The 271782-nt window shown below is 38.4% G+C and overlaps 2 protein-coding genes and 1 long non-coding RNA gene across 10 annotated transcripts; all 3 read left to right on the forward strand.

Moving 5' to 3' along the window:
* The first annotated feature begins 52795 nt into the window (after positions 1-52795).
* Positions 52796-226924, forward strand: LOC5571981 (titin). 5 transcript variants are annotated; one of them, XM_021856005.1, is made up of 10 exons: positions 52796-52988; positions 53593-59360; positions 183923-184059; positions 184160-184333; positions 201345-201499; positions 201565-201712; positions 201790-201969; positions 202035-202181; positions 224300-224445; positions 226360-226924. In XM_021856005.1, exons 2-10 carry the CDS (start codon positions 53792-53794, stop codon positions 226451-226453), a joined length of 6750 nt encoding a protein of 2249 aa, XP_021711697.1. In that variant the 5' UTR covers positions 52796-52988; positions 53593-53791; the 3' UTR covers positions 226454-226924. The 5 variants fall into 5 exon arrangements, with proteins under 5 accessions (XP_021711697.1, XP_021711732.1, XP_021711702.1 ...); XM_021856040.1 differs by having other exon boundaries at positions 52796-52957; XM_021856010.1 differs by having other exon boundaries at positions 52796-52944.
* On the forward strand, positions 204281-205164 carry LOC110680389. Its single transcript, XR_002502870.1, has 2 exons — positions 204281-204667; positions 204727-205164. It is a non-coding gene; the product is annotated as an uncharacterized LOC110680389 (long non-coding RNA).
* Positions 226925-237687: 10763 nt separating the features above from the next.
* On the forward strand, positions 237688-239106 carry LOC5571983 (hydroxyacylglutathione hydrolase, mitochondrial). 4 transcript variants are annotated; one of them, XM_021856370.1, is made up of 3 exons: positions 237688-237843; positions 237945-238068; positions 238128-239106. In XM_021856370.1, exons 2-3 carry the CDS (start codon positions 238002-238004, stop codon positions 238967-238969), a joined length of 909 nt encoding a protein of 302 aa, XP_021712062.1. In that variant the 5' UTR covers positions 237688-237843; positions 237945-238001; the 3' UTR covers positions 238970-239106. The 4 variants fall into 4 exon arrangements, with proteins under 4 accessions (XP_021712062.1, XP_021711962.1, XP_021712111.1 ...); XM_021856419.1 differs by having other exon boundaries at positions 237745-237843; positions 238044-238068; XM_021856270.1 differs by lacking the exon at positions 237945-238068 and having other exon boundaries at positions 237723-237843.
* Positions 239107-271782: the final 32676 nt, after the last annotated feature.

Genomic DNA, 271782 nt, shown 5'->3' on the forward strand with positions numbered 1-271782 from the left:
GATCCTCCAGAAATTCTTGTAGGAGTTCGTCCATAAGTAGTATTAGTCTAGTATTTCCTCCGGAAGTTGCCCGAATATGTTCTCCGGAAATTCTTCCTCCTGAAGCTGCTAGGGCAAGATTTCTGCTCTATGATTTCCTGTGGATATTCCTCTAGGAATGTATTTGGAATTTTTACTAAAAATTCCTCCGGAAGTTTGTCCGAGAATTCCTCCAGAAATTCTTGAGGATGTTCCTTCAAAAATTCTCTCGAGATTTTCTTCTTGGATTTCTGCAGGAAAGTTCCTCTATGATTTTTTTTCTGGAGCTCTTACAAGAACTTCGTTGTAATGTTGTAACGTTATAAAATAATATATTTCAATATATTTTGAATTTTTGAATCAATTCCTCTAGGGATTGCTTCAGAGATTACTTAAGATTTTTTACATAATTTCTTCTAAGAATTATTGCGGAAACTCTTATCTGTTGATATTTTCAGGTGAATCCTTGTACAAAATTCCAGGGAAATTCTCCAAAGAATTTACAAGGGAAGAGTCTCATGACTACTTCATGGTGGAATTCCTTTAGAAATCTTTTTGAATTTCTGAAGGATGCACCATACTTATTCCTTAAAAAAAATATTCCAGCATTCCTGGATTAATTTTGCAAATAACTTCCTGAAGAGCTTGTGGTAGAAATACTTAGAGGTATTCCTAATATAATTTCCTGAAGAATACCTGACGCTATGCTCTGAAATACTCTAAAATAATTCACTGGGGAAATCCTGAAGGAATTGCTGTAGGAGCTTTTCAATCTATTCCTGGAGGATTTTAGGAAAAATTTCCAAGAGATGTACTACAAAAATTTCTGCGAATATTCCTTACGAAATTTCTCCTTTCTTTTTGATATTTTCAAGCTTATTTTTGAAAGAATTTCTAGATAAACTCGAAATATATTCTAGGAGCAAAATCTTAAAGAATCTCTGGAAGACTTCTGACAGGAATTACGGTAGTATGCCCTGAAGAATTTTCTGGAACAATTTCTGAAAACAAAAATCTACCGAGTGTTTCATGAAGGAATCGCATAATATTTCCCTGAGGAATTTTGAGTATTTCCGCTGGAGAAAGCCCAGATTAGTTTTTGGAAGAATCCCCAGTGAAGATCCCGAAGAAATACTCAGAGGTATTCTTGCAAACAATCTTGGAGAAAAACCTTGAGGCAATCCTATGGAGATATCCGGAAGAGTTCCAGGAAGAATTTCCGGAGAAATATGTAGAGGAAACTTTGTAGGAATTGTCGAAAAAAAAATCTCGGAGGAATTAGTGGAACTATTTTCCTAGAAATAGATTTTCCGATGAATATATGGAATATTTTGTCTACAAAAGAAAATAATTGCTGAATGAAATCCTGGAAAAAATCCTAGGGTGATCCCCGGATAAATTTCCAGAGGAATTTACAGATGTTATCATGAAGGAATTTCCAGATACGCCTGTGGAAGAATTAATGGAGGTACAGTCATCTCTCCCTTACTCGATATTCTGTATCTCAATATTTCCCCTAACTCGATGGAATGCGCAGTCTCTTCAATCTAGCATGCTTTGATACCTCTGTAAGTCGATACCTCTCTAACTCGATGTTCCCTAACTCGTTTCAGTTTTCCAAGTAAGTTTACCTCTCTAACTCGATATTTTCACGAAAAGTTCCAAATGTCCTCCAAACGTTAATAAATTATTATTATTAAATAAATAGTAAAATTAGAGTTTACTGCCAATTTCTGGGTGCTAAAATTTTTAATTTTTGCTGATCGGTAAAAATGTGTCACAAAGGTAAATGTGGTAAAATTGTATTGTTTTTCACGGGAAAATAACTATTTTGTATTTTGTATTTTGTCAAAATAAAAAAAAAGTTTAAAATTTGAAAAATATATGTTTTGTATCTCGATACCTCCCTAACTCGATGGTCCCTCCAATATCGAGTGAGGGAGAGTTAACTGTATTACTGAAGGAATTTTCGGATGAATTCTAGGAAGAGTCTTCAGATGAATTTGCGAAGGAATTTCCAAAATAACTCTCCGGAAATTTCCTGGAATAGTTCCTTGAGGAGTTCTTGGAATTAAGTTTTTGGAAAATCCCGAGCGTAAAAGAAATGAAATTTATTGAAGAATCTCTGGGAAAATATGTTGATTCCCGTTTGTAGATTTTTTAAAAATAAATTTCTGAAATATAGTCATAGTTCGAGAAAAACTAGAAAATACCTGAAGCAGTTTTTCGAAATATTTTCAGAAGTAGTTTGTAATGCGGGGAGATTTGATGAGAATCTTGCAAAGATAATCTTGCTGGAGTTCTAATAATAATCAAAAAAAATCTGCTGAGAATCCTAGAGAGATTCTCATCACAATACTTGAAAGCTGAGTATTATGGAAAGATTCTAATGAGAATACTGGGAGGAATCTGGTGAGAATCCTAAGTGAAGTCTGATGAGAATCCTGGAAGGATTCTGACGGGTATCCTGGAACAGTTGTGAGGAAAATCCTCGAATGAATCTGATGAGGATTCTGTAATGATTGTGTTGAGAATCCTTGAAAGATTAGGATAGGAATCCAGGGAAGATTTCGATGAGAATTTTGAGGTTAATTCTTATGAAAATTTGAGAGGATTCTGATTAGAATCATGAGAGGATGATGAGAATCCAAGGAAGATTCTGATGAGAATCTTTGGAAGATTTTGATGAGTAACCTGAGAGGATTCTGATGAGAATCCTGAATTCTTAATTTCGTCAATGATTTCAAAAAAGTTTGTGTTATTATCAAAATTGTACAAAAACTTTACATAAGGAAATGAGCTGTTTTTGCTAAAAATTTGAAACCCATTTCGCTTCGAGCTCAAAAAATTGAAGGTAAACACCGAATCGTCATTTCATCTCCATGGCAATCAAAAGCAATCCACGAGGCGCCCGTGTTTACTTTGTTTCTGCCCCCAGAGCAAACCGCACCAGGGCCTACTGCCATCCATATTCCTAACTATACCAAACCAATCAGTCAGTCAGTCACACCACATCGTCGTCGTTCAGCGTAAAGACGTGCGGGGCCGAGAATTTATTCTTCGGTTTTTCGGGGGTTCGACAATTTATGACCACATTAGCTGCTGACAGTTATCCTCTTCTTGGATGTTTGTGGCAAAGACGCGATCCCCCTCTAGAGGGGGGGATTAGGTCAAAACACAGCTCTCATTTTAAATCAGTCAACAGATTCAACAAGAGATTTTGAATTGTCCATCCTGCATTGAAAGTCAAACTTTATTTTAGAGTTTTTCCTATAATGAATTATTTTTTTTAGTTTTTAAAGCTAGTTTATTTTAAAAGCAGGAAATCAATTGAAAAAATATCAAAAATAATAACTCTCTCCTTGAAAGTCGGATAACATAATGACAGCTTGCTTAGTAGCACAAATTTGAGTAATTCCAGTTTATCGTGCATAGTTTGTTAACAAGAAAGGCTATTCGAGTTTACGAAGCTTCGGTACTGTCATCTGTAAGGTGCAACTTATATGAAAAATATGCCGTTTCTAAGCATATGTTGTAGAAATAATATTTGACAACTATTGAAAATTTCAAAAACTTAATTTAAAAAGCCATCAAAATTGATTTAACTGATGTAGAAGCTTATGAGACGCATTTTACACCATTAACCCCCGGAACACTCCCGAAATCTGAATGGTGGATTCCTCGCATCGACCACACTGTTTTTCTTATATTATTATTCTGCACAGGTCGAACTTGGGAGGATAAATCACACCGCTTCCTCCAATCATCCTATCCAAAAAGACGCAAGTCGAGGTTGGATGATTTGTTTGTAAAATATCTGTGTTCGGTGCACGTTGGGATGGGAGCCATTGGGTGACCCCCTCGAGGGACGATAACAGTCATTATACCGAAAATCTAAATGATGATTTGAATTTTCCGCGCTGATTTGTGGGACGTTTGTTTTGTTGCGGTTACTCACTCGAACAAACACTGATCGGGATTCTTTACTTTTGTTTTTCCTCTTAAGATGGATGATTTTTTCACACAAAATTTTCCCTGACTTATTTTACCTTTTTTCGTTTTAGCCTGCCAAACTGCGGTACACAAGAAGTGCCACGAGAAGCTGCTGGGAAGCTGCTCCGAATCTAGTTTTAATTCCGAAAGTACAATTGTAAGTATTACTAGAATGGATTAGGTTAAGAATCATGAGCGTCCATAGGAATCCATGGTAATGGCAGGGGGGTTCAATGTGAGGGGAATTTCACATAGAATTTCTCCATATACACCTTCAAAATCCATCCTAACAAAATTTTGTTCAGTTTAGAAGGAATTCTTCATGAATAATTTTAAGAGTTCTTGGTTTATTGTAGAAAAAAATCGTATAAAATAACCATTCAGACGTCCTGGGTCCTTCCTTAGCCGAGTCTGGGTTCGATTCCTGGTCGGTCCAAAATCTTTTTGTAATGAAAATTTCCTTGACTTCCCTGGGCATATAGCATTATCGTACCTGCCACACGATGTATGAATGCGAAAATGGCTACTTTGGCAAAGAAAGCTCTCAGTTAATAAATGTGGAAGTGCTCATAAGAACACTAAGCTGAGAAGTAAGCTCTCTCCCAGTGAGGACGTAATGCCAATAAGCAGAAGAACCATTCGGAAAATATTTTCATATGACATTTTTGCGTGTCTCAAGGATCAAATTATGTGTTTCCAGTAGATTTTGGGTCGCTGAATTTGATGCCGTTCTCAGAAATGTTTCAGCACGTCACAACTTTTAGCTACAGATCACCAAAGTTGTATAAAACACAGATTTTATTAATGTTTACATGAAATTTAAAGTATAATTTATAAAACTTTTTTGTGATTCAATCCACCAATCATGCAAAATTGGACTTGAACTTGCAGTTTAGATATAATTTGGTCGTAAATTTTACCATTAAATTCAGTTTAAATCGATTTTTTCAACATGCTTGCAGTCTCGATATAAAATTCTTCGTTTCTCTTATATGGCAAAAGACAATACTTATCATAACCACCAAAATAGTAGTTTACGGAACAAGTTGCAGAGTGATGATTTTTACAGCACGAGTCATAAAATTATTTATTAATTACGACGAGTGCTGTAAAAATCGAGTTCTGCAACGAGTTGCGTACAACATTTTTTGCAATTTCGTAGAAGACCACTTGAGGGTACCAGGAATTAGATCGGATTGCATTCACCATTAATTTACAATTTCTGAAAAATTGTTGTGTTATGATTCATAACGCAACTCAAAACAGTTGCGTAATGAGAAAGTGTTGCGTAATGGATCATTACAGCACTGGTTTCAGTTGCGTAATGACTATTCCCGCACTGCATACTTCAGTGCAGGAAAGTAGGCCGTTTCATGACCCATTGGCGTAATGAAAAACAGCCTATTACGATGAGAAATTGCAAAAATAGTTATTTATGCAACAAGGTGCAAAATGATGATTTTTTCAGCAAGAGTTGTACATTTATCAAACGAGGCTTGCCGAGTTGGATAAATACGACGAGTGCTTAAAAAATCGAGTTTTGCAACGAGTTGCATACAACATTTTTTGCTATTACGAAAAAATACCGTTTCATTCGGATTGAATCTAAAATCACAAACATGCTTCAAGAAAACCCATGTGGACGTACATGCGTAGTATAGACACAATATTTTCCAATCAGGTAGGCTGTGATTCTTGCATTCTACATGACTGTCACAAATTTTCACCATCGAAGCTAAAATGACCAAAACTTATTGTTCGAGAGAAGCCATACCGGATAAATTATAAAGTTATTCTTAAGTTGCCAGATTGCTAATACCTGTATCCTGAACCGTGTAGACCCACGCTTCCCAAACTCGGTTTTTGCGGCGCGAAAAAGCGATCCTGCGAACGGCTGGTGTGCCACGAAAACCGTGTTTGGGAAGCTTTGGTTTAGACGCATTAAAGGCCGGACTTTTTGAGGGTTAAATAGCTTAATAATTTATTGCCTCATCTACTTTTGCTAGACGATCCTATTCCGAATCAGATACGGTCACCTAAGTCGGATTTGGATCGTTCAACGGATGTTAAATAAAATGTCAATCATTGAAAAAACCAGAGCAATTCGATGAATGCTTTTCACGGACACTTCGATATTTAGTTGAGGATTACCAAAACAGTACTGAAAAGTGCTACTTTTCAGCACCGATAACAGTGCTGAAAAGTAGCACTTTTCAGCACTTTTTCTTTGATTAACCCTCTAACACCCAAATTTTTTTTTTCGATTTAAGTATTATTTTTCGTTATCTAAAATCGTTCTAAACACGTTTTGGGCATTTATTTATTTTTATTCGCAAATTTTTAAATTTTGGTTTTTGATTTTTATAATTTTTATTTTTGAACATCCCTAGCATTTTTCATTTTTTCTTGAAGCCTTTTCTAGTTGTTGATTTTTGGCAATAATAAAAATTTAAATTGTTACAGTATTTTTAAAAATATTAAATTTTTAATTTTTTTTCGGAGCGTATTTTATTTTCCGTGTAACTAACGAAAAAACATGTTTGAAATGATTTTAATACCACCAGGCTCTTCGTTTGTGATAGGTTAATCGTAGAAAAATATAAAAGGTACGATTTTTTATACTACACGTTAAATGAAGCCAAGGCATTTGTAGGTTATATAAGAATGCAATTTTTCAAACAATTTCTAAAATACAAAAAAGTTTCAAAAGTCATAAAAAACTTTTCTTATATGCGTGTTATGAGTCAAGCTATAAGCCAAAAATAAAATCATTTTGATTTGTGAGCTACAAAAAAATACACAAAATTCCAAAGTGTACCCCGTCTAAAGGCGGGGTTGGGTATTAGAGGGTTAAGAAAAGTAGGCCGTTATGTAGTCTATCTTCTTGATGAAAAGTAGGCCAATATATAACGGAATTGCAAAAATAACATTTTACCAGCGGAAGAATTGTGAACTATTTTGAAAAGTATTGTTTAACACATAAAGTTTGGTTTTTGTGACAAATTAAACAAATACATTGCCATACAAGTCGGAAAACTTGTATGCAAGTTGGCGGAAATCATCAAATTTAGCATTTTCAACAGTCAATATCTCAAAAACTAGACGTGCTATTATAATTTTGAAAACGGCAATGGATTCAGCAACCCCTAATTGAGTAAATAGTGGTATTTTGGTGCTTGAGACAAAAGCGTGTTGTTTTTTGGCAAAATTTGTTTAGTCGAAAATGACCAAATACACTGCTTTGGTCATTTTCGACTAAACACATTTTGCCAAAAATGTCGAGATCGGTGGAACTCGAAACCAAATAAAGAAGGGTGAATATCAGATGACCCGAATTGGGTCATTCTAGAAAAAGGAATATACTGGGGATTTACAATCGGTTGATTGACGTTTGCGGAAACGACATTCGGCGAATTGCTTCGCGGCGAAAAGTATTAAAAATTCTAATCATTGCTTATTTATTAACATTTGGACACCTGGTGAATCGACGGTCGAATATTAAACGTAAAGTTACATAGTGGCAGCCAAATTAAGCCAGTTCAGCCAAGACAAGCTGAAGTTGAAAGAACAGCTTATTTTTAAAAGAAGGGTGAATCATCTATGAAATGCAAATATATGAAGATGGTGCACATTGATATGATCAAGTATAAAGATAAGGACTGTTCATTTTATAAAGTGGACACCTTGTGCATACTGTATCTTTTTAATTTATCAATGAAATTTCAATCTGTTTTCTGCACATCGTTCGACTAGTATTGTACAATGTTGTGATAATAAAAATTCTCCAAAATAATTAATTTTCACGCGAATATGGAACAACGATTAGAACAGTCGATTTTTTGGAGGTTATCAAAATCAATGATTGTTAAAAATTGGCTGGAAAATTCAACAACTTATATTTTTTATTTTCAAAAAAGGCTTGTTTTTCGAAAGCATCATCAATCAGAAGCCTGATGGAAAAAATCAAGTTATTTTTGGAACAACAATTTTACAGATATAATAAAATCATTTTTACCCCATATTTTCTAGAGAAACTATTTTAAATTTGAAGGGAACTGATATGAGTAGAATCTTTTGATTAATAGTACGTCCTGACGGAAGTCCTAATATAGTTTTAATATGAAAAATAACTTACGCCTTCATAGAGTTACTTATTTAGTCCCCACGTCACATTTAAAGCACAATAGAAATACAATTGCTTTATTCTTAGAAGACCTTTCAAAGTACATTGACAATCATCAAAATTGGCAACACTGCTGTAATAAAATATATTTTATTTTCCACATATTATTTTCATAAAATGTTATTCTAAGATTAACAAATGAAATATTCGAAAAAAAAACATTTACAATTTGCTGTAGATCGATGAATATGATTACACGATTTTAAAAGTATGAGACTTTCTAGTAAAACTACCATAAACAGTAAAATTTGTACTTAAGACTGTGGTTTAAACGCACGATTTAGCTTTCGTTTGTACAAATATAGTTTCTTTAGTGAAACAAACTAGTTTTGAACACACTTTTTGCTTTTCTCTTTTACTGGGAGTGATAGGATGGAGTATCAACAAATTTGACCATAAATGAGTAAATCACTAAAGTTACCTAATGCCAGAGAATGGTGGAATATAGTGATTTTTTTTAAAGCTATACCTTTAGTAGAATGGTAAAGGATACAAACATACAATTTGTTCATAAAAATTGAAAGTTTTGTTTTACGAAAAATAATGTTGAACTTTGACGAACAGCTTTTATTAGGAGTTTCTGGAAAAAGTATTTAGCTCTTCAACCAAAAGCATTTTCTAAGATCTTATATTTTCATAGCATTGTAGAATAATAGTTAAACGATGCACAGAAAACCGATTATGATTTTACCAATAAATAAAAAAAATATAGCATAAACAAAGTGTCCACTCTATAAAATGAACAGTCCTTATCCTAGACTCCTCTCTGGTGCTTATATATTTTGAACTAAGAACCTTATCCTTGGTGGTCATTTTAAATATCTTTAAGCCAGCATACTGACATGAATGACCATAAAACGGTTTAAAGACGTGAATAAAAAAAGTCAAGAAATGGAGATATAATTTTCCGGTAAATGGTTCATTCCGATAAATGGTTTTTCGGGTAATGGTCTTTCGGTAAATTGCATTCCGGATAATGGTTTTCCGGGTAATGTCGGAGAACCAATGCAGTATCTTGAAATCCTTACTTCCTGCAATGATGCGGTCTTCGGCAAAGTTGTTCAGCAGCCTTATGGAATTCATTTGGCGAAGTTTTGGATGCGCAATTTTGCCGCTACGTCGCGCTAGTGTGCATGTAATTCCATCATATTCCAGTAGGCTCAATTGCTTTCAAGGTTCTTAACAACTTTGCTGAAAACACGAACTTTCTAGGTGGCTAGAGTATAAAGATTGTTATCAAGCTACATGCACACTAGTGCCACGTAGCGGCAAAATTACGCATTAAAAATTTCGCCAAATAAACTCCATAAGGCTGCTGAACAGCTTTGCCGAAGACCGCAACTTTGTAGATAGTAAGGATTCCGAGATGATACATCATAAATATTATTGTTTATAGGTGAAGTTAAACTTTTTGGGGGGTGCTGCAATATTCAACAGGGCTGTTGCAATACTCCTGTAACGTAACCGAAGCGATAGAACCTCTCATCGATCTTGACGTTGACCATCCAGCCTTGGACGTAATTTTGAATCTTCCTGATTCGATAACATTTGAAGATTGTAGTGACAATTCTCAGATGTATGACTTTCGCCGAGCTGATTACGCTGGAATTCATGCTGCTATTTCTCGTATTGATTGGCAGCCCATCGATGACGCTAAAAATATTGACGATGCCGTGACATATTTTAATCACGTAGTTCAGGATATTATTGCCCAAAACGTTCCTCTGTGCCGTCCAAAACCCAAACCTCCATGGTCCAACAGCCATCTACGCCAGCTAAAAAGAAATAGAGCAAAATCACAACGTCACTATTACCGTCAGTTGGCAACCGCTCTTCGTGCGCGATAGACGTATTTTTCTAAGCTCCGTCCGTTTATCATTTTTTCGCGGTTCCTTGTGAAGTGAAATTTTGCATTTCAAGCAAAATGTCTTCGCACAGGAAAAACACCTTGGTAGTGGACTTCAGTACCCTGCCAAAACGTCCGACCCTGGATCAGGTGGAGGAATTCTTGAAAAACAGAATTCTTCTCGACATGGCCGACGTGAAGAGTATTCAGCTTCACCACCTCGATAACTGCGTTTTCATACAAATGAATAACGCAAGCGTAGCTCCACGGCTGCAGAAACTACATCATCTACGACACTCCTTTATCTACGAAGGAGTGGACTACTTCGTCCCGGTGTATGTGGATGGCCCGCATACCATCGTCAAAATCCACGATCTGCCACCACACATGCCAAACACGGTGATCACCAACCACATGGAACAGTACGGCAAGGTAATTTCCATCCAAAATGACGTGTGGAAAAACTATTTCCCTGGAATTCCGAACGTTCTCCGGATGAAAATTGAAAAACCATTGCCGTCAAACGTTGTTGTGGAAGGTAAGCGCAGCTACGTTAGCTACCCGAAAGACGATGTAAAACTACAGCAACGCACATCATCAAACACAACCAAATCGCAAGCACCATCTAACAGTGCCAAAGAAAACGAAAACAACCATGAGGACGCGCCATCGGCTCATCCCGCCGACGGCTCAAGCGACGATGACGATGGGGACGAGAGCGACAACGACGATGACGGAAACAACAGCAGTAGCAACGTGCATGAGAATGTAACAATTGAACTGACCGGGAAGAGACGGTTGTCAACTGAGAACAGCAGTGGAACAACAGCAGACAACGAACCGAAACGATCGTGTAGCCAGGGTAGCCAGAAAGTCGATACGAGGAATGATTCTGATTTGAAAGTATATCAAACTCGTTCAAGAAAAAAATGAATGCGATATTAATTATAATGTTATTAATTTTCATCTACAGACACGAATGCACTGAATAGTGTAAAGTGTCTTTAATAAAGAGAAAAAAAAACTACTACCGCAATCGTTCCCAGTTTACGAAGCAGGAATTTAATCGCGCCAGCAATGCCTATCGTACTTATCTCCGTCTGCTGTATCGTCGATATGTAGTTCGTACGCAAACATCACTTCGGAGAAATCCAAAAAGATTCTGGTCGTTTGTCAATTCCAAGCGAAAAGAAGTTGGTTTACCTCGATCAGTACACCTCGATGGGCAAACTGCAACTTCAGGACAAGAGAAATGTTTTCTATTCGCGCAACATTTTCAAAAAACGTTTCACGACTCCCCCGCCACACCTGACCAAATAGCTGCTGCTATTGAATATACTCCCAGAGATGTTTTAGACTTCCGCTCTTTTACTATCGATGAACAAACTGTCCAAACAGCCTTCAGAAAACTGAAAATGTCACATGCGCCTGGACCGGATGGAATTCCGTCTTGCATTTTAAAGAATTGCTCCCATTCGCTGGCCACTCCTTCGACCAAGTTATTTTCCCGATCACTGCAGGAAGGCAAGTTTCCTGATGAATGGAAAGTTTCCAGCATGTTTACTGTCTATAAAAAAGGCGATAAGAAAGATGTGCATAACTACAGAGGCATCACATCTTTATGCTCCTGCTCCAAATTATTCGAGATTCTCATAAACGATGCTTTGTTCAATTCTTGTAAATCTTTTATTTCAACTGCTCAGCATGGATTTTTTCCGAAGCGATCGGTTACTACAAACCTAACGGAATTTGTTTCTCTCTGCCTTCGTACTCTGGATTCCGGTGGGCAAATTGATACAATCTATACGGATCTAAAAGCAGCGTTTGACCGAGTGGATCACGGCATTCTGCTAGCTAAGCTTGATAAACTTGGAGTTTCTCATTCCTTAGTGCGTTGGTTTGAGTCATATCTAACAAACCGCTTGCTATACGTGAAAATTGGATCATCGCAATCTGAGAGCTTCACAAATTCATCTGGAGTACCCCAGGGCAGTAATCTTGGACCGCTTCTGTTCCTGCTGTTCATCAACTAACTCTCTCAGCTGCTACCTCCTGGATGTCGGTTGATCTATGCAGATGACGTTAAAATCTACATGATCATCGACAGCACTGCGGACTGCGAATTGCTGCAATCACGGGTGAACATAATGGCAAATTGGTGCTCTTCAAACTTTCTGACACTCAGCGTCAACAAATGCAATGTCATTTCATTCCACCGCAGACAGAAGCCAATCATTTTCGATTACCGGATTTGTGATACAGTTCTCAACCGAGTGGATCAGGTTAAAGATTTGGGCATCACTCTTGACCAGGAAATGAATTTCAAGCCACACTACAATGACGTGATCGCGAAGGCAAACCGGCAGCTTGGATTTATTTTCAAGCTTTCTGATGACTTCCGCGACCCTTTATGTTTAAAAGCACTGTATTGCTCGTTAGTCCGTTCCATTTTGGAATTCAGCGTTGTTGTCTGGTGTCCGTACCAAAGTTGTTGGATCGCAATATTGGAGTCAGTACAACGCAGATTCCTTCGGTACGCACTTCGACATCTTCCCTGGCGAGATCCTCTAAACCACGGTTTCTCAACCTTGGTAATGCCGAAAAAACGGCTCGCTGTGAGGTGTTCGTTTCAGCGTGCTTTTGTATGGTCGGGGGTCCGCGGACCCCCTGTTGAGAAACGTGGCTCTAAACCTTCCTGCCTACGAGGATCGCTGTCGGTTGCTGGGAATCGAAACGTTGGAGCAGAGAAGACGTAGAGCGCAAGCTGTTTTTGCGGCTAAGCTGATCGTTGGTGATATCGACTCTCCGGAGTTACTAAGGCAATTGAATATATATGCACCTGAACGATTAATAATACAACGCAACTTTCTTCAGCTCGTGCCTCGCAATTGTTTGTATGGCATGAATGAACCTCTTCGTGCTTCTGCTGATGCGCTCAACGAAGCCTTTACTGCTTTTGATTTTAATTTGCCTTTGATTAGTTTTATCCGTAGATTGTCATTGAGCTAGATTTTTATGTTTTTTTTTTTTCATTAAGACAAACAGATGTCAGATGAATAACAACTTCAATAAATAAATAAATACTAGGTGATGCAATTCCATACTTATGGCGGGTGGTGTACGCTGCCGTGAATCGTCAGTCCCATCTGTAAAAAGTAGGCGTTGAGAAAATGAGCTGAGAAGTTTCCAAACTCGTTTTCCATACGAATATTCAAAATATTCCAAAGAATTGGAACATGCTCAAATCTCAATGAAACTTTCACAATTTACTTTCCACTACGATATCTACCCGAGAAAAAATTAAAGATGACCAAAACATGGTACATTTTTGTGTGACACAGTGTAGAAATCTGTAGTGGGACTGATATGCGGTTATTTTTCATCATCAGGACAATTTGACTTGCTGGGTTTTCCTATTTTTTTCCGAACAAATCATATTATCTTATTAGTACAGCTGAAAGATATGTTGAAAACTGAACTCATCTCAATTTCTCGCGTTCAGTTACGTAAATGTATTGAAAAAAAGTAACGTTTGTAGACAGGTTAGAGTAGGATGTCCTCACGAACACAGCCAACATGGCACCATCCGATATAATTGATGAGGCGGACTACGTCATCAATGGGCATGGGTCAACGGCGAAAAGTTCAGCGTTAACGATCACCAACAAAACACTTCATAAGCCTGGTAACCTTCGCAGATAGCAATCGTGCTTTACACAAATATAGAAAGTTCAAGTAGTGACAGTTGAGTGCTATCAAGGTGAAAAATTAATTCTATTATTTAAAATTAAGATGGCGTCAAAATCCAAGATGGCCGCCAGATTTTATCATTCAAAATAATACTCTTATTCTACACTCAACTCGGGTGAAACACCAACGATTGAAAACTTGTTTCTTTGTTGTACAAAAAATAATGTTTGCATTGATTGCACTCGCCATATATGTCAAAATCGTGGAACATGATTTAGAAAATCGTTCATTTCATAGGGTAAATATCATTGCTCACGCAATTTTTCCTCAGCTTTCTGATGGTGATCTCTGAATTCAAAACGAGCGGTGCGCTAATGGTGAGAATTCCATTTTTCTAACAAAATTCAAGATGGCGGCCAAATTTAAAATGGCCGCCAAAATTTGTTTAACTTCAAATGAAAGCTATATCTTTTCTCTATACGATGCCACTAAGTTTGCTGTGTTCCAAAGGAAATATGAGACATATCCCGTTAAGAAATACTCAAGATTTATCAAAAGCTGGCGAACGAGGGGTCCACCAATTTGAGAAAACCGAAAGGATCACCCTCAAGTTTTATCGAAAATTAGAGATCAGTGACATAAAATTGGAATTCTAACGATGGGTGCCGATGGCGTCCTGGTTTCAGCGAGAATTGATCAGCACTACCAAGAGAATATTTTTCATTAAACATATTAATTGATGAATTTAAAACTTTTTCAAAATCAATCGGAAGCTTTCAATCCACACTTTAAAGGAAATATATAAAAGTTTTGTAAAAATACGGTTTTGATTAGTATTTTGCGTACTCCGTGTAACTAGTGCTACTAGTTTAGGAACAGAAATTAGAAATAGTGCTATTATAGGCACATGTGTTTCTATAGAGGCACAAGCGATAATATATACAAAAATATGAGCTTTCGTAGTTTTCATATTTTTTTAACAAAACCAAGATAAAATGCTTTCAGATGATGTAAACATTATGCCGCTGACTTTTTTTTCGATTTCATACGAATATTTGTTCTTGGCTCTGCGGCTATTGGTACATCGACCATAATATATTTGTTGATAATAACTTTTTTTTGACGTGGTCTTCAGTCAGTCCCATCTATAAAAAGTAGGCATTGAGAAAATGGGCTGTGAAGTTTCCAAACTCATTTTTCATATGAATATTGAAAAAAATCCAGAGAATTGGAACATGTTCCAATCTTAATGTAACTTTCACATTTTGATTTCTGCTACGAGATCTTTTCGAGAAAAATATAACGATGGTCCAAACACTGTGCATTTTTGTGTTTCACGTTGCGGAAATCTGTTGTGGGACTGATATGCGGTTACTTTTCATTATGGGACAATTTGACTTGCTGTATTTTTTTCTAATTTTTCAGAACAAATCATATAATCTAATTAATGTAGCTGAAAGAGCATTGGAAGATATGTTAACTGAACTCAACTTAATTTTGACGAAAATGTAGATGGGACTGACTTGCGATTCACGGCAGTTTATAAATCGGAAATTTTATAAATCGCTGAAATGAACAACTTGACAGAATATGGCATCTCGCTTGGTTTTGAAACAAACAAGCTACAGCATATATAGTTTTTTTGAGCTTATTTCACATTTTTGTAACTAAATAAGAAGCAAAGGATGCAGATCAAATTATACGCATTTGAAAGAACAAGCTCTAACATGCTAATATATATATTGTCAAAATGATCAAACTGTAAGAGGTAAACCATTTAATAAAATTGAATGGCATGTACAAAATTCAGCATTCCACACCCCTTGTGCAATATATGTGGTGAGGTTTTCTTAGCTATTTTCAGCGTAGTGTAAACAATCATGAAAATGCTCTTTAGCAGTAGCTAGTCATTTTTCACATTACTGGAGACAATTTACCTCCTAATGTTTTCATGCTGAATTCAATTTGATCATTTTAACGTTAACTTATAGTCAGAACTTCTTTCATATGCACATAATTTGATCTGCATTTTTTTGCCTCTTGTCCACTAACAAGTATGTTAAATACGCTCATAAATACTATATAAACTGCAATAGCTTGTTTGTTTCAAAACTAAGCGAGATGGCGTATTCTGCAAAGCTGAACGATATATAAAAGTGTTTAGAATATTCCAAGACTGTAAAATCAAATAGGCAAAAGCTATGTCGAAAAAAACACTTTTGAGGATTTTTTTTTCTGATCAGAAATAAAGTATATCTTGAAAAAAGTTGTAAACTTGGTGTCTTCTAAAAAGTTGTTTAAAACAGCTTTTCCTACATTTTTTTTTATATTGAGAGGATAAAAAATATGAATTTTCTATCTCACTTGAGGGTGATAGATCAAAATGCTGAATACATCAAAAGAAGCGTATTTACTTACTGACAAATTTTCTGGAAGACACTAAAACGCTAGGAAGCGCAATTAGGGCGCTATTATTAATAGGGCGATATTCACAACTGAAAAGGCAATAGATGGCTCTTTTTCAGTGATAGTAAAAACGAAATCCTGAAGCAAAGAAAGTAGGTGCAGAGCTATTTGGGCACTTCCATGATTCACTTTGGCATGGGGGGTTTTTCTCGGCCGAATTGTTTGAAACTTTGCATTTAGAAGCACTTTAGTATGATGCATATTGTGACCAAATATGGGCTCTGTTGCTTTCAAAAAACCTCACTGCCGAAGTGAATCAAAAGTGCTAAGAATAGGATCCTACCATGGAACATGAACTAAACACAAAAAGTTATGTATTCAAATTACACTTGATTTCTAATCACTACTTTAACGATCCACTTTCTTAATTGCTTGTAGTTCACGTTTTTCATTATTTTCCATACGTTTTGACAGTTCTCCGACTACCATTCTTCCATACGCTTGTGTTGAAAGTTTGAGAAATTTGAGGATCCAGCGTAGCGCGATCATTGAGTGGAATATAAACATCAGAGTCGCCGCTCAGCGGCCAGTAAGAGAAACTGAATGTTCGAAAGGTTGTTGTCTGTAATTTTTGTCGCTGGCGCCAACTGTTAGCGTTTGAGAACAAAATAAACAGTCATAACCCTATTACGACGAGTGCTGTAAAAACGAGTTCTGCCACGAGTTGCGCACTTTTTTTATTGCAAATTCGTTAAAGATCGCTCAACGGTATCAGAAATCAAATAGGGATGCATTCATCGTTATTTTACAATTTCTGAAAATTATTGTATGATGATTCATTACACTACTCAAAACAGTCGCATAATTAGAAAAGTGTTGCGAATAATCATTGTGCAACGGCATTATGCACATTGAATAATTCGGTGCAGGAAAGTAGGCCATTACATGACATATTGGCGTGATGAAAATCAGCCTATTACGATGAGAAATTGAAAAAAAAAATATACACGAAATAAAAACTTAGTAGTTGGAATAAAAATGGGTTGCACTTCTAGTACTACATTTGGTTCCCAAATTTCACACATCGTAGTACATCTTTCTCAGCCTCCTAGATTTTACTCTTTTACCTTATGTGCCATAAAGTTTAGGGAAACTAAGGAACATGTACGTCTTTCTATCGTATTTGATATGATCCATACATTTTACATAAAAAGCATATTGGGAACTATAACTAGTACTGCATTAAGTCCCAAGGTAATGTAAAAGGTACCAAGTTTGACGGATCGCCAAAACTTTTCATGGCATTCTAGAATTTGCTATATTGCATTATGTGCCATAAAATTATGTGCAACTGCATGGAACATGGAGGTCTTTATGTAGTCTTTAATAAGATTGGAGTCAAATCTGATGTAGATGTAACATGTCAAATTAAATAGTTTCCTAGAACAATTTCACATGATTAAAACAACTCATTAACCATCGCTTTCACGGTTATTTTCTCATCCACAGTATTTAAGGGAACGGTTTAAGATAGACTTACCACATCGTTTTAGAGTGTATACGTTCATGTCCCCGACGTTCTGCGACCACTGCGGCTCACTGCTGTACGGTTTCTTCCGCCAGGGTCTCAAGTGCGAAGGTAAGTGCTCTCTAAATTTGCAATTTTACAAATGATTTTCAAATGAGAAAGATGACAACAACGACAACAACAACAACGCTTCTAACAGAGTGTCAGCTCAGAGATGGCGCTGCTCCGGAAGAAGCTTCGGAAAAGCGCAAAACCGATAATCTCACCAACTCACCGTTCACGTCTCACCGTGAGAAAATTTCAGTAACGTGCTTGTAAACAAATTTTCTCCGCTTTTCCACCGATCGTATCTTCGATCGAGAGAGTAGAAGCACAGAGAAACAGACGTAATGATGACGGAATTTCCATCGATCACTCATTCAACTATCATTTTAAATTGACTACATTTCAAACCATACAACCAGAGGCGCGCATCGTTTTTTTTTTCTTAGCGTTTGACGTTTCAGACTAACGCCATCTGCAGGTCAGATGGTGATTATGTAATTTCCTTCCGAGTATTGACTGTTTAACGAGAAACGCGACGATCGACGCGCCACCAAAATTCATATAACGGAGGGTATTAGAACTAACTTGGAGGTGATGATTTCGCAATTTGGAGGTCAAAAATCACCTCCAAACACTAGCGATTTTGCGGTGGGATGTTGACGTTTGATCACGAATTGCGTCTGTTTGTCTGTGGTAGAAGCTCGGCGAATAACGAGCGTGGGATGCGCCGCATCTAGTAGGTAAATATCAGCCGCCGCAAATCCGCGGTGAGTTATTTATAAAATTCGACGGCGCACGTTTGTGGGATGGCTGTCAAAAATGGCTTTGGTCGTCCGAATTTCCTCCGCGAGGGGGTAATTGGGGAAATGAACTTTTTCGCTGATCGTGGATCAGAAACTATCCCGGCCGAAGCCAAGGTTCAACACATTAGCGACAACCCGGCGATCAAGAAACTCATATTTTACGGGGGGCAATTTTCTATACGATCGGTATTCGAGAATATGAGTGGCAGTTGTCGCTGTCAGTGGCGTTCGTGAATTTTCCTCAACGATCGCCAATTAAGACGGCGGGGGGAGGGCGAAAGGTGAAAGTGTAATAAGCAATGGTGCACGTAAATCACTTCGATAATGTTTCCGTGTTCAATCGCAATATGTCATGGCTGTTACCGTGCTAGAAGCGATCTAGCCTACTTGGATAGTCGTTCACCTCGCTAAAGCAAATGTACAAGCAATGTACATATTTATGCACAGGTGACTTTGATGCACGCGCGGACAGCCATTTCTAACTGTGACAGATTGAGTTCAGAGCTGCTCGCCACTCTGTCTGTCAGCAATTCGAATCTAGGAGGAAAAATGAAGTCTCCGACGTGAAGTCATAACTCTGTTTGTACCACCAACGAAGTGCAGAAAATAAACCACCAATATGACCGCCATAAAGAGGAAATTTACGGCGGTCGTTATCATTTTCCGCTGGATTCGCACCATAAGCTGTGTCCAATGGCTGACACGCGAATCCGTGGAAATCGGTGTTTATTTTGACAGCTGGGTGATTGTGAAACGATTTCATCATCTCACTAGAGTCGTTGATTCACTGAAGTCGCGTTCGTCGTCGGATGTTTAGACTGACCTAGTTCGTTGCAAGACAAACTCTCCTAAGTAACCGTTGATTTATGGACTATTGAAAAATGATACAGAGAACATGGAGTGCCAACAGCAAACTGGACCGTATCAAATCAATCCGCCTACGCACCTGTCAACTATCCCCGGGAAAGCATTTCACTCACTGGTACTCTCCCACGCCCACCCAGCATGCCATGAAAAGTGCTGGCGAAGTTAATCTCCAACATCTGGTGGCACGCGACCCGTGAAAAGTCGTTCTCTGGCAGAGGGAATCCCGAATAAAAATTCTTCTGAATTCTAAAATAGTAATTGGGGGTAAATGGCAACGATAGAATTGCTATGAGTTCATTCACAAATTTCATAACGCTGAAAATCAACGTTTTTGTATGAATATTTTACAATTTTTGTATGAGCCGTAACATCGCGAGGACACACGCCCACCCCCTTCAGCGTTATGAAATTTGTGAATGGGCCCTTATTGAAATTATTTTTTATGATTTATGATTAACCTGTTCAAAAATATGGTATTATTACAATAAAACCTATAGTTCTTTAATAATATTTTTTATTTGGAATGCGCGCCATTGCAATTGTTGCTGCAGTTTGCGAAGAAAATGAAGAGATTTTGCGTTGCACGCAAATCCCACGCGGTGCAATCCATCTCGAGTGGGGGCAAGTCTGCGCTTTATTTTTGCGCCTTTGGGCCTCTCATAAGATATCGATGCAACAAACTCTGCGTGGTGCGTCGATCTCCGCATAGTTGAAATTTTTCTCCTCTAAGCTATCGCGCCTGCTGCGATTGAGTCTGCTGTCATGGTTGGCGGCGGGGGCGGTAGCTACTTGGTGACGAGAGCTGCTATGAAATGAATTTTTGGCAGCTCTCGCTCAATCAAAAGGTGCGAAAGAATGTTGCAATCGAAGGGTTGTGTATATTCTTGTTTTTGACTAGTCAGTCAGATTGACACGCATATGAGAATTTGAGAAAAATGGAGTTTTATTCACAAAACCGCCTTTGGAATTGAATTATTGTGTTCTACTACTGTCGATTTCTGCTCTGCTTTTGAAAACTCATGCCATGATATTTTGAGAAATATAAACTTCTAGAGAAAGTTGAAAGCTCTAAATGGCAGAACTTATATCTATAGTTGTATAAGACGAAAAGTGTGATTCCATGAAAATATGAAATTTGTTACACTATAGATATAGACGGATTTCACGCCAACTCGACAAAGGGATTGGCAGCACCCCTTCAGAATTCAATGAAACTTTCTGGGTGTGAAGACTATGTGAAACTAAGATACTTTGCATACTTTGTTTTTTCAAAATAGATCTAGACTAACATTTGGAAAGGGTCAAAGTTTTTTTAAACTTTTTTTATAAACCTGTATAACTCGAAAACGTTAAGACCTACAAAAAAGTGTTGTATGAGGGTGTGTCCTGACGTTTTAGAGAAAAATATAAAAAAAAATAAAAACACATTTTCTACACTGAAAAAAAAATTATTCAAAACTTCAAAGTCGATTTAAAAGAAACGGCCACTTCAGATTTTGATCATCCTTAAGCAAAAAGTTTCGTAATTAAATTTACTAAAAGTCTCCATACATTGCAAATTGGGCATATTTTAGAGAAAAAAGTTTTTCTAACATCAAAATTTTCAAGTCCCAAAGATTTTTTTTTACTTTTTTTTATAAATCCGTATAACTCGAAAACGGCAAGACCTACAAAAAAGTGTTGTATGGGGGACTGTCGTGAAATTTCCTGACGTTTTAGAAAAAAATATGAAAAAAATAAAAACACATGTTCTACACTGAAAAAAAATATTCAAAACTTTAAAGTCGATTAAAAAAAAAAAACTACAAAAACCTACAAAAAAGTGTTGTATGAGGGACTGTCGTGAAATTTCCTGACGTTTGAGAAACAAATATTAAAAAAATAAAAACACATTTTCTACACTGAAAAAAAAATATTCAAAACTTTGAAGTCGATTAAAAAAAAACGACCATTTCAGATTTTGATCATCCTTAAGCAAAAAGTTACGTAATTAAATTTACTAAAAGACGTCCATACATTGCAAATTGGGCATATTTTAGGGAAAAAAGTTTTTCTAACATCGAATTTTTTAAGTCCAAAATGAACTTTTTATTTAATTTTTATTTCGCTTCAAATCGTCTTGTATGATCATATTTTCAAGTGATAAATGAGTTTTAATCACAAAATAGATTATATTTGTTTTATTGGGAGTAGTTAAAAGAAATAAAACGGAATTATGCAGTTTTTTTTTAATTAAATTCAATTGATCTCGCACCATACCGCTTATGAGAAAATCAACTCCTTCTAACAATCCGATGGGTTTTTTTATGGTTGGAATGATATCACAATAATATTTAATTTCTTATTTGGTCAAAGCCAATCATAACAGGTGTCTGGAAAGGGTAAATATTATGCTTATGAAAAAAGTCGTGGTTTGTTTTTATTTTTATTATTGCTATATATTCTAAAACGTAGTATCTGCACATGAATATTTACATTATTTTTGGGCTTTACTGAATAAATTGAATATTTTTGGATCATCCTCTGAATAGGTATACCGTTTGGCTGCAATTTGTGTATCACTAATAGTCATAAAACAATGATATTTTTGGGTACCAAGGACAGTTTTAACCTTATCAAACAATTCCACCAATTCCTCTGACATTTTAACATATTGTTCATTAGATATACAACAGAAATTTAATTTGGTGATACATGTATCAGTTTGTTTCACTGCCCAGTCGAATAGTTCTCGCGGAGTTGCGATTGTGTTTCCATAGTATTTTGCAAGACTTGCTTTTTTGCCATTCGCTTGAGAGTGCCACCAATAGCGTCACAGGGGCCTTTGCCGTGGAATGTGGCAAAAAAGTGCCACTCTGCTTCCAATCCATGTATTTTCTTGAAATTACATAAGCTGGCAATTTTTTTTTTCTATTTTTATAATGAGCTGCAGCTCCATCTGACTTAAAAATGACTTTTGATTTGTTTAACAAAATTTATCAATTTTGAAATAAATAGCTGAACTGCTACTGTGTCATGGGTCTGATATTATAATAAAACTAATATTTTCCAATTTATTATCTTTTTTGTGATAAATTTAGAATTGGGAATTATTCCAGTGATATCCTTGAGCAGCGTTATAATTTTCAGAAAAGTCACCAATTACCAGTATTTAATCTTGTTTTAAGGAGTCTTTTTTGTTTCGTGAAAAAGAAGACTGTTATTTGCAAATAAAATCATGAGTTATGAGCTTATCAACTTTTTTTAGGTAGATAACAATACAAACATATTCATTATTTCTTATTCATCTGGCGTTTAACGCAGGTACGTTTAGTAAGTTTTTTTTTTCACAAAACTTTTTCTAGAAGAGAATTTAATGGGATATGGATAAGGTTGTAACTTTTCAATGTTTGCAATACTGTTGTGATACCTTTAGAACCATAAAAATCCGTCGGATTGTTAGACGGAGTTGATTTCCTCATAGGCAGAGGCGAAGTCCATTGATTGCCTTCATTTAAAAAACATAATCACTGTATAATTCCGTTTTTTAACTATTCTCAATAAAAAAATACAATCTATTTTCTGATTCAAACTCATTTATCACTTGAAAACACGATCATATTTGACGGTTTATAAAAAAAAAAGTAAAAATAAAACTTTGGGACTTAAAAAATTAGATGTTAGAAAAACTTTTTTCTCTAAAATATGCCAAATTTGCAATGTATGGACGACTTTTAGTAAATTTAATTACGAAACTTTTTGCATAGGATGATCAAAATCTGAAGTGACCGTTTTTTTTAAATTGACTTTAAAGTTTTGAATATTTTTTTTTTCAGTGTAGAAAATTTGTTTTTATTTTTTTAATATTTTCCTCTAAAACGTCAGGAAATTTGACGACAGTCCCCCATACAACACTTTTTTGTAGGTCTTACCGTTTTTTGAGTTATACGGGTTTATAAAAAAAAGTAAAAAAAACGTTGACCCTTTCCAAATGTTAGTCTAAATCGATTTTGAAAAAACAAAGTAGGGGAACTTACCTATTGTCGGCAGCCTAAGCAGTTGAACTTTTAGGAAGGCAATTATACACAACAGCAAAGCACAACAATTAAAAGGAGACACCTGAACTACACTTGAGCACACTTAATTTATTATTTATTATGCACAAAACACTATTTTGTTCTCTAAATCGTCTATTTTTCCTCACCAAAGTCACGAGGCACTTGTTCTTTTATCGGCAATGCAATTACTATTGTCGGCAACAAAATTGTTCTCTTCGGCAATCCAAAAAAGTACAAAAACTAGGTTATGTATTGGTAACTTTTCGTATTTGTTGACAATGCCTGAAGTTGAACGTCACTCATTATGTTCTACTTGTTGAAAGGGCCAATGCAGAAAAATACAGACTACACTGAGAACAGCATTGCAGTTATAAATAGAATAGTTGAGAGTCATATTGAATACACAACGTCACTAAATTTGTGCAGACTAAGGCGCCGTCCACAAATTACGTAACGCTCTAGGGGGAGGGGGAGTAGGCTCAAACACAAAATTTACTTTTTTATACAAGGACTGTTGCGGATGGGGGAATGGTCGAACACGGTTCTCTTGATTTGTTCTTATTGCGTATCAATTATACATGCGGCGATCTGGACTATAGAAATTCATACATTTTGCCTTAAGGAATCTATGACAAAAGGTCGAAAGGACAGAAGGTCGAAAGACAAAAGGTTGAAAGGACAAAAGGTCGAAAGGACAAAAGGTCGAAGATCAAAAAAAGGGGAGACAAAGGCTCGAAAATCTTTATACAAAGAAGGACAAATTTCCCACCAAGCAAATCATTTTTGTCCTTTTGTCCTTTCGACCTTTTGTCCTTCGGCCTTTTGTCCATAAACCTGATAGACGAGGAGAGTGCGCACGAGCCTATCGATCGCAAGGTTCTTGGTTCGATTCCAGGTAACAGGCTTCAAATTTATCCCTCTCATTTACCATTTATCACGTCTATCTTTTGATACTATCAAATGATACTATCCCTATGGGTAGTGATAGGGATACTATCACTTCTTGAAAAATGATGAATAGAAGATAGACTATATTATCTCTATCAATTGATAGACGAGACGGATGGAGATACTATCAGCATTTTTTATCACTGTTGGATCAAGCATATCTTTATCAACTATCTTTGGGTAAAAATATACTATTTGCAAAATTTTATAGCTATCATTGATACAAATACTGAAACCAAAATCTTGCGCATAATGGGAAAAGGCCAATAAAAATAAATCAAGGTATGTTCTCATGGATATTTTCGGAACGGGCACGACGAGAGAGTGACGGCAATCGATGTCCGACGCCATTTAGAAATCCAAGATGGTGGCCTCCGGTTTGGTAAAATCCTTGAAAATCCATGCAATATGGTTATTTTCGGAACGGGCACGATGAGGGGATGACGAAAATCGATGCTCGACGCTATTTTGAAATCCAAGATGGCGGCATCTGGTCAATGAAAATTGTTGAAAACCCATGCAATATGGGTATTTTCGGAACGGGCGCGACGAGGGGATGACGAAAATCGATATCCGACGTCATTTTGAAATCCAAGATGGCGGCCTCCGGATTGGTAAATTCATTGAAAACCCATGCAATATGAGTATATTCTGTACTTTTACTAATCCGGAGGCCGTCATCTTGGATTTCAAAACGGCGTCGAACATCAATTTTCATCATCCCCTTGTCGCGCCCGTCCCAAAAATACCCATATTGCATGGGTTTTCAACAATTTTCCTTGACCAGATGCCGCCACATTGGATTGCTAAATGGCGTCGGATATCGATTTTCATCATCCCCTCGTCGTGCCCGTTCCAAAAATACCCATTTTGCATGGGTTTTCAACAATTTCTTGACCAGATGCCGCCATGTTGGATTTTAAAATGGCGTCGAATATCGATGTTCATCATCCCCTCGTCGCGCCCGTTCCGAAAATGCCCATATTGCATGGGTTTTCAATGATTTTACTAATCCGGAGGCCGCCATCTTGGATTTCAAAACGGCGTCGGATATCGATATCCTCATCGTGCCCGTTCCAAAAATACCCATATTGCATGGGTTTCCAACAATTCTTACACTCCTGAAGCCGCCACATTGGATTGCTAAATATGGAATTTAGTTAATTTTCTATACCCATCGTCCAACAATTTTTATTCTATTTTTATCAATTGATAAAGATAGAACCTCTATCATTGTTATTTGAGAGATGTTGTACTGATAGTATCATCATAAGAATTTTTTGGGATAGGGATACTATCACTCTATCCTCTTTCTCTGATAGGAACCATTCTCTCAGTGATACTATCAGGATGGACAAAAAGTGATAGTATCATCTGGCTGAACTGGTAGTATCAGTTGTCTATCAGATAGATATCATCGTCTATCTGATAATTTTGATGCCTGCGCGTGAAATATATTTTTGCAATGAGAATACATTTTTTTTTTTTAGCCGAACACATCAAGTCAAATTGCGAAATTTGTTCAAAAATAAATGAGGACTTACGCATTTTTGGCCAAATCTCACACCCAACGACGGTACTTGCACATTTGTTTTCAATGTTCCACGATTTTTTTCTGGTTTATGAATATTGTTCGATCCATTCGGATCAACTTTGCCAGTAAAATTTATTTGCGTTCCTATTATTCTCAGTGTATGAGAAAATCAGAATAGGCCCTTTGCAAATCCATTCACTTATGACTTGACACAAAAACATCATCCTCTGATTGCCTGTATAACAACAGGAGTGTTGCCAAAATAGTTCAACTAATAAAAGACGTATCTTTTATATGTTTTTCAATATATTGAAGATTATGCCCTACAATCTACTAATAAGAAAGTATTGAAAGGATCAATAGGGTCCTAAAGCCCTATCCCAATTTTAGTGCCAAACGCATAAGTTTAGGTCAAAAACATATGTTTACTCAATTTTCTAATGTTTTCCGATGGTTTAAGTCCAAAAAAACATTTTTTAAGTTTTTTTTTAAATTTTGTCACACCCCTTGGTTTAAACTCAAATTTTGGGTGTATTTTGTTTTCCGTGTCCCTTCCGAAATGTCAGAAAAGAACAACCCCGGTGTTAAAAAGTTGAACCCCTGTGGTATTTTTGTCGACTAAGCGAACGTCAAACATGATCTCAAGTGTCAAGGTTCATATATGAATCCAATTTTTAAATTAAAGTTTTAATATGATTTATCCGATATTTGAGCGGGAAAAAATGCTAAAGTAGTTGCAGTAACATGCGCTTTCGTAATATTAAATGAAAACAAGATTTCATTAAACATTTTAGGACCCTATTGTTATCAATGCATGCTTTGTTGGCTAATTCCAATAAATTAATTAGTAGTGTTCTATTTTTTCGGTGAATTTAAATCGTGAATAATAAATACACCGCAATTGAATATGGTTTTCTGGCAACCTAGTCCAGCAATAAAAATTGATTGCCGAGGAAATCAAAGTGCATTAATTTCAATTTGTGATTTAAAGCATAAAAATTAAGTATTTTCGAGTGCTTTATATACAAATCAAAAGTTCAATAGTGCATAAGTGATCGGTGCGTAGCTTGTGTGAAAAAAATGGCATTGGAGCTGAGAATTGGACCTCTTATAGTGGTGAGTTTTTGTAAGTTGTTCTTGTGTTGTTTTATTCGGCAGCTCACGAATGACGATAATTTCGTAAGCATTTATTTGATTTTATGATAAAACCCATGTTATTTAATATTTTTGTGAAAGATGTGATTTACATGGAAGATTATAGTTCAAGGAATATGTTGAGTACATTGAAGTTAACTTTTGTTCCATAGATTAATTTAAACAAGGACGATAAGTTAGTGTTGCCGAAAATACCCTCAGGGTGCCGAAGCCATCATTTATCCTATGCAAATTATCTTAGTTTCACATACTTTTGACATCCAGAAAGTTTCATTGAATTCTGAAGGGGTGCTGCCAATCGCGTGTCGAGTTGGCGTGAAATCCGTCTATAGGAACTGAAGAAACAGTGTAACATTCAGATCTTTAGGCGAATGTATTCTTTCATTACTCACTAGCAAGAAAGTTTTATTTTTCATAAAAAATATGCGCCGAAATTCGCCTACAGGTTCCAATAATTCTGTTTTCTCGAATATGATGCACCATAAATTTTGTAACCCCGAATGAACAACTATCTCACATGACATTAACTCAAGCTAATGAGATTTGGGGATATGGATTTTGGGTTAAGGGCCCAAGTAAAAATTCTGTCACGCTCCAAGGAAGGGGATGGGGGCAGAGCCAAGCGTGTAACAAAAATTTCGGAGGTTCCATACAAAAAGCTTGACAAGGTTCAAAAAGGTGAAATTTAGCGTGACATAATTTATGTACCATCCCTAATGGTACAGTCGAGGGAATTGAATAAGGGATTGCATTTGGATTAATGGTATTCGGGGTAATGGATTCCGATTGTGCTACTTATCTCCGAATGTCTTTCCTTCGAACGCCAGTTCCTCGAATGACCCTTTTCCCAACCAACCCTAAAATTGATGTAGTTCAAAAAAGGCGTAAGATTAGTTTTCATTGATCGGTTGATCAAATAGAAAAAACGAGAAGCTATTAAAAGCAATCATACCTTTTATTTTTGGGATAATTAACAACAAATAGGTGTTTTTTCTAAAAAAAAAAGTTGAAAAATGTAATTCTGAATAAACTGTCCCATTAGAAAAACCCGACTCCAGTACGTCAAATGAAATCTTTCCAATGAAAGCAAAACGCGTTTGTGATTCAAAGATTCGTTTTTTCTGTATTATCAATTTGGTACAAAAAGGACGACTATGCTACCACTGGTAGTTAAGTTTTTCAATGCTGATTTACTTCCTTCCTACTGCAACATTTGTGGTAATGATTTCTATTATAAATTGCTGCGCTTAGAGATTATTTTTATACACATTTTATATTCTTGAATATCTAGACTTTTTCTCCAGAGCCAAATTCTGGTTGCGCTACTGGGTAGAATAATTTCTAGGAGAACGTGTTTTGTAATCTTCATAGGAATTGCTTGAATATTTTGTGAAGAATCTCCTTAACAAATTCTCAACTCTAACCCTGCCGGCCTAAAGTTTTACTGTCAATAAAATAATTCATACTTGGACTTGGAAAGGTCAAAGATCAACAGTTGTAATCGTTATTTTATTCCGGAAACATATGAATCATATTTTTGATTTCAAATTGACTAAGCACACGAATTGCTCGTTGCTGGTACAAAACCACCTAGACATTTTATGATAATTCCATTCTATTAGTAGCATTTTGGTATCATTATTTTCTTTTCAATAGACGGATTCCATGTAGCGTTGGGTAAATTTGTCTATGACATCGATGTTACTGAATCGATTTACAATTGAACTGCTGAATCGATTCACCGATTTAATCAAATCCTTTGATCTGATTCGAATTGAATTCATATTGAAAATTATGAAGTTAAAAATGAGACCAAATGCATTTGCATTCGATTTTAACATCCTTTTTTTTTAAAAAAAAGACACTATACGTTAATGCTTCCAGTGGGCTATTAAGCCCTTTGAAGGAAGCACCACACTAGACAACGGACTAGCATGCAACGCCCTTTAATTTAATCAGTTTTGAAATTCCATAGAAAAGATTTACTACAGCATGACTAGTTTCAAATTTGATATCTTTTCCATCAGCTCGTTAAGAAATGTTCATCAAGTTCAACAAAATGAATCGAATAAAAAAATCGAATGAAAATAATCGATTCACCCGATTTTAGACGCCTCAAACATCGATTCAAAAAATCAATTAATCGGAATGAAAACATCGATTTTTAGAACATCGATTTAAAATCGCCCAACGCTTATTCCATGTCAAATCGGTTAGTCACAGAACTCTACTATCTTCGATTTGGATTAAATTTTGCACATGTTTTTGGTATGGTAGAATAAGTGTTTTCCATAAAAAATTGATTATTTTGACTCAAGTATAACTTTTGAAAATGGCCTATACATTTTTGCATGCAACTTTTTTGATTAATTCTAACTCCAAACTATTGATTTAAGAGAAAAATGCTCTATGAAGAAGTTGTAGTGAACCGTTTGAACTATAAGAAGAAAATATACACTGAGAAAATATTTTGTTTATTTTCATAGAAAAATCAAAAATAAAACTTGATTTTTAAATTACACAAAAACCCCATTCTTAATATTTTTCAAATATTCACCATAGAATCTTGATAGTAAACAGGTGTTTGGGACAAAGTTGCATGATGGAGTAATTTGTAATAAAAAAGTTTTTCTAAGAACAACTTTTAGTCAATTTTTAAAATTTTGATTTTTTTTTTGTCGAAATAAATACGTTCTGATGATACAGTAAGCATCTTGAAATGATTCTAAGCCATCATGATTATATGAATAATTTCTCTAGAAGTACCCAAGTAACACAGCTTGTTATATAAGAGTATAAAATTAACGTTACAAACATATTCGGTTGTATTTTTCTAGCATTTATGATTTAATATTTTACACTTGTATAACTGAAACAGCGCAAAAAATGGCGGCTTATATAACATCTCAAAAGATATACGAAATCAATCCAACGGGCGATTCACGAACGTATTTTCAACATAATATAAATATACATTGGATCAAAAGTAATAACAAGGTATAATAATGCTATTAGGCAGCAATCAATACTTGCAAAAAACTTGTATACATCTTCCACATTTACTTGTTGGAATCGAGCAGTTTGCAAGTGCTATTACTAGCAAAACTCATCTATATAACAAACTGATTATTTTCTATTACAGCCAGACATATTAGTTGAAAAATGGCTATTTGCTAGTGATTTAACTTGCAGAATACTTTTGTATGACAAGCGAATCATTTGTAAATCCAACTATATTTGAAGCACGAAAACGAAGAATTGAAAATGTGTTTCGAAATATATGGCTACTTTAATCCGAAAAGTGATGACCTAAATAGTAATTCGGATAACAATACGAGATGTTAAAATGCATTTCATCAGTAATGTGTAGTGATATTTTCAATGCGGCTCAAAATTTATGGTGAAACACCCATTTGAACTCTTAAAAAACTTACGCGCCAGCATTTTAAATAGAAAAATGAAGAATAGAATTATTGAAATTCTGTTATTTTGTGAGATTTGTTTTGATCCGTATGGAGAAATAATATGGCGTCTTGTCTACGAAGCTTACAGTGCCATTCATATATGTTTGGAAAGGCTAACATTTCCAACAAAAGCAGATATTAAAATCTGAAAGTAATTGGATACTTATTTTATGTACGAAAAAAAAACTATTACGTTCCAATAAATTCAAATACATTGATTGTGTCAAACACTGTTACTGAATTTAAAATAGGTATCTCAATACTTGATGGCATCTCCTCATCAAATCCAGATAACCAAAATATTCCTTTCTCGTGACATGATGTCATATTTTTAGCCAACACTGTTATCTACACATTTGCCAAATTAACAATTCCTAAGAGATTTAAAAATAGGTTAAAATAACGTTTAAATAATGTTTTTGGAGCAGCTTCATTAAATGTGTTGAAAAGCTTACAATATACGTTTATAATACATTTTTACAGCATATCCACAATATGCTTCAAAATAAGTTACTATTTCGTTTTTTGATGATCCAAATAACATCAAAATAACCTCATTACAGCTTCTTTTCCAACTGATCAAAATGTATCAAAACGTCAAAATTTAATTTGTTTACAAACATTGTAAATACAAATACGGGTGTAACTAGTACAGTATTTTGTTTTTAGTTGAAAAAAAAATGCTTCTAAAGCGTAAAAGATTAAACAATCGAAACGAGCAAATAAAAATCGCAAAATGCAAAGGTCTAACCAAACCAAACGTGAGTGTGGTGCACAAATCCAAAAAATAATGGAACGCGGGTGACACGGCAACAGACGCAAATATTATCATGGAATTAGTCAAACCCAAGTGTCTAAAGCTGAATCGTGGATTTACCGGCAAACGCAAAACGCCTGTCCTTTATCGTCACACAATTGTCGAAGGGTCGGGAAAAAAGCGGGAAAAGGAACTGGTTGATCACATGCAAGAAACGCTGTGAGTCTCCTGATCCGACCTGATAATAATACTTCAGCAGAGATTCGAATGCCTCGAAAAGATGCATGACAGCTTGTCCTCTGTAGAGTTTGTGCTAGATGAGCTTTATCTCCCCCTCTCAAAAACCCTTGCAAAAACATCAGATTGGTGGCTACTGGTACTACGTAAAGCCTTGCAAAAATGAGTGGGGAACAGTCCGGGTCAATGGAATAATTTTTCGATGGTTATCCATCTGTATGCGGATGTTTGAACATAGCTGAAAAATATTTTAGAATACACTATTACAGCTTATATATTGTTTATGTTTACTTGTGAGGCATAAATCTGAATGAAGTTATAATAACGTTCATATAGCGATATTACTACCTCAACAATTTGTCACTGTTTGGTCTAGTATTTTAACGTGATATGTATTTTGATAACACTTTTATTGCTTTTATGATACACAAGCTATCCTGATTTCACCAATAAAGCTCTTATATAACAAGATATTCTGCTAGCTGCTTAGAAAGAAGTATTTGGTGTTACTTGGGTAGCCATTTTCGAATGATATCAAGTTTAATGCAAAAAATATTGTTTAAATATTAAAATAGGTCATTTTCATTTAGCGGGGGTGCACGGTACCTGGGTTATGGAGTTATTGCAGTGTTCACGATGATTTCATGGAGAAATCCGCGATGAATTTACTGAAAAAAACTGCAATGCAATGTCTGCATTATCGTTGGATACCGTATTCGACGGTTGGTGCGTAAATAAAGTTTCGCCAATTGAGCTGAAATTTTGCACAGCTGTTATGGGACCTTAATGCAGTTCAAAAATTGGACTGAAGCGAGAATCTAAATTTTGTCCAACACTATTGCACAGCCAATATTGAAAAGCATCCTGGAAATACCGAAATTTCTCCCAGTATCTTCCTACCAGTATTAATGTTTTCAGCATATCCGTGATATGGTACAGATATTTAAATGGCCAGGCCCACTGTGCAGAATTGATTAAGAAGATAATTCAAATACAATACGGCTATCAAATTATCCATGTATAAATGACGTGATAAACGCAAATATTTAAATTTTCAATTAATGAAACGGAGACAACTGTACCAACCGTTTCGTTTCAGGGAGATAGATAAAATCTTTACGAGTGGCGATGCTAAGAATGTTAATGCACACCCCATGTGTTGATGGGGTATTTCTCCCTTGTGCCCTGGCTCAAAAGTCTAGGCTTAAGCGCCTTTTCTCGCTCTCTAGAAAGACATGAAGACCCACCATAACGCAATAGATTTAGATAAATAACGGAAAATTAATCGACTCCACCTATCGATGAAATATAACACCTTTAAAGAGTATATCGAAATAAACTCGCCATATTATCCAAGTCGATTTAGCTTTCCTTTCCAGTTTCCTTCGCCAGTGGCACCATTCGAATAGCAATTAGGAATACAAACTTAACATAACATTTCATTACTTCTTCTAGAATTATTATTTGACTTATGTTCACCTTAAACACAATTATGATTTGATTTTTTTTTCCGGGCAGCACTACATAGTTTTCAACACATGAAAATAATTTCGGTTTAATTCGTGTTTATTTCATATTTGATTTGGGGGGTACAATTGTTTTACCAGATAATATGGTCGGCCAAGGGCCTTTCATTCTTGGTGATAGTATTTTGATTTTCATTGACGATTAATTTGATTACTCTAAATTTAACAATTTTGCTCTTTGGAAATTGGCACAGAATCCTTGTAGGTCGAAAATTAGTGTCTTTTCCGTAGTTATATTCGTTAAAATATTAGTCAAAACCAATGAAAATTTAGACGGTAAGGAAGATAATAAGATGCAATCAAATAATCTATAAATGCAATATAATATGGTAAGCAGGCTTTGAGAAATGTGAACATGGAATTAGACAAACAAACAACCTTTCAGTTATTGCTCTTATTTTGGATCGCAAAGACGCCTCTCAATTTACTACATTGGCGTAGTTGGTAGCTTAAAAAATAGAAAATATCTATCAAAAATGGGGTTTCTAATGACTAAAATAAGTAGTTTCCGACGAACATGAGCGGAGATGAAATGACGGATTCTGATAAAAAACAGAAATTCGTGTAAAGAAAGGTCTCTGATGGACAAAGACAGAGAACCGAGAACTGGATTCTGACGGGAATGGACAGCAATCCACAACAAAACTGGTCTCTCAGTAGACAGAGTGCGTTTACAGGCAAAAATTCAGGTAAAAGTCCTTTAATTTTTTTGAGCGATTGAAGAAGATACAACCAAGAATCGGTTGAAATGACTGCAATCCCGAGAAAAAATAGTAGTTGTTCGAGTTTCATGCTCAGCAAGCTAATTGATTTGAAATTATGCTGGCATGAAACTACCTAATGATAAGCCAATGAAAGCATACACTTCTAGCAGCGAAATAGAAGTTATAGAAGCAATCAGTGTGAATTTGTTCGTGTCGCATTGGCGTAGCTAGGATTTTTTTCTGGAGGGGGCCTAGGCCTAGGACAGATTCATAGATTTTTTAGTTTCATAGTTTTATAGCAGTGACCCTCAGCCCTAATTTTTCAACCATTTTTATTCCTGATGGTGGATTGTTTTCGTAATTGTAATTGTTTGATGTTCTTCATAACGTTGAGAGTAGAACAATTTCCAGAAGAAAAATTTTGCTTTTCCAATTTAAGAGATACAGACATCACGTGCGACCCGGAGATCGCACTTTGGTGACCACGGCTATAAATCCATAGCAAAATTTCAAAGTTTCAACAGATTTGTATTGAATTTAATTATTTGTTATTCTGTCTCATAGTTGTAACAAAACATCACAAGGAATGTCCTTTGTTATTCTTCCATTAAATTTTTGGTATTCATCCATGTGTTTTGAAGAGGTTCCTCTGAAAATTTCTACGGGCCTTTCTTCAGGAATTATTTTCGTACTTTTCAGTGCATTCTCCAAGAACTCGTTTACCAGTTTTTACTGATTTTATCCTGGGATTTCCACGGAAAATCAAACATTAAAAATATCTCGAAGAATTCTGCCAGATAATGCATTACCAATTATTTTAATTATTTTTCCTGGAAAGTCTCTATGTACTTGTTACATAAATTCCAATAATTAGTTTAAAGTATCCTCCAGTTGTTCATTAATAATTTGATTATGATTTTTAGGAATTATTGAGGATTTCTTCCAAAAAACAGCACAAAAAGCTCTAGGAGTTTCAACAAAAATGTCTTTAAGATCACCAAGCAAGAATTAATTCCACGGATTCCTAAGAAAGTTCACAAACAGTTTTTTCAACTTTGCTTTCGAAGTTCGTAATGAAAAACAATATATAATCTTTTCCTTATAGGTAAATTGCAGGATAATTGAAACCTCTCTAATAAATTTCCAAGTACCGTAAACGGTGTATCTTTGATAATGCGGTTAACATTAATAGTGAGGGACTCACAACATACTAAACGAAATAATATGATTTATGTTAATCAGTTAAACCCATTATCAAAGTTATCGCAAACCCGAAAATAATCTTTCAATTATATGAAAAATTATTGATCGATTCAACATGAATCGTCATGCAATCTTTTAACAGCTGATAACTGAAATATCAGTAGGGAAAGTGTACCAGTTATGGCCATAGTGGTTCCCTATTTGGCCATATGCAAAATATGGATAACTTTTACATTTTTAATCTTTCTGAATGTTTTAACATCAAGATTTATCCTTTATCTTACTGCTAAAACACAAAAGATTTTTCAAAATGTGAAGGCATTCAAGATATCACGTATGGCGAAATAGGGAACCACTATGGCCATAACTGGTACATCTACCCTACTTGTTTGCAAAATATTTGATAAATATATTTCAAAACTAATGCATAAATATTCAGATTTTCTTTCAAAAAAAAGTCAAAGGGTAATTAAAGTTACCCCGTTTCACGGTAAAACAAATTTCTCAAAAAGGTCCATCAGAATTTTCTTCAGAAATTATCCTTGAAATTTATCGTTCTTTGATTTCTGGTTTTCTAGAATTCTGCCAGAAAGCCTCTTAATTTCCGCCCTCGTATCGCACAAAATTCAAACCAAGAATATGGATTCTGCCAATAATTGATAAAATTGTTTCTAAGAAGTGTATTAAGGAAGACCAGTACATTTGTTTATGAATATCTTAATAAATCTTTTCCTCCTTCCCAGTTATTTTGCTACATGTTTTTCTACAGATTACTCTACCCCTATGCCAATTTTGAAAGCAAAAGTTTTCCTGGAGGTTTTCAACAAATTTCTTCTGATTTTTAAACAATCCGGGGATTTGAAGCCAAGTTCCTTGAAAAAAAAAACAATGTAGGGTTTTTTACGCAATTTGTGATGTATTTTGGAAATATTTCTTAAGGACTCAATAATATTTTTTCTTTGGAAAAACTATTTAAAGAAATCGTTAATAGAAATTTCAGCGAAATATCTTAGTATTAGAATCAATGACAGAATCAATGATTTATGGAGGAATGGCGAGGAAAAACTGAACTTTTAAAAGATTAAGTAACATTTTTTAGGTAAATCCGGGAACATTGTCCGGAATCAATTAAAAAGTAGACATAGAAGGAATGGATGTCCTCCAGGAGGAATTCGCTTTGAAAGTATGAACAAGTCCCACAATTTTATTTGACTAATTTCCAAGAGATTTGCAAATGTTTTGAAGCCAATCTTTAATGTTCCTTGAGGAATTTGATTATACTAAAATTCTATAAAGTATATCAAAAAGTTTTTTTTTGAAAAATGTTGCCACAAATCTGTAAATAAATTGAATCAAAATCAAAGAGAGAATTTATTGCTGGAATAAACACTCGGATTGATTTTGTTACGTTGTTTCACACCAGGTTTAAGTTCTATCATTCATCTGAAGACAACTAGGTCATGCCGAAATACCTTGAAATTTGAGCCTGATTTTTCCACAAAAATTCCTACTATGAAATTAAGATATTGACGCTGTTTTGTGCCACGGTATTTATTGCAACGAAGATGTCGAAAAATTGCGTATATCGCCTACACCAAGAAGCTAGTCTCAACAGTAACCAATTGATCGACAGGTGGATGATTAAACTTTTGGTCGTGTTCCACCGAAGTCAGCACCACCACGCTGATGCTGTGTATGACAATCGAGGTTTTCTCACTATAGTTGCACAATGTAAAATAACGTAATTACTGAAGAGAGTTTTGTCAAAAACAAGAGTCATGGACATTGTTTCAGAAAGTTTTGCTTCATGGTAAATTGTTTTTTGTTTTAATATTTATTATCATCAAAAATTCTGGGGGGGGGGGTCTGGATGATTCTGGAGGGGGCCAGGCCCCCCTGCCCCCCCCTCTATTCCTACGCCAATGTCGTGTCGTATGATCATCTAGTGCTGACAATGCTACGTAGTGTGTGAAATCCCGTAACTTCTGGGAATCTATGTAATTCTATAGCTGTTCTGACCTTTGGACGTAATTCAGTTGTTCACAAAAGATCTCACATTATCTATGTTTCGTTGGCTGTTCATTTATAGACCGGAACAACGATATTCACATAAGAGATAAATCATTTATGAACATTGAACTGCTTCCGATAATATCGATCGGTAATAAGCAGGAAGTTCAAATATGGACATGACGGAAATTTTTAGGGATGAAAATATTATCAATGCAGAATGAAACGAAGAGCTCTTAAGAATGCGAAATGTTTTAATTTCGATAAACCAAAGGTTTTTAAAACAGTAGGCTTATGTTGAAAGTAGTGATCCTTTATATGAGGGATATGCGGAAGTAAAATGGAATGATTTGGCAACATACATGCAGTGCTGAGTTTCCTCGGCGTTGAGGATAATATTGTAATACGGACATGACTTCATCATTGCCAAAAGTATGTTTTGTTTCATTAAAGATCTTTAAGCTACATTTCCAAATAAATAAACAGCAGAAAAAATCATCAACTAAACAACTTTTACAGAAATAATTTTAAGCGGATTACATTACTCATAAAGAAAAGTTGAAAACAAACATAACGCATGTTCGTTTGGCTCACACTTCGACAATTCTCACTGCTCGATTGGTTCACACTTTGACAGAAATGTCAGCTTCCGCGAATCTCTCTTACTAAGGATCACTAGTTGAAAGGTAGTAAAATTGTAGCCAAGATTGTACCTAATAAAAATTAGATTAGATGTGCACTGAAAAAGTGATCCACCCCTTGGAGCTTACTCGTTAACTACGTCACTAATTTACACGGCATCTTACGGGAGCTCGCTCGCTTGTAGTTGTGAAACATTTTTGCACCGTACACGGATATCACGCACACTAGATGTCTTTTCCACACCTCGGAATATATTCTCATTGATCAAAACTCTGTAGAACACAATAGGCCTTTTCACAAGACGTTTGGAAATGACAGCCTCGTGTTTGCACCGTTTCTCTACCGATCTAAACAAATGCATGAGAAGGCCTATGAAGAACCACTGTTCAGGCTATAAATATGACCTAATCAATATTTTGATTTTGAAAGCAGGTTGCTATTGATAAGTTGAAGAAAATTTTGCACTTTGAGTCTGAGCGGTCTAATTTCTACGTTTATTTCTATACGGCTATTATCTAAAACCAAAAAAAATGGTAAACTTTTCAAAAACAAACATAGGGGAATTAGGGGCATAATGGACACGTTAAGCAAATGTTCGTTTTAAGACCATTAAATGGCAATGTTTTTAATTTACCCCCGGCTAGTTTTCAAGTTTGATGTTAGTACGACGTGCCACATTCCATTGGCGTAGCTAGGATTTTTTCCTGGAGGGGGCCTAGGGGGGGCCTAGTAAATACTTGTTTTACAGAAGTAGTGTCGGTCGCAATAGTTACGATTTTTACAAATTTCGTTGTTTTTACAGATTTGTATTGATTCAATTTATTTGTTATTTTGTTTCATGTCGCGGCACATCAGTGATATTTATAAATTTCAAATTTCGCAACGAAAAAGGTTCATTTTTTTTTGCAATCCAGTTAAGGAATGTCCTTTGTGTTTCTTCCTTGTTCTTTTCAGGTGTTCAACTATGCGCTTTGAAGAAATTCCTCTGAGAATTTCTACGGGAATTTGTCCATGAATTATGTTCGTAATTTTTAGTGCTTTCACTAAGAACTTTTTTGACAGTTTTCACTGAGTTCGTCCTAGGATTCCCACGGAAAATCATTCCAATTGACAAAGTATCCTCATGTGTTCATTAACAATTTGTTTAGGACTTTCAGAAATTTTTAAGAATTTCTCCAAAAAAATAGTACAAAATAATGTAAGAGTGTCACCAAAAATATCCTCAAAATCACTAAACAAGGATTCATTTCACGAATTCTTCAGATAATTTGCCAACAGTTTTTCCAACTTTGCTTTTGAAGTTTTTTTTTAAAGTTTGTCTACAGGATTGTTTTAAAGAAACGCAGCAAAAACTGGATAACTTTCTCAAAACATTTAATGAGTCTTCTAGGTATTACTTTAAAGATTCCTAGTAATATTCCACCAGAATTTCATGACCAATTGGTCGGTGTCCAGACAGACTGAACCAAGTGTATTTTAATTGTTTCAGGAAAACGTACCCCAGCCCCAGGCACTCGAAATATTAACATATTTGCATTATTTGCTGTAATAATGCAACTTATCTATTCGAGGATACATCTGTATCAGAACAGTATCGAAAAATTCTGAATTGTCTTAAGTTCTTAACATATCTTTAGCTCGACAAAATATCATCTAGTCCGGTCTGTCTGAACGCCTACCAATTAAAATGAATTAAATTGGGCAAATGTTATTCATGAATCTCTCTACAAATCTATGTGTATTTTTCACAGATAATTGTTTCTTAGATTTATCTTAAATCAATCAGCAACATCTCGCATTCCTTCAAAACTATCTCGATAACAATTTATTTTTATTTTTTTAAAATGCCTTACTAAGAAATTTTTAAAGAATTCTAACATTCCTATAAATTGCCTAGTGGAATACGTTCACCTGTTTTTTTCAAAAACCCTTCCGCAAAAATACTCAAAGAATTTCCTAGTAATTTTGTCAGGGCTTTCTCAGAGGTATATTATTGTTTCCCTAAGATTCTTCCGAAAATTTTACCATTGATTCATCTGAGCATTTCCCAGAGATTTTTTTTTTCAAACCGCACTAACGATTCTTTTGGGAAGAAACCTTTCATCAAATTTATGAAGATTATGCAGTTCATTCTTGAACTTCTCAAAAAAAATCTCCAGAGATTTCATTATGTATTATTTCAGGTTTTAGAAAAAACTTCTTTTTTTTTTTGCGAATTTGGTAATCTCAGAATGTTTTTACTCCAGGCATATCTCAATATATTTTAGGGATTGCTTCACAAATTCCTCTACGAATCACTAAAGAAGAGTTTGAAAGAACTTCATTGGCGATTTTTTGAATAATTGCAGCCTAAATATGATTAGAAAAAAATAACTTAACTCCTGTCGTAAAATTCAAGAATTAAACCCCTAAATTTCTGAAACTTGTTGACAATGTACCTCACAGAAAAGCTTAAGTGGTCCTTGTAGGAGGTTTTTTTTTAAATTATTGTTCTTTTTCTACTTCTTTTATAATAGAAAATGAATGGAATATTTACTGAAAGTATTTGTAACTAAAATCCGAAGTTTCATGATACTATGCTGCACATATTGATGGAGAACCCATTTTTTTCCTACCTCTTGAAATTTCAAACAAACTTTTTTGAAGGCTCTATTATCGATTAAGTTGTAGTACTGTAGATGTTTAACGCAAAATTTTAAGATTTAAATAAATTTAAATCCTAATGAAAACTTTTGCATTATTCTCAAAATTTGTTGAGGAATTCCTGCTGGATTTTCAGGAATCATACACTATACATATAAGAAATCTGCATTTTTTCTCGAAATTCTTATAATTTACCTTTCTTAAGATTTTTTAAAATGTTGCTAACAAAAATCTAAAGAAAGGTAAATTAAAAGAGTTTCGAAAAAAATGCAGAGTTCTTATATGGAGTATGGAATGATTTTTGTACGAGTATGGAAAGATTTTTGTACGAAGTGCCTCAAAACGTCATGCGAAGGGAAGATAAACAACAAAATGTTGAAGCTGGTAGAACAAAAGCTGAACAATGGTACAATAAAAGATAATTTATAATCTATTCTTCAGAGGTAAATTACAGAACAGTTAGAACCTCTCTAATTAGTCAACAAATAAAACAAATATCTTCTGAAGATCCATCAGAATCTTCTTTAGAATTTATCCTTGAAATATATCCTTCCTTGACTTCTGGTTTTCTACAATTCTGAATGTCGCTCTCGTAACGCTAAAAAATTCAAACTAAGAATATGGTTAAATTTTCTTAAAAAGTGTTTTAAGGAAGATCAATACAAATTTCTTCATTAATATCTTACTAAATCTTTTCCCCACCTCAGTTATTTTGCTACATGTTTCTCTAGAGATTCCTTTACTGTTATGCTAGTTTCGGAATCAAAACTTTTCCTGGAAGTTTTTCAACAAATTTCCTCTGAAAATTTCAAGGCATTTTAAAAAAAAATTTTCTTTCCAATTCTTGAATAATCCGGGCATTTGAAGCAAAATTTCTAAAAAGAACTGAAGAATTACGCGATTTCTGAAGTATTTGGAAATATTTCTTAAGGACTTTTGCTGAACCTCGAGGAAGAATTTGTAACATTTTTGGGAAAGCTATTTAAAGAAATACACAGAATAATTTCTAATTGAACTTCCAGCGATAATCTCAAAATTAGATTTGACAGAGTCAATGATTATTGAAGGGATTGCGAAGGAAACTGATCTTTTGAAAGATTAAGTAACATTTTTCAGGTAAATCCGGGAATATTTTCTCTCGGAATCAATAGGCTAATAAAAAGTAGACATAGAAGGAATAAATGTCCACCAGGAGGAATTCGCTTTGAAAGTGTGAACTAGTCCCACAATATTGTTCGACTAATTTCGAAAAGTTTTATAAAAGCTCTGAAGCCGCCCTTAAATATTCCTCGATTTTGTTACATTATTCATACCAGGTTATATCTCTGTTACTCATCTGAAAAAAAACTTTGCTATGCAGAAGTTCCTTGAATGTTTTTATTTGAAAGTTTTAATTTTCGACAAAAATTCCCGCTTCGTATTGTCTGAGGAATTCCTTTAGTAATTTTGTCTATTTTTTCAATTATTTTTCTCGGACATTATACAAGTGTCAATGTATGGATTTCTTTAGTAAATTCTCAGAATGGAAATCATCAGCATCATCACACACTTCGAGAAGGGTATCCTCCAAAAACATTAGACATCAGAATGCTGCTTTATGCTAAAACAGCATCATTTGGATCATTCAGAAAAAAAAACGAATTTTTGGAATCAAACTTCCCCTTCTTGTACCACGGTATTTTTCGCAACGGAGTGTCGAAAAATTTCGCTTATCGCATACAACAAGAAACTAGTTCTAACAGTAATCAATGGATCGACAGCCGGACGGTTAAGCTTTCGGTTGTCGCGCGATTCACTGAACTCAGAACCGCCACGCTAATGCTGTATGAAACAAGCGAGGTTTTCTCACTATGGTGTTGTAAAACATAAAATAACGTAACTACTGAAGAATTGTTCGTCTATAACAAGAGTCATGTACATTGATTCAGTAAATTTTGCTTCATATTAAATTGTTTTTTTTTATTATCATCAAAAATTCTGGGGGGGGCCTGGATGATTCTGGAGGGGGCCAGGCCCCCCTGGCCCCCCCTGTTCCTACGCCAATGCCACATTCATTCATAGTGATAAAAATCATATCATATGTCAGAAAAGCGAGATAGAAAATTGGGTCGAAAACAAGGCTGGTAAAAAGGTATCGGGGCGAAATGAACACCTGCATGAAAGTTAGTTATTCCAATATATTCAATGACTGTCAATCATTCCGATATGCAAAAGGGCTCTCCCTCAATCTTAATAGCTAAAAAGAACCTTTCTGAGTTCGTTACTTTGCTCAGAAATTATATTCTTCCACGGTCTTGCTTATATGCCAATTTGAAACTGAGAAAAATTTTAAGTCAAATTTTGAAGAACAATTGAAGCAAAAAATAAACTTTTATACCGTCAAACATTTCAAATGCATTACAGATTTCATGCAGTGAATGAACTTTTGATGAAATATGCGTATTATCAGATATTGAGAGGGTGTCCATTTCGCCCCGTATGTTCATTATGCCCCTAATCCCCCTAATATCATACCAGCACATACAAAAGACGGTAAATTATTGATTACTGATAAAGAAAAATGTGAAGAAATTGGAAATAACTTTGCCAGAGCACATCTCACTACCTTCCATGATCAAAGTCCCATCGAATTCGAAGTTGATTCATCAGTTGATAATGTTCTTGCAAATCACGAACAAGTTGATCTTGATACTCGGAGGCTAGTCAAACCGAAAGAAATATTACACTTTCTAAAAAATTGAAAAACAACAAATCTCCTGGCTTTGACCAAATAAATAATCGGTGATTGAAAAGATTACCGAGAAAAGCTCTCGTACTTTTGACATTTATTTTCAATTCGTGCATAAAACTGGATTACTTCCCCTTGGCATGGAAATATGCTAAGGTTATAGCAATTTCGAAGCCAAGTAAAGACCATTCTGACCCGCGAAACTACCGTCCTATTAATCTATTGAGCAGTTTAAGTAAAATCTTCGAGAAAGTATCTCAGATAACAATATAATTTCAGAAACTCAGTTCGGATTCAGGACTGAGCATTCTACAGTTCACCAATTGCATAGACTAACTAGGAATATAAAAAATAATCGCGAAATCAAGAAGTCTACTGGACTGGTTTTGTTAGACAAAGAAAAAGCATTTGATAAGGTTTGATTTTCAAAATGATCAATTTGAATTTTCCTACTTATCTGGTAAAACTAATTCATTCCTACATATCAGATCGTGACTTTGTAGTAACGATAGGTTCCGAAACCTCTCAGTTACAAACCGTTCCTGCTGGCATCCCTCAAGGGAGCGTTTTATGTCCCGTGTTGTATAACGTCTATACACACGATATTCCAGATTTTGGAGGATGTGTACGATATCAATTTGCTGATGATGTAGCCATAACATCGTCATCTAGCGATCCAGTGGAGGTGATTATCAATCTCAATGCGAGTCTAGTCCAGTGTTCCAATTATTGCAAAAAATGGAAAATTAAGGTCAATCAAAATAAAACCGAAGCTGTTTTCTTTACAAGGTTCAGAAGTCCAAGAAAGCTTCCTAATAGATGTCTGAGTTTGAATGGATTTGACATACCGTAGAAAGATGAAGCTAAGTATCTAGGTTTATTTTAGATAAAAAAAGCTTTCGTTTCAAAAACATTCTCAGTATATACTTGAGAGATGTGAGAAATTGATAAGAATTATATATCCTTTTATTAATCGAAAATTAAAACTAAATACTCAAAATAAGATTTTACTGTACAAAACTGTATTTAGATCAACTCTAGCTTACGCTTCGCCAGTATGGTCCGAGTGTGCCATGTCTCATAGGAAAAAGCTACAAGTTTTTCAAAACAAATGTTTAAAAATGTTTCATAATTTACCTCCTTGGTTTAGCACCAGCGAATTACATGAAATTAGTCATATAGAAACCCTAGATCAGTACTGCAATAGTATTAGAATTACCTGAGAACCCATATGAGTATAATACGATAGTTAATACGGTAGTTATACGATAACTATTATACTCGGTTTACTCTGCTTTAACAACCAATATATCCAATACATATCCAGAAGATTTAATGAAGTGAATGAAGTTTTAATTAGTAAATTTCCTATATTATTCGATTTTTGGGCAAATAATGTTTAAATACGAATCAAAAAGAATAAGATAAGAAGCCAAACAGTATCTTTTGAACTGCTAATTAAATCTTTCAAGTCAAGTCAAGATTTCAAGTCAATTTTTGTTGAACAGCAGTCGGTCAATTAGGATAGTACTGACGATTCCAGTATTGCTGTTTGCGTTTGACGTGCAAATCAATCCTAACTGGGCTTTAAATGCGGTAACACAAAGTAACCAAAGGATACTTAGCAACCATAGTCCATATCACCGCCAACCTAGCAATGAAAATCAATCTTTGACTTCGCATTCTTTGTTGAAAATCTTACCGCATTTGATATTTGCATTTCAAACGCAAACAGCAATATAAATGACAAAAGTAACAACCTCCTTTATCTATTTATCAGTCGATTTATCTACATAAATAAAATTGGAATGGTGTTTGTATATTGAATTGGCTCGAGAACGGGCAACTGATTTTGAATATTATTTTCCAGTTGAATTCGTAATCCAGCTATTGACGTTAGCATGCCATAAATGTTCGAATCACCCCCATCGGACATTTCTTGCAAACACCTAAAACAAGACGTGTCAGGTCAAAGTACAAAAATGAAACCAATTGCCTGTCAAAAAAGACCACTTCGCATTGGTCGTTTTGGCAAAGGCCTACTTTCACATCGTTGAGTTGAATTGCAACAGGGCACTTTGTTGCTAGCCTTGCCGTGTTGCTAGTTCATAAGTTAGAGTTTTTATCAAAAGTTTGGAAAATTTTCATAAAGTCTCTTTGTTTCAAATCCATTTATATTCGATGTTTAGTTTACCGCATGTGCTCTTACAATGCAAAAATGATTGATAAATACATAATTGAAAGCATTATAATGAAAATTGAGTTAATTTTCTCTAAAAATGTCACCGGTTTTGAATATAAACTTGGTTTTAAAATAAGCTAGCATCCTCTATTGCACTATACGAATGAAGCGTGCAAGAAACACCAAAATTATGAGTCTTGATATTGCAATTTTAGGGAAAACTTTCCGTTTTACGGTTCAACGAAAAGCTACCGCAGCTGTCACATCACTGCACAATGGTCCGAAGGCGCCCAAAACCTCAAAAATCAAAGTTGTTTTCTCCGAACAGTTATATTTTTACCGACTTTCTTAACACTTCTGTGGTTCAAATCCAAAGTTTGAAGCAGATTCATTGGGCTTTGAATTTTATACAGCTCCTTGAGTGGACCGTGGACATGATTTTTCAAGAAAATGAATATTTGCAATCCATGCTTCACAAGCTATTTATGAATTTAAAAAGAGCTCAAGCCGCAACGGTATCTTCAGAGAAGTTGTTTGTATATACATAAAGTACACCTGAGTTGAATAAAAATTTTCATAAAATTCATACAAAGTGAATTAAAGTTAAAATCGTTCAGAAACCATATTTTTTTTTAGAAAAGTACCCTAAGACATTAGTAGCCCGCGAATGCCCGCGATGAGAATAAGTTCATTCGAAAGCCAAAAACAAGAGCTTTCAAGTAGGGTACAAATTATTTTGCGAAAACTTGCGATAGACCACTTTCAACGCGTTTGAAGGTATACGGAGTGCAATTCTAATTAAATAATAATAATCCTGTGAAACGTAGTACTTGCATTGCAATCGCAGTAGCCATGAATTGCATACCGAGAAGAAACGAAAAACTCGCTGCTATCTTCTTCTTCTTTTTTTTTCTGGCGTTACGTCCCATGTGGGACAAAGCCTGTTTCTAAGCAGGCAGGTGTTCTTATGAGCGCTTCTGCAGTTATTAACTGAGGACTTTTTTTTGCCGATTGACCATTATTGCATGTGTATATCGTGTGGCAGGTACGATGATATTTTATGCTCTGACAAGTCGAGAAAATTTACTTTACCAAAAGACCCTCGACTGGTGGGATTCGAACCCACGATTCTCAGGTTGGTCTAGCTGTATAGCTGCGCGTTTACCGCTAGGACTCTGGGACCCTACGTATACAATATTTTGGTATTATACTTTAATTAAATATTTTCCACATCTATATTTGATATTATTAGGGTATTGAAATACTTTGAATTCAAATTTAGTGACAGTAAATTTGAATTCAAATTTACTGTCACTAAATAATAAAACACAAATGTGGGCTTCGTAGTCGTGGCATTTGGCCGCATCGTGCTAAGGAGTGTGGGTTCGATTCCCACTGCAGGCCGGAAAACTTTTCGTGAGGAATGTTCTCCGACTGTACCATTGGGCGTTGCATGCTAGTCCGTTGTCTAGTGTGGTGCTTTCTTCAAAGGGCAAAATGCCCACTGGAAGCATTCATGTGTCGGTGTCTTGTAAAACAAATTATCTCGGCTCATTTAAATGGTTGAACGAAACTATTTCCTTCGACGTGCAGTCCCCAGATAAAATGAAACAAATTGGAAAAATCATTCCCTACGTGGACTTGCTTTTGCTTATAAAACAAGTATGATAACAGACTGAAGCTACAGATATGACAATCATTCTGAAACTGATTAAATGGACGATACTTGCATCAAGGCAAGGTTAGATCTGAGATATTTATGGACAAATGTGCATGAAATTTTCACATTTTTTTTCAGACAACAGATGAATTTCAACATATATTTTTGAGTGACTTTTTCAATCACAAGTTCATCGTAGTGATTTTGTTTATAAATCTGAAAAATTGACGTAATAAATAAATAAGGTGGACATTTAGACGATCATATTTACTTATGATGGTTTTTGTGCCCGGGAAAATTACTCAAAAATATATGTTGAAATTCAAGTAATGTCTGGCATGCTGTGAAAAATTCATTTCAATCCGTCAATAAATAACTAAGAACTAGCCTGTCCAAGTTGACCATTTTGTATAAAAGATTGAAAAAGATGAAAATGTATTGTCCAAACCTGAATATTCTAATTATCAGTCCAAAACAAGAAAAAAATTGAAAACAAAAGTCCTTAATAGTTAAATATGGCATAAAATATCTCAAATATATGATTTCAGCTATATAAAAGAGAGTTTGAGGTTTTGTCCGACATTTGTTCTAGATCGAACCACTGTGCACTGATTTGAACTGGTAAATCTACAGTAGGCTTCAATGATCAATGATACTTGGTCGTCCGATAGATTTGGCTCACGGTTTCGCGCATGTTTTCATCGCCGGAGATTTTTTTTGTTTTTTCCTGTTTTCAAGCGTCTTGCTGGGTAGTGCTTCGTGAAGCCCAAGCAGGACAGTTCGGTTTTGCGTCGTCCGATAGATTTGGCTCACGGTTTCGCGCATGTTTTTGTCGCCGGAGATTTTTTTTTTTTCCTGTTTTCAAGCGTCTTGCTGTATAGTGCTTCGTGAAGCCCAAGCAGGACAGTTCAGTTTTGCGTCGTCCGAAAAATTTGGCTCACGGTTTCGCGCATGTTTTCGTCGCCGGAGATTTTTTTTTTTCCTGTTTTCAAGCGTCTTGCTGGGTAGTGCTTCGTGAAGCCCAAGCAGGACAGTTCGGTTTTGCGTCGTCCGATAGATTTGGCTCACGGTTTCGCGCATGTTTTCGTCGCCGGAGATTTTTTTTTTTCCTGTTTTCAAGCGTCTTGCTGGGTAGTGCTTCGTGAAGCCCAAGCAGGACAGTTCGGTTTTGCGTCGTCCGATAGATTTGGCTCACGGTTTTGCGCATGTTTTCGTCGCCGGAGATTTATTTTTTTTCCTGTTTTCAAGCGTCTTGCTGGGTAGTGCTTCGTAAAGCCCAAGCAGGACAGTTCAGTTTTGCGTCGTCCGATAAATTTGGCTCACGGTTTCGCGCATGTTTTCGTCGCCGAAGATTTTTTTTTTTTCCTGTTTTCAAGCGTCTTGCTGGGTAGTGCTTCGTGAAGCCCAAGCAGGACAGTTCGGTTTTGCGTCGTCCGATAGATTTGGCTCACGGTTTCGCGCGTGTTTTCGGCTCCTAAGATTTTTTTTCTGTTTTGGAGCGTCTTGCTGGGTAGGTATTTGGAAGGCACAAGCAAGACGGTTTGTTTTCGGGACGCCAAGAAGTTTTGCTGTCAGTATCAGTTTTGTGTTCAGTCGAGGATGGATTACCAACTGGTGAGTTCGTTTCATTCTTGTGATAACACATATTTTCTTGAAAGCGTAACTTTTAAGTAATTTTAAAACAAACTTTGTATGGTTCGTCACTATAAGTGCCGGCATTATGTTTTTTTCTTATACAATTTCAATATACATATATTTGTCTCTTTTATACGTTATTAAAAATTATCTTTTGAATTGTTCGACATTGTGAATGTTGACGTATTTTTTAAAACTTGTACCATATCGAGACAAAATGCACAGTAATACTCATATGTAATTTTCAAACAAACTATGTATAGTTCGTCACTACAAGTGTCGGCATTATTCCTGTTTCATATAATTTAAAATATATACATGTAATTTTCAGTTTTCGTCATTAATAAAAACATCTTTTGAATAGAGTAGTGTTTGATCCTTCGACCTTGACACTTGCTCCTGCTGGGGCGGGTGATGAGGGCAGGATCAAATATGTCGCGCGTCGGTAGTGAAGCGGTGAAAAAGTGATCGGTTCGTAAGTAGTGTTTGATCCTTCGACCTTGACGCTTGCTCCTGCGGGGGCGGGCGATGGGGGCAGGATCAAACTTGTCGCGCGTCGTTCGCTCAGAGAAATGAAAAAGCGCCGCGGATCGCTAGTAGTGTTTGATCTGTTGATCGCGTCGCTTGCTCTTGCGTGGGCGAGTGACGAACACTTGTTCGGCGTTTAATGCGATTATCGAATTATTTCGCGAATCCGGTTAGGCGTGATTATATCATGGCTCGCATCACCAAACATTGGTGACTCCCAGATCTATACCTTATCCCACTAACCCAATATCCTCTCCATGACAACCGTGGAGATGCAGAGGTGATCTCGGTCTCTAGTAACAACGGTAGTCACACTAACATTCCTTCCCTTCCCCGATGACCGTAAGGACGTGGCCGGCGCCGTTATTGACTTTTAAATTTGAGCTCTCGATTTGTGCACATTGAAGAATGGTAAGCTAATCCCAAGCCCCATTCATTAATTCCCTGTGCAACTTCGATTGTTCTGGTCAATCACGGAGTAGCAACTACGAATTGTACGGTCATCTATGCTTATGCTTATGCTTATGCTTATGCTAGTAGGCTTCAATGATACCTTGGATGCCGTCTTGATGATCGTTGTTTGTTGCTATTTTTCATAGCGTTTTCTCTTTCATGCATACTATGATTGATTTGTTTGCTTCAATGATGGAATGATTTTGAAGCCTGCGGTAGAACTTTGACAGCTGCGGTAGAACTCTGCGGCTACCGCAAACCGGAAAAATTTCTTAACAACCGTAATATTTGAAAATGTTTACAAGATTTGCTTAAAAAGGACACTGGTAGCACTGGCTTTTGTATCGTCAAGGTTATCGACTGAAAAACAACGGGGCAGTCTGAGTTGAACTGTCACGTCCTGTCCTACACGGAGAAATATTTTTACCTAATTTTTGATTTTACTTTACCCAAAATTAAGCATATCGATTATAGTTTCAACCCAAAATCTCTCGGTTTTCTCTTTCTCCCACACGAATGTTGTCAAAAATAGAGAGAGCTGCATCTACCCAATGGGGGTACTTTGGCCCAATAAGCCAAATTTGGGTAAATGCAACTTTTCTTATGGTTGGGTCGAAAGAACTCAATTTTGCGTTAAATCAACCCAAAATTGAGTACATTTTTCTAATGGAATTAAAGCCAAACTACCTAGTGGGGACCTTGGAAGTTTAGCCAAAATTGAGTTATTGGGCTCAACTACGGAATTGCGTTGAAACAACCCAAAATTGAGTTGAATTCCGTCTCCGTGTAGGCAAACACTATAATTTTTGTGGCTTGATCATAGCAAGCTAAGCAGTGAAAAAAAAATGTTATGTTGTCATAGAAAAGTCAAGCCTGCAATGTTTTGTATTTGGAAATGAAAATCAATCCTTTTGAAATTGCATTTATAATTCTAATGGTTTTACTATTTCAGGTTGATGGATACAGTTATGCCAGTAGGATTTTTTGGCTTTGGTTCAAATTCATGTTGAAAAAGCTCCAAACTGAATTCTACAACATCCTAAAATACGTGCCGGTTTTCACTGCAAGACAAGTCACTTTTATCATTCTAGTTTCGAACATTGTGGGGAGTGAAGCTCATCAAAACTTGGCAACATCCAATGTGTAACGTGCAAATATTTTTTTAACATTTATCTGTTCTATTTCGATAAACTGCGTCATTTTTTTACTGCATTTGTACGATTTTGGAAGCACTCGCTCCCTTAACCATCCTTAACAATATCATAAGTTGAAGCATGACATGATATTGAAAAGAACCCACAAAGTTTTTAAATAGCCCTCATTTGTGACGAAGGTTTACCAAATGTTCTTAATAGAAATCATTTAAACTTTTTGATCATTTATTGAAGATATATGTAGATAAGCACTTATTTCTTAAACCTAAATAGTTTCTTCAAGATTCCAGGAACAAATTTTGATCTGGGGTAATCGCAACGGAACTTTTGTTGTTTGAACCAATTATGAACAAATATCAGTGACTATTGAATAATAGAATTTACGATGCATGGTAGCTTTCATACGTACACCACAAAATATGAATTTATGCTATATCTTAAAGCCACATCAGTGTTGTCTGTTGACAACGACGACAAAGGATATTTTTTAAGGAGGCCACTTTCATAGCATTTTGCCAATAACGATGCATTCTCTTGAATTCTCTTGGAAAGCCTAAAAATACTGCTGTTTGCATTTGAGATGCAAATCTTTACTAAACGTACTCCAAATGCGGTAACACAAAACAATCGAAGGACACTTAGCAACGATTATACAAATCACCGCCGCGCTAGCAAGAAAAATCTTTCTCTGACACCGCATTTCTTGTGAAAAATCTTACCGCATTTGGTGTTCCCGCAGTTGATATTTGCATTTCAAACGCACACAGCAATATGTAAACGAAATTAGTTATCAAAACGTTTATATTTATATTGAATGAAAGATTCCGAAAAGGCTTCTGACTACGTTTCACATGTTGTGAACATTTTTGACATTTCGATCAACAAAGTAGAATTACTGCCTACTTAGATTTAACTATGAACTAATCTACGATGACGTCACGCTGCTTCTTCCACCGGGAAGAAAACCTTTTACTGCGGGCCGTGTTTACAAAAAATGAACGATTTTGTTGTGCATTCATCCACTTCATGTTCATCCGGTGAACATAGGCCAGGGGAAGTGGTTCACCTAGAGTGAATTTCTGTAAGAGAAAAAGTAGATTTTGTATGAGATTTGACAGAAAAATGAATGACAAGTTCATCCACTTCTCCTGGCCTATTCGTTGTCCGGATGTTGATCCGGATGTCATTTTATGTATACACGGCCCCCATTTAGAGCGGAAAAGAAAAAGAAAATCGACAATAAAAGAAGAAGAAGTCCATAAGATCTGCAAGCAAGAAATGTCAACATCATCAGTAAAAAAGGTTAATACTCCCATCAATTACTACCCACAGCGAAGTTTTGTCCAACGATGCTACCAGGAACTGTACTTTAAATAAACTGGGTCGCCAGACAGTTCAGCTGAAATCAGCTGTGAAGATGTTGCGTCCGCGTCCAATTACCAAAAACAATTCTTTGTTGTTCTTCCGTCGTTCTTTTCCGAAAAAAGAAATCGGTTCACCTTTTGCATGGACATCGAACCTCAAAATTTCCGCAAATTCGCAATGTATTTACGACCGATGCGCGCAATCAACAACAAGCATCGTCAGCTCCGCACTGTTACATCACATGTCTCGTTCTCCGTCTCTCTGGTTTGGACTTTTCGTCAAGTGGTGTCCAACGGCATCATCGATATTTTTGGACGGAAGCGACGAAATGATTCACGACGACCGATCTGTTTGCCGTGACTCCTTAATGAGAACACGGGGCGGAACATTCAAGCTTTCGCTTCGTCTCACCTTTCGCGGGAGACGAACAAAGATGGAGGAATGTCAAATGATAACGCGCGTCACCACACCAGCAACCAGACAGACAAACGGGCTACCAATCTAAAGTGTGCGCGCACTAAATTTAACGAATCACCCCCTCGTGCGATCTGGTGAGGGACCCCACAAAGAAATAAATTATCCCGTCGACCAAAGAGCCAAAATATCAGAACAGAGCAGGCGATGCAAAACAGAACGAAGAATGCAGTTCACTTTCCGATTCGCCAAAGGGTGTTTTCCCACGAGCACAGCAGAGCACGCTTGGATCCACCTTTCGGATGGCTGTGTGGAGACTTTCCGACCGCGGCTCTCGGTCGAAGAGAAAATTTCTCGCGAAAAGCGGAAGTTTTCTCCCCCAAAACCAAGGAAAATCCTCCCGCAGAAGGTTCGGAACCTGTTTGGGAAATTCTCTGAGCTCGCTTGGATCAGTCCGCGAGTATCCGTCGTCCGAGTCGGTTCCCCCGCAGTCAGTGCAGAACAAGTGCTGTCCCCGGTGGTAGCCACGGCAACGCAACGCTTGCGAAGAAGAAGGCAATCAAGGGAGACAGTCGAGGCAACAACGGTGAATTTGAGAAGTGAATTACTTACCGCAGCGGCAGGTGACAGGTGTGTGTGAGCGCGAGCGAAAGCGCGGACGTCATCTAGAAGGGTGGTGGAGTGAGGCGGTGTGTGTTTGTGTGTGCGCGCGCGGCTTTCGTTGGAAAAAAAGAAGGAACGATTTCGCGCGCGGCTCGGCGGTGTAGTGTTGTTCTATTTTCGATCTTGCGGGCAAAAATTGAAAAGAACGATCGACCGACCGACTGACGGTTCACGTACGTAGATAAGCCGCCGTCGCCGCCGCCGTTGCCTGCCACTACGGCCGCAGTAAACGGGGCAGGGAATTGTCCGCGGCGGGGAAATATTTTAAATAATTTTCACTTTCGTGTGCCCTCCTGAGGTGTTTTTGTTGCTTGCACTCGCTCGAGCATCACACAAACGGTAGGCACGCAGCGGCTACTTAGATCCGTGTGTCGCCCAACACGTAGTTGACTGCGATTTGGAATGTAACAAATGCGGGAACGCACACCCGAAGTGATCTAAGGAGGCGTTGAATCAGAAGTGCGGATGCTTTGAGTTTCCGCGGTTATTTCGAGTGCAATAGTGAGGGCGGATGATGATGACAAAGAAGAGTGCGAAAAAGAGTTTTTAATTGTGTTATGATGTTTCTCAGTGAAAGAAGAAGTTTAGATGTTTCAAGTGTAATCAATCGAATGGCGTAGAAACGCCCACAGGAAAAAGTTAAGAAGTTCAATAATTCGTACCAGTGCTGCAGTGAATGTAGAGAATCGAAAATCACATTAAAGTTTATCTAACGCACGTTATGGTCCGCCTTTTTATTAGTGTTGCAAGTTGAATAAAGCGAATCGACCATGCCTTTGTATTCGGAGCTGTATTACAACTACATCGGCAATACGCCGGTCATTCCGACTCCGCTTTCATCGTCTATACTGCCGTCCAGTAACTACACGGCTCCCAGCTATGTTGGCGTATCGCGGGGCTTTCAGAGCCCCATCATCGTGGGCCGAACACCGTCCTTTACACGGGGCTACGTGCCCAAGCTCACCCCGATTACTGAGACTCCGCTCACTTCAGCCAGGGTAACGGCCTTGACGCGGGTCAACTCGTCCAAATACCATCCTCACACTTCACCGACCTATCAGAAGCCACGACGTGTCATCAACACTGCAGATATCGACGTCTCAGCCAGTCGCTATGTGCGAGATCACACCCCCAAACGCTTCCTTCCATCATCCCCAACCTCCTCCATCTCCTCTCCCGAGCCCAACCACTCTCACACTTCCCCTACACCAACCCCCACCCCTTCAACAACCGCGTCCATCAGCGCCCGCGAGCAAGAGCTCATGGAACGCGTCGAACAGCGCCGGCAGCGGTCCACCATCAACCGTAACCGGGCCGTCGTCCGGCTGAACACAATCCGTGCACGGAGCAAGTCTCGCGGCAGTCGAGGTAGCTCCGAGCGCAAGACCCCTCATCACTCACCAGAACCGGAACCGTCCTTCGAAGAAGACATGCTGCTCTACAAGGATCCCCAACCCAAGACCACCTCCTGGAGGGATCAATTCCGCGATGAACTCTCGCTACGCCCCAAGAAATCCGAACCCATCAAAAGCCCTGGAGAACTTCTGCTGGAAAAGCATCTGATCCGCGAGGGCGAAGAAAATCCCATTCTTCTGGAACAGATAATCGTCAACTCCCCGGTCATGATGCGTCGCGGCACAATCCGACGCAAGAGCGCTGTCAAAATCCCAAGCTTCCACGAAATCTGCGAAGACATCAACTCGGACAAACTGGACGACGATCTGAACGCCGGTGAACTCCGCCGTCGAGCCTCCCAGATCATCGAAGACGAAATCGCCCAATTCCAACAAGAGCTCCAGGAATCCAACGGCCTCCTTGGCGACGACCTGGAAGACCGCATCAAAGAAGCCCTCGAGCAGCAAATAGTCGAATCCGTTGTCGAAGTTCCAGAGAAAAAGAAACAGAAGAAGTTCAAGCGAACACGAACCAAACCGCTCCCGAAAATTGACGTCGATAACAACGTAGTGTACGATCAGGTAGATGCCTCGGGTAACCCTCTAAAGATCACCATGGACTCCCCAGTCATCGAGACTTCTGCTCCTCCAAAACTACTAGCCGAAGTGGAATCCATCGAAGAATGCACAGTGTTCAAGCTGCCTAAGAAAAAGAAGCACCCCGAAGACCTGGAGGTCTCCCCTCCTCCAAAGACCACCAAAAAGGTTACCGCCAAAACGATCGAGTTGGAAACCGATTCCCCCGCTCAGAAGATCGAAGTCCTCATCATAGATCTACCGGAGGCGAAGGTTGCATCGCTGGAAGAACCGACATGTAAACTCGAACAACCGAAGCCTTTGGCGGAGAAGAAACCGGAACCGCCGGAGAAAAAGGTACTCAGCAGTTTGGCCGAGCGGAAGAAGATGCTGGAGCTACAGAAGAGAATGGACCAGCTAGCGAAGCTTACCGAACGGAAGCTCCCCACTGAGACGATTCCGTCGGTCGCTACCATCGCGAAGATGGACGATACGAAGACTGAGACCAAGCAGGAGCCTGCTGCGGCGAAGAGCCAACCTAAGGAGGAGATGAAACCAATGGAAAAGACTGAGCCGAAGAAGACGTTGGACGCAAAGAAAGGCGAGAAAGACATAGAAGTAGGTAAGAACGAGATTCCGGATTTGAATCAGAAAGCGATCTCCATTAGCTCCAAGCAAGCACCAGATTCTCCGAAGCTTCCATTGAAAAAGTTAACCCAAGAGACGCGCGAACTCAGTCCGGTTCCGAAGCTTGCGGTGAAGAAGAAGGATTCCAATTTGGAAGCGACAAATGGTGTAAAAATCCTGAAACCTTCTGAAAAGATCACTGAAGATACGACCAAACCTCAGCTGGAAGCTTCTAAGAAAGCTTCAGCTGAGAGTGTATCGAACGTCATCGATTCCCCGAAAGATGCGTCGTCACCAAAGCTTCCCCTGAAGAAACTGACCCAAGAAAAGCGCGAGCAAAGTCCGGTTCCGAAAAAGAAAATGGACGTCGGTAAAGTAGAATCTACGGTTGAGATCAACAAAATACACGTCGGTAAAGTGGATTCCGCGAATGAGATCAAGAAAATTGACGCTGGTAAAGTGGATTCTACGAATAAGGTCAAGGGCGTAAAAACGGTTGATAAGATTAATCTTGATTCACCCAAACCGAAACAGGAAGAAGCGCAGAAGTTGGCGTCAGTGCAAGATAAAGACGTTTCATTACCAAAACCGTTTGTTGATTCTATCGCACAACCGCTGAAGAAGCCAGCTCAAGTATCATCAGACATCGGTAAGACTTCAAATACGGAAACGAAGCCTAAAAAGACCAGCAAAACAGTGCCTGACATCGACGCAAAACAGAAGACCATTGAATCAACGAAATCAACACAAGCAGACGCCAATCTTCCTTCCGATCCAGCCAAAGACCCTCCAAAACCCAAACAACTCCAAGACTCACCGAAGCTTCCGCTCAAGAAACCAATTACCGAAACGCCTGAAGTCAGTCCGACCCCCAAACCATCCGACGTATTCAAAGTCCCGGAAGTCTGTCCAGCATCCCCCCTCAAGAAGCCCATCCCGAAGCAACTGCCCCCGGTTCCAGACCTCCCGAGTGACCTCACGCCACCACCAACACCTACCAAGCCACTCAAGAAGACGCCAGCCATTGCTCAAGACCCGCCCCGGCCAGAATCCCCCAAACCAAAGCTTCCCCAAGCCAAAGCCTCACACTCGGCTGCCGAAGCTGTACCGAAGTCCTCTGCTCCGGAACAGCTTCCCAAGGTGGCGGCGGCACCCCCAGTCGAAACCCCCAAACCGAAACCCCTCCTCAAACCAATCGCCGTGCGCAAGAAGACCGCCACTCTGAATCTCCCGCTCTCGCCAGAACAACAGGAAGAGGACTTCTGGAGCAACATTGGAACACGGGAAACGATTTCGTTCGCACGCCGCAAGCAGAACATCGAGCGGCGCAACCAGATGGTGCTGCTGAAGTTTGGCGAGCAGCCGGAAGAGGAGGAGGAGGAAGAGGACGAAGAGGAAGGCGAACGGCAGCCCGTGAAGACGACCTCGGCGAATGTGAGCACCAAGGTAATGACGTCACCGCCTGCGGCAGCTACGGAGATGCCACAATGGCCGAAGCCGACCGAAGAAGCGGTTGGTGTTGCGCGGAAGGCTTTCGAGGTGACACCGGTGAAGATGGCAAACGGGAAGCTGGTTGGGACCGGGAAGGTTCCGGAGCAAGAGGAGAAGAAGGCGGCTGCCAAGGGTGAGGATAAGCAGGGAGGGTTGGTGGAATCGAAGGAAGCTGTGGAGGGAAAATCTAATGGGCCGCTGAAGGCTCCAAACCAAGTAGATGAACCTAAAACAGGCTTGTTGGGTGTTAAGAAACCGCTTTTGATGGAGGTTAAGGAACCACAGGACGATAAGGCTCAATCAAAGAACAAGGTTGAAGAACCGCCTAAGGTTGGTTTGCTCGGTCTCAAGAAAACCATGCCAATGGAGCCTAAAGCAACAAAGGATCCGATGAAGGCAACGGAAGAGCTCTTGAAGACCGGTTTAGCCAGTCTCAAAAAGACGTTAGAGGTTGCATCAACGGATGCTCCGAAAGAACCGTTGCAAACTAAGGAATCGAAAGAAGAGCCAAAAGCAGGATTCCTCGGGCTCAAGAAGATTCAAGAAGCGAAAGAATGTACACAGGAAAAATCGAACACAAAACAAAACGTCGAAGAACCTACGGAAGCGATAATTGGTCTTAAAAAGACCGCAGCCACTGAAGCAAAGGAAACAGCTAGCGAGCAACAGGTTGAGCCAAAACTTAATCCTTCAGATCAAATTAAGGCTCCAGCAGTGGATTCCAATAAAACGTCAAAGGTGACCGATAGTCCAAAGGAATCACCAAAGAAAGGGTTCCTCGGTCTCAAGAAAAAGACGCCAGAGGCGGAAAAGCCGGTGGACAGCCCGAAGAAGCTCTTGTCTCCATCTCCACCGAATTCTCCCAAAAAGCTAATCAGCCAGAAACTCTCACCCAAAGAACTTGTCAAATCCGTAGCACCAACGATCGCTGCCGAGGCAGAGAAGAAACTGGCCCAGGTGCAGAAAACATCCAAAGACTCTTCGCCAACCGAAGCGCAAACGGCACCCAAAGAAGCCGTCGTCAAGCCGGAAGTCACCCCGAAGGGGCAACAACCCGAGCCGCAGGCGGCCATTGAACCTAAACCAACCGACGATGGTACCGCAACCGAACCGAAAAAGACAAAGATCGTGAAAAAAGTGATTAAGGTGGTGAAACCAAAAGCCCCAGCGCAACCGGATGCAGCCAAGGTCGAAGCCGAACAACGTCGTCTAGCGCAGGAAAATGCCGAGAAGATTAAAGTCAAAGTGAATCAGATTACGCTCAACATGGGAGCGAAGCTCGACGTGGAAGTGAAGGATTGTGCCAAGTGCCTGCAGGCGACGCTGATCGAAACTAGCGAAAAGCTTCCTTCAACAAACAAACCGTCGAAGACGACGCCATCAGCAACCGAAGCGGATCCCAAATCGGATCAGCTGAAGCTGACGAAAAATAAATTCGGCGCAGTATCTAATTTAAGTAGTCTATCAACGGTGACTCCTAAGAGTGATCAATCAGTTACCAAGCAGGTATCGGCGGGCGCGGATCAGCAATCGAAGCAATCGCCAGTGAAGAATCGGTGCTCTTCCAGCAGCAGTAGCGAAGAAGAGGAAGGAACCGCGTCGGAAACTTCGTTTTCAGGTATCGAGGACGACTGGTCATCGGAGGAAGAGGAAATGGCCAACGACAAAACGGAGAAGAAGAAGTTCGACCCGCAGAAGCGCGTCAAGCTGAGCTTCGAGCAGATGCGCAAATGTTACTCCAAGGAGGAGAAATGTCCGATCGTGTTGGTGGCACGTCCGAGGCCTCTGTGGAAGGTGAAGCGGCACGGACACAGGCACAACCGCCATGCGGATTTGACCAGCAGCAGCAGTGGCAGCGAGGACGAGTCCGGCTCTGCCACGGATCAGACCTCGTCGGAGACTGCGTCCACCGTGGACGCCTCGTCCGATCTGAACACCGACAGCAGCATCAACAGCAGCCGTGGACCCAACAACAAGAAGAAGCAAGTGAAATCCGGTAGCAAAACCAGTGATGTCGGTAGTGATATTTACGATAATCCGATGGTGATCCCGTTGCATTCGGAGCCCAAGGGCACCGCCTCCGTGCAGCGGGATGAAAATAACAACGACAGTGGCCAGCTTCCCAACGAGGAAGACGGCGAAAATGACAAAAACGCCGGAAATCACGAGATTCGCAGTACCAGCACCAGCAGCCACGATTCGGGCTTCTACGGCGGAGGAACGGCACCGATCAGCCCCAAGAAGGCCATGGGTAAGTGGTCACAATCATTCAAACGTTTCAAGGTGGACAAATCGATAATCTAGTTAGCCTCGAGGCGGGCTCCTTTGATCATCCACTTGTTTGTTACATCGCTTTTGTAGGTTCATCATCGAATGGGGTGCGATCGATTGATCGATAACAAACAAATAGGGTTGAGTCACCGAACCCAAGATCACGAGAGGACACAACTCATCCCTTACGCAACGTTGCGTAAGGTTTCTATCTCTGTAATCGTAAGCCCGGAAGTCTGCGGACTGTCGTCGGATTTGCTCGTCGATCGAGGAACAGATCTAATTAATTAGATGATCAGACTCGATCAGTTCGATCGCCTAAATTTAGCGACCAAACGACGTGCGGATGTACGGATGTTGTTTGTTTGGTCGGGTGTTCGAAACAACAAGCGCGGGTATGTGGGCGAAGATGATGATGGTTGCAAACGGTTTGTAGAGGAGGAGGAAAACGGAAACGTGCAAGAGGGCGAACTGTTTGTTTGGCAATCGGTGGTTGCCCGAAGTGAGGCGATCGGTAAATTGTCGGTAATTGTATTGTCTGTTTGTTGTGACTAGTATTATGGGCGTATCGCATGCATTCCAAACATTAGGAAGTTCAAGTACAACAGTAGTGTTGAGTTCGTTCGTGATTAGGTGAACGAAGGAGTATTGTTTTTTTTTTGTTTTCTTTCTACAATATCGAAGAAGTCCTCGTGTAGTAAAAATATTGAATGCACAAAACAACCGTGTAGTACATTTTTTCATCGATCCTCTCTTCCCTGAATAAAGATAACGATAAGTAAGATTCAACGCTTCCAAGTGTTCTGATGAGAAAATATTTGAATCAAACTTCCCTTAGTAGGTATTTATTTTTGCGTACATGACAGACGATCGATGAAAGAAAATTTGATCATGTTAATTACGCCCTTATGCACACGCTTGAAATGGTTAACTCAAGCATGTGCTAGAATTAGGGCCAATGTAGCATAATCGCTTTCTTTTCATCGGTCCTCTCTTCTGCGAATAAAGGTGACATTCGTCCTAATTCTAGCACATGTTTGAACTAAGGGTCTGTTCAAATATTACGTAACGCTAAATTTTCCAAATGAAGCCCCTCTACGTGGGGGAGGTAACAGCCTTTGTATAGAAAATTCGATTATTTGTGGTATGAACCGTAACATTATGAAAGACCCCTCCCTTTTCCCGTTGCGTTCCTTGAAGGATCCCTTTACACTTCCAACGTCAATTTTGTACTCCAAAAATATCATATTCGCGATAGTTCATTGTTGTTTGAAATTTTTATACCGTTTTTCTAAACTTCTTAAACATTCTCTCTTCCATTGGTCATTTTATTTTAGATATACGGCACCCGTTCGATTTTCGCCATACTTTGGAAATGTACATGCAAAAAAATGGGTCATAGGTCTTAACATGTGACAGACCCGTGTTTGTGTTTGTTTACATCGGTGGAGAACCGGTGCATACACGGGACGGGACTGACATTGCTGCTTGCTGTTCCGTCCGCACTCGCAGATCGGCTATCACAACAGGCACTTCTTCGCGAATTTGTCCATCTTTCTCTTTAGGAACTTCTCGGGAACCTCCATCCCGCATGGACAAACACCGCACCGAACTGGTTTTCTGGCTCTAGAGTTTTCAATTCAAATTTCTCATCAAAGTAGTCTTTGAAACACTTTTAGAGCTTTGAAAAATGCGTAATTTGGTGAGTGAAGAAACTCTCTATATCCTTCCGTTTGGCAGTTATTGTTGTTTTACTCTCAAAAACATGCCTACTTTGATTGAGAATATCTCTGATTGGGGCAAACATAAAACATATCTTTTGACGGCATTCGAAAGATAAAATGAAATTGTATATTATATCAAAAAAAAAATGTGTTATTTTTGTAACTCTAATAAAATGCCCTGGAACTAAAATAGTTATCATCAATATTTTTGCAGTTTTAAATCGGTCAATTTAAGAGATACAAAAAAACTTTTTTTGGCAAAGTTGCTTGAAATTGAATGGTCTACAACTTTGCTGAAGCGTGTAAAATATAAAGATGTGCAGAAATATTGTACCAAAATTTAAACGAGTTCAAAAATTACAGAGCGTTAGACTTTAAACCTATTTTTCTCAAAATATGAAAAATGTCACTTGGTCCACTCTGACTTAACGCCGACCAAATAAGAAAGTTAGTTACATAATTTCCATGAAAATGTGGTCCACCCTAATTTTCAATAACACCAAACAAAGGGCCTTACTAATACAAACAACTTTGAAGAAGACCGTTTTTGTCTAATGTTTCATTCTAAAGCTCAAAATGCATCTTTCCGCGTAAAACTGATTTCTGGACCATAGTGCATTGTTTTCAGATTTCCCAAAGGAGGGAAAGAGAGCGATTTTCTGATGCCGTCACCATGCAATGGGCGATAAACATAACACTCTAAACCTGAGACGAGACTCGCGAAGTCGGTCTTCTTTTTCTACGGTTGCTAAGATTTTCTTCTTCGATTCTGTGTTTACACAAATTTGTGAGCAAGATGTTCAAGCTTTTACATGAACTAAATGGCAAAGATGAATTGCGATTGTATCGTTCCAAGTTCAGAAAACCTTTTAAAGTTAAATTTCATATCCGCAAACGCAGTAAACATTGCAGTAACAAATGTTTAGCTTGTTTCGATTTAGTTTCGTCAGTGCAAATTATATGAAATATTTCGTTGAATTAAGTTTTCTAGAAATTATTCCAATACTTTCCACATATTCGCCCACAAAATCAACTGGCTGCATCTGACGTTTCGTGACAGCGAAATCTGGGCTGCATATGACGTTGCTTTTTTTCCTCTTCGCGAGTCTCGTCTCAGCTCTAAACTAGTGTTACCCAATATTTAATTATGTTTACCCACGCGATAAAAAGTTACACCCAAAACAAAAAAAGGGTCGCATTTTTTTTCGAGTCCAATCTTAGTCCAAATTTGATCCTTGACTTGGTCATATTTGACGTCCATTTAGTCGATAAAAAAGTTTTTATTGATTATATTATTAACACTGGGATTGTTCCTATAGATATATCTAACATTTTGGAACGGACACGTAATACAAAATATATCCAGAGCTTGAGTTTAAATCAAGAGTTGTGACAAAATCACAGAAGTAGTTTACGCAACTGATTTCAGTTGCTGAATGACTATTACCACACTACATAATTCAGCGCAGGGAAGTAGGGCGTTTCATGACAGATTGGCGAGATAAAAACAGCCTATAACGATAAGAAATTGCAAAAAAATGTTTTTGAAATTATACCAACGAAAAACATTTAAAAATTAGGTAAACGTGTATTTCTGGCCTAAACTTAGGCGTTTGGTACTAAAATAGGAACAGGGTTTCAGGACCCTATCGGTGCAACCGTATTTGAGCAATGAATACATGCTCATGTTTCTAATATCACTCTGCCCGTACAATGATCATGATGACTTCAAAACACATAATTTAGTAATTTTCTTCTGTAACTTCTTGAACATAAATAAATCAATCTGCATTATTTGGTTTAGAGGAGCTGCTTAATACCATATCAAAACTAAACGCAAAATGGCGGCCGACGTATTTTTTATGGAGATTGGGTTCTTCGAAGGAGTAACAGGAGAACATTGTTCGCAATCGATACAGATTCTAAAAATACAATAAATTCATGATCGTAGCCTTAGGGGGCAGGAGAGGGTCGTTGGCCGCCCCCCCTCCCCTCTCCCTGGTAGACAGAAGAAAAAAAATCAAAATCAACAGGTTTACTACGAAATGAAACATATTGTTTAAATTTTTAAACATTTGTTTAAGCATTTAGATATAAATTTGCGTCATAACTCGTCAAGAAATTTGATAAGCAAAAGCTTCACATATTTGCTAGAAATTCCTTCTCGGATCCCTTTACCCTTTACATACTTTCAATTTTTTCACGAGAATTCTTCACTAACCAACCAAGGTTTATTCCAACAATCGTTTCTAGGAAATTCTGAGATCTCGCCAATCAGTACTCAGCAATTTATCACGATTTTCTGTAGAAGCTAGCAGAACTTTATCAATGGGTTCTTCAGAGAATTTCTATGAAATCTCTCAAAAAAGAAAAACAGAAATTAATACAAAGAATTCATCTATGAAATCCTGCAAGAACTTCCTTGAAAGTATGAGGGACTGCTTCATAAATCGTTTACTTTAGCAAAGATCATAATGAGAATTTAGTACAGATTCTCTAAATCATCAACTTCATATATTTTAAGAAATTTCTTTATGCATTCATACTCGAACTCGGTTGGGAATTATTTAAGAAAAAAGCCGTAAAATCCTTCCAAGATTCCTAAGAAATCAGCTTTGTTTAAAATTTCTCTGGAATTTCTTGATGAAATGTAACCTGCGACTAATCTAAAAATTTATTCGAAGTATCTCTGAGAACTCCTCCAAAAACTGTTTTAGAGATTCTTAAAAAAAATCCACAAATTGTCCTTCTGTAATTTAGACAAATTTAACACCAGACCAGGAATATTCCTAAGAACATCTTCAAGAATTGCCATAGACAGGGATTCCCCAAGAAATACAGGAATACTTATAGTAATTTACCTCAGGTATTTTATAGATATTATGATAGAAATTTCTCCTGGAATGCTTTTTGGGTTTCTTCCAAAAAAGTTTGCAGAACATTTTTAGTTAGGAATTTCCCATTTTTATTTTTCTACCTTGTTTTTTTTCAAGCTAAATGCTTGAAAAAGCTTGCTAAGGGCAAATATTCAATAATAATACAGCCATTCCATGAAAAACCGATCCAATAGGTCGCCGAATTCCTTGAAGATTTGCTATTTTGTTCCTTATCCGAAATAAGGATACACGTGTTATTGTTTTTTTTTTTAATTAGGGTGACCAGAAAAATCGCGATTTTGCCAATTTTTTATTTTTAGAAAAATTAAATCTTTTGAACCGCTTGACTGATTTCCAATTTTCTTAGACGAAATGAAAGCTAAAAATATTGAATTTTCAAGAAAAATATAAAATTTCACTTAAATCGTTTTTTTTTTTGTGTTTTGAAGGCCTCGGTACAAAAGCGACTAATGTTGTTGTCATTTTTCTTGAAAGTTCGATGTAAGTTTTTTAGTTTTTGATATATATATATATTTTTAATAAAATTCATTTTTTATCGGCACACACTGTAGGTCTCAGCGCATTAGATTTTTATAAAAAAAAATCATAACTTTTGAACAGCTTAACCGATTTTCAATCTCCAAATTACATGAAAAAATATAAAAAAATCCAGAAAAAACTTAAGTTTTTTATATATTTTTATGTAAATTTTTTTTCAGAGTTTTATATTTTTCTTAAAATTTGAAATCCTAAGCTTTCATTCCATAGAAAAAGATTGGAAATCGGTTAAGCTGTTCAAAAGTTATGATTTTTTTTTAAATAAAAATCTAATGCGCTGAGACCTACAGTGCGTGTGGGCCGATAAAAAATGACTGATTTTTATTTTCAAAAAAAAAATAATATCTCAAAAACTAAAAAACATACATCGCTGAAAATTTGACAGTAAACGTAAAATTTTATGAGCTTTCAAGAAAAAATAGAACAGCAATAGTCCCTTTTGTCCCGAGGCTTTCAAAACTAAAAAAAAAACGAAAACTTTGCTTATTTTTTTTTTCATGTAAAAATCAATTTTTGTGAAAATTTTTAGCTTTCATTTCGTCTAAGCAAATTGAAAATCTGTCGAGCGGTTCAAAAGTTCTGATTATTAAAAAAAAAAATTAGCAAAGTCGCGATTTTTCTGGTTTTTTTATTTCGGAAATGGTCACCCTCATCGAAAAATCCAAAAACACGTGTATCCTTATTTCGGATAAGGAACAAAATAGCAAATTTCCAAGAATTAGGATTCAAGATTTAGGAAATTTCCAAGAATACCAAAAATTTGACAGTAGTTCTCCTAAGGATACACTAGGAAATGGTTCAGAGATTGAGCATGAGCATGATTGACCGCCCGCAGTTGCTGCTCCGTTGTTGCAAGAACAGCTGTTCTTACACAGATAACTAACAGACGCTACCCAGGATCAATAGCATCTTCAATGTGTAAGTACTGGTGCTCCCATAATTATAACAAGCAATAACGGTGCCGGCTGCGTCCGAATGCAAGTCAATTTGGGGATGGGAGGGAAATGTTGACGTGTTACTTGCTTTATAGAAGCCGAGGAGTCCTGCACAAAAGTGTTTTAAATTGCTTGTTGTTCGTCACGATAGAAAAATTAAGCACTTATTCTTGCTAAAACCGGTCCACTTTCTATACTTGGTCTTTCAAAATGTTAAAATTTTTGCTCATTAGAAAGCTCCTGTCGAGTAAGCAGGCTTTGGTAAATTTAAAGATCATTGACACACGAGCCTGCATTCATACAACGCGCATAACATTTATCGTTAGTGGAAGATAAGGGGTCATCCAAAATTGACGTCCAACATTTTGGGGAGGGGGTCTTCTAATAAAAAAAAAAACGATGGACGTCATATTTGAATCTTTCCTAACCAGCCATGAACGAAAACAAGACAGACTCACACCACCCACTGTTTGGCGCTGATCATTCGCTGACCCACTCTCATTCTGATCAAGAAACAGAGGCGAATATTTTCCATTTCCTGTGCTTTGTTTGCAACCAAAGGGGTGTTCGATGATCAGATAGATTATAGTTAGGTTGTTAAAGGCTGCATTACCATAAAATACGAAAGTTATTACCAATTTTATGCAAAAAACATAAATCACCCGAATGGCTCGCTACTGTTGCAGCCTGTGAGAGGTGCTGCTCTTGAACGCTCTCGCGCCACGTACCAAACGAGAGAGTGAATATTTTTAAATTCATAGGGCTCTCGGATTACGATGTGCCATGAACTGTTATGGTTCATGAACTGTTATGGTTCATGAACGGTTATGGTTCATGAACTGTTACACTCTCTGAATATGGTTCGATCGGCTTATTCGGTTCAAAATCCAAACACTGCGAGTGGGTAAAGGAACTGTATTCGGTTGGTCAAATTAATGGACCACTCGGTAAATATAATTAAAACTTACGAACACTATGAAAATTAAGTTTTTTTGATAAAATCTAATATGGCGGCCAAATTCAATGGCAATTTTTTTTCTAAGGACAACCACAGAGGTTACCTCAGAGATTCCTACAAGATTTCCACCAAACACATCCCATTTTTTTTCAGGCAAGTCCTATATTCTTCAGAAGTTTATCCAATGATTCTAATTTCGTTTCTTTTGATACTTCCTTCTGAATTCTCGTTCAGAACATCTTCTAGAATTCAAACACTACTTTCTTCAGGAATTTTTTACAAAATTATCGTTGAGAATTTCATAACCATTGCAGTCAGAAATTTCTCTGAGAATATTTTTAGGAATAACTCTAGCTTTCCTAAACATTCTTCCAGAAATTTTCTGAGAAATTTCCTCAAGAACGTGTTTGTGCATAGAAAAAGTTTAGGAAAGTCTCCGGAATAGTCAAAACAAAACCTGGCGAATAATCATCTGTCATTTTATATGGGGGATTGCATAACGTTTCCCAACAGCCTACTTGATGACAACACAAAGTTTGCCGAAACTTTGCTGGAAATTTATGCTGTGAAATCTTAAATGGACTTGTGGAGAATCCATGAAGATGTTTCTCGAGAAATTGTTTAGAAGAACTGCAGAAATATTTCTTGAATGAAACGCCGCAGAAATTTCTAATAGAACTCAAAAGGAATTCCAGGTTGGACAAATTGAGGAAATCCTGGAAAAAGTATTAAACCCTTTAGCGCACATGGGGCCTGTAGAGCACCATTTCGACAAATTCAGCATAAACCAATCCAGCTCAACATTCATTTGTACTGAAGTTATGTTAAGGGCTCATTGGAGTTCTTAAATTGTCTTCTTTTCGGTTCAATAATTTAACTTGTGATGAACAATCAAATTACTATTGATTCAAAAAAAAATATTACGTTAAATTGAGGTACAATCCATCAACTTTTGTTCCAGCACTTCTCAATGCTTCAATTTGTTGCAATTCAAAACTGATGGGAAATGGACGGGTGGCTAAATGACCTATGAGGTTTTGAGGGTCACCTAGACGACGCGAACTGGTTTTTACGGGGTGTGATGCGGCTGTTTTTTCTATACGGGTTCTCGCCTACCACAGCGGCAGTGGACTGTGGAAAGGCAAGGATCAAACGGGTATTGCTGGAATCTAGCAGAACTTCGTTTTTTGGCACTATCACTTAAGCCAACAGTGCGAGTTCTCTACGGTCGAGGCAATCTTTGGAACGGGTAAAAGCACTGGCAAAAAATGGCGATTTTTCGGATATCTTGCATTGAGACTTGCACAGGTGATTACCTCTCGGTTATAACTAATTGTATTTCGATGGTATAACAATGACATTCGTCAGAAAAAGGAAAAGCAGAAAGAGAACTGAGAGGCTGAAATGTTTCAGCTTGTGTAATGTTTCAAATACAGTAGTAATTCAATTTATTACCCAACATAATACCGGCCACCTTTTGCAAACTATTTGCGAAATTAAACTATACCTATCTCAAAATATTTCACATGAAATTCACATTATCATCTTACTCTTCTGTAGCACATTCCATGGGGCAAATTTTGCAGACGGCTTTTTTAAGAACTCCGGACGGCGTACGAAGACTCACAACTCGAGTCACTCCATCGGGTCCTGGATGAAGTTCAGTTATGCGGGCCAACGGCCAGCGGGCAGGGGGATAGCATTCATCTTTCACGAAGAAGTGCGCTGGGGTAAGAGCACCTAGATCATTCGGGTCACTCGATAGCGGCAACAGCGGTCGAGAGTTCATGCATCCTTCAATTTTGATGAGCACCGTACACAGTTCTTCAAAAGACAGCAGAGCAGAGCCAAGCTGACGCACGAGGTGAGTCTTGGCAACCTTGACTGCCGCTTCCCAGAGGCCACCAAAATTAGGAGCGCGAGGAGGTATCATGTGCCATTGGATGTTGTCTTCGGCGAGATGCTTGGCGATCTTATCGTTGTCGGGACCGGATTGAAGCATAGTGTAGAGTGCGTGCAGTTCATTTTTCGCCCCAACAAAATTCGTACCGTTGTCTGAGTACAAATGCTGGGGCTTGTTCCACCGCCAAACGAATCGGTCAAGTGCCATTAGGAATGCAGCCGTACTTAGGTCACTCACCAACTCCAAATGGACCGCTTTTGTACTCAAACAAACGAAGACGCAAATGTAAGATTTACGAGCAGCGGCCTTGCGGTGAACTGGCTTGAGGAAAATGGGACCGCAGTAATCAACACCGGTGCACGCAAAGGCTTCGTTGGCGGTGACACGGGCAACGGGTAGCTGGCCAATCGGTTGCTGGCTGGGTTGGGGATTCGATCTGCTGCACCTGTAGCATTTTCGGATGGCACTCCGAACTGCTCTACGGCCATTTAGCGGCCAGAACTCGTCACGAACGACCGAAAAAGTCATCGTAACTCCTCCATGAATGAGCTTGCAATGATGGTGGTTCAAAAGTAGTTGCGTGAAGGGGTGGAATCCAGGAATGACAATCTGATGTTTCACATTGAAAGATTCGTTGGACAGCCTCAATCGGCCACCGACGCGAATCAATCCATCGGCGTCAATGAAAGGGTTCAGCAGGCGAAGGCAGGATTTGTTTGAAACCATTTGTCCCTTTTCTAACCATTGTAGATCCTCGGGGAAAACCTCACGTTGAACTAGCTTTGCAAGCGCTAGTTTGGCCTTCTGCAACTCGATGACGGAGAGGACCTTGCTGGAACACTTCTTAGTTTTATTACGAGCATAGTTGCAGAATCGGAAGCAGTATCCGACAACACCAAGAAGAGTTTGGTATGACGAAAATCTTTCAAATAGCGGATTCGGCTGCAGTATTTGGGTGGTCAAGATACGATTCTTTTTCATCTCCAATTCTTCAACAGTGAAACGCTTTTCCTGAATATCTGGAACGGGCCACTGCGACCGTTCTTCGCGTAGCCACTTGGGGCCACATTTCCACAGTTCACTGTTCACCAAATCATCGGCGGACATTCCTCGTGATATTATATCCGCAGGGTTTTCGTTTCCAGAAATATGGTTCCAATGTGAACCGTGAGAAAGAGCCTGAATTTCGGCGACACGATTAGCCACAAACGTCTGCCACGTCCGCGGGGGGGGGGGGGGGCGGGCTTTCAACCACTGAATAACGATTGTTGAGTCCGACCAGAAAAAGCTCCTAGAGAACTTCATATCTAAGGCAGAGATGACCTTTTCATATAAGCGGGCGGCGAGCAGGGCGGCACACAGTTCCAAACGAGGGATGCTCAACGGTTTGAGAGGGGCTACCTTCGATTTGGAAGCGAGCAAGCTCACATGTACACGTCCTTCATGGTCCTCGGAGTGGATGTACATGCAGGCGCCATAACCGACTTCCGACGCATCAGCAAAACAGTGCAGTTCCGCAGAGCAATAGCCGTGAACAAACGCAAATCTGTCGATGCTGAAGTTGGAGAGGTGTGGAAGTTGCTCGCAGAATTGGTGCCATTTTCGTTCCAAGTCAGGCGATACTTCGTCGTCCCAATCTAAAGCCAGTAGCCACAAATGCTGCATTAGTATTTTTGCTTGCACTACAACGGGAGCGATGATACCAAGTGGGTCAAATAATTGCGCAATTGCTGATAAAACATTGCGCTTGGTAGCAGGTTGGTTCTTCACCATGGGAGACACATCGAAACGAAATACATCTGCTTCAAGGTCCCAGCGTATTCCCATGGTCTTGATTATTTCACCGGCATCGAACCTCACAGACGATTTTGTCCCAAGCAGCTCAGAGGGAAGTCCGGATAGGACCGGGAGCGAATTCGAACACCATTTACGTAGACGAAAACCTCCCTTTTGTAGCAGATTAGAGAGTTCTTCACGGAGCTGAATTGCGTCATCAAAACTGTCGGCTCCAGCGAGTAGATCGTCGATGTAAGTGTTTTTTTTTATGACTGTGCTTGCATGCGGGAAATGGGTGCCTTCGTCCTCGACAAGTTGCAGGAGCGTTCGTGTGGCGAGGAACGAAGATAGAGCCAAACCGTAAGTAACGGTGCTCAATTCAAACTGTTGAACCGGAAGCGTACTGTCGAAGCGCCACAAAATTCTTTGCAACGGACGATCTTGTTCGTGCATCACAATCTGGCGATACATCTTCTCGATGTCAGCCACCAAAGCGATCGCGAATTTCCGAAATCGGATGACCAGACAAAACAAATCGTCTTGGACGACGGGTCCGACAAGCAAGGAGTCGTTCAGAGAGTGTCCTGAGCTGGTCTTCGCAGACCCATCGAAAACGACTCTCACCTTCGTAGTGGAGCTGGAATCTTTCAGAACCGGATGGTGCGGAAGGTAACAAGCCTTCGGATCTTCCTCATCGATGCGTACTCCCTGATGAAGTCGTGATATTGCGCCCTCAGAGTATTATCCTTGGAGAGTCTTCGTTCCAATAGCAGGAAACGGTGGAGCGCAGCCACCTTGGAGTTACCAATCATTTGGTCGTGGTTGGGGTGTTTTGGCATGCGCACGACGTACCGACCGGTTGGATCGCGAGAAACGGTCTCTCGGTAATAATCTTCGCAGCGTTGTTCGTCGATGGAGTAACTTGATCCGTACAGCTCCTCCACTTGCCAAAACCTCTCTAACTGATCGCTTATAGAAGTTACGATCGCCACATGACACATAACTCTAGGTTGAGAATTGCTATCACTAATAGCCTCAAATCTCCCGGATACTATCCAACCAAATACCGTTTCGACGAGTAACGGACCATTGTTGTGCAAGCGGAACCTTCCATCCCGCAGGAATGAGTAAAAATGACCGGCGCCAATAATCATATCCACCTTTCGGGAAGTATGAAAGTCGGGATCAGCTAGTGGAAGATTATCGGGAAGTCTCCATTGTGACGTGGAAAACGACATGGATGGCGAATCATGGGTCACTTTTCGCAGAACAAGGAAATCTAGAGATTCGTTGAAATTAGCAATTCGAGAGCGAATTTCTGCCCGAACTTCGTGTTTCGCATTAGTGACGATACTGTCCACTCCAGCTATCGGCACGTTGACAACTTTTCGGGGGAGATGAAGCTGCTGACACAATCGCTCACTGATTGCATTGGGTTGCGAGCCTGTGTCCAACAAAGCGCGAGCGATATGCTCTTGGCCGTAGACATCAACGATGATCAGCACGGCGGTCGTGAGGAGAACATTAGTGCTGGATGATTTAGCCGTGGTCACAATCTCTGGTACGGGTGCTGCTACCACTGCGGTGGTAACACTGTAAGTGCTGGGCAGCGTAGCGTCGAAATTGGGCGAAAAATTTCCTTCGGAAGCAATCTCGAATGGTCCCGGGTGGATCATGGAATGGTGTCGCTTGGAGCAGTGTTTGCAGGAATATTTGGAGCGACAGTTGCGGGCAAAATGGTCGCTGCGGAAGCAATTGCTGCAAAGCTTTTTGTCGGTAACCACCTTTAAACGGCCTTTTGTGTCCAAGTCGTTGAAGACAGAGCAGTCGAATATTGAGTGCTTGTGCTTGTCACATGCTGGGCAAATCGGGAACGTCTTCGGTGGGATTTCAGCCGCTGCCATAGTGCTTATACGGGGTTGATTTGGCTTTTTCGATGCGGAATTATGAGCCGAATGCTGCGGACGATTTATGGCGATTGTCTCCAAAATGCGGGCTCGTTTTAGCAGAAAGTCGACCATCTTGTCATAGGTGGGATGTGCATCATTGGCAATCGACTCCTCACAAGCTGTGAGCGAAGCATCATCCAATTTATCCTCCAGCAACTCGATCAAAATAGAGCTGAAATGGCCCACTGGCTCACCTAGCTGCTCTAGCACTTTGGTGTGGCGCTGAAACTCATCGACGACCTTGTGAAGCGCCTTCACATTGTTGTTTGGGATCTTGGGGTACTTGAGCAAGGCCCTTATATGTTTCTTTCGTAGAATGGCCTTGTTGGAGTACCGGTTGACCAACGTGTCCCAAGCAACGGCGTAATTGTTGGCTGTGATCGTGATCGACTGGATTGAACTGGCCGCTTCACCCTTTAGAGCAGCACGCAGATAATGAAATTTCTGCACCTGGGAAATTTCTGTCGATGAATGAATCATTGACAAAAAAGTGTCGTGGAAAGTCAGCCAGGTATTGAAATCGCCATCGAATTCGGGGAGCGATATGGTGGGTAACTTGACGTTGGCGAGTGGTGACGGAGTAATCGGCGCCGATGAAGGTCCTGGTACTGCTGGAACACTGGTGGCTGGTGCTGGTGGCAGTTTTGCAACAAGACCAGCTTTAACGCGAAAGTATAATGCCTCTACTTGACCACGTAATTCCAAATTCTTCTGCACAGATTCTTCCGCTTCATCCAGCTCTTCACATTCATCCTGCACGGCTTCAAAAATCTCCCATACTTTTTCCAAGCGGTCCAAACGAGGAGCAATCTCACGCTGGTGTTGCTCAGGAACATAGCTGGCGAGAAATATGTCCATCCGCTTGAAGACATCGATCGCGTTCCGCCGCTTAACCTCCTTGACCTTCAAGCGCTTTTCGTCGACCATTGCTGAGCCTCGTTCCGACGTCGCTGATCGATAGACGGGCTGAAAGATCAAAAAGATCCAGGAAGTACCGCACAACTGGGGGTAAACAGGTTGGAGAGGTACTCACCTGGTACCTCTCTTTAAGAGGCCTTGTATATTTATAATCAGGAACCAGCTACAGCCTCCGGAGAGATTTATGACGGAGAGCGAAATCGAAAAGAGGTTATGTTGTGCACGTGTTCGGGAACGGGAGGACCAGAAATCCTGGTCACGGCACCAGATGATGGGAAATGGACGGGTAGCTAAATGACCTATGAGGTTTTGAGGGTCACCTAGACGACGCGAACTGGTTTTTACGGGGTGTGATGCGGCTGTTTTTTTCTATACGGGTTCTCGCCTACCACAGCGGCAGTGGACTGTGGAAAGGCAAGGATCAAACGGGTATTGCTGGAATCTAGCAGAACTTCGTTTTTTGGCACTATCACTTCAGCCAACAGTGCGAGTTCTCTACGGTCGAGGCAATCTTTGGAACGGGTAAAAGCACTGGCAAAAATTGGCGATTTTTCGGATATCTTGCATTGAGACTTGCACAGGTGATTAGCTCTCGGTTATAACTAATTGTATTTCGATGGCACAACAATGACATTCGTCAGAAAAAGGAAAAGCAGAAAGAGAACTGAGAGGCTGAAATGTTTCAGCTTGTGTAATGTTTCAAATACAGTAGTAATTCAATTTATTACCTAACAAAAACAATAAAAAAATGTCGTTGGCTCGAAAGGGTTATTAGTTTTCCTCAAATATTCCCTGGGGAATGTTTGGGGCAATACCTGAGAGTGAATGTTGATGAATTCTGGAAATGAAATGAAATGATGATTTTCCTAGCAAAGTCCCAAAATGAATCTCGTTAGAAACCTCTTTGTTATTTTTTTTAAGAACGCCTGTAAGAATTTTTGAAAAATCCCCTAAAATAACAGCTAAGAAATCAGTAGAAAAATTAGTCAAATCATATCTGAAGGAAATCCTGAGATAGTCTCTGCAGTGTTGAAGTGCTCAAGAATTTCCGGAAGCGAATTTTGAAAAATAAATTACTTTTGGTATCCCTGGAAGGATTTTTGGGAGAAATGGTAAAGGCATTTCTGGAGAAATCTCTGAAGGAATCCCTGAAGTTATGCTTGGATTAGAAACTTGCATTAAAATAGAGACCAAGTAAATATATTGTATTAATATAATATTATATAATATATTAATATAATGTATTTATCAAGTCTCTAAAAAGAGACCTGCTTCTAGCCCGGTATATGTTTCAATGTCATTACGAACATTTTACGTTTTCCAGTTATTAAATATCGTAATGATGGTTTTAAATTTTTTTAAACATCTCAATGTTCAGTTCTTTGAATATGTAAGATGCGTTGGTCGCACAGTCGTGCAAATTTCAGCAAAACTCCCCAAACAATGTTTGAAATTTATTTATAAGATACACAAGTTGTTAGAAGGATTTAAATTCGTTTCCTGCAACAGGGGCCTTAAACTTAGCGGATAATTAAGTTTTCTATTCTTTCCAAGTTTTCTTCCGATAAATCGTTTATAATTTTCGAACATTTCACTTTAGAGTAGTGTATGGTCTTTCGATTCCGTTGCATATTTCTGTGGAATGATCGATGGAATCAAGATCAATCGTGTAATTTTCAAACCAACTGTGGATAGTTCGTCACTGAAAGTGTCAACATAAACCCTTATTCCAGTTGAATATAATTTAAATATACTCAAATCTTTCTTTTTCGTGGTTATAAATAAATTTTGAATAGTCCGACATAATGAATGCCAACGTGCTTTTATTATTTATCAAAAATGCAAAACAAGTTTTGAGTAAGAGTCGCATTTTTCCTCCTTATCCGTGGATCGCATCACCGACCAAAGGTTACTCCCAGTTCTTTATCCTCCCTCACTAACCAACACCCTTCCCGTAGTGATTGTGGCAATGCAGAGGTATTCTCGGTCTCTAGAAGCAACAATCGTTACACGCTAGCATTTCTTTCTCCTCCTTGGGCGGAGCCGTTACTTATAAATAATATAAGAGCTGGTAAAATGTTCACTTCGAGAGTAAGCGGATAATCCCATTCCTTCTTCATTTTGGATCGAAGTGTAATTAGGCGCCATCTACAAATTACGTAACGCTCTAAGGGGAGGGGGCTTGAGCCTACAAGCGTTACGGTTCAAACAAAAATTTGAAATTTTGTAACGGTCAGCCTCCTGGACTTCCCTTTTTGTAAAGTAGGATGACTTAAGCGCCACTCCCGAGGGAGACCATCCACCAAGATTAGGGTTGCCCGACCGTTGAGACCTTTCAGGGGGAATAAGGCTCAGTTTTCCAGATTTGGACGGGAAGTAAGGTGGCTGACTAAAACGGTTCGCAGAAATTCCACTACTAATAACGACTTCTGAATATAACTATCAGAAGCGTGAAATCGATCGTCGGTCGGTGACAAAACAGCGATGACGGTTTTTATCATCACTGGCCAAGTCTACAAATTCCCTTCGGACCAAAATGTGTCCGAATAAAAAGTTGCCCGGTTGGTTTCGGAGCCAACCTCCCCAGTAAAATAAACAACAGAGAAAATTACACACGAAAAACAAACGACATGAAAAACCTTCGACCAACTTCACTTCATCGGGACATTAAATCAAATTACATTTCCAGGGGTATCAATGTTTATTGCCGGCAGTGTTCCTCGAAATACTTCTACATGCTACCATAAAACAAAGCTTTTCATTCGAGCTTTTTATATTTCATCTCTACAACTACAAAGTGTTCATTTCTTCGCTTCTCACTCTCTACTCTCTTACTACCTTTCCCCTCTACTGTCCCTGACTACCTATCGTGTGTGTGCTTGGCTCGGTGTAGTTTCAATAACGTGCAATTAAAGCTTACGTGCAAATATAAATTATTCCACGGCTAGCATAAAAATGCCGTGTAGCCGCCTAGCAACGGTAACTATGTTGCGGCGGGAAAAATCACATGCGCATGGATAAAACATATAAAGTGAGTACTCACGACCTTTCAACGATTACGGTGACGGCGCCCGCTCGACGCATGAACGGGAAGGGGTGGCGGTGAACTCTTCTACCTTGCGCCGGCGGGAGAAAGCGGTTTGCTTCTATCTACTGCTGCTGCTCGTCATGGGGGTGAACCGATGGTCCTCTAGCGCTTCATTGGTTGGCGATGACGCGGCACGTGCGTTTGAGTTCCGCTGGTCGTCACCAACGGAACGGAAAACGTGCTCGTTCACTGATGATGAACTGCACGATATGCCCTGCCTAGGGCGCGTGAATTGGCGAACGGCCCTCTTCCGGCGTGCTCCGGGGAAACTTCGGAGCCTGATGGTGGGGTCAGCAATGGCCACGTAGGGTTGGATTGTGGTGTGTCGGGTGAAATGACGGCCTTGGCCTCGAATCTAAATTATAACCATTGCACGTTGCACGTGTAAGCACAAATTATCCACATATAAACTAACTGCACAAATTACCTTCTTAATCCACAAAGCCACACACGATAACACACCGACTAGCTATTCGCACACGAACGAAATCTAACTGGGGAAACTAGGAAAGGTTTTACAATAACTAAAGATCCACTGATCGAAGACACTTAATGACGCTTATACCTGAAAGACAACACCACGGCGCGATTACAAAATTGGGCCACTCCTGCCTCTTCCACAGATCAGTTCGAAGTGATCTTGCAAGACTTGGGACTCCTCAGATCAAGCGTCATATAATAAGTTTCGTCACCGGAAATCACGAATGTAAGTTCGTGATCCCGAAAACCGCTCTCCCGCTCCCAACAGTCATATTCGCGCATTTTCGCTTCTCATTCCACGAACAGCCTCAGTCAACCACCTCGCTGCTCGGCCAAAATGATGGGAGGAAGGAATCGGGAAAAGGTCAATAAATCCTCAAAGGATTCTCAACGGGTCGATGTACGCTGGTGATAGCGTGCGAAGCGAGAAACCCAGCATATTTGCAACCGTTTTCGGTTTGAGATTTTGCGCGCTTTGCAGTGGGCACTCATTCAAAATAAATCCAGCGGAGTGTGCTAGATGAACGAAATGAACGCTCATGCGGTGAATTCGTATTAGGCTGGCTCAAAGTTTTATATCTTTTACATTCTATTGGTAGTTTAATAATAATTTCAACTAGGATAAACATTTACGAAAACAACTTAACGACATGCTCGTTACATCATTCCGCACTAAAAGTACGAAAATTTGATTGGCATTGGAATGGAGATTACAATCACCAATCAAATTTTCGTAGGCCAAACAATCAATACAAGTTATATTAACATATATACAAAAACTACTAGTAATTACAAAAACATTCAGTTTAAATTTTCGGGGTCATATAGATTCATCGTCAACCGAAGTTGACTCCATCTCTGTTTACAGCACAGATTCTATCACGGAACCTGCCTGCTACTGACTATCAGCGACATTTAGTCTCCAGTCTCCAGCGAAAATCAACTTGAACATTTATAACTAAACAATTAATTTGTATTTACATTTACTACTAAATCTCGATTTGACAAGAAAAAGGAAAGCATTTTGAAGAAGAGTTGTTGTTGTTGTTGATGACCCTCAAACACGCAAAATTGAAAAAAAAAATTCATCACGAAAACTTGACAACATTTAAAAGGCATCTACTCAATATGGTTGACATCATTGAGTGAGCTCACACGGTAAACTGACACAGAACGATACGCTATCTTCTACACCAGGACACAATGCCGATAAACGAAGACAACGTACACGAAAATTTCCACCAAAGTGGACGCAGACCGATGAGTTAGAATTACAATCTCTAGCCCAACACGAAGCGAGCGCGCGAGATGCAACTCTTTCTCATCAAAAATAACTGTTCCTTCTCACAATTCGCAGCCACGGATAATGATCCGTGATAAACGCTTATTGTGACATAGAAACGCAAATTATGCTCTTAAAAGAATTTTTACCCACCGGGATTTACCCGACAACAAAATTCTTCAAGAAATTATAAAAACATTGACACAAAATACCATTCAAGCACCCCTCGCATTCAAATCAACATGAACGCGATGAATTTTATCGCTCAGTTCATCTCGCACTCATACCAGTCTATCATGCACTCCAGGTCATCAACAAAACGAAACGTCAAAGTGAATCACCACGGCTGTGAAAAAGCTCACGGCGAGAAAAAAAAGTGCGTTCGGAATGCGTATTTTTGGTGAAAATTTAAGTTTTTCCGGGTTTGCAGCAAGTGAAAATGCTATTTCGAGTATCGAGGAAGACTTTCACTACGGTTGACAGAGATTTGAGGAGAGTATATGATCATTATCGTTCCAAAACATCGGATGTAAGTTGTTTGCGTTTGTTTACTTTTTTTTACAGGTGGACCGACCCCAGCAGTACCCTGCACTGGAGGACGAGAACGGACTATAACGGTACGGAAACTGGATGGACGATTCAATCAGGATAATGGACAGGATTGGAGGACGGAATTATGGATGTACGAATCTGGTGGGACAGAAAACGGAACAAAAAGGATGGCTGGAAGACGAAAAGGAAGGCTAAGGATTGAGAATCGAGAGGACTACTGTACTACAACTACGAAACAACTACAAAACAGGTAAAGAAACGTACCGATATGCAAAGTGTATACAAAAACAAAAATCTTATGCTATATTTCACTTTTAGGAACGAAAATCAACGAAAACTGGTAAATAAATAACAAACTATGTAACGGAAAGGAAATATATAACGAATGAAGGAAAATTCAGAACAAACTCTCTAAATCTATATTTACAAGGATGACAAACCAAAACGAAAGAAAATCGTGAGTGATTGAACTAATTTACTTTAACAATTAGGCTAATTACCAACAATAATCTTAAGGGTTAGGGAACTAGGATAAATAACAACTAACTATTTACATATTTACAGTCGCGTACGCCTCAGTGGGTCGTAAGTCTACTAAGTTTCGCCCTATTTGGTATTTGAATCGACGCGTAGTCTTGTAGTCACTTCGGAAAGTTGTTCATAGCTGGTTTTTGGATCAATTTCGGTACCCTCAGTGCTCGGTTCGTTCGAAAACTTTCCTCCCACGAGTCCGTCGAAATTGTCCTAGATGCAATTAACCCGTAGGCATTTTCTCTCATCGTAGTTAGTGGTCACTCGCTAGTAGATTCACGGTGTGAAAAGCTTACTAGGAGGTTCATAGCTTGAAAACCAGGTCACCACTCAATGGTTTAGATGAGCCTGCATCTTTTTCAGCCTGTTGGCAAAGTAGACTCCCAAACGTTTTCCGTCCTGATCCTCCAGTTCGTAAGTGTTAGTCCCCAAAACTTTTCTTACAATTGCAGGCTCGTATTTTGGAGCTAACTTCCTACAGAACCCTTTACCCTTATTGGACAGATCAAACGTTTGCTTCAGCACTTTTTCGCCCACAGAGTAAGTTGGACAATTTGGATTTGATCTGAGATTGTAGGTCTTTGAATGTTTTGCGTAGGCGGTCGTCAAATTCTGTTTGATTTGGTCAAATAGTTTCTGTCTTCTTTCCGTCGTAGTCTGGTTGTTGTCGTTAGTCGTTGGTTGATTGTCTCGAATGCGTGAGTATTCGGAACCATCAGAAATTTTGTTCCTACCGAACACCACGAAATAAGGACTATGTTTCGTAGAGTCGTGTACCGCATTCCTGATAGCATCAGCGATTTCCTGCAGGTTATCGGTCCAATGGTTATGCTCCCCTTTGAGCGTTGCTCTAATAGCAGTCGTGACAACCCGGTTAACACGCTCGGTGTTATTAACCTGGGGATGGTATGCAGGAGTCAGCCAGTGTGAAACGTTGTAGCTTTTCAACAAGTCTTTGAACTGTTTCGACACAAACTGGGATCCGTTATCCGTCAGTATTATCTCGGGGACACCGAACAACCGAAAAATCATATTTTCTACGAACTCCACCAGTGATTGTGCCTTCGCCTCTCTGAAAGGCTGCACTAAGATAAACTTGCTGAAGACGTCCGTTGCAACTAGAAGACACGTGTGTCTTCCACGACCAGACGGCGGCAACGGTCCGACATAATCGAGGGTGACAAATTGCCACGGGTACTCGACTGGTTTCTGGGCTCCCATTGGTGGCGTAACATTTGAATTCCCGGATTTGCTAACCTGACACTTCAGACAACTTCTACAATACCTACGCACCTCTTCATTCATACGAGGCCAAAAATAACGCTCTTTCACTGTCGCTAACGTCTTCTCATATCCCAGATGAGCTTTCTCGTGTTCTTTGCGCACAATAATCTTTCGTTGGGATGCATTAGGGATTAGTTTCCACTCGAAACGAGGGTCTGATTGGCGACTCTGACTTTTTACGTATCGGTACACCTGTCCATCGACCACCCTAAAATCGGTGAATTTCCCAGGGTCCGATTGAATTTTGTCTATCAAGTCTTCGTATTCAAAGTCCGGTTCGGTCAATACGATCGCGTCGACCTGAATGGAACGTGACAGACAATCTGCTGTAATATTGGCCTTCCCTTTCCGATATTCAAGGTCGAAGTCGTACGCCTGAATACGGAGGGCCCATCGAAGGAGTTTCGCATTCCCTGTTTCCGTACCCACATTGAAAAGCCACAATAGACTCCTGGCGTCAGTGACCACACGGAACTTGGCGCCTTCTACGTAGTGGCGAAAATGTTGTATTGCCGAGAGGACGCCAAAGCACTCCTTCTCCACGGCTGAGTACCGGCGTTGGGTGCGATTTAATTTCTTGCTAAAATAGCTTATCACTCGTGTAACGCCGTCTTGTTCTTGGACGAGAGCTGCCCCTACCGCTCGGTCTGAGGCATCCGACTCAATCGAGAACATTTTTGAAAAGTCTGGGTTACCGAGAATTGGTGCCGATGTCAGCACGGATTTCAATTCCCGAAATGCTTCTTCGGCTTCCTCAGTCCACTTGAACTTTTTCTTATTCTCCTTCGTCAACAGATCAGTAATCGGAGCCATTATTTTACTGTAATTCTGAATGAATCGTTGGTAAAAGCCTGCGAGGCCCATTAATCTCCTAATGTCTTCTTGCGATTTAGGCTGCGCATAATCGAGAATCGGCTGGATTCTGGACGTGTCTATAGCAACTCCGTTCTCATTTAACAGGTATCCTAAGTAGACAACTTGTTTTCGGCAGAATCTGGATTTCTCCAAGGAGATTGTCAACCCTGCCTTTCGAAGTCTGTCCGCTACAATTCTCAACAGCCGTAAATGTTCGTCAAATGTGTTTGACGCGATCACTATATCGTCCAGATATACGAACACATATGGTTCCAGGTCGAAACCTATCGCCTTGTCCATTAGTCTGGCCATAGTGAACGGTGCGTTTGTTAGTCCAAATGGGAGTACCTTGAAACGGAATACGCCCTTTGTCGTACGAAACGCTGTTAAATTTCGGCTTTCCTGTTTCAAAGGAATTTGAAAATAGGCGTCTTTGAGATCAATGACCGTGAAGTACTTCGCCTTGCCCAATTGTCGGAATATATCCTGCATATTCCGCATTGGATACGTGTCCTTTACGGTCATCTTGTTTATTCTTCGCGAATCCAGACAAACCCTTACTTTTCCATTCTTTTTAAGGACGGGAACAAGGGGGTTTGTCCATTCGCTATAACATTCCTCTATAGCATCAAGACTTTTGAAACGCTCTACTTCGTCGTTAATTGCTTGCTGTACATACGGCGAGCATTTGTACATGGGTGTGTTCCGAGGTTTGGCACCTTCTTTGAGCTCTATCTCGTGTTCAATTAAGCTCGTTCTCCCTAACTTTCCCACACCAGTCAGCTCAAACTGCTTCACGACGTCTGTCAATTGTTTCCGCTGATCCTCCGTGAGATCGTGCTCGGTTTCTATCGTGTCTACATTGGGATCTGATTCAGTTGGTCCCTCGTATACGGGTATTTCAAGGGTTTCGTCTTCCTCAACTGTTTCCAGACCTGGAAGTTCACCAGTCGGTTCAATCGTGAAACATTGTGGTCGATCATTCCGATGTTCTACTGTTTCTAGCTCCTCTAATCCTTGGCCTAGGTCTATCATGGGTTTAATCCCAAAAGACTTCCAAAAATCGGCACCAAGGATCAGGTGACGAGCGATCTCTGGGACCACTAACGTCGGTACTACTTTGGTAAGTCCTTTGTAGCAGAAAGGTACGTTAACGTAACCCAGACAACCGTACGCAGACCCATCGGCCGTTGTTACCTGAATTGCTGCTGGTTGAATTTTTAATCTGTATTTATCGACTATATCAAGGGAGTTTAATATGCTTATACCAGCCCCCGAGTCTAAAAGAGCCTCAAATTCTGAATCAAAGATCCTTACTCTGATATGGGGACAATTTGTATGTTGTATTCTTATATGGTAGATTTGTGAAAATGGATTATAGGTTTCGTTCGATGGTAGTGTTTTGGGAATGTCGGTTAGGCGAGGGATGAACGAATTCCCAACGTCGCACCCCTTCATTCGTTTCCCTGTTGGTGTCCTCCTTCCGCTGGTCTGGAGCATCGCTCACAGTTGCGAATGGTTCGTCCTAAATTTCCGCACCCATAGCAGAAGACAACCTTTGGTTTCTGACATTGACGCCAACTATGTCCTGGTTCCTGACAGTTCCAACAACCTAACTGGTTCGCGTTTGCTGGAACCTGCCGTGGTTCTCTAGCATTCGTCTGTTGGTTTCCTTGTCTGGGATTTCTACCATTCCGACTTCCAATCGCGTTGATCGAAGCAGACTGGTCGCTCTCGTATTCGCTGTAGTCAGCTTCAATCTGGTGGATTGGACGCCGATTAGGAAATTCACCAGCTTGCTGCTGAAGCTGTGGGTCAGCTGCGTCGATTCGGTGATTCAACCTGATCAACTGTTGAAGGTCTTTCACCTCGACCAGGGAAATCTTGGACCTGTAGTGTTGGCGCATGTTATCCCACACTACTTCAAACTTCCGTCGTTTTGAAAGCGGTCGAGACAACATTCGATCCAACTTCTCAATCTCGGAGACAAAGGCAATAAAAGACTCTCCCCGTAATTGCTTCCGTTCATGGATTTTGGATCGAATACCTTGATCCATGTTCGGGTTTCCAAATCTATAGGTGATCGACGTTTCGAAATTTTCCCACGTTTGTAGCTCATCTACAAACGTAAAAAACCAATCCGATGCTGATCCTTCGAGTAGCATGTGTATGTCTCTCAGCAATATGTCTCTTGGTATCCCCTCACGTTCAGCCAGCTTCTTAGCCTTATACAAGAAGTTTTCAACGGAGACCGACCTCTGATCCCCTGAGAATCTCAATTTCCACTTCTCAATACGGCTTTGATAGGAATTGTTAAAGTTACGAGTGTAACGTCGGTTTCGATACCTGTCATCATAATCGGAGCAGGTCCAATCATCTACCTCGCTCCCCCTAAATCCAAGGTTCCTATTCCTACTATACATGTCATATGGTCCCGCCTGCTGATCGAACCCTGCCGTCTCACGTGGCACTCTAAAATCAGCATAATGCTGTCGTGGTGCCCAGGGTTGTCTGTCAGGTTCGTCATCACTACTCGTCTCCTGTTCGACACACCGAAAATCATTCGAAGGTCGTTGTTGCATTGGTAACTGTCTTCTATCACGGTCTGAATGTTCCGTTGGAGTTCTCCTAGAATTCGGTGGTAGAGGTGGCCCTGAGACATGCCCATATTTGTTTGACCGCGAGTGTCGTTGCACTGAATTAGTTGGTGGAATTGGACGTTCTATCATTCCAGTTTGAATACCACAATTTATCGTGTTAGCTGTTGATTTCGACAAATTAACTTCTGCTAACTTAGCTGTTAACTCCGCCAAAGTTCTTTGCATTTCCTCCCATTCCACACGACTAACAGTGACTACAGAAGGGTTGTTATCTACTGGCACCAATACCTGCTTGGGTTTTGTTCCAGTTGCCTTCTCATCGTTGTTATTCGAAGACGCTTTCTCAGAATAATTCCCACCGTGGGACACTGGTGACAAACTTCTTAGACCACCTAATGCTCCCTCTGGTTCCATTAGCATGCAATTGTCTTGATTTACTAAAGGGTTTTGGGGTGGTCCAAATTGAAACCGGTTCATGATCGACTCAATCCTCTGACTTAACTCTCTGCGAATTCTCTTCTCTTCTTCCCCATTAGCCCTACTCCATTTCACTCGATACCAATAGTGCAAAACCCTGGATTCGTATTTCGATTCCACCTTTTTCTCTAGAGCTTTCTCGAGGTTTTCGATTCGACCCTGAATATGTTGAGCTTCCTCTGATATTGATAAAGGTGATCGATACGACACACCTTCTTTTGCATCATTTTTGAACAAACTCCTCAAATGCCTCTGTTTTCCTGCCAAATCGAGTGTGTATATATCTTGTGGTTGATTGCGTATCAAGAATTCATATTCGATCTCTTCTTGGTTGAGATCTTCAGCTCGAGGGAATGTGCGCACCATTTTGAGCAAGTCGTTAGCTTTCAATTATCCAATGAGAAAATAATCGATTATCCAACAATTTTTCCAATGAATTACAATGAACAAGTAAAGTTAGCACAAACAGATTCGATTCTCAATCCAAATTTGTATATGTATATGAATAAATAAATAAATATGTAAATAAATATAGGATATAAACGAATAAATATGAGGATGTGTAAATAAATAACTATAATAAATAAATAAATAAATACACAAACAAATAAATAAATAAATAAATAAATAAATAAATAAATAAATAAATAAATAAATAAATAAATAAAGCAATAAATATATAAATAAATAAATGAATAAATATATAAATAAATAAATAAGCCAATTGTATATGAAAAAAAATCTGAAAATATAGAAATATCGAAAACTACTCTTATAGAAGCCTTTTTTTCGTTGGGCGCCAAATGTAACGGTCAGCCTCCTGGACTTCCCTTTTTGTAAAGTAGGATGACTTAAGCGCCACTCCCGAGGGAGACCATCCACCAAGATTAGGGTTGCCCGACCGTTGAGACCTTTCAGGGGGAATAAGGCTCAGTTTTCCAGATTTGGACGGGAAGTAAGGTGGCTGACTAAAACGGTTCGCAGAAATTCCACTACTAATAACGACTTCTGAATATAACTATCAGAAGCGTGAAATCGATCGTCGGTCGGTGACAAAACAGCGATGACGGTTTTTATCATCACTGGCCAAGTCTACAAATTCCCTTCGGACCAAAATGTGTCCGAATAAAAAGTTGCCCGGTTGGTTTCGGAGCCAACCTCCCCAGTAAAATAAACAACAGAGAAAATTACACACGAAAAACAAACGACATGAAAAACCTTCGACCAACTTCACTTCATCGGGACATTAAATCAAATTACATTTCCAGGGGTATCAATGTTTATTGCCGGCAGTGTTCCTCGAAATACTTCTACATGCTACCATAAAACAAAGCTTTTCATTCGAGCTTTTTATATTTCATCTCTACAACTACAAAGTGTTCATTTCTTCGCTTCTCACTCTCTACTCTCTTACTACCTTTCCCCTCTACTGTCCCTGACTACCTATCGTGTGTGTGCTTGGCTCGGTGTAGTTTCAATAACGTGCAATTAAAGCTTACGTGCAAATATAAATTATTCCACGGCTAGCATAAAAATGCCGTGTAGCCGCCTAGCAACGGTAACTATGTTGCGGCGGGAAAAATCACATGCGCATGGATAAAACATATAAAGTGAGTACTCACGACCTTTCAACGATTACGGTGACGGCGCCCGCTCGACGCATGAACGGGAAGGGGTGGCGGTGAACTCTTCTACCTTGCGCCGGCGGGAGAAAGCGGTTTGCTTCTATCTACTGCTGCTGCTCGTCATGGGGGTGAACCGATGGTCCTCTAGCGCTTCATTGGTTGGCGATGACGCGGCTCGTGCGTTTGAGTTCCGCTGGTCGTCACCAACGGAACGGAAAACGTGCTCGTTCACTGATGATGAACTGCACGATATGCCCTGCCTAGGGCGCGTGAATTGGCGAACGGCCCTCTTCCGGCGTGCTCCGGGGAAACTTCGGAGCCTGATGGTGGGGTCAGCAATGGCCACGTAGGGTTGGATTGTGGTGTGTCGGGTGAAATGACGGCCTTGGCCTCGAATCTAAATTATAACCATTGCACGTTGCACGTGTAAGCACAAATTATCCACATATAAACTAACTGCACAAATTACCTTCTTAATCCACAAAGCCACACACGATAACACACCGACTAGCTATTCGCACACGAACGAAATCTAACTGGGGAAACTAGGAAAGGTTTTACAATAACTAAAGATCCACTGATCGAAGACACTTAATGACGCTTATACCTGAAAGACAACACCACGGCGCGATTACAAAATTGGGCCACTCCTGCCTCTTCCACAGATCAGTTCGAAGTGATCTTGCAAGACTTGGGACTCCTCAGATCAAGCGTCATATAATAAGTTTCGTCACCGGAAATCACGAATGTAAGTTCGTGATCCCGAAAACCGCTCTCCCGCTCCCAACAGTCATATTCGCGCATTTTCGCTTCTCATTCCACGAACAGCCTCAGTCAACCACCTCGCTGCTCGGCCAAAATGATGGGAGGAAGGAATCGGGAAAAGGTCAATAAATCCTCAAAGGATTCTCAACGGGTCGATGTACGCTGGTGATAGCGTGCGAAGCGAGAAACCCAGCATATTTGCAACCGTTTTCGGTTTGAGATTTTGCGCGCTTTGCAGTGGGCACTCATTCAAAATAAATCCAGCGGAGTGTGCTAGATGAACGAAATGAACGCTCATGCGGTGAATTCGTATTAGGCTGGCTCAAAGTTTTATATCTTTTACATTCTATTGGTAGTTTAATAATAATTTCAACTAGGATAAACATTTACGAAAACAACTTAACGACATGCTCGTTACAATTTTTGATACAAAAAACGGGAGGGGGGAGGTGGTCAAAAATTTTCAATTTTAGCGTTACGTAATAAATGGATGCTGCCTAGGGTGCGGCTTATTTTTCAAAAGTTCTCAAAACCAAAAATTCGTGTGCTCTACTGAATTGAAATCACATTAAAAGAGCAACCTCAAATTCTGAGCCAAAAATATTAACATTTAGGGGTGGCGCAAGCGTCTTGAAGGTGAATTTTCAATATATAAAAAATAACCTTCAGTGAAGTAAACATAACTTTGTTAGTTTTCAAGCAATTTCAAAACTTTTAGCATCAATACCTTCAAAATTGAATTTACAAAAACTTTGTGAAACATCAAATTAGTGTAAAATCAAAACAAGTTTAAGTTAAAAGTAATTTATTCCAAATTTTTCCTCATTTTACTAAATATTTCAACTTTATTTGACCATAACTTCATGATTACTCGACCGATTTCAGATCTTTTTACATGTTTTGAAGCTATTTCAATTGTTTTCAAACCTTTCATACAACACATTCCACTAAAATAATGTCTTTACCAAGTTATTCAGCAAAAACTACACAAATACATGATTTTTTTTAACGAAAAATGCCATTTTTTTTTAATTTTTGACAGTTTTATATTATCTCTAAAGCTGAAACTGGTTTTTCTCATTTGTTAAACTTTTGAGAAGGACTTTGCAACAATTTATAAATAATTTTGAAACAAAAATATGTCTGCATATGTTGAAAAATATATGCACTATTCAACTTGTAGTAAAAGCAAGATGCTTTATAAATTTAAGTTTTATAGAAAAAATGCAATTTCCGGCGAAAAAATTGAATAATCAAAAGAAATTTGATTTTTGCATTCAAATCATGTTTTTGGATAGTTTTTGGTAAAAAAACTTAGTCAAAACCATTTTTTAGAAAAATGTGTTGTATTAACAGTTTGAAAACAACTAAATTTTCTTCAAAAACATGTAAAAAGATTAGGAATTGATTGAGTATTCTAGAAGTTATGATCCAACTAAGTTGAAGTTTTTAGTAAAATGAGAAAAAAATTGTATACAAGTATTTTAAACTAAGACTAGTTTTGATTTTAGACAAATTCGATGTTCTACAAAGTTTTCATAAATTCAATTTTGAAGATAATGATTGGCTAAATTTTGAAATTGGTTGAATAATACCAAAGTTATGTTTACTTCACTGAAGGTCATTTTTATAACTCGAAAATTCACGACGCCTGCGCCACCTCTATATGTTAATATTTTTGGCTCAGATTTTGAGGTTTCTCTTTTAATGTGATTTAAATTCAGTAGAGCAAACGAATTTTTGGTTTTGAGAACTTTTGAAAAATAAGCCGCACCCTAATGCTGCCTTATTATCAGTTCCGATCAATCACGGAATAACAGCCATTGACATGTACAGTCAGTCCATGCTATGCCATGCTAATTTTTTTCAAAATTTCACTTTAATCAAATCGTTATTAGGGGTCATGCACAAATTACGTCACGCTCCAAGGGGGGGAGGTGATCAAGCCAAGCGTGACAAGCCTTACAAAAGTTTTGAAGGGCTCATACAAAAAGTGAGACAAAGGGGATGGGAGGTGGTCGAAAAAGTTGAAATTTAGCGTGACATAATTTGTGTACCATCCCTTACTACTGAACACGTAGTTAGTAAAATAAAATGCTTATTAAATGCTTGTAAGCATCAGACAGAGAAACAGTAAATGATTGTAGCGATAGGGTTTCTCTGCAGAAAAAATGCTCATGGTTGCTTGGGAATGGATGAACTGCCTTTCTTAAGTTATTTTCAGGAATTAATATAGAAAATCTTACAAAACTGCTGCTATGATTTCAATCAAATGGGTTTTCAAGAATCCTCTCAGGATTGTAGGACCACCCCTCCAACAAAACTGGTCTTGGACCGTTATCTGAACTACCCTCAATGGGATCCATCGATCAGCCAGTATTACGCAACGCTCACATGACGGGCTAAATCGACACTCTTAATTTACTTACCGAACCATTTCCAATCCAAACAATCAAACTCGTATCTCTAAACAAACCTCTTGCTGGGCTGTGTGGAGCGTGTGAAATGCATAGGGGATTTCCCCCATCAGGTGTTAATTGCTCCCAAAGTACCATGTTTACACCGAATTCGAAATCGAACCGCGCGCCTTCGTCGCGTCTGGAATGCGTGGGTGTGTCTTACTCTTAACTCAAAGCGAATATCTTACTCGGTCGATACGTATAGGTATTTAAGTAGGTACATCGAAAATAGTTGTATGGAAATAGCTTAAGTGGCGATCAAACTAAACGGTGCAATTTCCGTTCGTTGTTTCGAAATGGCCAACAGGTGAGGCGCTCTTTACTGTCTCATAGTTGTTCATGTTCAGAAATTCTTGGCGAAAAGGTTACTAAATAGGGTCCTAAGTCTTTATCCCAATTTTTTTACCAAACGCTTAAGTTTAGGAAGAAACACGTTTTTATCCAATTTTGGAATGTTTTTCGTTGTTTTATGTCAAAACAACGTTTTTTGGCTGTTGAAATTTTGCCGCGCCCTTGGGTTTTAACTCATATATTGAACGAATTATATTTTCCGAAATGTCAGACAGGAACAACCCCAGTGTTAAAAAGTAAACCCGCTGTAACGCTTCTGTCGAGTAAGTTGACAACAATAGGGTCCTAAAGCTCTGTCTCAATTTGATAACCAAACGCTTAAGTTTAGGGCAGAAACACATGTTTACTCAATTTTTAAATGATTTTCATTGGTTTAAGTACAAAAAAACATTTTTTTTATGATTTTTGAGATTTTGTCACACCCCTTGGGTTAAACTCGAATTTTGGGTATATTTTGTTTTCCATGTCCCTTCCGAAATGTCAGATAGGAACAACCCCAGTGTTAAAACTATATGCCCTGTGGCATTTTTATCGAAAAAGTGAATGTCAAACAAGATCACAAGTGTCAAGGTTGATATTTGGAACCATTTTTAAAATTGAAGTTTAAAAATGATATAGCCGTTATTTGAGCGGGAAAACTTGCTAAAGTAGTTGCAAGAACATGCTCTTTCGTATTATTGAATAAGAACGAGTATTCATTAAACATTTTAGGACCCAATTGTATTTAAATATGATCAGTAGGGTCAAGAATCAAATTTCGAGCCATTTTTTAAATTAAAGTTTATATATAACATTAGCAGCTATTCGCGTGGAAAAAGGCCAAAGTAGTAAAAAGAACACGCTCTGTCGTATTATTTAAAAAAAAACAAGATTTTATCACAAAATTTAAATAACTCATTGAACAAGGTAAAGTGTTTTGGAGCATGATTTATGGTTTAAGGCCCAATTTCGGTCTTCATAGAACAATATGCTATTAAAATTATTGTTTGAGGCTCCCAACCTAGAAAAAATATCATCTTTAGGCAAACATAAGCAAGATAAATCTTCTCAAGTCAAATCCTTAGACTTGAAAACGCATTTGATTAGTTTATCTCCTCGGGGAACGATTTGTAAGGTTCAAAGAGATATTCCTATAATTATTTGCCATAACTACAATAGTAACTGTCAGTTAGAAAATATTAAACTCAAATTGAAATAAATTTGCTTACGGGAATACTGTATCCAGCAAAAAAAAAAGGCCAAACATGAAGAAAACATTTCTATCTTCTAAATCTCGTATGTGTTATTAAATATTTTATATTGAAATTGTTTGATTGGCATTGTTGTTCAACCTAAAATTATGTTTTGAAATTGGGGTTTTGTCAGCTTTTTGAAAAACTAGACCTCTATGTGACTGCCCACTGCACCTAGGCCACTTTCTAACTGTGAAGCAAAGTTTAATGTATCATTAATTATTGAAAATGGGAGCACATTGACGGAGATTGGTGGAAGCAGTTGAGTTTTGAAACGGACCGCACTGCCGACACATAATTGTACCCTCGTGGAAACTATCAAATTGATGTCGGTTTGAATCTGTCATAAAATTCGCTACATTTTAACGAGGGCATATGAGTTAAAAATCTGAATCGAGCGAATTTAATTCAACGGTAGATGCGCCGTGAAAGGAAGACACAGATACTACACACGAAATATGAAACAAAGTGTTTTCAAACTGCTGGATTGAGGGGGGTCTGTAGCCTTGAGGATACGCTTTCGCTTCATAAGCGGAAGGTCATGGGTTCGATTCCCAGCCCCTCCACAAAAAACCCGTCCAGCCACCAAAATACGCCTGCTTCGGGGAGTACATCCATACTCCGTCAGTATCAGATGGTGACTGAGACAAACTGACCCTCTTCGCAGGCAGCCTAGCGCCTCACTAATAGCAGAGCTCTCTCCTACCTGCTCGGTGTGACAGTAAAAGAGTAGGAGAGAGTGAAACTAGATGGAAATATAGATAAGTTGAAAATAAATCTGTATCGGTAAAGAAGCTACAAGATCAACTGAGTCCGGCACAGTAGTGGCCACGAGCACGGAGTGCCTAAAAAAAAAAAAAAAGTGGCTAGATAACTCTAACTTGCCATCGCTAGTTTTCTTTTGTTGTATACCTTCGATCTTTTTGGACAAAAATGGAAAAAGGGCCAACGTTTTCTAAGTATTAAGTGTTTATTTTAAAGTTAAGTATGTACACCAACAAATCCTATATTTACATGTAACATAACTTTAGCTTCAATCAAGCAAAGCCTTTTCTCATGTATTATTCAATGATAAAACCTACAAACACTTCTATTATATACAACATTGCTAGCAAAATACTTAATTTTGAACACGAAACGTCTTCTCTTTAAGAACGTTGCATGCAAAACGGCTTGGTTAACATGATTTTCACGTTGAAAATTTAATCATAAATAATGCACATCAAATGACAGGTCGTCGATACATCCATGTGCATTATATATGACAGAATATTCAGAGTAGAATCGAGCATTCTTGTTTGCAATTTCCTTTCTAGATGCAAGAAAGCATGCAATATTGGCGAACGTTGGATAGAAGATCATGAAATGTTTCAGTTTCACTCAAGATTGCAAGCAGTTTTGAATGCAATGAGACATAATGGCACAGAGTGCCTTAAAAAAAAAAAAAAAAAAAAAAAAAAAAAAAAACCGGCTAGATAACTCTAACTTGCCAACAATAATCAAAGCAGGCCTGATGAAAATCGCTAGTTTTCTTTTGTTGTATACCTTCGATCTTTTTGGACAAACATGGAAAAAGGGCCAACGTTTTCTAAGCATTAAGTGTTTATTTTAAAGTTAAGTATGTACACCAAAAAATCCTATATTTACATGTAACATAACTTTAGCTTCAATCAAGCAAAGCCTTTTCTCATGTATTATTCAATGATAAAACCTACAAACACTTCTATTATATACAACAATGCTAGCAAAATACTTAATTTTGGACACAAAACGTCTTCTCTTAAAGAACGTTGCATGCAAAACGGCTTGGTTTACATGATTTTAACGTTGAAAATTCAATCATAAATAATGCACATCAAATGACAGGCCGTCGATACATCCATGTGCATTATATATGACAGAATATTCAGAGTAGAATCATGTAAATCGAGCATTCTTGTTTGCAATTTCACTTTCTAGATGCAAGAAAGCATGCAATATTGGCGAATGTTGGACAGAAGATCATGAAATGTTTCAGTTTCACTCAAGATTGCAAGCATTTTTGAATGCATTGAGACATAATGCAATGTATCGTTGCTTATTCAGTAATAACTCGTTTTACATGATTATCATAAAAGTTTACGTGTCACGTAAATTTAAGATTTTTTTGCTGTGTGTATGCTCTTTCGGTCAAGAAAGATAAAGAAATGTCTTGACTGAATGGGTCATGAAATATCCTAACAAACTAAGCAGTCAGTGGATGCGTGATGTGGAATACTGCGGGGGAGGGGGGAAAGACAGCTAACGAGTTTGTTTACATGGACTACATTTAATCATTTGGAAACTCAGTTGCTGGGGTTTATTTGTTATTATAACACAAGTGAAAATTAATCGCGCATCTGCATTCCTGTTCTTTGCTAATAAATACCAAACCATATGCATTTTACACGGATTGTAAATAAAAATGAAACATTCTCCAGGGCAAATCATAGAAGAAAACTGATAGAAAACATCTGAAATCAATATTCAATGATTCTTCAATTTTAACTGTTGGGTGCTTTCATTGGATGTGTTTGAAACCTATTACCAAACAGTTCTATTTCATGGCATGCTTGTCTGTCATATCAAAACAAACTATCCAGCAGACACATGCGTTTTCGAGGCTGGCTGAATGAGCGATTTCATACATTGAACTACCTCCTTTCTAGATACCTTGCTGCGTACACACCAAACAAATCTTAGATTTACACGTAACGTAATTTTTGCCTCAACCAAACGAAGCCAATTCTCATGTATTATTCAATGATAGAACCTATACACACATACATTATATCCAACATTGTTACCAAAATCCTTGATATTGAACGCGAAACGTCTCTCTCGAAGAATGTTGCATGCAAAACGGCTCGGTTTACATGATTTTCACGCTGAAAATTCAATAATAAATAATGCACATGACATGACAAGCCGTCGATCCATCCATGTGCATTATTTTTAACAGAATATTCAGCGTAGAACCATGTAAACCGAGCATTTTTGTTTTCGATTCCACTTTCAAGATGCAAGATAGCATGCAATTATATATTATTGGCGAATGTTGGATGTAAGATCATGAAATGTTTCAGTTTCACTCAAGATTGCAAGCATTTCCGAATGCAATGGACAGTTTACATTAATTATCGTTGAATGTTCAGTTACAACTCCTATTACATGATTATCATATAAAAAAACGTGCCATGTAAATTTGGATTTTTTTGCTTTGTACTGCGATCAGCAGAATGTGATTTTCTGAACCATTTTCGGGACGAAATTTTCCTCGCACCGAGATAGGCGATTCCTTTTCTTGTCAGTAGCAAACCAGCCTTTATTGGAAAACGTAAAAAAGATGCATATTTTAATACTTTACATTCAATTAAAATTAAAGGTGCTTTCGCGACATAACTTTTGAATAAGCATGGATTTATTCTCATTCGATTTTTATCACCTTTGATGAAAAGCAAAACTATGTAACGATTAATTACGCGTTATTGTCATATTTATCCATTGTTTCGTCCAAAATTCGTATCGGTTTCTCTCTCCCAGGATATGTCCATGGATAAGACAATCCATGAGATAGCTGCAATCAGCAGTTTTTTGTTTACCATGAGCTTTTGACGTTTTGCGATCGGAGTGATAGTTCGATTGCAAAGGAAAATGTTAAGCTCTGGTTAAATTCGCATGTTTGTTAACCCTTCTGTTTCGGTAATAGTCCATTTTACGAAACGACAACACTGATGATATTGCTGTTACTTTCACACGTTACGACACTGCCTCTGTCAAAATTTCATTCATAAAATAAGCGATAAGCTATTCAAAAACGTCTCGTAAAATGGACTATGGTCTTATCCACTGATGTACTAAGACCATTTGCACACTTTTAGCTTCCAGTCCTATCACGGAAAGACCTCATGGGTAGCCTTATCGGCCAATGCATGAGTTCACTCTTTGTTTACGTGGCTATGGCAACAAGTAAACGAGACTCAAAAATCACTCGGTCAAAAAATATGTCAAAATTCTTGGACCGAATAAATACAATTTACCGATTAACTTATCCAATGGATAATATCCATCGGTGAAATCAATTCACTTGGACCAAGAACTTTGACACTTGAGCGGGGTACGCTTCTGAATGCTCCCCAAGTAGTCTGGCCACTTCAAGTGTCAAAATTCTTGGACCGAGTGATCTGACTTCACCGATGGATAAGTCAATCGCTGAATAGTGGTTTTCACGCCCAATGGTATGGGTACCCTAGTGTAGATGTAGTTGTGAACCTTAGAGGAAAACAATATGCACTCAGTCTCGAAAAACACGCAGAAAACGGGTTTAAATTTTTCAAATTGGGTAATATTTCCATATGCATTTTGGTGAGTCTGGAAAGCGTGTGCAAGTTTCTTTGAGGAAAACAAAAACAAACTGTGTATGACGAGCGTATGCTAGTCTACGTGTGTTCAAATGTCACTAAGCTCTATTGAGTTTACTCGATTGAAAAATTTTGACATTTGGCCAGAGTCAGAACATTTCATTTATTCAGTTACTTTCGACGTTTTACTATCAGTGTAAAATTGGCTCAAGTAGTGTTTTGTTTTGATTCGTGGTTAAGTCACTTTGTCTCTCCATACAACGGAGCGGTGAAAGTAGCGATTGGGTTGCGAAAGTTGAAATTCTTACTTACGCCGTTTTGTTCCGGAATCAAACGTTCTAAAAGTGAAAAATCTAACAACTACCGAAAAGCTAAACATTACATATAATTTGCAATTGGATTAGATGGACAAATTGATGTGAAGATTTGCGAAAAAGTTACACGTCTTCTCAGTGAGAATCGAACTCACGACTCCCCGATCTCTAGTTGGGGCGCGTTAACCACTTCGCCATGAGAGGACTCATGAACGCAGAAGTTAACCTGAATTCGATTTCAGCTCAATAATCACGTGGTCCTCTTTCGCAAAGTGCACCTCTTTCGGAAGAATTAGATGCCCATCCAAACACAACGCTTTCTATATATATCCAATGCCTAGCCCGAGAGCGCATTATTTTTTAGATATAGGAATAGCACACTACACTAGCCAGCAACTGCGCTGGCTGAGGTTTCTATTGTGTGGGCTTCCAATGGGTCGCGACGTTCTCAAACGACCGGTTACGGAACATGAGTCCGTTGCTCGATAAATACTTGTTTTAATTATGAATCGTGGTTTACGGCCACAACCAGCCGAGTGGAAGTTTAACAACTACCGAAAAGCTAAACATTACATATAATTTGCAATTGGATTAGATGGACAAATTGATGTGAAGATTTGCGAAAAAGTTACACGTCTTCTCAGTGAGAATCGAACTCACGACTCCCCGATCTCTAGTTGGGGCGCGTTAACCACTTCGCCATGAGAGGACTCATGAACGCAGAAGTTAACCTGAATTCGATTTCAGCTCAATAATCACGTGGTCCTCTTTCGCAAAGTGCACCTCTTTCGGAAGAATTAGATGCCCATCCAAACACAACGCTTTCTATATATATCCAATGCCTAGCCCGAGAGCGCATTATTTTTTAGATATAGGAATAGCACACTACACTAGCCAGCAACTGCGCTGGCTGAGGTTTCTATTGTGTGGGCTTCCAATGGGTCGCGACGTTCTCAAACGACCGGTTACGGAACATGAGTCCGTTGCTCGATAAATACTTGTTTTAATTATGAATCGTGGTTTACGGCCACAACCAGCCGAGTGGAAGTTTAACAACTACCGAAAAGCTAAACATTACATATAATTTGCAATTGGATTAGATGGACAAATTGATGTGAAGATTTGCGAAAAAGTTACACGTCTTCTCAGTGAGAATCGAACTCACGACTCCCCGATCTCTAGTTGGGGCGCGTTAACCACTTCGCCATGAGAGGACTCATGAACGCAGAAGTTAACCTGAATTCGATTTCAGCTCAATAATCACGTGGTCCTCTTTCGCAAAGTGCACCTCTTTCGGAAGAATTAGATGCCCATCCAAACACAACGCTTTCTATATATATCCAATGCCTAGCCCGAGAGCGCATTATTTTTTAGATATAGGAATAGCACACTACACTAGCCAGCAACTGCGCTGGCTGAGGTTTCTATTGTGTGGGCTTCCAATGGGTCGCGACGTTCTCAAACGACCGGTTACGGAACATGAGTCCACGTGATTATTGAGCTGAAATCGAATTCAGGTTAACTTCTGCGTTCATGAGTCCTCTCATGGCGAAGTGGTTAACGCGCCCCAACTAGAGATCGGGGAGTCGTGAGTTCGATTCTCACTGAGAAGACGTGTAACTTTTTCGCAAATCTTCACATCAATTTGTCCATCTAATCCAATTGCAAATTATATGTAATGTTTAGCTTTTCGGTAGTTGTTAAACTTCCACTCGGCTGGTTGTGGCCGTAAACCACGATTCATAATTAAAACAAGTATTTATCGAGCAACGGACTCATGTTCCGTAACCGGTCGTTTGAGAACGTCGCGACCCATTGGAAGCCCACACAATAGAAACCTCAGCCAGCGCAGTTGCTGGCTAGTGTAGTGTGCTATTCCTATATCTAAAAAATAATGCGCTCTCGGGCTAGGCATTGGATATATATAGAAAGCGTTGTGTTTGGATGGGCATCTAATTCTTCCGAAAGAGGTGCACTTTGCGAAAGAGGACCACGTGATTATTGAGCTGAAATCGAATTCAGGTTAACTTCTGCGTTCATGAGTCCTCTCATGGCGAAGTGGTTAACGCGCCCCAACTAGAGATCGGGGAGTCGTGAGTTCGATTCTCACTGAGAAGACGTGTAACTTTTTCGCAAATCTTCACATCAATTTGTCCATCTAATCCAATTGCAAATTATATGTAATGTTTAGCTTTTCGGTAGTTGTTAAACTTCCACTCGGCTGGTTGTGGCCGTAAACCACGATTCATAATTAAAACAAGTATGAAAAATCTAGTTGGGTTACAGCGGAACATGTAGGATCGATAAAGTAAGTTTGTTCACTTTTCTGACTTGAGACTATTTGAATAAGTTTTCGAGATATGCTAGCAACCCAGACGACCAGAATGTACGTATAGCGAGATCACCTTTTGCATTATGCGATGCTTAAATACGCAAAATTTCACGTATAAGATGCTGCGAAAAGGCCTTTTACGTACAAAAGTGGAGGCGATATACGTGCATGAATGATGAAAACTAACATGCAATGCGAGTGTGTAAATTTTATTCCAAACTAGTTTGTACTCTTATGCGACTTAATTTATGATAACAAAATTGTTTTGACAGATGTTACGGATTGATCCGAGTTACTTTGTATGGGTATTCGGGACGAAACAAAATGTACATATGAAATCATAAAATAGCGTTTTATGCGAGGAAACTCATCGATCATACGATATTGTCGGCGCGGTAAAAAGTTAGAAATGGTTCCTCGCCGAAGTCGGATTTTTCTCGGAATCCATGCAAGATACCCTACTTCGGAAGTGGTGTATTCGATTCGCATCTGGATGCGCTTGAATGCGCCCTACTTCCGAAGTAGGGTATCTTGCTTGGATTCCGAGAAAAATCCAACTTCGGCGAAATGCATTTTCTAACGATTGACCGAACTTACAATATCATCCACCATGTAGTGCGGGTGTGATGAAATTTGTGTAAATAAACGACTTTGTTCGTAAACTGTTATGCGACTTCTGGTTGTCTGGGAAATGGAGTTCAGCTAGAACGAAAGAGGAGAATTTTATCGTTAAGAAATAGTAGATCCTTTTTTTTCAAAAACTTCTATTTTTCAATAATAAGTATATTCTCTATTATTCTAGGGAGCACTCAGAATCGTATCCAGCCCAAGTGACGAAATTCCGAGTGAACTAAAGTCACCAGTGGATAAGTGAATGCACCAAAGCCACTCAAACGTCTACAGGTGAACTAGTGCATTGGACTATGGTCATATCTACTGGTGTACTAAACGAACTCGGTCGAAGAATTTTGACACTAGAGCGGGTCCAGATCACGTGGGGATCATACGGGAGCGTGCCCCGCTCAAGTGTCACAATGCTCAAACCGAGTGAATTTAGTACACCGGTGGATTAGACCATATGCCAGGGGAAGTGGTTCACCCAGAGTGAATTTATAGAAGAGAAAAAGTAAATTTTGTATGAAAATTGACAGGAAAATGAATGACAAATTCATCCACTTCTCCTGGCCTATGGTCTAATCCACCAGTATACTAAATTCACTCGGTCTGAGAATTGTGACACTAGAGCGGGTCCAAATCACGTGGAGATCATACGGGAGCGTACCCCGCATAAGTGTCACAATGGTCTAATCCACTGGTGTACTAAATTCACTCGGTCTGAGAATTGTGACACTTGAGCGGGGCATGCTCCCGTATGATCCCCACGTGATCTGGACTCGCTCTAGTGTCAAAATTCTTCGACCGAGTCAGTTTAGTACACCAGTGGATAAGACCATTCTCAGACCGAGTGAATTTAGTACACCGGTGGATTAGACCATTGACTTATCCACCGCTGTACTAAATTCACTCGGTCCAATAATTTTGACACTAGAGCGGGGCTAGAACCAAGGGACCTGGCGGCTCTTTATGGTCTTGTCCACTGGTGTACTAAACCATCTCGGTCGAAGAATTTTGACACTAGAGTGGGTCCAGATCACGTGGGGATCATACGGGAGCGTGCCCCGCTCAAGTGTCACAATTCTCAGACCGAGTGAATTTAGTACACCGGTGGATTAGACCATTGCTACCCCAACGTGTCGCTGGTTCTAAATTGTAATCCAAACAACTAAACAAAGTACCAAACAATGGTAAAGGCGATTGATTTTCCGGAAACATCTATTTTGTGAATTTAGCAGAATTTGCTGATTAAATAATCAACAGCGCACTGCAGTAGCACGTAGCAAATAACTGCTGGCAAACAATATCGTTCAGTCGCATTGATTAACAGTAGTTTTGTGAAGAACGATTTATACTTTTCCGCGTCAAGCCTTAAAACTGGTTCTGGACTTAGGTTGGCAGCTTTTAAATTTTACTCCCATTTGACAACCGCCCTCCACCCTTGGCTAGAACACGTAGGGAGAATACGGAAGCGTGTCCCGTTCAAGTATCACTCTTGAACCAAGTGAATTTAGTACAGCGATGGAAAAGTCAACGGACCAATAGGCTGTATCGATTTTGGCAAATTTTCGAAATCCAAAAACCGCATAATCAAAAATGGTAGCAAATGGGCCCAAATGAAATCCTGCAAAATATAAAAATTCTAAAAAATCGTTTAGCTACTCGGCAAGCGACTTGAAGTTTGGGGGAAAATGATTTATTTAGTATGGGGAAACGGATACTTCCGAAATCAAATAGAAGAAGGTACTTATTTTATTTAGTTGCAACGTCTTGGATAAATTTCCTACAGACTGATTTACTTATCATATACTACTTATTCTACGTTTAAACTCAACTCTGGACAGATTAAAATCGAACACATCATTCACAATACTAAAACTACGAATACAACTAGTTAGTGGGCTATTCTGACCATAGGCAGTTCTATGCGTTCTAGGTGCCAAGAGTTGGCGACTACGTAAATAACGGCTTGGAGCGAGAAACCCTACTTCCGCTAATAAATCGCTACAATCGATATTGTGCGTAATCAAATCAAATAAAAACATTCGCTTTAATTTGGTTCTCCTAAATGACAGTGTTTCCATATTCAGCAACATGCAGCGACTCTCATAGTCCGGTAGATTGACAGGATCGTTCCACGGTAGTGACCTGAGTGCATAACGAAGAAAGCTACGCTGTACTTTCTCAACGTGGAGCACCTGAGTAGTGTAATAAGGTGACCACACACAGGCAGCGTATTCCAGTATGGGTCGCACCAATGAACAATACAATGCCTTTAGGGTGTAGATATCTTGGAACGCTTGTGAGTTACGCCGAATGAACCCAAGAACAGAGAAAGCCTTAGCAGTGGTTACGCTCACGTGTTTGCTGAATTTCAGTTTACTGTCAATGGTAACACCCAAATCGTTAATGGTCGTCACTCGGTCGATGATACTACCGTTGATTTCATAGTTGAAAGAGATGCTGGAAAGACGGCGTGTAAATGTTATGCACTTGCATTTGCTGTTGTTCAACTGCATTCCATTTTCTGAACACCATAGAAGCAGCTCGTTGATGTCAGATTGTAGAGCATAGCAGTCGATGACTGAGGTGATAGCTCTGTAGATCTTAAGGTCATCAGCATAAAAGAGCTTGCACGATTTCAAACGGTAGGACAGATCGTTAATGAACAGTACAAATATAAGTGGGCCAAGAACGCTGCCCTGGGGGACACCGGAGGTGATATCAAAACCACGAGATTGTGTGTCTCCGATCCTGACGAAGGCTTTGCGGCCGGACAAGTAGGAACGAAGCCATTCTGTGATCCAGTCGGGCAGCCCCATTTGCTCTAACTTCTTGATAGCAAGATCGTGGGGGACTTTGTCAAATGCCTTCGAGAAGTCGAAGTACACAGCGTCCACTTGCTGACGGCGTTCGATTTCCGATGAAAGAAAATTGGTGTAGCACATAAGATTTGAAACTGTGGATCGTTTCTTAACGAATCCGTGTTGGGAGTCGGATATCAGGTGTCGAGTAGCATTATACAGGACCATGTGCATCATGCTTTCAAAAACTTTGGCAATGCAACAAAGAATTGATATTCCACGATAGTTGTCGACAGAATTGATACTGCCAGATTTATGAATCGGGACTACTGAGGCCGTTTTCCAAACTGCAGGAAACTTTCTGTCAGCGAGAGATCGGTTGAAAATTAGGCTTATTGGCAGCTTCATAGATTCAGCACACTCCTTCCAAAATGAAGGAGGAAGCCGATCAGCTCCAGCGCCTTTCTTAACATTAAGGCTCTTTAGTGCAGTTTTCACGTCTTGTTCGGTAAAATTTAGGAATGACAGCGTTATGTCATGCGTGGGAATAGAATGTCGCGTTGCAGTGGAGAGAGTTGGGGAGATGGTGCTATTCACACTGCTGAAGAAATCAGCGAATAGATTGGCCGATTCATCCACATTCGCTGACGTCCTGTCTTGAAAACGTATTTGCTCAGGTATGCGATTATTCGATTTACGGCTCTTGACGAATGACCAGAAACTATTCGGGTTGTTCTTCAAATTTGACTCGATTGTATTGATGTAATTACGGAACGTGAAGACTTTGCATTCGTTGTAACGAGATTCAATCACATGAAGATTTTGTCTGGCAACAGGCGATTTGGAGCGATAATAGCGCTTGCGAGCCTTACGAACACCGTTTCGAAGACGTCTCAGTTCAGGTGACCACCACGGCAATTTGCCTTTCTGTTTAGGACGCAAGCGCTTACGAGGGACATTGCTATGCAAAACGTCGTACAGCTTATCGTAAAAGTGAGCAGTTGCTTCATCAGTGCCTTTGTTCGCCAGTTCGTTCGTCCAGTTGATCGTCGATAAACTAGCATTTAGCGATTCAAAATCGCAAAGCGAGAAGTCGAAATCCGTTTCATCATTGCTGTCGGAAGATGAATTGTTGCGTGTCTCCCATATTTGTACTCGAAGAACGAAAGGCTTGTGATGAGCATCCATTCTCAAGAGATAAGATGGTGCCTCCAACACTTCAACATCGCAGACATCACTGACAAAAGCCAAATCAAGAATACGATTAATAACGTTACGTATTGAGTTGACTTGGTACAGTCCTGCAGCCATCACCGCTTCAACAAAAGTCGTCTCAGCTTCAGTTGACGCATTGCATGGTAGATAGCTATTAAGCTCGTCGTCATATATCCAAGAAAGCCTTAAAAAAAAGGCTTATATAAAGATACGTACTAAAAATTCTCTTCCTAGCTGATAATTTAGGGCATGAATCAGTGAACATTTCGTTAGAACACATCTTTCTAGTAGCTCTTCTAATGAACGAGTTATACAATTTGGAAGCACCGAAAATTTTATACGCATGATTTGCCATTTTTTAATCTGGCATCACGGTGCACTCTATGTAGGAAAGTGGGTGGCAAAGCCGTCTTCCACATCCTCGCCCGCTGGATGGAGGTGCCAAGTAGTTGTTGTAACTAGTTTTACTTCAATGTTAAATATTCTTGTGATTTTCAATAGATAGAAGAACGGTGTCTTCAGCAAAGATGTTACCTAGTTCCAGGACTATCCCTTGGTGAGCCTATTCTTTTAGGAATTCAACCGCTAGGCGGCGCTAGGCAGCATACAAACTATGCACAAACTCTACAGATATATGCTAAGATCCTGATCATTGAGAAGGACGATTTCTTCTACAAGTTTGTTCAGGTTGAAAATTACTGTCAATAAAAATTTTTGGAATCCAGTATGGTGGCCTTGAAAACAAGATGGCGACTTCCGGTCCAGAAAAATAATTGTACAGGTCGGACTCGATTATCCGGGATTCGATTATCCGGAATTTTAGACTCGATTATCCGGAATATGTGTTTTGAAATTAATGATGTTCAGTTATAAATGCATAAATTTGAGATAATTTATTATTGCAATATACAATATGAATGGAATAGCTGTTTTGGACGTAGGTAGGAAAAGGTTTTTTTTATGTAGGCTGATAAAAAATAGTTTTTTCTTCTCAAGTTTTAAAGTTCAAGTTTTTTCTTCTTATGTTCCTAGTAATAATTTTTGGCTACGCCTCTGCATAATATAAATAAAATAACGAAAAAAAGATAATATTTGAGTTTTTTATCGCAGATTTTAATTTTGCTCTAAATGATTTGATTATCCGGAGTGAAAAAAATCGATACTCCGGATAATCGAGTTCGACCTGTATCTCAAGATCATGATCATTTAGAAGCATGATTTTTCGACTAGTTTGTCCAAGTTGAAAATTGCTGTCAATTAAACATTTTGGAATCCACGATGGTGAACTAGAAAAAAAGAAGGCATTTTCCGATTCATGTAAATTATTGTATCTCAAGATCCTGATCGTTTAAAAGCATGCTTTTATCGACAAGTTTGTTCAGGTTGTATATTGTTTTCATTTGTAAATTTTGGAATCTAAAATTGCGGCCTTAAAAACAAGATGGTGACTTCTGGTTTATGCAAAATTATTGTATCTTAAGGTCCTGATCATAAAGGAGGATTGGTTATTTCGCGAAGATCCACTCAAACAGATTCAAGTCAGAAAAGTTAACAAACTTACTTTATCAATCCTACGCGTTTCGCAGACGAAATTCTACACGTTCCGCTCTAAACCAACTCGATTTTTCACTTTTAAAACGTTCAATTTCCGGATTTACAAAACGACGAAAGTAAGATTCTCCACTTTCGCAACCTAACCGCTACTTTCGCCGCTCCGTTGTATGGGAGACAAAGTGACTTAACCACGAATAAAAACAAAACTCTACTTGAGTCGATTTTACACTGGTACAAAAACGTCGTGAGTAACTGATTGAAACGGCTTATCATTTTGTAATAAAATTGTTGTGGGAAGTAATAGAAACTACCTAGTTTTTTAATGTGAGCTGATAGTATGCAAAGTTTAAGCGATGTACACAGTGAAAAAATGTTAAAAAGTTGATTAATTTCAAAACAGTTTTAGAAGATAGATTGTGATTTTTCTTAATTAATTTTCTCAAAACCGTATGAAAGTGACCTACGCCGATTTGAAAAAGTAATCGAGAATTATTGAAATCGCTCCTGTTTGGAATCTTGGTTGTGTGTAATAACCAAAACGGCCGCTATGAAAAGCATAGATAGCGCCACCGTACTCTTGTGTGTTTGACAGAACAGCAATGCTGTCACAATGTTAAACCGCATATTTGCGTGGCTCCTTTGTTTTGATTCGGTGAGTGCCGCAAAAGTTATCTTCAATGATTCATTTTACATTCTAGAGAATACATATGATTTGTAAGAACAATGCATAATAGGCCGATATACAGAACTGAAAAGGTAATAGATGTCTCTTTTTCAGTAGTAGTAAAAATGAAATTCTGAAGCAAAGAAGGCACCACGGAAGATTAACTAAGTACAAAAAGTTGTCTATTCACATTACGCTTGATTTCTAATCACTAGTTTTTCGATCCATTTTCTTAATTGTGAAAGAAGTGAAAGAAACTGCATGTTCAAAAGGTTGTTTTATGTACTTTTTGCCACTGGCGCCAACTGTTAACCCTGTTTTGCTTAAAAATTTATATAAATCTGTATAGTTTGACAGAATCCTATATACAGAATCTGTGTATCTGTATATTTTTAAAAATATCTGCAATGTTCATGAAATATTCCAAAAAATCTGTAAAATACTGATTTTGTGGCAACTCTGGATGTGACGCCATCTGGTGGAGACACCATGTCGCATAAGCATCACCTCACACACCGATCGAAGGAGGCATCGATAAACTTCCTGTGGTGAAAGATTTGCTTATAAGTCTATCTACCTTGGTTGTTTTGTTATCGCGTTTCTTTCGGCATGGCGTCTCAATGGCAACGGCAAGTTCCGAGGGTAAAGCCGTCGCCCACTCAGATTGTGAGGCAGCACCAATTCAAATTACGCGATGATATTTTTAGATAACGGCGCTAATGACTATCAAACTTTGTAATGAAACAAAGAAAAAAAAAACTAGAAATAAATATGCTTATCGGGGAAGGAAAGGAATGTTAGCTAGACAGCCATTGTTATTAGAGACTGAGTATACCTCTGCATCTTGTCATGAGAATGATATTGAGTTAGTGGGATGAGGTAAGAATCTAGGAGTCACCTTTGGTTGGTGTTGTATTCCATGATATCCACCAGCAAGTGAAACAATCGAAGGACCAAACACTACTCTTTTGAATTCTTACAAAACTTTTAAGAAGATTAAGTTTCATGTTCTGGCTTAGATATCTGTGCTCTGTGTTTGCAAGGCTATTTTTTCAAAAATAACTAAATAGCAGACTTTTCAAAGTCATGCTACCGTGACAGCAACTCGTTTTACATTTGGTTCTTTGTTCAATTTTGAAATTGCTGTTGTTTTATTATGGTAGTAATCCCCAGCTTCATATTTTGCACTGCTCCACCAGTTGCGAGAGGCGGCGCAGTTTCATTCTACAGTCGTCACAAATCTTTTCCCTGTCCTCGTCGGAGTACTCCTCGTCAGAGGACTCCTCGTCCGAGCTTCCTTCGTCCGAAGAAATTCCTTCATCCCGCTGCTGGACAGCTCGCTTCTGCTTCTGCTTCCCCTTCCTAATTTTCCTTCCTTGTATTTCCGCCTGCAAGTCTTCCAATATTTTCACCTCATCGTGATAAGTTCCCTGGTTGCACAACATCACTTGCGTGGGACGACAAACGATTCCACTTGCTGTACCTGGAGATTGGGCCATGACCACCGATTCACTTTGAATTTACTTCCGGAGGACACACCAGTGTCCAAACTATATCAAATTTGTACAGAAACAGGACAAACTTGAACAATTCCCGTCTTGAGCAGTCTTTGAGTCGAGCTGTTCTGAGAGACTGTCGCTTAAGTCACAGTAAATTCCGTTTAAAAGCGTGTCGTCAGCGCTTCGTTGGTTGATTAATCACCTATTCGTTACATTGTAAGCAGCAACTTTCTTCAAATAGATCGCCGAATAACATTGCATTCAAATGCAATCAAATGCTTTGAATTTATTGGACATCTACTGTATCTGGGACCGACTTCATTCACACATGTTTGAAAGATTCGAACACCAAAGCAAATGCCTGCCCTTTTTAACAATGTATTGGTAACTGGTGCAGTGGCAAAGTCTAATGCAGCCCACATACGCTCAGACGGTTTGACCAACATTGACTCCGCCCCCAAGTTGGTCAAACCGACTTATGTTGATACAACCGTTTGACCAACTGTCAAGGTTGGTTGCAGCAACACGATATTTCTTTGCATTTTTTTAGACTTGCCAAGAGTCTAGTGAATATGTGATTATTTTTTTTTTTTTCCGAATGCTGTGACTGTGAGTAAGAATCTTTTCGTGATTTTCTAGCAATAATCGCAGTATGGAAGAGAAGAATATTCAACATTTAAGTACCGGAAGAAATAAATATTTCAGAGGAATTCCAGTTAAAATTCTTTCGAAATATTCCAGCAAAACTCAGAAATCATGACGGGTCTCTCTCGGGAAATATTCTGAGCAGTCATTGATATGGGAATGACCAAGGATTTTTTTTCATTGATTCTATCCAAAATCTTTTATTTGTTTTCTCTAGTTATTCCGGTTTAAAGCTTTTCCAGGAATCCATAAGCTATACTAAGGATTCCACCAAAAGCTCTTCCTGAGATTCTACCACGAATTTTATCAATAATTCCTTTAGAAATTTATCCACAGATTCAACCACAATTCCTCCGGGGAACATTCTTCAGGCATACCTTCAGGTGGAATTTTTCCAAGGATTCCTTTAAGGTTCCTCAACAAATTATTGTGGATTTCAACCACTGATTCCTTCAAAGATCTGTCCGAAAAATCCCTATGAATTTCTTCAGGGCTTCTTCCAGGGCTTCCTCCAGCGAAACATCAAGCATTTCTATACAGATACTACCCACAATTTATCCAAGGATTCATCAAGTTCCTCCAGGGATTCCACCAAAAATTCCTCAAAGAATTCCATCAGAAATTCTTGAAAGATTTCAAGAGAAATACTGCAAAAAAATCATCAAAACTTGATCAGCAGGAATTCCTTTAGAGATTCCACTTGTAATTTTTTGAGAGGATCCCCAGGTTATCCTTCGGTATTCCTCTAGAGAGAATCTTCAATCAATTCTTTTCTTTACTCCACCAGTGTTTCCTCCAAAGATTCATCCTTGTATCTCTGAAGGGACCCTACGAGGCATTCGTCCTGGGATTTCTGCGGGAATTACTTCAATAATCTAATATGAATTTCTCCGAGGATTCCTAAAGGAATCTATCCATCAATTCCATCCAGTATTTCTTGAAGGATGATATTCCCAGTGTTAATGCTAGAAGAACTCCTTGTGAAATTCATTAAAAAACTTCTCTCGTGAAAAATTACAGGTGATATAATCAGGAAAAATACTGTTGAAGTATCTGAAGGAATTGCTAGTGGAATCTTTATAGGAAATTGTGGTCAAATCGCATAGGAAATTCGTCATTGGATAATTGGAGTTCATCTTGGTGGCATCCTCGAAGGAAACTCCCAGAGGAATCCCTGAAGGAATTCCTGTTTTAAATCCCAGGAGAAATTCCTGATAGAGTCAGTGGATGATATACTGGTAGATTCCCAAACTACAGGTAAAACTATTATAATAAATTTCTGGTAATATCGCTACAGGGTTCCTGAAAACCCCCAAGAATCCCTAGAGTTATTCCACGAGAAATTCCTTGAAAAATCCGGAGGAATCCCTTAAGGATTTCCGGGATTGATTCCTTAAGGAAATCCGGGAAGAGCCCCATGATGGATTCCGCGAGGAATCCTTTGAGAAATTCCGGAAGGAATGGAATTAGTGGAATTAAATGGTATAGTACTAAATTCGTTTTTTTCATCTACTCAACTTCTGATGGAAATCCTTGGGAACTCCTATTGAAAGACTCAGGGGAACTCTTGATAGAATCCCTATAGAAACTCTTGATAGAATCCCAGAAGGAATTCCAGGTGAAATGTCTAAAGAAAATGCTTATAAACCCCTGAAGGAACTCTTTTTGAAATCCCCAGAAGAACTCCTGATGTAATTCCCAGAAGAGATCCTGATGTTATCCCTAGAAGAAACTTCTGGTGCAATCCCTCGAGGATCCAGGTGAAATCTCTGAAGAAACTTCTGATAGAATCTCTAGAAGAACTCCTGATGGAATCTCTAAGGGAACTTCTGTTAAAATTTCTGAAGAATTTGATGATTCCTGAAGGAATTCCTAACGGAATTCTGATGGAACCCTTGTAGGAATTCCTAAAGGTATTCTTGCAGGAACTCCAAAAGAAAACTTTGGAGGAACTCCTGATGAAATCCCTTGAAAAATTCCTTATGGAATCACTATAGGAACTCCTGATGAAATCCCTGGAGGAATTCCTGATAAAATTCCTGATGGAACTCCTATTAGAATGCCTAGAGAAATTCCTTATGATATCCCTAGAAGATCCTGATGGAACTCTTAGGTGACCTCCTGATATAAACTTTGGAGGAAGTCCTAATAGAATCTCGGAAGAAATGCTAGCTGGAATCTCTGAAGGAACTGTTGGTGGAATTTTTGGAGGAACTCCTGATGAAATCTTCAGAAAACTCTAATGGTAGCTCTAAATGTACTTCTAATAGAATCTCTATTGGAATTCCTGATAGAATCCCTGGAGGAACTCCTGATGCAATCCTTGGAGGAATATAAAGACATTGTTGAAGGAACTGCTAATAAAGTCCCGATGAAATCTCTAGATGAACTCCTCATGAAATTTGTAGAGGAATTCCTGATAAGTTTCCCGAAGGAACTCCTGATAGAATCTCTTGAAGAATTTCGACTGAAATCTCATAAGAAACTCTTTATGGCATCCCTGGAGGAGCTCCTGATGAAATCCTTGGAGGAAATCCTTAATATATTGTTGAAGGAGCTCCTGATGAAATCAATGGAGGAATTTCTGATGAAATTCATAGAATAACTAATGATGGAATCACTAGTGAAACCCCTGATAGAATCTTTGGAAGGAATTCCAGGTGGAGGAACTGCTGATGGAATCGCTGGAGAAACTTCTAATGGAATTTTCTAGAGGTATTCCTGATGGAATCCCTGAAGAAGTTCCAGTTGCTATCGCTGAAGAAACTCCTGATGGAATCCTGAGGAATTTCTGATGGAACTCCTGTAAGAATCCCTAGAAGAATTCCTTCTGATATCCCTAGAAAGAGTCCTGATGAATTCCTCAAGAAATTCCTGATATGATCTCTGGAGGAAATCCTTACTGAATCTTTGGAGGCAATTCAAGTGGAATCTCTGAAAGAACTCTGGAGGAACTCCTGATGCAATCCCCAGATGAACTCTAATGGAAGCCCTAAAGGCATTCCAAATAGTATCCCTATAGGAACTTTTGATGGAATCCTTGGAAGAACTCCTATCTATAAATATCCTTGAAGGAACTCCTAATCATTGAAGGATTCCTGATGGAATCCTTTTAGGAACTCCTGATAAAATAGCTGGAAGAATTTCTGATAAGTTTCCGGATAGAACTCCTGATAGTATCCCTAGAGGAACTCCTGATAATATTTCTAGAAGAACCATTGATGGGATTCCTCGAAGAACATCCGATTTAGCCTCTTGAAGAATTCCGGGTGAAATTTCAAAGAGAAACTCTTGATGGAATCCCTAAAGGAATACCTGATGAAATCTCCAGAAGCCCTAAAAGTACTCCCGATAGAATCCCTACAAGAACTCCTGATGAAATCCCTGGGGGAACTCCTGAAGTAATCCTTGGGAGAATTTGTAATGATATTCTTGATGGATCTCTGAATGGAATCATTGGAAGAATATCTGTCTAAATCCCGAGAAGAACTCCTGATAAAATCCCTAGAGCAACGACGGACAGAGTCCATGGAGGAATTCCTGGTGGAATCTCTGAAATATCTCCTGATAGAATCCCAGGAGAAACTTCTGATGAAATCCCTAGTTGAGTTCCAGGTGCAATCCCTGAAAGAACTCCTGATCGAATCTCTGGAGGAATTCCAGATGGAATCCCTAGACGAACATCCTTGAGGTGTGATTCCTTAAGGAATTTCGGGAGGTATCCCTTGACTAATTCCGGGAAGAATCCCTTAAGGAATTCCAGGAGGACTACCTTGAAGAGTTCTTGGATTAATCTCTTGAAGTATTCTCTAGAAGTTCGGGTAGCATCTCCTAATAAATTCCGAAAAGAGTTCATAATAAATTAACCCAGAATAACCCTAGAGGGATTCCTGAAGGATCCTTTAGAAGAATTCCTGATAGAATCCCTGACAGAACTTCTGATGGAATCGCAGGAGAATTTATAATAAAGTTTTAGTAGTTTTTATAATGGAATCCATGAAAGAACTTCCGATGGAATCCCTGCAGAAATTCCCAATGAAATCTATTGAAGAACTCCTTCAGATGGAATCCTTGGAAAAACTTGCGATGTAATCCCTGGAGTAATTCCTGATAGAATCATTAGAGAAACTCTTAATAGAATTCGTGTAGAAATTCCAGGTGGAATCGCTGAAGGAACTCCTAATGGAAACCCTAGAGGTACTCCTGATGAAGTCCTTAGAAGAACTCCCAATGGATTTCCTTGGGAACTCGTAATGAAATGCCAAAAACGACTTCTGTTGTTTGGCCCTGTAGGAATTTCTAATTGAATCCCTATTGGAACTCCTGATAAAATCCTTAGAACAACTCCTGATGGAAATCCTTGGGAACTCCTATTGAAAGACTCAGGGGAACTCTTGATAGAATCCCAGAAGGAATTCCAGGTGTAATGTCTAAAGAAAATGCTTATGAAACCCCTGAAGGAGCTCTTTTTAAAATCCCCAGAAGAACTCCTGATGTAATTCCCAGAAGAGATCCTGATGTTATCCCTAGAAGAAACTTCTGATGCAATCCCTCGAGGATCCAGGTGAAATCTCTGAAGAAACTTCTGATAGAATCTCTAGAAGAACTCCTGATGGAATCTCTAAGGGAACTTCTGTTAAAATTTCTGAAGAATTTAATGATGATTACTGAAGGAATTCTTGGCGGAATCCGGAGGAATTCCTGATGGAACCCTTGTACGAATTCCTCCTGAAGATATTCTTGCAGGAACTCCAGATGAAATCATTGGAGGAATTCCTGATGAAATCCCTTGAAGAATTCCTTATGGAATCACTATAGGAACTCCTGATGAAATCCCTGCAGGAATTCCTGATAAAATTCCTAATGTAACTCCTTTTAGAATGCCTAGAGAAATTCCTTCTGATATCCCTAGAAGATCCTGATGGAACTCTTAGGTGACCTCCTGATATAAACTATGGAGGCAGTCCTAATAGAATCTCGGAAGAAATGCTAGCTGGAATCTCTGAAGGAACTGTTGGTGGAATTTTTGGAGGAACTCCTGATGAAATCTTCAGAAAACTCTAATGGTAGCTCTAAATGTACTTCTAATAGAATCCCTATTGGAATTCCTGATAGAATCCCTGGAGGAACTCCTGATGCAATCCTTGGAGGAATATAAAGACATTGTTGGAGGAACTGCTGATAAAGTCCCGATGAAATCTCTAGATGAACTCCTCATGAAATTTGTAGAGGAATTCCTGATAAGTTTCCCGAAGGAACTCCTGATAGTATCTATAGAGGAACTCCTGATAGCATCTCTTGAGGAATTTCGAGTGAAATCTCATAAGAAACTCTTTATGGCATCCCTGGAGGAGCTCCTGATGAAATCCTTGGAGGAAATCCTAAATATATTGTTGAAAGAGCTCCTGATGGAATTAATGGAGGAATTTGTGATGAAATTCATAGAATAACTAGTGATGGAATCTCTAGACAAACCCCTGATAGAGTCTCTGGAAGGAATTCCAGGTGGAATCTCTGAAGGAACTGCCGATGGAATCGCTGGAAAAACTTCTAATGGAATTTTCTAGAGGTATTCCTGATGGAATCCCTGAAGAAGTTCCAGTTGCTATCGCTGAAGGAACTCCTGATGGAATCCTGAGGAATTTCTGATGGAACTCCTGTAAGAATCCCTAGAAGAATTCCTTATGATATCCCTAGAAAGAGTCCTGAAGAAATTCCTTAAGGAATTCGTGATATGATCTCTGGAGGAAATTCTGACTGAATCTTTGGAGGCAATTCAAGTGGAATCTCTGAAAGAACTCTGGAGAAACTCCTGATGCAATCCCCAGATGAACTCTAATGGAAGCCCTAAAGGTATTACAGATAGTATCCCTATAGGAACTCCTGATGGAATCCTTGGAAGAACTCCTATCTATATATATTCTTGAAAGAACTCCTAATCATTGAAGGATTCCTGATGGAATCCTTTTAGGAACTCCTGATAAAATTACTGGGAGAATTTCTGATAAGTTTCCGGATAGAACTCCTGATAGAACCCCTAGAGGAACTCCTGATAATATTTCTAGAATAAACATTGATGGGATTCCTCTAAGAACATCCGATTTAATCTCTTGAAGAATTCCGGGTGAAATTTCAAAAGGAACTCTTGATGGAATCCCTGGAAGAACACCTGATGAAATCTCCAGAAGCCCTAAAGGTACTCCCGATAGAATCCCTACAGGAGCTCCTGATGAAATCCCTGGGGGAACTCCTGAAGTAATCCTTGGAAGAATTTGTAAAGATATTCTTGATGGAACTCTGGATGGAATCATTGGAAGAATTTCTGTCTAAATCCCGAGAAGAACTCCTGATGGAATCCCTAGAGCAACGACGGACAGAGTCCATGGAGGAATTCCTGGTGGAATCTCTGAAATATCTCCTGATAGAATCCCAGGAGAAACTTCTGATGAAATCCCTAGTTGAGTTCCAGGTGCAATCCCTGAAAGAACTCCTGATCGAATCTCTGGAGGAATTCCAGATGGAATCCCTAGACGAACTTCTGATGAAACCCCAAAAGAATTCTTGATGGAATTCCTAGAGGAACTTCCGATGGAATTCGGAAAGAAACTTCCGATGGAATCCCTAGAGCTAATCCTGATAAAAAACCTGAAGGAACTGCTGAATGAAACCTTCGTGAAATTTATGATTGAATCTTTAGAAGTTCTTCTGATGGAATGCCTGGATGAAATCGTATTTAATTCCCTAGAATAACTCCTGATTCTAGAGGCCTTCCTTAACCGAGTGATCAGAGTCCGCGGCAACAAAGCAAAATCTTGCTGAAGGTTTCTGGTTAAAATTTCCGGTCGGTCCAGGATCTTTTCTTAAAAGAAATTTCCTTGACTTCCCTGAGAATAGAGTATCATCGTACCTGCCACACGATATACGAATGCGAAAATGTGCAACTTTGGCAAAGAAAGCTCTCAGTTAAAAACTGTGGAAATGCCCATTGAACTCTAAGCTGAGAAGCAGGCTCTGTCCCAATGAGGACGTAACGCCAAGAAGAAGAAGAAGAACTCCTGGTTCTCAGAGGAATCACTGAAATCTGGAATCCCTGTAGGAACTCCTGATAGATTCTGATAGAATATCATGAGGAATTCCAGGTGAACTTAACACAATATTGGTTAAATTTCTGGAAGAACACCTGGTGGAATCATGAAAGAGTTTTGGAAGAATTCCCAAAGATATTACAAGACGTTTACCTCGAGAAATTCCTGGTGAAATTCCTGATGAAATCCCTGCAGTACAAATCCAGGTACAATCTATGGATGGATTTTTTGAATCACAGGTGAAACTGCTGATGTATTTTCTGAAGATATTTGTGGAGAAATTGGTTGAGGAATAATTAAAAAATCCTTGGTGAATTTGCCAAAGAAAACGGTTAGAGATAGTTGGAAACGATAGTGAAATATATTGAAACAACTCAAGAGCGTGCATTTGAAAGATCACTATGGCACCGACGCTGCGTAAATTCACGCATTTTGACCTTGCACTATCTGCATCGGAAGTTCATAGGACGTCGAATTTGACATGATGACGTCGGTGTTTGTGCAACATCCCTACAGACGGTACCATCGGTTCGTCGAAAATTTGGCTCCGCCCATCGGTGGTTTGAGCAAAATCAAACTCAAAATGTTTGACGAACTGATCGTACCGTCTGTAGTGATGTTGCACGAACATCGTCGTTAGCATGTCAAATTGAAGCTTCGACATCCCCTGAACTGCCGATGCAGATGGGTGACAAATCAAAATGCGTGAATTTAAACAGCGTCAACGACATGGTGATCTGGCAAATCTAGCGTAACATTTGAAAAGGGCCTAACTGCAAAATGTAAACAAACTTGATTATTCATTATTCGTATCATTTTTTACGTAAATTACTCCTACATACTCTTACGGGCATGCAAAATGCATTATTAATGGTAATTTTATTCAAATTTAAAAGGGCCTATCTGAAAATTATAAAACTAAGAGGGCCTAACTGGTCATAAAAGGGCCTAACTGAAAATTTCCATCAAATTCAGATTGGCCCTTCCGTGCATGTTTAATTTTCCTCCATATTTTTCAATATTTAGCCATTGTATAGTGTTTTTCTCACATAATGGAACCTAGTGAAATATTTGAAAAGGGTCTATCAGCATAACGTAAAAATTGAGAAATGCTCGATTGAAGATTCTGTAACATATTGATTGTTACTATTTTAAGCTCATTGCTATCTAATAGTTTTAAACTTTTGTTCGACACTCATAGTCTATTACTGGGCCACGTAACGTTTTAAATCTAACATAACATAAAAACTAGTAAAAAATGTTGAATTCAAACATCATCGGCAGATAGGCCCTTTTACTAGTCTTCAAACCAGTTAAGCCCTTTCAATTAGGCCCTTTAATTGAACATGGTTTCAGTTAGGCCCTTTTATTTAACATAGTTCCAGTTAGGCCCTTTTGGAATTTGTTAATTTTATTGATTATTGAATAGATTTTCAAAGTTTTAGAACAAAATCATTCGATTATGTGAGAAAATCAACATTGAATATTGAAGATTCAGTACTATATTGATTATTCATATTTCAAACCCTTTCTCCTATTTACTAGTTTTATACTTGTTTTCGACACTCATAATAGTCTACTAGGTGGCCCATAATGTTTTAAATCTTAAATTACAAAACAACTCGTGAAAATGGTTGAATTCAAACATCATCGGCAGATAGGCCCTTTTACGAGTCTGCAAACCAGGCCCTTTCAGTTAGGCTCTTTGATTGAACATGGTTTCAGTTAGGCCCCTCCAGTTAGGCCCTTTTATTAAACATAGTTCCAGTTAGGCCCTTTTGGAATTTGTTAATTTTATTGATTATTGAAGTGATTTTCAAAGTTTTATCAATCGATTAGGTATGTGAGAAAATCAACATTGATTAATAAAAATTCTTGATTGAAGATTCAGTACTATATTGATTCCTATTTCAAGCCCATTCTCTTTCTTACTAGTTTTATCATAATCTTAATACGAAGTTAGTTGAAAAACTGATTTTTTATCCTGAAAAAAAAAATCAATTACATTAAAAATTTTGAATGATTTTTATTTGTTAATTTTTATTTGTTGCCTCTAGTTGTGGATCGAGTTCCAACAGTCGCGATTTTCACAAAAACAAATTCGTTTGTTTTTGTAACAGCCCTGCAAGAATTCTTCTTATACTTCTTCTTGGCATTACGTCCTCACTAGGACAGAGCCTTCTTCTAAGCTTTGTGTTCAATGAGTACTTCCACAGTTATAAACTGAGAGCTTTCTTTGACAAGTTGCCATTTTCGCATTCGTATATCGTGTGACAAGTACGAAGGTACCAAAGACAAATTAAAGACCCCCATGTCCCTTGCAGTTACCCAAATTTTATGGCACATGGCAAAATCTAGAATGCCGTGAAAAGTGTACTGCGATCTGTCAAACTTGGGTACCTTTTGCACTACCGAGGGACCGAATGCAGTACTAGAAGTGGTACCCAATCTGAAGCCGTGTGTGACGGACCTGAAGGTACTCTATATTCAGGAAAGTAAAGGGAATTTCCATTACGAAAAAACATGGACCGACCGGGAATGGAACTCAGATACCTTCAGAATGGCTTTGCTTTGTAGCCGCGGACTTAAACTGCTCGGCTAAGGAAGGCCCTCAAGTATAAAACAAGTAAAAAAGTGAATGGGTTTGGAATAGATATAATCAATAAGGTACTGAACCTTCAAACGAGAATATCCAACATTTAGCTATTACATTGTTTTTCTCTCGCTTTATTTTATTTAAAAACTATGAAAATCACTTCAATCTATCTATATAAATAAAAATGGAGTGGTGTTTGTATGTCACGAAATGGCTTGAGAACGGGACAACCGATTTGCACAATTCTTTCACTGTTGTGTTCTTGAAGGGTTCCGACGTGTTCGTGTGACGAAAAAGTTTAGGGAAGTTTTCGGAAAATTTGGTAAAACGGGGGAGTACTTATATGTTATTTTGTATGGGAGGTTCAATGACATTTTTCAACAGCCTACTTGATGGCAAGACGAAGTTTGCCGGGACCACTAGTAAGCAATAAAATCAACAAATTCCAAAAGAGCCTAACTGGAACTATGTTTAATAAAAGGGCCTAACTGGAGGGGCCTAACTGAAACCATGTCCAATCAAAGGGCCAAACTGAAAGGGCCTAACTGGTTTGAAGATTCACTAAAGGGCCTAACTGCTGATGATATTTGAATGCAACCATTTTCACGAGTCGTTATGCTATTTGAGATTACTAACGTTCTGGGCCACGTAATAAACCATAATGAGTGTCTAACACAAGTATAAATCTAGTAAAAAAAAGTGAATGGGTTTGAAATATCAATAATCAATATGTTGCTGATTTTATATTGAATAGTTTCCAATATTTAGCTTGTATGACATTGTGCTGTTTTCTCACATAATCATTAAATGTTGTCGAAGAATTATGCAAATCACTTCAATAATCAATAAAATTATCAAATTCAAAAAGGGCCTAACTGGTTTGAAAATTCGTAAAAGGGCCTATCTGCGGATGATGTTTGAATTAAACTATTTTTACAAGTTGTTGTGCTATTTGAAATTCAAATCGTTGTGAGCCACGTAATAGACCATTAAAAGTGTCGAACACAAGGGGTTACCCGAAAATGACGTCCATAAATTGGGGCCTCCTCCAACGGGGGGATGTACGAAAATGTGACAGTGCATGGATTGAGTATTATAAAAAGCGTGACAGAGGGGGTAGAAGGGTTCTAGAAGTCCCGAAAAACGATGGACGTCATTTTTTGATCTTCCCCAAGTATGAAACTAGTAAAAAGCGAATGGGTTTGAAATAGGAATAATCAATATGGTACTGAATCTTCAACCGAAAATTTCCAATATTTAGCTATTATATAGTGTTTTTTCACATAATCGCTAAATTTTGTTCAAGATTTATGCAAACCAATTCAAAAATCAATAAAATTAGCAAATTATAAAAGGGCCTAACTGAAACTATGTACAAGGGCCTAACTGGTTTGAAGAATCATAAAAGGGCCTATCTGCCGATGATGTTTGAATTCAACAATTTTTACGAGTTGTTGTGTTACTTGAGATTAGAAACATAATGGGCCACACAACAGACTTTAATGGGTGTCGAACACAGATATGAAACTAGTAAACATGCGAATGGGTTTAAAATAGGAATTATAAATATGGTACGGAATCTTCAATTGAGAATTTCTCAATGTTTACGTTTTGCAGATAGGCCCTTTTCAAATGTTACGCTAGAAATGTGCGCTCTTGTGTTGTTTCTGTATATTCCACAGGAGTTTACTCACAATCTTCACCGTTGATCCCATCAAAAGTTCAATACGGAATTCCTCCAGGGATTGTACTAGGAATCCCTAAAAGGAATCAATCAGAAATTTAACCAGGAATTCATCCAGGTGGGGATTCCTTTTAAAGTTCTTCCAAGGATTTCATCAGGAGAGATTCTATCAGAAGTTATTGTAAGGTTTTCACCAAGAATTCCATCAGAGATTCTACCAGGAACTCCAAACAAATATTCTCCAGGTATTCCATCAGAGGTACTTATACAGATTCAATCATTCAAATCACATCAGGAGTTCTGTCAGGGTTTCCATTAGGAATTGCTCTAGGGATTCCATCGGAAGTTCCTCTAGAGACTCCATCATGAGTTTTTTTTTTTTATGTTTGGTGATGTTTTTTACGAATTTCATCGGGAGTTCCTTCATGGTTTACATCTGGAATTCTTCCAGAGATTCCATCAGGAGTTCCTTCAGGAATTCCACCTGGAACTCCTCTAGGAATTCCATCTGGAGTTCCTCTAGCAATTCTATGAGAAGTTTTTCCAAGGATTCAACCATGAGTTCCTTCAGAGATTCCACCTGGAATTCCTGCAGTGATTCTATCAGGAGCTCCTCAAGGGATTAAAACAGGAGTTCTTCTAGGTATTTCATCAGGAGTTCCTTAAATAATATCTTTGGGAATCCCTGCAAGGATCCCATCAGGAAATCCTCCAGGGATTCCATCAGGAGTTTCTAAAGGGATTCTATCAGGAGTACCTCTGAGAGTCAGGATTACCTCTAGAGATTGTATCAGGAATCCCTCGAGGAATTCTATCAAGATTTCTTAAGGGCAAATCATAAGGAATTCCTCTATGGATTTTATCAGCAGTTCCATCAGGAATCTTATCAGGAATTTCTCCAGGGATTTCATCAGGAGTTTCATCAGGGATCAGGGCATCAGGGATTCCATCAGGAGCTCTTCGAAGGATTTCATCAGGAGTTCCTCCAATGTTTCCATCTGGAATTCCTTCAATAATATCTCTAGGAATTCCTCCAATGAATCCTATAGGAATTCTATCAGAAGTACCTTTAAGGCTTTCATCAGAGTACTTCTGGGGATTTCATCAGGAGTTGCTCCCGGGATTTCATTACTAGCTCCTTTTTAGATTCCATCTTGGATTCTTCCAGAAGTTCTATCAAGAGTTCCTCAAGAGATTATAACAGGAGTTCCTCGAGAAATTTCATCAGGATTTCTTCTAGGGATATCATAAAGAGTTCCTCTAGGGATTCTATCAGGAGTTTTATCAGGAATCTCATCAGGTATTCCTGCAGGGATTTATGAGGAGTTCCTATAGAGATTCCTTCAAGAGTTCCTCTAGCGATTACATCAGAAGTTTCTTCAGAGATTCCACCTGGAACTCCTATAAGGATTACATATTAAGTTCTTCTACGGATTACATTGTGGTTCTTCTGTGGAATTCATCTGGCGTTCTTTTACGGATTTCATCAGGAGTTCTTTCAAGGATTTCATTATAAGTTCCTTTAGATATTCCACCTAGAATTCTTCGAGGGATTATATCAAAAGTTTCTGTAGGAATTCCATCAAGAGCTCCTTCGAAGATTCCACCTGGAATTCCTACAGGGGTTTTTTTACCGTATGCGTGAAAATGTTTGCACCATCGCACAAATAAGGCGCTCGTTGCACCTGTGCATACAATGCCTTGGTTTTCTTTGCATGCACGTAAGCTATAACTCATACCACAGTAGACTGCGAGTAAAAGAAATCGATTTCTCTAGTTTGACAGTTCCACCATGACGAAGTGGCAGCGGATTCGTGATTTATCCCACGCGCAAATGTCGCAAAAAGACATTTCAATCGCCGTGGGAGTGTCCCGGTGGACCGTGAAGAGGGTTTTAGACCGAGAAAAGAAAGGACAACTATCCGCAAAGGTGGCCACAGGTCGTCCGAGGTCAGCGCGGGTCCCTAGGATTGTCGCTGCCATCAAACGGAAGATTCGGGCAAATCCAGTGCGTTCAATGCGGAAAATGGCGAAGGAACACGGTATCAATGATTTTTCGGTACGGAAGATCGTGAAGGACGATTGTGGGGCGAAGTCGAGAGCACGAAAAAAAACTCACATGATTACCAACCGCATCCGGGAGCTACGAGTCGAGCGATGTAAGAAGATCATGAACTACCTCAAGCGAAAGAAAACGGTAATCTTGTTCACCGACGAGAGCATGTTTAACATCGATCCCGTATCAAATTCCAGAACCGCCCGTATATTAGTTCTCTCCCGGTAAAAGACGTGCCCGACGAACATAAAAACGTGTTTCTGACCAAGCATCCTGCCAGCGTTATGGTATTTGGATTGGTGGCTTCTGATGGCAAAAAAATGGACCCGGTGTTCATTCCAGAAGGCGACAAGGTGAACACAGAGGTTTACATCGGGATTTTAAGTAAGCATGTCCTTCCGTGGATCAAAGAACAATACGGCCCGAATCCAAATGTTGTGTTTCAACAAGATGGGGCTCCGTGCCACAGCTCAAACCGCACTCAGAAGTGGTTGCAAGAACATCTGCCGTTCTGGGCAAAGGATATGTGGCCGCCATCCAGCCCCGATCTTAATCCGCTGGATTATTCAATATGGCGCGTCATGAAGGCCAAGGCCTGTTCTAAACGCCACCCAAGTACAGCAAGCCTCCGACAAACATTGACCCGTACCTGGAGAGAAATGGACCCCCGCTACATTATTAGGACCTGCTGTGCGTTCCGAAAGCGGGTGGAGGCCGTAATTGCAGCAAACGGAAACTCGATCGATGATTAACATAGTTTAAGACTCAAAAAAACATCCCCCCTTTAAATAAATAAAAAACATAAAAACCGGAATTTTTTCAGATTTTTTTAAATTTTGACGCAGCGCAATGGTGCAAACATTTTCACGCATACGGTAGAAGTTCCTTTAGGCATTCCATCAGGAGTTCCTTCGGAGATTGCACTTGGAATTTCTCTAGAGATTATATCAAGGATTGTTTATGGAATTCTTCTTGGGATTTTATAAAGAGTTTTGCCAGGCATATTATCAGAAATCCTTCCAAGGATTTCATCAGGAGATCCTATAAGGACCCCGTCCGGAGTTCCTTCAGAGATTCTATTAGGAGTTTCTCCAGGGATTACATCAGAAGTTCCTCTAGGAATTTCATTCCTTCTAGGGATTTTATCAGGAGTTTCTTCAATGATTTCATTAGGAGTTCCTTCAAGAAGTTTCTGTAGGAATTCCTTTAGGAGTTCCTTCAGAGATTCTATCCGGGATTCCTACAGGAATTACATCAAGAGTTTTTTTCTGGGAATTCTGTCATAAATTCCTCCAGGAATTACATCAGAAGTTCTTCCAAGGATTCCATCAGAAGTTTCTCTTGGGATTTCATCAGGAGTCTTACTAAAGATTTCATTAGAAGTTCCGCAGGGATTCCATTAGAAGTCTATCCATGGATTTCCTTTGAAATACTTCTTAGATTTCATTACAAAATCCTTCTGGGACTCTATCAAGAACACCTTCTGGGATTCCATCAGAAGTTCTGTTTGAAATTCTATCAGAAATTCTGCTAAAGATTCCTTTAGGAATTCCTCTAGGGTTGTTCTACGTTCCATCAGGCTATTTACTACTGATTCCTCCTGTAATTAGAGAATTTATCAAGGGATTCCTCCAGAAATTCTTCAAAGAAGAACCTCCTGGAATTAAGCAAGAGATGCCTCCCGAAATTCTTCAATGAATAAATATCTCCAAGAATCCTCAAGAGTTATCAAGAATTCCTCCTAAGATTTTACCGGAAATTCCTCATAAGGATTTCATCAGCGGAATTACTCTAGAGAGTCTATCGGGAATTTCTCAAGGAATTTCTCACGGAATATCTCCAGAGATTATTGAGGGTTTTCAGGAATTAATTCAGCAATTTTACCAAAAAAATCTTATAAAGATTTCACAAGTAATTTGGACCAGTATATCCTCTAGTGACTCTATGAGGTGTTCCTCCTAGGATTCAAAAAAGGAATTCCTTCAGGGAATCCTCTGAGAATTGCTTCAGTGAATCCACCAGGAATTGCTTCGAAAATTTCGCTAGGATTTCCTCTAGGGATTCCAGAGGTTCAGCCATGGAATGGATTCTCAAAGGGGTTCCACTGAAATTCTTTCAAAAACTTCACCAATATTTTCCCGATACATTCTAGAAAAAATCATTCAGTTCCTTCAGAGACTTCATCAGTATTTTCTCTAACTATTTCTTCCGGAATTTTTCGAGAGTGGAGTTTTTCATGAAATATTGCCAGGAGTTCTTCCCGAGTTAACACTGGGAATATCAATGGAGTTTCGCTAAACAAATTTTCCAGAAAAATCTAATCTAATACTTCACCAGAAGTTCTACCAGAAAATACTTCGATGCTTTTACTAGGATTTCTATTTTTTAGAATTTTTCAGGATTATTAGAAATTCCTCTAGGGTATCAATCAAAAAAATCCACAAGTTAAGAAGACAATTTCAAAATTCTAAAAGATTATTCCTCCATCAATTCCACTGAAACTTATTCAGAGGGTTGTACAAAGCATTTCTCTGAATGCCTTCAGGTTGAATTCCTTGAAGTATTTTTTGGAAAATTTCTGAAAAAAACATGGAATAATTTATTGTGAAATCCTTGGAGGAATCATTAAGGAAAACACTGGAGAAATTCCCTGGGAAAATTACTTAATACATGTCTGGAAGAACATTCTAAGGTAATTCCTGGTGGATTCCTTGGAAAAAATCCTCCATGAAATACTGGAAGGTATTGATGGATAATTGTTTTTAGGAATCCGTGGAGAAATATCTGGTAGATTCTTGAAGAAATTTCTTCAAAAATTTCAAATCGAATGCTTCGTAGGTTCTCTTAAGGGATACAAGGAATACTTTTTGAAGGAAACACTGGAAGAATTTATAAAATAATTTATCGAAGATTCCCTAGAAGAAACCCCTGAAAGTAACCGGGGGTAACCTCTCGAAAAATTGTAAGCGGAATTTCTAAAGGAATTCTTTGCTGTATTTCTTGCTGAATTCTCGAAGGCTTCCTGGTGGAATCCCTGGAGGAATTCCTTAATGATCCCTTGGAGAAATTTTGGGTAGAATCACTGTAAGATTTCTTAAAGTGAATCTCTGTATGTTTTTCTGTAGAAATTTTTGAAGGAATTTCTAGCAAAAATCGTGTAGGAATCTCTGGAATTCCTGTCATAATTTCTTGAATTGGAGGGTTGGTTATTCATTGGGCAATCTCTCTAAAAATTTCTAGAGGAATTCTTGGTGGAAGCGCAGGAAAAAAAACCCTTATATAATCTGTACAGAATTTCTTAAAGTTTCGCTGGAGGAATTCCTAAATAAATCTTCTGAGGATATTTTGGTGGAGTTCTTGAAAGAAGCATTGCATGAATAAATTGAGAAGTTTTTGGATAAATCTCTGGAGGACTCTGTAGAAAAAAAAATACAAGAACGAAACGCTGAAGAAATTCCTTTTGGTGGAATTTAAGGAGAAGTTCTAGGAGAAGCCCTGATAAAAGTTCTGGTGAAATCCTTATGGGAATTTCTGGTGGTATATTTATTGAGAAGTATCAAGAATTCGTTATGTTATTCCTGAATAATGATGGAATCCTTGGATATAAGAGGAATTCCCAAAGGTATCTTTGAACAATTGTTATAGACATCTCCGGATGAGTTCTTGGAGTCAGCCTTGAAGTAAACTCTGAAAAATTACTGAAGAAATCACTTGAGGATTTTTTATCTTTGAAAGAATTATTGGAGGAAATCCTGAATAATTAGAAGAGGAACCTTTTAAGAAACCTCTGGAAGAAAACCACCTGAACGTATGCCTGAAGAATTTTCCCCGAAGGAATTTCTGGGTAAATCTTTGGATAAATTTCTGGAGGAATTGTTGATAAAATTCCTGGTAGAATCCCGGGAAGAATTTCTGGTACAATCCCTAGTATAACAAATGGTTTTCTAGAAAGACTTCAAAATAGAAAAATTAGAGGAAACCACTAAGGACACTTTGAAGAAATTACCATAGCCATTCTCATATCGATGACTGTTCAGAATAATCCCCGTCAGAGATCCCTCATAATTTTAGAGTTCTGCCGGAATAATTCGTGCAAATTATAATTGGAATTCCTCATCAATATCCATTTTTGCGGTACTTAAATTCTTAATGTTCTGCTCTTCTCCACTACGATTACTGCCGTAAAAATATTTACCCCCACACCCACAGAAATAAAAAAAACAACAATCACATATTCACTAGACTTGCTGAGAGCATTCAAAACATGCGAAGAAATATGGTGTTGCTGCAACGAACTTTGACAGTCGGTCCAACTGTTGCAGCAACATAAATCGGTTTGACTAACTTGGGGGCGGAGTCAATGTTGGTCAAACCGTCTGAGCGTCTGTGGGCTGGCTAATGCACTCGGCGGAGGGCATAGACGCGCACTAAAGCGAAGTGACTCGCGACGCGCTGAAGTTTGTCAAAAATCGAACTTTGCACGTTGGTTCATCCTTTTGAAGTATATGAAAACGCTGTATAATAAAAACGAAATGCTGAAGAAAAAAAAAGCATCACAGAAGATGAAATTAAGACAAAAAGTTATGTATTCATTGATTGCCATTAATTTACATTTTTGTTATCGAGTTTCATTCGGCATGGCGTCTCAATGGCAACGGCAAGTTCCGAGGGTAAAGTCGTCGTCTACTCAGATCGTGAGGCAGCGTCAATGAAAAATTACGCGATGATATTTTTAGCTAAATACCCAAATTCGCTACTGTAAAAATAAGGAAAGAGAAATATGTGAGCATAACATTGTGTTCGAGGAACAGACTCAAATTAGGCCGAGAGAGAGAGTACGCTTGCAGTTCCCTTCCTGTGGTATCGATTGATTGACAGCAAGGTACCAAAAAGATGCCAATATTTCTCTATAAATAATTTTTGATGTATATCCTAACTTCACTGACAAACAGGTGTAACAGTGATAGCATTCGGGGAATTGGAATTCGGGGTAATGATATGGAGTTAGTGGGATGAGGTAAGAATCTAGGAGTCACCTTTGTTAGGTGATGCATTCCATGATATCCACCAGCAAGTGAAGCAATCGAAGGACCTGTTCTGGCTTAGATATTTGTGCTCTGTGTTTGCAAGGCTATTTTTTCAAAAATAACTTAATGGCAGACTTTTCAAAGTCATGCTACCGTGACAGCAACTCGTTTTACACTGAGTTCTTTATTCAATTTTGAAATTGCTGTTGTTTTGTTCTGCTAGTAATCCCCCGCATCACATTTTGCACTGCTGATCCATCAGTTGCGTTAGGCGACGCAGTTTCATTCTACAGTCGTCACAAATCTTTTCCCTGTCCTCGTCAGAGGACTCCTCATCCGAGTACTTCTCGTCCGAGCTTCCTTCGTCCGAAGAGATACCTTCATCCCGCTGCTGAACAGCTCGTCTCTGCTTCTGCCTCCCCTTTCTCATTTTCCGGCCATGTATTTCCGCCTGCAAGTCTTCCAATATTTTCGCCGTCGAGCTGTTGATTTTCTTCTGAACATCCATAGCACTCTCCAACGAGTTGGTTCGCGTTTCCAAATTCGCCACGCGTTGCTGTTGGCCTTGAAATGCTAGGGCCGCCTCCCGGTTGAGCTTCTGCTGGTCAATATAAAATTTATGCAGATCATCGTGATAAGTTCCCTGGTTGCACAACATCACTTTCGTGGGCCGACAAACGATTCCACTTGCTGCACCTGGAGATTGGGCCATGATCACCGATTCACTTTGAATTCACTTCCGGAAGACACACTAATGTCTAAACTATTGCAAGCGTCTACAGAAGTAGGACAAATTTGAACAATTTCTGTCGTGAGAAGTGTTTGAGTCGAGCTGTTCTGAGAGACTGTCGCTTAAGTCACAGTAAATTCCGTTTAAAAGCGTGTCGTCAGCGCTTCGTTGATTGATTAGTCACCCGGGCGTTACATTGTAAGCAGTAACTTTCTTCAAATGCTTTGCATCTATTGGACGTCTACTGTAACTGGGACAGACTTTTCAATTTCATTCACACAAGCTCGATAGATACAAACACCAACGCATTTGCCTGCCCTTTTCATCAATGTATTGGTGACTGGTGCAGTGGCAAAGTCAAACATCGTTTAAATAGCAGCTCTGTTGAACAAAACTCGACAGTTTATTTTTACCGTTCGCCAAATAAACAACTTGCAATAATAATTCCAATAGCCTACATTGTCAAAGAATCAATCCAAGCGATAATGGCTGGTATTTTGAAAGCAATTGATACCGTGGCAGATGCTGTCTTTGGAGGTGGAGCAAATTGTTCCAACGAGTTGAACCGACTCGGCTACAGACAGGACGAGACGAACAGAGATTTGCAGAGCTTTTATAAAAATCAGCAAGCGGTTAATCAGGCGGCGATTCAGGAATTCAACAACCTACGGAACCGTACGGAGAAGCTGGAGCGGCAGTCGGACGAGACTCGGAGGTTTATGAAGAAGCAGAAGAAAATCAATCGGGCAACTGCTGAAGCTTTGGGATCCATTCAGGGTCGGCTGAACGGTGAGCCGAGGAAGAAGCAATCAGCTCAGGCGCAACAGTACAGCCAGGATACGGATTCGGAGGACGATATGGAATAATAGTGAAGTATCTGGAAGGATTCAACAAAGTTGGACTATCTGTTTCATGACGTTTTTCTTGTGATTATCTGTAGAAAAAGTTCAAGATAAATATTGATTGTGGCAAGTCGTTTGTGAAGACTTTCAATACAATCACAATTCCTGAATACAACTCTACTACTACTCAATCCACCATAAGTGTATAGTAAGCGTCTAGAGATCGCAATTCGCTGATTATTATCGGCTGTGAAATCAATTTTTCACTGTCTTTACTGAAAGATGTTTGCTGTTCAAAACATTTTAACTGATCAATCTTTGTTCTTAAAACGTTCTAATATAGTAAATTCAGAATCTTCAGAAAATTTTAAGATGGTCTTAAGTGTCATCCATTGTGCTCCAGAATGCGATGCAACATTGGCTTTGACACTGGCAACACTGTTAGTTCACTTAGCGAAAGTAAACAAAGAGAGCTTTTTCCTGCCAGGTGGGCCCTTTGGAAAATATACGCGATGATATATGCAATTATCAAAAAGGGTCCCAAAGCCCTGTTCCAATTTTAATGCCAAACGCTCATATTTAGAACAGAAACACTTGTTTACTCAATTTGCAAATGTTTTTTGTTGGTTTAAGTCCTAAAACCAATGTTTAATGGTTTTTGAGATTTTGTCACACCCCTTGGTGTAAACTCAAATTTTGGGTGCATTTTGTTTTCCGTGTCCCTTCTGAAATGCCAGACAGGAACAACCCCACACTCAGAAATAAAAATAGTCACATAATTACTAAAGTTTATGCATTGCGGCAACTTCATCGGTGGGCCAAATTTTTGGACCATGTTAAAAATTGGAGTTTGCACCGGTGTTGCAAATGATGTTCCAAATTTATTTCATATCAGTTTTCAGGGTATTTTTTTGGAACAGGTTAACTCCCGAAATTCCTTCGGGGATTTTTTCAGAGAATTCAGTGATTTTTCAAGAATTCTTCCGAAAATTTTCCACAAGAATTCCCCAGGAATTTCCTCTTGGAATACCAAAACCACCAGGAATTTCGTCATCCAGGAATTCCTTAGAAAATTTGCTGGATTTTGTCCAAGAAAATCTTCCGGGGATTTCCTCCAAGAATTGCTTCGGAAATTTCTTCCCCAATAAAAATGTTTGCTTGAATAAGTGTTGAACAAATCACTCCAGCAATGTTAGGCTGATTCAAAAGTTATTCAGCAAATATTGATACTCGAGACCAGAAACATCTCCGAGGATTTACTTCAGAAATTCTTCCGGGGATTTCATCCAGGAATTTTTCTTGGGATTTCCTCCACAAATTCCTCTAGCGATTTCGTCAACAAATTCTTTCGGAGGCTTACTTCAGGGAATTTCTACAGGAATTCCAGGTAAGATTTCCACTAGAAATTACTCCGTGGATTTCTTCCAGAAATTCCTCCGGGGATTTCACCCAGGAATTCCTCTTGAGACTTTCACCAGGAATTTCTTCAGGAATCCCTCTCGAATTTTGCATGGGATTCTGGTGAAAATTTTTGCGAGGATTTCCTCCCGAAATTTTTGCAGGGCCTCCAAATTTTTTTGCAGAGATTTCTTACAACAATTTCTTCTGCATTCTCACCAGGAATTCCTCTGGAGATTCGGTCTAAAAATTCCTCCGGGCATTTGCATCCGGAGATTTCCTACAGAAATTACTCCGGTGATTTTTTCCAAAAATTCCTCCAGGAATTTTCTTTGAAGTTTCTCCAAAACCTCCTCGATGAACTTCTTCAGAGTCGCTTTAAGAAGGAACTCCTTCACGAATTCTTTTAGAATCTTTGCTGGGAATTTCTTCAGAGTTCCTCCAAGAATTCTACCGTTGTTACTACGGCAATCCCTTCAGAGCTCTACTGGGAATTCGTTTGGATATCCATCATGGATTCTCCAGGAAATCTTCCAGAGTTCCGGGATTCCCTCCATCAGAGATTTCTAGTTTTGTTGAATAGCGAAAGAGAGATAATTTTGCCGTGAAATGCCTAATTGACATAGAGCGGTGCGAAAACTGCTAACTTATCGACTGGAGATCTGAATTCATTCGGTCCAAGAATTTTGACACTTTAGCGAAGTCTGAACACGTGGAGAGCATTGAGACGCGTAACATTTGTGTGACATTTATGTAACTCGCAGTTAAATGTATGAAAAGCGAAATTGGTCATACAAAGGTGATTGCATAACGTTCATCGAACATCTGATAACAATGGTTATAAAATCACAAACTTTATAAATAACTATTTTATTGAGCTTCTACTTTTTATAATTTTTACAAGAATATGCTAAACTAACAGAGTAGGCTACCCACTTTACATTCTCTGAATTTGAAAGTCCTTTTCAAACGCTCTATCATCAAAGCTGGTATCTTCATCGAACTGTCGTCTCTCGACTGTTTGCTGATTTCTCTTCTTTTTCTTTTCAGCTTTCAGCTGAGCTTCTAATGATTGCAATGATTCCTCATGCATTCGATTGATTTGTTTCTGAGTTTTTATAAATTCTCGAGTCCCTTCAGACTGGCTTTCCAAGATAGCCGTGCGATTTCGCAACTGATTGAATTCCTGAATCGCAGCCTGATTAACCGCCTGCTGATGTTGATAAAAGTTTTGCAATTGGCTGTTCACCACGTCTTGGTTGAGGTTCAATGCGTTCAGCTTGGAATAACACTCTGTCCTATCGGCCAAGCTGTTTCTAAATTCTTCGGCAGCATTATTAGCCATGTCAGCGAGCGCTTCTGACGTTTTTGAAGACATCTTCAGTTTGTGGTTTTTAGGCATTTCTCAGTAACGAAAGATCCAAGAAGGCTCACTGTCTGGAACTATAACTTCTTTAAATTGCTAAGCAATAATGATAAAATCACCGATTTCGGCAAATGCAGACTGGTCAGATTTTTTCAATCGAACCCTTTATAAGCACGTTTGCCTAAGTAATGTGCGATTAGTCATTAACAAGACAACTATGAAACAGCTATTTTTAGCTTAAACCTAGATGACTGCATCGGTGAACTCGGATTTTACTCGCCAGCAAAATTCTGACATTAGAACAGGGTAAAGGTACTCAAGGTACGAGCTTGGAATTAGTCGCTCTTAGTTTATTGATCGTGACTCATATTGTTTTTATTTCGCTTCCCTTTTCAATAAATATTAGTTGTAGATGATTCATGTTGATGGGCAATGGACGGGTGGCTAAGTGGCCAAAGCGAGGACGGGAACGGGTTCTTACGGGGTCAGCGACAGTGCACAGTGGTTTTCCCTAGAACAAATACCGGCCAAAACCTCATACTTTTTTGAAAATGATAAATTGTGCTCTATTATTAGATATTATTCATATTTCAAGTATTTCTTGTCATATTCAGGCATAGCGATTGTCATTCCGATTACTGTCATGTGTATTTTACTGGTGATCAGAATAGAGTTCATGTGTTTTACTCACTTATATTTATTCAATTCAAATGAACAATTCCAAATTTATTCAGTATACAGTATTCTGTGAGCCCAGATGCTCCGTCACATCCCCATTTGATGATAAAACTGAGATTTTCCAGTGCTGTATCTGAATATTCCGCGATTTTATTGTCAAGGCTCAACAGCAACCTTTCTGTTGTTGTATCTAGAAGCGCCTGTAGTTTGATACAAAGTCCAATCCTTTTTGGCTTTAATCACTTTATAATAGGAGGGATAGTTGTCCTTTACAGGCTCTCGTATTATATTATAAGCTTGCTTGCTCTATCTTGCTTGTACAATTATTGACACTGCTTTTTCTGGTGATTGATTGTTTGCCTGTCTCAACTGCCTGTTTAATAGCATGAGCAACGTCTTTTTCGCCAGATGATCGCATGCTCATTATAGCAGCAAACGCAAGTTCATCGGGGGAATGATTGTTTCGAATTTCTGCAGTCTTCCTACGTTTTGTGCTAATGTTGCATTCCGAAAATGGTACTTCTGGTCGACCACCGTTGTTAACAGAGTCGCTTTGTGCTACCGTAACGTACTCATTTAGCCATGATTCAAATCTTACCTCGAAATACTCTACTTTTCGGCAAGCTTGGTTGATTTTTTTTTTTGTAAAACTTTTCCAAAATGCTGCAAATGCTGAATCCATGTTGCAGTTCTCGAAGAAACCTTCCGCTACAACGCGTTTTTCCTTCATGCTTGGGTGATTCCGAAAGGTTTCGAAAACGGTTTTTTCTTTTTATACGTATTTCTATTTCAGAAATTCAGAAATTCAGAATTTCTACTCTTCCATTTTGACCTTGACCGTGGAAGAGGCAAGAGTGCGTGAAAAATTCTAAAGTGTCACGGTGTGTTCAATTTGGTAATAGTTTAAAATGTGAGAAGTCTTTTAGATTAGAAATAATGTTACTTTTTGTTCCTTTCTGTAGTGTAGTAAAGTTAGCCTAAGTTCAAAAGGTTACGTGCGGTCATGCTAGTTTGTGTGTGCGTTTGTGAATAAAAAAGGTAATTCTGAACTTTTTGTTGTGTGGAGAAATTTTTTGCTAAATGCGTCGAACAGCCGTTCGACGACTTTTTATTTAGTATCGAAATCTAGCGATCTACGGCCCAAGCTCGGCACACCGCATCAACTCGCTAAACGCTGCTCTCGACCCCACGCTTCAGCGTTCAAAGGTCCCGGTTTGAGGGGAAAGCCGGAAGGGAACAAACCGTTCCAACAGAGCGGCCACCACCATTTCTATTACCTCGTGGACAGGCCACGTGTGAAGCCCCCGACGATCCCCACCGTCGTCAAATGCGTCTTCCGTCACCGATGCATGTGATTTCCGGCGTGCGATACTTCAGCATCTGGTAAATCTTAAAAGTCGCAGTTCGTTGCTGTATTTGGAGTGACAGTCGCAATACCACCCGCGTTCATGTGCTAAATCCAGAATTCTGCTTTGCCGTCCCATTCTTCGTCCGGCACTTCGGCTTTGCCGGTGCATTCAACAACGGTCGTTTCTGCTTTGCCGGCGGTATTCCAACTAACCATGTGCATGAGTTAAACTCCACACAACTAGCCGAGCTCAGAAAGAAGAAGATGATCGATAAATGTCGATAGAATTAGTTTAGAGAATCCGCACATACATTAGGGAAAGCTAGGAAGTATGAAGAAGGAGAAGAAAGGAACACGTCATGAATAAAAGCCTAGGTTATCAAATTTGAATTAATTTCCAAATATTTTTGCTGTTCTAAACCAAATTATGTATTTTTGTTCTATGTTAGTGCTTTCCCTGTAACAGTTTTTTTTGGTCTACGAGATTGCTCACGTTTCGCGTCGGTCTACCTGTTTCTTTTTCTGTTTTTTGTACGCCAGGATAGACTGCCTGGGAAATCAGTCTCTCCACTCACGTGTCTGAAGCGGACAGGGAAATTTGAATTAGTAAGTTCTTCCAGTGATGATACTCGTGAGTGTTGTCTTTTTGTGTCGGTAGAACGACGGACAGCAACAACTATTTTTTGAGAATCGCTTAAGGCGACCTCTATAACTGAGAAATCTTGATCCACTATACCTTATTTGTTTTCTGTATCGTTTCCTAAATTGCTATTTGGACTGTTATAAAACAAATCCGCCCTAAGGTTGGGTTTCGTGCCGGGCAAACATAACTCGACAGACGGTCCTCTTCGGAGGTGGCGCTGAAGCCGTCTGTTTTTTTAGCCAGGAAACGAAACAGGAGATGTAAAACCTTTAGCCGTATTTTACGTGCTACAAGTGATTGAGCTATTTCGTTATTGATTTTTTTTTTTTTGAATTGGTTAAATTACTGCATTTCAAAGTTGGATTATTACTTTTTATTATACTCCCGCACGGTAAGAAAATAATACGTTTGCATCTAGATATGGACCGACCTTTTGCATTGCAGTGAGCTTAGGATTAGTCGCACTGAGCGATAATATTGGCACTGCCAACCCGATCAAATTTATCGTTGATTTTCTCATGAAAGCACCCCTAAATAGAGACTCTTGTGTTGCACTTGTACGTTATAGGAGGAGATCCCCCAGTGCCGGACAGCACCCAATACCGGACAAAGTCGAAACATTGAGAAATCATGGTCTAATCAAGATGGTGTATTAGTAGAAAAGAAAGCTATCATGTGGACTAATGTTTGCGTAGAACAACACATCCTTGAAATATGCATGCCTTTTTAAAAAAGTAGAAAAGTTTGAAAATCGTTAAAAAATTGACGTATCTGCTTAATTTTGAGCCTATTTAGTAATTATTTGAATATGAAAAAATACTTTGGATCCCGCAAGCATGATCGAACATAATCTTAATTTGATAGTATGAATGTATTTTGTACCATAATTGAACTAAATATGGACAAATTACAATTTTGGTTGAGCACCTCCTGTCCCTCAGTTTCGGACAGCTTGATGTCTTTGTAATTATTGCATCAGTGTCTCAAAATACTTTCATTTTTCATGGGTTTCGTCGATCATGGTATCGAACATGCAATAAAATTAAGAAGAATGAACATTCAGAACAACATTGTAAAAAGTGCTATTTTTCATCATATATGAAAAAAGTTTTTTATAGGTATCTTGCAAACCAAGAAAAACTCAAATAATTCTTGTAAATGTTGCAAATGCATTGAATTGGTAATTATAAACTATTCCTATAGTGTACACATTCAATGATGTTCAAATATACCGAATTCGAGGCATTTCCAGATCGTGTCCGGTATTGGGTGCCACCTTTCAAGATCGATCAATTTGGTACTAAAATACATCATTAAAATGCAATGTCAAAATTCATATTTATATTTTCAAATTTATTTTTGTACACTATAAAAATGATAATATTTATCATAAATGGGTAACACGAGCCCATAAAATCAATATTTTTCAAATTATGAATTTATTGGCCTAAGTGTCCGGTACTGGGGGATCTCCCCCTAACTCAGCTAGCCTTGCGGTAGAACACTAAAACTGTAAGTCAGCATTATTCATTATAAACTCCCATCTAATAAAATGAACTCTTTCTAGCTTAAAGCGATTAGCAACCAACTACTCCGTATTTTGCTCTGAAGATTTGGTGATTCTTCGAACACAAATGAATACAGTTTATGATTGCCGAACAATAGATGACACCTATGACCTTCGTTATTGATAAAGTAGATCGAAGTCCATACATCATTTAATAGTTTCACACCAACTTGATATGAAAACATTGTCCCGTACGAAAATGAAATTGAATCACTGTATGTCGTTTTTCACGTCACAATGGACACTTCCCGATAGTCTTCCACTAGCTGATCCCGACTTTCATACTTCTCGAAAAGTGGATATGATTATTGGCACCGGTCATTTCTACTCGTTCCTGCGGGATGGGAGGTTCCGCTTGAACAACAATGGTCCGTTACTCGTCGAAACGGTATTTGGTTGGATAGTATCTGGGAGATTTGAGGCTATTAGTGATAGCAATTCTCAACCTACAGTTACGTGCCATGCGGCGACTGTAACTTCTATAAGCGTTCAGTTAGAAAGGTTTTGACAAGCTGTACGGATCAAATAACTCCATCGACGAACAACGCTGCGAAGATTATTACCGAGAGACCGTTTCTCGCGATCCAACCGGTCGGTATGTCGTGCGCAAGCCAAAACAACCCGACCACGACTAAATGATTGGTAACTCCAAGGTGGCTGCGCTCCGCCGTTTCCTGCTATTGGAATGAAGACTCTCCAAGGATAATACTCTGAGGGCGCAATACCACGACTTCATCAGGGAGTACGCATCCCTTGGGCACATGACACCAGTTCCATCTTTGAGAACTGACTCAATTTTAACGTACTAGGGCAAGTGTACCATTAGTGGTGCACCTAAGGGAAAACTGCTAAAACATGGTGTTAAAACCATGAAATATATGAGTTTAATGTATCATTCGATAGATCTCAAATCATTCTATCACTCAAATGTATAAAAATCACGATTCATTTGAAATTTCCCTGCGAAAAGTCTTGCACCAATAATAGGAACACTGTTCCTTTAGTGGAGGTATATTTTAAGAATGGTTCCTTTAGTGGCGCAATCCATTGATTTCTTATGGGACCCTCCACTATGGGTACTGATGCACCACTATAGGTGCAAAGGAGCAAAAAAATTAAGCAAAATAATTGTTTTAAATAGTTTTACGGGCAAAATTCATGAATATTATTCGATTACTTATATCATTTTTGCATCGTGCATCATAGAAAAATATCACATAATCATTTATTAGTACGAAACATGCCAAAACACACTACCTCCACTATTGGAGCTACCTCCACTAAGGGAGCGTTTGCCCTATTAGAATAATTAAAAAAATACTTGAGAAGGTTATGATTCGGCAAGCAGTTCGCTTGTTGAGGGGTATAACAAGCGAACTGCTTGCCGAATCATAACCTTCTCGCGAACTTGGGGTTCATGCACAAATTATGTCACGCTCCAAGGGGAGGAGGGAGTCGAGCCAAGTGCCTTACAAAAGTTTCGGAGGACTCATACAAAACAACGTGACAAAGGGGGGGGGGTCGAAAAAGTTGAAATTTAGCGTGACATAATTTTGTGTACCATCCTGAATCTTACCATCTTGAATCTTACCGGAATATTTGCACGTCCAGTAGAGTTATAAAATTGTTGACCGGAAAGCTGCTTTAAATCGTGTTTAACGTACCGTAAAACGAGGTAACTTTGAAAGTTTTTTCGAAAAAAAAACTTGAATATTTATGCATGCTGTTTAAAAGAATTATATTACGGTTCTTTTGAAAATTTTCCGTTCAGCGGTAGCCGCGAAGTTCTACCGCAGCTGTCAAAGTTCTACCGCAGGCTTGAGAATCATTGTATCATTGAACGAAAACATCTAATCAAAGTATGCTAGTTGAGTCCAAAGCTTTGAAAAACAGCCGAAAACAACAGTTTCTTCTTCTTCTAGGCATTTACGTCCTCACTGGGACAGAGCCTGCCAACAGTTATCAACGTGGTTTCCAAGGTATCATCGCAGCCGCTCGATGATGCTTTGTGAAAATCAGTAATGTGACTGCTGCGGTAGCTTTCTGTTCAACCGTAGAACGGAAAGTTATCTCCAAAATTGCAATAATTTATATTTTTTAAACAAGTACCGTAAAACGGGGTAACTTTGATAATGCGGGTAACTTTGATAGTGCGAGACCCACAACATATTAAACGAAATAACGAAGTTTCTGTTAATCAGTTGAGCAAAACGAATGCAAAAGTAAAGAGTATTAGTATGACACTTCATGTCAAAGCTATTTTCATTGGAATCAAGTGCATTTGAGGCTTTTTATACGAATATTAAAAATTGACACAATTTTAGCATTTTCGAAACGCTTGCAAACAATCTGTTCTACGATCACTATTTGATGTAGTTTTGAATAGTTGGTCACTTATCTTTGACAGCCTAGTTATCATAGAACTTGAATACGGTCTCAAATCTCTTAGCGAAAAGCATTTTCACAAACTGGGACCATTTTTGTAATCTAAGTCAGAAATTTCCATATAACGTTAAACGCCTAGAGGTATGCAATGCCCTACAAATGTTCGTTATTCATTCAATTTTGTTCGATTCATACTCCATTATCAAAGTTACCCCAAAACAGAAAACCAACTTTCGATTATATGAAAAATTATATATCCATTCATTATAAATCTTTTGGAAATCTTTCGACTGCAATCGATAGCTAGGATGTCAGTACTTGTTTTAAAAATATAATTTATTATTCTTTGAAACAGCATGCATAAAAATTCAAGTTTTCTTCGAAAAAACTATCAAAGTTACCCCGTTTTACGGTACTGGCATCCTAGCTATCGATTGCAGTTGATAGATTACCAAAAGGTTTATTTTGAATTGATATATAATTTTTCATACAATCGAAAGTTGGTTTTCTGTTTTGGGGTAACTTTGATAATAGAGTATGAATCGAACAAAATTGAATGAAAAACAAACAATTGTAGGGCATTGCATACCTCTAGGCGTTTAACGTTATATGGAAATTTCTGACTTATATTACAAAAAGCTTGTGAAAATGCTTTTCGCTAAGAGATTTGAGACCGTATTCAAGTTCTATGATAACTAGGCTGTCAAATAATAGTGCCCAACTATTCAAAACTACATCAAATAGTGATCGTAGAACAGATTGTTTGTAAGCGTTTTGAAAATGCAAAAATTATGTCAATTTTTAATATTCGTATAAAAAGCCTGAAATGTTCTTGATTCAAATGAAAACCGCTCTTACATGAAGCGTCATACTAAAATTATTTAGTTTTGCATTCGTTTTGCTTAACTGATTAACAGAAATTATGATATTTCGTTTAGTATGTGGTGGGTTACGCACTATCAACGTTACCCGCATTCTCAAAGATACCCCGTTTTACGGTATATGTTTCGTTATCGATCAAAGTGTATCCTTCGTGTTTCGCTATACCATGATCGTGAGGCTTAGCACCGATGTGGGGTATTTAGAGGTGTGGGCGAACATCAAATTAGTATTTGTGATAACATCAGTTTTGAAGTGGTAGTTGTGCAATGCCAACTTCGGCGAGCCGAAAGTTCACGAAGTAGCCGAAGATGACGTCACGTTGAGAAAGCTGCGAACAAAATTTTTCGCAGCCTTGTCGTCACCATCAGCTGATCCAGGGTGTCTACTCGTTTACCGAAATGAAATTCCCTGATATTTCCAGGTTTATCCAGGTTTTATAAAAATTATTCCAGGTTCAAGATATACTCTAATTTTATATGTCTAAAACAAATTAATGACAAATTTTAAAGTGTTTTCGATTTAATACAGTGGTTCCTAACCTTTTTGGGGCGACGGCCACTTTCAAATTCTACATACACTCCGCGGACCCTGAACATGAAGATTCTTGAAATCAAAATTTATGGAAACGAAGGATTTCTTTGATATTAAACATCATTAATAGAGATTTTGTTTTAAGTTTTCTCTAGAATATTAATATCTAGAATAGAATATACTTACGAAAGCCAGTCTTTGACAGGATAGAAATCACTACAGAGGATCATTGCTTCTGTAGAAATCAAATGACAATGAAAACAGGAGTCTACTAAGTATGATGAACGTTCCAGGAGAATCTTGATCAAATTCTACACAAGTCTAGAGGTGAAATTCTTGGGAAGACTCATATTATTCAGCCAATAATTCTTTCAAAATTTTCACAGGAATCCGTGTTCAAGATTTTCTCAAAAATCACATTTGCAAAATTTCATCAGGTGTTTCCAAAGTATTTCAGCAGATATCCACAAAGATCTTACTACCAAACAATTTTTCGAAGATTTTGTTAGGAATCCAGCCAACATGCTTTCAAAGGCTACATGATAATTGACTTCATATCCCAACCGAAACCGTAGGAAGCATTTCACAAGGAATTGTCGAAAACCTTGTCAGTTATCCATCAAGAAAATCGAAAATATGCCAAGAATTTTCTGTTCATACTTCGATAAACTATTTATGTTCAAATCGTCAATAAATGTTATAACATTTTGCATGGATTTGATTGGTTTCCAATGAATTTTATAATGAAGTTTGCTTCATCAATTCTACGTGTTATAGGTATTGAATTAATGTGAATCTTCTTAGGAAAATGTCATTAAAATGTCTAGAAACATTACTGTATATCTATAGATACACATTTGTCATGTAACTAGTAATTGATATTTTGAGTAAAGGCAACGTAAATATCCAATTCACAGAGAAACATTGAAAATATTTTATCAGTTTCTGTAAAGTTTGGATCTAAAAAATTATAGTTTACAAAAATATTCGAAGATTGAAATATAATACCGTAAGGTGGTTCCGGTGAGAAAAGGGTATGAGGCCTAGGGTAATGTAATTCTGATTGGTTTTAGTAGGTCTTCCTTGATACGATATCTCCACACTCCCAGAGTAGCCTTTTCAGGGGTCTGGTTGTAGATTTCCCCCTTGTAAAAAATAGAAATATACACAACAATACTGAAAAAAAACTCATACATTTGAAATGTCTTAGCGGCCCCCTGAGAATCCATCACGGCCCACTAGGGGTCCGCGAACCACCGATTGAGAAACCCTGATTTAATAGCTATTTATACACTTCTAAACATTATTTAAAGCATGCTGAAACTATTCAAATGAATCCTATTTGTCAATGATGATATCTTTTATTGATTGTGCGATATTTGCCAGAAAACCATTCGCCAGAAAACTATTCGCCAGAATGACATCCGCCAGAAAGTACCATATGCCAGAAAACCATTTGCCAGAAAGTACCATTCGCCAGAAAACCGTTCGCCAGAATGTACCATTCCCCAGAATGGACCAACCCCTAGATTTATTTTTAATTTTTTTTTTTTCTTCAGATGGATCAAGTTTGCAATTTTAGGAGAAATAATCAAGCCAGAGCGTTAAAACGTTTTGTGGGATTATTTTTGTTAGTATACTCAAAAAAAAAATACAGGGTCTCTTGGACACTAGTTGACTTAGTAAGCCAGTTTCGAATATACGTTTTGGGGATTGTAGTTCTAGTATTCTAATTGTTGGACTAGGTACACATGGCTTCCTCATGGTTAAAAATATCGATTTTTCGAGCATTCAATGATCAACATCATCATTTGAAGCTTTATATATATGAATTGAAAAGACTGCACTTAATCCTGAGGGACCATGAAACAGAAAGCAGAAAACATACAATAGAATAACAGTTGCATCCATTAATAGCTGCTCCACAATGTATGCTTACTGTGTAACGATTTTATATTCAGCATAACGGATAATAAAGTAGGGGAAAGGGCGGTAAAATGAACACATTAAGGATATCATCTTGTTTCTGATAGAAAAACGTGGAATTTGTGAAATTCTATCGAACATCATTAAAATTAGGGATGTCATCTATAGCAGCAACATGAATTCAGACTAAAAAAGCAAAATTTTCACATATTTTTATCGCTAGCAAAAAACGGTGCAAATGTTCATTTTACCTGCACTATGTGGGTAAAATGAACAGCTGTTGGTGGTAAAATGAACATCGTGCAAAAAACGTGAGCAAAACATATATTTCTGAAAATTTTCATCTCGTTGCCGAAAATATATCCATTAATGATTGTAACCCATTCAAAAAGAATTCTTAAGGTATCAGATTTGACATCATATCACAACGATATTCACCTCACTGAAAAACCTCAAGACACCCTAGCTAAAAGTTACGTCGGTCCTAATTTTCAAACGTGGTTTTCTAAAATCTTAGTTTGCGTTGATATTTTCACTTCAATTGACCTCCGTATCAACCCGAACACTCCGATTTATGCTTCAAATCGTCCGTGCGTGATAAAAATTCATATAAATTTGTTTTATTTTTTTCTCGATAGAAGGCACCGTGTTCATTTTACCACCCCTTCCCCTAAGTTTTTTTTTTAATATATTGTCCCTGTAAAATCAGATTATGGTTTGGAAGACTTCACAAGAGATTCGCCCTTCTTTTCAGCATAGGCTGTTCTTAAAAGTTTTGATTCTTTTTATCGACTAATTCATTGAATAATTACGAGATTTCAATATACGCTGCAACTTTTGTTATACAAATGTTATAGCATGAAATAATGTTATTTTATAATTAGTAAATTCCATACGATTTTCTTTCTGAATGTTTCAGTTTCAATTAAATGTTTTTTTTTTTATACTATTAAGTTTTATAGGAAATTATGGTTTGGAATAGTTGACAAGTAGTTTTCTCTTCTTTTCATCATAAGCTGTTCTTCAAAGTTGTGTTGCCTCTTAAGGGCTAGTTCATTATAAATTTAAAAGATTTCGATATACGTTGAAACTACTTGTGCCGTCTGTTTGATGAAGTAAATAATGCCTCCACTCGCAAACCAAAGTTACATTTCCTATAACAATTTTCAGGAGCTTTCAGACAATTGAAAACAATTTTAAAATTAATAAGAACATCCTATATATAAAGAATGAAAAATTCTTATTTTCACCAAACCATACCAAGTAGCGATTGGCAATGATTCTTTTTTGAATACTTTTTCGTGTACCGAAATTTAGGTGACCATTATCACTAAAAACCTTTTGGTCTATTATTACCCGAATGTTGTTCCCTCGAATATCATTTCCTCGAACGCCAGTTATACGAATGACACTTTTCCCCGCAATCCATTCTCCCGAGTGGCCCGAAATTTGTATGGAACGTGGTATTAGGATAGAACCACCCCCTTCTACCCCCTTGAACGACCACGTGGTTTATAGGCGGCCCAAAAATAGATCCAGTTCAATATGAAGAAACTATCTTCAGAGACAGAGTGGTGAACTAGAAAGAATGCTGAGTTTGGAGAAACTTTAAAGAACCGCTGATCAAAAAAGAAGGATGCATATCATATGAACCGTTTAGCACCCTGAAATATACAATAAGTTATGATAATTATGAGTGCCAGAACATTTTCGAGAAAATAGGCCACTTGAGCAAACGGGATATTCAGGGCATTTGCGGAACTGGTGTTTGGCGAAACGACATTCGGGATATCGATATTTGGTAGAAAGTAGCGAAATCCCAATAAACTGTCAATTGAAAAGCAAAAATTATCGAGAAATTATGTACAATACAATATTCTGATGAAGAACAGATCGCGGTGAAAGGAAATGCATTTTCTCGAATTTAAAACTAGGTTAAACAGCTTAGAATATTGTATTAAAACCTTATAGGCAAAAATCTCGCAAGAGATGTAGAATAACATTGTTATATTGTCTCTGCTCTGTGCACTAGTAGAAAGCTTAAAATGAGAAGAACGAGATTATTACAATACTGTTAGTTCAATTTAGTGCTCTTGAAGATGTGAAAAAAGCACAATTCGAATATTGTGACGGCCATCTTTGGATTCCGAGATATTTCACCATGCATTTTGATCAAAATCGACAATAAAAATAATTCTGGGGAATGGTACTTTCTGGCGAATGGTACATTCTGGCAAATGGTTTTCTGGCAGATGTCATTCTGGCGAATAGTTTTCTGGCGAATGGTTTTCTGGCAAATATCGCACAATCCTTTTATTTCGTTTGTAAAAGCTCTGTGAACTGAACGGAACTGTCAAGTGCATTAGTATTTTTAGTACAGATTATGTAACATTTATTTCCATCGGTCATTTAGATAGCTAAGACAGCTTCATGGGCGCAAAATTAAACTTTATTTGGATATGTGGGCATATTTTACAATAAATACTAAGTTTACCGATGTATTAACAAGTTATCATACAGTTCTGACCTGCAAAAAAGCCAAATTCTTCCAAATATCTTAAATTGAGTCTATCGTGTTATTTAACATATTTAAGTAGATACACTCCCGTGCAAAAGTTTGGGTTCACCCCCTAAAAAACATACAAAAGTGGTCTGTCCATATCTCTGTGATTACGCGTCTAATTGAAACTCTTTAAGCCGTATTTGAAAGGCAAAGAGTTATTCTTACTTCGTATGTATTTTTCCAAAAACATTTTTCGAATTTTGTTTACTAAATTTTAACTTAAAGTTGTGACATTTTTCAAAAAACACACTGAAAAAACGTTTGTAATTTCCTCAGCATTGGATCGACCAAAATTTTAAAACAAGGTCTCATTAGAATCGTAATCTTATATTCTTTAAAGACACCCAAACTTTTGCACGATACACCATACTGAGGGGTGAACCCAAACTTTTGCACGATGACTTGAATGACTGTTTCATTTATTTTGAATAGTTTTCAGATTTTTTCGCAAAATTTTCATGCAAGCTCTTCAGGGTGTAAACTATTGAAAGTGTAAACTATCTGAAAAGCGCCTTTAGGTTTTATTTATTGATCTATTCCTGATTCCTTTTTCTACTGTCCATAAAAGGGCATTTTACCCTTATTTCCAGCTCCAACACTGTTTTTTTTTTGGCAGTAACATGTGACGCATTGTTAACATTCGCCAAATCATGCAATATAATTGCATTTAGTTGAAAATCTCTTGATTTTGCGCACTGACCCGTAATATGTTACAATTTGAAACGTTGAAATGTACAAGGATTTCCTGAAGCAAATTATGAAGGAACTCCTGTAAGCATCCTATGAAAAAATGCTAAAAGAATTTCTTGAAGAATTCCTGATAAAATCTCTGGAGAAACCACAAGGATATTTCCTGAAGCTGTTCTCTAGAAAAACTAGAAGCAATTTTGCATCTTAGTTATCTGCATGCAAGTTAAGGAAAAAAAGAGACTTTAGAGACAATTTTGGTTAAAATAGCGACTTTGGACACCTTCTATCAAAAATAGAGACTTTTTCGAGACTTCTATAAAAATGGTATCTAAAAAGAAACCTAGATATGTTAATCCTTGACCGAATAAATTTAGATCATGTTTTGATAAGCTCATGAAATTTCATATTCGAATGGATCCTCACTGAACAACTTATATAGTATTTTGAGAGCGGCGCAGCCGAATTTTTTTTCGACTGAAAGAGTTTTCTGGCAATTAATGATAGCTCTGGGTTATGACGTACAAATCCTTTAGCGTGAACATATTATATCATGAATTACTGCCTCAAAATAATTTCCCTGATTGTGATCAAAATTCCCTGAGAATTCTAGGTTTTTTCCAGGTTGAATAAAATTCCCTGATAATTCCAGGTTTTCCATGTTTTTCCAGGTAGTAGACACCCTGTGATCGTTTTGTTTACATCTTTTTCGTGACTAATACAAGCAAACACATACTAAGAGCCGGACCTGTTATATATGACATTGGCTTAGCACGCTTTTTGGCGACGAAATTCTGCTTCATAAGCCGGTTCGGATGTTAACTGGGGCTTTGTACGACTTGTATCCTTCCCTGGCAAGAATGCTCCGTACAATTCTTGATTCCAGGTTTTTTCGTTGGCCAGCTAATTACTTTCTCAACTCCGTATTTCCTTGTATGTTTTGAGCACTTCACAAACTGTTGCGCTTGGCATGTTCAACTCTGGAACCAGACCATTCCAGGATTCCAGAATTTTGCAGGTGTTTGTGCACCGTATGAATAAAACCGAGTACCGTTTTGATTCATATTCCGAACACTTAAGGCCAACAGTGATTTCAAATGCATCTGATTGGCATAAATTGACTGATTATTGTGTAAATTTTAATTTCTTCGCAAAGTCTAACTGTTAGCTGTTGGGTGTACCGATAATAATGTTGATTCAATCAGTTTAAGTATTGTTTTTACGTTAAGGTATGGAACAACATTTTGATTCAAATGCCGAACACTGTGTTCATTCTGTCTCATATTCCGAACACCTTTATTCAAATTCCGAACAGCACGAATAAATTGTATTCAAATGAATAATTTCGCAAATAAATGTATCTGAGCTTGTTTTACTGGTCTCAAACTAGAGAATAATCACTACTCCCGCGGTATAAATGAAATTGGAGACGTTACAATTGAATTGCAATTGACTGCCATTTCTATTTTATTTGATGACATATTTCAGAGAAACATTTCAACCAAATCGTCATACAAAAACTGAGTGTTCGGAATATGAGTCTTTTCTGAATTTGAGACAAAACGGTACTTGCTCATGCTCAACCTGGTTTGACCAAAGTAAAGTCTCTGAGCATTTACTCAAAACCGTATGAATAAAACAATACTTTGCTCAGAGTAAGTTCGAATTTCGATTTTAGCTTTTACTCTGTCAAAAATGTTGTTTTTGTTTTGATTAATCTGATTTTTGCTACGAAGAGGAATCCCAGCGGTACGAAAGAAGTGCCTTTCAGGAAATTGCCCGTCTTTTGCCGTTTGTCCGGCTGCTGATGGAGCCAAAAACCCCGATAAAATTGAATCAGGGACAAATTTGAACCATCCTGTGCCACCTGCAAGGTAGACGAGGGACACGCAACTAAGGATTTTGCTGCTGCAGTGTTATGGTAACCGATACGTTCGCAACGGTTAGTGTTTTGCACTTGTAATATTCTGAAATATAACTATTTCTGTCCTTCCCAATTAGCTCTCATCGGTGGTCGTTAAGCGCAGTGTTGCCACATTTTTCCAACTCATATCTGTGTTTTCGACTGAAAAAATCTTTTTTATCTTAAGTCAACCTCCAAAAATCTTGATAAAAATCTGTGTTGTAAAAAAATCAATTTTTCAATGTTTTTATTTAAAAAAGGCTCTTTACAAACGTATTTCAGCTGTTCTTGGCATGTCAACAATTGTTAATTTGAACTTATTCTTCTAGATGTAAAACAAAAATGCGTAATTGTTTCTAAACTTATAAAAACTTGAGTTTTTGAGAAAAAAAAAACTAAACAGAGTAATAGCATTTCTGATTTGAATCTCCCAAAACCATGTCCTTAATTCGCTAAATATCCTTAAATCTTAAAAATCTTTTTTTTATCTCAAAAATCTGTGATCTGTGATCACAGATATCTATAGGTAAGAACAGTAAAAAATCTGTGTAATTACAGATAAATCTGTGTATGTGGCAAGTTGAAGCATTAGCCGTAGAACGCTAATGTCGCGACTGTTCGTGTGACCAAAATCTAGTTTGCCACGCTCTGACAGCTTGAGTACCGGGTCTATAAGTGTCAAATCATTTTTTTCGACCAAAATAAAATATTCTCTACAACATGGCACTAAAAAAAACAATCAAAAACTTGAACAGTAAGTAACAATAAAATAATTCTAATTTTTTGATAACAGCGCCACTAGCGTTCTGCTACTTATATTTCTATTATGTGGCATCACTGGTTAAGCGGAATTCAAACCAGCAGATAATTGTGCCTCCAGCGGAAATTGTGCACAATAGGCCTTTTCATGTGACAGGTCCGTCTATGCATTTGTTTACACGCTAACTTTGAAGTACCCTTTAAGTGAGTTCCATGTACCCATTTTCATAATCAGTATGGGAATGTCAGAAAAAGGGTATTTTTTAATGACATAAAAAAGAGTACTTTAGCTCCATTTCGAAGTTTCCCGTCTCGTGGAAATAATGGGTAAATTGTATACATGCTAGTTTGATATCATCAAATCCGCCATTGTTCGAATTTGTTCCGTTGCCACCCGGCATTACTGAAAAACAAATTGTGCAAAGTGGAATTCACGCGTTACTTCAAACCAATCCAGTGACCATTTTTGTGCTGAAAGTTTTGTTTCTAACGATGCTTTTCTGACACGTAAGTAATGCGACGATTTTCTCTTGAATGACATCTTTACAAATTGCTTTTTTGTTGCAGATACTTCGACATCTGTGTCAATTCACCTAAACTGTTCGGGCCGGCTCCAAGGAGGATTTTTTGAAGCAGTTAAAGTGATCCAGATTCTTCTTCTCCATGTGCCGTATGTTTGGGAACTTCCGACAAAAGGAACAAAATAATGATATAATTTATTAAATTTGTAGATTAAAATAATAGAAATGAACAATAAATGTAAGCTACATTTATGAAGTTTTTTGATGGTCTTTTGATATATTTCTCTAACTTTTTATTTCTGGATCCCTAACCTCAATCTGCGGCAACATTCATCCAAAAAATGAGGTTTTATTACCCATTTTCATTGCAAAGACCAAGAGTGAAAAATACCCATTATTTGAAGTTCAAAGCCAATACTCTTTAATGAGTAAGTCGACTTTACTCTTTTAATGAGTTAAGCCACTTTAGTTGGAAATGGGTATCATTTTACCCATTAATGGGTACTTTCATATTAGCGTGTACATCGGTGGAGGACCGGTGCATACACGAGGCTGTCATTTTCATAGAAGAACTGTCAAAGAGTTTCCGTCATGTGAATAGGCCTATAGAAAGCAAAAAGCATCGACAACGCCGATCTCTGCGAATCGATTTCCATAGTTGACGAGCGTCAACACCAGCAGCAGTAATTTGAGTTCCCTTCGGCAAAATGGGCCCACCTCAACATCAACGGGAAGTCACACTGAACAAGGGAGAATATATCAAACCGGCAAAAACTCACGCGGACAAGTCGGCTGCAACAAGTGGGTTCAATATGCCACTGGCGACCGGATTGGCAACAAGTGAAGGAGCCACGGAACAAAAAGACGACACAGTAGTTAACCTTTCGGTCGTCGCGCAAATTTTTGTAACGCGAGTAGTCGCGCGTTGTACTTTGTACAACACCCTTGGTTTTGCGAATATCCCAGGAGTATGAACACTTAGAAAGATGACGTCTTCGGCAAAATTGTTCAGTAGCTCAAGGGCTATCATTATTTGAGCCATGAAATTCTGGATTTTGCCGCTAGGCGGCGCTAGTGAGCATGAAACTTTTGTTTCGCAGATCTCAGGATCTTGACCACTTAGAAAGATGGCGTCTTCGGTAAAGTTGTTCGGTAACTCAAGGACTATCATTGTTTGAGCTAATTGATTCAAAATTTCGCCACCAGGCAGCGCTAGTGAGCATTAACTATTTGTTTCGCATATATCTCAGGAGCCTGATCACTTAGAAAGATGGCGTCTTCGGCAGAGTTGTTCAGTAGCTCAAATTCTTTCTTTGTTTAATCCTTAAAGTTCGAGATTTTGTAAAATAATGATAATCCCCGAGCTTCTGAACAACTTTGCCGAAGGTGCCTGTCTAAAAAGTCACGATCCTGCAGTATCCGTAAAACAAAATAATAATAATAATTGCAAGTAATTTACGTTTTTCAATATTTTCCATACGTTTTGACAGTTCTCCGACTACCATTCTTCCATGCGCTTGTGTTGAAAGTTTGAGAAATTTGAGAATCCAGCGTAGCGCGATCAGTAGGAGGTATACAAACAAAAGTGTCGTCGCTCGGCGGCCAGTGAAAGAAACTGAATGTTCGAAAGGTTGTTGTCTGTAATTTTTGCTGCTGGCGCCAACTGTTAGTGTTTGAGAACAAAATAAACAGTCATTACCCTATTGACTGTTTAACGATAAACTTGCGACGATCGACGCGCCACCATATTTCATATAACGGAGGTTATTAGAACTAACTTGGAGGTGATGCTTTGGAGGTTATTTGGCAAAAATTTAAATTTTATTTATTTAAATTACTTGCAATTAGGAAACTGGATCAAAAAAGTAGTGATTAGAAATCAAGTGTAAAGTGAATACATAACTTTTTGTGTTTGGTTCATCTTCTGTGATGATTTCATTGCTTCAAGATTTCGTTTTTACTACCACTGAAAAAGAGCCATCTGTTGCCTGTTTAGTTTTGAATATCGCCCTATTCAGAAAACATAATCACTCAAATGGCAATTTTGTTCTGAACGGTGGAAGTGATGAAAACTCCGTCTTCCACATCGTCTATCACCTCAAAGGTAGACTATCTTCTTCTTCACAAATCCCATTGGCAGTGTCGCTGGGTTAGTTTTCTACGAGTCGACATAGTCGCCGCTAGTTGGGCGTAAAAAATATCATCCCATGAACACACAACACCGATCCGGCGGCGGCGGCTGCGATGATAGGCTAGTTCGAAGAACGAACTCGCTCGTAGCCACTTTGCTGCCCGCGTCTTGTTGGTACGAATTAGTGTCAAGTTCAATGTCACAGCTGACGTATAATGCGGCCCCCTTCGTTGAAACGATCCGAGCGACGCTTGCTAGGCCAAGCAAGGCGGACTAATCGTCCAGGAGACGGGATTTCCGCGTGTTTGACATTTCCGCGGCAGAAAAAAAGGTCCGACATTGCGGTATTGTAGGAGATTTAAGTAGGCAATGAGGTATTATATACTTGAAGCAGGCTATGATTAGCAGAATAGGGACATTCGATGTTTTGTTATTCATTAATCCTCGAGACGCCAAATATACAAGACGAATCACTCAAAGCTCTCTACTGTGTTTCAATACTTCAGTATAGGCTATGAATATACATTTTAAGAAACGGGATGGTTAGATAATTAGGTAGATTAATGTTGTCTATCCATAAGCGGTCGTCCCGATTCTGATTGAAAAGGTTGCTACGTTGATACAAACCGGAGAATTGATCTAAGCATCCTAGTAGAAGCATCAATTTCATGGCTTACTACTAGTTAGACGTCCCGATCGCTAAACATACATCTGATTAAATTCAACTCAAGTTGCCCAAACGTCATAGAGCGCGGGTTTCATCTCAGACTGCCACCGATTAGGGACGCCCACTGCCGCGACAAGTGTCCCCAAACTGCGCCATCAATTTCGCATTACGTGCTGTGAAGGTAAAAATCAATTAAATAATCCGCCTGATCCCGGATGTATCACCCTTCGGGTGGAATTAATCGCTTGACGCCTCCTCGTAGGACCCAGGACTGGAGAAGCCGGATCGATTCGTTCTATATTTAAAAGCCGCCTCCCCCTGCTGCATCTTCCCTCCTCTCACCATCCTAGTTATCCGAAACACGAGCGTCGATCAGGTCCCCACAACAAGACCAGACACAAACGAGGGTGTTGACAGTGGAGCTATTTTTGAAATTCCACTTCAGCGAAGAGATGAATTTATGAGAGGAGGTTTTGCAGAGCCCCACCGTTTTCGATACGGGCCTGGACATAGGCAGGGGCGACGCTCACACGCTTAATTGAGACATTTCATCGACGAGGTTATGAACGAGCGAGGTCTGGAGGGAAATACTCTACACGGTTAGCAGGTACAACCAACTGTGAGTTACACGTTTCCTGAAACGTCAATGTTAACGACATGCGGTTGCAAAAGGCGGAACCACCTGTTGGCTGACGAGGTGGTTGGATACTCGTATACCGTGCACCCCCGCCAATTTGAACGACGCCGCATGCAAACCATCGGCATTCATTTTTAATTTGAACTTCTAGTCAACCTTTTTCTTCTTGGCATTAACGTCCTCACTTAGACAGAGCCTGCTTCTCAGCTTAGTGTTGTTATGAGCACTTCCACAGTTATTAACTGAAAGCTTTCTTTGTCAAAGTTGCCATTTCGCATTCGTGAATCGTGTGACAGAAACGAATAAACTCTATGCCCAGGGAAGTCAAGGAAATTTCCATTACGAAAAGACACCATCAGCATGGCTTTGCTTTGTAGCCGCGGACTCTAACCACTCGGCTAAAGAAGGTCCCTAAGACTTCCTATTAGTTCTAGTTTCTATGAAAAATGTAAACATCTATACAACTTCACACCGCACAAAAATACAAGCGACAGAAAAAATGCCATTTGGATATGACCTCGGAAAATTCGGAACATCTCCGGTGTCCTGTGGTCAACATGCATGGCCGAGCAAGTTTCTGAAACTAGACCAAATATGCCGTCGACTGCTTTTAGTTGCATTCAATTTCATCGATTTTTCATAAAGTTCTAAGCATTTGAAATTGGGCAAAATTTTGCCTATCTCAATCATTTTGTCTATCCCCTGTATTATTGAACTAAACAATACTTGTTTGCCATTACGTTGCACATAAGCCTACTTTATATCAAGGAAATGATCAACATAAGAGCCTACTTTTCCTAGCAACGAAAACAGTAACACTTTTCAGTTCTGTTTTGGGAGTCATCAACTAAACATTTGCGTCTCTTCATGCACCATTCCTTGAATTACCCTGTATATCTCAATGACTAGATTTTGACCATGCTTCTGCAACCATTGCACCATCCGTATCCCACTTTAGTGAGTCCAGTGAGTCATTCTGATTTAGATGACCTAAGTGTACGAAAAGGTTGCTGTTCGTTGCTAAATCCTGAAATGTCCGGAACTAGCTTCGCGCTCCTTCACGGTTTGTGCAGGCAGTTTCGCGCATGATAAATAACTAGCTTCAATAAGTCGTCTTCTTACCAAGTCCGTCGTCGAATTCAGATCAATATTGGAGCGAGAAAATTTGTGACTGTCATACTCAAGACATCTTCTGTATCACAGTATTGAAACAATTGAGTCTATTCGTCGCATGAAAGGCCATGTGGATATTCTTGAAACATGATTGTGTTGTTAAAAATTATTCAATAAAACGGCATTTCTCGTAATAGCAAAAAATTTTGTATGCAACTCGTTGTCAAACTCGATTTTTTCAGCACTCGTTGTATTTATAATCAACAAAATGAAAGCAGAATATTGCTCTGAACTTCTTTGCAAATGTAAAGATTTTTAAAGATTCATAGATCATGCTTGTAGATCTGGAGGCTATGTACTTGAGTTTTCTGGAGTTTAGGGCAAGTATGATTAAAATTATTTTTTTTGTAATTTCTTATAGTAATAGGCTTCATCACGTCAATCTGTCATGAAACGGCCTACTTTCCTGCACTGAAGTATGCAGTGTGGGCAACTGAAACCAGTGCTGTAATGATTCGATACGCAATGCTTTCTCATCACACAACTGTTTTAAGTTGAGAAATGAATCATTACATAACAATTTTTCAGAAATTGTAAAATAATGGTGAATGCTTTCCGATATAATTTCTGATACCCTCAAGTGGTCTTCTACAAAATTGCAAAAAATGTTGTACGTAACTTGCTGCAGAATGATGATTATTACAGCACGAGTCGTAAATTTATCCTACGAGGCTTGCCGTTTACTCTATCGACAGTGCTTCAGGGAACCCAAGCAAGCCGGTTTGTTTTTTCGTGGCGCCAGTAGAGAAGTTTTTCCGTTTCGTCTCGCGCGTTTTGGTGGGCAGTGCTTCTGGAAGCTCAACCTGAACGTGGCTGCTCAGTCAAGAATGGCGGATCCCTTGGTGAGCTCGTTTCATGCTTTTATTTCAAATCTGTTAATTATGCAGCCATTCCATAAAAAACGATCTAGTGGGTCACCGAATTCCGTGAAAATTTGCTATTTGGTTCCTTATCAAAAATAAAGATACACGCAAGGATACACGTGTATTTGGATTTTTCGATTAGGGTGACCATTTCCGAAATAAGGTGACCAGAAAAATCGCGATTTCGCTTAATTTTTCTTTTCAAAAAATTTATAACTGTTGAACCGTTCGACCAATTTTCAATCTTTTTGGATGAAATGAAAGCTAAAGATTTTGACTTTTCAGGAAAAGTACCGTTTTGACTCATATTCCGAACACTTAAGACCAACAGTGTTTTGAAATGCACCTGGTAGGCATAAATTAGCTGATATTTATGAAAATTTAAGTTTCTCCGCAATGTCATACTGTTACCTGTTGGGTGTACTGGTAAAAATACTTATTTAAACTTGTTTAGTATTGTTTTTACGTAAAAGTATGGAACACCATTTTGATTCAAATGTCGAACACTGTGTTCATTCTGTCTCATATTCCGAACACCTTGATTCAAATTTCGAACAGCACGAATAAATCGTATTCAAATAAATATTTTCGCAAATAAATTTATCTGAGCTAGTTTTACTGGTCTCGAACTAGAGAATCATTATAACTACCGAGGTATAAAATAGATTGAAAGATAATTAAATTGAATTGTAATTGACTGCCATTTCCTCATCGCCATACAAAAACCGAGTGTTCGGAATATGAGTCTGTTCGGAATTTGAGACAAAACGGTATAAAATTTCACAAAAAATGTTTTTTTTTTACAAGAAAAATAAAGAAAAATTTCTGTTTTTTCGTGTTTTGAAGACCTCGGGACCAAAGGGGCTATTACTGTTCTCATTTTTTCTTGAAAGTTCAGAAAATTTTACGTTTACTGTCAAATTTTTAGCTATGTATGTTTTTTAGTTTTTGAGATATATTTTATGAAAATAAAAATCAGTCGTTTTTTATCGCACACACTGTAGGTCTCAGCGTATTAATTTTTTTATTTAAAAAAAATCATAACTTTTGAACAGCTCAACCGTTTCCAATCTTTTTTTATGGAATAAAAGCTTAAGATTTCAACATTTCAGACAAAATTGAAAAATCTGAAAAAAAAACTTTACATAAAATTTTTTAAAAGTTTCTAGGTTTTTTTATAAATTTTCATTATTTTAATGTAAAAAAATATTTTTTCGAAGTTTCATATTTTTTTCTGAAAAGTTTAAATCTTAAGCTTTCATTCCATAGAAAAATATTGGAAATCGGTTGAGCTGTACAATAGTTATGATTTTTTTTAAATAAAAAATCTAATGCGCTGAGACCTACAGTGCCGATGAAAAATGATTGATTTTTTATTTTCAAAAAATATATATAAAAAAAACTAAAACACATACAGTAAACGTGAAATTTTTTGAACTTACATGAAAAAATTAGAACAGCAATAGCCCACGGGACGAATCCCGTGGCCTTCAAAACACGAAAAAACGGAAATTATTGATTTTTTTCATGTTAAAACACAATTTTTATGGAATTTTATATTTTTTCTGTAAATTCAAAATCTTTAGCTCTCATTTCGTCCAAAAAGATTGAAATTCGGTCAAACGGTTCAACAGTTATAATTTTTTTAAAAAGAAAAATTTTGCGAAATCGCATTTTTTTTTGGTCACTCTAATAAAATATCCAAAATACACGTGTATCCTTATGGACCTTTGCACGAGTTCACTAATTTGACATTTGAGCGGTGCCGTATTCACTAGTTACCATGGTCACGTAAATAACAAGGCACCGCTCAAACGTCAATGAGTGAACTCGTGCATTGGTCCATTTAGGATAAGGAACAATATAGCAAATTTTCACGGAATTCGGCGACCCACTAGATCGGTTTTTCATGGAATGGCTGTATGTACATATGACTTACACGTTTATCGTTACAACGACGAGAATGCAACGTTAATATGATTGTTTAATAAACTATGAATGGTTTGCCACTGTGTGTGTCGGCAGAAGAGTACTTTCATCATGACAGCGGTAGGAATGTTGCGTTTATGGCGTTTCTTTCGACATTGTCTTATCTTTGATTCAATACTGTGGTATGGTTTTCAATGCCCCACAGCTATGAATTAGCACTTCTAGGAATATGATTTACATTTTATTTTCTAAGGACGGAAAAATAAGCTTGAGTATATTTTAATTGGGTTGATAAATGGCTGTATATGGCGTACCATTGATACCTCGCGTTTCTGCAGGAATAAAATAGATCCCTCTGTGTGGTCCTTAGCCTCCTGCCCAGCAACTCCTAGCCCTACCTCCTCGCGGTACTGGCCGGGGTACGAGTAACCTTAGGGAAGATCGGGTAACCAACCCCCGGTGGGAACTTTGGTCATATGCTGACAGGGAAGGGGGGTATGCTTTTGCTTTTGCTTCTGCAAACCTGGAGCATCTGTAGGCCATGTTAGGAGCGGCTCACAACAGCGTCTGTTCCCGGAGGGCCGGCTGATCATCGTCCGAGTGCCAGAGAAGGACTCTAAGCTAAACTGCGCAATATGGCCCTCCGAACATTCAGGGGGAATGGTCCTCCGGAAATCTAGGGGGTCCTGCAAGCCAGCCATAAAAAACATCAAGTAACGAATAATCAACGAGAGAATACTAACCGGGACAATCGGCGAAGACCACAGCGACGTAAAGGGACTAGCGATTGGAAGCTCGGTACGTGGAACTGTAAATTTCTCAACTTCATCGGGAGCACACGCATACTCGCCGACGTGCTGAAGGACCATGGATTCGGCATCGTAGCGCTGCAGGAAGTGTGTTAGAAGGGATCAATGGCTCAGATTGGCCAGGAGGAGGAGTTCAGACCAACGATTGGAAAGTTCAGCGCCAACCGGCTGACGAACGAGAACGGCCTACGACTGATAGATTTTGCCGCCTCTAAGAATATGACCATTCGTAGCACAGCCTCCCGTATCGGTACACCTGGAGATTACCTCAGCAGACAGAATCGCAAATCGACCACGTTGTGACCGATGGACGGCACATAAGCGGCGTCAGAAACTATCGTGGCGCTAACATTGACTCCGACCACTACCTGGTGATGGTGAAAATACGCCCAAAACTATCCGTCATCAACGATGTACGGACCTCGGTACAATCTAGCGCGACTGAAATAGCCGGATGTCGCCAATGCGTACGCATCTTGAGGCAGCGTTGCCGAAAGAGGGCGAACTCGATAGGGCCCCTTTTGAGGGCTGCTGGAAGACAGTCAAAGCAGCCATTACGCTGCCGAAAGCATTGTCAGATATGTGGAACGGAGCTCATGAAACGATTGGTTCGACGAAGAGTGCCAGGAAATTTTAGAGGAGAACAATGCAGCGCGGGCTGCAATGCTGCAGCATAGTACGCGGCAAAACGAGACTGAAGCAGCGAACCCGCCAATTCCGGGACAAAAAGCGCCGCCTGGAGCACAGAACATCTACCAATAAGAAATGGATGTAATGTTTAGAATGATACTAATCAAGGAATTTAAAAAAGAAAAAAATCTACAAAGTGTATACACCCGATTCTGTTTTTACACGGGGGATGCGTATCGTGCAAAAAAAGTTTTCAGTTCAAAATTTCAAAAACCGTGCAAAAAAAGTAACATAATTTCGCAACGTTTCATGCACAAATAAGGTTTGGGCGAAATTGTATGGAAACTTTTTTTGCACGGCCGTGTAAAAAAATTCCGTGCAAAAACAGAATCGGGTGGATTCTTTAAGTTAGTCGTTGATTATTATTTCGAATAGTATTGTTTATTTCTTTCACTAATGGGCTGCGAAGTGCGTGTCCATAAGTGCGAAAATGCGAATAAAAGTGCGGGATTGCATCAAATCATGTTGGTGTCTTAGTAGCACTTTTTCTTTGGACTGCGAGGAAAAACCCCGCTTAAGATACCGACTTGATTTGACACAATCGCGCACTTTCATTGGCGTTTCCGCACTTGTAAAAACTTCTGCGATAGCCCAGTGGTGAAAGAAATGCGCAATATTGTTCGTAGTAGGTGATATGATGAGTCATGCATACAACAGATTTCTATGTCGAATAGATGACTCATTATCACCAGCTGCAAGCGTCAACAAATAACATATGTTTTGTAATGATTCATCAATTACTCTCTGTTCCTAAAATAGCTTGCAAATGATCAACGATCAACTAATGGAACATTTACTCCACGGTAGCTACTCCGTAATTTACGTGGATAGTAGCGCTTTGACTCTCGCATAATTCATAATAACGACTGTCCCTCACCGAATCAAGCTCTCTCCTCGTAACTGTGTTGTCAGTGGTAACATACATCATTCCATATGGACCGATGCACCAGTTCACTAATCTGACGTTTGAGCGGTGCCGAATTCACTAGTTTCCATGGTCACATAAATAACACGGCACCGCTAAAACGTCAAAAGTTGAACTCGTGCATTGGTCCATTATAGATTGGCAGCTCGATATAATCCAGAGGATAGGACCGATGTGCACTGACAAAAGCGGACGTAAGATTGTCAATAAGATTTGCTTATGGAATTACGACACAAGAAAAATCTTTGAAATTCATAAGACCATCGTATGACTTTCGGCAGATGTTGTTTCCATAATACACCTTGCAGGAATTTCGTAAGATGATCTTATGAACCAGCATTGACATGATAACACAATCCATAGATGGTCTCATGAATTAACGTTTTAATCCATTCTTGGTTCCATAAGACTGTCTTGTGTAATTTGAGCATCAGATTATAAATTTCAAAGAGAAAATCAAATTTTCATCCATTTTGTCACGCCGCGATTCGATTAAAGCACTTTACGGTAAGCATAAGAATCGAGTTGCGATACGACAAAATGGATGAAAATTCGAAAATTTTTAACGAGAAGCAGTATATCATAGCCGCGAAAAAATATTGAGAAAAGTAGTGAAGAACGCTTCAATTAGTGCAGCTTTACGTTAGGGGCAGTCAATGAATTGCGAAGGGATTGAAGGATCAGGGGGGTTCCGGATTTCTTACGCGTCATACAAATTGTCTTCAATTTTCATACAAAAATCTTGCTGCTCGGATCTAATTTCACAATCTGATCAAAGGAAAGTATTAGTAACAGCGGATTTGATGGCAAATAGAAAATATTTACCCTTTAATGCATTTAAAATGCAATCAGTTAGCGGAAAATCAGCAAACACGTTTCAATTTCGGAAGCCATATTGAATTTCTGATAGTGAAATGCCTGTACCGAGAAAATTTGCTTCTCGTGGTTTTTCACAATGATGAGCAATGGGGTTCATAAGCGTTCTTATGACATTGACAATTCATAGTTAAGAAAACATTATACTAGTCGTATAAATCTCAATCTCGTCGTATGAAATACACAAGTGTCTTATGAACCAACAAAAAAATAATAAAAAAACGCGTTCATTAATGTGATCTTATGAAAATCATGCGAGATTTTTGCCTCAGTGTGTGCTATTTAGAGGTACGGGCGAACATCAAATTAGTATTTGTGATAACATCAGTTTTGAAGTGGTAGTTGTGCATTGCCAACTTCGGCGAGCCGAAAGTTCACGAAGTAGCCGAAGATGACGTCACGTTGAGAAAGCTGCGAACAAAACTTTTCGCAGCCTTGTCGTCACCATCAGCTGATCGTAACTAATACAAGAGCCACATACTACACTGAGTAAACGGAACGTATGAAGTACATAAGATTTTCTTATGGAATAACGACATAAGAAGAATTTTGTTTTTCATTCGAGAATCTTATAAAATTCCACTGCAGACTTATGAAACAATACTCATTACATAGACAGATATAATTTCATTAGAAACTCTTTTTGGTTATCATAAGCATTGATCATTGGCTTTCATAAGATAATCTAATGGACTGCGATTTTCTTAACAATTTCATACGAAAATCTTATGAATTACGTGGAGCGATGGTAATAACATAATATTCACGATTGAGATTCATAAGCGCACGTATGACAATGATTAGTAACACTTGTGAAAAACTGTCGACATCCTTTCGAAAAACACGAAAGAATTTCATACGAATTTCTTATGGAATAAAGACATAAGAAGCATCTAATGAGACTCATAAGAAAAACTTGTGAACTTCCATCGATCATTGCGTTCATAATATAAATGGGTATAATATCATAAGATTCTCTTATGAAGGATCATAGATATCAATTATGGAATTTTTTAAGACCATTATGTATTTAGAGAATCGCTCTTTGAATTTTGGAAAATAAAGATATCCATAAGATCTCTAATGATAACGACAATAATTTCTTATGAATATCGGACGTTTTGTGTTTCATAAGAATCTTATGAAAGAGAGAAAACCAGTCAAGAAATCAGTTCACAAGCGTTCTCTTATAAAATTCGTACGCAATTTCTGGCTCAGTGTAAGAGCCGGACCTGTTATACAGTAAGGACCCGATTTTATCAGCCCCTCGATGAATTTTAGGCTGACAAAATAGGGAATCTGACAAAATCGGGTCATTTTATTTTGTTCCTGTTTTTCAAATTTTGACGTGTTACATGGTTACATGGACTTTTAAGAGGGCGATGGACATGGGCGTAGTCAGTTTTTTTTTACCAGGAGCCTGCCTCTCCCTTATATTGGTAATATAGATTTTTAACACTTAATAAAAGGCATTGCCATTGCCCCCTCTCGCTACGCCCATGCGTGCATGACATCAAACATCATCATCAATTTTGATGTAAACGTAGTGAAACATGACGACAAGAATTTTTTGACAAATTTTAAATAGGCTGACAAAATCGGGTCCAAAAACTGACAAAATCGGGGGTACACAAAATCGGGGGCAGACAAAATCGGGGGCTGACAAAATCGGGTCGGTACTGTATAGAGGTCTCCAAGCAAACTGCCACGAATACCAACGCACAATCAATCTTACACAAGTCGATTTCCTCAGAATGAAAACGTATCGATGTTTGACTTCATTGAGCTTTCGGTCAACGTCAGTCCAATAAGGAATTGGTTGTTTTGCAGCAATTCTGTTTATATTTGTATTCTCACAGCAAACAAAAGCAATGTTGTGACAGTTCTCACAGCAAACAAAGAAAATTTTGTCAACATTGCACTACTACGCAGGGAACTGGATTGGTCTATAGGATAGGACCCTACACCAATAGTGATAACCAATGTTGTACCTTGTGGACTCTGGGCAAATGAATGAAAAACTTTCAAACTATCAACAATGCAGGATTCCTCATAATTTGATTTTGAAGCACAATCAAAGCAAGCGAAGAAAAACATTGCATCCATGATCGGCAATGTATCGCAAGTTGTAACAAGTTGATAAAAAAGATCAGCAAACGAGAGCCGCAAAAGAGAGAGCGGTGATAAAATCCATGTTTCTTGCTTGTTTACCATTATTTTACTGGCACTATAAACAGTCCCCGAAAAGTAAATGAATAGCAATACTGTCCCCGAAGTTTGAAGCTTGTTCTATCGATAAACAGGCTCACATAATGTGCTGCCAATCATGATTATTACGGATAGGTGAGAGGTTCTCTCAATTTTCTTAGGATTCAATCCCGGGCACTGGGAGATAGATGATGCTCGTCTCTTCATCAGAGCGTTGTAAATCCATTTATATGCAACGGAACGTCGTGAATCTGATCTGATTCTTACCAAATCTGATTTCGAGTGTGATCAAAAAACTTTATCATGATGAATCACCTTCATCACAAGGATAGGAACATCCGTTAGTTCACGACACAATTGTAACACGCGAAGTTTTCAAGCCTTGACATGCAATTTGAGAAAAGAAGTAAATATCTCTGAAAAAAACATCCGAACCATTCAACGGGCCGTAATTAGGTCAGCAAGAATGCAAATTGGCCGACGAAAATTGAGTGGTGACAATGTACCGACGTCGAAACCATGAACTTGAAAACCATACACTTTGCGCAAACAAAATACGAAATTCTACACGATCCGAGGGGGCAGGCAGGTGCACATGCCAAAAAAACAACGTTTCGCAGATTAAAATGGCAATGACCATAAACAGACAGATGGATGGCCTCTGGTCAAGTAGTAGGGGGAAAGGAATTGCTGCCAAAGTAAAGGTAATTAACGTTTTTCTCTGTTGGTTCGCTGCCTTTAACGGGAAAGGTGAGTTACTTCCGGAATGGCGTGATCCAGGAATCTAAGGAAATGATAATTTTCGATACACTTCTTCCCCTGTATCGCTTTTTCTTTACTTTCGCATTTTACCCCATCAACTCAAAATTAGGTTTACGCACGAACCCCCGGAATTGAGTACTTTTGAGTATTTCATTTTCTCCGTGCTGGTTTCCATGGTCACGTAAATAACACGGCTCTGCTTAAACGTCAAATTTGACATCGTCATTTGACATCGACTCTTATTTAAAGTCACTTCAATCATTTTCCATCCCTCGTTCGGAAAATAATTCGCATACACTTTCTGTGACAATTTGTGTGCGATAAACCATCTGTCAAAAATGCTTCGAAAAGATAAACAATCGATTTTGCTGAAACACCAAGTCTACTCAGCTATTCCCAAGGCTATTCCAATCTTATCAAATATTCCAAGCTCAGAAATTTGAATTAGGTGTGCATTTTCAATCATTCGCTTTGAAATGGAACAGTTGCTCAATTACTCTGAGAGAGTGACAGAAGTGTTGCCAAGTCAGAACAAAAACCTGAACAAAACAGCACAAAACTTGGGATTTAATCACAAGATAGTGGGCAAATGTCGAAAATTTGGCGAGATTCATTTGTACGGATATACCAGGTCCGTCCCACTCGGGCTCAGATTGGGTACCACTTCTAGAACTGCATTTGGTCCCTCGGCAGTGCAAAAGGCACCCAAGTTTGACAGATCGCAGTACACTTTTCACGGCATCCTAGATTACCTTATGAGCCATAAAATATTTGGCAACTGCAAGGGACATGAAGGTCTTTAATGTGTCTTTGGATATACCATGCTATGAACCAATGCAAGAGTTCACTGATTTGACGTTTGAGCGATGCCGAATTAACTCGTTATCATGGTCACGTAAATAACACGGCACCGTACAAACGTCAAATGGCGAGCTCGTGCATCACTCGATCATGATTATTTGATAATCCGAAAAAATCATGGGTCAATCCTATTTTTTAACCACAATTGAGCTCTCGCCGAGCGGTGTTATGAACACGTGCGCGAATTTGCTGGTTGAAAATACTGCTGTCTGATTTTGCTGGGAACAGCTGATCTTTGTTTATATTTTCCACCAGCACTTTTTAAGTAGTATTGGTGACATGTAACGTGTATGTACACGAGCGCAGAAACCACTATGACAAGAATTTCTAAACAATAGAAAGATGTTGACTGATTACTTTCCTATTCGTACTTATCTTCGTTAAACGATCATGTCAGCTGTCAAATGTCGATCAAAGTAAGCTCAGAATGTCTCGTTAATACAAAATACAAACACATGTAGAATCATCAAGCATTTTAAATTTTCGTCGGAACGGAATCCAACCACTTGCTGGTTGCTTGTTGTTGGGTGGAAAGGGGTCTGACAATGTGATAACGATCTACAAAATATCACCAACCTGATGCGAAGTGCTTGCTACGATGTTACGTATTTCGATTGGGGGAAGCCCTTCAATGTGCCGAAAAAACAAACGGTGTATGTGGGAAAACATGCCAAAATACTTCTCGTTCGGCTATTTTTAGGCCGAACGTACGTTCGGCCGTTTCTTCGAGCCAGACCGATTTCTGGCTTTATGATGAACGCGCGCGCGAATGGCTCAGAAAACCTCTAGAGCAAAACGGAGCAGTTGTTGTTGTTGTTGTTGGCGTTGTTGTCATCGTTTTTGTTGTCGACCACTTTACTAGGACGAAATTAGGCGGTAATTTTAATAGCGCTGCCCAATCACAACTACTTACTCTCATAAACGGGTGTGCTTTGTTTTGTTTCCTTTCCGGTTGGTAGATTGTGACGTAAATTGTCACAAGAAGTGCGAGAAACTAGCGGCCAATTTGTGCGGCGTCAATCAGAAGCTGATCGTCGAGGCGCTGTCATCGGTGCGGAGAGGTAAGATACTTTGGGCGGTGAACTGCCGATCGCAGGAGGCTGCGGTAATGGAGCGATGAGGATCGGCGCGGAAGGTCACGGAATCGAGTGAACGAAAGGTCGGAAATGATGTCAAACATTTGGTTCAATATGGCTCAGGAGAAAATAATTCAAACTTTTGCCCAACGCAATGGCTAGAATTCTGCAAATCTAATCCCGAGCTCATTGCAATGGCTAAAATCGTGTAAAAATCCTGCAAATCTACTCAAATTTCTTCTCAAATCCCGAGAGGGATTCTCCTCGAATCCCGAGAGGGATTCTCCTCGAATCCCGAGAGGGATTCTCCTCGAATCCCGAGAGGGATTCTTCTCGAATCCCGAGAGGGATTCTCCTCGAATCCCGAGAGGGATTTTCCTCGAATCCCGAGAAGGATTCTACTCGAATCCCGAGAGGGAATCTTCTCAAATCCCGAGAGGGATTCTACTCGAATACCGAGAGGGATTCTACTCGAATCCCGAGAGGGATTCTACTCGAATCCCGAGAGGGATTCTACTCGAATCCCGAGAGGGATTCTACTCGAATCCCGAGAGGGATTCTACTCGAATCCCGAGAGGGATTCTACTCGAATCCCGAGAGGGATTCTACTCGAATCCCGAGAGGGATTCTACTCGAATCCCGAGAGGGATTCTACTCGAATCCCGAGAGGGATTCTACTCGAATCCCGAGAGAGATTCTACTCGAATCCCGAGAGGGATTCTACTCGAATCCCGAGAGGGATTCTACTCGAATCCCGAGAGGGATTCTACTCGAATCCCGAGAGGGATTCTACTCGAATCCCGAGAGGGATTCTACTCGAATCCCGAGAGGGATTCTACTCGAATCCCGAGAGGGATTCTACTCGAATCCCGAGAGGGAATCTACTCGAAACATAAGAACGAATAGGATTCTCCTTCAATGTCTTAATAAATTCTACTCGAATCAAGCGAAGGTGGTGCTACTTGAATCCCTAGGCGAGATTCCATTCGAATGTCAATGAAGATTCAAATTCTTCTGAGGAATCTATTTCAAATCTACTGGGGATTGATTACGAATCTCACTGGGTATTCCACTCGAATCCTACTGTGGAATCTACTCAAATCCCACTGAGAATCCTTCTCGAATCCCACAGGGTATTCAACTCGAATTCCAAGTAAGATTGTACTCGATTTTCACTGTGGATTCAATATATTTCGAAATTCTGAGAAGAGTATGTGAATCTAAAATTTGGAAGAGTTATACATATGACAAGTATTTTTATTTCAAGGCCATAAACTATGCATTGATTGTCCTTCAACTCTTCACACGCGTTTTTTTCGCATATTCTCAATTTCGCTGGAAGACATAGATACGTGTTGACCTGTGTTGACAGATCCTCTTCCGATCTGCGGACAGGTGATATCGAGCGCGAAAACACGCAACCTATTAATAGGACACGCACTCCTCGATTGTGTCGTAAATTTGGCCGTTAATGCGTGGAGGAAGCGTCCGTACCTCCTACTTCCTATGGCTAGCTCAAAAGACGTATTTTCTCTAAAGCATCAGATTTCAAAAGAAAGTGATTTGCACGCAAACGATGATATCCGCTGCAAATCGTCGAATAAATCATGGAATTTTGGCGGTCATTTCCATCAGAAATCCATGAAACATTAGTGGAGACCATCTCGTCAGAGAATCTCTACACAATTTGACTTCTACGCATTCAAACATCTCACTCTAATATGTAGATGGGAAACCGCAAACAATCCGTCAGTATAAAGCGACCATTGAACCGGAATCCTTCAAAGTTCGCCGATCGCGTCACGATCGCAGTAGTCGTCGCGTTTTGCGACGTTACCGTTAGCTCATAGCAACCGCACCGAAGGCGCGACCTGTCAACTGCTGTGTAGAGTTGAGTTTCGCGTTGTCGCGGAGACAAACAAACGGCGAAACGGTGCGGAACTCTCGAATGTCGCAAAAATAAAGCGGGAAAATGAGCCGTTAAAAGTCGTTTTGGGTTTTGGGTTCATTCTCAACTGAATAATAATCCACGCTAGCGAGTGTGCGGCTCGGTTTCAATTTGTATTCTCGTAATTTATTGCGATGCGGTGTTGTGAATTTATAAACTGTTTATTAGCTAGGGAAAACAAGCAACAGAGTGTGTAAGGGATGTCCGAATATCAATAATTCCATTGTGCAATTCGATACTCCCCACGATTCACATATCGAAATTTTAACGCTACAGCATCTGCTCCAAGGTACCTTGATCCGCTCCATAACTGGATGTTTAAAAACCAGACTGTCACCGAACAAAGTAGTCAATTTTCAAAACATAGTTGTCAAATTCAATTTGACAATTTACACGAGGGATGTTGCGATGAGCAATGATTTATTCTGTATGAAAATCGATATTTTTTTTTCGACTTTGTTCAAATACTATTAAATCCAACTGCAAGGAGTTAGAGTTTCACCTCCAAGCTGGTCATTTTCCTACTGATCAATTGTTAAATAAGCATCCCTAAGAATGCTTTGAATTTCCTTTACAGTGAATTTGATACTTGCTTCTACTGGTAGACGACGCTAAATGAGATATCATCTTGGATTAATTACCAAGATCGTCATTCGGTAGTGACATCTTTCGTATTATCCGCGTAGTACCGAAGACGAAATAAAGGGTTTCTTGTATCTTGCAATTGCCCAAATAGTTATGGCACACGAGGTTATAGAGCAAAATATAGCACCGACACACGACCTGTCAATTTTGTGTACCGAGGTCGGAGACAAAATTTGCCCAAAATTTCATGGCACATGAGGTAATAGAGCAAGATCTAGAGTGCTGTGAAAAGTGTACTGCGATCTGTCAAACTTGGGTAACCTTGGTACACTCAGAAACACGGGTAGTTATAGAATTACTAAATTCTAGTAATTTATGACCATTTTATATCTGCCTCTCTTTCAGTCTGTAGGGAATCTATTTGTCAATTCGCATGGATTGAAGCAAAGACAAATTAAAGACCTCGATGTCCCTTGCAGTTGCCCAAAATTTTATGGTTCGTAAGGTAATCTAGAATGCCGTGAAAAGTGTACTGCGATCTGTCAAACTTGGGTACCTTTCGTACTACCGAGGGACCAAATGCAGTACTAGAAGTGGTACGCAATCTGAGCCCGAGTGTGACGGACCTGGTTGAAGCATCGCTAAGCTTCAACCCAGGCGAAATGACATTTAGTGTAGAAATTCACAGTAGAATGAAAGAGAGGCAGATAGAAAATAGTCATTAATGCGTAAACTTTAGTAATTCTTTGACTATTTTTATTTATGAGTGTAGTACCAAGCGATCAAATGTAGTACTAGAAGCGGTACTCATTCTGAGTCTGACTACACGGGTAAAAATTCGGCACTCTAAAACAGGAGAAAGAGTCATGATTTCGGGAGGAAAGTGTGTTTTCATGTTATGAAAATACACCATGACCAAAAGTCATGAAATCATGAAGCATTTTACCGTAACGTCGGCTGTACGTTACGATTTCAAGTTTTAGCGAAGAAAAGTAGGAATTTAAATCCTCAAATCATGAAGCATGTATGCTGGAACCATGAATAAAATTCATGGAAACATAAGCACTATTCATGGATTTAGTCATTTGTCATTTATGATTCCTATTTTTGATACGAAAAGTGGCAATTTCGGTCATGAAATCATGAAACAGGATCTAATATCATGAACACAGGTCATGAAAACATAAGCACTTTTCATGTATTCAGATGCCTGTCATTTATGATTCCAATTTTGGTGCAGAAAAGTGGCAAGTTGAGTCATGAAATCATGAAGCAGGATCCCTGAATCATGAACTCATTTCATGAAAACGAAACATTATACGTCAATTAAGATCCCAGTTTATATTTGCCATTGGTAAACAAATAAAATAAAGATAAAACTTGTTACTGCTTATATGCCGATAGTTTCGTAATTCGTCTTTAGCAGAAACGCGAACATTCGGTGGTTAGGTTTGCACGCAAAATGTTGTTTTGAGCATTGAATTGGTGAATGGAGCGAAGCAAAATCTCCGGTAGATTGATTGTGTCGTGAAACAATGTGGGAACTCACGAGAATGTCACCAAGAAAGTCAAGACAAGGTTCCGAAGAAATTCCGAAGAACTTTTTCAAAAACAAAACTTTTTTTTATAATTCACCGAAAACATCACCGATCGCCATGAGACACGTTGACTAAGGTGAAGAAAGTGACAGTTAGATTTGTGTAACGCCCTGAGCATACGAATTCTTGCATAATAGTCACGATTTCATGACTTTCAGTCATGATATCATGAAACATAAAATTTTATGAAACCATGTTCATGAATCCGGCAACGGATTTTTTTCCGTGTACTATATCGTCCCATCTGGTGATTCATTCCCGACTTTTTTTCGTTCACTACGACGCGTCGATCCGTGACACCTCGTTCCCCGAGAGGGACTCAGTTGTAAAGTATCCCACTGATACGCACGCATATTGACAGGAGTTCACGATGCCCGGGATTCGCCGTCTTCAACGCCACCCAGCGCCAATCCGGCCTACCGGATCGAGACGCCGGACTTTGCCGGTGTTCGCGAGGGATGTCCGATCGCAGCAGGCGGCGGAAAGGACGATGATTCAGGTAAGTTGCTATAGGGATGGGCTTTGCCGATACCATGGATTTTAAGGATTCCCCATTATTGGAGTGCCTGTAAGAATGAGTTTCATTATTGACAGATCTCTTGATTAAACTTGACGTCGACATCACTACGCTACTACGCTCATAATAGAAAAAAAAAAACGTATTAACTGCTGATTCTACGAGCCATAATGTCTTTCAGACTGACTTTACAGATGGTTCTTTTTCAGTTTCTGTCGTGGAAAGTCAAATAAACAGGAACAGAACTGATAAATTTGAAGAAGAGGCAAGTGCAAGCACAGTCCCAACTACACTATATTTTCAATTAGACCGATAAAGCGTACGATGGATACGATTACTGCCATTCTACGCATATGTGTCCCGTGGCCATAAGATTTACATAGAACATGGGACAAATAGGCGTGTTTGTCTGTGACTGTTTTTTGAACACTTTTACCAAAATCTTTTAGAAAGATTCTTGATATAAATTTCTCTATAAGTCTAGGCCACAAAAAAAACACAATATAAATAAGCTATCAAATATTTATTTAGTTACTCTTGGGGTGACTCTCGAATTTGTCAAGCATTCAACAAGCATTCTGATAAGGTTTATTGAATTTTCACATCATTTCCATTTCGAAATACCCTAGTTACCCCAACAAATTTGGACCTAAATACAAAATCATCATCAAATTCGAAATTTTTAATACAAAAGTATAACTCATTTGTATTTTTCCTGAAAATTTTATCAAAATCACTCGAACGATTACGAAGTTACAAGATTTTGAACTTCGATGTCGGCACCCAGTACAGTCAACTTTCGTTTGTTGCACTAAACCGATAGCCCACCTAGTGAAAGACTTTCACTAATCGGGGTGAGTTTTCAGCTGTCAAAAAATCGAACACAATAGAAATTCAGGACTACCAACCTTGATAAATCAGGCTGTATGTCAAAAAGTAACGTTTGTCTGCTACTTAAGTGGGCTATAGCCCACCTAACGGGAGCCCAATTAAAACGAAGCCCACCCAAAGATAGTGCAACGAACGAACTTCGACTTCACTATAAAGGCTGGTTTGCTACTGACAAGAAAAGGAATCGCCTATCTCGATGCGTGGAAAATTTCTTCCAAGAAATGGTCAAGAAAATCACATTTTTCTGATCGCAGTACGCAGTTGAAAAGAAATATCACTTCAAAGGGGGCTCTCTGTAGGAAATTTCTTGACCCATTCAGTCAAGGAATTTCTTTACTTTTCTTGAACGAAACAGCATACTTAGCTTAAGGACATATAGGAAGGAATCCCTGTCATGGCAGTGAAAATGGCTTCCTCACATATACAAACACATTTCTGGAAGTCCACATTATTTCTCAAAATATTTCACTTACCTACACTAAGTTCACTCTCAAATTGCTTACGAGACATCAGAACACTATTACCTTACGATTTCCGTAGTTTTAATACTGGTAGTTGGTGGAAATTTCATGAACCGTGCTAATTTTCAACACGGACGTTTAACTTTGCTACAAATGTTTACACCTATCCGCCTGCGAATGGAGAACACTTTTCGCCGAATTTTACCACTTTCGCTAAACGTAGAACCTCCAACACAGTTTACTTTCACTACTTGTTAATTAAACAACAATTACTGGTTGATTTATGATGAAAACAACTTAAGATTTCATCAAACCGTGCTTAAAACAATCACTTGATCACAGCATTTCGCTTTTTTTATTTTTCTAATTTTACGCCGGCTGCTCGCTTGCAGGGCTGTCAGATACATTGATGGTTACGTACGACATCAAGCAATCTTATTTAGTCGAAGGGGAAAAGACTCAAATTGAAATAGCGATTGCAGGCAACAACGTCTTATCAATTATAATTTCACAATTACCAACAAATAGGAGAATATTTTTCGTGTACCACTACTTTTATACAGTTATTAGTGGATTGAAAGGAGTTTCACCTTAAAGGTTAACTGAGAGCATTCTTTGCCGAAGTTGCCATTTCCGCATTCGTGTGACAGGTACGACGATAGTCTATGGCTGCAAGGAAGTCAAGCAAATTCCCATTACGGAAACATCCTGGAGCGACCTAGAATCAACGATTACGCCAGAAGTTCTTCCAAGAGTCTCATCTATGAATTTTTCGTAAATTTCTCCTGAAAAAATGCTCAAGAGTACCTTCAGAAATAACCACAGAGTTCTTATGAAATTATTTTGTTCAATTTTTTTTTGTTCAAGAGTTCTTCCGGAAAATGATAAAAAGTTTCTTTTCATAAATATTCTGTAAAATTTTTGTCTTGATTTCCGCAACAATTTATACCAACATTGCCAAGTAAGAACTTTTTTAAAAGTTTATTCCAGAAAAAAAAATCCTTGTGAAATTTCCTTGAAGTTTTCAGGGAAATTAATGTAGAAATCTGTGAATGAACTTCTGGATTCCACCCCTTTACTCCAAATGCCATTACCCCGAATCTACAATTATCTTGGCATAATGACATTGATGGTATGGAAATTCGAGATTATGTCTCTCGGATTAATGACATTCGAGGTAATGGGGTAGAATCGAACTTCTGATGAATGAAGAGAATTTCTTGAATGACTTTTTTGTGTGATGTTAAGCAAACTGAAAGGAGTAAATGTATAAGCAAGAATACTGAATACTGGAGTAGTTGTTGATAATGATTCTGAAAAAAATGGAAAGAACCGTAAGTAAAGTCTTAAAGATTTTTTCAGAGATAACGTTTGGGAGTATTCTAAAATAGGTACTATATGCAGAAAATGCAATCAATCTTGCTGGTCATCTTTCAACTATGGTAATACGTATAGCGCCGTTCTACGCATATTTGTCCCGCGGTCCATAAGTTTTACATACACAGTTTGAACGAAACGTGTAAATTACTGAGACATATAATGCACATAATTGGAGCGCGGAATATTATGGATATTTACATGACATATCATGTAAACTTCAATTATATGTCATGTAAACCAGCAGAATCCTGTAACAAATTTTTACATGTTTTCATTCTTAAATTTACATGACGTCATGTTTACATCGCATAAATAAAGTTTACATGACGTGTAATTTTCATTATTTTCAACAGTGTAGAGCATGAGACAAGCAGGCAAAGAAGAGCAGTACAAATCAAGCTTGTTCTTCATTGTTATATTGTGTATTTCTTTCACTACTGGACTGCGAAGTGCGGCCTCACAAGTGCGAAAATGTGAATAAAAGTGCGGGATTGCATTGAATCCTGCTGGTGTTTTCAGAACACTTATTCTTTGATTTACGAAGAATAAGGACTGTTCATTTTATAAAGTGGACACCTTGTGCATGCTGTATCTTTTTCACTTACCAATGAAATTTCAATCGATTTTCTGTACATTGTTCGACTAATATTGTACAATGTTGTGATAATAAAATATTCTCCAAAATAATTAAATTTCCCACGAATATGGAACATCGTTTAGAACGGTCATTTATTGGTGGTTATCAAAATCAATGATTGTTAGAAATTGGCTGGAAAATTCTACAATGTATATTTTTTATATCCAAAGATATAAAAAAAATCATTTTCCCCGATATTTTTAGAGAAAAATATGTTAAATTTGAAGGGAATTGATATGAGTAGATTTTTTTGTTTAAAGTACGTCCTGATGAAAGTGCTAAAGTTATGTTCATAATATGTTATTCTGAGATTACCAATTAAAATATTCGAAGAAAAGCGTTTACAGTTTGTTGTAGATCGATAAATATGCCTACCGTAAAATGGGGTAACTTTGATAATGCGGGTAACTTTGATAGTGCGTAACCCACCTCATACTAAACGAAATATCATAATTTCTGTTAATCAGTTAAGCAAAACAAATGCAAAACTAAGGAACATTTTTTTTTTCCAGTGTCGGGGGCATATTACCACTGCGACCATTTATTTGATCTTTTGTGGTTTCATCCTCTTTGTTTTTGCCGCGATGAGAGGACTCATCACTATAAGAAGTGACTATCCACCCATCAGTTGGCGTGTATCCCAATCAGGTACTGCATTTCGTATGAAACTTAGTACCTGTTTGGGATGAGAGTTCCAGATTTCCCAAGGCTCTAATAAGCCTTTTTCAAGATATCTACAACGCTTACGGTAAAGTGCAACACACTCGCACATTAAATGTTCAGAGCTCTCACTCTCCAACTTGCAGAAGCGACACTTATCCTCCTGCAACTTTCCAATTATTTTTAAGTGGTATTTACTAGGACAGTGACCTGTGATTAGTCCAGTATAAGTACTTAACTCATGTTTATTCAAGTTTATTAACCTTAGTGTTTTTCTGGCGTCCGGTTCTATGAATCGTTTCGCCTGACGGGAATCGGATGTATTGGTCCAGGTAAGTTTTATCTTTGCCCTTTCTAAATTCTTTAATTCTAGTTTAAAACCACATGGAGCTATTCCAAAATAAGGCTCAGGTCCAATAAATTGAGTGGATGACCCTATTTTAGCTAGCTGATCAGCTTTCTCGTTCCCTTCTATTCCGCAATGACCAGGAACCCAATAAAGATTGACCTTATTGCGACAGGACAACTGCTGCAGTAGCATGGTGCATTCCCAGACCAGTTTAGATGTATAAACGTTCGACTTTAAAGCATTGAGAGCTGCCTTACTGTACGAACAAATACAGATATTAGCATTTTTATAGCGCCTTTTTAGACAGATGTCGGCACATTCTAAGATGGCAAAAATTTCCGCCTGAAAAACTGTTGGCCAACAACCTAGTGGTAGTGAAACGTTTACTCCCGGGCCAGATATTCCCGCACCAACAAGGTTATCTTGCTTCGAGCCATCTGTAAAAAAGATTGTTGAGCCAGAACGGAAGTTCGGTTGTCCCACTTCCCAGTCCTGACGAGTTATATCAGGAACACAAAAGAGATGATCGAAAAAGTTTCGCTTCATCATGCAATCTTCGCTTATTGAAAATATTGGATTTATATTTAATGTTTTTACGATGCTCATATGTCCTTTGAGATCGCTATCATTAATAGTAGAGGACCTTCTGAGTCGTGAAGCATTTTTAACAGCATCCATTTGTATAAAATCTTGCAAAGGAGGTAGATTCAACATTGCGTCCAAAGCTTTAGAAGGAGTGCTACGCATCGCCCCAGTTAATGCAGCTGTAGCCAATCTTTGCAGCTTGTTCAATTTGGATTGAGTTGAGATTTGTTTGGTTTTTTCCCACCAAATAACAGATGCATATGCAATAGTCGGTCTCACAATGGCTGTATAAATCCAAAGTATCATCCTTGGTTTTAGTCCCCATTTTCTACCAAAAGTTCTTTTGCAGCCCCAGAAAGCATTTCTTGCTTTTTCTATCTGTTGTTCAACATGTCTGTTAAAACTGAGCTTACTATCTAAGATAACTCCAAGAAATTTTACTTCTGAAGACAGAGACAGTCTAACATCTCCTAGTTTTAGACTCGATATGGAGATTTTGCGTCTTTTAGTAAACGGTACAATTGTGGTTTTGTTAGGGTTAACGTTTAACCCTTCATTTTGGCACCACCTTAAAGTGTAGCTCAACGCAGATTGCATTCGATCAGAAACGATTGCATCATATTTTCCACAAACAATAATGATGATATCATCCGCGAATCCAATTACTTCAAACCCTTGATGCTGCAGTTTTATAAGAAGATCATCAACAACTAGGGACCAGAGGAGGGGAGAGATAACTCCGCCTTGGGGACAGCCTTGAACAGCTCTTACCCTTACAACTGAATCACCAAGATATGCTGATATCTCTCTTTTTGACAAAGGAACATTAGTATGACACTTCATGTAAGAGCGGTTTTCATTTGAATCAAGAACATTCTAGGCTTTCTATACGAATTTTAAAAAAATACACAATTTTAGCATTTTCGAAACGCTTACAAACAATCTGTTCTACGATCACTATTTGATGTAGTTTTGAATAGTTGGCTGGTCAAAGAAAACAGCCTAATTATCATAGAACTTGAAATCGGTCTCAAATCTCTTAGCGAAAAGCATTTTCACAAACTGGGACCATTTTTGTAAACTAAGTCAGAAATTTCAATATAACGTTAAACGCCTAGAGGTATGCAATGCCCTAAAAATGTTCGTTATTCATTCAATTTAGTTCGAATCATTCTCCATTATCAAAGTTACCCCAAAGCAGAAAACCAACTTTCGATTATATGAAACAATATATATCCATTCATAATAAATCTTTTGCCAATCTATCGACTGTAATCGATAGCTAGGATGCCAGTACTTGTTTTAAAAATATAAATTGTAAATCTTCGAAACAGCATGCATAAATATTCAAGTTTTCTTAGAAAATACTATCAAAGTTACACCGTTTTACGGTACATGATTTTAAAAGTATGAGACTTTTTAGTAAAACGACCATAAAAAGTAAATTTTATACATAAGACTGTGATTTTAACTCACGTTTTAGCTCCTGTTTATACAAATATAGTTTCTTTAGTAATCTAAACTAGTTTTGAACACGCTTTTTACGTTTCTCTTTTGCTGCCCGAGCAGAAGAAAATAACTACTGAATACCAAATTGAGGTATTCCATACCAGACAATTTCCAATACTGCATACCTGAATGAGGTATGAATTAGCCCTGCATAAGAGGTAAAATACCTCAAATAATATCTCAAGCATATTCTACGAACACCAAACCAAAGATAAGGTATTGTAATACTTCAATAATACTTGATGGATTTTCATATAAAAATGAAATTTTTCAATTATAGTTCAATACCTTCAGCAGACCTCAATAGCTGTTTAATACCTAAATGAGGTATTCTTAATTGTTTTAAAGATTTTTTTCAATACCATTATAATACCAAATTGAGGTATTGACAACTGAACAATACCTAATTTTGGTATGATACCAAAAAATGGTATGCATAAGTTATTGGGGAGTTATTTGTTCCTCCTCGGGTGAGAGTGAAGGATGGTACACACTTAGAAAATATCACCGACTCCGGTAATTTTTTTTACCGAAATATAAACCGCTGAGCGCTCGGTAATGCTTCCGGTAAAGTTGAGAACAACCGAGCAATCCGTAATTTGAATCAAAACGCAGCTGTCAAAATATTACAAATCGTTCGTGAATGATTACCGAACGATTTGTTAAAATTATTACCGAACGCATTGTTCATATTTACAGGCCGTCAGAATTGTATAGGATGATAAAAAACAGAATAATAATGGCATTTAATTCTGATGTTCAATGAAATAGCCCAATTTATTTCGAGAACGTTTATTTATTTGGTTTGGCATGTTCAATTTTTATATCAATATATTATCACTGATAGGCACCATCAAACTCAAAGTAAGCTGTAAGTTCAGCGCAAATGAATATCCACTTAATGAAACAGTCCAGCTGGACGCTTGCAGCTAGTCACCCATTCTAGTGGACAAAGTTGGTGCCGTCGCTTCCGTCTAGGATGGGTCAACTTCCGTCTAGAGAAATAACGATTTGGATTATTCTGTGGGAACCGTGGGAACACTTATTCGATTCATTTACCTTGAACGATGCCTGACAGTGCATTTTCCTTTCTCACAGTTCTTGCTTGCACAAATAAAAATGGCGGTGTAAAATCTCAAATTACCATTTGTTCGGTAAAGCCTGTATCACTAGGTACCGAAGTATACGGTAAACTTTTACTGGCTACGGTGAATGTGAACGGTTTACAAGTTCATCGGTAAATGAATTGACGATTTCGGTGAAAACAAAAAAATATCCGTTGAATTTTCCTAATTGTGTACGTTTTTTCGGTAAAACTTGTTTGGAATACCGTAACATCAGTTGAATATTCATTTACAGTACGTTTTCGGTAACAAATTTAACCGAACAACGAAATATAATCTAAGTGTGTATATCAGCAAATTTTGGCCATAAATTGATAAATCACTAAAGTTACCTAATGTCAGAGAATGGCGGAATATAATTCATTTTTTTTAAAGCTACACCTAAAGTACAATTGTAAAGGATACAAACATACAATTTGTTCATAAAAATGAGGATTTTTGTTTTGCGAAAAATAATGTTAAGCTTTGACAAACAGTTTTTCTTAGGAATTTATGGAAAAAAATATTTAGCTCTTCATTCAAAAGCATTTTCTAAGATCTTACATTTTCATAGCATTATAGAACAATAGTTGAACGCTGCCTAGAAAACCAATTACGATTTTATCAATAATTAAAAAAGTTATAGCAAAAGCAAAATGTCCACTTTATAAAATGAACAGTCCTTAAGTCCCCCGAAGACACCTACCCGATTAGGGTGGGGCTTATTTCCAAAAATCTTTCGTAGTCAGGATTTACAAAGTGGAAAATGATCATCGGTCCCAAAATAATATTCTGTGAAAAAATGAGAATTTTTGGTGAAGGTTTAGAGGTGGCGCTAAGGGCGTATGTGCAGTTTTCCCATTTTAGTGAACTCTGAAAAATTTTGGTGTGCTTTTTAGCTTGTTTTGGTGATTTTAGGACTCTTATGGGCAAAAAATCACCTCAAAATTGCAAAATCTACTCCTTTAGATGATATTTGACGAAATATATTTTATGCATGCGATTTTTGGCCCTTGAATAGGTTACAATGACTGATTACTATGAACCCGAATAAGAATAGCTGGGGAGGATTCCTATGGTTGTAGAATGGAAAAAAAGAGCAAAGAAGAATGATAGAAAGAACAAAGAACACAGAAGAATGTAAGGTGGGGTGGGTTAAACAAGGGGGAGGGTGTAACTGTTGATATTATATTAGAATCAACCATGGAGCCGTGAAAATATCTCGGTTGGATGTATGAGATGTGATTATATGCAAGTTTAACACTCATTTAGTATTTTAGAACGTCAGCAATTGCTTTTATAATCTGAAAGGAATTACAGAGGGGCCCAAATCCATACAGGCTCAAAATCCGTACACTTCATACAAATAGAAGGAGTTTTATATGCAGTGGAAGGGTTTAGATTCATTTCTTAGGTGTTCGGATTTTGATCCCACACGATATATCCTTATTAAGTAAATCCATAAACGATTTTTGCTTTCCAGCAATAACACTTCTTGCTAGAATTTCCACAGGAATTTCTGGATTATGATGCCATTGATTGCGTTTGGGGTTCCAATACTTCACTTTCGCCACAACACCTTCAACATAACTTCGGACAAACGAAAATGCAGATGAAGTTCAATGCATCGTTCTACATCTGTATTTGAAATCGATGTGTATAAACAACAGAAGAAGGAAAAAAAATCGGTAGTCAGAATTCAAATTAGTGCACGAGCTTCTATAGGGTGCAAGAGATAAAGCACTTCAGGTTGAAAACCTCTCAAATAAAACCAAAATTAAGTCGTCACAGTTCTGAAACATATTTTTAGGACAGAGCTGCATGAAGGAATTTTCACAGGATGTTCTATGTATATATAAATAATTATATAAATTAGTTATGAATTTAATAGATACTGCGTGAGGCTGAATTTCCAGGATGTAAATTTTGCAAGGTCCCTTTCGATATATTGCTATCATCATTCAGAAAAAAAAAAAAAAAAAACAACCAAACGATTATTGAACTAAAGCAATAAAGTGACGTGCATTTATCTATATCTACCAGGAGAATAATGATGAAACTTCACAAGTCCAATAAAGTTGCAATAAGTTCCAATAAAATCGTATATAATGGGTCGAAAACTAGAGATGATTAAAAAAATGGTGCTCTTCCCCTACCTGAAGAAAAATTGCTCGAAATATTTCTGAAGTAGGTAATATTAAATAGAAGTCAACGGGTCGGACCTGGTGTAGTGGTTAGAACACACACCATTTACGCTGAGGATCTGGGATCAAATCCCATCCCCGAGAAAAAAAAATGAAAAAAATGAAGTCAATAAATATAATTATCGTTTTCTAGATTCCTCAGTCACCCTCCCACCTATTTAACCCACCCCACCTTACATTCTTCTGTGTTCTTTGTTCTTTCTCACATTCTTCTTTGCTCTTTGTTCCATTCTACTAGCATAGGAATTCTCCCCAGCTATTCATATGCTTATTCGGGTTCATAGTAATCAGTCATTGTAACCTATTCAAGGGCCAAAAATCGCATGCATAAAATATATTTCGTCAAATATCATCTAAAAGAGTGGAGATATCGCAATTTTGAGGTGATTTTTTGCCCTTAAGGGTCTTAAAATCACCAAAACAAGCTGAAAAGCATACCAAAATTTTTCAGAGTTCACTAAAATGGTAAAACTGCACTTACGCCCTTTGCGCCACCTCTAAACCTTCACCAAAAATTTTCATTTTTTCACAGGATGTTATTTTGAGACAGATGATCATTTTCCACTTTGTAAATCCTGACTACGGAAGATTTTTGGAAATAAGCCCCACCCTACTACCCGATTTGATGCAATTGCACACTTTTATTAGCATTTCCGCACTTGTAAAACTTCTGCGATAGTCCAGTAGTGAAAGAAATGCGCCATACTGTCGATAAATGATTGACAATAGAATTGCTCATATTTAAATAGGAATTTTTGCCTTCTTTATTTAAGGTGAAACATCTCGGAATCCAAAGACGGCCGGCACAATGGCCGACTTCTCCCCCCACTCACGTTTTCGAAGGCACACAATTGGAGAAATAGTTGGCAACGGCTCCTGATCTTCTTATTTTAAGCTTTCTGCTAGTGCACAAAGCCAAAATAAAAAGTGCACTGTCGTGGGATGCTTTCTTCGCGAGATTTGTGCCTTTGAAGTTTTAGTGCAACCTTAGAAGTTGATTCCAAACTGTTTCACCTTAATACGCTGTTCTTTTGAATAAAATCGTTCCAATAATTATTGGCATTCTAGCTGTCAAATTGCGTGCATTATTTTTCGTTCTTTTAAATTAAGGGCTGTTCTACCGACAGACAGACGTAACAGAAATGATCAATTATCAATTCAAAACATAGTAAATGAAATAATAACGCCCGATGTTTAAAATACTGTTTTTGTCCAACCGGTAAGTAGGGTGCGGTAATGCCCAAACGTCAAATTCGAGCAAAAGTGATGAGAGCGCCGGTTTATGGACAAAAGGTCGAAAGACAAAACTTTGAAAGGACAAAAGGTCGGAAATGTTTTGCTTTTTGGGAAATATTTCCTTCTTTAAAATAGTTATTTAAGCAATAAGTTGCAAAATGATGATTTTTTTCAGCTCGAGTCGTACCTTTATACAACGAGGCTTGCCGAGTTGGATAAATACGACGAGTGCTGAAAAAATCGAGTTTTGCAACGAGTTGCGTACAACTTTTTTTGCAATTACGAAGATGCCGTTATAGTTGGATTATTTCTTGGAGGATAAACATATTTCAAGAGATCCCACATGAGCTTCCATGCGTAGTAACAGTACATTCAATCAGAATGAGTTCTTCAATCAGAATGACTATCACATATTTTCTCACCTCCATTTTCAATGACTGATCAGGTAAGATGCTGCATAAAGTTTCCCTCAATATTGAAATTATTATGTTGTGCTGAATTGCCCGCACGAACCGCCGCGGCGTAAGTGAACAAACAAGACGATTTCATTCCAAAAGATTACAAATCAGAATCCATCACAGTCAACTAGCCCCTGACTCTAAATCCATTGGACGATCCAATTCGGATCTTCAAACGGATGTATAACCAGAACCCAGTTGACTAAGTTATTTAGGGCCGATTTCTTCAACTTTCCTTAAGCTGTAAACCACGTTTACCCATATGGTTAAACAAGGTTCAGTGTCTAAGCGGTGGTGAAAAAACCGCTTATTAGAGACTCAGCGCAATTCAATAAACGACGTTTAGAGGCAATCAGATTTTAATTTGACATCTCCCAAAACAGAGCTGAAAAGTGCTACTTTTCGATACCGTTTTCAGTACTGAAGAGTAGCACTTTTCAGCACTGTTTCTCCTGGTAGTAAAAGTAGGCCGTTATGTTGATCAATTTCTTGTTAAAAAGTAGGCTGATATACAACGGAATTGCAAAAAAAAGATTTTCAACCTTTTGTCATACATTCGAGAGCGCCCCGATTGAGCCGTTAGCCAACTAATAAATTTCAGAATTGAGCGCTATCTCGTTAAACAATGAAACTATTTTAAGTATTACGTCTGTTCGTCTGTGGCGGTTTTTGGCTCGATATAATCATTGCCAGTAATGCTGTTAAAATTTAAATAATAAATTTTGTAGCAAGGGTTTATCAAATGTTTATAACTTACAAAAAATCCAGAGGCCAGGCCGGAGATTTAACTTTGAATCCTAAATTGGCCAACCACATTGACTTCTTATGAGAGTGGCCAAATTAGGAGTACCCTGGTCAAGTTAGATGTATGGGAGTTAAAATTATAAGGACAATAAATTGTTTTTCTTATGTTTTGAATCAATTCGGTCGAGTAAATGAATGTAGCTGTAGCATATGAACGTGATCTACTGCACACAAAAGGTTCCATGCATTGGTTATGTAGAACGGTGAATAATCCACTATGGCTACAACTGGAGTATGGCCAAAACCGGTGCTTCTACCCTACTGGAAACGTAAATGTGTTTTCGAGAACCTCTCCTCTGTCTGTAAACATTTTAAAAATTTAATGTAGGTAACATTTTCTTGGAAAGTCCCTCCTCCTTCTACCCAATGATGAGTGTAACTTTAAAATGTTTCCGTAAGTAGAAGATGTATTTCAATATTATTTCCAAATTATGTCTAATGTTATCATGCCAAACGTCTCTACACTGAAATAAATTTTGTTGTAGAAATTACTGAATCCATGGTAAAATTAAGAACTGCACCAACGATTTTCAACCGACTACATTATTCTGTTAAGTCTACCAGAACATAGTTAACATCACTACATAAGAAAATATTTTCGGTTTATTTAACCACAGTTGCAGTATTTATGACTTGAAACATTCTTGATTTGACAAGTTTGGCATTGTACTTTTGACCACACTGTGTTGTAAGGTGAGTGTCACGGATTGAAATACAATGCTATGTAGTCGAGACTACTATGGACATGGTCACTTTTACTGCACTGCTCAGTGATTTTTACCAGATTATTGTAAACTTAACAGATTTTTGTAGTCGGTTGAAAATCGTTGGTGCAGTTCTTAATTCTACCATGGATTCAGTAGATTATACTACAAAATTTGTTTGCGTGTATGGCTAATGGGGTATGGACCAATGCACGAGCTCACTCATTTGACGTTTGAGCGGAGTTCAATCGTTGCCATGGTCACGTAAATAACATGGCACAGCTCAAATGTCAAATAGTAAACTCGCACCTTATACTCGAAATATGCACGTTTTTTTTTAAAATAGCTATGTTTGGAAGCCGATAAAATTTGTATTTCGTTTGAAATTTGAATTCAATGATTAATGGTTTGGAACGAAACAAATATATGGATCAAACAAGCACGATCGAATATAATAATAATTTAAAATTATGAATGTATTTTGTACCAAAGTTGAAGTAAATGTCAAACTACAAACTCGGTCTAGCACCTTATGTTTCCCACGTCCAGACAGTTAGATTTGTTGCATGATATCTTTGTATTGTACACCCAAAATTTAAACTTAAATAAAGGGGTGTGACAAAATCTCAAAATCCGAAAAAAGTTGTTTAAAGGACCTAAACCACTTTTGTATCTGGCCTAAACTTAAAGGACCCTAAATAAGCCGTCAGAAAATTGTGTGTTAAAACAAAATTGTCAAATTTCTGAACTGTAAATTGAAAATGCGCGAGCATTTTAAACCAACAGTTTCTTTAACTTACACACTTAGATCAAATCACCAAAGTCGGTAACTGATTTACCGAAATCTCAACAGCTGACTGTTCGGTAATCGGTTCGGTAAACCATGCATCAAGATAGGCCGAGAAATTACAGTGAATCAGGCTTAAGTCATTGAAATAGTTGATGGAGAAAAGATTGTAATTACTGTGTGTTCAAAAATGCATTTACTTCTTGGTTATATTCGAATTTAAAAAGTGTTTTCCTCTGAACGCCATTCATCGACAAAACATCACTGACCGCTTTTGGACTAGCGAAATAACCTCGTGTAGAGAGATTCTCCCGCAGTCGTACACTGCCAATAACCGTCGTCACTCTAATGATGCCCGGTGATCTATTTATATTGCCTTAGTCTCTCTCTCCTCCAACTGCGGCACCAGAACGCGACTGTAAACACAGACAGCAACGCCAATTGCAGCAGCAAAAAAAAATCAATCTTGTTGTTCAAGCTTCAACTCTACCAGACCGACGCGAAAATGGTAGAAAAAAAATCAATTTTTGAGTTGTAATTCGTCGGTCGAAGCAGTCCCATAATTCTTGAAAATGATGTTAAAATTTCACATTACAGTAGTTTCTCGATTTTATCACTGTTCGTTTTAATATCGCTTCATTATTTCACTCTCGATTTTAGTACGATTTTCTGTTCGATTTTATCACGGCACAATATATGTATGAAATTCATACAATTTACATTGAAAAATAACCCTAAACAATTATCATATATCTCTTTGACCCATCTTCCACATAATTTTCATTTCATTTGCTCTATTTCTGTCATATAAATCTCACATTTTGATGGAAATTATATAGCAGAGAAATACATTTTCACGTTTCGGTATATCACGCCAAAAATTTTTGGATCCGCGATATAATCGAGAAATTACTGTATTAGGGAAAATTCAATCGAATAAACGATAAAATCCATTCAAAAGGCGAAAATGGAGTAACTTTCTTCGATCAAAGTAACCCGGGAATCATGGACGGGATTTGGTTTCTTTGATCCAAGAAGGCGCACAAAACGCTCGTTGCAAATCTAAGTAGTCTACTACAGTAGCATCGTAATCCATCGCCGCTGTACGTACTAACGTACAGGTAAGTGGGATATTTTTAAACAGAACGAAAATAACATCTATTTTTGGAGCGTTCGGGCGATTCTGGTGGGAAATTTCAATTCAATAACAAACTACGAGGAACAAAATAAACGATTGTAAATTGAAATAAAAACTTGAAAATTGGACCAAGAGGAGGGAAAACAAATCAAATAGGATGACTGAGCCAGTGATAGAGAGTGGTTATGCGATTAATGACGTGTTTTAAGCAATTTCTGTGTGTAGTAGCTTAGCCGTTGCCAAAATAAAATAAATGTGTACGATAATATCTTCTAGCTTATAGCGGAAATATTATAAAACAATTAAAAACCTTGCTCCTTTGCAAATCCAAATCCAATCCAAATCCAATCCAAATCCAATCCAAATCCAATCCAAATCCAATCCAAATCCAATCCAAATCCAATCCAAATCCAATCCAAATCCAATCCAATCCAAATCCAATCCAAATCCAATCCAAATCCAATCCAAATCCAATCCAAATCCAATCCAAATCCAATCCAAATCCAATCCAAATCCAATCCAAATCCAATCCAAATCCAATCCAAATCCAATCCAAATCCAATCCAAATCCAATCCAAATCCAATCCAAATCCAATCCAAATCCAATCCAAATCCAATCCAAATCCAATCCAAATCCAATCCAAATCCAATCCAAATCCAATCCAAATCCAATCCAAATCCAATCCAAATCCAATCCAAATCCAATCCAAATCCAATCCAAATCCAATCCAAATCCAATCCAAATCCAATCCAAATCCAATCCAAATCCAATCCAAATCCAATCCAAATCCAATCCAAATCCAATCCAAATCCAATCCAAATCCAATCCAAATCCAATCCAAATCCAATCCAAATCCAATCCAAATCCAATCCAAATCCAATCCAAATCCAATCCAAATCCAATCCAAATCCAATCCAAATCCAATCCAAATCCAATCCAAATCCAATCCAAATCCAATCCAAATCCAATCCAAATCCAATCCAAATCCAATCCAAATCCAATCCAAATCCAATCCAAATCCAATCCAAATCCAATCCAAATCCAATCCAAATCCAATCCAAATCCAATCCAAATCCAATCCAAATCCAATCCAAATCCAATCCAAATCCAATCCAAATCCAATCCAAATCCAATCCAAATCCAATCCAAATCCAATCCAAATCCAATCCAAATCCAATCCAAATCAATCCAAATCCAATCCAAATCCAATCCAAATCCAATCCAAATCCAATCCAAATCCAATCCAAATCCAATCCAAATCCAATCCAAATCCAATCCAAATCCAATCCAAATCCATTCCAAATTCATTCCAAATCCATTCCAAATTCATTCCAAATCCAATCCAAATCTAAATCCAATCCAAATATTGTCGGCGCGGTAAAAAGTTAGAAACGGTTCCTCGCCGAAATTGGATTATTCTCAGAATCTATGCGAGATACCTAACTTCGGAAGTAGTGCATCCGATTTGCATCCGGATGCGCTTTTATGCGCCCTACTTCCGAAGTAAATTATCTCGCATAGATCCGAGAAAAATCCAACTTCGGCGAATTGCATATTCTAACGATTAATCGAACTTACAATACAGTCCAAATCCAATCAAAAGCTAATCCATATTCAATCCAATTCCAATCCATATCCAAACTCAATCCAAAAAAATTTAATCCAATATCTTGAATTTCATCATCCATCACTAACATCGTCATGCGAGTTTAGTCATATTGTGCATTCAGATTAACTTTAGACCGAAGTTCATAAGAGAAATGAAATATCACCGAAAGTTCGCCGAAGTTAGGCGTCGGCATTCTACCGAAGTGCTACGCCGACAAAGGCAATCCTTATGCGTCGGCGAAGCACCAAATTAGAATGCCGACGCCGAACTTCGCCGAAGTTTTGACTGCCGAACTTCTAATTGTCACTCGAATTGTCAATATATTTATTATATCCGTCACGGGTTTTCCAAATCACAGTAGCCATCCACTAATCTGATAACCGTCAAACTGACAGATCACGCTCGCGATCATGGCGGAACCGAACCAAGACAGCAGCATCGAACATAACCTCACCGTCAACACCACCAGCGAGTACCGTTCAACCACATCCGAATCCACGACCACCGCCCTTCCCTACTACGAACTACGGCTCCCATCGCACCTCTTCAACAGCAAATCCCCCTCCCGAATCGAATTCCAGCTGATCGAAAATCCAGATCGTCGTCACAAACGGCACTCCGCAGCGCTTCCGCGCCGGAACATCTACACCCGATCTCAGCAGGGTTCGGCACAATGTCCTCCCCAGAAATCCAAACCAAGCCTCAAACGGGTGTTCTTCAACTTCAATCGAAAGTCTTGTCCCAACGAACCGAACCTTTCGGAGTCCAAACCCCGAGATGAGGACGATCGGGACCGCCAGTACGAAAATATGGAGATCTACTACTTCGACCACGGCAGTCCGGAGTTCTACCGGACCACCGATTGCCCGCCGCACTTGGTCACGGAAGCCCTGGCGCAGTCGACGCTCCACCACGCCACCAAGTTCTGGGCGGAGATCTTCGGAACCATCAACATCGGGACGACCTTCGTGATCAGCTTCTGGCTGCAGCTGTACCGGTTCCTCCTGTACGGCCTTCTGCGATCCGTTCTGGTCGGAGTTCTGCAGATTACGGCCGATTATCTGCTAAAGCCGTTGCTAGCCGTACTGTTCAACGGCCTACTGCAACCGCCGTTGGTGTTTGTGCAAAATATTTTAACCGCGATGGCGGCCATGTTGGAACCGGTTGCTAAACTGATCGGTAGTTTCCTGGAACCGGTTGGGCAGTTGGTGCAATCGTTCCGCTTGGTCGAGACCAAAACCGTTAACAAGAAGGTTACCAAAAAGAAACACCGAGTAGAAGCTTAATTTTTGTAGGAATCGATTTGTCCATCTTTATAGTTTTAATTTCATTGCGAATTTTTCGACTGGAACAGGAAACTGATACTTCTTTCCCTTTGCTTGCTTTCTTTCACAGAAACATCCTACACGTATGCACAATTTCAGAAGACGGGTAAACTCACGGCTCCGGCAACGGTGATACCCCGTTTTAGGAAATACAACGTTGACGATTTCCATTTTTTGACTGTGTTAGGAAAGGGTAGTTTTGGAAAGGTAAGTTTGGTCTGACGGGTGAATAACATCATCTTGGCAACGCTGATTGTTTTCCAGAAGAATTAGAACCAACTGACTTCCTCTACTCTCCCACTTTCAGGTATTTTTAGCTGAGCTAAGGAACACAGAGTACTATTACGCGGTGAAGTGCCTGAAGAAGGACGTCGTCCTGGAGGATGACGACGTGGACTGCACGCTGATCGAGCGGAAGGTGCTGGCCCTCGGCACGAAGCATCCCTTCCTGTGCCACCTGTTTTGCACGTTTCAAACAGATGTGAGTAGCATTAAATTCACCTAGTTAAGTTAGTGGGAGATGTCGATCAAATTACGAACCCCTTTTGAGGGTATTGGTAATAATGCCACCAACATATTTCATAACCTTAAGGTCTTATGGCGAAACAGATTGGAATCCAAATTCAATAATGTACCAAAACCTTGAAAGCACAAATCTCTCGAAAGAAGCATCAAAGTTTAAATACGGTGGCCGTTAAATTATGGCAACAACAAACATTTCTTGTTACTAAAATCGACAGGCACTGTAAGAAGATCGACTTCGTACATTCGATAGTTTTGGAGTTTAGTGCCTTTGAAATCGTGAGTAGGGTTGCCATCCGTCCTGATTTAGCAGGACATGTCCTGATTTTGAGATTCTTTTGAGGTGTCCTGATTTATTTATCATATTTCAAGTTATGTCCTGCTTTTTCCTGCTTGGCGAATACCTTGGAATGTCAAAAATATTTCGAATAAGGAAAAGCTATCCCAATAGGTACCAAAAAAACAGCAAGAATGTTCAAATGGCATCTATCGCAAGACGCATTTTGAGTTTTGTAGTTAAGAAATCGACTTCAGCCACATAGAAAGTTTGAAATGCGTTCCATACCGTACCACAACACATTCAGGTTCAGTCGATGTTTGACGATTCTGGTGTTGTTAATAGAATCATTTGGGGCTCGTACTAAAAATACAAGCTATCATCTTTGGTGTATTTTTACTGCAACCATTTGATCTTTCAGTGGAACTAATATTTATAAAAAAAAATGTCCAAAACTACAAAATTAAATCACGGTTGGACCACCGCCTAACAATTTGCACTCCGTGAGTTTTTGTAAAGATCCGTAACGAATATACCTCAGAATTATGTTGAAAAAACTGGTTTCCTCTGAAGATATTTGCTTAAATTTGATAAATTGCTAGCGTATCCTTTGTGAATTATCATGAGATCTCAATGACATCTTAACGGAATCTTCTTTGTGAAACTTCTTTAAGGATACTTAGAAGATTCTCTGTGAAACCATGATTCAAAGAATCCAAGCGACAATCATGTTTGGATTTCGACATGTTTCGCCTCAAAAATATATGTAAATATAGGGGAGCCTGGGGTAGTAAACACTAACGGGACAAACGCACCTTGTCTATTTTTCTGAGATAAACAATTTCTGAGTGAAAAATGCTACGCAGATTGATGAAACATTGTACAGTCGACTCTCCGCATCTCGATGTTGAGGGAACCATCGAGATAGGGAGATATCGAGACAAAGAACACATTTCTAATGAATACTAGATTGAAAAAACACCCCGTCACCAGGACAATAATAAACAAACAAACGTCTTTTCGTGTTCCCGAACTGTTTTGAATCAATGAAATCGGGTCTAGTAACCTTCGATAATGGGCATATCGACATACAAGGAGGAGATCTAGAACAAAAATCAACCAGAAACATATCGAGATAGGGAGATATCGAGACATAGAGGATATCTAGATAGAGTAAAGTGGGGCAAAAGGTTGAGTGGGGCAAGAGTTTCTTTTTAAGATTTATAGCTCAATTCAAAACAAACTTATGAATGTCATGGTGACTCGAAAGCTATTCAAATAAGAAACTTTCAATCCAAACATCATTAAAATCGATTGAGATTTGGAAAAGTTATGGCTGTTTGTTGTTTTTCGACGTGAATATTGTAATTTTTGGTCAAACTTTCGTTGCATGGAACCAATTGAAGATAAAATATTTTTCAATATTTTATGTAAGGGCATTTCTAGGCCTATCATAAGGATGCTTTGAGGTGTATTAGTTTTTGCATAAATGCTTAGAAACAATTTTTAGCGGTCAGTAGTGTTTGATCCGTTGAATTTGTTGCATGCTCCTTTGAGGGCGAGCGGCGGAATCCGGATCAATTGTGTCCAATTCGCGTTTTTCGGAAGAAAAAAATCGAAAACAAAGTGTGCGAGTGAAAAAAAAATCGATGCGTCAGTGGTGTTTGATCCGTTGAATCTGTTGCATGCTCCTTTGTGGGTGAGCGACGGAATCCGGATCGTGTCCGGTTCGCATAGTAACCGCACTATCGGTATCGATCATTCGTGTATATGTTCACGTATTCATTTAAAAATATATCTTTATCGTTTACCAAAACGAATCCTTTCCCATATCCAAACTCCCAGTGTTTTCTTGTGGAAGTGCAGAGGACTCCTCGGCTCCTATAAAGCAAGTAACACGTCAACATTTCCCTCTCATTCCCAAATTGACCTGCATTCGGACGCAGCCGGCGCCGGTATTGTTTGTTATAATGTTATAAGCATCAGTACTTACACATTGAAGATGCTACTGATCCTGAGTAGCATCTGTTGGTTCCCTGTGTAAGTACAGTTGTTCTTGCAATAACGGAGTAGCAACTGCGGGCGGTCAATCATAAAAAAAATGCTTAGAATCAATTTTTAGCCCATAGTGGGGCAAAAGTTCGAATCAGCGGGGCAAAAGTTCGACTCATGTATAAACTCACGGAAAAATTTGCAAATTGCCTAAAATCCACATATTATTTTCAAATTTAGCAAAATTTGTCTGATTTTGCGAAAAATGTCACCAATTTTTACGATTGTTCGACATTTCCCCGAAAACCATTTCCCCGAATGATTTCTTCCCGAAGGATTTTCTCCCGAAAACCATTTTCCCGAATGAACTGTTTCCCCGAATGTATCGTTTTCCCGAAAGCTTTTTCCAAAGACATTTTCTATTTATTTGAAAACAAATATCATTGAAGGTAGCATCCATAAATTACGTAACGCTCTAGGGGGAGGGAGGAGTAGGCTCAAACGTTACGGCCCACAAAAAAAAATTGAAATTTTTCATACAAAAAGCGTTACGGATGGGGGGAACGTGAAAGGCTTGTTTTCAATTTTATAAAAATTCCTTCTTTAGAAGTTCTTCTTTATATTACTAGTCTAATAATCATTGACATCAGAATAGTTGATAGTTTTAAAACTCTCACCTTCTTATCATCGTAGGCAGTTCTTTAAAGATTTGCTGGTTTGATATTAATCTGCTTGCAGCTTTTACTGATTTCATCATAAATTTGCCCTTCTTCAATGTTCTTTATAGATAAATATATCAAAATAAATTAACAGAGCAACTGAAACTTTAATCAGATTTTTTCTAGTTCAAATGTCATTGTGAGAACGAACACTACAGACTTAATTACTTAACTTAATTAGGAGATTTTTTTTCATATAGGCGGTTTTTTTCTGTTTAATTTGTGGTTATCAGCATTTTTAGTATTCATTACTAACATGTTCTCTGTATTTAACGTTTTCGACTAGATGACCCATTTAGGAACGATTCGGAAAAATTGACGTTCGGGAAAATTGTTTCTATCCAAGACATAAAAAAAAGATTTTTATCCGGAAAACTAATATTTATTTCAGGGGGGGAGACTAGAAGGGAGACTCAAGGCCTTATTATGTATTCAGGGTGTCTACTACCTGAAAAAACCTGGAAAACCTGGAATTGTCAGGGAATTTTATTCAACCTGGAAAAAACCTGGAATCCTCAGGGAGTTTCGGCCATAATCAGGGAAATTATTTTGAATCAGTAATACAAGGTAGAATATGTCCTTTTTGTGACAGAGAATCTTTTTAATCATAAAAATTTTCGGCTGCGCCGTTGTCAAGACGCTACTAGAGATGTTCAGTCCTTAATTTTTTTTACGCGACTTTTATTTATACAACATAAAACATGTTTAGATAGGGATGCAAAACTTAAGATTGAAAAGTTGGTAAAGGCAAGTACAGTTCCCATTTACAGTTGGGTGTCGTTTATTCAGCGTTTGAAATTTAGTTGAAAACATTCCAAAATTGTCTACGAAAATGTTTTTCGACTATTCCACAAGTTCTGGAGGAAATTTCGAGGAATGTTTCAGGTATTTTAGTGATTCTTTCTGCAATTCCTTTATGAACTTCTTCAGGGATGCTACCAGCAATTTTTCAAGAGATGCTTAAATGAATTCCTTCACAATTTTTTTTACAAGAAAATCGTAGAGCACTGCAACATTATTACTTTCAGTAATTTTCACATAGATCACTCTGAAATAAAAAATGACGGCGATTATCCCAGGATTTCCTTTAGATGTTTTTATACTGATTCATTCATTGATTTTTCCAGTTGTTACTTCTAGGTGACCTACCACGTATGCTGAAGCAGTTATTCCACAAAGGTTTATTCCATAGTTTCGATATTTTTCCAAGAAACCCTACAATAATATCTACACTGATTTTATTTTTCATATGGATTGTTTGAAAAATGTATCAAAGATTACTTTCGGATATTGCTCCAAAAATTCCTTCAGGCATTATTAAATGAAATTCTTTATAAACTTTTCTAAGAATTCCTAAAAAAAATCGACCTTAAATATTACATTAAGTTCCTCTTAAAATATCTACAGAATTTCGTTAAAATATTGCTGTGGATTAAACATTTGTCTAATAATTTTTCAAATAATGTTTCCAAACTCCATGGATTGTTCAAAACTACATTCAAAGTTTCACATCAGTTATTGCTACAACCATTCTTATAGATATTTTCATAATTATTCATACTTAAATTTCTTCAGGGGGTCTCTCCGAATTTCTTAAAAGAATTTCTTCAAAAACTATTGTAGGACCCTATTTAGAGATTCGACGTTATATTAGCATTTCAGGTTTCAGTCATATTAGCTTTCTATCAAGAAAAATCTTAAGAAGAATTTCATCAAGTGTACAGAAGTTCTTTCAGAGATCATCGTAGCAATTCAACAAGCTATGCTTCGAACTCAAACAAAAATTTTCTTTAGAAATTCCACGCGGATTTTTCTCAAAATTTCCTCCAAAAAATCTGAAACAAATCCTTAACATTTCTCGGAGACATCTCTGGAAGAATGACTGGAAGTTTTTTGGATTTCTTTGGAAAATTAAATAAAAAGTAACAGAAATTTCTGGATGAATTTTGAAGATGCTCTAAACAAGAGTGTTGTAGAAAGTCCTATGATAATCAATGGAAAAATCAATGGATATATTTCTTGAGAACATAAAATTTCCTTTGAGTTTATGGTTCAACTCCAGATTGAATTCTTGAAGGTATCCAAAATTAAATTCTTGGAAGAATTTCTTAGAGAGTTCTTAAAAAATCACAAAACAAACTCCTGAATAATATGTGAATGTGGAGTAATAAGTGAAAGAAATTCACAGTTAAACTAGCAGTAATACTTGTCGTAATGTCAAGGAACACCGAAAAAGTCTTAGAATCATTCTTAGATAAATGTCTGTTCAAATGAGGAACCAAAATCAAATGACGTGATTCATGGTGGGTTTGTTTTTGTATTCAAAATTCACAATTCATTCTCTTTTTAGTTCATGTTTTTGTTTTCAGGCAAAAGGTATCTGAAATTCTTATTTCCAAGACAATCAAATGCTACCAGACCCGATTGCCCCAAGATACAACACCCTTGGAAAAAAAAAATTACAAAACTCCCACAAAAGAGAAATGTTGTGGGTGTATCGCTGATGTCCATAATTCAGAATCTCATTCTAAGGAAAGGGTATTTTTTCCATTAAGTTCGAATTGACTGTTTTCTTCATATCTGATTTTGGTGATTAAAGGCACTTTCAGATTATTTGATAAGACTAATTGTTTTTTTTTTTTGTGGAAATCAAATAAAAAAAATCACCATTTTTTTTTCTTACGTAGTTTCACGTTTAGAACAAATATAAATTTAATGATAATAACATACTTGTTTATTAAAATCTCTCCCCTTGGTTATGCGACTTTGCCGCGATGGGAAGGCATAATCCATTAGCCCATATGATATAAACCAAAGGCGTAACCTGTAGTGGTGGTATTACATTTTGACATTTGTTGCTTAAAGCCGCGTCATAATTCATATGGCATAGACGCAATAATATCTCGTGTGTGATCCAACGGACATTCTGCGTCATTGATAGAATTGATGACAATTTCAAATAATTAATCTATTCGAAGTGGACATTAATACTATTGGTGACGTTCAGTTTACCTTTTGCTAACCAGAATGATCCCTAGCCACTCTTACTATTAGCTAGCTAGACACATCGTTATCATGTACGACGTAGGGAATATTACTCTGAGGAAAATGACTAGTAGATTCACTGAGTAGAAATAAGTGGCGACAATCTTATTCTCTTATTTTAATATGATTTTTACATTGCCATAATAAGAAATACCTCTTTTGTAATAACGGTATAAATAATCTAATTCCAGCTTCATTTTCGCAAAATTTATAAGTAGAAAGTAGGCGTTGTGAAGCATTGCATTTGCCACCGAAAAGTGAATCTTATAGGAGACTGTTATAGCCTAAGGTAACTTTACTCTTAAATATTCACTATAAAGTAAGACGCTGAGATCGATCATTAGGGTACACTTGCTAGTTTCGAGAAATTGTTGAACAGACAAGGAAAGTGACTATTTTCTTTAAGGATACATGAACGTAATGACCAATAAATACTTTTTAACAACAAAAAACGAAATTAACTAGAACTACTACTGAACAGCCTAATTTTGTTAAGACTTGACGACAATTGACATTTAAAACTCTAATCTTACGTAAAAGACAGTAGTAATCAGAATAACACTTAAATGACAAATTATTCAAAACCATTTCGACTAGATAGTATTAGTAATGACACTACTACACTACTATTTCAAACAAATTTTGATGGAGCTGCTGATTTTCACAATGCTTTCTTTTCTCAGAAGCAAGAGAATATGGGTATTTTTCAAAAACTACCACGTCACAACACGAATAAAAAACAGTGTTCATAGGCACCATAGCCTAGTCCGTCTGAGTATTGGTACTGGTAGAGGGGAAACTAGGCAAAAGCCAGACCAAGAGTTCAGCCTTGACAAGTTAAACTGTCAGGCAGCTCCAACTGAATACCATACTAAAAAAAATAGCATACTTGTTTATTAAAATAAAACATACTTAGAAGAGTATCGTTTTTTTTTTTTTTTTGTGAAATCACTTATGTATTTATAAGAATTTCTAGAACCTGGAACTGTTTTTTTTAACCTGGAAAAACCGAGAAATCCCAGGGAATTTCATTTCTGTAAATGAGTAGACACCCTGTTATTGCAAGATATAATAGATTCTAAGGATCAATGGTTTCACTGTAGCTAGTCACTAAGTGTAATGAAATAACGTTTAATCTAGTGGACATATGGCACGAAGAAGTTTGGCCAAATAAGGCATCTTTGTGTAATAATGCGAAACAATGCAAAAGAACAGCCTATTATTAAAAGAAGGGAAATTTAAGATTATCAGCTAAGTGTCACTGAATATTGGAACAGTATAAATATAAAGAACAGCCAATTTTTCTTAGAAGGCAAAACTAAGCCGAATGTGCATTCGTCCAAATGTTCATAAGTCAACTATCTATACTCCAATAATACCGCTTCAAATGAAACTGCCTATCATGTGCTCGCTTTTTTCATCAGGGTATCACAAAAAATAATCTTAGTTGTTTTGAGCCAAATGCTCGTGGCACATTATTTTGAACATCTGTAACTTGAAACACATGGATTTCTATAACAAATTAATCAATTTTCGTCTAATCTTACATCAGCTAACACATTAAATACTTTTTGGCAGCAGGAACATGGATAGCTATTAGTATGTCATTTATATTACGATTTTTTCGGGGAAATGGTACATTCGGGAAAACAAATTTCGGGGAAATAGTTCATTCGGGAAAACGTCATTCGAGGAAATTGCATTCGGGGAAATAGTTTTCGGGGAAATGTCGGACAATCAAATTTTACATTTCCACTTAGTTTTGCGAAAAACTGCTATTTTTTAGTAAATTGCAATTAACCCTGTTTTGGGCAATTTTTTGATTAAAATTTAGTGCGTATTTTTCGGCAAACTTAAATTTACGGCTGGTGTAAGCATCAAAACCGGGACAAAAAGCCCGGCCTGGAAGAATCAAAACGGGTAGAAATGGAGCGTTTGCATCATCTGTAGAAATGCCAGGAATCCACGAGAAGCTTAACGCATTTCGAAATGGTTTTATGTCACGACTCAGCTATGTGTAGGCATAAGCATAGAAGCATCTTAACAAACAGCTGCGAGGCGATCGAAAGGTGGAAGCAGTACAATTACAAACACTTGAATGTATCGGAGGACACGATCAAAGATGATCAAGACTGCGGAGGAAATGATTAAGTCAGTACTGCCTATGGTGGAAACCAACAAGCTCGAAGGAAGTTAAGAATGCCTTCTATCAGTTCTAATCAAGATGAACTCGAACGACTACTTGACCGCATGAAGGTTATCTGCATAAAAATATAATTGATATAAAATAGTGATAAGAACCAGCCAATAAGATGTTGAGCACCTACGGTTGTTCTCTTTCAAGTTCTAATGTTATTCGAACCGAATTACTCTCTGCCCACCACCGTGCTCTACCATTATTCACCGAGATCAAAGTAAATCTCTAAATTTAGAGCTTTGCACCGCTTTCCCTAGCACACCGTCCCCCTCCCGCCATTTTCCGCGCCAAAAATGTAACCGCTGTCGGGTATTACGTGCGATGTACCCCGATGATGATGCAGGAAGTAGTCATTCGCACTCGATTGAACACACAGCCGGCGGTGATTTGTTTCGTAGACGCACATTCTCGCAACGACAGACCGGCATCATCAGAGTTTCGCCGCCACCACCAAAACAATCCCCCTAATCACACCGCGTCTAAATCGTGAAATACGCTAGATATCGAACCAGCTGATCGAATGATCCATTTTAAAACACACACCCCACAGACGATCGTTCGAACATATGATCGAAAGGTCGTCGCGAGAGGGAAACTAATCCACGCCATCAAGATCCAATTTAGGAACCAGTTCGGGATGCAATCGATCATGCGTCCGCTGCAGCTCCTGGGCGAACGGTTCTATCTTTAGATCGTCACATAATTAGAAACTTCTCACGCCCGGCTGACCGAATTATGTCGATCAATCCGACTGCGGAGTTAGATGCGACCATCAACGTAGTAGGCCATGTCGTAGATTAACACCGGAGGTTGGATTCATGGCACGCTGAGTGGAGAAAAATGGCGTTGTTTTACAAACAAAATCCGCTCCGCTAATCTAGACGAGGCTTTAATTAGACGCACTGTGAAGAGGAACGTGGTACTATGAAGTTCGGCCGAGGATGGCCACGACTTCGGCCTTGTCCTTGGCACGAAAAGAACCCAAAGTGTGACGACACTCGGTATCACAGGCAAAAGAGAAAATTCTGTTGAGGAAACCACCATCATCTAAGTGGCTTTATTAGCGAACATAAACATCCATAAAACGACGACGGCTGGTGTGTCTCCCATCGAACAGATGGGATTTCTTTTATGACTAAAACACCACAAAATTCAGCCGGACTGATACGGGGGACTTGTCGGGACCTTCACCGTTGGTCATTGCCAGTACATTTTTCGTGGCGGGATGATCGCGGTCGTAAGTTAGATGGTCGTAAAACTGTCGCCGGCTGTTAGTTTGACAATGTTTCTCGTAGGAAGGATTGTCTACTTATCGATAACGTACAATAATGCGGTAAAACGTACGGAAAAATATATTTCTTCGAGCATGCGGAACTTCTAGAACTAAACTCAAGAGTAATTTGCAGAGTCTAATAAGTCTGATGGTTGGTAAATGGTTGGACATGGCGTACCATTGGTACCTCGCGTACCTGCAGGAATAAAATAGACCCCTTAGTGCGGTCCTTAGCCTCTTGCCCAGCAACTCCTATCCCTACCTCCTCGCGGTACTGGCCGGGGTACTTACTTACCAGTCAGGCTAAGGCTGGGTGGCCTCTGCTGTACGTAGCAGACGTCTCCATTCGACTCGGTCCATGGCTGCCAGTCGCCTGTCACGTATTCTGCGAAGGGTCCGCAGATCGTCCTCAACTTGGTCGACCCAGTAAACACATGATCGTATATAATAGGATATAAGACTACAAATGTGGAGGCGATATACGTTCCTTTTGCACGCAGCCTAATGGCGCATGTACGTATATCGCCTCCACTTTTGTACTCATATGCGCTGTAGTATACGAGTTTGTGTTTACTGGGGACCCATCTTGCTCGCTGCGCACCACGTCGTCTTGTGCCGGTCGGATTGTCTTCGAGAACCATTTTCACCGGGTTGGTATCCGACATTCTGGTGACATGCCCGGCCCACCGCAGCCTCCCAATTTTGCGAGGTGGACAATGGTTGGTTCTCCCAGCAGCTGGTGCAATTCATGGTTCATCCGCCTTCTCCACGTTCCGTCTTCCATCTGCACTCCGCCGTAGATGGTCCGCAACACCTTCCGTTCGAAAACACCAAGGGCGCGTTGATCCTCTGCACGTAGGGTCCATGTTTCGTGCCCATAGAGGAGTACCGGTCTAATCAGCGTCTTGTAGATGGTCAACTTCGTGCGATGGCGAACTTTGCTCGATCGGAGCGTTCTGCGGAGTCCAAAGTAGGCACGATTTCCAGCAACGATGCGTCTCTGGATTTCTCTGCTGGTGTCGTTGTCGGCGGTCACCAGTGAGCCCAAGTACACGAATTCTTCGACAACCTCGATTTCATCACCGTCAATATGAACTCGAGGTGGGGGGCGTGCCGTGTCTTCTCTTGAGCCCCTCGCTATCATGTACTTCGTCTTTGACACATTGATGTTCAGTCCGATACGCCTAGCTTCAGCCCTTAGTCGGATGTACGTGTCCGCCATCGTCTCAAAGTTGCGTGCAACAATATCAATGTCGTCGGCGAAACCAAGTAACTGAACGGACTTTCTGAAAATCGTGCCACTCGTGTCTATCCCCGCTCTTCTTATCACACCCTCTAAAGCAATGTTGAACAGTAAACACGAAAGACCATCACCTTGCCGTAACCCTCTGCGAGATTCGAAGGGACTCGAGAGTGTCCCTGATACGCGGACTACGCACATCACTCGCTCCATCGTCGCCTTGATCAATTTTATCAGTTTGTCCGGGAAACCGTATTCGTGCATAATCGGCCATAGCTGTTCTCGATCGATTGTATCATAGGCCGATTTAAAATCGATGAATAAATGATGTGTGGGTACATTGTATTCGCGGCATTTCTGCAACACCTGGCGGATGGCGAATATCTGGTCCGTTGTTGCTCGTTCGCCCATAAATCCTGCCTGATATTGTCCAACGAATTCTCTAGCAATTGGTGATAGACGGTGGCATAGAATTTGGGAGAGTACCTTGTAGGCGGCGCTCAAAATTGTGATCGCACGATAATTGGCGCAATCCAACTTGTCGCCCTTTTTGTAGATGGGACACACGACACCTTCCATCCACTCCTCCGACAATACTTCCTCCTCCCAAATCTTGGAAATAACCCAGTGCAGCGCTCTTGCCAGTGCATCACCACCGTATTTTAGCAACTCGCGCGGAAGTTGGTCCACTCCAGCGGCTTTGTTGTTTTTCAACCGTCTAATCTCCGTTTCTACCTCCTGGAGATCTGGAGGCGGAAGTCTTTCGTCGTCCGCGCGTGCTCCCAAAATTATTTCCGTGCCACCTCCGCTACTGACCACATCACCATTAAGGTGCTCGTCGTAGTGCTGCCGCCACCTTTCGACCACCTCACGTTCGTTCGTGAGAAGATTTCCGTCACAGTCTCTGCACATGTCGGCTTGTGGCACAAAGCCTTTGCGCGAACGGTTAAGCTTCTCGTAGAACTTCCGTGTGTCTTTAGCGCGGAACAGCTCTTCCATCGCTTCGCGATCTCGTTCTTCTTGATGGCGCTTTTTTCTTCGAAAGATCGAGTTTTGTCTGTTCCGCGCCTGTTTATACCGTGCCTCGTTCGCTCTCGTGCGGTGTTGCAGCATTCTTGCCCATGCTGCATTCTTCTCATTCTTCAACTGCTCGCATTCGCCGTCGTACCAGTCGTTTCTCTGATTCGGGGCCGCTGGACCTAGTGCTGCTGTTGCAGTACTATCTATGGCGGATCTTATGTGCCTCCAGCCATCTTCAAGAGTGGCGGCGCCAAGCTGTTCTTCCGTTGGTAGGGCCACTTCCAACTGCTGCGCGTATTCTTGGGCTACTTCTGAGTCCCGTAGCCGCTCGATGTTAAGCCGAGGCGTTTGGCTTCGACGCGAGTTGTTCACCGTCGAAAGTTTTGAGCGCATACATACAGCAACTAGATAGTGATCCGAATCTATATTCGCACTGCGGTATGTGCGAACATTGGTAATGTCAGAGAAGAATTTTCCGTCGATTAGAACGTGGTCGATTTGGTTCTCGTTTAGGTTATCGGGTGATCTCCAGGTGGTCTTATGGATATCTTTGCGGGAGAAGAAGGTGCTTCGGACTACCATACCACGAGAGGCTGCAAAGTTGACGCATCGTTGGCCGTTGTCGTTAGATACGGCATGCAGACTGTTCCGCCCGATCACCGGTCTGTACATCTCCTCTCGTCCTACCTGTGCGTTCATGTCACCAACAACAAGTTTCACGTCACGCGGAGAGCATCCGTCATAAATCTGCTCCAGCTGCGCGTAAAACGTCTCCTTCTCCTCGTCGGGTCTCCCTTCGTGTGGGCAGTGTACGTTGATGATGCTGTAGTTGAAGAAACGGCCTTTTATCCTCATCTTGCACATCCTTGCGTTGATCGGCTGCCACCCGATAACGCGTTGTCGCATCTTGCCCAACACTATGAAGCCAGTTCCTTGCTCATTTGTGGTGCCACAGCTTTGGTAGAAGGTAGCCGCTCGATGCCCGCTTTTCCACACCTTTTGTCCAGTCCAACAAAGTTCCTGCAGCACTACGATATCGAAGTTACGGGGATGTAGTTCGTCATAGATTATCCTGTCGCAACCTGCGAAACCAAGTGACTTGCAGTTCCATGTTCCAAGTTTCCAATCGTAATCCTTATTTCGTCGCGTGGGTCTTTGCCGATTGTTCCGGGTCGTATTATCTCCTATGTTATTCGCAATAAGGTTTTTTTACGGGTGGCTTATTGCGCCTACTTTAACACTCCTGTCTCGCCGGAGCGCCATCGTGCCAGCTCTGTTTAACGTCCCAACTAACACTAGGACGATCGCGCTGATGGGGCTACCACCTTGGATTTAGCTGTGCGCGATTCAGCATTTCTTACTCAGCCGCTGGATACCAGAACAGACGCTGTTTGAGCCGCACCTCCTGGTGAACAGACGCTCGAGACGTACCTGCTCAATCTAGCTGATGTCAGAAGGACAACAGTGCCCAGGCTGCACTACCAGCTAAGTACGCAATCCTTAGCTGACGGTCTTTGTCATCGTTTGACCCGTGGAAGCGTGAGGTAGGAACTTGTGAGGACCAGAGTTGTGTTGAACGCTCCTTCCTAGTTGTCGACTCACCGTTTTGCAGCCCATGGCCAGGGGTACGAGTAACCTTAGGGGAGATCGGGTAACCAACCCCCGGTGGGAACTTTGGTCGTATGCTGACAGGGAAGGGGGGGTTTGCTTTTGCTTTTGCTTCTGCAAACCTTGAGCGTCTGTTTTCCATGTTGGGAGCGGCTCACAACAGCGTATGTTTCCCATGTCAGGGGTGGCTGATCATCGTCCGAGTGCTAGAGAAGGACTCTAAGCTAAACTGCGCACTATGGCCCTCCGAACATTTAGGGGGAATGGTCCTCCGGAAATCTAGGAGGTTGGTGTCAGGCTCTTCAAGCCAGCCGTAAAATTATCAAGCAACGAATAATCAACGAGAGAATGCGAACCGGGGCAATCGGCGAAGACCACAGCGACATATAGGGGCTAGCGATTGGAAGCTCCGTACGTGGAGCTGTAAATCTCTCAACTTCATCGGGAGCACACGCATACTCGCCGACGGGCTGAAGGACCGTGGATTCGGCATCGTAGCGTTGCAGGAAGTGTGTTGGAAGGGATCAATGGTGCGAACGTTTAGAGGTAACCATACCATCTACCAGAGCTGTGGCAACACACATGAGCTGGGAACAGCTTTTATAGTGATGGGTGATATGCAGAGGCGCGTGATCGGGTCATTCGTAGCACCTACTTCTAGCACAGCCTTCCATACAGATACACCTGGAGATCACCACAGCAGACAGAATCACAAATCTACCACGTTCTGATTGATGGACGGCACTTCTCCGACATTATCGACGTCAGGACCTATCATGGCGCTAACATCGACTCTGACCACTATCTGGTGATGGTTAAACTGCGCCCAAAACTCTCCATCGTCAACAACGTACGGTACCGACGGCCACCCCGGTACGACCTAGAGCGGCTCAAGCAACCGAATGTCGCAGCAGCATATGCGCAGCATCTCGAGGCTGCATTACCGGAAGAGGGTGAGCTGGATGAAGCCCCTCTTGAGGACTGCTGGAGAACAGTGAAGGCAGCCATCAACAATGCAGCTGAGAGTAACGTCGGGTACGTGGGACGGAGTCGACGGAACGATTGGTTCAACGAGGAATGTAGGCAGAGAGGAGAAGAACACAGCGCGGGTGGTCATGCTGCAGCAAGAGACCCGGCAGAACGTGGAGCGTTATAGACGGAAACGGTAACAGCAGACCCGCCTCTTTCGGGAGAAAAAACGCAGCCCCCACTTTGAGGGAGGTTAAGGATGCCATTTACCAGCTAAAGAACAATAAAGCTGCTGGTAAGGACGATACCTTCCTTACCAGCAGCTTTATTGTTCTTTAGCTCTTTAGCTGAACTCATAAAGATGGACCCGGAGAGGCTGGCCATTTGTCTGCACCGGCTGAAAGACACAATCTTGGAAACAGAACAGCCATGGGAGGAGTGGAAGGAAGGGGTGATATGCCCCATCTACAAAAAAGGCGACAAGTTAGATTGTGAGAACATTCGAGCGATCACCATTCTAAATGCGGCCCACAAAGTATTATCCCAGATCATCTTCCGTCGTCTATCACCTATAGTAAGCGAGTTCGTGGGAAGTTATCAAGCTGGCTTCGTAGACGGCCGATCGACAACGGACCAGATCTTTACTGTACGGCAAATCCTCCAAAAATGTCGTGAATACCAGGTCCCAACGCATCACCTTTTCATCAATTTTAAGGCGGCATACGATAGTATCGACCGCGTAGAGCTATGGAAAATCATGGACGAGAACAGCTTTCCCGGAAAGCTCACGAGGCTAGAGCGACAATGGAATGTGTGCAAAATTGTGTAAAGGTTTTAGGCGAACATTCCAGTTCGTTTGGATCCCGCCGGGGACTACAACAAGGTGATGGACTTTCGTGCCTGTTGTTCAATATTTCACTAGAAGGTGTTATGCGGAGAGCCGGGCTCAATAGCCAGGGTACAATTTTTACGATATCCAGTCAATTTGTTTGCTTCGCGGATGATGTGGACATCGTCGGCCGAACATTTGAAAAGGTGGCAGTACACCCGCCTGAAACGCGAGGCAGCTAAGGTTGGACTAGTAGTGAATGCAGCCAAGACAAAGTACATGCTAGCTGGTGGGGCCGAGCGCGACAGGGTTCGTCTAGGTAGCAGTGTTACGATAGACGGGGATACGTTCGAGGTGGTCGACGAGTTCGTCTACCTTGGATCCTTGCTGACGGCTGACAATAACGTTAGCCGTGAAATACGGAGGCGCATCATCAGTGGAAGTCAGGCCTACTATGGCCTCCACAAGAAGCTGCGGTCAAAAAAGATTCACACCCGCACCAAATGTACCTCGTACAAAACTCTCATAAGGCCGGTAGTCCTCTACTGGCATCAAACGTGGACGATGCTCGAGGAGGACCTGCACTGCAAGCACTAGGAGTCTTCGAACGTCGGGTGCTTAGGACGATCTTCGGCGGTGTGCAGGAGAACGGTGTGTGGCGGCGAAGGATGAACCACGAGCTCGCCCAACTCTACGGCGAACCCAGTATCCAGAAGGTGGCCAAAGCTGGAAGGATACGATGGGCAGCGCTTGTTGCAAGAATGCCAAACAACAACCCTGCAAAGATGGTGTTCGCTTCGGATCCGGTTGATACAAAAAGGCGTAGAGCGCAGCGAGCTAGGTGGGCGGATCAAGTGCGTATCGATTTGGCGAGCGTGGGGCAGAACCGAGGATGGAGAGATGCGGCCACGAACCGAGTATTGTGACGTGAAATTGTTGATTCAGTGTTATCTGTTTAGATGTTAACTAAATAAATGAATGAATAAGTCTGATATTGTTATAAATCAGATTTTATGATCTATAACTACCCAAGTAATCAATAATCTGTGAAACTGGACACCAAGTTGGATCTTTATACGCGGCGGTTGAGGAAATTTTGTAAAATTTGGTGATTTATTGAAGTTTTACGGCGTGTGATTGGAATGAAATCCTTCAGTGAAGAAGTACGAAGGTTTTCCGTAGTGAAAATAAGTGCCCGGCGAAGTAAGTCACCCACGGGGACGGGAAGAAACTTGTGTTGGAAAGTGGTGTGGCTTAGTCGATCGCTAAGCATTTCTCTCAAATCGTGTTCGTCCATGCTATTTCGGTGAAAAAGTGTAAAGTGGATAATTGAACTGAAGTTACAGTAGTACTTATTGCATTTTTGGTGTACAGTAGTAGTAGTAGTAGTTTTATTGCATTTTTGGTGTACAAGTGTACTAACCATAACAGCTTTCACAAAATTGCACTTGGATATTGAATCTCTGTTGCAGGTAAGTTTGAATATCCGCCGTAGTAGAACATTTAAAGTTTGATACGACGAATAGTAGCGCTTACGACGAAGTAGAACAAAACCCTACTTTTCTTTCTATATTTGGTCGGAGAGCGGTAGCCATGACCAAATAAATCAATTAATAAAAAAAAGACTGCTATACATCAGATTTTCATATTGTCAAGTCGTGACTATGGATAATAGAAACATGAACATTACGGTTATGAGTTTCAACTTCTTTGACAGGACTTGGGAATTCACAATTTCATAACTTGTTACGCACCCAAACTCTGTCGCTAATTCCCGTCCCATATTTTCCTCTCTCCGCAGAGCCATTTATTCTTTGTCATGGAGTACCTGAACGGGGGTGATTTGATGTTCCACATACAGCAGAGCGGACGGTTCCAGGAAGCGCGGGCAAAGTTCTACGCCGCCGAAATCGTGTCCGGACTGAAGTTCCTGCACAGGAAGGGTATTGTTTATCGGTAAGTTCTTTGTGGTGTGAAACTTTACCTTCGTCTTCATCATTCTGGATTGTTCCCCGTTGCAGGGATCTGAAGCTGGACAACGTGCTGCTGGACTACGACGGCCACGTGCGGATAGCGGACTTTGGCATGTGCAAGCTGGAGATCTACCTGGACCGGTTGGCGGACAGTTTCTGCGGCACACCGGATTACATGGCGCCTGAAATCATCAAAGTATGGATCTCTCCGGCGGAATCGCTTCCCGACAGAAGTTCGCTGAATGTCTTTCTCCCTCGTTTCCTCTTTTTCAGGGTCAGAAATACAACCAAGCCGTCGATTGGTGGTCGTTCGGTGTGCTGGTGTACGAGATGCTCGTCGGCCAGTCACCCTTCAGTGGTTGTGACGAGGACGAGCTGTTCTGGTCCATATGCAACGAGATTCCATGGTTCCCGCACTTCCTGTCGAAGGACGCCCTCAAGCTGCTGCAATCGGTGAGTATTTAAACGTCCAGGAATGGCGAAGAATCTATAATCGAATCATACCGTTGACTTTTTAGCTGCTGGAGAAGGACGCCACGATACGGTTAGGCTGCTTCAACACGATGGACGAAGACAGCGACATAAAGTACCATCCGTTCTTCGAAAGCATTGACTGGCAGAAGCTGGAGAGACGAGGCCTGGAGCCGCCGTTCAAGCCACAAGTGGTAAGTGAGGAATTTTCCTATGGGGAACGGGTGAAGGTATTCTGGTTCCATGAAGGTTTGGAAGGTTTGGCCCATAAAATGCAAGTATAACAAAATCTGCGAGTTTTTCGAAATAATTATTACATTATTATTACATAGAAGGGGTTGGTGGTCTGATGGCTACCGCTTTTGCTTCATATGCAGAAGGTCATGGGTTCAATCCTAGGCCCGTCCCTTTCCTCGTACTTTGTAGTTGTATATCTCTCACTTGCTTCTATCTTCCATTCGAAATATATCACACTCAAACTATTCGTTTATAGCAAACGCTAGAACCAGAGACGGACATGAAACCGTTTCCCTAACGCTTCCTACTTCCACGCGCACGCCTTCCTTACGCCTGATACATAGGCAGTCTGCTAACTACAAAAGCAAACCTCTCTGCCATGCCTTTCCCCCAATCCATACACTCCCCCATGAACTGACGTGGATGCAGTGGAATATACGGTCTACGTGGGAGTCAGTTCAATGCATCATCAATTCCTCCCCCTTCCCCTCATTGGTCAGCATTCTGACGTGGCAGGTGCCATTGTTGCCTAAAAATAGAAGATCACCAGCACTTATACACTGAGGATGCCTGTTAGTCCCAAGCAGTTATTCGGTTGGTTCCTTGTGTAAGTGCAGCTGATCTGGCGATACTGGAGTGCATCCACGGGCGGCCAATCAAGCTCAAGCTCAAGCTCAAGCTCAATTATTACATTATTATTACAAATCTTTTGTTGTACTTAGGGTTGGGAAATGTCTTGAAATTCACCCTACAGTATCCAAGAAAAGCAAATCACAGTCAGCGAAGCCAGTGAAACTCACGCTCATCGCTGCTGTAGACAATGGACCTATGCACGAGTTCATCATTTGACGTTTTAGCGGTGCCGTGTTATTTATGTGGCCATGATAACCAGTGAATTCGGCACCGCTCAAACGTCAAATTAGTGAACTCGTGCATCGGTCCATAGCCTTGAAAATCGAAAAAAAACATCCGTTGCTAAGGGCAATCCAAAATTACTCTAGAAAAATTTTCTATTTCCCGCTACATTTCTCGCATTCAAAGCCTTCAATGACACTATGGACCAATGCATAAGCTCATTTTTTGACGTTTGAGCGGTGCCGTGTTATTTACGTGACCATGGAAATTAGTGAACTTGGCACCGCTCAAACGTCAAATTAGTGAGCTGGACCAATGCACGAGTTCACTAATCTGACGTTTGAGCGGAGCCGAATTTAGCACTGGTTGTACGATCTGGAAGTGGCGGCTCAGTCAAGGATAAAATATCAATTCTCGATTACTTTTTCAAATCGACGTAAGTAACTTGCATACGGTTTTGAGAAAATTAATTCAGAAGAATCGCAACCTGTCTTCTAAAACTGTTTTAAAATGAATCACCTTTCTAACATGTTTTCGACGTGTACATTTCTTAAATTTTGCATACAATGAGCTCGCGTTCAAAAACTATGGAGTTCCTAGTATTTCCCACAAAAATAATTATAACAAAATGATAAGCCGTTTCATTCAGTTACTTTCGACGTTTTTCTACCAGTGTAAAATCGACTCAAGTAGTGTTTTGTTTTGATTCGTGGTTAAGTCACTTTGTCTCTTCATACAGCGGGGTGGCGAAAGTAGTGGTTAGGTTGCGAAAGTTGAAAATCTTACTTTCGTCGTTTTGTAAATCCGGAAATTAAACGTTCTAAAAGTGAAAAATCGAGTTGGTTCAGAGCGGTACGTGTAGAATTCTGCCTGCGAAACACGTAGAATCGATAAAGTAAGTTTGCATACTTTTTTGACTTGAGTCTGTATGAATAAGTTTTCGAGAATTGTTGAGCTCATTGCATGTTTCTATTTCAAATCTGTAAAGTATTTGTGACTACACATTTTTACGGTAACAACAGTAGGAATGTTGCGTTCATGTGATTATTCAACAAACTGTCATATTCTACAAACGATTTCACGACAATTTTCAAAGAGAAATTCTGAATGTATCCAGCAAAGAGATTCCGGACGATTCATAGAGAGGGTCCTATAACATTTTCCCGAATACCACTACCCCGAAAACCATTACCCCGAATGCAACGTGACACATTAGGTGATATGAATAAAACCGAGCATTTGCTCATGCTCAAGCTGATTCGAGCAAAGTAAAGTCTCTGAGCATTTACTCAAAACGGTATGAATAAAACGATACTTTACTCAGAGTAAGTTCGAATTTCGAACATAGCTTTTACTCTGTCAAAAATGTTGTTTATGTTTTGACCTGGGATTGACTATCAGAGTTTTGAGAGGAAATAGAATGCCCGTGGTGCAAATATAGATAGTTTTTTTTGCCGATTTTTTTTCTGTTTGCTGCCCGGAGAAACTCAACCATCATGTTCCAAGGAACGGTATACACAGAACACCCAAGTGATGATTCTGCTGCAGTGTACGTACACGCGTGGTGGTAATTCGTCCGTCCGTAACGGTAAGTGTTTTGCACTTGTGTTATCTAGCAATTTAGTTATTTGTGTTCCTCCCAATTAGCCCTCATCGGTGGACAGGCAGTTATCGAAAAAACAGGTGCCCATACTATCCAGCGGAATCGGTGCCCAAGAACAAACATAAATATATGCACCAAAGGACAACACCCATCGGAGTCCCTGCGAGTCGATTGCAAGCGTTGAAAAACAGTAGCTCCGTCGTCACAACCCAAACCAGCTGCAATTGTTGAAGAAAACTCTTTTTGTTTCTATTTGTTGAATAGACACTCAACAGAGAGTTACCAAACTAGCGGTCAATTCGGCTGCCATAAATGGGTCCGACATACCACCACAGGCGACCGGTGAAGAAGGCACGGAACAAGGCAGCGACATCGAAGCTAACCGCTCCAGTGTGATGAGGGAACATGTCGGTTGGAATATGCTACGGCCACTCTAGGCCGTTACTAAATATATTTAAATAAATTGTGGTACGAACTTAAAATAGGTGATTTTCTTAACACGTATTATTTTTATTCTTATTTATTTTATTTAGGTGGCTTATAGACTTGGCGAGTTTGCCGCTTAGTTTTCTTAGGAAGTCATATTGATGAAATAATTTTGTCAAAAGAAACTTCTCTGAGAATTCTTGGAGTTTCTCAAAAATGGTTTCTGCCAAAACAATCACCAGACGGCCGATTTTGCGAAAATTTATTGAAGAAATACTTAGATTTATAAGACATTTTTCCAGCTAAACCTTCTAGTTATTTGGTTCACTTCGGCAGGGATTTTTTTATTAAAAAAAAAATACAGCGCTCATATTGTCCACAATTTACAATGAAAGTGCTTCTCATTGTAAAGTTTAAGATAATTCATGTGGAAAATACATACCAAAGTGAATCATAGCCTTCACAAGTAACTCTTTGTCCAAGTTTTCTAAAAACAGAAGGAATTCTTTGAAGGAATCGTCCACTAATCTTTAAGGTAGTTCTTCTAGAGATTCTCTTTATAAATTCGAGGTTTTGTTTTAATAATATTATAGGTATATGATGGGGCCTTTCTTAGCCGAGTGGTTAGAGTCCGTGGCCACTAAGCAAAGCCATGCTGAAGGTGTCTGGGTTTGATTCTCGGTCGGTCCAGGACCTTTCCCGGTGAGGACGTAATGTCAAGAAGAAGGTATATGATATCTGTTTTTATATACTTATAGGTATTCCAGAAAACAGCTCGATGACTTACTATCATCGAAATTCTTATACTGTGCATTGCGCGATTATTTATCGCGACGGCGATCTTGAAAACTTCTTAAATAAAATGCTTGTAGATCGCCGCAGGTACTTCAAATCGTTTTTGTGTCTTCTGCGAGATTATTCCTGATTATCCAAGGCATGATCGCGCAGAAGACACCGAAACGATTTGAAGTACCTGGGGGCGACCCATTAATTACGTAAGACAATTTTCGGGGTTTCTCAACCCCCCCTCCCCCCATGGTAAGATTTTTTGTATGAAAATTAAAAATAAATTGTATGCCGCGTAAGAAATCTCAGACCCCCCCTCCCCCCATAAACCCTTACATAATTAATGGATCGCCCCCTGCGGCGATCTACAATATTTGAAGAGAAATTTCTCAGAAAGTACATCCAGCAACTCTGAGGATTAAAAAAAAATAAATGCCCTAAAATACACTAAATTTATGTCATTGATTGTTACCAGCATTAAAAAATCTGTATTAATTTTGTAAATATTAATTTAAAAAATCCACTTAACGCATCTTAATCATTTTCGAGGGAATAATTCCAGAGCACATAAAGCGATTACTCTTAGGAAATTTTCAGGAAATTTGAGCATTGATATTTTTTAAGCTTTCTTTTACCGTCTAATTTGAATTACAGAGAGCTTCAAATTCCGAACACTCTTCTTTGTTAATGGAACATTTTACACGAAATGTTTTAATACTTCCCGTAGAAAAATTTCCACTTTCGAAGTTTGATTTAATTACAATTATATCTTGTATAAACTATTTTAATTAATCCGAAATTCAAATCGCGATGTCTGGAATATAAACCAAAGTGAGGATGCGGATCCTTTCTGATTTTTTCTGTTTGATTTTTGATAAGTGTTTAATGCATTTTGGACAGTGCGTTATGCGTATATAATTTGGCCACTTCCATTCGATTTTTCCGTTAATGGCCAAATTATATAAGCGTAACTGTCTGTCCAAAATACTTTGATCACCCCATAACGTCAAAAATTCCTTTAAGATTTTCGAAATAGTTACTCAAAAAATTTATTTTGGAATCCAGAGTATCGATAGAATGTAAAAAATCGAGAATCTATTGAATTTCTTCAATATTTCTTTAGAATACATAGAAGAATTCAAGTAGCTTATCTAAAATGCTGTTTTCTATTAGGTTTTTGTTCAACTTTGGAGATAATTCCTGAATGCATTTTAATATGAAATCTTAGATAAATTCCCCAGGAAACAAAACTTCTCAAAAATAATGTTTTCGACACCCCCCCTTTGCTCCCCATGAATTAGTGAAAACATTTTTTATTCAGTATCCGAGTGCATCCGTTTTTGGAATTTTTAATTAAACTTTCACGATTGAAGTTTTCAACTGAGCATGGTCAGTAGGTGACTCAGGATTTTCTGAGAATTTACTCAGCTTTTACCGCTTTATTCATACGAATATGGATGTTCGAAAAGTAAATGCTCAAGTACTCAGTTTTATCATATCAACTTGAGTAAATGCTCAAAAAAATTATCTGACAGGTGGATTTGAGTAAAGTAAAGCTTTTGCTCAGTTTATTCATACGACCTATTACCTCGAAATCCTTTACCCCGAAAACCAGTTCCAGTAATGCGACACTTCTCCGAAAGTCAGTGATGCACTTCAATTCTACAAGGACGTTCGTGAATTTGAGCCTCGTACTGTGTACGACAAGCGAGGTTTCCTGGTAGTGTTAAATAGTTGTCGGTGTAATAACTGATAGGAATATCAGTGATTTTTTTATTCTTTCAATCATCAGTTGTTCTTTCGAGGTTGTATAATGTCAGTGTAAAAAATTTAATCAATGATTGTTCCTTCTTTGAGTTATAGGCTGTTCTTTCGAGTGTTTGAATTAATGTTTGAGCGATAGCTGTCAAAAAATATCGACTGACACAATTGTCTTGAGCGAAAGTTGACAGTGCATTGTCTCCAGCAATATAAAAATAAAATTATCCATTAGCATCAAGTAAGACAACGTCTTTAACATTAACATGTGAAAATGAAATCAATATCAGCATTATCATCAGGAAAGATTCATGTATGAGGTCTATCGTTTTTCGGGATTCCTCCGCTCCGACACGTTTGTTCCCATACCTAAAACATGAGCTGTCGCACTTTCGTAGACCGCTCCCCTCCTCCTAATGAGTGACGTTATTATCGAATGATCCCTCAGACGAAAAAATATTAATTGCTGTGAACACAACCATCCTCACAAAATCAAATGCACGCCAGTGAGTGAGATTTTGATTCCCACTTGGCCCTTAAGGTCATTGAAGCCATACCTCGAATTTTCAAGAGCACAAATTTTGAGAGCCAGACATCCGTTTGTGCTAACAATTTGACTCACTGGTCACTTGCTGGTGGTAATCAGTGAGTTAAATTTTCGGCACAAACGGTTGACCGGTTCACTATATGTGTGCTCTTTAAAATTCGAGGGTTAGCTTCGATGCATCTTCACCTTAAAGAATAGTTGTGGATTAAAAGATGACTAAATCTTTGATAAAAAAAAACAGGAATTCAAATAATGAATAAATATCAAATACCTAGTAGGATATTACATTCAAGTTTGGTACCGTTGTTATATTATCAATGAGTAAAGTATATTTCAAAGTTCCAAAAATAGATAACTGCTCATCAGTAGGATGAAACTGAAATGTTTCAGTAGAATCTTGACGACCACCAGAGAGGAATTCTTCGAATTTCAGAGAAATTCACAGAATGAGGGATTCTGAGCCAATCTCAGGAAGAAACTTTGGATGCATTATAAAGACGAATCTGAAATAAATTTCAAAGAGGGATTTCGAACGAATTCCAAAGATGAACACTGGAAGTATCTTTGAAAGGAATTCTGGACGAATTTCAGAGGGAGAGAAAAGAAAATCTGCAAGAGTCCCACAGAGTAGGGGGGTCCGTAGCCTTGAGGTTACGCTTTCGCTTCGTAAGCGGAAGGTCATGGATTCAATTCCCAGCCCCTCCAAAAAATTAACCGTCCAGCCACCAGAAGACGCCGCACGGAGGACCGTGCATAGGGGAGCACATCCATCCTCCGTCAGTATCAGATGGTGACTGAGACAAATTGACCCACTTCGCAGGCAGCTAGCCTCAAACGACTCAGGAAAAACGGCAAAACGAACCACCGCAAAAGAGCAACGGACTATGGCTTATGGAAATCGATTGGACCAACAGCAGAGCACTCTCCTACCTGCTCGGTGTGAGAGAAAAAAAAAAGAGCAGAAGAGAGTGAAAGCAAATGTAAATATAGATTAGTTAAAAATAGAACTGTATCGGTAAGGAAGATACAGATAAAACTGATTCCGGCACAGTAGTGGCCACGAGCACGGAGTGCCTTAATAAAAAAAAAAAAAATTATCTCGTTGCAAGCATAGAAAATTCCAAACATATTTAAAAAAAAAAAAAACAAAGAGTCCCACAGAGAGATTCTGGGCGCATATCAGACAGGGATTCCAAATTAATCTTAGGAAGAGATTTCGAATAAATTTCAGAGATGGATTTTGGACATATTTCGGCACTGTATTCTGAACGAATCCCTCAGCGGGAATCTGGATTAATTTCAAAGAGGGAAGAATGACGAACCTCAGATAGGGATGATCTATATGACGATCTATAGATGATAGATGATGATGATCTATAGATGAAGTAGATGAATCCCTGAGAAGTATTCTGCACAAATTTGAACGAGTAGGGATCCGGACGAGTACCAAAAGAAGATTCTGCTAAATTTCCAGAGAGATATACCAGACAACGATTTCAATCGAAACTCAGTAAAGGAGAAACGAATTTCAAAGATGAATTCGTCCTAGAGAAAGATTTTGGGCAAATCTCACTAAGATTTAAGATAAATTCCACAAAGACATGTCAATCAAATAGGGTCCTAGAACGTTTGATAAAACCTTGTTTTCATTGAATAACACGGTAGAACGTGTTCTTGCTACCTACTTACCTCACCAATCATATAAAGGCCTGGGTGGCCTCTGCTGTACGTAGGAGACATTTCCATTCTACTCGGTACATGGCCCGAGGCAAATACCAGAGTAAAGTTTGGACACATCCTAGAAAGGGATTCTGAACAAATCCCATTGAGGGATTCTGGACGAATCTCAGAGAGGGAGTCTGTATGAACATATTAGGATAGGACAAATTCCTGATAGAAATCCTGGACGAATCCTATGTATGTAGTTTGAATGAATATTCAGGGTGTCTACTCGTTTACCGAAATGAAATTCCCTGATATTTCCAGGATTTTTCCAGGTTTTATAAATTAGTTCCAGGTTCAAGAAATACTCTAATTTTATATGAAAAAACAAACTAATGACAGTTTTAAAAAGTGTTTTAAAGTGCATTCACTCTTCTAGGCATTATAAAACAATGTGCTAACAACATTAAACCTTATTTCGAATATTCATGTGAATTGTTTTTAATGATGATGATGTTTTTTTATTTTATTTGTAAAAGTTCGTGTTTAGAAAACGAATAATAAAGTTCCCGTTTAATCGAATCCGACCTGTAAAACATTTACAAATGTGGTAATTTAGGTAAATGATTAATTGATTGCATTTCATTCGAAAACTTTCAAGAGCTCTGAAGGAATCATGATTGTAAAAACATAATTCGAAGTTGTTTAAATTCCAGATAACTTATCCGGAATCGGTTTTTCAGAAATTGAATATTTTCCAATAATTTTAGAAATTGTTCATGAAGCATGGCTGGTAGGGACTGAGTGTTTTGAAAATAGAAAATTCAGAAACTTCTTGCTTTAAAAAAGAGACTTAACAGTAACCAAAAAACAAATCGAAACCTAACAGGAACCAGGAGAAAGGAGTTTGATTTTTTATGGAATCAGACCTGACATTTCTCTGAGAATATTTTTTTGTTTGAATTTCCTCGAGATATTACGACAAATGATAGTGTTTGTATTACTGCTTTTTCAATGATTTTCTCAAGGAATTTCATCAGAAATAATCTCAGATATTTGCCCAAAGATCCAGATATAACTCTGAAGATTTCTTCAAATTAGATAAATGGATAGATATTTTAATTTGAGAGATTTGATTTTTTCTCCAGGAGTTCATTTAGTAATTATTTCCCATAAAATCACTTCAAGAATTTTCCTAAGGTATTTCGCTAAGAATTTTATTTTGGATATCTTAAATAACAACCTGAATTTTTCCAAAAAAAAAATCACAGGAATTACCTCGAAGATTCCATCAGGAATTACTTCATATATAATTTCAGATATTTTTCAAGAAAATCTCTAGTCCTCAAGGTTTTTTTTTCGGTGATTTTCCCATCGGTTTCCTAGAACATCGTCCAAGGCTCCCGTTTTAAACATGTTGCAATATTTTTAGAGAAACTCTTGACAAAACTTAAGAGTAATTGCTAAAATTATTGAAAAAAAACAGATCAATATTGAATCTCTGTGAAGCAACTCCTTGAAAAACGAAATCGCTAAGAAATTGGTAGGAAAGATCGAAGGATTTCTTGGAAAAAAAGTTGTAGTAGTAACTAATATGGAATCTTAGATGAACTTTTGAGATTTCTATAATATTTTTTTATTTGATTCATTAAGGAATGTTTGGGACAACTGTAATCCTTGGTTGAAATGCAGAGGAAATTCCAAAAATAAATAATAGAGTAACTGAACCACGAAACACAGGTCAAATATGAAATGATCCTAATAGATTTACTGATTAATTACTCGAGGATTTTTTGTAACAATTCTTTGGAGTGAATGTGGACATAATGGCATAGAAATTCTTAAAAAAAAAACCTGAAAGCTTATGAATCATCCTTTGCGGGCTTCTTGGCAGATACAGTTAACTCTCCCTTACTCGATATTGAAGGGACCATCGAGTTAGGGAGGTATCGAGTTACAGAACACAAAAGCAGTGCAACTGCGTTCCAAGGGACCATCGAGTTAGCCATGAAAACCAACATTTACTATGGTTCTCTAACTCGATATCGAGATACGGAATATCGAGTAAGGGAGAGTTAACTGTATTCTGTGGGAATCTTTGGAAGATTTGATAGAGTTACAGCTGGAAAATTCGGTTGAAGAATTATTGAAAAAATATCTCGAGGAAGTCCTAGAATAGTCTTTGGAAAAAAAATTGAAGTAATCTCTAAGAAAATGACTGGAGGTAGTAACGTGGAATTGCTCGAGGATGTCCTGAATCAAATTCTGGTGACATTCCCTTAAGCATCCTTTGAAAAATTGCTGATAGAATTGGTAGAAGAATCTCTTGAAGAATTCCTGGAGAGAATCCTGCATTAGTCCCTGAAAGTATTCCAGATGAAATATCTGGAGAAAAAACAAGGAAAATTCTTAGAACATTTTCTCTAGAAATATGTGAAGAATTTTTGAAAGAATTAGTTGAATAGTCTCGTAACAGGCTCTGAAAGTTTCTCGAGGCCTCATAGAATATTGCATCAGAATTCACTACAAGCAAGATAGGGAAAAAGATCCTTTAGAGACCATATTGGTTATAATAGGGACTTTTCATCACAAATAGAGACTTATTAGAGATTTGAATAAAAATAGAGACCAAGTCTCTGAAAAAAAAACCCTGCCCCCAGCCCTTGATATGAGAATCCAATACTGATCAAATATACCTGAAGATATTTGATGTCACTGAATAACTTAAGTAACGTTATGATAGCGACGTAGCCGAATTTTTGTTATTGAAGAGAGTATTCAGGAAAGTAATGGTAATCTCTGGATTTTGACGCAAAAATCCTTTGAAGTGAACATATTCTACCATGAATTACTGCCTCAAAATATTTTCCCTGATTGTAATTCAAATTCCCTGAGAATTCCAGGTTTTCCAGGTTTTTCCAGGTAGTAGACACCCTGATATTAGAGAGAGACTCTGAACGAATTTCAGAGCAGAAATCTGGTATAATTTCAGAAAGGGATCCCGACAAATCTTAGGAAGAGATTCTGGACAAATCAGAGAAAGGGATCCTCGATTTATTCCAGAAAAGGACTCTGGATTAATTCCTAAAAGAGATTCTGAACAAATGTATGCCGAACAACCCACAGAAAGGATTCCAAATGAATGTCAGAGAAGGATTTTTGAAGAACTCCAGCTAGGAATCCCGGACGAATTCTTAAGTTAAATTTTTAACGATTCCCTGATTGGAATTACTATCAATTATCAGGGGAAGAAAGAGACAGATTCAGGACAAATCACCGAGACTGATTTTGACCGAATATTACAGAGGAGTTACAAATAAATCCCAGAAAGAGATTCTCAGAGACGAATCCTAGAAAAAGATTCTGGCCGGGTCTCAGAGATGGATTCTGGACGCATTCTAGAGTTGGATTTATGACGAATTCCAAATAAGGATCCTGAAGGATCCCAGTGAGAGGTACTATACGAATCTCAGAGAACAGTATTGGAAGCATTCCAGAGGGAAATCCCTAACAAATCTCGGAGAGGAAATTTGGACGATTCCCAGGGTTATTTCTGGACGAATCTATTAGAGATTCTGGACGAAAGTCGGATATTGACTCCAGATAAATCCTAGAAGAGGCTCATGGACGAATTCCAGACAGAGATACTAGACAAATCCAAAGGAGAGATTATGAACGAATTCCAGAGAATGATTCTGGACGAATCCCAGGGAGGATTTCTGGACGAATTCTAGAGAGGGATGGACGAAGCTCAGACTTGAATTCTCGACAAACCTCAAGGAGGGCTTTTGGTCGAATTTCAGCGAGAAATTCTGAACTAATTCCAGATGAATTTTGGATGAAAAACACGGATGGATACTGGACGAATCCAATAGAGGGATTTTGGACGAGAGGGTTTCCGCTCTAATTCCAGAAAGCGATCCTGTACGTATCATACAAAAGGAATCTGGAACAATCCAGAAAAGGATTCTGGACGAATATCAATATTCCGGATTGTAATTTTGGACAGATACCAGAGATGAATGCCGGACAAGTCCTAGAGTGGGATTCCAGATAAATCTCAGAGAAGTACCAAATCCTAGAATGGGATTCTTAACGAGTTCCAAAGGGTAGTTCTTAACGAATCCCAGAGAAAAATCCCAGAGAAAAATCCCAGAAGGGCATTCAGGACGAACTCAAGGGAGGGATTCTCGACAAATGCTAGAGAAACATTACGAACAAATCTCAGATAGGGATTACAAACGATTCTCAGCGAGAAATTCCGTACGAATTTCAGAAAGGAAGCCCTGACTAAGCCTAGAAATCCTCGATGAATTCCAGAGATCAACTTCTAATCATACGGATGGATTTTAGACGAATTCGAGAGGGTTTCTGAACGAATAAAAAATGGAATTTTTGATTCCAAGTGAATTTCAGATAAGAGTTTCTGACGAACTCCAGAGAAGAATACCAGACGAATCCCAAATATGGATTCTAGACTTATCCTCTAGAGGGATTACGAACAAATCCAAGATATATGTTTCAGATGAATCCCTCAAAATGACTCCGGAAGAATCTCAGAACGGAAAGATGAACAAATTCCATAGTGGGATTTTTCATGCACCTCAAATAGGGATTCTGAAGATATACACTGTCCACCATAAGTATGGAATCGTTGCAATACTGAGTTTTGCAGCACTTTTAAGTTTAGCATCACCCAAAATCCAGTGATATAATTTTTTTCAACAAAAATCAAAAATCGCAGGGGTTCAAAGACGTATTTTTTAAGATGACCTCAAAAATACATTGATCTAGCTTTTCAGAATCACGAGATAATATCCATTTAACCCTTTGGGGCCGGCGCGGTCATATATGACCGCAGTGCAAAAAAGGCTGTAAAAAAAGAACCAATGAACAAATGTATATACTGTCTTCGGCAAAGTTGTCCCAAATATACTCTTTTATCAGAGAAAAATATGAAGTATATGCCTTTATGACCTAATTGACAACCTAGAACATCCTGAACATCCTGAAGTTTGGAAAATTTAACTATAAGTACATACTAAGCGTGAAATGCTGTTTGTGAACATAAATGATGTTCAGGCTAGATAATACAGAATTACTCTTTTAACAAAAACACTATTTCACTTGCTTTGCTATGTCCTGGGATGTTCTAGGACGTCCAAACTGTCCTGAAGCACACTCTTTGAAATCTACAACCGTAACAGTAATTGTTTGGGTTAAAAACAATTACATTACAAATTCAAATAGAATCTACCAACCTCTGAGAATCTCAAGAGCTATTTCAAGGAACGTTTGGGATATTCCAGGCCCTCCAAATTACCCTGGAGTTCAGAACTTCAGGTCTACACTTGTTCCAGTAGTTATTCTCGCTAAACTGAGTGAAGTTATATAATCTACAATGTTTACTGAACCTTGTCACGGATCAAAAGGCTACTTCAAGAAACGTTTGAGGTAATCCAGGCCCTCCAAATTACCCTGGAAATCTGAATTTCATGTCTACATTTATTCCAGTAGTATTTTTTGCTAAACTGGGTGAAGTTATATAATCTAACATGTTCACTGAACTTTCGCACGTATCAATAGGATGTTTTAAAGAACGTTTGGAGTATTCCAGGCCCTCCAAATTACCCTGGAAATCTGAATTTCATGTCTACATTTATTCCAGTAGTATTTCTTGCTAAACTGGGTGAAGTTATATAATCTACCATGTTCACTAAACCTTCTCATGCATCAGTAGGCTGTTTCAAGGAACGTTTGGGATATTATAGGTGCTCCAAATTACCCTGGAGTTCAGAACTTCAGGTCTACACTTATTCCAGTATTTTTTCTTGCTAAACTGAGTAAAGATATATAAGGGGATTTTTTTTTATTACCGTACGGGTTTGGGCCGAAGGGTCTCAGATTTTCATGAAACTTTTTCCACAGGCAAGGCTATGAATAAAAAAAAATTGAGAAAAATTCAGGGTCGCCTATTTTTCCGGAAAACTCAGGTGAAAATTTTTTGTTTTCCCTTGACACTACTTACTTTGAAAAATCATAACTCTAGAACGAAGCATCGTAGAAACAAAGTTTTTATTTGAAAATTTAAGCAAATTTTCTCAAAAATCAAAAAAAAAAATATGAACTGGAAAAAGTTTTCCACAAAATTTTCCACCATTGGAAAAATTCGTAAAGAAAAGCCGTAAAAACTATGCCCGAACTCGTGGAAAATTTTCAAAAAAATATTTTCGAGAAAGTAATTTTATAAGCTTTAATCACTAAAATTTTTGGCATGCACTTGTTTTTCGTTTTTGAGTTATGGCCAATTTTGTGAAAAATGTCCAGATGTGCCATATAAGACTTTTCTTTGAAAAATCATAACTCAAGAACGAAACATTGTAGAAACAAAGTTTTTATATGAAAATTTAAGCAAATTTTCTCAGAAATCCAAAAAAAATGAACTGGAAAAAGTTTTCTACAAAATTTTCCACCGTTGAGGAAATTCGTAAAGAAAAGCTGGAAAATATATGCCCAAACTCGCGGAAATTTTTTAATAAAATATTTTTAAGGAAGAAACTTTATGAACTTCCATTCTGGTAACTTTTAGGATGTACTTTTCTTTAGTTCCTGATTTGCCATACATGCCTTTTCGTTTAAAAATCATGACTCTAGACTCATCATGACTTGTCGAACCGGATTCAAATTATCTCAAAAATATGAAATTTTTGAAATGGAATCAGTTTCCCAGGACATTTTTCACTGTTTATGAAAACAAATAATGAAAACCCGATTAGCTATTCCAGCTTTCAAACAAAGTATATTTGAAAAGAGCGATCAATAAGATCCAATCCTACAATATTTTTCAATACGCTCATTTTTCGTTCCTAAAACATGATCAAATATTGCTAGGATGAGCTGTTTGAACCATATATTTACAAATTTATAAGTTCATAAACAAAATTTCTTAAGAACGAAACTACATAGAAACAAAGTTTTCTTCAATCAGAATGTAGGCAATTTTTTCCTGTTAGGTAACTACAAAATTGACAGTTAAATAAATGGGTAGACAATATGACAAATAGGTATTTACCAATTCAAGTTTAAAGCGTTGAAATGGCTTGAGAATCATAAGTTTACCAAAAACTAACAAAGAGCAGTGAGAAAGTGCAAGTGTTGTCTATCAGCTGTATATTCCTCGTTATTAATTTTTGGAAAGTGAAAAAAGTTTTCCCGAAGCTGTTGAAATGGACATAGTTCAATATTACGAATACAATTCTTTATGCTGTAACCCCTTCGGACTGGACGGCCACAAATCAGTAAGGACAAATCTACGATCGATCAGCCAAGGCCTCATCAGTAAGCTTCATTCGAATGGAGTTCGGTGGATTACGGAAAAGATGAAAATTTGCGTGAAGTGCTCCATTACCGGTTCGACAAGTCATGATGAGTCTTGAGTCATGATTTTTAAACGAAAAGGCATGTATGGCAAACCTTTGCATTTTTTACAAAATTGACCATAGATCAGGAACTAAAGAAAAGTACATCCTAAAAGTTACTAGAATTGAAGTTTATAAAGTTTCCTTCTCAAAAATATTTTAATAAAAATTTTCCGCGAGTTCGGGCATAGATTTTCCAGCTTTTCTTTATAAATTTCCCTAACGGTGGAAAATTTTGTGGAAAACTTTTTCCAGTTCATATTTTTTTTTTGGATTTCTGAGAAAATTTGCTTAAATTTTCATATAAAAACTTTGTTTCTACAAAGTTTCGTTCTTGAGTTATGATTTTTCAAAGAAAAGTCTTATATGGCACATCTGGACATTTTTCACAAAATTGGCCAAAACTCAAAAACGAAAAAAAAAGTGCATTCCAAAAATTTCAGTGATTAAAGCTTATAAAATTACCTTCTCGAAAATATTTTTTTAAAAATTTTCCACGAGTTCGGGCATAGTTTTTCCGGCTTTTTTTTACGAATTTTCCCAACGGTGGAAAATTTTGTGGAAAACTTTTTCCAGTTCATATTTTTTTTTGATTTTTGAGAAAGTTTGCTTAAATTTTCATATAAAAACTTTGTTTCTACGATGCTTCGTTCTTGAGTTACGATTTTTCAAAGTAAGTAGTGTCAAGGGAAAACAAAAAAATTCCACCTCAGTTTTCCGGAAAAATAGGCGACCCTGAATTTTTCTAAATTTTTTTTATTCATATATCCATGAGCCCTGCCTGTGGAAAAAGTTTCATGAAAATCTGAGACCCTTCGGCCCAATTTGTACGATAATGAAAAAAAACCATAACTTACCAAGTTTACTGAACCTTGTCACGGATCAATAGGCTAATTCAAGGAACGTTTGGGGTATTCTAGGCCCTCCAAATTACCCTAGTGTTCGTAACTTCAGGTTTACATTTGTTTCAGTAATTTATCTCACTAAACTGAGTGAAGTTATATAATCTAACATGCTCACTAAACCATCTCATGGATCAATAAGCTCTTTCAAGGAACGTTTGGGATATTCCAGGCCCTCCAAATTACCCTGGAGTTCAGAACTTCAGGTCTGCACTTGTTCAAGTAATTTATCTCGCTAAACTGAGTGAAGTTATATAATCCAACATGTTCACTGAATTTTCTCACGGATCAATTAGCTGTTTCAAGGAACGTTTGGGGTATTCCGAGCCACCCAGATTACCCCGGAGTTCAGAAATTCAGATCTATAATTGTTCTAGTAATTTTTCTTACTAAACGATGAAGTTATTTAATGTTCACTGAGCTTTCTCACGAATCAAAAATATATTTCAAGGAACGTTTGGAGTATCCAGGCCCTCCAAATTACCCTGGAGTTCAGAACTACAGGTCTTCCCTTGTTCCAGTAATTTTTCTTTCTAAACTGAGTGAAGTTATATAATCTAATATGTTGACTGAACCTTCTCATGGATCAATATGCTGTTTCAAGGAACGATTGAGGTATTGCAGATCCTTCAAAATTTCCCCAGGACTTCAGAACTTCAGGTCTACTATTTTTCCAGTAATATTTCCTTCTAAACTGAGTGAAGTTATATAATCTACCATGTTCACTGAACCTTCTCACAGACCAATTGGCTATTTCAAGGAACGTTGGTGATATTCCAGGCCCTCCAATTTACCCTGGAGTTCAGAACTTCAGTTCTACCCTTGTTCCAGTAACTTTTCTCGCTAAAATGATCAAAGTTTTTCCTTTGGGGCCGGCACGGTCATTTATGACCGTAGTCGGAAAATGGCTGTATAAAAAGAACCAATGAATAAAATATATTGTCTTCGGAAAAGTCCTTGCAAATATACTTCCCTGTCAGGGAAAAATTTTAGGTGTATGCCTTAATGTCCTACTTGGCAACCTAGAACATCCTGAACATGCAGAAGTCTGACAAATAGAATAATTAGTATAAAAGTAGCTGAAAATGCCTTTTGTAAATACAATTGATGTTCGTACTTGGTAATACATACCTATTATGTCAAGAAAAACGCTGCTTCACATGCCTTTTCATGTCATGGCAAAGAGTTTACTAAGTACTTAACTGACAATAAGGCAATTCATGAGACAGCTGTGATCAGCTATTTTTTTTTTTTTTTTGTTTACCATGAATTTTTGACAATCATCGCTTGGGGAACAAAGGAGATTGGTAAGCACTGATGACGCTTAACGAAATTTCGGTAAGTTTAGTGTTCACTGTGCTTGCACTTTGAGCTGTCAACCCAATCGCGAAGTGTCCTCATGGATAGTCTTATAGTCCACACTGCCATCTGTTGCAAGAACCGCGCGAAGCACTGTCTGCCATGATGGATTTTTAGTTGACGTTTGCCTAACACGCACACTACTACACGAATTGCCTGCACTGTAAGACCAAAGTACTCTTTAAAGGGTAAAAAAGTACTCTCTTTGAGAGAAACTAGTTTAACTCATAAAAAGAGTAAAGGGCCTTTACTCATTAAAGAGTAAACGGCTTGTACGTCAAATCGACGAGTAAATTTTACCCACTATGCCAAACTAATAAATTGAGAAACAGAGTAAAATTTACCCACTATGCCAAACTAATAAATTGAGAAACAGAGTAAAATTAACATTACATGTAAGTTTTGTTCGCATCATTCAGCAACGTGTACACTATCAAAAGTCAAAGCGGTCGAACACTAGCGCCTCTGGTGGAACGATCGCGTCGGTCAAATGAAATTCAAATTCATCGTTAAACGCATGTACCATGAGCTTCTCAAGAGTGTTACGTCTGTTTGTCTGTGACAGTACAGTAGTGACGCCTCTACACGGATAGTCGTGTTGCACGATTGCAAAAAAGAAGTAGAGCTCGAGATTTGTATGACGATTACCGGATCTTTTCGTAAAGGAAAGAGTCTTGACTTCCTTGGGCACATAGTATGGGCGCATGCCTGCCACACGATATACCCATGCAAAAAGGTCATTAGCTGAGAAAGATCTCAGGTAATAAATGTGGAAGTGCTAAACTAACACTAAGCTGAGAAGCCAGCTTCCTCCCAGTGGGAACGATATGCCAAGAAAAAAGAAGAAGATTCTTCGACAAACACATATATTCAAAACGTGTTTCTACTCGTTTACGCATTTAGACTCTACTGACGTTTTCACAAATTGTTCTCAAACAAAAGGTGAAAAGCAGGGGGGTTGAAAATAGTATAGTTTTACGTGGCATAATTTATAGATGCTTCCCAATAGATGTCGCTAATTATGACTGGAAACTTTGTCGAATACACCATGTTTGGAAGTGCTTCGTTTCGTGGTTATTAATTTATTACCAATAAATCCTGACTCTCATCGCGTTGTAGATCTTATGTACTGAACATCCCGACAAGTTAGATAATCTAGAACATTCGAAATGATCTGATAAGACTTCAAGTTATGAACTCAAGAGCAGTTTGGAAGACCTAGCACCTCCCAAAAAAAAAATTTGTCATCATTTCTTGTTATGTTTAGCATTTTGAGCACCAAAACTATTGAAAGGCGTTAAAAAACTGTATAATAGTTCTTGGAAAAAATCAGGCCCCAAAGGGTTAAGGGGTTCACAATACGACCGTTACCCTAATTGATCAAATATTAAGCCCGGATAATTTTCTGGTTCTCTAGATCTGTGCTCTTGAAAATTCTGGGTTTGGCATCTTCATCATAACAAGGTCCTAATATTTCTGATAAAATCTTGTTTTTATTCTATGACACGGTAGAGCGTGTTCTTGCTACTAGATAGGCAAATTTCCGCGGTCAAATAACGCTATATCATACTAGAACTTCAATTTAAAACGTCAAAAACGCCTCTGGGATTTTATTTTTCAACGCTAGGGTTCCTATCTGACATATCGGAACGTACATGGAATACGAAATACACCATGAACTTGAGTTTAAACCGAGGAGTGTGACTAATTCTGAAAAACAAAAAAAAATGGACTTAAACTAACGAAAAACATGTATAAATTGAGTAAACATGTGTTTCTGGCCTAAACTTAAGCGTTTGGTAATAAAATTGGGACAGAGCTTTAGGACCATATTACCATTTAATAACTATTTCCATGATCCAGGATTTTTCATGTAACTTCCACCAGGAAGTCCTCCACGGATTGCCTCCAGGATTTTTTGCAAAGATTTATTACAGCAATTCCTTTTGGATTCCCTCCAGGAATTCCTCCAGCGATTTGCTCCAAAAAATTCTCCAGGGTTTCTCCGAAACCTCCTCAATGAACTTTTACAGAGACTCTCCTAGAATTCCTTCGGAATTCCTCTAGAGATTCCTCACGAGTTCTATTAGAATTTTTGCCGTGAGTTCCTTCTGAGCCCACCGGGAATTTCTTTAGAGATCCTCCGAGAAGTCTACCGTTGTACCGTTGAGAGTTCTTTTGGATTTCCTTCATGGTTTGTGCAGGAAATCTTTCAGAGTTGCTTCAGCAATTCCTCGGATTCCCTCCAGAAATTTTTCCGAGCTCCTTCAGGAATATTTTTGGAGAATTTCCTTCAGGGTACCTCATGGAATTTCTTCGAAGATCCTCCGGGAATTCCTTCAGATTTCCTCCGGGCATACATTTGGAGCTCAACTGGGCATATCTTCAGATTCAGATCCTGGCTTTTTCCAGGAATTCCTGCAGGAGTCCTTCAGAGTTCTAGTAATACCTCGGAAATCCTCCAGATTTTCATTAGGGATTCTTCACGATTTTCTTCGAAAAATTCTCTACATTTCCTCCGCGAATTCCTCCAGAGTTCTTCAAAAACTTCTCAAGAGTTTCTCCGGAATTTCCTCTAGATTTCCTCCGGAAATTCCTCCTGAGTTCCTTGTGTAATTCCTTTGGAGTTTCTCCAGGATTTTTATTAAGTTCTTCCAGATTTCGTTCAGCAATTTCTTTGGATTTGATCTAGCAATTTCTCGGAACTTCTTCTGAATTTCCACCAGGAATTCTTACAGAGTACTGCCAGAAATATCTCTTGAGTCCCCAAACGCTTGCTGTGGATTTCATCCAGTAACTCCTGGAGGTCTATCGGGAATTCTTTCGAATATTCTCCATAGTTTCTCCAGGAATTTCTCCGGAGTTCCTCAAGCAATAATCCCGGAGTTCCACCAGACACGCCTCCGAAGTTCTTTCAGCAACGCATCCGGAGCTTCTCCAGGAACGCATCCAGAATTTTTCAATGAATTGCTCTAGAGTTCCCCCAGGAATTCTTTTAAAGATTCTCTAGGATCAGAGTTCCTGCTGGAATTCCTTCAAAATTCCTCCAGAAATTCCTTCAAAGTTCCTCCAGAAATTCCTTCAGAGTTCCTCCGGGATTTTTAATTCCTCCTGAGTTGCTTCAGAAATTCTTCCGGAGTTCTTTCAGCAATTCTTCTGGTTTTTATCAAGCATTTGCTACGAAGTTCCTCCGGAGCTCCACCGGGAATCTTTTTGGATTTCCTTCGTATTTGCTTTTGAAAACTATCCGTAGTCCTTTCAGGAATTCCTCCAGAGTTCCACCAGGATCTGTTTGTAGATTCCCCCATGAATTCCTTCGAAATTCTTCCGAAGTTCCTTCAGCAATTTCTCCGAAGTTTCTCCAGAAATACATCCGGAGTTCCTCCTGGAATTAAGTGTTCCTCGACGAATTTCTTCAGAGTTGCCTCGGGCATTCCTCCAAAAATATTTTCAGAGTTCCTCCAGCAATTCTTCTAGACTTCTGGATATCCTCCAGAGCTCTGCCGGGAATTCTTCCAGAGTTCTTGCGAGAAATTCTTCAGAGTTACTCTGGGCATTCCTCCAAGAATTTCTTCGGAATTCATCCTAGAGTTGCTTCGAAGTTTCTTCGCAGATTATCCAGGAATACTTTTGGAGTTTTTTTCAAGAATTTATTCGGTGTTCCTCTTAAAGTTCCTCCAGGATTTTTCTGCAGGATGTCCTCCATAGTTCTTTGAAGAATTTCTCCGGAATTTCTCAAAAAAATATTCAGCAGTTCCTCCAGCAAATCTTTCAGAGTTCTCCCAGGAATTTTTTGGAGGTCCTCCAAGAATTTCTTCAGAGTTCCAAATGGATTTTCTTAGAAGTTTCTCCGGAAAATCCTTAGAAGCTCCAGCGGTAATTCCTTCATATTTCCGCCATTGTTCCTCCAGGATTTTTTTTCAGGAATTCTTCATATTTTCTCCAGTAATTCCTCAGAAATACTCCGTAGTCTCCTAGGAATGCTACTGGAGTTACTCCGAGATTTCTCAAGAGTCCTAGAATTTCTTCGGAATTCCTTCAGAGTTCCTTCAGGAGTTCCTTTTTCCCGAAATTCCGGATTTTCATCGAGCAATTCATCGAAAATTCCACCGAAGTTCAACCGGGAATTGCTCCCAACTTCCTCCTTTAATTCTTCCACAGCAGCAGCAGGTGAAAAATTGTAGCTTCCGGCAACAATCTTTAGAATTTTGCTAGTTTAATACTATTTGTTGGTTTTTGTTGATCATGTTCGAACTAGATCGAAAAAAATACAACAACCGGTGCATGCGCGTGCAGTTTGCTCTATTTTTACTGGTCTACACCCGATTCTGTTTTTGCACGGATTTTTTTTACACGGTCGTGCAAAAAAAGTTTCCATACAATTTTTTCCGCCAAAATCTTATTTTTGCATGAAACGTCGAGAAATGATGTTACTTTTTTTACACGGTTTTTAAAATTTTGAACTGAAAACTTTTTTTGCACGGTACGCATCCCCCGTGCAAAAACAGAATCGTGTGTATTTAGTTTTGACAGGTCTATTTTTGATTAAAATTTGGACCAAAATATGGAGCACCGATGAAGTTGCTCTAACAGGCATTACGAAACATTACAAACATAAATTTAGACTGCCTAAGAATTGGCTCAACTTTAATTTGGTCGAAGTTTGGTCATAATGTTTGCAAACAATGAAAATATTATTTCTTCTTTAAATCCAGTTAACCCTTTCTCATCCCATAAATTTCACATCTTCTCCTTCCAGCGACATCCTCTGGACACGCAGTATTTCGACAAGCAGTTCACACGGGAGCGGGCGCGCCTCACGCCGATCGACCGCAACATTCTGGCCTCAATGAACCAGGGACAGTTCGAGGGCTTCACCTACACCAACCCGAACAACACTTTAACGTGAATATTGCTATTGTGTTTACACATCAGTTGCGATTACCAATTTGTGTTACCGTTGTTACTCAGTTTACTACTGATACTACTATTACCATTTATTTTAATATGTATGAGTACACTACTACTACTACTACTACTAGAGCTGACTACTTTGAAACCGTTTCGCGCTCACGCACACATCCGATTCGGAAACCAAAAAAAGATCAGTAAAGAGAAAACTCGAACCAAATCACAAACACACACTCACAAAACATAAACCAAAACATTGAAGCAAACTGTGACGGATACATGTTTTTTTTATGATTGTAGAATTATGAATCACCCCTCACCGCGATCATCCTCCATTTTGTTGTTAAACCGAGAATGTGTCATATATTCAAGCAGAACAGAGAAAAATGCATAACTTTTGTCCACTAACTGCAAGTTAGTAAACGTTGCCCATCATCAAGCAAAACCCATACGAATTAGATTGTAATTTATTTGAAGAGCAATAAGCAGAAGTAGTTTTAAAATGGCTGACAAACGAATGTTGTGAAAACGCAGTGCAAAACCCTTTGTTGAAAAGATTTGAAGTGGAACCAGCTGCGGTGCCCGCTTCGCTACGTGTATGATAGGCCGCTGTCCAAAGACTCTTTCTTTTTTCGATTGAGTTTGAATGATCTTTTTGACCTTCTACTTTCCTTAGTTAGATCACTGTACATTATCCTATAGTAGAGCTGTCCAGAACCGCTGCCGAACCCATTGGTTGCTAGCCTGTTTTAGTTTTGTGTTTCCAGTGCACATATGTAAGCATAAATCACTCCACCATCAATCCGCTCTCGCTGCACCGATTTTCTTTCTGTTTACGAAATCAAAAGCAAAACCCGAGCCCGAGTCCATCTTTGACGTTTCCTTTTCATTTCGATTCGTCCCACCCCTCTCTCTCATGTCCGACTAACAACAAACAAGCGAGTTTGTTTTTAGTATTGTTTACGATTTGATTTCGATTTCCCCCTTTTTTGTACGATTTTACTATAAGCGATAATAATACTTTTCTTTTCTTCTTCATTCTTTATTCTTTTCCATGCCCTGTACACTTCCGACAAAAACTCTTACACAAAATGTTAAAACGAAACGAAAAATGTAACATTTTTCTTGCAACCAAACGGCTACATTTGATGTTTACTATTTTTGGCACGATCACACACGCACACAACAAACAAAAAACACATGAACACAAACACACACATTGAGTTGGTCCAAACTTCCAACGCCGCAATGCAGGAAATTGCGGAAAAAGAAAGCGAAGAAAGAGAAGAAACTATATTTTTGTCCTCAATGTGGTGATATTAAAGTAACGTATAATGTATTTTAGTGCGACAAAGGTGGAAAAGGTGAGAGAGGTGTTTCCCCGAACGATTCCCCACACCACCTTTCGATTTAGCAGTTAGAGTTGTACTGTTTTGTTCTTTTGTGATGTGCAAAGCGAAGTCGTTTATTTTTTATTTTGATTTACAAGTTGTGTATAAACCTAGATAAAAAATGTCAATTTAAGAACGCTTTTTTTGAAAAATAAAACTTATTTTTACTGTCGCTTGCTATTTCTTTGAATAGAATGACTTAAACTGACGGTAGTGTTACGATGTACAGTACTCAACGATGGACATCGAAGTAATCGTTGACTTTTTGACACCACGTGTTTGACAACACTTGATATAATTACGGGGCTAACTTTTTATGGAATCCAACTACAAAAATCGCTCATTTTCCCCATTCGGAAAACTTTTTGACTAACGTGACCATCCAACCATTTGAGTGACTGACGCATGACTGTGAACCTGTGACCTGTCAATGTCTGTAAACCGTCCAGTTGACACTGAACAAGCGTAAACCTAATGCAATTTTCTATCCACCACACGATCCTGACATCCAACTCAGGACCCCAGAAGTTACGTACCACCCGATACGACAAGCGGTAATGGCGGCCAGTCGAGCCGTCTACCACGGTTTCCGCCGACCATATTACTACTGACAGAACCGAAAGTGACACCCCTACCGGCGTGTTGCGAAAACACTCACACAGCGACAGCAAGAGACACACAAGCACCTGCTTTGATTTTTGTTTTTGATTTTGATCACATTTTCTCTTCGAAAAATAAAAGAAAATGGCGACGGTGCCGGTATTTTTGACGTATATCGCGAGTTTTTTTCCTTCTTGACGAAAAACAAAACAAAACGAGCTAGTGCCGACCCTTTACGTAAATACCCGATGAAAGAAATCGACGATTTCCACTGTTGGAAGGACGCACCCTAATGATGTATATCTTCCTCGCTGTATACCAAAACAAAATAGAATAATAAGCAAAACATACAAACGACTCTCTCTCCTTTGTAGGTTTAGGTTGAATTATTTATTCACATAGGAAAAGATTGAATTTGAACTTCTCTTTTTGAACGTGTTGTTGTTACAAGATACGAACATTGCGGAGCAATCTTTTTTTCTTTAAGACGAAAGAGGAATATCACCCGATTATTACGAATATGGAAACAAAACAGGGAACGTCAGTAAAGCCCGTAAAAATAAATTTGTAGACTATTAAGGTCCGAACGCAATGATAGCGGAACGGCAACGGAATGCGGTACCGGTTCGCCAGGATTAATCACACCATCTCGGTTGAGCTGACAACGAATGAAATTGAACTAACACTGAGTCGACAAGCTTGTTGTAGTTCATGCTGGCGAACCGGTTCCGCTTTCCGTTGCCGTTCCGCTATCATTGCGTTTGGGCCTTTACTTTTTGGCATGGAGCAACCAATTGTATGTATTATATTTGAGAGAAGAATGAGAGAATGGAAAAATAAAACACAAATCAATGAATTTGCGATGCAGTTTCCATGGATTAATGATGACAAATCCTTCATGTACACTGAAAAAAAACATCGTCTCAGAACCATATGTTGAATGTTGTCCTCCTCACTATACGATCCGAAAAATTCTTTTATTTTTTTTATTTCTTTGTTAGGGTGGATAACAAATATAATTCGAACCACTACATATTTTCGGCCCTCTGGGCCATTTTTCAAAAACTTTCTTTTCTTCATCCCAAAACGTTATAAACCATTTGCAACATTGTCTGAATAAGTATCTTTAGTTAAAGCCGTTCAAAGCCATTTTAAGCAATTTCAAGCCGTTTTAAGCCGATGTAAACCGATTTAAGCCGTTTTACACCATTTTAGGCCGTTTTAAGCCGTTTTGAGCCATTTTAATCTATTTTAGACCGTTTTAAGTCATTTAAGACCGTTTTAAGCCATTTTAGACCGTTTAAAGCCGTTTTAAACCATCTTAAGCCGTATTAAGCCATTTTAACCACTTTTAAGCCATTTTTGGTCGTTTTAAACCGTTTGAAGCCATTTTAAGCCATTTTAGACCGTTTTAAGTCATTGAAGACCGTTTCAAGCCGTTTGAAGCCATTTTAAACCGTTTAAAGCCATTTTAGACCGTTTAAAGCCATTTTAGACCGTTTAAAGCCATTTTAAGACGTTTTTAGCCGTTTGAAGTCATTTTAAGCCATTTTAAGCCATTTTGAGCCATTTTAAGCCGTTTTGAGCCATTTTAGGCCCCTTTTAGAAATTTTAAGCTGCTCTAAAGTCGTTTAAGCCATTTTAAGCCGTTTTAGGCCGTTTAAGACCATTTTAAGCCGTTTCAAGCCATTTAAAGCTGTTTTAAGCCATTTCAAGCCATATCAAGCTGTTTTCCCAACTAACATGCACTCATTTAAGAATAACCATTATGGCAGTTTTATTCCGCATCATGTTTAATAACATTTTAATAATTTGCATGGCCAACCTTTGTTCAAGCGTTGTTCACACAAATTTGGAGAAACTTTAAAGCATGTTGTCGAATTCCAACTTTATTTTTCAGCTTTTAAAACGTTTTACAAGCATTTAGTTCAGCTTTTATACGACTGGTACAAAAATAATTAAAAACAAATAAAAAACAAAAAAATATTTTTCTAGGCGCTTCAATTAAAATGTAGTGTTTACAATTATCATGATATGACAACCATATTTAAAAATCGCCTGGATACTGGATTCGAACTCTAGACCTTCCAATCGTCAGCGGTATGCCTTGCCATCTGCGCCATCCTAGAATTGATGAATGAATCGTCCAGTGCAAAATATAAACCTCTCATAGCTGAATATTGATCTTGTTTGAGCTTCTATTCGACATCGTCTAATCAACACATGGTTCGCTTATCAACAACTGATCAAGCATATTATTCAGCTGCTGTTTAGTGCTGATCCAAGCTGAGTTCAGTCGGCTATTTATAGCGCACAGTGAGAAAATTTATGTCAATGATGATCATAAATAATGTTTATTTACACAAAGTGAAATCAGTATGAAATGATTAAGGTGAATATGCATCGAAGCCAAACCTCAAAATTTCAAGAGCACAAATCTAGAGAACCATACTACGCAGCAGTTTGAGTTGAAAACCTAATCGATTGGTCACACGCTGGTGGTGATCAATCGATTTAGTTTTCAGCTTGAACGGATGTTTAGCTCTCTGGATTTATGTTCTTGAAAATTTGAGGTTTGGCTTCGATGCATCTTCACCTTAATCTAATTTCATAGTAATTTTTAGTTTGTTCAAAACTTCAATTTTAATGATTCATTAACTTAAATTAAAATTCATTCATTTCATAAATTATATTTGTATTTATTAATTATATAATTGATTTGTATTTTTCATTTCTATCAAAGAAATGTCCACTTTTATTGTACGGAACAACATCCCGAGCAGGCGAAAAAAGCTTAGCAATAGCTAATTATAATATGAATAGCAGAAAGTGATAATAACCTGAGAGATATAACATGTAAAAGATCTGGAAACGATATCTAAAATTAACTACATACAAAAATCAAACAAAATTTTGATGTTGTCTTCAGATCTTTTATGCCAATCAAGTCAATATCACGCTTTGTTTGTCAGTACTTCGCTCCTACTAGGAATACTTAGCTCAAATGTTTGTTTTTCAAAATAATCCTACATTTCTGGAGGCTGACCATGTTTATTTTCTAAACGACTATTCAAAAAGTTTTGAGAAAGCAAAAGTTATAAGCTTTGAAATGCATTCTGAACTCAACACGCATTTCGGATATTATGTGGATGACGTTTTTAGCCGTTTTAAGCCATTTTTGGCCGTTTTAAGCCATTTTAGCCGTTTTAAGCCATTTTAAGCCGTTTTAAGCCATTTAAAGCCGTTTTAAACCATTTAAAGCCGTTTTAAGCCGTTTTAGACTGTTTTAAGCTGTTTTAAGCTGTTTTAAGCTGTTTCAGGCCGTTTAAAGCCATATCAAGCAATTTCAAGCCGTTTTAAGCCATATTAAGCCTTTTAAGGCCGTTTTAAGCCAATTTTGGCCGTTTTAAGCCATTTTAGCCGTTTTAAGCCTTTAAAGGCCGTTTTAAGCCGTTTTAAGCTGTTTTAAGCCGTTTCAAGCCATTTCAAGCCAAAACAAGCCGTTTTAAGCCATTTTTGGCCGTTTTAAAACGTTTTAAGCCGTTTTAAGCCGTTTTAAGCTGTTTTAAGCCGTTTTAAGCCGTTTTAGGCCGTTTTAAGCCGTTTTAAGCCATTTTAAGCTATTTTAAGCCATTTCAAGCCATATCAAGCCGTTTCAAGCCATTTTTGGCTGTTTTAAGCCATTTTAGGCTGATTTAAGCCATTTTTGGCCGTTTTAATCCGTTGTAAGCCGTTTAAAGTTTTAAGCCATTTTAAGCCGTTTTAAGCCATTTTAAGCCGTTTAATCCCGTTTAAAGCCGTTTAAAGCTGTTTTAAGCCATTTGAAGCCGATTTAAGGCGTTTTAAGACGTGTTAGGCCGCTTTAAGCCATTTTAAGCCTTTTAAGGCCGTTTTAAGTCAATTTTGACCGTTTTAAACCGATTTAAGCTGTATTAAGCTGTTTTTACCAATTTTAAGCCATTTTAAGCCGTTTTAAGCCATTTTTTGTCGTTTTAAGCAGTTTTAGACCATTTTTAATCCGTTTTAAGTTATTTTAGGCAGTTTTAACTCGTTTTAAGCCATTTTTGGCCGTTTAAAGCCGTTTAAAACCATGCTTGGCCGTTTTAAACCGTTATAAGCCATTTTCAGCCGTTTTAAGCCGTTTTAGGCTGTTTTAAGCCGTTTTAAGCCATTTTAAGCCGTTTCAAGCCGTTTTAGGCTATTTAAGGCCGATCTTGGTCGTTTAAGCCGTTTTAAGTCATTTTAAGCCATTTTAAGCCATTTTAAGCCATTTCAAGCCATTTTAAGCCGTTTTAAGCCATTTTTTGGGCGTTTTAAGCCGTTTTAAACCGATTTAAGCTGTTTTAAGCTGTTTTAAGCCATGTTTTGTCGTTTTAAGCAGTTTTAGACCATTTTTAATCCGTTTTAAGTTATTTTAGGCAGTTTTAACTCGTTTTAAGCCATTTTTGGCCGTTTAAAGCCGTTTAAAGCCATGCTTGGCCGTTTTAAACCGTTATAAGCCATTTTCAGCCGTTTTAAAACGTTTTAAGCTGTTTTAAGCCGTTTTAAGCCGTTTAAAGCCATTCTAAGCCGTTTTAGGGCATTTAAATCCGTTTTAAGCCTTTTTAAGCCGTTTCAAGCCGTTTTAGGCCATTTAAGGCCGATCTTGGTCGTTTAAGCCGTTTAAAGCCATTTTAAGCCATTTTAAACCATTTTAAGCCATTTTAAGCCATTTCAAGCCATTTTAAGCCGTTTTAAGCCATTTTGGGCGTTTTAAGCCGTTGTAAAACGTTTTAAGCTGTTTTAAGCCGTTTTAAGCCGTTTTAAGCCGTTTTAAGCCGTTAAAAGCCGATTTAAGCCATTTTAAGCCGTTTCAAGCCATTTTTGGCCGTTTGAAGCCATTTTAGGCTGTTTTAAGCCATTTCAAGCCGTTTTAAACTATTTTGAGTCGTTTTAAGTCATTTTTGGCCGTTTGAAGCCATTTTAGGCTGTTTTAAGCCATTTTAAGCCGTTTTAAACCGTTTTAAGCCATTTTAAGCCATTTAATCCCGTTTAAAGCCGTTTAAAGCCGTTTTAAGCCGTATTAAGCCATTTGAAGCCGATTTAAGGCGTTTTAAGTCAATTTTGACCGTTTTTAGCCGTTTTAAACCGATTTAAGCTGTTTTAAGCTGTTTTTACCAATTTTAAGCCATTTTAAGCCGTTTTAAGCCATTTTTTGTCGTTTTAAGCAGTTTTAGACCATTTTTAATCCGTTTTAAGTTATTTTAGGCAGTTTTAACTCGTTTTAAGCCATTTTTGGCCGTTTAAAGCCGTTTAAAGCCATGCTTGGCCGTTTTAAACCGTTATAAGCCATTTTCAGCCGTTTTAAGCCGTTTTAGGCTGTTTTAAGCCGTTTTAAGCCATTTTAAGCCGTTTCAAGCCGTTTTAGGCCATTTAAGGCCGATCTTGGTCGTTTAAGCCGTTTTAAGCCATTTTAAGCCATTTTAAGCCGTTTAAAGCTATCGTGGTTTTGCCTAAAGGTGGAGAAGGACTACGAATGGATACCGGTGATGCATCACTTTGTAATTATAACACTTTGCTTTAGTTCTGAAGATGGTCACGGAAGGTGAACCTTCTTCATTAATGTCCGATATTGAACTCGTCTTTATTCAATCATACACTTCAAACGTAAACATAGCAATCAAGAAAAGACCGAAAATTCCTGGTTCATAGTTTACCAAAACTAGGTTAAACAACATCGGCACCAAATTCCGATGTGTCAAATATTTATAAACTTTCGCGTGGTGTTGTTCCACACATGCTACGTTTGAGTAACATGTTATTGAACAAAACGCACTTCAGCGACTTCCTATGAATTTGATCAATTCATCTACTAATATTGAATACATTACTCAACAAAGCCATTTTCAGCCGTTTTAGGCCATTTTAATCCGTTTTAAGCCATTTTAAGTTGTTTCAAGCCGTTTTAGGCCATTTAAGGCCGATCTTGATCGTTTAAGCCGTTTTAAGCCATTTTAAGCCATTTTAAACCATTTTAAGCCATTTTAAACCATTTCAAGCCATTTCAAGCCATTTTAAGCCGTTTTAAGCCATTTTTGGGCGTTTTAAGCCGTTTTAAAACGTTTTAAGCTGTTTTAAGCCGTTTTAAGCCGTTTAAAGCCATTTTAAGCCGTTTTAGGGCATTTTAATCCGTTTTAAGCCATTTTAAGCCGTTTTAGGGCATTTTAATCCGTTTTAAACCATTTTAATCCGTTTTAAGCCATTTTAAGTTGTTTCAAGCCGTTTTAGGCCATTTAAGGCCGATCTTGGTCGTTTAAGCCGTTTTAAGCCATTTTAAGCCATTTTAACCCATTTTAAGCCATTTTAAACCATTTCAAGCCATTTCAAGCCATTTTAAGCCGTTTTAAGCCATTTTTGGGCGTTTTAAGCCGTTTTAAAACGTTTTAAGCTGTTTTAAGCCGTTTTAAGCCGTTTAAAGCCATTTTAAGCCGTTTTAGGGCATTTTAATCCGTTTTAAGCCATTTTAAGCCGTTTCAAGCCGTTTTAGGCCATTTAAGGCCGATCTTGGTCGTTTAAGCCGTTTTAAGCCATTTTAAGCCATTTTAAACCATTTTAAGCCATTTTAAACCATTTCAAGCCATTTCAAGCCATTTTAAGCCGTTTTAAGCCATTTTTGGGCGTTTTAAGCCGTTTTAAAACGTTTTAAGCTGTTTTAAGCCGTTTTAGGCCATTTTAAGCCGTTTTAAGCCATTTCAAGCCATATCAAGCCGTTTTATACCGTTTTAAGCTGTTTTAAGCCGTTTTTAGCAATTTTAAGCCATTATAAGCCATTTTAAGCCATTTTAAACCGTTTTCAAGTATTTTAGGCCGTTTTAAACCATTGTTAGGGGGGACGGACCTGGTGTAGTGGTTAGAACCCTCGCCTCTCACGCCGAGGACCTGGGATCGAATCCCATCCCCGACATAGTCACTTATGACGTAAAAAGTTATAGTGACGACTTCCTTCGGAAGGGAAGTAAAGCCGTTGGTCCCGAGATGAAAACTAGCCCAGGGCTAAAATCTCGTTAATAAAGTCAAACCAACCAACCAACCATTGTTGGCCGTCTTAAGCCGTTGTAAGCCGTTTAAAGCCGTTTTAGGCCATTTTAATCCGTTTTAGCCGTTTTAGGCCATTTTAAGCCGTTTTAAGCCGGTGTAAACGCGGCGGAATTGGGAAGACCGAATAGCTAGGGTTTGCTTCTTTCACAGCACTAATTCAACACGGCGCACGTAACTTGGACGGACTACTGCGAAACGGAATTTATTGCCACGAACGGAATATGGATTACAGCGATGCGTATAGAGGTCCCCAAGCAAACTGCCACGAACACCAACGCACAAACAATCTTACAGAAGTCGATTTCCTCAGAATGAAAACGTATCGATGTTTGTTTGACGTCATTGAGCTTTCGGCCAACGGCAGGCCAACAAGGAAGTGGTTGTTTTGCAGCAATTCTGTTTATATTTGGATTCTCACAGCAAACAAAAGCAATGTTGTGACAGTTCTCACAGCAAACAAAGAAAATTTTGTCAACATTGCACTACTACCATCAATCAATATGAAACTGGCAATTTTTTCTGGGGACCGGTTCGCAGAGTGTGGATGATCCCGGTACCCACTCGTGAATTTGACGTTTCAGTAGTTTTACATCATTTTTGTTTGCCCCATTCATGTCAAAAATGCATCAACATTTTCGTTTGCAGAATTTCATTCCCGGATCGTTAGTCAGATAGTTTGTTTTATTTTTACGGATCTGGCCTGGCACCGACCGGAGAAAGCTGGTACACATACAGGAAGAACAGGAAGCTGGTACACATGCAACTTAGGAACAGGAAACGGAAGGATTTGTGAAATTTACAAAAATGTGCCAGTACAGTCGAAATGCAGCTGCTCATCTGGAATGATCCAGAAGCCGTTGTGCATTTGCTTCGGCAAAAACTCCATAGTTAAAACTCCTTTCCGATCACATCGGCCACGTACGTTCCAGTTTACTCTTGCAGATCGATGTGCGATATTCGTGGAATGTGGAATATTCGGGAATCCGGATGACATTTGACTCATTAGGTCATCCGGTTCCATAATGGTTGTGATACATTGGAGGGTTTCGGTGGAGGGCCAGGTTGATTTCGTTCTGCAGAACTCAGAAACATTAACGAGTCCAAATGACTAACGATCCGGGGATGAAGATGAAATAGAATATCAAGCTGTGCTTCTGTTGTATATTTTTCGTAAGCAAAATGCTTCGCATGAAACTTGAGTATCATTTGATGAGAACTTTATGCCCGCCACAGTTACAGGATGTGGGTGTTTCATGCTTGTGGGCGGTGATGGTATTGCTGAAAACGACTTTAACTCGTACCGGAGAATGGTGATGACGCAGTTCAGCTGGTAGGGATAGACGGAGTAAGATAAGCACCCGAGGGATGAGCTTGACTTGAACATTATTATTTTGGTAATATTTAAGTAATCATCCTAAGGGTGTCCGACATTTGGCGGTAAACCATTCCGCGGTCAACCAATTCGTGGGGTACCATTTCGCGGTATGCCATTTTGCGGCCTATACCATTTCGCGGTTACCGCTTTTCTTAGATTATAAGGTATAAGAGTCAATTGTCCATAGCTCGATACTGAAAAGACCATCGAGTTAAGGAGCTATTTACTATGGTTGTATAACTCGATTATTATTATTATCTTTTATAAAGAGATTTGCAGCCCGAGGCTGGCTCATCTCGGATTTAACTCGATGTCGAGCAGGGGAGAGTTGACTAAAATGGTATTTTGAATGGCGTCCAGCAATTTGACCGAATGTTATTTGGTCAAATTGCGACCTTAACCTAATCAGACTGCTACAACACTGATATGTAGGATTTATTTTGGCCCAATGATGAATCCTACTGTTTTTTATAATTTGATCAGAATTTTTTATTTAAACATAAGCTATTGTTTTGAGTTTTTGAGGCAAAATTTCGCTTGTTTCAAGTGACAATTTTACTTGATTCAAGTCCTTACCAGCTTCTTGTAATTATACTGGTTTAACTATTTTTAGTATTACAGCATCCCAGAACCATTCTAAATCCATCCCAGAACAATTCTGGAAGCATCCCAGAACAATTCTAGAAGTATCCTAGAACAGTGCTAGAAGATTTCCAGAACAGTTGTGGAAGCATTCTAGAACAATTCAGGAAGCATCCCAGATTCATTCTGGAAGCATCCCAGAACCATTCTGGAAGCATCCCAGAACCATACTGGAAGCATCCCAGAACCATTCTAGAAGCAACCCAGAACCATTCTGGAACCATCGCAGAACAATTCTAGAAGATTTCCAGAACAATTCTGGAAGCATTCTAGAACAATTCTGGAAGCATCCCAGAACCATTCTGGAACCATCCCAGAACAATTCTGGAAGCATCCCAGAACAGTTCTAGAAGATTTCCAGAACAATTTTGGAAGCATTCTAGAACAATTCGAGAAGCATCCCAGAACCATTCTGGAACCATCCCAGAACAATTCTGGAAGCAACCCAGAACCAGATTTCCAGAACAATTCTGGAAGCATTCTAGAACAATTCGAGAAGCATCCCAGAACCATTCTGGAAGCATCCCAGAACAATTCTGGAAGCAACCCAGAACAGTTCTAGAAGATTTCCAGAACAATTATGGAAGCATTCTAGAACAATTCAGGAAGCATCCCAGAACCATTCTAAATCCATCCCAGAACAATTCTGGAAGCATCCCAGAACAATTCTAGAAGTATCCCAGAACAGTGCTAAAAGATTTCCAGAACAGTTGTGGAAGCATTCTAGAACAATTCAGGAAGCATCCCAGATTCATTCTGGAAGCATCCCAGAACCATACTGGAAGCATCCCAGAACCATTCTAGAAGCAACCCAGAACCATTCTGGAACCATCGCAGAACAATTCTAGAAGATTTCCAGAACAATTCTGGAAGCATTCTAGAACAATTCTGGAAGCATCCCAGAACCATTCTTTAAGTCTATGCTACTACGCAGGCAACTGGATTGGTCTATGGTTTGAGATTTATTTTCGACTAACTCGATACTGCTTTGCATATACACTGAGAACAGCGTTGCGGTTGAAAATACTATATCAGAGGGTTAAATTAAATACACAACGCCACTTGATTTGTGCAGACTAAATTCGCATTTATTTAGAATATTTTGTGCATTCAATTTTACCATGGCACCATTTGTATAGTAAAAATTACTATATCATGGTGAAAAACTTGCAGCAGAGAATATTGCAAGAGAATATTGCAATTAATGCTCTTAAATCTAGGGAGGCTCCAACAGCCGTTTAAAGCCGTTTTAAGCCATATTAAGCCATTTAAGCCGTTTAAGCCGTTTTAAGCCGTTTAAGGCCGTTTTAAGCCATTTAAAGCCGTTTTAAGCTGTTTTGAGCCATTTTAAGCCGTTTTCAGCCATTTTAAGCCGTTTCTATTCGTTTGAGCCTTTTTAACAATTTTAAGCCATTTTAAGCAATTTTTAATTATTTTAAGTCGGTTCAAGCTGTTTCAAACCATTTTAAGCAGCTTTAAGCCATTTCAATCTATTTTAAGTCGTTTCAAACCGTATTAAGCCGTTTGAAATTAGCTTAAAACAGTAGATTTGGTTGCTCACCAGCTACATTTATTCATTGGTTCTCATTAGGCAACATACATTAATAGGTTGAAACAGTTTTTCCGGGTAAAAACATACATTTCGTAAGTGGTGTCCTTTAGCAAACTGCTAAGAAGGTGACATATGTGTGAGGCAAAATTTTCAAATGTTCATTTTTCGAAGCTTATTGCACGAATGTTCTTATAAAGCTTTAGTTACCATCAAAAATAAATAGGACCTATTTATCATTCCTGTGAATATAAGCCGTTATATTCTAGTGCAACAATAAGAAAAATCTCTTTTTGTTCCCACTATTGCCATAATTGGTACTTCTACCCTATTTTAACCCACAAATTAAAATTCCCAGCAGAGTAAACTAGATGCAGATAGAAATAGTCATAAATTACTAAAATTTTATAATTGTCTGCCTATCCATGCTTCTGAATTCAAGCTTGCTTTTCAACTTAATTTTGCCTGGGCGATGTTTTCTCAAACATTTCGATGAAAGCTTTGCATATGCCGTAGTTCTCATACTACAGTTCAGCGTGAATTTAATCTGAAAGCTAGATATTTTGCGCTTTGCATTTATCCCACGTATCCGTCTTTAGGCAATCTTTGTTTTGAGAACTCCGTTTGTGGTTGTCATCGTCAGTCAGTCCAGTCAGTCAGCATTCTTCTATCTATGTGCTTCTGGGAGCCGTGTACTCTTGTTATCATCTTCGACTATTTGCAAACCGAAATAATTTGTGTTATCAGTGTGGTGATAGGTAAGATTGGGGTGGCATCCCATTCCCGTGCGTTTCGTCTTTCGGTTCTGCACAACCATATCTGCATCCTTCCAATCCAACCATCCATCCATCCATTTCAGTAACAGTTCGTTCGTATCCCTTTGCATGCCTGTCGTTCGCTTCGTCCAATCGTTTTAATGTCCGCTTTGTTGAATCGACTACCGCACCGTCTATCACAGGGATTAACGGCGGCTTATTTTACGGGTGAGTGCATTCGTTTTGCATCTAATTAGTTTCCGATTCAATCCAAATTTTCCCACTAGTTAACAGTTGGAGTATTCGTCGTCGATCTACAGCGGTACAAACCACAGACATGACGCGTATGACCGTGAAGAAGATCCCCGCCCTGAAGGACAACTTCATGTATCTGGTGGTGTGCAACGAAACCAAGAATGCCGCCATCGTAGATCCCGTCGAGCCGGACCGGGTGCTTCAGGTGGCCAAAGAGTCCGGCGTTTCGCTGAACAAGGTCCTGACGACGCATCACCACTGGGACCATGCCGGAGGCAATGCCGATCTGTTCAAACGCTATCAGGCTGATACCTCGCTAGGACCGCTGCAGATCTACGGCGGAAACGACGAACGGATCGACAATTTGACCAACCCGGTCGGACAGGACGACACGCTGGAGATCGGTAACCTGAAGGTGCGCTGCATCTCCACGCCTTGCCACACCACGTCGCACATCTGCTATTACATCGAGACGCCGGAGGATAAGGTTGTCTTCACCGGGGACACCCTTTTCCTAGCCGGATGTGGAAGGTTCTTCGAGGGAACCCCTCAGCAAATGTACGATGCGTTAATTACGAAACTGTCCGCTCTCCCGGATGACACCAAAGTCTACTGCGGACACGAGTACGCGTTGAACAATCTCCGGTTCGGCAATACGGTCGAGCCGGACAACGTGGATACGCTGCAGCTGTTGAACATCGCCAAGGAATCGGATCTGGAGGGTCGTCGGGCGATGGTGCCGTCGACGATTGGCCAGGAGAAGCGAACCAACGTGTTCATGAGGGTGCACGAGCCGAGTGTGCAGAAATTCGTGGGCAAAAGCACTCCGCTGGAAACGATGCAGGCTCTGCGAGCGGCTAAGGATAAATTTTGAGAGGGGATCGGTTGGGACTGAAATGTACAAGCGTAGGATAGCGTAGGTGATGGGAAACTTTATCTGGATTGTATACACATATGGGAAAGATCTTAGGATTACAATAAACGACACTTCATATAACGTCTGTTCACAAATTTACTTTTTTATAGCGCTCAAGGGGATTATAAGCCCAGACAACCAGAAGTCGCTTAAGAATTTACGAATGAAGTCTTTTACTCATACAAATTGCATCACATCCGCACTAAATGGTCGATAAAATCGTTTCATCAATGAGTTTCCTCACATAAAATGCAATTTTATGAGTGTTTATGTACATCTCGTTTAATCCCGTATACACGTACAAAGTAAATCGGATTAATCCGTAGCAACTGTCAAATAAATTTTGTTATCATAAATAAAGTCGCTTAGGAGTACATATTAGTTTGCAATAAAATCTACACACTCACATAGCATGCTATTTTTCATCATATAAAATATGCGCGTATATCGCCTCCATTTTTGTACGTATAAGGCCTTTTCACGACATCTTATACGTGAAACTTTGCACACTAGACCTATTCAAATGTCTGGAAGTTCCTCAGGCAACCAATATTTTGATTTTTCATGTCAAAATGAACTTGTGGTCAAAATTTCAGTCAATTTGGAGAAAATTTAGCTGTGCTTCAAATCAATTATGTGTTTTTGGACTATTTTCAAGTTTGAAAATTCATAACTACTGAACGGAACATTAAAACTTATCGGAAATACCTCCACATAGTAGTTTATTCAATTGTACGAACTTTTGTAGAACACGGTTTTATGATTGGAGCAAGTTTAAACATAGTTTGGATGAGGTTTGTGCTTCAAGGTTCTTGAAAATCACTATTTTTAGGGAGTGTTCTCCCCGAAAAACATACCTGTTTGAAAATTTTGGATTTTGAATTTCCAGAACATGATGACTATGTATTTCTAAAACTCAATCCCGTTTAAAGATACCTTTTATCTTAATAAAATAAATTGTAAAAAATAGGCAATTAGGAAGCACATTCGTAAATCCGCTGTTGGTGAGCCAAGAACACCACCGTGAGCTTCAAGAAACGTAAAAAATGAACACGTTAGCACTGCTTTTTCACAGTCAATGATAATGATTGTTTTCAAATCGTTCTGAATAGTCAGTGAAATACGATCCAAACAATCATTACTCGGAAAGAAAAAGCAATGCTAACTTGTTCAATTCATTCATTCGACGGTACATGTGTCATGCACGATTTAACTATTATCAGGTTGGGATGGGTTGTTCGATCTTTGGGCATTTTTTGTAATTTAATTCCTAAAGCAACATGTAAGCTGTTAATGGTTAATGATTTCATAGATTTATTATGTTTGTTTTCCGGTGACTAGAGCCTGGAAAAATAATACCAATGTGTGTTTTTTAGAGCATACATATTCAGAAAACAGTGATTTCTGTGTACTGTGGAGAGCAAATCTCGATCAAACGATGTTCAAACTTAATTTAATCTTATTGGCGTGTTTGACAAACTTTAACAGAATAGAATTAGCTTTCAATAGGTGGTAATAGCAAGTGATTTCGATTTATGAGTATTGAGTTATGATTTTTCAAACCTTAAAATAAGCCTAAAAACACATTTTCATCTTGAAGCATAGTGAAATCTCTATCAAATGAGCTGAAAATTTGACCAGACGTTGTTCTTAGCATGAGAATTCAGAATACTGCTTGACCGGAAGATTTCCAAACATTTTTTCAAATTTGAACAGGTCTATTGCACACATAAGCATCGCATAACGCAAAAAGTGATTTCATTATACGTACATTCTGGTTGTCTGGGAGTGATCTTAATGTGTTACAGCTCTTACAAATCTCTCCAGATCAGAAGCGTTTCATTTTTGAAATTTATTCCATGTTTCAAACTGAAATATTTTCCCGGAAATTATTTTTTAATTTGTTTGGATGCAGTTGAATTTATGTGTGGCAAAGTATAATTATTATTTCCTTTATTTCTAGATTTTTTTAAAGCTTTACTTATTAATTGGTTTTATTTTGTATTGCTGATTAGTATTCCCCTGGGGGGGTGAAACCTGTAATAACTACAAAGCGGACTGAATCGAGGTGGAAACCAAAAAGTATACGTTTTAAGAGGTAGACTTAAATAGAGTTTCGGTGATACTGTAATTAAAAGGTTTCAGGAAACACGTCTGCTTCAGCTCGCGTACAGATAATTTCTGATCTTGTATTTCTGTTCTGTTTCATAGCACAGCATTTATATTCCTTTTTCTCTCTTACACGATAAGCTCTCTTTCGAATATGCACTAACACAACAACTCCTCCTTTCATTAAGAATGAAAACTAATTCAAAATCTAATAGAATTCGAAATCAAAACTTTGACTATAATATTGAACGATTTAAAATTCAGAATAAAAATCAATAGTATACAAAATCTCCTTTACGTTTTTTCTTAGCATTTCTACTAGATTTTCTTGTTTGGTTCGACGCTAAATTAATCTCTTGCCTATCTATTTGATCTCCGATCGGAGTTTCTTCTCTAAAAATAAACGATTCCGCTGGGAAGCCATAAAAATCCGGCTCCTGATCTGAAATTCTTTCGTCATCTTCGACGTCAACCTCTCTCCTTCTCTTTCTAGAATTACTCTGCACATTCTCTCTGCGAATCACAAAACGTGAGCCAGTTGTACTTTTAGGAACGTCGGAAATTTTAATCTGTCGTCTGTGTGCCGTAATCATCCTGCCTCCAAGTGATATCTGAAAAACATTCGAAGAAATACGTTTAAGATACGTTGCAGGTAACCATCGCCTAATGTCACTTTTGTTAGCATTTTTGTAATAGATCAGGTCACCGCACTTAAGATTAACCAACTGGTCGTTGAAATTGTCGGTACTTGTAGAGACAGTAGGTGAATAGTCATCATGCCTTATTATTAAATTGTGTTTAAAATTAGATTTGGGATTAATCAAATCCAATAGCGTCTTGGGTTTATATGAAAGGAGTCTTTCAGATGGAAATCGTCCATCATCATCTTGACAGGTATTTCTATAATTTAAAAGGAAGTAGGAAACCTGTAAATCCGTTTCAAGTTTTTTCATTTCTGGATCAATGAGAAATTTTTTAAAAACATCCTTTACTAATCGAACCATACGTTCGGCCTGCCCGTTGCTTTCGGGGTGATAAGGCGGGCTTTTCATTACTTTCACCCCCTGATTTTCAAAAAAAATCAACGAAATTCATTGAGTTGAACGGTGGCCCTCCGTCCGTTACCAGAACATCCGGTAAACCATATCTGGCAAATACATTGAGAAAAACCTTGATAACATTATTACTGTCCGTGCTAGATTTCATATATTCCAGCTCGATCCACTTCGTGCAACTGTCCACTATAACCAGGAATGTTTTGTGATCCAAGTGAAAGAAGTCTGCGTGTACTCTGCTGAACGGCTTTTTAGTTGGAATCCATGAAGAATAGGCTGCTGGTTTTGAAACGGGTGTCATCTGATTGCATGCTCTACAGCATTTGACGTATTCTTCCACATCCTTGTTCATACCGAACCAGTACACCGTTCTTCGAGCCAATTGTTTCATTTTGCTTATACCGTTATGGTTTCTATGCAGCATCTTCAAAACCTGTGGTTTTAGAACGTCTGGAATAATCACTCGCTCCTGAAACAACACACATCCTTCTACTTCTTCAAGTTCCTGGTGGTGTGAATAAACATCTCTGAATCTTCTGTCAAGTCGATCCGGCCACCCTTGTCTGAGATAAGTCATGATTGCCACCAAAAAATCATCTCAAGTTGTTTCTTTTGATATTTCTTTACAATCCAGAGGAAATTGGTCGGTAAAATTTAAACTCTTCACAAACTCACGATCTAGAACTTTAGGAACAGGCTGAGGGAGGGGAAAACGAGAGCAAAAATCCGCATTTGCCATTTTGGAAGAAGGCCGGTATATGATTTCATAATCGTAAATAGAAAGTTTAATGACATATCTTTGCAGCCTTGTTACCGAAATTTGATTCTTCCCTTCCTTACCAAATATCCCAATTAAAGGTTTGTGATCAGTGTAAATTACAAACTTCATTCCAAACAGAAATTTATGAAATTTCTTAACTGCACAAACAACCGCCAGTGCTTCTAAATGCAAAATTGGGTACTTCTTTTGTGCATCATTTAGGCTGAAAGAAGTAAAGCAAATGGGACGCTCCTCTCCATCTATTATGTGTGACATCACTCCTCCTAGTCCATAGCTAGATGCATCGGTAGTAACAATAATTGGTTTTGAAGGGTCAAAATACTCCAACAAACATGGACGAAGGAGAAAATTCTTACAGTCATTGAAAGTTTGTTCACATATATCTGTCCAAACGAATCTAACGTTTTTCTTTAAAAGTCCGTAAAGGCACTGAATGCGAGAGGAAAGATAATTTCTGATCTTGTATTTCTGTTCTGTTTCATAGCACAGCATTTATATTCCTTTTTCTCTCTTAAACGATAAGCTCTCTTTCGAATATGCACTAACACAACAAAACCGATACGAAATTTATGTACACGGAGCCGCAAATCAACCCAACTTTGACTTCTTGTGACGCAATTCGGCTCTTCCGTGGGATAACCCAAATTTGGGTTAACTGATATATACCTATCATTAGGCTGTTTCCATTTGACAGCGGCAAAATAAACAACCCAGTGCAAAAAAAAATCTACCCAGCGTTAGCTTTCGAAGTCTCCGTGATGGGTTAAAACAACTTAACGTTAGGTGAACTCGAAAGAACCCAAATTTGGCTTATTCCATTGAACTTCGACGCTGGGTCGGTGCATCTCTCTCTGTTTTTGACAACATTGCTGTTGCGAGAGAGGCAAAACAACCCAACCGTGGGTAAAAACTAAATGCAGTTTACCAAAATTTGAGTAAAAAGAACTTATTTTTTGGGTAGTCTGATTTCTCCGTGTACGTCAAGGTGAGCCAAGATTCTGCTGTCACGAACTGTCACTGTGAGCCCAGATCTAAAACAATGGACAAACATGATAAAAGCGCGTAATTGATTAAAACATATTTTTGCATTTTATCAAATGTGACAAAAAATCGATTCAAAAGCTATTCATGCTTATTCAAAAGTAATGTAGCAATAGCAACTTTTATTCTGATTGAATATAAAGTATTTGAAACGCATCATTTTACTTTTTCCGATAAAATCGAAAATGAAACGTATAGAAAACTTGGCCCTTTTTCCATGTTTGTCCAGAACGATCGAAGGAACACAACAAATGAAAACTAGCGATTTTCATCAAGTCTGCCTTGATTGTCGTTGGCAAGCTGGAGTATTCCCAGGTATTCCTTGTTAGTTTCCAATTTCCGTTACTTTTCTCGGTTCATAGGCCGTTTATTTTAGAAAAAAAGACAAACCAATTAATGTTTTGTTGATCTCTGCAGAGGTGCATAAACGTCACAAATCTGTAGAAGAAACTATACTATTTCTTTGGATAAAAAACAAATCAAAGGCAGTTCTCGGATCTCGAGGGGATGCAAATGAACAATTCTTGAATCGAATTTATTTTCTAATTCGTATCAGATGTACGCTCCGCGCGAATAATGCGAAATTAGTCGTGTCATTTATGACGAGTTTGTTTGGAGTTGTTATTTCTTGAGTTCAGAGAAAATACGGAGTGGTTTCGAAAAACAAAAAAGTAAGAGGTTGTTTCCGAGATACAACCGCCAAGTTGACGTTGGATAATCTTTCATGAGTTCGTGACGGTCTCAAGCCATGACATAGAAGAGTCATGGCTTGAGACCGTCACGAACTCATGACAGATTTCTACTGATAAGAATCCAATCAATTTTCATACTATTTGTTGCATGTCAATTCTGACCTATTATGGAAATTGTGTGTTATTATTTGGTTGGTTCGGTTAACACTTCAACACCGATAGAAGAATCGATGGAAGAAGAAGTATGAGCGGTAACTCTTGCTTCTCAAACAAATATTCCGGTCGAACGTTAGGTCTACGCATGATCGTTGCTTTAGTTAGTGCTTTAGATTGGTTGCTTTAATGGGTTCCGAAGCCAGTTTGAGGTTGAAGTACTTCTCCATGAAGTCCGCGAACTCAATGTTCTCCACTTTGTGCTCAAATCGATGTTAACCCTCTAATACCCAAATTTTTATTTTCGATTTAAGTATTATTTTTCGTTATCTAAAATCGTTCTAAACACGTTTTGGGCATTTATTTATTTTTATTCGCAAATTTTTAAATTTTGGTTTTTGATGTTTATAATTTTTATTTTTGAACATCCCTAGCTTTTTTAATTTTTTCTTGAAGCCTTTTCTAGTTGTTGATTTTTGGCAATAATAAAAATTTAAATTGTTATGGTATTTTCAAAAATATTAAATTTTTTTTTTTTTTTTTTCGGAGCGTATTTTATTTTCCGTGTAACTAACGGAAAGACAGATTTGAAATGATTTTAATACCACCAGGCTCTTCTTTTGTGATAGGTTAATCGTAGAAAAATATAAAAGGTACGATTTTTTATGTTACACGTTAAATGAAGCCCAGGCATTTGTAGGTTATATAAGAATGCAATTTTTCAAACAATTTCTAAAAATACAAAAAGTTTCAAAAGTCATAAAAAACTTTTCTTATATGCGTGTTATGAGTCAAGGTATAAACCAAAAATAAAATCATTTTGATTTCCGAGCTACGAAAAAATACACAAAATTCCAAAGTGTACCCCGTCGAAAGTCGGTTTTCTGTTTTGAGGTAAGGGGTCGTCCATTAATTAGGTAAGGGTTTATGGGGGGAGGGGGGTTTGAGATTTCTTACGCGCCATACAAATTATTTTTAATTTTCATACAAAAAATCTTACTATGGGGGGAGGGGGGGTCTAAAAACCGCCAAAATTGTCTTACGTAATTAATGGATCGCCCCTAACTTTGATAATGAAGCATCACTCGAACAAAATTGAATGAATTACAGAACATTTGTAGGGCGTTGCATATCTTTAGGCGTTTAACACTATATGGAATTTTCTGACTTAGATTACAAAAATGGTCCCAGTTTGTAAAAATAGTACCGTAAAACGGGGTAACTTTGATAATGCGGGTAACTTTGATAGTGCGAGACCCACAACATACTAAACAAAATAACAAAGTTTCTGTTAAACAGTTAAGCAAAACGAATGCAAAACTAAAGAATATTAGTATGTCACTTCATGTCAAAGCTATTTTCTTTGGAATCAAGTATATTTAAGGATTTATATGCAAATTTTAAAAATTTATAAATTTTTAGCATTTTTAAAACGCTCACAAACAATCTGTTCTACGATCACTATTTCATGAAGTCATAATAAGTTCGTCACTTATCCTTGATAGCCTAGTTGTAGCAGAACATGAATTCGGTCTCAAATCTCTTAGCGAAAAGTATTTTTACAATCTGGGACCATTTTTGTAATCTAAGTCAGAAATTTTCCGAGATTTCCATATAGCGTTAAACGCCTAGAGGTATGCAACGCCCTATAAATGTTCCGTAATGCATTCAATTTTGTTCGATTTATACTCCATTATCAAAGTTACCCCAAAGCAGAAAACCGACTTTTGATTATTTGAAAAATGACATATCCATTCAGAAAAAGTCTTTTGGCAATCTATCATCTGCAATCGTTAATTAAGATACCAGTACTTGTTTTAAAAATATAAATTATAATTCTTTGAATCAGCATGCATAAATATTCAAGTTTTCTTCGAAAAAACTATCAAAGTTACCCCGTTTTACGGTATTCGCTAAGAGTTTTGAGACCGAATTCGAGTTCTACTATAACTAGGCTATCAAGTATAAGGGACGAATTCATTATGACTTCATCAAATAGTGATCGTAGAACAGATTGTTTGAAAGCATTTCAAAATTGCTAAAATGTTATAAATTTTCCATATTTGCATATAAATCCTTAAATGTACTTTCCAACGGGAATAGCTTTAACATGAAGTGTCATACTAATACTCTTACTTTTGCATTCGTTTTGCTTAACTGATTAACAGGAGCTTTGTTGTTTCGTTTAGTATGTTGAGAGTCTCGCATTATCAAAGTTACCCGCATTATCAAAGTTACCCCGTTTTACGGTACATAAGCCAATAAGGATCATCGTCGTACTTGTTTTCCTGCATTTAGTTGTATGGTATCGATAATATATAAGAAAGCAGACCCGAAAAACCATGAAAAATGATCAATTTCAACCGAAATTACGGTACATACATGTTAACTTCAAAACGTCAAAACCGTATAACAGCAAGAAAAATGTGCTTTTATATGAAAAATAAGACATACCTCGACATTTCCCAATTTTTCAATAGTTCAGTCATGAAAATCAATAGTTTTCATTATTGGAGTCGATTCGTAGAAAGATTTCCAATCGATTGGTGCAAGAATCTTGATAATCTATCCGGGCGTTAGTAAGTTATTAACAGTCAAAATCTAACCACTTTTCGTAACGCGAGCGATTTATCGTTTTTCGAAATTGTACCCCAGTATGTTGCCGTAAGACGTTATCCAACGTCAAAAGTGCTATTTGATTACTTGAGATGCCGAGACAGAAAATGTACCTAAATTAACCATATCATATGCTAAACCTATTCTCATGCTGTCACTTGATTCGAAAGTTACTTTGCTTCGAAAACATTTTGACGATTTACTATAGGTTCTCAGACCAGCAGAGAGGAGACCGCTGGCTTAGATTGCGAGCCCTTAAAAGACAAAGGAACCTGTCACCAACTGTCACTGGAAAACGGTACATTTGAAGGGAAGAGCGTGAAATACCGTCAAAATTCAGTCAACGTAATTAAAATTTCTAGGTGTTTTTCGATGATTTTACATTTGAAAAAGTTGAATACCTAAATAAAGTTGTGTGTTGGCAAACTGCTATGGTTTTTTTTATATTCATATCCTTTTTCATAGTCCATCTGTGTGTTGTGCACATGCCAAGAATTAAATATTGAAAACAAAGAAGGCAAGAAAGCATGTTGACAGTTGAGCTGCAGACTCTGCACTCTCTTTAAGTGAAAAATTATGGTACAGTCGACTCTCCACATCTTGATGTTCTACATCTCGATATCTCTCCCTATGTCGATGATTGCTTCGGTCCCTTCATTCTGCACACGATTTCTCTCTCCATATCTCGATATCTCCATATCTCGATGTGTTCCTGTTGATTTCATGTTCCCAATTTTCTCTCCATATGTCGATATGAACATAATCAAAGGTTACTAGACCAGATTTAAGAGGTTCAGAACAATTTGAAAACTCCAAATGAAGTTTGTTTGTTTATTATTTTCCTAGTAACGGAATAATTTTCAATCTAGTGTTCATTAAATTAATCTTCTTTGTCTCGATTTCTCCCTATTTCGATGGATTGTACCCCGTTTGGCATAAAGTTGTTTGGCATAAGGTCGTTTGGCATAAAGTCGTTTGGCATAATGGTCGTTTGGCATAATGGCCGTTTGGCATAATGATTGACTTAGAATGAATATCGGCATTTTTTAAGCTTTTACAGAGATCAACATCATTGAGCCCATAGCAAACAAATTTGGTAGGGTTTCAATAAGCATGGTGTTCGTTCAGAGATTTTCCAAACTATGAATGTCAAAAATTGTTGTGTCGATTTCCATCTGACACGAAATATGCTTCGCCCTATATTTTCTAGTTTTTCCGCTGGCCTCCTGGTTCCTCTTGAAGACATATTTTAAGTTTGAAATGTTTTACGATCTTGACTTTTTTATATTCAATGTTTTGTCATGTTTGTTTTGTTATATAATATGTATTTTTGTTTTTATTTTTAATATCATTGGGACTATACATAGTCTGTTGATGTAAACCTAAATAAATGATAAATGATAAATGTAGACATTAGAGAGCATAATTAAATAAAACTCGTAATGGGTCTGGTGGAAGATCTTTTCGGAATGATATTTTTTTCTACATCTCATAACATAGAGTATCTTTGAGCTTGTTGCGATATACATATTTGAAAATATAAAATTGGCAAAGAAAGTTCGCAGTAAAATATTTCGCTCATAGAATATTTCGCTGCAAATCAAGCTCTGTCCCAATTCGGACGTAACACTTGATGAAAATTACTTGATAAAAGAAAGGAAAATTTATATGCAGAATATTTAAAACTCTAATCCAAAGACCAGCATAATGCAAAAATAGCCTATATACGAAAGCATATAATTTTACGTTAAAAATGTTTGAGGCTCTAACGCAAAAAAAATGTTTCCGCGGCATAACTCAAATGAACCACACATTTAAAAAAAAATTGTGGAAAACCTTCTGTATGATTCATTAGAAATTTTAATTTTTGAAGTGTAAGTCAAAAACACCATCTATTAAGGGAAATGTGATCATATATTCGCAAGAAAAAAAAAAACATGTTGAATATTGGCGGGTTCTAAAGTAATTATCATTTTCTTGGATAATACAGCAAAATATAAAAATGATATACATTTAACTTTACTAAATAATAAAAATGTAAAACAGTATAAATATAAAGAACAGCCTATTTTTAAAAGAAGGCAAAATTTATGATTGAACCAATAGAAGATTGGACGCCAAAAACAGTCGCGGCATAATATAACGAAAAGACATCAAAAATTGCGTTCAGAATCATCGGTTCCCCGAATGCCAGTTCCCCAAATGATCGGTTTCCCCGAAAAGTGGTGCAATTTAAATAGAAGCTATAATAGTCTTTAGTGGCTGGATAGTGAACGAGAAAAAACGATAAGCAATCAAAAGAAGGAGGTATTCTGTCATTCTTGGCTATACTCATGTTGGCAAAAATGCTGAGGACGGTAAAACTCGAAAGAACCGCCAATTAAATAAAGAAGGGTGCATATTAGATGGTTAGTTCGTTCACCACCTTGAAATGTATGAAGTTACGACAATTATGAGTGTCAAAAACTTTTCGGGGACGTAGGCTAATCGGGAAAACGGGATATTCAGGGAACTGGCATTAAGAGAAACGAAATCCGGGGAAAAGTAACACAACCCATCGAAATTACTGCAGTAATCGATTTCTCTTTTTGCCAATAACTTGTCAGTTGGAAACAAAAAATTTCTACAATATAGCTCCAAAGAACAGCCTATGTATAAAATAAGGTGAAATTTATTTAAATTTTAAATCTACACTCTTTATACTTTTGATTATGGGTATATCATGTTTAGAGAAAATAACATAGAATGTTGTAAAGAAGGGAAAATTTGTGCTAAATATATCAAAATCTTCAGTGCAAGAAAATATTCCTATAGCGAAACTCAAGAGGAGCATTAATATTTAAAAGACGGGTAATTTCTGGATAAGTAATAAAATACTATTGGCAATAACTTTCCTAATATGCCTTAGTTTATTCAAGAGCACATGATTGTGGAATAAAGTGTCATTTTGTTTCAATTGACTCCAAAACAAGCCTGATGCCATCAGAAAGGTTCATTAGAAACGTAAGAACGAATGTCATCTTAAGAAATTCTTGGTTTAAGACTCATTATGCCAAACGACTATTATGCCAAACGACCATTATGCCAAACGACTTTATGCCAAATGACCATTATGCCAAACGACTTTATGCCAAACAACTTTATGCCAAATGACCTACCACCATTTCGATGGTCCCTTCGATATCGAGATGTGGAGAGGCGACTGTATTAGGTTTAAAATTACCATTAGGTAAAATACAAACAATTCTATAAATAATTAAAAAAAAGTCGTTTCTTAGACTTTGCGACCATTATGATACAATCACAGATCATATTACAGTAAAAAAAATCTTGATATAGTCATATGTGCGATTTACGTCATCTTCAAAACCGAAAATTCCGAATTGCGCAAACAACCAAAAATCGCATAAGAACTTACGTAATAGTTTGTACTGGATTGGCTTAAATTTTGACCCATCTCCTGAATAATATGTCAGTAAGGATTTTCATCCGAAATGAAGGAAACTTTTTATACTGATATATGTTAGAATTGTACAATGTAATACAAAATATTTTTGTACAGGAAAAAACATCGTAATAATCGTTGGTATTTTTTAAGTCATAAAGCAATTTAAATTTGGTTTACAAAAAATTGCATTTCTTATAGTGTGCATAATAATTTTGCGGTTAAGGCGAAGTAGGCCGTCATTGAAATTTGTACGCATTGTTGATGATTGTTGCTATACCATGTTACAATTTCGAATTGAAAAAAAACAGTTGGTATTGCACTGACTCATCTGAAGAAGTATCAGCATAATCTCTGCAATTCAGCGCATATAGTGATACTTTTCCGGATGAATATGAGCTATGGGGACTGAGTTTGTTTAGTTTGAAAAACGAATGCAAAACTAAAGAATATTAGTATGTCACTTCATGTCAAAGCTATTTTCTTTGGAATCAAGTATATTTAAGGATTTATATGCAAATTTTAAAAATTTATAAATTTTTAGCATTTTTAAAACGCTCACAAACAATCTGTTCTACGATCACTATTTCATGAAGTCATAATAAGTTCGTCACTTATCCTTGATAGCCTAGTTGTAGCAGAACATGAATTCGGTCTCAAATCTCTTAGCGAAAAGTATTTTTACAATCTGGGACCATTTTTGTAATCTAAGTCAGAAATTTTCCGAGATTTCCATATAGCGTTAAACGCCTAGAGGTATGCAACGCCCTATAAATGTTCCGTAATGCATTCAATTTTGTTCGATTTATACTCCATTATCAAAGTTACCCCAAAGCAGAAAACCGACTTTTGATTATTTGAAAAATGACATATCCATTCAGAAAAAGTCTTTTGGCAATCTATCATCTGCAATCGTTAATTAAGATACCAGTACTTGTTTTAAAAATATAAATTATAATTCTTTGAATCAGCATGCATAAATATTCAAGTTTTCTTCGAAAAAACTATCAAAGTTACCCCGTTTTACGGTATTCGCTAAGAGTTTTGAGACCGAATTCGAGTTCTACTATAACTAGGCTATCAAGTATAAGGGACGAATTCATTATGACTTCATCAAATAGTGATCGTAGAACAGATTGTTTGAAAGCATTTCAAAATTGCTAAAATGTTATAAATTTTCCATATTTGCATATAAATCCTTAAATGTACTTTCCAACGGGAATAGCTTTAACATGAAGTGTCATACTAATACTCTTACTTTTGCATTCGTTTTGCTTAACTGATTAACAGGAGCTTTGTTGTTTCGTTTAGTATGTTGAGAGTCTCGCATTATCAAAGTTACCCGCATTATCAAAGTTACCCCGTTTTACGGTACATAAGCCAATAAGGATCATCGTCGTACTTGTTTTCCTGCATTTAGTTGTATGGTATCGATAATATATAAGAAAGCAGACCCGAAAAACCATGAAAAATGATCAATTTCAACCGAAATTACGGTACATACATGTTAACTTCAAAACGTCAAAACCGTATAACAGCAAGAAAAATGTGCTTTTATATGAAAAATAAGACATACCTCGACATTTCCCAATTTTTCAATAGTTCAGTCATGAAAATCAATAGTTTTCATTATTGGAGTCGATTCGTAGAAAGATTTCCAATCGATTGGTGCAAGAATCTTGATAATCTATCCGGGCGTTAGTAAGTTATTAACAGTCAAAATCTAACCACTTTTCGTAACGCGAGCGATTTATCGTTTTTCGAAATTGTACCCCAGTATGTTGCCGTAAGACGTTATCCAACGTCAAAAGTGCTATTTGATTACTTGAGATGCCGAGACAGAAAATGTACCTAAATTAACCATATCATATGCTAAACCTATTCTCATGCTGTCACTTGATTCGAAAGTTACTTTGCTTCGAAAACATTTTGACGATTTACTATAGGTTCTCAGACCAGCAGAGAGGAGACCGCTGGCTTAGATTGCGAGCCCTTAAAAGACAAAGGAACCTGTCACCAACTGTCACTGGAAAACGGTACATTTGAAGGGAAGAGCGTGAAATACCGTCAAAATTCAGTCAACGTAATTAAAATTTCTAGGTGTTTTTCGATGATTTTACATTTGAAAAAGTTGAATACCTAAATAAAGTTGTGTGTTGGCAAACTGCTATGGTTTTTTTTATATTCATATCCTTTTTCATAGTCCATCTGTGTGTTGTGCACATGCCAAGAATTAAATATTGAAAACAAAGAAGGCAAGAAAGCATGTTGACAGTTGAGCTGCAGACTCTGCACTCTCTTTAAGTGAAAAATTATGGTACAGTCGACTCTCCACATCTTGATGTTCTACATCTCGATATCTCTCCCTATGTCGATGATTGCTTCGGTCCCTTCATTCTGCACACGATTTCTCTCTCCATATCTCGATATCTCCATATCTCGATGTGTTCCTGTTGATTTCATGTTCCCAATTTTCTCTCCATATGTCGATATGAACATAATCAAAGGTTACTAGACCAGATTTAAGAGGTTCAGAACAATTTGAAAACTCCAAATGAAGTTTGTTTGTTTATTATTTTCCTAGTAACGGAATAATTTTCAATCTAGTGTTCATTAAATTAATCTTCTTTGTCTCGATTTCTCCCTATTTCGATGGATTGTACCCCGTTTGGCATAAAGTTGTTTGGCATAAGGTCGTTTGGCATAAAGTCGTTTGGCATAATGGTCGTTTGGCATAATGGCCGTTTGGCATAATGATTGACTTAGAATGAATATCGGCATTTTTTAAGCTTTTACAGAGATCAACATCATTGAGCCCATAGCAAACAAATTTGGTAGGGTTTCAATAAGCATGGTGTTCGTTCAGAGATTTTCCAAACTATGAATGTCAAAAATTGTTGTGTCGATTTCCATCTGACACGAAATATGCTTCGCCCTATATTTTCTAGTTTTTCCGCTGGCCTCCTGGTTCCTCTTGAAGACATATTTTAAGTTTGAAATGTTTTACGATCTTGACTTTTTTATATTCAATGTTTTGTCATGTTTGTTTTGTTATATAATATGTATTTTTGTTTTTATTTTTAATATCATTGGGACTATACATAGTCTGTTGATGTAAACCTAAATAAATGATAAATGATAAATGTAGACATTAGAGAGCATAATTAAATAAAACTCGTAATGGGTCTGGTGGAAGATCTTTTCGGAATGATATTTTTTTCTACATCTCATAACATAGAGTATCTTTGAGCTTGTTGCGATATACATATTTGAAAATATAAAATTGGCAAAGAAAGTTCGCAGTAAAATATTTCGCTCATAGAATATTTCGCTGCAAATCAAGCTCTGTCCCAATTCGGACGTAACACTTGATGAAAATTACTTGATAAAAGAAAGGAAAATTTATATGCAGAATATTTAAAACTCTAATCCAAAGACCAGCATAATGCAAAAATAGCCTATATACGAAAGCATATAATTTTACGTTAAAAATGTTTGAGGCTCTAACGCAAAAAAAATGTTTCCGCGGCATAACTCAAATGAACCACACATTTAAAAAAAAATTGTGGAAAACCTTCTGTATGATTCATTAGAAATTTTAATTTTTGAAGTGTAAGTCAAAAACACCATCTATTAAGGGAAATGTGATCATATATTCGCAAGAAAAAAAAAAACATGTTGAATATTGGCGGGTTCTAAAGTAATTATCATTTTCTTGGATAATACAGCAAAATATAAAAATGATATACATTTAACTTTACTAAATAATAAAAATGTAAAACAGTATAAATATAAAGAACAGCCTATTTTTAAAAGAAGGCAAAATTTATGATTGAACCAATAGAAGATTGGACGCCAAAAACAGTCGCGGCATAATATAACGAAAAGACATCAAAAATTGCGTTCAGAATCATCGGTTCCCCGAATGCCAGTTCCCCAAATGATCGGTTTCCCCGAAAAGTGGTGCAATTTAAATAGAAGCTATAATAGTCTTTAGTGGCTGGATAGTGAACGAGAAAAAACGATAAGCAATCAAAAGAAGGAGGTATTCTGTCATTCTTGGCTATACTCATGTTGGCAAAAATGCTGAGGACGGTAAAACTCGAAAGAACCGCCAATTAAATAAAGAAGGGTGCATATTAGATGGTTAGTTCGTTCACCACCTTGAAATGTATGAAGTTACGACAATTATGAGTGTCAAAAACTTTTCGGGGACGTAGGCTAATCGGGAAAACGGGATATTCAGGGAACTGGCATTAAGAGAAACGAAATCCGGGGAAAAGTAACACAACCCATCGAAATTACTGCAGTAATCGATTTCTCTTTTTGCCAATAACTTGTCAGTTGGAAACAAAAAATTTCTACAATATAGCTCCAAAGAACAGCCTATGTATAAAATAAGGTGAAATTTATTTAAATTTTAAATCTACACTCTTTATACTTTTGATTATGGGTAAATCATGTTTAGAGAAAATAACATAGAATGTTGTAAAGAAGGGAAAATTTGTGCTAAATATATCAAAATCTTCAGTGCAAGAAAATATTCCTATAGCGAAACTCAAGAGGAGCATTAATATTTAAAAGACGGGTAATTTCTGGATAAGTAATAAAATACTATTGGCAATAACTTTCCTAATATGCCTTAGTTTATTCAAGAGCACATGATTGTGGAATAAAGTGTCATTTTGTTTCAATTGACTCCAAAACAAGCCTGATGCCATCAGAAAGGTTCATTAGAAACGTAAGAACGAATGTCATCTTAAGAAATTCTTGGTTTAAGACTCATTATGCCAAACGACTATTATGCCAAACGACCATTATGCCAAACGACTTTATGCCAAATGACCATTATGCCAAACGACTTTATGCCAAACAACTTTATGCCAAATGACCTACCACCATTTCGATGGTCCCTTCGATATCGAGATGTGGAGAGGCGACTGTATTAGGTTTAAAATTACCATTAGGTAAAATACAAACAATTCTATAAATAATTAAAAAAAAGTCGTTTCTTAGACTTTGCGACCATTATGATACAATCACAGATCATATTACAGTAAAAAAAATCTTGATATAGTCATATGTGCGATTTACGTCATCTTCAAAACCGAAAATTCCGAATTGCGCAAACAACCAAAAATCGCATAAGAACTTACGTAATAGTTTGTACTGGATTGGCTTAAATTTTGACCCATCTCCTGAATAATATGTCAGTAAGGATTTTCATCCGAAATGAAGGAAACTTTTTATACTGATATATGTTAGAATTGTACAATGTAATACAAAATATTTTTGTACAGGAAAAAACATCGTAATAATCGTTGGTATTTTTTAAGTCATAAAGCAATTTAAATTTGGTTTACAAAAAATTGCATTTCTTATAGTGTGCATAATAATTTTGCGGTTAAGGCGAAGTAGGCCGTCATTGAAATTTGTACGCATTGTTGATGATTGTTGCTATACCATGTTACAATTTCGAATTGAAAAAAAACAGTTGGTATTGCACTGACTCATCTGAAGAAGTATCAGCATAATCTCTGCAATTCAGCGCATATAGTGATACTTTTCCGGATGAATATGAGCTATGGGGACTGAGTTTGTTTAGTTTGAAATTGCGATCTGCAATGTCCGCCATGGCTGCCAAAACGAATGACGGGCGACTTATCCTTAAGGGCCAATTTCTTAACACCCACTTAGGCCTTAAACCTAGTTCAATCGGTTAACGTGGTTTACGGCTTGAGCAAAGGTGAAGAAATCGGCTCTAAGACACCTAATCGGTCTGACTTAATCCCTCACTTTTGTTCGACATCCCGCAATTCGATCCACACTATTTATTATCGGGGTGATAAATGACCAAAAATTAGTATAAATCCCATTGGAAAACCAAGCAAAAACAACAACTTAGAAATTCACTCATTTTTTCTGATTTTGTAAAACGCGACAATCGTTTCTCCACTCTGGCTATGAACCAGACGTTAGCCATTTACTCTGGATAGCGGATCTGATGCGCCATACCGTCTACGTCTTACGGCAATATACTGGGTGTCAATTGAAAATCTAAAATGTTGCGACCGTCACGAAATTATGTAAGATTTTGAATACTAATAATTCAGCCATTTACCGGTAGATTTTCAATATTTTCCCACCAATCGGTCGGAAATTTATACAACATTTTACTTAAATTAGGGTAGATGTACCAATTATGGACATAATGGTTCCCTATTTCGCCATACGTGGTAATATAATCGATTTTAAATTTTCAATCATTCTGTGTGTCTAGGTAGTTTGATTTCAAATATATATTGATATTAAAACATTCAAAAGATTTCAAAATGCGAAAGTTTTTGAGAATTCACATATGGCCAAATAGGGAACCACTATAGCCATAACTGGTACACTTTCCCTAATAAAACTTTTGATTTTTGACGATAGACTGTCGAAAATTGTGAAAATGTCGACCCCTTTCTTACGCAACCAAACACGTTCAAAAACGTGGGTTGGGAAGCACACTATAAAAGCAGACCAATTTCTGCTTCTTCACTCATTCTTCTCTTGACGTTAACTACACTGAGGAAAGCGGTCGTAAGACTGTCATAAGATTAAGCAAATTTTGCTTATGGAATTACGACACAAGAAATATTTTTGAAACTCATAAGACCATCGTATGATTTTTGGCAGATGTTGTTTCCATAATACACCTCGTAGGAATTTCGTAAGATGATCTTATGAATCAGCATTGACATGATAACAAAATCCATATATAGTCTTATGAATAACGTTCTAATCCATTCTTGGTTCCGTAAGACTGTCTTGTGTAATTTGAGCTTTAGATTATAAGTTTCAATAAATGATGTATACTAATCTGCGTTGAAAAATAGGTTAACCATCTTGCGAAAATCAAGTTTTCATCCATTTTGCCACGCTGCAGTTCGATTTTAACACTTTACTGTAATCATAAGAATCGAGCTGCGATACGAAAAAGTGGATGGAAATACAATTTTCGCGAGCTAACCTATTTTTAACACGAAACAGTATATCATAACCGCCAAAAATATTGAGAAAATGCTTCAATTGGTGCAGGTTTACGTAAGAGGCGGACCTTGAATAACGAAGAAATTAATGGATGAGGGGGGGGGGGGGCTTAGGGTTTCTTAAGCGTCATACAAACTGCTTTAAATTTTCACACAAAAAAGTTGCTATTCGGATCAAATTTCACAATCTAATTGAAAGAAAGTGTTAGTTGCAGCAGAATTGATGATGAATAGAAAATATTTACCTTTCGTTGCATTAAAAACGGAGTCAGCCAGCAACAAATCAGCAAACTCGTCAATTTCGGAAGCCATATTGAATTTCTGATAGTGAAATGCCTGTACCGAGAAAATTTGCCTCATGTGGTTTTCACAATGATGAGTAAAGGGGTTCATAAGCGTTCTTATAACTTTGACAATTGATAGTTATGAAAAAATTACACTAGTCGTATAAATTTCAATCTAGTCGTATGAAATACACAAGTGTCTTATGAACCAACAAAAAAATAATAAAAAACGCGTTCATTAGTGTGATCTTATGAAAATCATGCGAGATTTTTGCTTAAGTGTACGTCTTACCAAAGACAAATTACGGCCATATACTGGGTGTCAATTGAAAATCTAAAAAGATGCGACCGTCACGAAATTATGTAAGATTTTAAATACTAATAATTCAGCCATTTACAGGTAGATTTTCAATATTTTCCCACCAATCGGTCGGGAATTTATACAACATTTTACTCAAATTAAGAAAACTTTTGATTTTTGACGAGACTGTCGAAAATTGTGAAAATGTCGACCCCTTTCTTACGCAACCAAACACTTGGATTGGGAAGCACACTATATAGTTACCGTAAAACGGGGTAACTTTGATAGTTTTTTCGAAGAAAACTTGAATATTTATGCATGCTGATTCAAAGAATTATAATTTATATTTTTAAAACAAGTACTGGTATCTTAATTAACGATTGCAGATGATAGATTGCCAAAAGACTTTTTCTGAATGGATATGTCATTTTTCAAATAATCAAAAGTCGGTTTTCTGCTTTGGGGTAACTTTGATAATGGAGTATAAATCGAACAAAATTGAATGCATTACGGAACATTTATAGGGCGTTGCATACCTCTAGGCGTTTAACGCTATATGGAAATCTCGGAAAATTTCTGACTTAGATTACAAAAATGGTCCCAGATTGTAAAAATACTTTTCGCTAAGAGATTTGAGACCGAATTCATGTTCTGCTACAACTAGGCTATCAAGGATAAGTGACGAACTTATTATGACTTCATGAAATAGTGATCGTAGAACAGATTGTTTGTGAGCGTTTTAAAAATGCTAAAAATTTATAAATTTTTAAAATTTGCATATAAATCCTTAAATATACTTGATTCCAAAGAAAATAGCTTTGACATGAAGTGACATACTAATATTCTTTAGTTTTGCATTCGTTTTGCTTAACTGTTTAACAGAAACTTTGTTATTTTGTTTAGTATGTTGTGGGTCTCGCACTATCAAAGTTACCCGCATTATCAAAGTTACCTCGTTTTACGGTATATAAAAGCAGACCAATTTCTGCTTCTTCGTTCATTCTTCTTTTGACGTTAACTACGTCTTACGGCAATATACTGGGTGTCAATTGAAAATCTATAATGTTGCGACCGTTACGATATCATGTTAGAGTTTGAACTAAAGGAAGGCTGCAACTATGACAATCGACTAAAATTCAAATGCAGAAAATCACTTGGCGTAGTTAACGTCATGCGGTCGTGTCTTGTACACAACCCCCTTTGATTTTTCATGCATTCCAAACTAGTGGTGCCGTAGCAAAAAAGATTTGTATTAATTTATTTCAACGAAAAGGAAGAACATAGCACCACGACAAGTTAATCAACCTTGCACTCGTCTAAAAATTTCCACATCTGACTGACAGCTGTTTTTTCTGCTGCACTTTCATCATAGCAATCCTTTGGTGGAAAATTATACACAAAACAAAAAAATGGAATTGAAAATTGGATAATTTAAATGACATCCTTCCCGAGAATGTAAAAGCAACACGATCGTAAAAGGTTTGGAGGCACGAGTTTGTGACTGAAAAAATTAAACTCGTTAAGTATAAACAGTGTTTGCGGCACACTGTACATGAAACAAAACATTTTTCGTCATCTTTTTCTTTCATTTATCGTAAGTTAAAAAACAAATTCATTCACTGTGAAGCAAGGGGTCGGGTACGAGCTTGATAGCGGTTGGTACATGTCGAAATCTTCGGTCACACATAATGCATGTTACCAGTTACCACACCATTTTTTACACATTTCCAAAGAAAATTTAAACCCAACAGCGGGAAATCGGGGCTATTCAGCATCGGGGCCCAGATAGCCGTAGCGGTAAACGCGCAGCTATTCAGCATGACCAAGCTGAGGGTCGTGGGTTCGAATCCCACCGGTCGAGGATCTTTTCGGGATGGAAATATTCTCGACTTCCCAGGGCATAGAGTATCTACGTACCTGCCACACGATATACACATGCAAAAATGGTCATTGGCATAGAAAGCTCTCAGTGAATAACTGTGGAAGTGCTCATAAGAACACTAAGCTGAGAAGCAGGCTCTGTCCCAGTGGGGACGTAATGCCAGAAAGAAGAAAAAGAAGAAGCGGGAAATCGTTCATGTTTGCCTTTCGGAGCCTATCGGGTTTTTGTTGGCATATGTTTTGATTTATGCAGGGAAGATGAATCGATATTCGTCACCCCGAATTATATACCGTTTTACGAAACACATAAGCAAAAATCGTTGAGTGTGAGTCGAATCGTTTTGAAATCATACGGAAACATTCTTAGAAATTTCAATTTTTTCTCAGAAAATAATAGAAAAAAAAATCCTCGAAACGTTTGCTCCTTTGCACCATGGTGTTCCTGAATTCACCACCATAAATAAAAAAATAAACGTAAATGGCGGATTCAGATACCGTCGGACGGGGCTACTTTTGATTCCGGGGGCTACTTTGGACACTCACCTTTTGTATTTATTGGCAGCGTAAATATTAATCTAAGCAATTTTGTGTCTTCAGCACTTTTATCAACCAATGTATGCTCTACCACTAGGCATAATTTATTTTTGTAACAACATCAATAATAACAGGATAAACAAGAAAACATTCCAAAAAAAGTCGAAATAAATATTCACAAGGTATAAAACATTGGCTTAGTAAACATTGTTTGAATTTTTTCCATGTCGTGGAAAATTATTGGGAGCATCACGAAACTATCAAATCGTCATGTTTCATAAAAATCTTGTGACTTGTTTTGCTTAAAATTGTTGTTGTATTAAAATAATTGATCAAAGGTCATATTTTTACGACTTTTATTTTATTATAATATTTTGGTTTGTATACTTTAAAATATAAAAAATTAAACAAATATTTGGAAAAGTAAATAGACATTAAATACACATATTTTAATACGTACCAATGACAAGTTCACAACATAATCTCTAGAAAAAATATTTTCCGTCATATTTTAGATGAATTAGCAGTACAAAACTTTTGCATGCTTCTATTGCTAAAACAAACTACTTTGAACCAGCTCTAAACTGCTAAGAAGCTCAAAGCATATTAAAAAAGCAAAATAGTGAACAGCATGTTTCGCTGAAATTTGTTATATATGTGTAATTGTTTCGAGCTTTGCAATTTTCTAAATTATGTTTATCAATGAAAAAACGTTCAATAACATCACAATGGACGATAATCTATAAAATTAGTTTGAAATTAATAAGGAAAAATCATTTCATTATCAAATTGTGAAAATGTCCAAAGTAGCCCCTTTTTGTCTTGAAGGACACACTTTTTTCGCTATTCAAGCATTTTTGTTATTTCTTGATGGATTTGTCTCATATTTTGCATAATTGTTACGTACATATACAACTTAAATATATGCAAGAAGAATTATCAATATCTATCCATAATTGTAAGAGTTACAAATCCTCAAAGTTGAAGAATGTAGAAATAATGTCAAAAGAAGCCCCGTTTGACGGTACTGAAATAAAAAAAACACGGCATAATACTGGTGCAAGTGGTACAGTACTCGTCACCCCATTTCTCGAAACAAAAACAAATTTTCTGACCAGTGCTTATATTTTTCCTGCTAAACATGGACTGGAAGCTTTCGTTCAACGTATTAACAGTAATCAAAGGTCTTTTGATTTATTTATAAAACTTTAGGGTGGTGAATACTGGTACAAGGCTTACTGTGCTGGCAAATCAACGACGTTTACATAACGTAAAACAACTTATACGAGCGGAATAGATCTTTTTAGACGAGACTAACGTCAATATCCTGTACTGTAAATTCCAATTGGGCAAACAATGTTTTATTCATCTACTCTTTTACATATTTTTCCGTACTCTAGCCGAAAATTGCTTATTGTTCTAGGATGGCTATCTGTTCTTGATGAGCAGAGTGATGTTAATCGTTCAACGGTTTATTGGCAAGTGATAACAGAACATAACTTTAAGCAACTAGCTATCTTATTCATAGCCTACTAATCTAGGGTTTGCTTCTTAACACCCCCTCTCAAACCTAGTGCATGGCGATGCTTCTTGAATACATCCGTCGGTTAACCTTTGGTAAATAGATCGGCGACCTGGTCCCCGGTTGGAATGTACTGCACCTAGATTTCTTGGTTCCGCCTCGGTTGAGGATAGCGACACCGTTGGTTGCTTGCGTGTAACCCATGTTACTGCGTTGCCGAACATTTTGAAGCAGAAACCAGATGTTGATCTTCTGTCATTTATATCGCTGCCCCAATCTGCATCCGCAAATCCAATGAGTGGGACGTCCTTGCTACGATGGTAGACGAGCGAGATGTCTTTCGTTCCTTGAAGGTATCGTACAACTCGTTTGAGGGCTTTCCAGTGTTCTTCTGATGGTGTATTCTGGAAACGACTGAGGACATTCACCGCCGCACATATATCTGGACGTGATGACAACATTAGGTACGTAAGGCAACCCGTCAACTCTCGATAGGGACATCTGTAAGGTTCCTGGTCATCTTGCAGCTGTACCAACTTGGCATTTGGCTCCAGCGGCGTAGAAACCGGTTTGCATGATTCCATCCCAAATCGCTTCAACAGATCGAGAACATATTTAGTTTGATTGATGCATAACGTACCTTGCTTTCTGTTGTGTTCAATGCGCAGGCCCAAGAAATGATTCAGCTCTTGAAGATCAACCTTGTCGAATTCAGCGGCCAAGTTCTTCTTGATGTGTGATAACTGTTCCAAGGAATCGGACGCCAGAATAATATCATTCACGTAAAGAACAACGTAGATACGGACCTTTTCTCCGGTGTACGTGTAGAGGCAGCTATCGTACTTCGAACGTTGAAATCCAAGCTTCACCATAAATTTGTGGAACCGCTCATTCCAGCTCCGAGGCGCCTGCTTTAAACCGTATAGCGATTTGTTGAGTTTGCAGACCATCTTCCCCCTCTCAAATCCTGGCGGTTGCTTCATAAAAACAGTTTCCTTCAAGTTACCGTTCAAAAATGCAGTTCGTACGTCCATTTGGTGTAGATGCAAATTCCTTTGAACAGCAACGGACAGCAGCACACGAACGGTAGGGGGCGATCCCCCAGTGCCGGACAGCACCCAATACCGGACAAAGTCGAAACATTGAGAAATCATGGTCCAATCAAGATGGTGTATTAGTAGAAAAGAAAGCTATTATGTAGACTAATGTTTACGTAGAATAACACATCCTTGAAATATGTATGCCTTTTTAAAAAAGTAGGAATGTTTGAAAATCTTTTAAAAATTGACGTATCTACTTAATTTTGAGCCTATTTAGTAAATATTTTGAATATTAAAAAATATTTTGGATCCCGCAAGCATGATCGAACATAATCCTAAATTGACAGTATGAATGTATTTTGTACCATAATTGAACTAAGTATGGACAAATTACAATTTTGGTTAAGTACCTCGTTTCGGACAGCTTGATTTGTTATATGATATATTTGTAATTATTGCATCAGTGTCTCAGAATACTTTCGTTTTTCATGGGTTCCGTCGATCATGGTATCAAACATGCAATAAAATCAAGAAGAATGAACATTCAGAACAACATCGTAAAATGTATTATTTTTCATCATATATGAAAGAAGTTTTTGGTAGGCATCTTGCGAACTAAGAAAAACTCAAATTATTCTTGTAAATGTTGCAAATGCATTGAATTGGTAATTCTAAACTATTCCTAAAGTGTACACATTCAATGATGTTCAAATTTACAGAATTCGAGGCATTTCCAGATCGTGTCCGGTATTGGGTGCCACCTTCCGAGATCGATCAATTTGGTACTAAAATTCATCATTAAAATGTAGTGTCAAAATTCATATTTATATTCTCAAATTTATTGTTGTACACTATAAAAATGATAATATTTATCATAAATGGGTAACACGAGCCCATAAAATCAATATTTTTCGAATTGAGAATTTAGTGGCTTAAGTGTCCGGTACTGGGAGATCTCCCCCTACTCATTCGAACCACCGGAGCATATGTTTCCCGATAGTCCATCCCGTATCGCTGCGAGCATCCTTTTGCGACCAGCCGTGCTTGTATTTGATCTTGAACACTCATTTACACGGCATTGCTCGGCATCCATCTGGAAGATCTACCAAATCCCAGGTATGGTTCTTCTCCAGCGATTTGAGTTCATCGTTGATCGCCAGCTGCCAGTCGTCTCGCTTCTTTGCCTCGTCGATCGTTTCAGGAAGATTCTGAATATAGCTTTCAGCATTTAATGCAAACGCTCCGTACAAATGATAATCGGAAAATCTATCCGGCTGCTTTCGCTTTCTTTCGGTTCGTCTTACTGCTCTAACTTCTTCCTGCTTTACTTCTCCATTTTTATCTTCTGATAATGATTCGTACACATCGTTGCCTTCCTCTTCTTCTTCAATTATTCTTACTTCCTCAACTACTTCGTTCTCAGCCGGCGCAAATTCCCTATCGGACACTAGGTGGCCCGACGTGTAGATGGACGCTAATTTGGGTTTCGGTTCTTCGATGATGACGTCCCGTGAGACCACAACTTTTCGTTTCTCGGAATCCCACAGCCTGTATCCGTTTACAGCGTATCCGACAAAATAGCACACCTTGCTTTTGTCATCCAGCTTGCTTCTTTTCTCCTTCGGAACGTGCATAAATGCTTTGCTTTCAAACACACGCATTTTGGACACGTTGGGCTTATGTTCATACCATTTCTCAAAAGGGGTCACTGATTCTTGTAACGCTGACGTGAGACTTCTATTGATCACGAAAACAGCAGCATGTACGGCTTCGTTCCACATATATCGATTGAATCTAGAGTCGTCTAACATTGCACGAGATCGTTCCATAATGGTGCGGTTCATGCGCTCTGCAACGCCATTTTTCTGTGGCATATAAGGCGCTGTTGTCTCCATCACGATCCCTTTGGTTTCGCAAAATTGGATGAAGCCTTCGTTGACATACTCTCCTACCTGCTTCTGCCATCGCCGAATATTTCTTGAACATTGCTAGAACATCGCTCTTCGCCTTGATCACATACACCGCCGTGAAGTGGGTGAAATCGTCGATGAAACTCACGAACATTTTTCCTCCATCCCAAGCAGCTGGCTGGAACGGTCCACAAACGTCGGTGTGTATCAACTCCAACGGACGACTTGATCTAGCTCGCGGTGTGTCTGAAAATGGCAATTTAACCTGCTTCGCTTTCATGCACGATTCACATATTTCGCTTGATTCCAGGTTCTTCTCGATGTCCAGGCCGTCCACCATGTTGCATCGAACCAACTTCGCCAGACCGGAGTTTCCAATATGACCATAACGCCGATGCCACAGAATTCTTTGCGTTTTGGAATTAGTAGCTAGAGCCGACTCGCTTGGTGGAATCAACTCGACGTCAAGCTCGAATAGTTTAGTCCTCCTCGTAGACGTGCAGACTCGTGAACCATCAGTCTTGGTGATAAACGCTTCATCGCGTGTGAAGGTAGTTCGCATTCCACGTTCTCCGATTTTCTTCACAGAAAACAGATTCATGGTTAAATCCGGAACATACAGAACATCGTAGACGACGCATCGCAGTTGCTTATCGCCCACAGCAGCAAGCATTCGCACCTCCCCGGCATACTCACTCACCAACTGATGTCCGGATTTTGCCACTGTAATAACCACCGGTTGTTCCAGGCGATACACATTGCTAAGGTACTTGCGATCTCCAACCATATGCTCTGATGCGCCACTATCGTGTATCCAGCGGAATTTTCCGCCACACGTGCTATTCGAGTCGTTGATACTTACAAATGCGATGTCATGTTGCGTGTCTGCCGCATTGGCCTTCTCCCTTGGCTTCTTCTTCTGCTTTCCAGATAGCTTTCCTGGATTGTACTCCTGCTTGCGGCCGCTTCCCGGACAATCTGCTCTCTTGTGTCCCGATTTGCCACATGCGTAACAATTGAAAATAAATTTTCCGCTTTTTCCAGAAAACGCCGTGCCGGATTCCGAACGTACTTCAACCAGTTGTTGCTTGATACCTTCACTCAGCAGTCTTGTCTTCACAAATTCCAAAGAACATTGTTCCACTGGCAAGGTTTCTAGCACCGTTATCAGCTGCTCGTAGGACTTGGGCATCGATTGCAGCAGTTTGAAGACTATTACCTTTTCGTCGAATTTAACACCAGCCGACTCCAAGTCACGAACGTTCTTCTCGAAGGCAACAACGTGTTCTTCCAGGGGGCGAGATTCATCGTACCTCATGACAGACATTTGCTTCAATAGATAGAATATACCAGCAACACCTTTCTTCTCGAAGAGTCGCTCCAACGTAGACCAGATTGCTTTTGGTGAAGCCTTTCCCTTGATGAAGTCCAAATGCAAGTCCGCGATCTTGTGGATAAGTATGAATTTGCATTTTGCGTCTTGCTGTCTTCGTCGTTCACGTTTTTGATCCTTTTGAATCTTCATCTCGACAGTGTCAGTCTCGTTGTCGGCGAAAAAATCTTCCTCTTCCAAGCTTTTCCGGATGCAGTGCGCCAGTCCCAATTCTTCCAGGTAGGCTTCCATCCTATGTGATGTTAATGGTTCAACGGTTTATTGGCAAGTGATAACAGAACATAGCTTTAAGGTGAAGATGAATCGAAGCCAAAGTTCAAATTTTCAAAAGCACGGATCTGGAGAACCGAACATCCGTTTGAGCTGAAAACCTTATCGATTGGTCACCACCAGCTAGTGACCAATCGATTAAGTTTTCAGCTTGAACGGATGTTCGGTTCTCTAGATCCGTGCTCTTGAATATTTGAACTTTGGCTTCGATTCATCTTCACCTTAAGAGGAAAATAACCATCATCGTTTTAGAAATTTTCAAAACCAGTTTTTTCGCTCAAATTTGAAGCAATGTTCATGAAAATCTATCATTGCATTACACTTGCTATCTATAATGCAATGATAGATTTTCATGAGAATTTCTTAAAAATTGAACGAAAAAACTGGTTTTTCATTTTTGATGATTGCTGATGATTGAATGATGGATTCTTGAGCCTTAAGCAACTAACTAGCTTATTCATAGCCTACTAATCTAGGGTTTGCTTCTTAGGCTGTGAACCGTTTCACCAGTTCGTTTAACTTTTAGTTAAAATTTGACAGCTCGATAGTTATTTCCCCTCCAGTTGTAAATAACCCTGCTCTGGAGCATGGTTAAACTTGACAGTTCGAAAGTTATTTTCTGCTCCCGTGAATTTGAGAATAACTAACCATCTGTCAACATTGTTCTGAAATAACTACTCGACTGTCAAATGGGTCGACCGCGATGTTCAATTTAACCATTTGAGGGGAAAATAACTATCGAAATGTCAAATTTTAACTAATAGTTAAACGAACTGATGAAACGGTTCACAGCCTTAAGGCCGCACGGGACGTCATCATAATCATCCTATCCATTTCAAGAAGCAAATCCCAAGAACCACTCCATATATCGATGCGAAAATGTATCACTATGATTCTATATATGTAGTGCACAACCCAATAAATTTTCAGCTTCATCGGTTCACTAAAACTCGAGATTTGCTTCCACAAAGTTTCGATGATAATTGTTAGAGTGAGACGAAAGATAGGGAAAATAACACGGTTTCCCGTGTCCCCTTAACAGTTCTGTGGTGTCATTGAAGCCTCTAAATGCGGGAAATGTAGCGGGAAATAGAACATTTTTCTACAGTAATTCTGGGTTGCACTTTGCAACGGGTGTTTTGATATTTTCAAGGCTTTATGCCTACAGCTGCGATAGGCGTGAGTTTCACTAGCTTCGCTGACTGATTTTTTCCAACTCTGATGGTAAGGAACATATGCACGGAAAAAAAATTTGTGGTAAAAATTACTATTTTAGCTGACTACGCCCATTCTTGAAACTACCATGCAATTTCAGACCAATTTACTATGTTTACACGGTGTCTCTGGTAGAACAACATTAATATAAAAAAATCAGTATCGCTAAAACGCCCACCAAATGAAAGCTTAGGCTTTCCCCTTTCATTTGAGACCGGTTTGGAAATGTTCTATCGGGGGGTCCTGAACATTTTTTTCAAAACAGTACAATGCCGTTTTTTCATTACTGATTTCTAAATTATGGCTCACACAGTCATTTTCTTCCATGCTTATCTAGGTAGCCATGAGAACTTTTACTACGAATAGTTAACCAATTAATAAAAAGGATTTAGCATTATACCATCTTATTTAAACCAATTACAAACACGATATATCGATAAATTAAATACGGTTAATACGGTTTACAAATGCTCACTATTGTACATTACTACAGCTCGAAGAAGCTGTCGATCATATGCTTCGGAGTTCTCCGGAACCTTAATGTGATTTTAAGCAACTTGAAAATCGAAATGCACGGTTTCACTGGGTTGTTTCCCGTGTTTGCTCAAACCAATTCTTGTGATTTTATAAAACTCCGAGATACAGCGGAACTTCGAGCTATTGCGTAAACCTGCTTCAATCCACGTTTTTGAAAAGTTCTCAAGCTTTTCTGCAAAATTATCAGCCTTACTTATTTGAAAACAACTTTTATGTACCTGATCAAAATGATCAAGCGCCTGAAATACATTTTTTCATTGAAAAAAGATAATTTACAGAACAGTACAATAAATTACAGTTGCTAGCAAACTGAGATCCTATTTCACTTCCAAAACATGCCGATTTTTTAAATAGCTTCTGACAATTTCAGCTGGTGAATCCATATTTGCTGTGGCGTTGGCAACTGATGATCCTCACCTGTGATAAACGAATTTATTCTAAGGTCATCTCTATGAATCACACAATCAAACTGCTGATGCTTACCCATTTCTTGACATTATTTGGATCAATGAATTAAGCTTTTTTTGTAAATTGCATTTACAATACCTAGTGTTATATGCAAGGAAAGTTTTTGTCGTCGGGTTATCCATTGAGCAGTAGATCGTCAGTACAATTGAAGAACTGCTCCACTGCTGGTCCGAGCCGAGACTTTTCCATTTCGCGGACATCTTGCGTATGTGACCATATATTCGTGACCAGCTACATTGTGTAGTACAGTATGGGCAAGGAAATATTGAATTATCTGCCATTATAACGCAGAACAGATTGACAATTTTCAAATCTCCAGCAATGAAACACCTAAAATTATTCAAAAGTAACAGTGTCTTCCAGATTTTCTCAATATTGCCATTTTTTTTTTTTGGAACGCCAGAAGCAACAGTAAGCAGCAATTTTACGCCAGTATCTTTACATCGGCCTTGAGACCCGATGATGTCGGAATTATGCTCAATAATCGTCCCTCCTCCATCGCTTGCAGATCGAACTGCCCAGGCCAACACCCGTTTTGGACGTCACATAATCAACTAACCCCTGAACGTTACTACAGTATAATACAGGTTTTAATTATAATTGTTATTATCTTTATTAACGAGATTTGCAGCCCGAGGCTGGCTCATCTCGGAGGTATACAGGTTTTAATACAGTTTCTGCATTATCGTTCAAATCAAAGTTTAAATGTGTTACCTCTAAAAACCCCTGAATTGGTTGGTTAAGTCTGTTGATTTTGAATTTTTCCTTTTTGCATTATCGGTAGTACTGTGTCTACCATGTTTTCCCTTTTTTTTTGGTGAGATTTTTGTTCTCGCATCATTACATGCTTCGTGTGGTTGGTTTTAAATTGTATTTATATTTATACAGTGCTATATTCAAAAGTTTAAATTGGTTACTGAACGAATAAACCTGTAACGTGCAAGCTCGATATATTTTACCAGGATTTAATCCTGATGTCGTGAAGAATGTGCTGTTCAATAATATCAACCACTATTGCTGATAATGGTTTCAGACATATATTCTTTAAACACAATATCTTCAAACGGTTGTCTTTGTGGCTTTTCGGTTTCATGCTTCAGGTCTCCTGACAGAGTGTAGTATATTTATTGATAGGTGTGAAATAGGGCTATATTTGTTAAAATTATTAACAGTCATACCTCAAATCAGCAAACCAAAATGTTGACCCAAAACAATACGTGTATAAATTTATCACGCGACACAAGCACCTATTTTTCGCTATACCACCTTAGAACGCGACAACTTAAGCAATGCAGCGTTATTACTTTTCAGCCGATTTCCCTACCATTGATGCCAATTTAATTGTTTATTCAATCTGTGAAACCATTTGTAATGTAATGATGCATGTCTAAATGTTTTCTCAAACGCTTTGTTTATTACTAATCGTAAAAAGCAATATCTTATGAACATATATTTGAACTTTAAGACGATAACATACAACTGAATCTAAATAAGGGTTATTAATTGAACATCTTTTAAATTCCTAAGCATTGTTTTAATTCAAAATTTAAATACTATTCAGAAACAATTTAGTTTTGTATAAGTAAGTAAATTTTGATTGAAAATATACAATTTCACTATTTGCTAAACTTATAATCAACTGAACGGCAACACTTCCAAAACAAAAACAAGCTTGTTTTATGGAAATAAGGACAAACATTTGAAAAGGGCACATCGACATTGTAAAACAATGGCTTTCTAAGATGCTGTTGAGCCCAATTCAACTCGATCACGCTCACCAATACCACTATCAGGAAGAGTTAACACTTATCTTTCTGGTAGTGGTTTCAATTTGCGTGGGCGAGCTAAAAAGGGTTCAACATCAATGTTTCTGAAAAAAAAAGGCTCAAGACCTCTCGAGCCTTTTTCAAATGTTTGTCCGGAAATCTTTGTCATGGCCTTCTAAGGTTCGATTGAGTTGTCATTGTATCCCCTATTCCACTATTGGTGGAAGAACACCTATGGTACCTATCTCTTACTAATATAAAAAAAAAATGTTCAGGACCCCCCGATAGAACATTTTCAAACCGGTCTCAAATGAAAGGGGAAAGCCTAAGCTTTCATTTGGTGGGTGTTTCAGCGATACTGATTTTTTTATATTAATGTTTTCTACCAGAGACACCGTGTTTACGGTACATCCCACCACATTACTGATGCATTTGACAGAAATAATTTACAACAATCTGATCTCGACTACAAACATGGTAAAATCAAGTGCATATCTGGTCTGTTGAGAATTGCCGGTGCGAGCGCTTAAGTTAACCCCCTAAAATTGTAGTTTTTACCGCACAATTCTTTTGCAGGTGGGATATTGGGTTCTCAAACATTTTTAAAATTTAAATCTCCCTACTAATCATTCGTTGACCGGATGGGATCGATGGGATACGCCTCGCCGCCACAGCGATACGCAATCAGCCACATGGCACACTGACGCGCAAAGATGCAATCACGAAG

The sequence above is a fragment of the Aedes aegypti genome, chromosome 1 (assembly GCF_002204515.2).
Source record: "Aedes aegypti strain LVP_AGWG chromosome 1, AaegL5.0 Primary Assembly, whole genome shotgun sequence".
In the NCBI taxonomy this organism is placed as follows: Eukaryota; Metazoa; Arthropoda; class Insecta; order Diptera; family Culicidae; genus Aedes; species Aedes aegypti.

Coding starts and splice junctions, on each gene's coding strand:
- LOC5571981 (XM_021856005.1), top strand. CDS start 53,792: ATGCCTTTGTATTCGGAGCTGTATTACAACTACATCGGCAATACGCCG. Junction 184,060..184,159: donor GAAAGGGTAGTTTTGGAAAG/GTAAGTTTGGTC, acceptor TCCCACTTTCAG/GTATTTTTAGCTGAGCTAAG. Junction 201,500..201,564: donor AGGAAGGGTATTGTTTATCG/GTAAGTTCTTTG, acceptor TCCCCGTTGCAG/GGATCTGAAGCTGGACAACG.
- LOC5571983 (XM_021856270.1), top strand. CDS start 237,759: ATGTGCTTCTGGGAGCCGTGTACTCTTGTTATCATCTTCGACTATTTG. Junction 237,844..238,127: donor TGTTATCAGTGTGGTGATAG/GTAAGATTGGGG, acceptor TTTTCCCACTAG/TTAACAGTTGGAGTATTCGT.